At 43.9% G+C, this 264,040-nt stretch overlaps 10 protein-coding genes across 23 annotated transcripts in view; 6 read left to right on the plus strand and 4 right to left on the minus strand.

Annotated features, from left to right (window-relative positions):
* The first annotated feature begins 7,429 nt into the window (after positions 1–7,429).
* ITGB2 (integrin subunit beta 2) lies at positions 7,430–15,120 on the plus strand. Its single transcript, XM_040069466.2, has 15 exons — positions 7,430–7,493; positions 7,804–7,892; positions 8,190–8,373; positions 8,574–8,744; positions 8,954–9,195; positions 10,090–10,245; positions 10,440–10,535; positions 10,675–10,764; positions 10,944–11,084; positions 11,337–11,521; positions 12,215–12,459; positions 12,702–12,921; positions 13,087–13,301; positions 13,415–13,581; positions 13,867–15,120. The coding sequence occupies exons 1-15, from the start codon at positions 7,430–7,432 to the stop codon at positions 13,927–13,929; spliced, it is 2,328 nt and encodes a 775-aa protein (XP_039925400.1). The 3' UTR covers positions 13,930–15,120.
* Positions 15,121–16,095: 975 nt separating this feature from the next.
* On the minus strand, positions 16,096–26,224 carry KMO (kynurenine 3-monooxygenase). The gene is made up of 15 exons (XM_040070410.1): positions 26,090–26,224; positions 24,922–24,991; positions 23,719–23,816; positions 22,793–22,882; positions 22,566–22,614; positions 21,892–21,979; positions 20,903–21,068; positions 20,336–20,407; positions 18,668–18,789; positions 18,060–18,207; positions 17,583–17,640; positions 17,395–17,477; positions 16,579–16,680; positions 16,435–16,494; positions 16,096–16,263 (listed from the first exon to the last, which is right to left on the minus strand). The coding sequence occupies exons 1-15, from the start codon at positions 26,141–26,143 to the stop codon at positions 16,096–16,098; spliced, it is 1,428 nt and encodes a 475-aa protein (XP_039926344.1). The 5' UTR covers positions 26,144–26,224.
* A 1,945-nt stretch (positions 26,225–28,169) lies between these two features.
* Positions 28,170–36,688, minus strand: C7H21orf58 (chromosome 7 C21orf58 homolog). Its single transcript, XM_040070411.1, is given in 10 exon segments — positions 28,170–28,185; positions 29,252–29,418; positions 29,841–29,980; positions 31,362–31,386; positions 31,388–31,477; positions 31,910–32,053; positions 32,626–32,693; positions 34,434–34,491; positions 35,172–35,237; positions 36,596–36,688. Coding segments are annotated over 10 exon segments (867 nt in total).
* Positions 36,689–39,763: 3,075 nt separating this feature from the next.
* Positions 39,764–111,688, plus strand: PCNT (pericentrin). Of its 5 annotated transcripts, XM_058421286.1 has the most exons (55): positions 39,764–39,893; positions 44,466–44,663; positions 46,106–46,156; positions 46,971–47,150; positions 47,917–48,060; positions 50,375–50,539; positions 50,836–53,295; positions 53,381–53,473; positions 53,689–53,865; positions 54,811–55,066; positions 56,983–57,041; positions 57,216–57,390; positions 57,986–58,122; positions 58,661–58,772; positions 59,673–59,705; positions 61,293–61,557; positions 61,787–61,874; positions 62,416–62,632; positions 63,537–63,775; positions 64,679–65,145; positions 66,353–66,929; positions 67,552–67,785; positions 68,733–68,897; positions 70,603–70,749; positions 71,270–71,421; positions 72,239–72,453; positions 72,895–73,121; positions 74,375–74,537; positions 74,993–75,136; positions 75,458–75,496; positions 79,111–79,340; positions 79,785–79,904; positions 80,425–80,445; positions 82,588–82,815; positions 86,321–86,491; positions 87,634–87,786; positions 88,216–88,386; positions 88,648–89,760; positions 91,583–92,110; positions 92,815–92,908; positions 93,345–93,499; positions 96,382–96,576; positions 96,838–97,011; positions 97,586–97,781; positions 98,824–99,037; positions 99,522–99,672; positions 101,454–102,170; positions 102,687–102,967; positions 103,230–103,332; positions 105,268–105,432; positions 106,190–106,428; positions 107,455–107,543; positions 108,968–109,130; positions 109,626–109,753; positions 111,304–111,688. In XM_058421286.1, exons 1-55 carry the CDS (start codon positions 39,840–39,842, stop codon positions 111,345–111,347), a joined length of 13,476 nt encoding a protein of 4,491 aa, XP_058277269.1. In that variant the 5' UTR covers positions 39,764–39,839; the 3' UTR covers positions 111,348–111,688. The 5 variants fall into 5 exon arrangements, with proteins under 5 accessions (XP_058277269.1, XP_039925035.1, XP_039925049.1 ...); XM_040069101.1 differs by lacking the exon at positions 75,458–75,496 and having other exon boundaries at positions 92,812–92,908; XM_040069115.1 differs by lacking the exon at positions 75,458–75,496 and having other exon boundaries at positions 72,910–73,121; positions 92,812–92,908.
* A 3,102-nt stretch (positions 111,689–114,790) lies between these two features.
* On the plus strand, positions 114,791–205,888 carry DIP2A (disco interacting protein 2 homolog A). Of its 5 annotated transcripts, none has more exons than XM_040069191.1 (39): positions 114,791–114,909; positions 138,923–138,994; positions 147,013–147,132; positions 153,193–153,312; positions 157,911–158,156; positions 161,708–161,836; positions 162,407–162,526; positions 163,413–163,610; positions 164,443–164,534; positions 164,812–164,922; positions 165,672–165,795; positions 166,050–166,159; positions 166,574–166,676; positions 167,616–167,680; positions 168,002–168,095; positions 168,525–168,644; positions 169,330–169,444; positions 170,349–170,488; positions 176,673–176,809; positions 177,295–177,375; positions 177,574–177,701; positions 178,589–178,703; positions 179,828–180,029; positions 180,154–180,263; positions 180,403–180,483; positions 181,518–181,641; positions 181,908–182,029; positions 182,342–182,453; positions 182,681–182,790; positions 182,900–183,030; positions 183,654–183,822; positions 185,149–185,319; positions 187,443–187,472; positions 188,655–188,716; positions 190,571–190,628; positions 191,323–191,397; positions 191,982–192,156; positions 203,487–203,610; positions 203,936–205,888. In XM_040069191.1, exons 1-39 carry the CDS (start codon positions 114,813–114,815, stop codon positions 204,186–204,188), a joined length of 4,746 nt encoding a protein of 1,581 aa, XP_039925125.1. In that variant the 5' UTR covers positions 114,791–114,812; the 3' UTR covers positions 204,189–205,888. The 5 variants fall into 5 exon arrangements, with proteins under 5 accessions (XP_039925125.1, XP_039925126.1, XP_039925129.1 ...); XM_040069192.1 differs by having other exon boundaries at positions 180,154–180,254; XM_040069195.1 differs by lacking the exon at positions 187,443–187,472.
* A 6,305-nt stretch (positions 205,889–212,193) lies between these two features.
* On the plus strand, positions 212,194–220,460 carry LSS (lanosterol synthase). Its single transcript, XM_040070309.2, has 20 exons — positions 212,194–212,306; positions 212,384–212,492; positions 212,895–213,016; positions 213,328–213,424; positions 214,194–214,329; positions 214,543–214,651; positions 214,968–215,086; positions 215,501–215,598; positions 215,707–215,734; positions 216,330–216,386; positions 216,569–216,640; positions 217,357–217,407; positions 217,564–217,713; positions 218,039–218,135; positions 218,323–218,428; positions 218,642–218,707; positions 219,120–219,200; positions 219,480–219,650; positions 219,965–220,043; positions 220,130–220,460. Exons 1-20 carry the CDS (start codon positions 212,228–212,230, stop codon positions 220,319–220,321), a joined length of 2,019 nt encoding a protein of 672 aa, XP_039926243.1. The 5' UTR covers positions 212,194–212,227; the 3' UTR covers positions 220,322–220,460.
* Positions 220,461–222,077: 1,617 nt separating this feature from the next.
* LOC120755485 (uncharacterized) lies at positions 222,078–231,677 on the plus strand. Of its 6 annotated transcripts, none has more exons than XM_040070465.2 (18): positions 222,078–222,257; positions 222,467–222,937; positions 223,247–225,512; positions 226,627–226,813; positions 227,055–227,119; positions 227,214–227,366; positions 227,549–227,697; positions 227,973–228,120; positions 228,358–228,545; positions 228,635–228,772; positions 229,039–229,153; positions 229,315–229,452; positions 229,709–229,885; positions 230,006–230,161; positions 230,322–230,423; positions 230,816–230,918; positions 231,007–231,063; positions 231,305–231,677. In XM_040070465.2, exons 3-18 carry the CDS (start codon positions 225,447–225,449, stop codon positions 231,508–231,510), a joined length of 2,148 nt encoding a protein of 715 aa, XP_039926399.1. In that variant the 5' UTR covers positions 222,078–222,257; positions 222,467–222,937; positions 223,247–225,446; the 3' UTR covers positions 231,511–231,677. The 6 variants fall into 6 exon arrangements, with proteins under 6 accessions (XP_039926399.1, XP_039926400.1, XP_039926401.1 ...); XM_040070466.2 differs by having other exon boundaries at positions 222,506–222,937; positions 223,247–225,697; positions 226,491–226,813; XM_040070467.2 differs by having other exon boundaries at positions 222,506–222,937; positions 226,491–226,813.
* Positions 231,678–232,485: 808 nt separating this feature from the next.
* On the minus strand, positions 232,486–241,052 carry NUP35 (nucleoporin 35). The gene is made up of 9 exons (XM_040070349.2): positions 240,923–241,052; positions 239,996–240,166; positions 238,327–238,454; positions 236,559–236,619; positions 235,818–235,959; positions 235,375–235,444; positions 235,155–235,283; positions 233,160–233,327; positions 232,486–232,796 (listed from the first exon to the last, which is right to left on the minus strand). Exons 1-9 carry the CDS (start codon positions 240,954–240,956, stop codon positions 232,719–232,721), a joined length of 981 nt encoding a protein of 326 aa, XP_039926283.1. The 5' UTR covers positions 240,957–241,052; the 3' UTR covers positions 232,486–232,718.
* An 823-nt stretch (positions 241,053–241,875) lies between these two features.
* On the minus strand, positions 241,876–249,144 carry DUSP19 (dual specificity phosphatase 19). Its single transcript, XM_040070348.2, has 4 exons — positions 248,884–249,144; positions 248,739–248,785; positions 247,281–247,433; positions 241,876–243,051 (listed from the first exon to the last, which is right to left on the minus strand). Exons 1-4 carry the CDS (start codon positions 249,101–249,103, stop codon positions 242,830–242,832), a joined length of 642 nt encoding a protein of 213 aa, XP_039926282.1. The 5' UTR covers positions 249,104–249,144; the 3' UTR covers positions 241,876–242,829.
* Positions 249,145–254,156: 5,012 nt separating this feature from the next.
* The window catches only part of NCKAP1 (NCK associated protein 1), a 56,454-nt gene continuing 46,570 nt past the window's right edge, over positions 254,157–264,040 (plus strand). The window contains exon 1 of the mRNA XM_040070412.1: positions 254,157–254,168. Within this exon, the coding sequence (XP_039926346.1) occupies positions 254,157–254,168 (12 nt within the window). The remainder of the gene's footprint in view (positions 254,169–264,040) is intronic.

Here is a 264,040-nt window from a genome sequence, read left to right on the forward strand (position 1 = left end):
TCTAAAGCTTATTTCTACATTTTTATTTCTACAGTTAAACCAGTAGAAAATACCCAGCAAGCCTCTAGGGAGGGCCAACACCTGCCAGACTGCAGTCTTGGGCCCAGGTGGGCACCACAACAAAGCAACCCAAGCCTCAGCTGCACATTTCCACCCACAGGAGGGGGTGAAGTGCAAAGCTGCTTCTCCTTGCTCTAAGATGAGCAAAAAGCTACAAGCCTGGAGCCACAGTATGTTTGATCTTTACAAGCCCTGACAGGTACTCCCTGGTTGATACATCTTTGTTTTCCACATCCTCTGTCCTCCCCATTTTCCCCCAGGCTGTGTTTCCCAGGGCCTGATACTGGGCCATAGAAATGCACGAGCTGTAAGTGCACTCCTTGTAGGTACCAAGGAAATGCAGGGAGAGGCCTCGGGGAAGGTCCTTGGAAAGATCGTAAAATCATGGAATATGCTGAGCTGGAAGGAACCCATGAGGATCATTGAGTCCAACTCCTGGCCCTGCAGGCCCAACAATCTCACCCTGTGAGTGTCCAAACACTCCTGGAGCTCTGCAGCCTTGGGACTATGACCATTCCCTGGGGAGCCTGTCCAGTGCCCCACCACCTTCTGGGGGAAGAACTTTTCCTAATGTCCATCCTAAATCTCCCCTGATGCTGGTCCCTGTCATTTCCTCAAGTCCTGTCACTGGTCATGAGAGTGAAGAGATCAGTGTCTGGCCCTCTTCTTCCCCTTGAGAGGATGTTGGAGACATGAAATCACATAATGGTTTGGGTTGAAAGGAACCTTAAAGACCATCTTGTCCCACCCCCTGCCTCTAGATCAGGTTGCTCCAAGCCTAGTTCATCCTGACACGGAACACTTCCAGAGATGGGGCATCCACAAGATTTAATGTTCATCAGGAATAGAAAATAACAACAGGAAAACTTCCCTTACCGTTCTGAGGCTGGGTGAGCATCATTTAGGAGCAAAGGCCCAAAATGACAACTGTGATCATCAAAATCAATGACTTTGGGAAAAAAATCACTCTGACAGCACCCAGGTGGATACTCAGCTCCCCACCCCAGCTGCTCAAGTGCATCCTGCATAAATCACAGCAGTCCTGCAGTCAGTGGTGGGGAGGAAACACAATCCATGCTAGTAAAAGTAAAACGATGAACCAATAAAAATAAAGGTAGTTAAAATACGAAAGGGAACGTTTAGCAGCTTAAAATGCTTACAAAACAGGCTGGGGAGCATGTGTGCTGTGACCAAGCATATCCCCAAAGGTTGCCCACCCCATTCACCTGCAGCACTGAAGGCCAAAGCTGCAGCAGAGCCTGAGGAACAGCTGGAAGGGACTGGGATATGCAAGCAAACTTTGGTTTTGGCTGCAGGAACACAAGGTACACCCTCTCTGCTCCCACCGTTCGGACTCCGGGGGCTCACAGCTCTCCCACCCCCTTCCTGCAACCTCGAGTCAGTGGAAGCAAAGTGTTGGGACAAACCCCATGAAACAACTGAGGAGAAAAGCCCCGCACATTCAGGGCCTCATGCAACACAAAAGGAAGATTACAGCTGCTCATCTCAATCAACCACACTTCCTTCCCCAGATCTGCAACCCGCACTGGCAGGAAGCTCCACCAACCTTCCCAGCTTCATCTACCACAGTTCACCCACTCCAGGGCTGGGGAGTGCTCTGCAGCATCCAGCTTCAGCCATCCAGGCTGGGTGAGCGTCCCAGCTCCAGCTGGCTCACTCTCAGGGTCCATCCCCGCCGTATCCTGCATCAGATGCTCTGATGCTCCTGTCCCACTGCCAGGACTACTGTGATGCTTTCCTGCTGCACCTGGCTGCTATGAAACCAAGCCAGGGCTAGGAGGTCTTCTTTAATAAAAGCACCAACCCACAGAACATCCATCCGGGCTTGGAAATCTTCTGCTGGCACTGAAATCTCTTTTCTTGCTGCAAAAATAAACCCATAACTGTAACACAGCAGCAGGTGAACAGCAGCAGGGTCTTATGATGCCTCAGGTTGCCCTGACCATGGCAGAGAATTGGAACAAAATGGTCTGTAATGTCCTTTCCATCACAAGCTCTTCTGGGATTCCATGATAATGCAAAATGGTGACTCAGCATCAGCTTGCTTGGAAGGAAAGCATACAAAGAAATTAATAAAGACTCATATTAATTCGCTTTTTAAAAATCCTACAGTCCTGTATGTTTTCTAAATTACTTTTTTTTTTTACCATAGTGGCCTGAAGAGTTTAAGAGAAAATTGCCAGGAGCTGGTTCCCCTCTGTTCAGGCAACTTCTGCTGCTGGGAGGAGTTATTGAAGCCAGCACAAAAACATTAGAAGGCTGCTTTAAAAATTCTCCACATAGCCCTGAGCTTTGCCAGAGGACGGTGCCTGCATCCTCTGCCATTTGAGGAGGCCTGCCTACCCTGACACAAACATTTCAGAGCCCAACCCACAGTCTGAGAGGAGCCAGCTCCCCGTCTTCTCCACACCCAAGGGCTGCCAATGAAGCACTTTCCCCCAGCCCCAGCTTTGTTTGCCCACTGAGGTCAGCACTGAGGTCCCCGTCAGGGCTGTGAAAGGTGAAAAGTTCTCATAAAGCATGGCGTTTTGGGTGGGTCCCTTTCCTAGGTGCAGTGGGAGGGCTGCAAGCCCCTGGGGAGACCAGTCCCAGTCCCACAAGGCAGGATGCTGTGGGTTGAGTGGGGCTGGCTGGGGTTTTGGGGAAGCACGCCGTCCCACAGACACCGCTCTTGACTTCCTCTTGCCCTGCAACGCCAAGACAGAAACAGGAAGGAAAGGCTGGGGTGCGTCACAGACCCCCTGATGCCCAGATGCTTTTCCCAGCCAAACGTGAGACGCTGAGACCATCCTCATCCCAGCCCAAGTACGGGACAACGACGAGAGCTAGAGGCCAGGCGAGTACAGCATCTCAATTTTTATGCTTTGGTTCCTCCTGTCTTGGGGGGAGGCAGGCAGGCAGCAAAGGGGTTTTGAAGCTCTGGTGTTTCAATGGCATATTTTTATAACTCCTGATGTAGCCTCTGCCCCCTTGAGTTCAGGGAGCTTCAGGGAGTCCCTTCCTGCTGGTGGGTCAGTCTGTGCAGCCTTTGCAAAGGCGGCTTTGCCTGGTCCATAACAGTTTTGCCTTTGGAGGTAGCACTGAGCCTGGAAATGCAGGTGGTTATTGTGGGGAGGGTGCCAAAACTCCAAAACTCTCTTTCCTCACCACCCCACAGGCTGGGAAAGCAGAGCAGAGGGGGTGCAGCGTGCTCTTCCCACACCCTCACGCACAGCAGTGGGCAGGGTGGCATGGGCTGTGTGCTCACCTGCAGCACCAGGGCTGTGGGCTGCCACATTCCCTGACCCTCTCTCTTTCCTAAGGGGTTCTCCACCACTGCCAGGCGCAGGCTACAGTGGGAAAGAGGGAAGTGGCACGGCAGCACAGCACGAGGATGGCAGGGGTGGCTGGAATGCCTCTGCACAGACCTTCCCGGGTGTCCCTGTACCCCTGTAAGCCTGGGGGAATAGCTGGGAGAGGGAGCAACACCCTTGCTCTTCTCCTCCATCTCTGCATGTGCTGCACACATCAAATACTCTGCAGACATGTGACCCTGGGGAGAGCAGGTCCTTCCCAACTTCTCCATGGCTCTTGGATGCAGATGGAATGTGGGGCACAGCCCAGGTGTCAGGGGAAGCAGCCTGGTCCCTGTTTTTGATGCTTTTCCCAATGTCCCAGCTACAGCTCCCAGCCTCCAGGCAGGTGGGAAGCCAAGACGTGAGCACATGCAGTTAAATCATGTCCTGTGGCCGGTACAGACACTGGCTGCTGCAAGCTGTGGGAAAACTCTAAATGGTGCATTTCGCTATCTTAGCTGTCACATCCTGCTTCATGGCGGTTTTGCACCTTTTTGGTGCTGCTCTGAGCGATCTCAGCAGCCTGGGGGTTGTGGTGTTCCCAGACTACCCAGGGCAGGGCAGCCAGTGGGCAGCCCCTTCCCACCTAAGCAGGACTCAGACCCTGGCAGGCCCAGCAGCCCAAATCCCTTCCTTCCCTTCCTCCCAGGGCAGGGCAAGGGTCCCACGGACACCCAGGGACCTTGGTGCTCAGAGCCAAGGGATGCCACAGACTAGGCAGGGACTTGGTGCACGTGGGAGAGAGCTCACCCCACAGATCTGTCCTCTGCAGGCATTGGAGGCTGCTGGAAGGAAATATATATTAAATATATTCGTATTTCCTATAACAGGACATGGGAATATATATACACATATATGCATGTGTATGTGTGTGTGTGTATATATATACACACACACACACCCACACACCCACCCCCCTTTTATTTATTTAATTATATTTATTATTTATATGTTAAAATTATGTTTATATGTATTTGTTTTTTAAGTTTTCCCTGTGATTTATATATACAAAATATCTATAAAAAGACATATACACACACACTGAGTGTGACATTCTGCGTGGACTGTATATGGCCACCTGGGTGGGATCTATCTGCATCTCACAACGGAATGACAGAAGAATCAGCCCCAAGTGAAGTGGCATCCACTCTCCCATCCTCACCCTACACCTTTTGAGGTCTGGAGCTGCACAGGTTGCAGGGGTGGGAAGGAGCAGCTCTGCTGGGTGCAATACCTGGCATCTCTGTCACAGCACAAGGGTGACCCGGCAGCAGAGATGCTTGGTGGCGTGGAGGAAGCACCCATGGACACTGGCACTAGTGGAACCTCGACCCACAAGTGGATGGTGCAAACACCACAGGAGTACCCCCAGGATACTGGGCATGAGTGCATATCCTCCCTTTTTGTGAGAAAACTGATATTTATCAAAGCCCTGATGGGAACTTGTGGCTAACAGACTTCAAGACTCACCTCTGCTGTTGAACACTTGATTTATTTATAGCAACGAGATCGCTGCTGGCATCAACACTTCCCCTTCAGCCTTATTTATAACTCACAGCCTGCTCCTCCATGCAGCACAGCAGCTGGCTCCATCCCAACAGCAGCCCCCAGCACAACCTGAGTGCCAGGGTGTCCCAGCTCTGCACCCTGTCCACAGGCAGAACAGCAAGGACAGCACCCAGCATTTAGCTTATGCACCTTCTCTGAGGCCACCTTCACATCTTCTGGCTCGTAGACCCTTGGGGGCCATCTTGTCCTAAGGCAGATGCTCCACTGGTGGAATAACCTGGTGGCTTCTGCAAAAGGCTCTTGCTGAAGAAGAGGCTTGATCCCAAGCCACCCAAGCAAGGCATGTGGTGAGATCAGAGCACAGGGCCAGGAAGGACCCTGGCCCTGAGGTGCAGCTTTCTCCCCCTGACGCCACCATGCAGCCCTGGCCAGGAGGCAGAGCCTGGGGGCCAGGCATCCTGCCCTTAGCTGGGTTGGTCCATCTTGGCACCCCACTTTCCACCATGGGATGAAGGTGGTTGTAAAACTGCAGTTCTGCTCCTTCACACCACGGCGGGGATGGATTATGTGCACCCCTCTGCTTGCCTGAATTTATGGGAAAGAAGATGAAAACAAACTTCACAGGCAGAGCACATGCAGGAGACGAAACCCAGGGTTAGTGGTTACTGCAAGTCTGCAATGAGCTGAACAGATCTTCAAGGAGATTGGAGGAAATGCTGCTGAGGCCTGTGTCGGCACCCTGCTCGTGCAGGGTCAGGCTGAAAACCTGCTTTGTCCTCCTCTGAAGGCTGTAAGGAGGCAGACAAAGGCAGAAGCCCCATTAGTTCTCTTTGAAAGCCCTGTGCTCATCCACCCACACACCACAGAGTAATTCCCCTCCATGGCAGAAGTGTTGAACTTCCTGCTGATACTCTCCCAGTATTGGGATGTGCTTCACACACTTGTGACAAGGGCAAGAAGCCACTGTGGGAGTGAAAAACATGTCCAAATGCAGCTCACAACATGAACCCTACTTTACAATACTTGATAGCAGCTAGCACTTGGGGGTGTGTTGAGAGTCCCACTGTATTTCTGGAGTTTGGGAGCTTTTTTTAATCCAGTTTTAGGGCTGCTCTATTTTATAAGATGAGCCTGTAAGCAGTAAACTTCAACCTCCAGCAAGAACGAGGAGCTCACAGCGCTCTATCCCATCACCACCGCACACTTTGGCACGGCAGCAAGAATTAAATGCTTGGAAACACCGGGCAGGTGGAATAGCAGGAGCCCATTGAGTCCATGGGTTTGGTCCTCACAACATGTGTGGAGGTTTGTAGCAGAACTGGAGCCTAATAAGGCACATTTGGGGTATCAGTCACTGAGTTCTACAGGAAACACTTTTATTTCCTGCAAGCTCAAACTCTGCTGGCAGAGTCTGGAGGTGACAGGAGTGTGCTGGGCCAGCTAAGCACAGGGTGTGCATGACACAGACAGTGACATTGCAGCTGTGACAATAAATTATGCCCTTAAAATCTTACCATGGGGAACTGTGGTGGTGGAGAGGAACTTGCAGAGCTCTTTGTCCAGAAGGGCTCTGGCCACCCACCATAGGATGGTCTTGTGCAGACGTGGCAGAATGAGCTCCCATGCCACATCACCCTTAGGGTTTGGCTGGTGATCACAGTGGTGCCTCTTGTTGGCTGTGCAGCAACATGGTGTTTGCTGTGGAGCTCTGCCAGAGGGACTAGATCCAGGGCAAGATGGGCTTCCAGAGGTCCCCATCGGTAATCAGTGTTGGCCACTACCCTTAGAGTCCTGCCACATCTCAAAATCTATACTCAAAATCTATATATCAAACCTTACTGTGCAAATATCACCCACCGACCTGCCTAGACCTTCTCTCTGCCCTTGGGAGGAGATTTGACATCCTTCAAGGCTGACCAGTGCCATCCTCAGCTGGTATGGTCTTACAGGGGCTGATGAGCTAAGAGAGCATACCCTGATGCCTCAGAAGGGGATCTGAGCAGCTCTAATGTACTAACCTGCCTCAGAGTCTTTTGACAGTTTCCCTTATTTTCTCATTTCCACATCACTCTGAGCTGTTTATTTGGCGTGCTCACAGGAAGGGTGGTGGCAGGAGCCAAGGAGTGGTTCTTTTCTTACTCAGGGCAGCTATCAGAGCTATTTTGAAACTGATGATGCGGTTTTCAGACACTGTCTGCTAAAAAGGGCAAAAAGTGACACCGTGTCACAATTGCTAAAAAGGTCAATGTCTGTTGTTCCTTTGTACTTTCTTATTCCTTTTCCTTCTTTTAACAAATTCCTCTTCTCTGACTTCCCCATATTCATCTATGTTGCAAAGCCATTATACTGTCAGTTTGCTCCAGGCCTTTGCTGGGGAAAGGTGTGACACTTGACAGTGTTAATGAATGTGATCTCAGCACAGGTTGCCCAGAGAAACTGTGGCTGCCCCATCTCTGGAGCACATCCCAGGTGGTCACAGGAATGCTTTTTTTGTCCTGCAGAAAATGCCTCATGCCTGCTGCCTCCAACTGCCAGCAGTGACCTGGCTGCTGCTGCTGGTGACAACAGGTGAGCCCGATCTGCCTTCCTCCCAGCTCCTTTCACAGGCAGTGAGAGAGTGGGGGAATCCGAAATGCTGCCCAACAGCAGCGGGAACTCAGCATTGAGAGGTGTGCAAAATGTCCTTACGCTTCCTGGGATCTGGAGTTAACACCAGCCAGCCCAGCTGAAGGACAGCAAGGCATTCGAGGGCCTTTGCAGGGCCCCCAGCGTTGGTCTGAGAGGCAGGGCAGGCTCAGGCCAGCATGGGTGCCTGGTGTTGGGTGTCTGAACACCCCCAGCTGCCCCTCACACCAACTCTGTCTTCTTGCCTTTGCAGCCTTTGCCACGGAGTGTCCCAAGATCAAGGTGGGCACGTGCAAGGACTGCATCCAGTCTGGTCCTGGCTGCGCCTGGTGCAAGAAGCTGGTAGGTCCATGCAGCCTCTCTAGTTGTCACCCCCCAGCAGTCAGCTAACAGGCATCGATACAGTCACCCTGCCTGCCTGGCTCTGCCTGGTTTCATGGTGGGAGTGTTTCATGTCCTGCGTGGAGGATGGGGACAGGAGGGATCCAACAGCCATGACCTTTCTCCATCAATACCCATCCAAGGTTTTCTTTTCTCCATCAATACCCTGGGGACCTGGTTTGAGGGCCAAGTCATCTTGTAAGGTGCCTGTTCACCTTCTGCTGCTCTGATTCTTTCCCCTGCTGGTGTCACACACAGAATTTCACCAAAGCTGGCGAGCCAGACTCCATCCGCTGTGACACCATTGAGCAGCTGAAGCAGAGGGGATGCCCAGCCAGTGAGATTGAGTTTCCAGGCAATGAGATCAAAAGAACACAGGACCGTCCCTTAAGCAACAACATACAGCTGACTCCACAGGAGGTGCACCTGAAGCTGAGGATAGGTATGCTCTGTCTGGCATTCCCAACACCCTTCCTCCTGTGGCCTGCAACAATGCCCTTCCACTCATCCCCAGACTCACCTGAGACACAGCAACACATTGCAGCCTGCATTTCCACCCCTTTTCTTCCACGAGAGAGGAGGGGTGGGTGGTGACACAAGCTGGCACAACATGGAGCTGATCCCGCCATGCCTGTCCCTCAGGCCAGCCTGCTGAGTTTGAGGTGAAGTTTCGCCGTGCCATGGGGTATCCCATTGATCTCTACTACCTCATGGACCTCTCCTACTCCATGCTGGATGACCTGGAGAAGGTGAAGAAGCTGGGAGGGGAGCTGCTCAGGGCTCTGGAGAGCACCACCCCTTATCGGCGCATTGGTGAGCCTGTCTTCATCCTGGCACCTCTGCTTGCTGCTGGGAGGAGCTGCAGGGCTGGAGAGGGATGCAGGAAGCGGACAGCAGGTGTCCTCTTCCAAGCCGAAGAGTGTGGCAGGGCAAGGGACATGGGCACGTACACTGGGGCCAGCAGATTATCTGCTCCCCGTGCCCTGTGCCCTGCCCCTGAAGCTGTAGTCTGGCTGCCCTAGGGTTTGGCTCCTTTGTGGACAAGACAGTGCTGCCGTTCGTGAACACGCACCCCGAGAAGCTGCAGAACCCCTGCCCCAATAAGGACAGCAAGTGCCAGCCTCCCTTCGCCTTCAAGCACATCCTGTCGCTGACTGACAACGCCAAGCAGTTTGAGAGCGAAGTGGGGAAGCAGTCCATCTCAGGGAACCTGGATGCCCCAGAGGGGGGGCTGGATGCCATGATGCAGGCAGCAGTGTGTGGGGTGAGTCCTGCCCCTGCCCTGCTGCCAGGAACTGTGCTCAGGCCCATGCACACAGGTGGCTCTGCCCCTCTCCAGGTGGGCTCTGGAAGCCCATCCTGCCTAAGTTCTGATTTGGCAGCAGGGCAGTGTTGTGTTTTATCTTCTTTTTGCCAGGGTGGGGATTAAATGCTCAAGACAGTATTTCTTGTTCAGACTCAGGTGTTTATTAATTCTTATCTATATTACAGTCTCAGAAGCAGTGAGTTCTACAGCACTTTTAGCTAACTAACTAAAAATGGAGCCCTGTCTCTCTCTCTACGAGGCCTTTTAAGGATAAACTGTCCAGTTAAGAAATGACACCTAAATTATTATTGCTTTTAACCCAATAACCAACCACCTATGGCCCGCAATGTGGCCTTTTCTATCGAATTACAAAATACCACCCAGACCCCATGAAGAAAGTAAAAAAGAAGGACTCAGCTTCTGCCCTAAAACCTCCATCTTGCTTTATATATATGTATTACTATATTCTAAAACCTTAAACTGTAAGCTTTCCACCATGTGATATTACACACTTCTATTCAAACTACACACTCATAATCCCAGTTCTATCATTCAATTCTGGAAGCTTCTTCATGGCCTCAGGTCAAATGCAGTGTTTGCTTGGAGGTCAGTGCCTGTCAGCACAGAAAGTGAAGTTCTCAGTGACCAGGGTTCCAACAGGGCAGGTCACTCTGGAGAGTACAAGAGAGCATCTTACCCCAGAGCCTCCTAACCCTGATCTCCCTTAACTCACCTTCCTCATGCTCCCGCCCCTCGTGCGGCTGACACAAGGCTTTGGGAAGGGCCATGCCCTCTGCCACTGTCCTGCCAGCCTTGCCCGGGGACAGGGGCCACTCTCCGTGTCACTTGCAGGACCTGATTGGCTGGCGCAACGTCACCCGCTTGCTGGTGTTTGCTACTGATGACGGCTTCCACTTTGCCGGGGATGGCAAGCTTGCGGGCATCCTGACCCCCAATGATGGCAAGTGCCACTTGGAGGACAACATGTACAAAAGGAGCAATGAGTTTGTAAGTAGCTGGGGGCTGTTCAGCGAATCCAACACCCCCCACCTCACCCCCCCAGGCAGAAAAGGCAATGCCACATAAAACAGCCTGTTAAACATCACCTTAACCACCATAAGTTGTGCTGCCACACCCAAAATGTCTTCTCTTCTGCTGGTGGGGGAGGTTGTGCTGAGTGTGATATCCCTGTCCCCATCCAGGACTACCCGTCTGTTGGCCAGCTGGTCCAGACACTTGCTGAGAACAACATTCAGCCCATTTTTGCTGTCACCAGTAAGGTGGTGGATGTTTACAAGGTGAGAATATGTCAGATGGTCCAGGTGCCTCCATCCCCTTCCCAGGAGGACAGACCCAGCTGTGTGTGTCCCCTGCTGCTGTGTCCTGCTCTGCTGTCACGTGGTAGGAAGTGCTCACCTCTTTGCTCTCCACTGGCAGAAACTCAGTGAGATGATCCCAAAGTCGGCGGTGGGAGAGCTGAACGAGGACTCCAGCAACATCATTGAACTCATCCAAGTGGCCTACAATGTACGTGCTGGAGTTCCCACCTCTCCAATGACATCACCTGCATTTCCAGAACCACCCCAGGCAGCTGAGATCCCAACACGTGGTGCTCTCTGGCTCTTTTTTCCCGATCTGCAATCCCATACCCTCTTGGTTCGGTCTACTCTTGGACTGATGGCACTTTCTCCACCATTTTTCCAAAGAACCTCTCCTCACGGATCATCTTGGACCATTCCACCTTGCTGGACACTCTGGATGTCAAATACGACTCCAAATGCAAAAATGACCAGGTCTCCACGGATGAAGCGAGAGGCCAGTGCGACAATGTCAAGATCAATGATGAGGTATGCTCTCCTGTACCAGGAACACCCCACAGCTTGCACACTTTCTGTTGCCTATCCTGTTTAATGACAGGAACCCTGGTTGCTCTTCCAGGCTTTCTGTTTATATTAGTTTAATGCCAAGAGTGTCCAAAATGCTATGGGATGCGGGAGATCCTCCCTTGTTCTGGATGTGCATGTCCTCAGCCTAGGGCCGATACCACACTCTGATAGCTGGACATCTGGCCCTTCCCTGTCCTACTCTGCACTTTCTAGGTCACCTTCAAAGTGAAGGTCACAGCCAAGGTGTGCATCCCAAACTATTCCTTCACCATCCGGCCACTAGGCTTCACAGACACCCTCACTGTCCATGTGGCCAGCAACTGCAACTGCCACTGCAACGACCAGCCTGACCCAGACGCTTGCAGTGGGCAAGGCACCGTCGAATGCGGGATCTGCAGGTATGTGCTGTCCACCCAAAACACGATTTCAAATGCTGCCAGGGCTGGGGAATTGCTGGGAGAGGGATTTTGGGCCAAGCTCTGTAGCTTTGCACAATTTTTTTTGTTCAGAAAGGTGGATTCGTGCATTCCCCTTGGAACTGTCCCCTGTGTTCACGGAGGCAGGGGACACAGTGAGCTGGCTCTTCTGTTAGTGGAGGTTATGCTGTTTTTCTAAGGGCCTCAATCCATCCAACTGTCCACCCATCCGTCCCAGTATCAAATCATCCACCGATCTACCCACTGAGCAGACACAGATTTCTGTGGAAATCTCTCAAAATCCCATTCCCTGGCTGCAGCTCACACCATTTTTTAAATGTAATTATTGCTTCATGGTCTCGCAGTGACAAGGGGAGGACAAGACTGGGTTTCCTCAGGAAATACTCACATCTCCTTGGCGAGGGCTTGGGAATTAGAAATATAACAATAATTTCTGGGCACTTATTTGGTGTTGTGAATACGACTGGTGGAAAAGCAGGATTTCTGAGGTTTGCTCCCAGTCAGCCACCCCTCCCCGGCACAGAGTTAGCACCAACATGCTGTCATTGGTTTTTGGTGAGGCTGTCCCAGATTGGCTCCACTTTTGCAGAGGTCCGGGCCCTGTGCATGCCCCACGGCCTCTGACCCAGTCTTGCTCCTCTCCTCTTTCGGCAGCTGCAATCCGAGATACACGGGGAAGAACTGTGAGTGCGACACCAAAGGAAAGAGCAGCAAGGAGCTGGAGCGCAGCTGCCGGAGGGACAACAGCTCCATGGTCTGCTCGGGGCAGGGCGACTGCGTGTGCGGGCAGTGCATCTGCCACACCAGCGACGTGCCCGGCAAGTACATCTACGGCACCCACTGCCAGTGCGACAACATGAACTGCGAGTTCTTCAACGGCTCCCTCTGCGGCGGCCCAGGTGATGCGCCCGGGACAGCTTTTCTTAGAGGAATTAAACCCTGGGAGATGCAGCCCTGTTTGTGCCACATCCCCAGTGGGAGGGTTTGGGACTGCTGGGTCCCGTCACGCTGGGCTGTAGGACCTCCTTGAGCGTCCCAGGCAGGGTGGTGTGGTGGGAGCAGGGTGGGTGATGCTCTCCAAGCAGGGGCAGAGGGAGGGTGGCCCGGCTGCCTGCAGGATCTGAAAGGTATTTCCCCGCAGTACGCGGGCAATGCGACTGCGGGGAGTGCAAGTGCCAGCCTGGGTACGAGGGCAGCGCCTGCCAGTGCCAGCAGTCGACAGAGGGCTGCCTCAACAGCCTCAAAAACGTGTGCAGCCTCCGCGGGACCTGCCACTGCAACCGCTGCCAGTGCTGGGGAGGGTACCAGCCCCCCTTCTGCCAGGAGTGCCCAGGCTGCCATTCACACTGCAGCAGGCACAGGTGAGTGATATGCACAGAGAGGGCACGGGGACAGCGGGGATCCCCAAAATCCCAGGGAGGCACAGGCAGGCCCTGCCTGTGCTTGGGCAGAGCCCAGCTGTAGCCAAAGCCAGGTGAGAGGCTTCCTGCCCCTGCAGATGTGAGCTGCGGCTGCTTGTTTTGCAGCTCCTGTGTGGAGTGCAAGTTCTTCAAGAGTGGCCCCTTAGAGAAGAACTGCTCCCAGGCCTGTTCCAACATCCACCTGCCCACAAACTCAACAGTGGTGAGCAAAAATGATAGGAAATGCAGGGAAAAGGATTCCCAGAACTGCTGGATGTCCTTCGTTATGGTCCAGGAGGATGGCTATGAGATTTACACCGTCATCGTTGATCCTGATAGAGGTATCCCAGCCCTGCTCCTCCTGCCCTGCCAGAGGCAGGCTGCCAACCCTGCCATGGCAGCCTCACTGCTTCACCAGGGGCCTGCAGCCTGACACCATCTGTCTGTCCCACAGAGTGCCCACAGCCTCCCAACGTCCCACTGATCGTGGGCAGCACCATCGCCGGCGTGTTCCTCATTGGCATTCTGATCCTGGTCATCTGGCGGTCCCTGATGGAGCTGCTTGACCGTCGGGAATTCCGCCGGTTCGAGAAGGAGAAGACCAAAGCCAAGTGGAATGATGTGAGAGAGCCTGTCTGTGCCAGTGGGGTGTTCTGGGGTGCTCAGATCTGCTGGGGAGGGGACAGCAGGAGGGGACGTCCTTTCCAGAGACAGCCAAGTAGGCCTGAACCCTCCCCCCTGCTCGTTTGTCAGCCCAGCTGGATTTTGCCATTTAGGGCCTAAATATCCTATGGACTCTTCTTCCAGCGCTGTCTGGGCTGTTGGCATTGGGATGGGTGGGACAGGTAATGCTCTGCTGGAAATCCAACACAGCCCAACACAAGTGTCTCACTTCTCTCCCTGCAGGCTGATAATCCCCTCTTCAAGAGTGCCACCACCACTGTCGTGAACCCCAGGTTCAACGAATGAGGCGATACCTGGCAGCACTGGGATGCACTGATAAATAAGGAAATGCCATGATAAGGAAAGCCCAAATTAAGGAAGCCTTAAACTAAGGCTCCCGCCCCTTCTTCTTTATCCTCATGGTTTCATCCCTTCTTCCAAGAGGCCCCCATCGTGTCAGGTGCTGGCTTAGGGACTGCACCCATGCCAGCCTCCTGACCCGCTGCTTGACGGTTGCGTTAGTGGAGCTGGTAGGGGAGAAGACCACAGGAAAATGCCGTGACTCCTGTCCCATCTCCTGGTGCTAACTTTGCTTTCTGGCCGGAGTCTGGGGCAGTGAGCCCCAAAGCCAACTGAGAGCACAGAGTGCTTCCAGCTTTGATTTTGAGCCGGGATTTCAAAACTGCCATCTCTTCTTCTGCTCCAGCAGGATCTGTCTCCAGGCTGCTCCATGCCTTCCCCTGCTGCACTGGTCTCCACCACTGTGCAATGTTTTCCAGAGAACTCACTGCTGAGTTGGACATAAAGGGTCCAAACCACTGCTCCAGAGGCTGCAGTGATATGATAGGTCCCAAGGGCTAGTGAGCACCTGTACCTTGTGTTGAAGAGCAGCTGGAGAATGCGCACTGGATGTTTTACCCAAATCACCAACTGCTTCCTGACATTGCTCTCTGCTCAGACTTACCTCAGGCAAGGTTCTGTCTGGGCTTCTGCCTGCCTGGCTTACCTCCATTATGCCTTGAAGTCCTCTGCACAGTAAGGAGCCACTGTTTGATCTGTGAAATTCGATCTATGAGCACCTGGAAAATGCACGCTGGAGGTCAGCCGCAGCTTCTTTCACCCCCTGAACAATGATCTTCTCCCTGCTCTGCAAGTGTGTCAGACACACCAGGAGCCAGCTGTGCAAAACACCTGGCAGTACCCAGAGCATCTCCAGCTCAGCAGTTATCCCAGCCACACACAGCAGCCAGTTACTCTTACATTGTTGTCCTATTCTTTTAGCCTTCTGATTGTTTACATTTTTGTAATGGAGTTTCTCACGCAGTGTAACATAAACAAAATTATTGTTTTTGCATTCCTCCTTGGAGGAGGGACAATTGATGGACTTCTAGTTTTACCAGTGGGTCAAAGAGGTAGTGACCTTATTCTCCAATCCCTGGTTATTGTCCAGAAACTATATAAATCGAGGTCAAAAATAAACTGCCCTTCTTTTTGCCCTAATGACCTGACTGTGTGAGTATCATTCTTTTTGTGTCCTCTAGCAACACTTACATTGTGGGTCATTCCTGTGAAAGAGTGGTACAATTCCTTATTTGCTTCAGTTTGCATAGAGTAGTATTGTGTTGCATCTTTATTTGCTCTCTGAAGAAGTTTAATGTGGATAAAGATTAATATATAAGGTAAATACATCTGTCCTGCTAAGAATTATGTGCAAGAGCAGCAGCTAAAGTGTCCATTGGAGAAACTACAGTCACACCTTGTCACTGCTGCCACCATCTTCCATAGGTACAGTGCCTGGGAAAGATCCCAGCTAGAGAAGCAAACTGTTTTCTACACAATTTGCCATCTATGCCCTGAACAGGGCTCCCTGGAAAGCCAAAACTGACTCACTGAATAGTGCAGAGTTCTCACCCCTGCCCATGTGCTGGCAGACCACCTCAAATGAGATTGGCTGTGCCACATCAGATCAGGGGTTAATTCGGGCCATTTTATTGTCCTTAAACAGTGACTATGAGGGTCTAGGGGAAGGTAAGAAGAAGGAAAGCGTGTCTGATAATCCTCCTAGCACTATCCCAGGCTGCAGCTATTTTTGGCTTCAGGACCCTCAAAATGTGGGCTTGTTTTTGCTAAGTGCAGCAGTCTGCAGGCTGGGACACACTGGGCAGGTCATAGAATCACGGGATCATTAAGACTGGAAAAAAACTCTAAGATCATTGACCGTCCAACCATTAACCCAGCACTGCCAGGTCCAACAGTAAGCCATAATCTCCATCTACACACCACATCCCTTGAGACCAGGCTGCCAAGGTTACCTCACACCTGAGCCCCTGCAGAGGCTTTCTGGGCATGAAACTGCTTCCAAGGGACTGCAGGAGCTGCCAGACCCAGCTCTTGTTCCCAAGAGAAACAAAATCATCCAGCTGAGCCAGCAGTCCTTGCTTTCATTTTTATTACGAGGAGCTCCCCATACACTTAAACCACTCGTGTGCCAAAGGGAAGATTTCCAATATTCTTCAGATGATGGGACCAGCCCCACAAGTCTTCCCAGCAGAAGTTCAGGTTCCGTGCCAGACGCTTTATCAGCAGGTAGGTGCCACCCAGTCCTGCCGCCCCCACAACAAAGAGCCCTCGATTAATTACCTGCAAGTGCAAGGAGAAAGTCCACCATCATCAGAGGCTGGCCCTCACCCTGCAGCACCAAGCACAGTGTCATCACACCTGGAATATCCCGCCACCAAAGCTGCCCCCACAGCTGGGCAGGTGCTCCCAAGGCTCATGGCATGGGGAGTATGGGCACCACCCTTGACCAACCTTTGTCTGCCATCTCCAGCGCTGAAGGGCCTCATGGTAGCGAATTCTGGTGAAAGTCACCTGGGAAGGGTTGCAGGAGGATGTCACCACCCCGAAGCCAGGCAGGAGGAGCTGGCAGCGGTGGGGAAGGACACGCTGGCTTACCATGGTGTACAGTGGGACAATGGTGGAAGGCATGAGGGCATGGAGAAGGTTGTCTACGTGCTTCCGGAAGATGAACCATGTTGAATTCACGTGCTCACGCATCTGCAACAGAGCAACAGTCACCCCTCTGCAACGAGTTCTGTCAGAGCTCCACTGTGCTTTGCCACCTCTCCCACTGCCTGTCCTGGAGGTGATGCAGGGATCAGTGCCTCCTCAGCCCCAGTGACATTCCCGAGGAGCTCTGAGGCTAAAGCCTGCCAGAGTGAGAGCCCAGCCAGAGACTTGCCAGAGCCCCTGCCCGCTGCATGCAGCCTGAGAGTGATGCCTTAAGCTTCAGCTTTCACATTTTCAGATTCTGTGCTGCCTAGGGATGTAGTTCTGAGCCTCATATTAACTGTCAGTCAGCTCTCTTCACAGAGCAGGGAGACAGAACAAATCCTTTTCCTGCTGGTAACCAAGGACAACTTTCAGGCACAACAGCATAAACAATGGTGGACTGAAGGGAGAAAACAAGAAGGATGGCACCTCACAACCCGTCCTGGACAATTAAACCCCAATGTGCAAATGCACCAAAACTTACAAAAGTGTAAGATCTCGTGACAGGTGAGCCATTTTGTGACCATTCTTAGTCCACCTTGGGTCTAGCCCTGGTCAGGCTCCTGCTCTGCCCAAGGTGGATCCCGAAGGCCTTTCAATAAATACCTACTTTATTTTTTAGCTCTGTCCAGTCTGTTTCAGGTCAGCTTTCCCAAGGCATCAAGAGCACTACTGTGTGCACGGCCCATGGAACCACCGGTCTGTGTGGGGTTCACCTACCTCGACATAATTGTACATGGCCAAATCCGAAATCGCGTGGTCATCTGGCACCCTCAGTCTGGAGAACTCAGGGAGGCAGGCACCTGGGAGAAGGAAGTTCACAGGCAGCTCCCTGCAAGGTATCCAGCTGCCCTCAGGTGCAGAGGGATGTTCCTCTATTCTCGCACGTGCCCACCCACCTCACTTACCAAAGTCATTGTGGAACTGGTCCATTAATTCATCAAAGACCAGACAATCTTCAAAGCCCTGGAGGAATAGTGGGGGGTTAACAGGCATAAAGGAGCCACACATTCAGAAGTGCTCTCATGGATGCTTAGCTAGTGTAGCTCTTTGGTCCCATTGACCACAGCTTCAGAGCAGGAGTCTTACTCCAGGCCCCTCTGACAGGGGGCTTGAGAGAAATTGAAGGGATTGCCTTTCCCAGCTGCCTGGACCCCCCCTCCCATATAGTCCTCTGCTCCATGGGAAGGTGGCATCATCACCCTGTCCCCTGTCCTTCTAAGGAGGACATCCTAACGGGAGCTCAACCCCTGCCAATGAGGAGGACATCAGGCTGTGGGACAGGCCAGCCCACAGACCCTACAGAGTTAAACACTAAAACCAGGCGTTTGTGCATGAAAGCAGTGGGATCCCCACCAAGAGGGACAGGCCAGCCATGAACTTACTGCATTCATGCCCTGTCCATAGAAGGGCACAACAGCATGGGCGGCATCTCCCATCAGCACGCACCGGGACGAGAGGTTGTAGGAAGAGCACTTCACAGAGATCATGGCCTGGGCTGGCAGCAAAAAGTAATCGTGCTTCAGCTCTTGCCTTCAGGTAAAACAACAGATTTTGTTGTGTGGGACCACGAGAGAGAAGAGCAAGCCGTGCCACACCCAAGCTCAGGAAGCCAGGCCACAGGCACCGTCAGCTTTGGTGCGCAAACCCCGAGCCTGCGCACTCGGCTGATTGTGCTGGGAAAAACGTGGAAGTCAGCTTCCCCCCTGTGGACCAGATATTTTGTCTGCAGGTTTTAAGTTCTGCACACAGCTTGCCCATTGACATCTTGGTCCTCTTACTGTGAGCAGTGGTAGATGTTGGTCAATGTAGAAAGGATGAACCAGAGAGTATTGTGAGTTTCTCAGTTAATATGAAGTCCTGGGACAATTCATTTTAAGAGGAAAGGAAACTGCCTAAAGCAGCTGAGACTGTTGATATTATCCAAGAAAAAAACCCATCCCATAATAGGTAACTGTATTGATGAGTGAAAAGGGGAGATGGGAACACTTACTCTCCAATGAGGGGAATGGCATCTGGGAAGTAGGTCTGGAAAAAACCCAGCACTTGCTCCCCTGTTGTGAGCTTCTCAAATTCCTCAAAGGGCATGAAGAGCGTGCAGGTGAAGGACTTGTCCTGCCAGCCAGGAAAGAAAGTCAGAAAGAAGCCCAGAGAGCAGCAAGAACACGTGGCACCCGAAGCAGCAGCTCAGTGCCCAGCCTGCCACCTGGCAATCACAGTGACCCGCTGGCACAGCAAGGAACGAGTGTCTGGCCACCCCCTTTCTCATGGTGGGCAGGCACAGGGGAGGAAGAAACAGTGTGTGACTGGCCAGCATGGGCCTGGCACACTGTCCCGATGCTCCTGGTATGTACTTTATAACATCCAGCTGCAGAGTGCTGGTGTGTGGGGGTCTGCTTGGGCTCAGATGTGTGGGCAGAGAGAGGTGCCACAGGTACCTACTCAGTGCTGCAAGGTAGGACTGGCTCTGAGCACCCTGTCCTGCAGCCCTTAGGCTGTGGTCACCCTGGCACAGGCTGGGTGTCCCTCCTGGCTCTGAGCACCCTGTCCTGCAGCCCTTAGGCTGTGGTCACTGGCACAGGCTGGGTGTCCCTCCTGGCTCTGAGCACCCTGTCCTGCAGCCCTTAGGCTGTGGTCACTGGCACAGGCTGGGTGTCCCTCCTGGCTCTGAGCACCCTGTCCTGCAGCCCTTAGGCTGTGGTCACCCTGGCACAGGCTGGGTGTCCCTCCTGGCTCTGAGCACCCTGTCCTGCACCCCTTAGGCTGTGGTCACCCTGGCACAGGCTGGGTGTCCCTCCTGGCTCTGAGCACCCTGTCCTGCACCCCTTAGGCTGTGGTCACCCTGGCACAGGCTGGGTGTCCCTCCTGGCTCTGAGCACCCTGTCCTGCAGCCCTTAGGCTGTGGTCACCCTGGCACAGGCTGGGTGTCCCTCCTGGCTCTTTCTCTGGATGAGAGCCAGCAGTGTGCCCTGGGGGCCAAGGGGGCCAATGGCACCTGGCTTGTATGATCAACAGTGTGGCCAGCAGGAGCAAGGAGGTGAATCCTCCCCTGTACTCAGCACTGGTGAGGCCACACCTCGAGTGCTGTGTCCAGGTCTGGGCCCCTCCGTTTAGGAAGGACATTGAGGCACCGTAGCACATCCAGAGAAGGAGCACAAGGTCTACGAGGAGCAGCTGAGGGAGCTGGGGGCGTTTAGCCTGGAGAAAAGGAGGCTCAGTGGAGACCTTATCACTCTCTACAACTCCCTGACAGAGGGATGTATCCAGGTGGGGGTTGGATTCTGCTCCCAGGTAACAAGGGACACGACAGAGGACACAGTCTTAAGCTGCACGAGGAGAGGTTTAGACTGGACATTGGGAAGAATTTCTTCACAGAAAGGGTGCTCAGACATTGGAACGGGCTGCCAGGGAGATGGTGGAGACATTGTCCCAGCAAGTTTTTAAGGAAAGACTGGATGTGGCACTCAGTGCCGTGGTTTGATTGCCAAGGTGGTAGTGGGTCATAGGTTGGACTCTGTGATCTCAGAGGTCTTTTCCAACCTAACTGATTCTGTGTTTCAGTCATTCTGTGACTCCTGACCCTCCCAATCCCTGCCACCACAGCTGTTCACCCCCACCAGCCCCATCCTGTGCCCCAAGAGAACATGCCCTGTGTTAGCACCATGTTGGGCAGGGCAATCATCATGAAGGTGTTTCTTGGCCAGATGTGGAGGTAGTTTGGTTCCATGGCAAACTGAAAGAGAAAGAAAATTGCCTTGTATCCTTGACCTGCCCTGCTCAGCTCCCCCAGCCCAGGCTCCCCTCCACACCAGCACAACAGTTCCCATGGGAAGATGCAACAACTACAGGGCCCCTTTCTGGTCCCTGATGCTTCAGGGAGGCACAGAGCAAGGGAAAGAGGAAAGGGTAAGAAATACGGGAAAAAATCTGATGCTTTGCAGTTGCTGATGTCCTCATAGACATGTTTCCATACCTCCAGGACCTCTCAGAGCCAATCCCACCACTCCAGGACAGGCTCTCTAGGATTTTTGCACACAATACCAACATTGGCCCCACTTTTGGAAGAGGAAGAGATCCTTGCCTTCTCTTAGGAAAGGTTTAATCCCTTGCCTGAACCCCAGGTGAGAAATTAATTCTTCCAAAGCTGTTATAGCAGAGCCACTGTGAGAAGAGGGTGGGATATCCGACCTGTGAAGGTTGTAGCAGCCCCTGGGACAGGCACACTCACATCTCCATCCTTGGGAGGGATGGTCAGCTCCATGTAGCCATGAGGAATGTACTCGTGGCTGTAGTTAAAGCGCGTTTGCCTCAGGAACTGCTTTCTGACTGTTGAGAAGGCTCCGTCACACCCCACGATGAGATCGTAGCTCACTTCCAAGGTCTGCTGGTCAGGTCTGAAAGCAAGACAGGCCCTTGGATCAATCTGATCTTTAAGGTCCCTTCCCACCCCAACCCTCTATGTTTCTGTGGTTAATCCTCCTGTAACTCCAGGCCAGCTCAGCACCACTGTGCCCAGAGGATCTGCCTTTTGCAAAATGTGTTAATAATCTTCTAGGGCGAGGGAAGATCAGCTCTCACTGCCTGGGAAGCACAGCATTAGGATAAATAATTATCCTGGAGGTTTATCAAAAGCATAACTCTGCCAGGTCTACTCAGCAATGCAGTAGGCACCTTTGGGATAACGCTGCTGTTTTGCAGAGCCTGCAGCATTTGCCAGGAGGATGAGGGGTAGGACCAGAACTTCTGTGAAAGACTGAAACAAGGTCATGGAACCACCAGAGTGGTCTGGGTTTGAAGGGACCTTAAAGCTCAGCCCGTTCCACCCCCTGCCATGGGCAGAGACACAACACCAGCGTGCTCAGAGCTTCATCCAGCCTGGGCTGGAACACTTCCAGGGGTGGGGCATCACCAGTTATCCGCCCTCCCCGAGGAGCAACCTGTCCCTGAACGCAGTGCTATGGATACTGGGAAGTTTATCCCCTGCACAGGCCAGGAAGTGTCTGCCTGCTGCCAGGCTGGGGGTTAGTGAGTTGCTTAAACCTTTCTCAGTCTCCCCATGAATGCTGCCTTGATGTCACTCCTTTCCAAAGCTGGCCCAAGGTTTTGCCTGCACAGAAGTTTCAAAGCCAGGATTGCTCAATTGTTTGAGGTTTTATGAATGATTAAGCAGAAACTATCTGACCACAGTGCTTGATCCCACGCTTGTCCAGGGATTACCTTTTTATGGATAATGTCCCCAACTCTGCATTGCACCCGAGGAGCTTGTGTCCAAAGAACAGTTTAGTGTTGGAGTACTTCTCAGCAGCTGTGAAAAGGAAAGGCAACTAAATGTAGAGGGGTTTACTGTGACTACAAGACATATTTTCAAGAGGTCCCTAAATTATAGGGATTTTTGCCATTACAGCAAATAATTCGCTGTGTTGCATGAGGGCCAGCAGGCAGGGCACACTGGGGCTGGTCAACTATGGTATAAACTATTTGAAAAATGCAAAGAATCCTGCAAGGATTCTTTTTCTTCCCCACAATGACATGAGTCATTGACTGCTTTCCACCGTCACTCCACTGAGATTCAGGATGGGATGAGGTGCCTGCAGTCAGTGGAGAATTTGCACAAATTTGGTCTAGGCTGATTACATACTTGGCCACAGAGCTCCAATTTCCATTTGTCTCTGTACAATCAGGGGTTATGGAAAATTCCACAAACCGTGACAAGGCTGAGGAGGTGTCTCCTGCTTTAGCTGGGAAACAGCACAGGTTTCCCAGCTGCTAGTTCAGGTTTGCACTTTCTGAGATCTATGTAAGGCAGCTTGGGGCCCAAAGTCTTGGGGCAAACCCTAAATCCCCAGCAAAAAGTGTGTTAGAAGAATTTGCAAACAGAAGTGACAACCTACCTGTCAGCAGCTCTTTGTTTAAGTTTGCTCTGTCCACAGAGAGAATGTACTGCCAGGCAAACAAACAGAAAGCTTTTCTGAAGGACACTCTGCATGGCCAGACAGGAAACCCTCCCTTCCAAGTAACGCCCTTCCCTCATTCTCCCCAGCCTCTCCCACACCGTCCATGACACAGAGATACAAATGCTGACAAAGGCCTCTTCTGCTCTGTGAAGCAACTCCAGTACCTGGTTCTTCTTCCCATAAGGGATAGAGTATTTTTTTCCTGACGGTGTGTGTATCCTCCTTGCCCGCATGGGAATGCCCTTGGCCACAATCTGAAACAGAAGGAAACACAACCCACGCTTCTGGCCAAAACTGTGGGGTTTTAGCACAAGTTACCAAGCATCATCCCCTCACCCAAGCACTGCACTCGAGGAAGAAGGGGGGGGGCTCTTTCCTCACACATTTCCAAATCACCAGGGAAAACTTTAACAGGGCTGTCACATCAATTTGCTGCAGTTTACTGGGATTACTTACAAGCTCATTCCACAAAAATCAGAGCTATTAGAGTTTTTGGATAGAAGGGATATGAAAAATCCCAGACAGGGACAGGGCAGGAGATGAAAGCCAAAACACATCCTGGGACTGGGATGTGTGTTGTCAAAGCCTGGGCTCCTCTGCAGGGATCCAGGGGCTGGGAGATCCCCCCACTGGCAGCAGCTGGATGTTAAATGGTAGCCAGTACCCTGCAGAAGAATGCTGGGCTCCCAGCCAAGCGTGCTGGGCAGAAGGCAGTGTGGATGGATTTCAGGGGTCAGCCCAAAGATCAAGGTTTTCTGGGAAAATACAAATCTGGACATGCCAGTGAGGAAAACAGCTGCCTGTATTGCATCCTGCTTTATTGCATCAGCTCTTTGGGGAGTCCATCCGCTCCTGCCCTGTTTGCCCTCTTCTCCAGGAGGGAGGAGAGCGCAGCAGGGAGGTAAACACTGGAAGGTGCTTGGTCTCCCAGGGAAGCACCCAATGCCAGGAGCAGAGCCCAGCTGCCTGGGGTGGGAAGATCCTGCTGGCAGGTGTGCCGTGAAGCAGGGGAGAGCCAGGCTGCAGCACTCAGTGGAGGAGCTCTGGCTCAAGAAAGGCCAGGGCACAGAGACAGAACGTGCCAGAGTACCTGCTCCTCCATGCCCACAGCTCGCAGGGCTTGGCGTCCCCTGTGAGACAGGGCCAGGTTAATGCTTCTGCCACGGGCAAAGCTGGCCACTCGGATATCTGCACGGGAAGAGAGATTGGTTATGGAGGCTAGGACAGCACAGCCTGGTGAGGGGAACATCTCCCAAGCCCCCTGCAGCCACAGCAGGTGGGGCAGGGAGGAGTCTAGCCTGGATCCTTCGTGCCACATCTAGCTTGGAAGGAGCAGCTGCAGCCAAGTGCTGCAAAGGGAATGCTGGATGCTGACAGCACCCCACCTGCCAGAGGGTGCATTAACACTAAGAGCTGTTTCCCCTCAAATGGAGAAGGCTGAGCGATGAATGCCTGCCAGGTTCTGCTGAGGCCTACAGACTGATGCATTTTGGGACACTGGCAGGTCACCTTGATGGCTGATCAGAGCACTGGTCTGTTCCTCCCCCCAGCTGCCTCATTTAGACTCGATGCTGGGTTGTCTGGCCAGTGCGTGGGGCAGAGCCTCCTCATCCCAACATGTGCATCAGTGTAAGCAATGGGCCAAGAACCGGAGTAGCACAGTAGGGTCCATCCAGCTCAGAAGGCAGGTAAGAGCAATCAGAGGCTTTTTGAAGCTGTGGAACTTGTGGCAACTGTAAGCTGTGCAGGAGAACTGCCTGTTCTGATGTCTGTCAGGGCAGGAAGGGCTACCACAGAGTGTCAGGCATGGCTCCTCCTTCCCTTCACTGCACACTTGGCTCATTTCACTTTCCATGCTATCATTCCCACCTGCCACTTGGCTTGCCACCTCTGCCCAGGTGTTTTTTGACTGATACTGAAGATGAGCGATTTCTCTGCCTTTGAGCCAGCGGCTTGTCTCTAAATCCTAATTTCTCTTTAGTGGTGCCTTGTGAACCTGGCGACTGCATCTCTCCTTCTGACCCAGCACTGTACTATAACGTTTCCTGCAGAGACCAGGCTTCAAAGGTGAGGATTTGAAGTAGTGTTTAAGCCAAGAGTACAAAAAGGGCATCATTTTACTAGCTAAAGAGTGGGTTCCCTCCACACGAGAGGAACTTCAAATAAATTCTCCTCCTCACCACAGGAGCTAAAGGGGAGAGAGAAAAGAATATCCCCAAACTGCCACTCTCAGATTTCATTACTTTCTCACAATTTCAGTGAGTTCACACCGTAGTGATCAGGCTGACCTTACCTTCTCTGGCTTCATAAACGTCAACCTGGAAACCTCGTCTAGCAAAGAAACAGGCATTTAATGCACCCACCTATAAGACAAGGATCAGGAATGGTGGATGAAGTATTTCAGAGGTCACTGCTGAGATGCACCAAAGGAAAGAAGGGATCAGGGGATGCAGCTCAGCATAAGCAGGGAAAACCTGTTTATGACCGAGAACCTTAGAAGGTGTTTTACTGAAGAGCAGTCCTCTGGCAGCCCTGTGTGTTTGCAGAGCCTCCAAGACAAAAGCCACCCATCAAAACTCGTTTTATAAAGTGATACTGAGCTCAGGCCTGTTTACACACAGCAATTGAGTGCAGCAGGGCTCACCTCTTCAGCCAGAGACAGCAGGAGCTGGTGTAGGCAAGTTCCCAGCTCCTCTCTGGACTGTGTTTACCTTCCTCACTAGAATCCAGGTTGCAGTAGCGTTCCCTTAGGAACATAGTGAGGGAGAACAGTACAAATATTTCCTGTTCATAATTTAAATAATCTTTAAAATTTAACTTCCATTGTCGTCAGAGCTACAGCCCCTTCTGTCATCACTCTTTTCCAAGAAGCTAATGTCCAAAAAGTCAAGAGAGAAATATAGGTGTGCAATGCCCCAAGCTGACACGGAATCACAGACTTGTGGAATGGTTTGGGTTGGAAAGGATGCTAAGCACCATATTGTTACAACCCCCTGCCATGGGCAGGGACACCTTCCACTAGCCCAGGTTACTCAGAGCCCCATCCAGCCTGGCCTTTAGTGTCACACCTCTCTGCAAGTAGCAGGGGATAAAAACCATTCCCAAGTAAAAGTGGGCGGGGGAAGGCATTCCCCGGTCTCAGTCCTTGCAAAGCATTTCACATTAGAGATTTGGTTACAGCCAAAATCAGCCAAGGGACAGGGGAGCCTGGCAGCCCAAAGAAGGACTGTTAATTAGTGTGCCTGGGCACCACTGCTCCACCCACCCCCCAAACCCCTCCATCCAAGAGAAGGACAGGAGCCTCCCACAGCAGGAACTCAATCAACCCCTTGGCAGCACCCCATCATCTGACAGGGGAATGATTCCAGGAAAATACATTCACCCCCACATTCAAGCAGTGCTTTTGCAGCCCCAGCTCCCCAGCAAACACAATCATGCAGCAGCTAAATGGCATTTCCTACCAGACCACCGCCGATGACAGCAACTCTCTTCCCTCGTGGGTCACAGGGCTCCATGCTAGGTCAGCCCCTGGGTCCGAGATCCCTGCTCTGACTCTGATCCCTCTGCTTCTCCCCAGTCCCACTGCCCTTGCCAGTGGGGAGGGGAAGGGAAGGAATGTGGGTGGCTGAGTCACGCCTGGGTTCTTCTCCCCCAGTTCATATTAAAGTTTAACTCCCAGCCCAGAGACTGTCAGGCAGTCAGCCTGGCTGAGCCTGAGGTATAAAGATGGCAGCGTGGTGTTGTTCAGTCAGGCTCTTTTGGAAATTGTAGAGCAATCCTGCAGTCTCCAAGGAGTACACACAGAGCAGGAGGAGAACTTGCATCAGCCAGGCTTTTACTGGTGCTTCACTGGGATGCAACTGCAGAGGCATTGGTGGGACAGTGTGGAGTGACTTCTGGAGCCTCGCAGACCCTCCCCTGAGGGTGGGATGTGAGCCACACTACTTGCCCAGGAGCCTCATCTCATCTTTGAGGACATCTTTCATCCAAGAAAGCAGTGTGTGGCTCAGGAGTTTTGGGATACGATGCTTAGGAGAGGGTCCATGGCTGCTCTGCAGAAGCTTTCCAGGACTTAAATGAGGCTGTGAGGAGACATCTCTGCAGGCATTATTTCACATGCTCATCCTTGGGAGGAAATGCTGTGCTGAGCTAATGCTGCCCACAGTGAGCATTGAAAAGCAAGGAGCAAATTAGAGCCAACACACAATAATTAAGCAGCAGACACTGAAAGTGCAGACATTCCTATCACCGAGTACAATTTATTGCTAAACCTGCCAGGCACTAGCAGATTTGACTCATAGAATGGTTAAGGTAGAAAAAGCCCTCTGAGAATGAGTCCAGCTGTTAACCCAGCACTGCCAAGCACACCACTAAGCTGTGACCCCAAATGCCACATCTAGAGTGGCTATCAAAGACCTACAGGGATGGGGCAGTGTCACCGAGACACACAAAGCAGTCACACGTAGACGAGAGATTTCACAAGGCAGAGGTCCTTCTGAACCAGCTCCCAGATGAGAGAGCAGAGAGAAGAGAGACCCTTTGTTTATTTCTTACTTTTTATACATTTGTGGGTCTAGCAGAAGATTGGCTTTTTGGGGTTTCCACCCCTCAGCCTCAGTGGCCAGACCAATTGTCAGTTACAATTGTTTTCAGGTTAGAAATATGCAAACAAAGGACAGAGAATGAAAAACAAAGGATTTGTTTATGTTACATCTGTGGGAAAAGGTAGAAAACTGCTCTTAATGTTGTACAATAACTAAAAAGATCTGACTCCATTTAAGAAAATCAAAAGGCTCAGAAAAACCAGGGTAACAGGGCAGGACTCAAACACTTTCCTGGGCAGCATCTTGCAATGCCTGACAATGTTTTCAGTAAAGAATTTCTTCCTAATATTCAGTCTAAACTCCCATGGCACAACTTGAGGCCATTCCCTCTTTCAAGTAGTTGTAGAAAATGAGAAGTTGTAGAGAGCGATAAGAATCTCAAAGACGACAGAGCAGAGAGGGCAAAGAGCAAGGTAGGTTTTACATAGCAAATAAATTATTCATTAATTGTTTTTGGAACACAGACAGCACACAATTGGCTCCCAGCAGTGACAGTTACTATCATTTCTTCATCCCAGACAAAATTTAGCTCCATGGGTTTTTTTAATCAGACTCGCTCAGAAACCGCACCAGGGAAACCCAGTGGTACAGATGTTCTCCAGTTTAAAAACAGGTGGGAAGATATTGAGAAAGTGTTACAAAATCATTGTTCACTGTCTTACATTAAGCAAAACCAGGCTGCTGAGAGCATTAAAAATGTTGCCTGATAAAAACTCTGACTGAGCCTTTTAAGAAGTCATAAATAAAGCTAAAAAGACCAGGATAACATGGGCATGGATTAAAGCCTGTCCTCTGAAAACTAGTGAGAAATGTAAAGGAGAGAAAAGTACTCCATTTATGCTGCTGAAGAAAAAGACATGCCAATGGCTGAGGAAGAACATAAGGATTTTATTGGTTTTGGAAAGACTATGGTCCACTTGCAGAGGATCCTGTACTGTCAGTATGTGGGCCACCTGAAACAAGAAAAATGGGGTTATTGTGTTCAGTAACAGCCTAAAAAGATGTGTTTGGTCTCATACCTTGTGGTGGAAGGCAGCTGAGGAAGAGGAAGGACATAATTTAAAGTCCATGACAAGACCTACTGATTCCTGCAAACAGTGAATTGCAGTGATCCTGACAGGAGCCAGGAGTTCTTTACTGGTTCGGATTACAAACCCGTGTCAAGGGGAAATGGGTAGAAATGTTCATCCCTTATAATCCCATTAGGTAAATAATCTGTGCAGGAATTCAAATCCTCTGCTAGAGGGCTGTACAGATGCACCCCTGCCAGCAGGTCACCCGTGCCCAAGGCTGCAGCTGCCTCCACCCTGTTCTCCTGTTCACTAAGGCTGTGAAAGAGCCATGGCACAGAAATAAAAGTTGACTTCTCACAGTGTGTCCCCATGTCACTCCCCCTTCTATGCCCTAGCAAGGTGCATTTCTTTACCAGCCTTGGCAAGTAAGAACTTCCTAGCACCTAGGAAGCCAAGCAGGACGAGCTCAGAGGAAGGCACAAAGCAAGCGAGCCCCTGGAGGGGCTGGCTGTGATCTCTGCACAGGGCACAAGGGCTCTATGGATCTGGGAGCATCCTGGGGAGAAGTTCATCCATTTCTGCACTTGAAACACACCCCCTTCAACTGCAAGCACAAGCTTATGGCAAAGGCTCAGCATTATTTCTGATACTCCCCTCTCACTGTACCACTTTTCTTAGCTGGTGGTTTGGGTTTTTATTCCCTCAGGAATTTCTGATTAGCAAAATGTCCCAGCAGCGCTTTAAGAACATAAATCGTGCTGGGATGTAAATGTAAATGTAAAACACTTCCCCACCACCCCCACCTTATTTAGCAGATGACTGCTGGGTGTACAGGGAGACCCAAAAGGTGGGGTGAGAGCCCTGCAGAGCACAGCAATGCAGCACGGCAGGCTGGGGGATCTTTGTGACCCTCACTTTGTCAGATCCCCACATTTATTCCACAGTGTCCTCACCTGGGCAGGGAGAAAGGGCTGCAAATGCACGTCAGAGCTGCCTGCTCACTTACCCAGGCTGAGCGGAGCTGCCGTCCCATTGCTGCGCTGTGGATGTGGGCAGGAAGCTCCTGGGGGGCACTGGGAACACCCCCGTGGGAGGGTAATGGTGGTGGTGGTGCACCACTGCCGGCTTGGGCCTGGCTGCTCTCAGGGCCAGGGGGGCAGCAAGCTGCAGCTCCTTGTTGGAGAGAGACAAAGGGTGGCTGCAGAGATCTGTGCCCCCACGGCACGGGGGGAGGTCCCTTGTTGAGGGGCCAGGGTTCCACTCAGCCACCCCTTGGGGAAGGAAGACCTTTGGGATGTGTCTGGAGAAGAGTCTGCAGGTTCCAAGATCCAAGAACACTTGGTGACTCCAGACTTCACCTGATACTCAGACCCCACTCCCTACGATTTATTCCATTAGCCAATGTCGGGGAAATGCAGAATGACAGGATGGCCTGGAGGGGTAGGTGGGCATCTTCCTCTGCCATCTTTCCTAAGGTGCAGTGTCCTCCACAGTCCTCTGGCTCTCCCAGCTCTTTGTGTGTTTTGTCCAGGCCTTGTGCCCTCCCAGGGAGAGGAGCCATTGCCTGGGGTGGGCAAGGATGCCCTTGTTGTTACCTGCTGTGGGTGCTGGGGCAGGGCAGAGCTGCCTCCCCCAAGCTGTGCCAGCGCCGCCGGTGGCAGGGCCTTCAGCATCATGTTCTGCATCATGACCTGGTGCATCTGAGCGTTCTGCATCAGCATCATCTCTACCATATCTGGGAAGAGAGGAAAAGAAGAGCTTTATCCTCAGCTGACAAGCAGCAGAGGCCTCGTGGTAAGGAGTGCCCTCCAGCACACAGAGTGATCGCTGCAACAAAGGCAAAGCAGCTGAAAGGAGGCACGTGAAGAATATTGCCATTATTTCCCCTGACAGTGCAAAGTTAATGTCTGTGCATGGGATTGTTCATCCAGCTTTCCCGTTTCTCCTCCCTTCTACAAGAAAGCTGCTGCTGAGTGTCTTGTGTGCTGCTTGCCCTGCAAGCCCACAGCCCTAGCTCTGCTGAATGGCAGGATGGAGAAGAGCTGAGCTGCAGCTTTCCCTCACTGCAGCATGGAACAGGCTCCTGGCTGTGCTCTCCATTGCTTCAGCCCCGGGTCATTGCTCTCCATGTGAGAGGTTTCCTCAAATTTATGTGATATTGCAGTGCCACCTTGAGAGTCCACTGACTCATACAATTGTGAAGGCTGGAAAAGACCTTTGACATCCTCAATCCAATCCTCAATCAATTCATGCACATCAAATCTCCTTACATGATCCCTGGGGTCCAAAGGACTTGTGCAGTGTAACTAATTTGCTTGGGGAGAAGTGAAGAGGGAGAAGTGGGGGGAAAAAAAATGAAGGCAACTCTCATTTTCCTTTTTACTGATCATACAGAAAGTAGTTTACATGTAGCAGCTCCAGAGAAGTCATGAGTGGATTTGGACTATTTTGGTTATGGAAATAAACTCTGATTCAAAAATCCAGACACTTAGATGAAGCATGAGTTGAGAAATACTGCAGCTTCATGACTGAGGGTGCCTGTGTGGGATGAACCTTTGGCTGAAGGCTGAGCCAGGGAAATTGTCCCTGGTTTTAGTTCTTGTGTTATTTCACAGTAGCACCCACCTATGTTTAGAAACAGACACTTTTGTTGGCATTGCACTATATTTAGAACAACACTTTCAGATGGTCTGTCTTGTTTCCAAACACAGGGTACAAATAAAATCCTGAAGAGATTGAACAGCAGGTTAGGAAGGAACATAAGAATAAAACCAGATTTTAGAAGCCTGTTTGCTAATTCTGGAATTATCCATGTGCATGAGTTTGACTTTGTTACTATTATTCAGTGCCATGAGTTGAGCTGTTTTGCTTTCCCAACCTTTCCTTAAGTTTGTAGTTCCTTTTTCTTTAGTTTTAGTGGTAAGAGTTTGCCTGGACACCTTTCACTCCTGGTACCCATCCCACTTACACAGCTCCCAAAGCTCCACCAGCTCATTAAACAGCACGTCACTAACGAGCCTGGACACTCCCATGTCCCCTTCCACTTGCTGTGGTACCTGCCCTGCCCTCTCCAGCCCTGGTGACAGGAGCTGGCTGCTCTCTGGAGAGTTTGTTACCTTCTTTAATGCTCCCAGAGCGGGGGGGCTGCAAAGGTCTGGGCTGGGGGAATCTGCGTGATCAGAGGGGATGGCTGAGGCAGCTGCTGGATGATGGTGGCAGGCTGAGCTGGCATCTGGAACGGGAAGGGAAATGGAGAAGTCAGGGTTGGTTTTGGCCAGCTCCCCCATCTGTGGGAACAGCTGTCATCTACCTAGGCTTCAGGAAAACTCCGGGATTCTCGTGGAGAAGCCGTTGAGGCTGTGGGCCGGATGAGCAGACAGTGACGTGCACTAGAAAGTGGCTGAATGGCCAGGCTGGAGTGTGGGCAGCCCTGCCACTCCTTTTGCCATCTTGTTCCAAGGGTAAACCATCCCCACTGTTAATTTGGGGCCTTATTTGCAAGATGATTTCCCCTCAGGTTTTGCTGCAGGCAGCAAGAGTCTCATAAAAGAGCAAGAAGCATATATTCCCTTTTTGCGGGATGAGCAATTTCACCCAGCTCCCAAATGATTGTCAGCTCAGATTGGCACAGCGCTCGTGGTGTTTTCTAGGAGTCAATCCTTACTGTCTGCTGGATAATCCTTGGTGGCTCCACTTGGGAAGCTGGAAAAGGGATCTGGTAGACCTGTGGGAGGGCAGCTCCGTGGTCATGGCAGTGTCCCCCAGCTGGTGCAGGTGGCTGTGAAAGCTCCTCCAGAAGGTGCTGCTCCTGCAAAGTCAAGTATTTTCTTAAAGAAAACCTGGCCACAGCAAGGCAGACAGTATGGTTATGCTCTTTGGACTAAATGGGATTAATCCCTGGGAACCTGCAGCGAGGCCACGGCCAGTGCCTGCATAAGTATAAAGAAAGTTTCCCTCCCCATAGATCTTGAAGCAAAAGCAAAAAGAATTGGGGAAAAAAAAAAATATGGAGAACAAGCTGCCAAAATCTGGGAAAACATTTCACTAATAGTTGCTGTCCTCTACAAACAAAATAACAATTACTATTCTCTCTACTTCGGCATCGCTAAAAATCCCTTCTTTGCCTTTTGGCACAGAAAGTTTATGACACAGCAGTTCAGGATGAACAGAACCATCCCAGTTCAGCACCTGGAGCAGGTGCAAGCTTCACAGCTGTGGGCAGGGAAGCCAAGCTGCTCCCCAGCCCTCTCCCTGGTCAGCTGGCCCAGCCCTTGTATTCCAAAGCAGCACAGCACTAAATCCTGCCCAGCCCCAGAACTAAGAGAACACAGAATGCACATCAGCAGTGGATTTCTGGCCAGAGCTGTTTATTTCTCTCACCCTCAGCTCCTGCAGCAGATCTTTCCTTTGCCTCAGGGCACTTTGGAGCATGTCCTGAGGTCTGTTCCCTGGAAGAGGAAAAGCCCATTATCTTCTCAAGGGATCACAAAGACAGAGCTATTACAGCACCTGGATTGTGATATTAATGTGGAAAATGCGTTATTAGATAGCTTGGTGTTGTATGTAGGTAAAAACTTACAAAATAAGGGCCTTGTTACCCTTGTAGAATCATGGCTCAGGCCTACTACTTCAGCTGAGTAGAAAAGGACTGTGGAAAAGAGACTCAGCTGCGTTAGAGGTAGAAAAACAAGTAATATAACTATTACGTGTTCACATCATGGTGTGTGGTGGTTGTTTGGACCATGTTTGTTATGTTTTAAAGCCATGTAACTGGTAAAGGCCTAAGTGCTTTAAAAGGCCTGGTTTTTGCAATAAAGGGGCTCTCCTTTGCACCTGCCTGGGGACCCTGTGCCGCTGTGCTCTGACAGCTTGATTTCTTCCACAAAAGGTTGGCGCTACTTTTCTTGTCAAATACATGTATGGATAATGACTTTATGCCATGTGGAGTCACAGCTGTTCAGCAGCTCTACAAAGGCAAAACACCTCTGAAAATAAACTCTCTCGATTTCTCTCTAAAGCCCCCTTTTAACCTCCTGGTTTAGCAATCAATTTCAGCCTGAAAGTTTCTAGATGTACCCTGTGCATGCAGAGGGTGACTGTTGTAGCAGCTCAAACAAACTCCGGTTTGAATGTCAACTTTTCTGTTTCTATTCTGTTCTGAATCAACTTCCTTTTCAGTTCATCCTGCACGTGGTTGATTTTGCACTCGTTTGAAATGAGGACATGTCGCTGTTGGACACGAAAGAAAGACGAAAGGCTCCAAGTGTTTTTCAGAAGGCAAAGAGTATAGAAGGCTTTATTGTCTAATTCTTAGCACCTTTTATACGGTGTTCTGATACAGACTTAATATGATTGGTGACTAGGAATGACACCTCTCTAATCCCACTGGTGAAACTAGAGAAACAGCAAAACACCGCCTGGAGAAAGATGGTTTTGGGAAAGGCTAGTTGTTTTGCCAAGATTGTTTTGAGAAGAGGCTTTCTCAAGAACTTTTCCCTTGGGAAACAGTTAGCACTGTTAGCAGGCTAAAATCCCTTCAGACATAGAAACATCAGGCCCACAAAGACAAGCAAGTATGTTTTCAGATACTCTGGAGCCATGCCTGGAATCTGCTCTGGAAAGCACCATTTCGTATTTTGAAACTGTAAGTTGTTATAGGGGATTTTAAAAAAAATTTGGCCACAGCATTAGAAGATTCCAACTATTTGTGCATCAGGTCAATGAATAAGAGCCCACAGTACAATCCAGAAATATCACTGAGCTTGTACTGGCAGCCTTGAATCCATAGATGATATAAACAGTGCACGTGCCATGAAAAGAAATGAAGTGTTCCTGCTGCCTTTTCAGAATCACCAAAGCCAAGCAAACAGCTGGACTACAACAGGGGCACACTCCTAGGTGTAAGAGCTAGGACAAACTGGATCACCATGACTTTGTTCCAGCCAAGCCAGCAGCTGAGAGGCTGCAGAGGATACCTGGGCAGGAAGTCATCTTATGTTAGTGCTCAGCTGGTCGTTTGCTTCCCTTGGCCAGGAAAAAAATAGCTGAAGAAATTCAAAAGATAAAAAAGCAGTTAGCTCACAGCTGTTAGGGAGGAGAGGGGCTCATCTCTTGAGGAACTCATGCCTGAGGACATAAGCAAGCCCTTTCCAAAATATGCCTATAATTAGAACAAATGCTTCTCTTACTTGCAGCTGGGAGAGACAACTCCATCTTCTCTAGGTTCTCCTGTTCATTTTCTAGTCTCTGTTGGCAGAACCATTACCAGAACTGGTTATAATCCAGGCAGAAAAGCTCACAAGGATTTCCAAGCCTATGACACAGGTTTGGGATGGAGGAAACAAAGCAGAAGCTGAGAAAAATGGTGGTTCTTAAAGAAGTATGAAATGTCTCGTTACAAATCTAGTTACAGTAAAGAGTAGTCATGCTTCCAACTGTCCAGGCCATTCCAGACCTTAAAATTGATAGCATGGTGAATCAGGAGATGTATACATAATTTATTTTGTAGGGCAGAGAGCTGCATCATATGAAGAACTTGATAATGTTCAGTTTGGGCTTGCCTGATAATCCAAGATCTTGATTCAGCAAAGGTATGACCAAGCAACACATCTTATGTGAAAGCAGACATGAAATTGCCTTAAAACTACCTGAGATCCTCTTTACCCAAGATTTTTTCCTAAACTTTGCCTGTCCCAGCTCAAACTGGCTTTGAGCTAACTGGTGACATCTCACATAAAATCAAAGTCAATTTAATTTACTGTAGGTTCATGTAAACTTGTAATGTTATTTTAAAAAGTGACAGTAAGTAGTACCACTCCTCAGTGTATCTCAGTAGAGTTATACCGTTTTAAAATACAGCGTTAATGCTTGAACATGCAAGAGCAAAAAGCAGAACCAAGGTGACTACAGCAGAATTATTCACTTACCTTTTCTAGGAGTTTGAGTTTCAGCAGTGTCAGGTGATCCACCACTGAAGGATCTGCCATTATTTCCTGGAAGTGTAGGCAGGCAAAAACAGGTTAAAAAGCTAAACAGAGGCAGATAGGTTTGCAGTGCTCATTTTTTTTCCCTCCACAATCTTCACAGAACAATTCCATTATTAAAAAACAATAATAAAAGATGAGGAGAAATTGAGAGAACCAGATAAAAGCTTCAGTTCCCCTCCCAAGTGAAAATGAGTACAGGCATTCACAACGTCACAGGCACAGCTTTTCCTGCCATTTCTCTCAACATACTTTTGTGCTGCAGGTTGTGATGCTCACAGGAAGCCAACTGAGACTGAATATTTATTTGTCTGTTCCTAATGGTTGCTATCCTTCCCCGAGCAGCATCACTAAGCCTGGCCTCTGTGTTGTTAGAGACTTTTAATTAGCTCAGAGGTTTGTGCCTGTAACCTGGTTGCTAAGTTTATAGTGTCAATAGGTAACATAAACAGTTTCATCTCCAGGCACAGAAGCTTGTGTACCTTCGGTAAAGCAAATGCCTGGCACATTAGTGGACAAGAAAAAAATAAATAAAAGCCAATGGTTCTTTAAAACAAGCCCAGTGCCAGCAGTCAGATTATGATCTTGCTGATTGGTACTTGTTTATCCCAGGTAGGAGATCTGCACACTTTTAACATAGCCCTTTATGTGAGTTGTTATTTCCACACAGTGACTAGAAAAATGAGGGAGCATAGCTGGAACTCACCCCTGGGTAAATTCAAGAGTAAAGAGGCAATGGTGTAACATCCTTTTGGTTACCATTTCCCAAGAAACCTGTAGAATATCTCCCGCTCATAGCAAAGCCCTACCAGTACAATGTAACATTTATCAGGGACATCCATAAAATGAACACCAAGGCAAGAGAAAAAAGCCAAATGACAGACACTTCTTCTCAGTATAGTATTTTAAGCCCAGTTCTGCTCGCAGGAGAGACCAATTACAACCCCTTCCTCACTCAAAGGCCACAGCAAAACTGCAGCAGAGCTACTGCAGGCAGCTGGAGCAGCTCAGAGATGCTCCTAAGCCATGTGAGAGCAGCACAAATCACCTCCCTGAGCTGTGACCCACACAGCCCATCCCTAAAAATACACAGGCTGGAAGTCACTGGAGAAGTCAGGGAACCTAAGGTGCAGAGATACCTAAAACAGCTGTGCCGTGCAAACTCTTATCACTAATACTAAAGAAAAAGGAACTACAAACTCAAGGGAAGATTGGGAAAGCAAAAACAGCTCAACTCATGGCACTGAGTAATATTAAAAAAGTCAAAGTCATGCACAGGGATGATTCCAGAATTAGCTTCAGCTTCCTCTGGCAGGGCTCTGTGGTGAATGGCAGGAGTGATGAGCCAGAACAGAAAATCCTCTCACCTGCCTGCAGTTCTTCTGGGAAACAACCCTGTGCCCATTCCTGCACTTTAAAAGCTCAACGAGATTTTTCTCTAACATCTTGGACCCCTTCATCTGAGCAGCTGCAACAGAATTTGACAAGGGGTTTCCCAGTTATCTTAACCTAAAGCATAAGCCTAATTATGCCTGTAAACTGCATAACTTTAGTTTGCTTCTGCACTGGGAAAAAAACCCTACTCCTTTTTGATTCTGGTGAATATTGAGCTGATTATTTTACCATTAACTGGTTTAGTACAGTGCCCCTGAAAGATAAATTTCTAGAGCGTTCACTGCAGTACAAATAGAGGATTACAAGAAAGTTTGACAAAAAGAACCAGGTATAAGTATCCCATTAACAGTATAGCACCAGTATTAAGTAACTGAATTTAGTAAAGAGGAAATGAAGAGAAATTTTTGCTTGATGTGACAGGTAACCCAGAATAAATCCAATACCAGGCAAAAAAAAAGAAAAAAAACCCAAAAAGGATCTCTCTTTTCCCATAGTTGTGGATGCTTTGGTCACAGTGTGATCCCTTCTCTTGGGACACCTTACAACCTGCTAATTAATGGGGTGCCAGGAACATGCCACACACAAGATCTTGCTGAAAGGGATCTGTAGCTACGCTGGACCCCAAACAAGAGCTCAGACTTGAGGACGAGGATTCAAAAGAGCTAAACCAGACAAATTTAATCCTACAGAGGAATAACAGGTGTGTTACATGAACCTCACAGGACATAATTATTCTGCTCTATTTAGCAGCGCTGAAGTCAGAGTTTGGACACTGTGCCTATTTTTAGACTTGGTGGTTTAAGAGGGAAAGAAAGTCCAGGGGAAGAAAAAAAAAAATAAAAAGGGTACATTTACAAAATGTAGGCTCTAGGGAAGACTTTAAAGAACTGCCTTTGTTTACTTAGTAAGTACATGGTGAAAAGAGGACAAGCTAGCAATTTTTAAATAAATGAGAGGATAAAATGAAAGAACGGGGTGGAGGGGGGTTTCTATCTGGAAAAACACGGGCATTTGGCTTAATGAGGAAGAGAAAAGCTGAGAAAAACAGGAAAAGAAATCTTCATTAGCCACTAAGGGAAATGATGGAGCAGCTATCAAAGAAAAAAATTTCACAGATGTTGTTTACAAACAATAAAAAACCCAAATGTGTTGAACATTGTAGGACTATTGTAGGATTCCTCAGATACAAGAATAGATTAGACAACCTGATGAGGTCTATGCTGTGCATTTCTTTAATGTCTTTTATTGATTTTGACATTTTATACCCTTAATTTTCATTTCCATGAGTTCTAAAAGACAATTTTAAAAGATATTATAATTATAACCAAAGTGATTAGAGGGATGGAGTAACTCTGCTGTGAAGAAAGGCAGGGAGAATTGGGATTGATCAGCCTGAAAAAGAGAGACTTTGGGGTGACCGAACTGTGGCCTTCCAGTATCTGAAGGGAGCCTACAAGAAAGATGGAGAGAGACTATTTATAGGGGCCTGGAGTGAGAGGACAAGGGGAAAAGGCTTCCCACTGACACAGAGTAGGTTTAGATTGGATATTAGGAAAAAGTTCTTCTCTGTGACGCCCTGGCTGATCCTTGGAGGTGTTCACTAAGACATTTCATAATTCAAGCTTTGTCTTTTGATATTGACTGGGGACATCCTCAGGATCCTGGCTATGAAATCACAGAGCATGAGAGTACTACCAGGAAAAACAAATAAACACCTCAGGAGCTGACAAAGCAGGAGATGACCGGAATTAGCCTTAGGAGCCCATCCTCCCTGTCAGATCTGTATGGGAAATCAAGCTATGAAAAGCCAGTGTCCACAAAGGAGAGAGAGGAGCCCCACAATCTCTCTCTATCTCTCGCGAGGTTTTTGAGGGAGCAGCCTCCCTTTATCCTAAACTCCGGGCCACATTTTCCCCCTTTCTTTTCCTCGTTGGCTGAGGTACTAGGAAGGAACAGCCTTCCCGAACCGCCTACCACACATAAATCTGGCATTTTACCCCAAAGTTCAGAAGCCCAAGATTGTTCACATCTGCTTCAAGAGTGGAACTGTCTGGGCTCTGCAACCAACCTGCTGCTTGAAGTCAGCAGAGACTTTAGGACCTGTTTCAAAGACATAAACACCCATACATTCACCCACAGAATTGTTTGTAAAGACATCTTCCCTCTCAGATCTACCATGAGCATGGTTTGCTCACTGAAACTTCCATTCTTCCTTAGAAAAGTAAAATCGTTCATGAAGAGGAAAGCAAAAAAAAAATTACTGTGCCCCAGAAACCGATGGGTTAAAGCTTAACTCTAACTCGTCCCTCAATGCAGATGGGCTTTTCAATGTTTGCCAATCCAGCGCACTGTTCCGAGTAAGAGATTTTACTAAAGCCTGTATTTTTATAATTTAATGATGTCAAAATACAAAGAAGCCACCCGTTTTGTAGCTTCAATGAGCAGAGCAAAAGGGAGTTGAAGATTGGACATCTGGGATCTTAACTTCATGGCCTTTCAAGGACGTTGGAGTAACCAGAAGGCTCCAGAAGAGATTAACTCCTGGAAAGATGGAGACTCCATGCCCAAGAAAATGATGATCGAGGGATTAAAGAACAACAATCAAATTAGCACAAAGAGCGAGAAATCAGTAAGCAGTAGAGGGTAGCATTCTGATTACTGAAGAGAATCATGCAACTTAGAATCACTGAACATTATTTATTTCTTTGCTAAAAGTTTACTAACCAGCCAAAAGGCGGGAAGGACGCCACTAACCCTCCCCGTGCCCTATTGGCTGCCTCTACTCCGCCTCCATCGGCTGCCGCTAGTCCCGCCTCCATTGGCTGCCGCTAGCCCCGCCTCCATGGAGGTGTTCAAGTGCCCGCTTCCCATTGGCTGTCTCCTGCGCTGGGCGGGGACGGCGGCCCTTTTGAAATGGCCCGGGACGCTCCCATTGGACGCTGCCGCTGAGGGGGCGTGGCCGGGTGCTCGCGCCGGCTTGCCCGGGCTATCCCAGCAGCCATTTAGCGGGAGCGGGCGGAGCCCGCTTGGGGAGAGCTGTCGCCATTGGTCGGCGGCCGCGGCGCGTCAGGAGCTGTGGCCAATGGGCGCTGGGCTCCGCCCCGCACGGTGTGGCCGGCGCGGCGGCGGGCGGGGAGAGGCCCGGGGCGGCCATGACCGGAGCTTTGGTAGCGCCGCGCTGACGGCGCGGGCGGCACGAACCGCCCCGGCCGCCGCATGGAGGCGCAGGAGGAGGCGCGAAGCCGCAAGCTGGAGGCCGGCAGGGCTAAGGTGAGGGGAAGGGGTCCCGGCTAGGCGGAGGCTGCGCCCGCCCCGGTCTCGGCGCGCTGCTGGCAGGCCGGGGGGCGGCTTCGCCTCAGTCCGCCCCGGGTCTCTCCCCTCCGTTGCGGGCTCCGTGTCGCACTCGGAGCTGGGTGTGAGGTGCGGGCAGCGGCGGAGCCGGGGTCCGCTGCTCGCCCGGGGCTGTCCCCGGAGCCCGGTGGGGCTGCCCTGGCGCTTGGCTCCGCAGGAAAAGCCGTGCCCAGCGGAGCTTCTGGTGCAGCCCGCCTGCGGGGCTCCCGTCCCGCTACACAAGCACAGAAACGTTACCTCGGGTGAACACAGAGCAGCTGACAGCAGTGCATATACCGTCCCTCAGGCGCTGTTTTGTTTATTTTTTCTTCCCAGCTCTCCCATTTTTGCCTAGGATTCGGTGTTTGTGGGAATAGCGCATTTCCAGTTGAGTATGTCAAAGAACAGGTGTTGTTTTATTACTCTGCTGGCTCATTCGCTTGCCTGTGTGCCCGCAGGGAGCTGTGCTCGGTTTGTTGGTTTCCAGTCACACCGGTAGCAAACACTCCATAAGCTTTGCACATTTATACGTGTCTTCTCTTGAGTGTAGTTTAGGGACTTGTGTAGAGCTCACAGGATGAGGCTGATATATAAAGATAACATTCTCCAAGTAATTATTACCTGAAACCATGTGTTTAATGCTGGTAGTGTGCTAACCCCGTTAGACAAAAACTTCTGCTTTGTTTTGGTAATGATGTTCAAGGAGCTAGCTGGAAATGCCTGGTTACTTTCCTTTTAATTCAGCATTTCTGCTGGGTTTTGATCTGATTCATTAGCTCAAGAGAGAGAACTCTGAGAGCAGGAGTCCTTAAGGTTGAAAGGTTACCTTAGTGTGGCACATTCTGTTAAAAGAAATTAATTCCAGGTGCAACACCTGTTTATGATTAGAAAAACGTGACAGACTTAGCTTGAATAAGTTATTAGTTCCCACCTGTTGGAAAACTGCTGTTTTGCCATTTAAAAAAAAAAAAAAAGCAGGGACTTTTATGTTTCAAGTTACACCTGCAGAGCCTGTGTTGCATTTACTATTTTTTATACTGTGCTAAATCTCTCTCTTCTCATTTAAAGTAACCCCATCATTATTGGCCCCATCAATGCTGCTGCAGAGTGTCATAGGCTGAGAGGAGAGGAAGAGTTTTAGAGAGGCCAAGATAGATGTAATGCTTCCTCTGTTGATTAAAATGTCACAGAGATCTATTCCTTGGCTATTCCTGTGGGCACCAGACAGCTTCCAAAAAGCTGACATTTCCCCTTTTTTTATTTTTCTGCTTTCCTATTTTCTAGTTTTCTTGGTCCTACCCTCCTCATGGATACAGCACAGTTTTGAAAAGGAGGAAGAGCCACGAGCAGGTGCAGGTTCTCCTTCCTGTGGTGCAGCTTAGGGGGATCCCATCTCTGGTGTGACACAGCCGTGTTCAGTGTCCATCAGATCAGCTTTCTGAACCATCTCCTCATCCCTGCACGGGCGCTCCTGACAGCAGGGGATGGCAGTGAGGTTGCTTTGTGTGTGAGAGGCCCCTGTTGTAGCAACCTGTGCAGTGATGCAACTGCCGTTTGGTACTGCTTCAGTCTGGAGGTGTGAACTCCTGAGGCCTTTTTGCCTCACCCCCACCCTCCAGAAAACAATTTATTTTATCTTTAGCATCCTTAGATTTTAGCTGCTAAGCAATGACTTGGCATAGAAGTATGATCTAAATGTTTTCCTTTTCGAACCAGTACTTGCATTATTCTTTTTCATATAGGAATAAAATTCCATTATTGAGATGCATTTAAGTTATCACCTAATAATAACTATAATGCCAACTGTTGTATTTATTGGAGATTGTAGTTGGCAGCTAAGTACTGATGGTATCAGGTACTTCAGATTCCTGTTTCCAGCAAATGCAATACTGATAGCCAGAGTAGTAACTGAGAAACAGAACAAGCCTAACTATTCAGTGCTGCTTTTTTCTCCCTGTTTTTTTCCTACCTCACATTAATTAGTCTGCATGTTAGCCACCTCTGCCTCTAGCTGCAGAGCTCTCTGTGCCATACCTCGGGTGTGGGAAGTTTTGCTCTGCCTACATTTTACAGTTAGGACCTGAAAAATGAGTTCAGGTTTTCCAGGAGGTTTCCCTACCTCATCATTTTGAGGAAGGTCTAGAGAATATTTCTTGGTTTTGTCTAAGAGCACTTTTTGTTTATGTTTGCTGTATCCAAGAGCCGGAGTAATGTTTATTTGAACAACCTGTTTCTGTTTGGTGCTGATGTGGTTTTCTGCTCTGTTCTGTTTTCTCTGGGTGTTGGTTTTGATACTAGGAAGCACGTAAAGTAGTACATCAACTTTTAACTGACTGCTCCTGGTGAAATGAAGCTGCAGTGCTTTGGTACCTGTAGAAAGGTGTTCTTGTGTTACAACAGCTGCTTGGGATGCTGTGGAGGACAGTGCTCTCAGGGCTCCTGTGGCAATGGCCAAAAGTGAAGCTTTCACCTTTGCATATGCTTCTGGAAAGCAAAAGGAGGGTTAAATCTTTCAAAATGGGATCTCATTGTGATGAGGCAGAGGCAGTTGTGTGCTGCTTTCTTCACATTCACACTCATTACTTCGTGTTGGGTAGCTGGCTGTGAATTTGAGATTCTCTTACAATGACACTTAACTTTATGTAGCTGATGAAAAGCTTTGGCAACCCGATATTGCTCTAAATAGGACTTTTCCCCTAAATCTGGAGCATGTTTGAATCCAGCCATTCCACCAAGTCCAGCAGTTCCATAAAATTTTGGTGTAGTTCAATACTTTTGCATGGTATGTGTTATGATTTTATATGTTTAGTGCATGTGAATGGGACAAAACAAGTTTTGTTTTCTTTGACCTATGCATTAAAACATTTATACTGTTCAGGTGTTCAGTCATGCCAAGTCTTGGTATTTTAATGTGAGATACTTGGTCTCCCCTCATGAATCCACAACTGCTCTCTGTATTGCTGCTCTCTCTGCCTTTCAGCTTTTCTGCTTGTTTTACTCCTGTTTTCCCTTTTTCCCTGCTTCAGCAGTTTCCTCTGCTCTCCATTTTCATGCAGGTTTCCTCCTGCCCCGTTTCCCCATGTTATCAGGTTAATTAGTGCTGTAGTTATTTTTTGACATACATTGCCATCAGCGAGTGCTGGAGTTGACATCTGGTTTCAGAGGATGGTATTTGTGTCTCACTGCAGCTTTATGATCTGTTCATTCTGCTTAGTATGAAAGGCACAAGTGTGGCAATCTTCATTTAATCTGCATTTCAGTATTACTAACTGTAGAAGTTACAGAGGATCATCTTAAAATAGGGTTTTTGTATATATGACTTTTTTCAGCCAAAAAGAAATTTAGGTCTTTCTGCAAATATCCCTTTTAAACAGGCTGCTGGGTGTAGCAGCTGTGTAACTGTGCGCCTGTTGAGTAGCTGAGCTGCCAGGTAGAAGTACCTGTAGGGAGAGGGGACTGAGCTAGATCCTTTTCACAAACTGAGTGAGAAGAATGGGACAAGATTTTTCTGCAGGGTGGCTTTTTTGACAGGAAAACCAATTTGTCGAGCAGTGGATTTTCATATGTAGTGCAGGTAGAACTTTGCAGTGATATTTACATCCAGTCATCAGTTGACTATCTCTTTTGTCTCATCACAAGGATATGACACTGCACTTGATAATCTGTGGTTTTGACCTTGAAGAAGTCTTTTTCCTTAGGAGAAGGATGTCTGGATTTCTGCTGTGGGGGAGATGTTACTTGGAAATGCTGCCTAAATACAATACTAGAGTTGAAAATAACAATAATCCTTTTAAAGCTGTTTAGGGTGTTAGGGAGAGTTGGGTAATAAATTGTCAGTGACATTCTTTACATGTCCCTGGGGCTTCGTAGAGCTGTGATAGCCTGATAAAGTAGAGCATCTGATTCTTCAACAGAAGAAATTAAAATGACCTGGCTTAATTGATTTTCTATTTATGTACTGGAGGCTGCTTTCTGGCGAAGAAGTTTTGCTGTGTTCTCTTAAGGGGGTGGCAGGGAAGGAGCATTAAAATTAACGGAAGTGAATCCTCATCTCAAAGCTTACGCTGGCTAAGACCTGTTTAGATGTATTTGTAGGGGTGTGCTGGTTCTGGCACCATGACAAGGGGGTTCTCGTTTTTGCTGGTCTTGCAGAAAGACTGCTCAATTCTTATTTTTTCCTAATGCTTCTAGTATATTGACAACTCGTTCCTTTACTAATTTGTCTTGCTGTAATTCTGGGTTATCATTGACACACAAAGTTTCACTGAGTAAAACTTTGATTCTTGTGTGGAAATGAGCCTTTAGCGCTGGTGTGAGAGTTATTGCTTAATGGCACAGTTATCCAGTATGTTTGGAATGTGTGGAAAGTAGGCAGATAAAGCAGTTTTTCGGCAGATGTATATATTTTATCAAGATAGGAGCTCTGTCACCCATGACTGTGTTAATCTTGTGGTCCTGCTACTTTTTCCTTGCTTACCTCTCCCTGTACCTCTTGCAATCTTTCCTGAACAGTTTGCTTACTTCAGACAGCGAAAAGCAAAGGGCGACGTCGCGCAGTCGCAGAAAAAGGCGGCGAAGAGGAAGGGCTCGGCTGTCCACACGCATGAGCTTCCGAAGGAAGAGCACCCAGTAGCAGCCAGAGATGCTGGGATGGATGTAGAGGGTCAGACTGAAGACACCAGCCTGCCAGAGACAGCAAGAGAGGCACAGGTAAATTTTAGTGTTTCTCATCTTCGCTCCGCTCCTGTCTGCGGATAACAAGCGTTCCGGTGGTTGTTTTACTCATTGGTGTGCTAGCTCACTGGCACTGGCCTCTCGCTGCCCTTGGGAGGTAAGTGAACTGCTGTTATTTTCACTTGGAATAGTTCACTCTCTAGCAGAGTGATCTCATTTACTGAGTGAGACATCTCCATGGTATGGCCTAGGAGGCTGTTATTGCCAGGGAGCTGAATTAAAAGTATTTCAGTTCTCACTGCCATGGACTTCTCTTTGGGCAGACTTAAGGTGACGTGGCTGTGAATCTTTGCACGTAACTTAGGGTTATGTGGCAAATCCGGATTGGGAGATCAACAGATTAAAAACTGCCAGGATCTTACCATGCACAGCGTTAATTTAGTTTTGTATCACTTTGCTGGCTCAAATATGCTTAATGTTTTCTGAAAAACTGTAGTTTATTCCAGGAAGCTCTTAGTAGCCATTGTAAAGCCAACATAGATGGTATTTCCACAGATTTGTTTAAGGTGACTCTGCTTGTGTCTGATGTATTTCGGTGTGTACGTACTGATGACTCTCTAAAGGCAGTAATGTTCTCTGTGGAGAGAATTTTGAGGAGCTGTTGACTTCTGCACCAAAAGCATCTCCCCAGACGTTGGTGTGTTTTCACAACATACCACAACAGCATCAAACTAGTGTGTTTGCAAACCTGCAGTGATGGGGGATGAAATTTGGGTGTGTTATCCTGCTTTCTGTTGTGAGGGTATCCCTGATGCTTTCAGGTTATCTTCAACATCATGTTACCATTGCAAAGGCTTTTATGAAGCTACACACGAGTGTCTGCGCTGAGGAAAAATGGTGTTTTGTCACTCAGCCAAGCAGTGTCCTTGCTGCATTTATGTGAGCTTAAATTAAAAAACAAACAAACAGAAATCACTTACTGCTGCTAAGCAGCTTTTTCCAAAATCACTGGTTTGTAAAGCAACTGGAATTCTAGGTTACCTGGAGAGGGTACCTCCAGGGAGACAGTAATCATTGGGAACTACTTCAAGCAGACTCAAAATGCAGGGAGAGCTGTGGACTGCCTTTTCCAAATAATGCAATAATCATCTTGGTCTTGTTTTGAATTTACTGAGGGGGAAACCTCTTTCAAGGTATCAAGCTATGTTAAATCTGTGTGTCAGAAAAAGGTGTTGCTTTTGGGATTACCTGAATGGTTTTAGCATGTTCGTTAAATAATCTCATGTCAGTTACTGATTTTTAGTAGTAGATTAAAGATTGCTCAAATATTTGCCAGCTACAACAGCAGAGAATCAAGCATTGAATCAGTGTTGAGGCTTACCCCTAAATTTAAGTAGACATTATAATACTTTTGTTTGTTTTTCCTTATTTTTATTTAAAATAGCTATGATTTAGCATTTGTTTTGTTTATTTACCAGGGCAGCACGGATTTGTCTAGCTGGGAGCCGCTGGATGATCATGCAACTGCAGTAAGTGTGAAAGGATGTATCTTTAGTAGAAGATGCTGGATAGAGCTGAGAAGAAGACTGTGATAGTTGGTTGCTAAAATGATTAATGGGACATTGTTATCAAATGTGATAAAACTGATGTGATTTCACTGTTTTATGGTATACAGGTATTTCTCTGTATGTACATGTACTGGCTGTGAAGTTCGGTTTCTAAGAAGATTGGGTTTTGTTAGATCATAGACTCTGCCCAGAGAAATTTGAACGTTTTTAATGTTTCCAGTTGATACATGAGTTCATTTTTCATTGTGTCATACAATATAACCAAAAAGTATTCAAAATAAAACACAAGATACTGTATCCTCCATGATGTTGGTAACAATGTTGCTCATAAGAAACCTCAGAAATTTTCTCTAAGAGCTTTGCATTGTTGTTTCTCCTTTGGGTGGACTGTTCTCCAGTCAGATGGATGTAAAATCTTTCTTTAAATTGGTAGTATTCTGCTTCCTTCCGCACAACTGGAGGTATTTAAATCCCCAATACATGTCAAAATGGCATGTTGCCACCATTTGGTGCTATAGAATCACAACACACTTACTTTACTTTTGTGCCTTAAAGTATCATGAAAATGTATTATCTATGATCATTTTTAATTTGAAATTTTTAAGCATTAAAGATTTTTTGTATGTAGTGTTTCTATTAGATACAAAGTTCCAGTGTTGAATTACTTTTAAAGTCAAATTTGCCCAGGACTTAACCTGGAAGCTGAATTTGTTTTCAGACAAACCAGAAATGGTATTTTTAAGTGAATAAATGCATTTCTGTTTCTTTTATGAAGAAAGATCGGATAAATTCTGCTGCAGAATACAGCCAGGCTGATGCTCAGGTGTGTCAGGCGAGGATAGCTGAGCTGGAGAGCAGACTGCTGGAGAAACAGGAAGCAGTGGAAAGGCTCACTGAACAGATGGATGAGCTGCAGGACCAACTCACCCAGCACAACGATTCTATGCAGCTTCAGGTATGTTTCACAGAGTTGGCTAATGGGATAATACTGCCTTGTTTTAATCCTAAAAATATTTAGGCTGCAAGACTCAAAAACCTATTGTTTTTCAGTGAAAGGTACTTCACCTTGCTAACATGTAGTGCAAAAAGCAGCGTCCTCTTCCAGAATATTAAAAAAAATATATATTTTGAATTCCTTTTTTCTAGCAGTTCTATGTAAAGGTAAATTATTACCAGGTGCTTTCTAAGACTAGTTACTTTCCCCTTCACATGTTCTTTTTCTCCTTCTAGGATTGGGGAAACAAAGACATTTCCAGTTGGTGAGGAATAAATTGAAAAGATAAATGTGATTAACATAAAATAAGATTAATGTATCCTATCTTATTAGCTTCCTCTCACATGACTGAAGGGAATTGCTGGCAGATAGGAGACAATTTAGGGGGTACTAAATATTCATTCTATCCTTTTTGAAAACTTGATTGCTTTTTACATCAGTAACAGCTACAAATTTGGAAGTAAAAATACCAATTTCATTGCTGGTATCCCATAATTTGTTTTTAAAGTCATTTTTGATTAGGTTTGTCATTTCTGAGACCAGTTTAAGATTCTTCTTCCATCATGCCTGCCATCATCTTTGGACACAGGGTTCTTTGGTTCAAGTTGGTTAAAACTGAAATGTAACTACAGACTCTGTAATGGCTTTGCTTCAAGAAAACTTACTTGGTTCCAAAGATGTTAAGAATATTTTAATATTAAAAGTGCACTTCTTCTGACCCCTGTAGGAAATGACTGTTCAAGAGCAGAATGAAATCATCAGGAAGTTAACAACCTGCCTTCAACAGGCCAAGAAGGACCAGGATGAGCTACAGGAAGAGGCTTCACGTGTGGCTGGTCAGATCCCTGATTTACAGCTCCAGTTACATCAGGTGTGCCTCTCCTCCAGTTTGGGTGTCCTTACAGAGACTGCAAGAGCAGCTTTAGACTATGAATGTGAAAACACTGAGCCTATGATGTAGCTCTTCATAGTTCACTTTGTAGTAGAGCAGTGAAAAGGATTTCAGGGCGAGGCAGGGTTTTTTCCTGGTTGCTACGGAGAAGTCCTGGAAATATCCTCATATTTTCCACTTGCTTGTGTAATGTTTTGAAGGTCATTGCACCTCTTTGTTTATCACTTAAGCCCTTGTTAGGGAATTTTACACAATGCTGTTAGTGGTTATGGATCGAGTGAAAGCATTAGACAAGCCCTGCCTTAGGTTCAGTTTTTTGGCAGCAGCTCGAATTCAGGTGAGGCACACCTCTCTGCTCTGGCTTGCAAGTTCTAAAGAGTTGCAGATCAGGTCTATCATAAAATGAGTTAGTTACTGAATAGGGAGGAGATTAACAGATAAATTACCTTAAACGAAGAACTACTAGTAGATTAAGTAAAATAATGCACAACATAAAGGTACCTATCTTATAGCTAGCAAAGAAATAGTGTCGATTAGGAGTCAGTGTGACTTACCACCAAACTGATGATGAGGTATACAGATTCCTTTCACTCAGCCCCCAGGAGAGTAACCACAAAGTGACATCCCAGCTTTGGGGAAGAGCCCCACGCATTTCCATGGAATGTGCAGAAGACTTCTGCCTTGGGAAAATTTGGTGTAGCTTTTATAGTTTGTAAAGTTAATGTCTGTCAGAAATTCAAGCTTACCTTCCTTCAATTTGTCTCCCAAGGCAAGATGTTTATTGTCAGCTGGGAATGCCACCTCAGTGGTGCCACAAATATCTCACTACCAGACAGATGTCCAGCCTGAGATATTTCACCAATTAGCAAATTCTTGTGAGGGAGAAGATGCCCTGAGCTATTGCACCAGCTGATAGGCAGAGCATATAAGCCACTCTCTGGTAGGGGAATGTCCTGCCACAAGTGGTTTGTGGCCTTTACACAACTGTTGCTGTATAACTTGAGTTTGCATGTGATCATTTGTCCTTTGGCAGAGAAATCTATGAGTTTCTGCTTGGGCAACTGGAACATCTCAGCTGTTAGACAGAAACTTGCTGTGCTGAGATAATGTGACTTGGCTCAAAGGAAAATTTAAAATAACATGGTTCAAGCAGCCTCTGTGACACATAGGAACCTGCCTCAGTGCAACAGGTTGATGATGGATATAATCTCTGGATAATGAGATATACTGCAGCCTTCCTCTGCTTTAAAATGTATTTTTAAAAGTGCTTTATTCTTTCTTGGTGATGCTCAGTGTTCTAGTGGCTGTTCTTTCTGAACCTATGTATTTGTTGTTCTTGGAACCTTGTAGTATACACCAAAGAGAAATGTTTCTGTATAGTGACTGTATCAGGTTTGCAGGATAAGAATTGCCCTACATGGGGTTACTTATCTTAAAGGTCTGCATAGGAAGGGAAAGGGGGTTAAACATTTTAAAAATAAAAACTGAGGCTTTTTAGTCCAGGATTTATCATAAAGGAGTTGCCTATGCCCTGAAAAATAAGCTGTCTGCTAAATAAAATTTTGTAAAATAATAAAAAATACTGCTTTCTATCTACAATTCTGGTTGCAGCAGCAGAATGTGGTAAAAGTGAAGGCAGCTCGACAGGTGTTTGCCATTTGCACCATCAGCCATTGAAAGACAAGGATCAAGTCTCTAAATAGCATTTCAGGCATATCCTAAATAAGTCCAGTGAGCCAATGCACATTGTGAAAGGATATCAACTTTGATAACAGATGAAAGCACTAATACTGACTTACATATTCTTCTTTGGTTTTAGCTACAAATTGAGAAAAATATATTAAATAAAACATTTTACGTTACCCCAATGGGGGACATGTTTTCCTTTAATTTGAAGGAATGTGGAGAGGAAAACACCAGCATTTAGTAACGAGATGTAAATCCTTTGCAGAGAACACTGGTTGCGTTCATTGTCCTCTTAATGGCATGTCTAGTCCATTGGGAGCTCTACTTTGTATTGGAGGGATTCAGTATGGTTCATTATGCTAGATTTATCGGTTCATAATGTTAGAAAATTCACCTTAGGGATGAATTATCTAACATTTGCATTTTTCAGGAAGTAATAGTATCTAAAACATGACAAGTGTTGTCTGCCTTTTTAGGGTGGTTTTTATTCCTTGAGAATGAAAGATTTAGGGTAAATCTGTAAATAGACTTGCTTACAGTGAGACTTGTGTGTGAGTTGTTCATATATGAACTTTCTCCCGACTGTGAGTGCCTTTTATATGTCCAGGTTACTGAGATGCTGAGGAGTAAAAGTCTCAGGAAAAACGAAGGATTAGAAGCCCAGCAGCAAATGTCCTTGTTTCAGGATTGTCTAAGGGAGCAAAATGCTCACTTGGAGATACTGCGTGAGAAAGCACATGACCTGGAAGTTCAGCTGGAGTCTTCCCAAAAGGTAAAAATATAAATTTTTTTAATAATAAATTTATTTCAAATTTAGTGATAACTTGAATTTACTGTAGTGACATATTCATGAAAAAAGTCTTTTTATATAGAAATAAATTTTTAGGGATTGTGATGACTAACATGCATTAATGAAACAGCTTAAGATCTGGTTTCATTTTGGAAAGTAACTAGTAGTGCCATAAATAGAAGCCTTAAACGTTGTTATTTCTGAATGCAAATTAAAAATATGAAGCTCAAGGAAATTAAATCATGGCATATTTTATAATGTAATGTTTTATTTTTAAGAATACCAAAGATAAAGAAAATCTGCTTACCCAAATGGAAGAGGATATGAAAGATACAATGCAAGAGCTACACAAAAGCATAGATGAAAAAGAGCAATTTATTAAAAGTCTTCAAGATCAACTGACATCAGAAAGATCTGGCTTGTCTGTACTACAGCACACACTTTCTCTTCGCGACTCAGAAATAATAGAATTAAAAAAAGAAATTGCTTTATCCAAAGTGAAAGAACAGCAATGTATTGAAGAGATGAAAATCACTCATGAGAAGGATATTTGCAGACAGTTGGATAACTTGAGGAACGAGCTGGAGAAGTGTTACAGAAGAGAGGTTGCAGAAGCCAAGCAGCTCTATGAAGAAGAAATTATTTTAAAATATAAATATGAACTTGAACAGTTAAAAAAAGAACTCTGTGCTTTAAATTCTGAAGAACATATTCAGAATTTGAATGGCATAATAATTGATTTAAATATTAGGCTTAGAGAATCTGAAACTAGTAAAGAAAATTTGAGGAAGAAACTTGAAAGCCAACGGGAAGACTTTCAGAGGGAAAAATCTGAAATAGAAACTAAATACAAGGATTTAATTGATGGCCTTAAGTGTCAACTTTCTTATGCAGAAGAGCAAGCGAAGGAAGCCCAGCGATATAAAAAAGAAAAACAGTCCTTGAATGAAGAGATTCAGAAACTGAATTCCTATATCCAGGAATTAAATGAAAAAAGACTTCACGAGGCTGAAAAAAGTACAGATGTAAGGCAAAAACATGGAGAGATTGTCTCCAATAAAAAGTTATTGGAATTGAGGGAAAAACCGATTTTATCAGGGATGTCTCAGTTGCAGGGAGTGGATCTTGAGGAGGTGTGGGACAGAGCACACCAGTTGGAAGGTAGAGATGAGCCCGTGCATGGAGAACTGGAGTTTCAGCATGACTCCTCAAGGGATCACTTAGAAGAAACAAAGAATTTGGAAATCACAAAGGATAATGGAACTAGTGAAGGGGAGGACCTGTCTGAAGAACCCTTGTCAGAACTCAGGCTTTTCAGTGGTGATGAAGGTATATTGGCTAAATACCTCGTTTCCACAGAAACTCCAGAAGACTCCTGCGTGTCCAGCTCTTCGGAGGGCTGTGCCATTGAAGAGGGCAGGTGCAGTATGTATGGGTTAGACAGCAGTGTGCTCCTAGAAGCCAGCAGGGATTTGATATCTTCTCCATTAAACTCTAGCATCGATGAGGGGACGTGTCTCAGTGGCTTGGCTCAAGACACGTTTGAAGAGGCAGAGGTGAGAGCAGAGGCCTTTGTTACATGTGTGTCAGATGGCCCCCTGCAGCAGAACAGAGCTGGAGCCCACGGTGACATAGAGGATGGTGAGATGATGTGTTTAGCAGAGAGACATCTGAAGCCAACTGATCAGCTCCATCAGGAGTCAGCCGTGGAAATGCCTTATCAGAACACCCAAGAAGTTGTTCGAAACTGGGAAAAAGCCATGTCTGAGCTCTCTCGTATGCACGTGGAACTGGAGGAAGAACGGGAAGCAGGGATCTCTTGTGAAAAAGAACTTCTTCAGAAAAGGGAGAAGGAGAAAGAACTTGAAAATAAACTCATGCTTCTAGTAAAGCAGCAGGGTGAGGGTGGAGGCCAGCCATCTCTAACACAAGTGTCAAACCTCTCTACCTGGCTAGAAATGGTGAAAGACCTCCAGGAGGAAAGAGACATGCTGATGATGCAGCTGCAAACTCAGGAGCAGTTAGTGAGAGAGGTTCAGGAGCAGAAAACCGCTTCTGATCCCGTGACAAGTGAAGTGCAGGCTCTTTTTGACCGTCAGTTGGTGGCTTTGCAAAGTCAAAGGCATCAGATGCAAAGCCAGCTTAATGCTCAGAAGGCTAAAACACAGAGAATAGCAGAGCTGTTCAGTCAGAAAACCATATCTGAAGAGACATTGCTAAAAGAACGGGAGTTGCTCAAAGCTGAAATCAATAGTAAAGAACAAAATTTAGCACTTCTGCTGAAAGAAAAAAGAGCCTTAAGAGAGAGATTATCCAGTGTGGAGGAGGATCTAGTGAAAGCAGAAAAAGCACTAGCAGAGAATGCTAGCATCATTGAGGACCTTGAGAAAAACATCCATGAGCTTAATGCTGAAATGGAAAACATAAAAGATATACAGGAGTGTGAAAGACTGAGCTATGAGGACAGGTTGAACCTCAGCAACCAAGAAATTAATAAACTTACTGCTGAAATAAAGGAGAAGACTGCTGAATACAACGAGGAAAAAAGCCATTTGACTGAAGAGATTGCCCAGTTGAAAAAAGCTCATTTGGAGCTGGAGGCTCGCTTGCAGGAGTCCTGTCAGGCTGCCCAGGAGGCTCAGTCTAAGATGGAGAAGCATTACCAAGAGGAAATGGAGAAGATGGAGACTCAGCGCCTTGCTGAATTAACTGAAGTGAGTTTGGCACACGAGAGAGAGGTAGGAAAACCTGATAACTGCAGGAGTTGTGGGGTTTCGGAATGCTTCAGGTAGCCATTGAAAATGTTTGTATGCCTGTTTTCAGATAAAAGAGTTAAATGCTGAAATAAAGGACAAAGTGGAGGAACAACAGAAGTTGGAAGAAAAAAGAAAGGAAGAGATTGCTATAATAAAAAGGGTACCTGCTGTAATTTGGTTTATTTTGGAAAAATAAAGTAATTCAGCATTGCCATGTAAGCGGTGTAAACATTTCAGAGACGCAAAATTCTATTTATTGGGTTTTTTCCATGGCGTTTGTGATTTGGGGTCAGGAGGAGGGGAGAATTTTGTTCCATAGTTGGGCCTAAGCAAGCATATTTTGAAGAAAGCTTTTCATCAGAGTGTTCTCTGCAGGTTCATGAACGAGAGCACGATCGGGAAATCTCTGAGCTGGCAGCTAAACACTCAGAGGAAATGGAGAAGCTCCGTGCTGAGCTGATGGAGGAACAGAGGCAACGTTTAGATGAACTCCGGCAGCAGATGGAAGCCACACACAGAGCAGAGCATGAGCAAGCTCAGCTCCAATCCCAGGTAAAAACAGGAAACACAGTGATTAATATCATTCTTAGCTGACTGTTGATGATCTCCAGCATGCACAGAAATCAAGGAGCCTTCTCCTTAATTTTTGTGGATATTACACGTGCTCTTTCACATGGAGCTGCAACCGAAGGAAAAGGAGTGTTCTCTTGGTGGGTGATAGTAGATATTTTTTAGAGGAGTTCTCCAGAATCTTCCCTGCAATTATATTTTAATGTTAATTCTGAAGAAAACTGGATGTTTAAGTTGATGGTTTTAAGAGAGAAAAAACAGCTTTGTAATTTTTTGTCTCAGCAAGTGTAACAAGTAAATTTTATAAAGAATATAAACCACTCCCACTTTTTAATCACCCCACTATTAATAATTAGGAATGCTTTCCTGCTAAGCTGAAGTGTGAAAACCTGACTTACTTCTATGTATTTCCTGGGTTTTTGAATACTTCTACTCAATGGGAAGTGGAAATGCGAAGAATATTTCTAGTGTTAAGTCTAATTGCAACGTGTTGGTACATTGGTCAGTTTACTTAAGAATTGAGAAGTGGTGAATTTTATTTCTACTTCTCCAATATCACTTAGAACTTAACTTTATTAGCAAATTATAACCAACAGCAAACATAAGGAATTCTTTCAGTAGACAGTGAAAGGCTGGGGTGAGCTTGTGTTCTGCTTTGATGTGAGGAAGTGGACAGATACAGGATATTTTGTAAGAAATGAAAAGGTAGGTAAGGAAATCTTTTTACATTGCACTGAAAACTTGCAAGTCTCATTATAGCAGCTTATTTTAAGAGTTCCTTTAAGAGTCCTTGCCACAAAGAAACATTTTCCAAGTACAGAAAAGCAAAACTTGAAGGTGTTTAACAATCATAACTGAAACTGGTCATGAAAAAGCGAGCACATTTCATTAGAGGGGAGGGAGAAACCCTTTTTTACTCCACTGCAGACACTGCACAGCCTTGAACTGGAAGCTTTACGCCTGACCTTAAACAATATGCACACCTCTCAGCTGGAGCTTACACAGTCCAACTTGAGGAAAGAGAAGGAGACTGCCCTCATGGAGCTGCGGGAGATGCTCAACGACAAACGTGCTCAGGAGGTAGCGATTCTGCAAAGCCGCCACCAGCTGGAGTGGGAGAAGATCAGAGAACAGTGTCTGAAGGAAAAAGAAGACCTTAAGTCCAAGCATCAGCAAGAACTAGGTATTAAAACTGAGGAATAAGTATTTTCTTCCTGCACAGGTTCCTGTCTGGGTGTAGAGCTGGCCTGTGAATGACAGCTGTTGTTACCTCTAATATGGGCAGGACTGGCCATGTCCAAGAGTGCACGTTTTATGTATGAAAATGAAGTTGTGCAGACATAAGTTTAGTTGTTCTTCATCTGTAAATTAGTGCCAAACTGAACTAACTTTCTTTCAGGAGGCTTTAGACCAAGCTCTCATAAAGAACTTGGTCAGTGCAAAGAGTGGAAATCTCATCCCTTATGTCTTGTCAGGGTTTTTCTTGCCCTAAGTCAACACTACTGTTGTCTTTCGGAGATGTGTGAATGCTTCCTGGCTTACCCTCCCAGTGTTAGGAAGGAGTGGGGAAGGAACTGAAAGGCTCAGTGAGAACCTGTAGCTGGGTGTCCTTTGAGTTGCACTTCATATAAGATTGTATTGTGGCATAAGCAAGAAGGCATTTGCACCTGAAGGTCTGCCGATGATGCTCTTGGCACTGTTTGGGAAATTTCCCTCTTTCCAGGTCAGATCATTTCTGACTCATATGGCAGAGCTTGAGGAATTTCTGGGGCAAGGTGAATCTTGCAGCACTTGACTGAGGAAATTTAGAGTCACAGGCTGGTTGGGATGGAAGGGCTCTCTGGAGATCATCAAACCCCTGCTAGAGCAGCTTCACCCAGAGCAATTTGCACAGGATTGTTTTCAATATCTGCAGAGCAAAAGGCTCCACAGCCTCTCTGGGCAGCCTGTTCCAGGGCTCTGTCACCCTCACAGTAAAGAAGTTTTTCCTGGTATTCGAACGGATCCATGGGGAGCACTGCCAGTTGCAGGGCTCCAGATAGACTCTGCACTGCTCATCACACCCCTCTGAGATCTGAAATAAGGTTTAGAAACCATTCCTTTAGTTGTCCTTCCCTAAAAGAGAGAGAACATTCATTTAGGGGTGTCTATTTTTGACCTAAAAGTAGGAAACCATTTGTTACCACCAGCAGTGCTGCAGTGAGCTGGTAGCACAGTGGGATTTGGGAGCAGGAGGAGGTCAAGATGCAGTTCTTAATACCAGAGCTCTTAAGGTGTGTTTTGCCAATGTACCTTAATACCAGTTTAATCTGTTTTCAGTTCCCATGGAAAGACTTGACATAATGGTTGTATATGATAAACTATTAAATATTATAAATATATATATATTTAATATATATAGTATATATATTATATAGATTAAATATTATAAATATATATATATTAAATATAATATTATAAAATAAGCATAGGGAAAGGTGCTTTGATGCTGTGGGAAGGTGGCCAACAGGCCTTTACAGGGTTCCTGCAAATCAAAAGAAGGGGCTGAACAAGAAGCTGGAATTAATTGAGGAAGGAGCTGGGAAGGAAGAATCTATTGGTGTTAGTGATAACTGAGAAGATAGTGGCATCTATCTTGCAGTCTTTTTTCCTAAACATTTGTAGCAAATTTTGAATTTTCCCACCTGCTGCTGCATGCTACTCCTTGTGTCTTTCTGGAGACGATTCTGTGCTCATAGTGGTGTGCAGTGAAATGTTAAAATCATATCAGTAGTCATTTGAATTTGCATCTTTAGGGTTATTTTTCTTTTTACTGTCATGTTCACTGTTGGCTTATGCAGGTTTTACTAATTAAATTGAACTTTACTTTCTGAGTTGGCTTTTGCAGCTGTAAGTTCTCAAATGCTTCTTTTCTAAAATGAAAGTGACCTAATGGGATATTACATAACAGCAGGTGTGGCTGGAACCCAGCATCTCACCCTGCTCTATGCCTGCCCATTTAAGTCCTGAGTTTGATGTTGAAAATTGTAATCTCGTCCGTATTTCTACTTACCATTTAATATTTTCCATAAATTTATTAATAAGTATTTTATTTCACAGTTGACCAGAGAAAGAAAATAGAATTGGAAATGGAAGAGACACATGTCCAGGCATTAGAGGTACAAATTCTGTTCTTTATACAAGAAAAAAAATAAAGCTCCTTTCAGAAAACAAGAGCTGGTACAAGCCCCATATCTGCTACACTTTTATTGTAAAGGGCAAATAAATGGAGAAAAAAAATTTAATTTACTAAACGTGTTTGCTTTAATATAATGCATATCTTACTCTCTTAGAGCCTCAAAAGAGACTGGGAATTAGAGTCTGATAGGCGTTTAAAAAGTGTGTGTGAGGAGCTGTGTGAAAAACATCAGAGTGAGATGATTGCACTGCAGAAATCTCTGGAAATGGATTTGGAAAAAGTCAGAGCAGAGCTGGGGCTTCTTTCTGTTGAGAATGTACAATCTAAAAGTAAGTATCATGGTCTGGGAGGCAGCTGTTTTACTGAACAGTGACATAGCTAAGTGATTTTACGTGTCTAAAAGCAAATGCAAGATGCATTTATGTAGCCGTATTTAAAAACTGGGCCTATGGCATGGGACTGTGTAGACAACAGGTTGTAAATGAAACACTGTTTAAAACCTGGATAGCATTGTTGCGTTTTCACTTTCCACAGAGTATGAGATGCGAGATGAGTATTAAAGGGAGGTGCTGTTTGGCTTCCATCTGAAAACCTGTTTTGACAGTTGCTGAATTAATCAAAACTGTGATTAATATTAATAGAAGCTTTTTTGGACAAAGAGTTGCATTTGGATTGTGAATAGTTAATGCTTAATGGAGCAAATGGTTGTCTCTTGGCTGACTAACAGTGTGGGATGCAGAGAAGTACGGAGCAGTGCATGGAAACGTTTGACTTTCAAATACTTTACTGTTCAAGCATTTCTGTGGTTCCCTGAAAGCCAGTGCTTAAGCTAGAGACTTGCATTTCTAGTTTTGTTGCACAGAAGTTGTACAGGTTATTCATTAAGCGGGATGAGGGAGTAACAGAACTAATCTTTAATTTTAGTGAAATGTATAGAATTGGAGAGGCAACACCAGTTAGCCATCACAGAATTACAAGAACAGCTGCAGGCTGAACATAACCAACTCCTAGAAGACATAAAGATGAAAAGCCAAGAAAAAGAACAGGATCTTCAGAAGGAGGTAAGTTACATTTCTTTAGTTGTTCAGAGTAGTTGATTACTCTTTATGCAACAAAAACTAGACCATATACATTTCATCTGGGTGACCTGTTTGTATTTAGGGATGTTATTGAAAAAAGCAAAATGCATCATGAAGCAGGTAAATACTCTGGGATTTTCCATAGGAGTTCAAAATCTTTGGAATGCAATTGCCTTTGTGCCATTTTGTGCCATCTCTTCGTCCATATTTATATTCCTGATTTTCTGGTTCTTGCATTTTATGTGGCTAATGTCTTCTTTTTTTGCCAGTGAAGATAATTATGGCATCAGGAACAAATTCTTCCCTCTCAGAGGAGTGGGTGTCATAGTTGAGATGTTGCTACTCAGCATCTCTGATACTGTCAGGAGCTGACAGAGGTGGTGTCACTGTTTCCACCTATTTCTGACAGAAGTGTCTCTTGCATGTAAAATAAGCTCTGAGAACAAAATTGTTTAACAAGTTGTGGTGGGGTGTTTTTTAGGTTTTAACATGTTTTGGGGTTTGGGGTTTTTTTTTGTAGCTGGACCAACTTCAGTTCAAGCATGAGCAACTCAAGGCCCAGTCACAAGAAGAAATCAGGCAGCTTTGGTCTCAGCTTGACAGTACCCGAGCAAATCGACAAGAGCTAAGTGGTATGTTCATAACCGACACGTTGTGGGTTTTGTCTCCTCTTGATACAGAAGTACACATTATTGACACAAAATGCTTTTAACTGTGTACCAGAAAAACACAGGAAGGTCACAGTGTCAGTGGGTTGTAGCCCAATAATCTGTCTCTAGGTTGAGGTGAGTCAGTGTCAGATGACATGTTCTGCAGTGTCAAAAAGCATGGTATGACTGTGGGGAAAAGCTTGCTCCTGTGCTTTTCCTTTCCCTTTCCCCTCCCTTCCTGCACACAACAAAAATCTTTAGTGAAAACGAATGTCAAATTAAGTATAATGTCATTAAAAACTGGAGAAAATGCTGGTCAGTGCAGTAGCATGCTTCTGTTTGTATTTCTGTTTCAAGACCCAGGTGTATTAAATAAAACAGCCAGTTTTGCAGTTTAGTGGTTGGAGATGACATACACTTTTGAAATAAAATAACATGTCTTAGATATGTGTGCACAGACACTTATAACATTAAAAACTTCTGGGGGAAAAAACCCGAACCTAGAGACCAAGACTCTGCCAGTATTCTCCTTATGTTGAGACTCTAACATGAGGTTCTTGAGTTCTGCTCGGGTAGTTAGAACAAATACTATTTCAGACTTGCTTAATAATATAACTGAAGGTAGCTTTTGAAGTGTATTAGGTGGATTTGTTTGGTTTAGTCATACACTAAATAAGTAATTTTTTTCTATCTAGGCAGACTTTACCTTGACTGTTTAATCTTTTTGTTTTGATATTACAGAATTATAGTACATAGCACTTGATACTATTTGCTGGAATTCTCTGTAGCCCTAATCTTTAACATTTCACGTGTCTTTCCATGTTTCTAATCACTCACAATCCTGTTCTTTGGACCCTTTCTGTTTCTTCATCTTTCTGGAAGGTGATGAGACCAGAATGCAGGCTCCAGGTCCAGGTGAGGATCTCTTGGTGTGTGAGATCTTAAGTGTTTTGTTTTACTCTGTTCTTCATTTGAGTGATGATTTGACCGTGCATTTGGGTCGATGGTAGGATTCAAATCCCAGCAGCTGCATGATGGGATTGCTGCTCTGGTGTAAGAATGACATGCCAGTTCAAAACAACAAAACACTTTTTTGGGGTAGTTCTGTGCTAGTAGACTTTGCTGGTTAGGCAAAGCTTACCCATGTCAGATTGGACTTCTCTTGCTTATGGCATTGATGGTGTTACTTGTCCCTTCTTGTCACTTGATTCCTCTGGTCCCTGTGCCTGCTCCCTTTGGAAGCAGGCTTGAACCATGGACTTACTTCATGGAATCATGGAGTGGTTTGGGTTGGAAGGGACCTTAAGGATCATCTCATTCCAACCCCTGCCATGGGCAGGGACACCTTGCACTATCCAAGGCCCATCCAACCTGGCCTTGAACACTTCTTCTCTTACTCTTTCTGTTTGCATGTTCATGGTGAGAATTTTTTTCATGCCACAAGTGCATTTTCTGGTTTGCTACACAATACCACATTGTGACAATCAGTTGTGTTGCTCCTGGATGGCATCCTCTGTTTCCATCAACATTTCTCTTGTGGAACAGAAGCAACTGCTTTTCTCCAGGAAAGTTGTTTGTTTTCAAGGAACTTCTTCAAGTTCCTTCTTCTTGAAATCTATTTCCCTCTTCAGTTCATTCTTTGGGGATTTAACTAACTTGAACTATTCAGAAAGTTGAGCTATTGGGAAAACTTCTCTCTCTTGATATTTTTTCCCTACCTTTCCCAAAACACTACTCCTGCTTTAATAGAGGAGGTGGGGAAGAAAGCTCTCAGAGGGCTAATGAAAAGGCTGCAGTGCTGGCCATTGTTCTCACCCTCAGGAAGGGGCAGCTTGCTGAACCAGCCTTGTTAGCTGCTTTTTACCGCAGTCCTGTTTTATTGGTTGATTGTTTTAATTCATTCAGTTCAGCCTCTGAGCACACAATGGGTAGCAAGCCATCATTAAAGTAATCCAGAACTGATTTTATTTTCCTTCCTGTGATTTCTGGTTTTCTGCATAGTTTGTGCTCAATTTGGTTTTGTTTGGATAGTTTTGCCTGAAGAAAATTAAATGTTCTTGAATAATTTATTGCTTCTGGGTGCTACAACAGCAAGCAGGTGTGAAGATTGAGCTGTGGTGCAGGACTCTGCTGTTACCAGCCTAGTCCTGGACAGAAAACAAGGAGAGCTAACACATGTGCTGGTGATTTTTGCTCTTAGCATGAGGATGGTTTCTCTGAATGCAATGTAACTGAGAATGTCTTCAGAGGAAGGAGTTTATGTCTTTCAGAAGTTCATTTTTCTTCTCATGCTATTTCCAGTAAATGGTTCTTACCTCAATCTCTGCCTTTTGTGACTCCCATTGAGAAGGGAGTGGCTCATGGTGTTTTTAGTGGAAATATTAATGGGGCAGTGCCATTCCTAAACCACTGACACTCGGCAACTAAATCTAATCTTCACAGAATGACTTAGCCTAAAGATACTTGTTCTTAGTGCTTGTGTTGGTTTTGCCTCTGTTCCAGAGCTAAAAGAGCAGCTCCTGGCTCGAGCATCACAGGTGAAAGAAATAGAGTGTTTAAAACAGGAGTTTGAACAGCAACATCAACAGAGAAACAGGGAGCATGAAGCTGAGTTGGAACAACTGAGACTTTATTTTGAAAACAAGTTAATGGTTGCTGAAGAAAACTACAAAGAAGAATTGGCTTTGTTGCATCAGAAACAGCAAGAACTGACAGACTGTTCACTGTCAGAGTTGGAAATGAGTCAAGATCAAGCAGGGGGCATCAGGTGATCTGATCTTTTTTCTTTTCATTTTATGATGGCATGCTTCCATTTTATTTTTCTTTAACATAAAAGATCTAAACCTATTGGGATTGAGCATTGGGTTGTGGCCCAGTCCTGAGCAGTTGTTATAGTTGCTCTTCACCTACTTTCAGTACTACACCCTAAGTCATCAAGTAAATTTAACTTGATCCATGATATATCACAGCCTTAAACTTTTAAACCCTTTTCTCAGTTCTTCTGTCACACTTTTTGAAGAGACTGCTGAGAAAGAGAGAAGTGTTGCACTTGGCCAGCTAAACCAACAGCTTGAACAACAACAGGTAGGGGTTTTGGTATATTAAAAGTTCTATTCTTTACATGAACTGTATGAAAACTGATGTCTGATTCATAGCTGTTACAAAGAGTAAAGTAATTTCAGATGTTTAGTAGGGCTTAATTATTTTTGACAAGAATATTGTAAATTACCAACTTTAAATAGCTCTCAGCCTCAGACAGGCTCTAGAGCAGAACAGCTGAAACAGTGCTCTGTAATTTTATGTGCTGTTTGGGTTATCCTGTGCTGAGTAAGGAGCTTATCAGTTCTACAAAAGTGCAGAATTTATGGCGTTTCTCTTTTCTGGAGTTCTGGTAGTAATTGTGTTTGTCCTTATTCTCTTCAAACCAAGGTACCAATTGGCCCCTCTTATATTTATGCTCCTATTTTCATGCACCTTGCTGTAACTGAGGATCTCAACGTTTTTGCTCAACTTGTTTCAAGTTGACTACGAGTTTGGAAAATGAATTTTCCTTTCTCTCATTGAAAAATTCCCGTCATGGTTTCTTAGAAGCTGAAGATCTCTTCCTAACCCTTTATTTCTGTAGGAAGAACATGCCTGTTTGCAGCTACAACTTACAGAACAACACAGGCATGAATTGGATTCCTTAAGATCCTCCCTTGCACTTCAGTATAAAGAGGACCTGATGAAAATGAAGATGGATCTGTCAGACAAATATGTAACAGAAATTGAGGCCATGAAAAGAAAACATTGTTTAGAGCTTGAGCAGCTCCGTGCCCAGCTTTCAGAAGAACATTGTAAAGGTAGGATGGTCTGACAGCATGGGAATGGAAACAATAAGCTGCTTGTGTGGCTTATATTTCTCTTTAAACAGGCTTATCTGAAGAAGTTTTTAACTTATTTACCCTAAACTATGGGGAACATTTAACAGATATTAATCCCTTTCATCAAGCACTTTTGGGCATGTTGAGTTGCACTTCCAAAGATGTGGTGACCTGAAGTTGTTTATTCTGTAGTAAAAACTACTAGAACTGTGAAGCAGCTGCTGAAAGGAGTTGATCAGGTTTCCATTTTTGATGCCTAGAAGGGCACTGTCATACAAACATTTGGACTAACAATACATAACTTAGATAGCTGATTTAGCACACATGGTTATAATTGTATTGCACCGTATGTTGGCTAAAAGGATTAGTAGAGCTGTCTTAATTCGCCCTGCTATTTCTTATCTTCCATTATTTATTTTTAATACTAGAGAGAATATCAAAACTGCTTAAATTGGAATGCCTAGAGATTTGTTCCATCTGACTTTTGGGAAATGCCTTGTGTAAATATGATGTGTGAAGGAGAAGATAAAACTTCCATAAATCTGCCATTGCATTGCCCAGAAAGAAAGTCTGCTCCTCTCGCTGTTGCAGATAAGGAGGGAGGTCCTGCCACAGGTTTTATGATTATTCTGTGTGTTAATACTGGTAAATTCCCAAGCTGGTGATAAAATGGAACAGAGTATAAAATCATCCAGCTGAGGGGTTTTCCTTGTCCTGTAGTTAGCATGGCTACTGATAAATTGCACAGCTGACAACATTCAGCTTTATTTCTGTGCATCAATAAGAGTGCTAAAATCAATTCCAGAATGCCATTTTATTGTCTGGCTTGGAGTTAATATATATATATATATATTTTTTATTATTTTTTTTTTTTTCCCCCCAGAAATCACCAAGCTGTGTCTTCAGAGAGCTCAAGATGTAGCATGTCAGGTTGAGATGGAGATGGCTGAGCGAGTGTCTGCGTTGGAGGAAGAGCACAAAGCCAAGCTTGCTCTCTCCAGCTCTGAGAATCAGCATATTGCAGAGCTCTCAAAGGAAATAAGGCATTTAAAAGAAGAGATTATAAAACAAAAAGATCTTTCTGAGCAAAATGAAAAGCATCTGAAGGAAGAAATGGAAAAGGTAATTTGTACTACAGAATGGTTTTGTGTGGAGTTGGGCAAGCTCCAGCCTGGTGGGAGGGCCAAGGAAGGGAGAGGCAGCACTTGCATTTAAAAGTCCTTGGTTTGGGGAATGTAGCTAAAGCTTTAAATGGGCTTGCCTGGATGGACACAAATGTTGTAATAATACACTTCTGTTTTGGTGTAACTCTTGTACCTCAAAGTCTTAGAGTTGAGCCAGTCATGCACAGTACCATCACTCTTACGTGTTAAATCACCTGTTCCATCTGAGGATAAACTTAGATTGGATGTTAATTCATTGCTTAGATTGTTGCATATTTGAATGCTTGTGACAATTAGATGGGTGAAGCTCTTATTTATCAAGTCCTCCTTTCCACCCTTTTTAAAGAGCCATGGATATGTGTATCCTTTTCCAGGCTTAGAAACTGATGGAGAAAGCCAACGAGTCTTTTTCGCCTTCTGTCACTGAGCAATCATTTGCTGCTTTGGCTTCTCTTTTTGTGCTACTTGCTTTTTATGTAGCTTTTAAAAGGAGAAGTTTAAAAGGGATTTTTACTCATGCCTAATATAAACTCCTGAGATGCCCATAGCTTTGGAAGTTGAACTCCTGAAAAGAAGATAAGCGACCTCGAGAGAAATCAACATAGAGTACCATATTAATTCTGGAATTCTGCCTTAAATTTTTCTTATCTTCATAACTCAAATTAATTCTTAATAATGCACTGAATTTGATGCATGCCAGTTTATAAATTGTCATTTCAGCCTTAATTTCATTAGGAAGGGCTACTTCACTACAGGAATTTAATCTTTCCAAGACCTTAAGTGCCTGAGAGTGTTCACTTCATGCACTTCAGATTGGTTTTGAACGTTTATTTTTTTTAATTCTAAACAATTGTCTTCACAGGTAAAATATAAAATTGCTGAGGATCACAAAAATGAATTAAGAGAAGAAGTCCAGAAAATAGAGAATATGTACAAAGAAAAAGAGAAGAAATGGCAGTGTGAAAGTGAGGCCCAGAAAATCCTAGCAGAAGAGAAGCTATCACTCTTGCACATAGAACTGCAAACCAGAGCAGAATCCGAGAAGCAAAACTTACAAAAACAGTTTGAGCTGCGTGAAGCCGAAATGATTCAACTTCAAGATCACCAAGCTGCCAAAATTCTAGAGCTGGAGAAGCTGGTGAAGGAGCAGCAAAACAACTTGCAGCAGCTGGAGGACAGCCTCGCAGGTGCCCAGGCTGTGCAGAAAGCTCAGCAGCAGTACGAAGCTGACCTGGAGGCAGCCAAAGCCCTCATGGCAAAAGAAATGGAAAAGGCCACGCTCTGCCTGCAGGAGGAATGTGCACTGAAACTCCTGGAAGCACAAAACAAGTAAGTTTCCCTTAGAAGTTCACTCATTGTTAAGCTGTTTTGTCTTATTTTAAACTCAGTGAGTGGTAGTGCGAGGTAGTCACTTGATGGCACTCTCTGACTTAGGTATGTAGAGCTTGCTGTCCCAGGGAACAGCAGTGTTGTCTGTTTATGGTCTGCTGTAGATTTTGCTTTGTGTTAAAGCACTTCCTTTAGTCGAGCAAATAAAATGGAGTCAGGTTTATGCCTGCTAAGAGTACAACACAGCTGTAAATCATATACCAGCCTTCAAAGAGAAGTGTGACAGGATATATAAGTGGAAAAAATTCTCTGAATGTTTTTAAACAATTCAAATGAATGTAAACAAGCTTTTTCCTGGTGAATTAAGCTTGTGCTGACCATTGAATGCCGAGGTTGCTGGGGCCCCCTTTGGTATTCTTTAGTTCTGGTTAGATGCCTGGAACTACTGTTTTTCCTCCCCTTCCTACTCCTGTTGTTTCAAGTGAATTAAGGGAAGTGAACAACCGCATGTTAGCATTTGAATGCATTGCTTCAAATTTATCCCTTCTTCCCTCCCCAAAACTATGTTCACAGAATAAGACTGGAGAAATAATGACTGTAAGAAAACACTGAAAGCAGCATCTTAACTTTTAGATAACTTTTTTTTTAAGTAATTTGTGTCTGCATGCAAAAATAATGTAGTGACTGATTGCAGCAGATGGCAGTACTTCAGATACCAAATCTTCTGCATCAAGCTTTAAGCAGAGCTCAGGTGGGTTTGGAGGAGCCCCCAAGTATCTCACATACACCTCCACAGCGGTTTTATGTCTCTCTTTACCAGATGTTTTTAGAGGTGTTTGTTATGACAGTTCATTTATCTGCAGACAACACATTTGAGCTGTGGCAATGTATATACCATGAGATAGTGTCATGGCAGTATTTCTCAAACATATTGCTCTGTATTTTTAAGTCAATAGGGGTGCCAGTTTCTCTAGTAATGACCAGATGACTCTGCAGAAACCTTTAATTTACGTGGCTATGAAATCGTTGTTGTGGCTTGCTTTGAATTTAATTCTGTAGTTGAAGCATCAAGTAAAACTTGCAGAGGCTAAGTGGGGTCTAGTTATTTTCCTTGGGTTATTATTTATTAGCTCAATTATTAAAAGAACCCAAACAAACTAGTCACTTTTTTGACCATAGCCTCTTAATTTTCTTGGAAATAATACAGGTTTATGGAGGAACACAAAGCAATGACTCAGAAATTCACAACTGAGCAAGAGATTCTTCTCCAGGAGCTGAAAAAGAAACATGTGGATGAGCTGGAACTCCAAAGTCAGCAGTTACAGGAGAAGCATAAGCAGCAGATTTTGTCTCTGACAGCTGATTTTCAGGCAAAACACCAAGCTGAAATTGAGACACTCAAATCAACACTGGAAAGTAAACAGCAGATTCAGCTTGAAAGTTGTGTTGCTGAACTACAGACGAAGCATCAGGCCCAAATTGATGAGCTGGAGATTAAACACTTATCAAATCTGGATTCCTTGGAGTCTTCCTTCCTGTCTGAAATTCAGACTGTAAGAGATGAACACAGTCAGGCTCTGGAGAAGCTGCAGCTGCAGCACAGGGAGCAGCTGCTAGAGCAGGATAAAATGCATCAGGCACAACTGCTTCAGGAGATTGAGATGCTGAAATTAAAGCATGCTGAAGAACTTCAGCTTTGCCAAAATAACTTGAAAATTGAGCTAGCTACTGTTAATATGGAAAAACTTAGAACCATGGCTCTTGAAGCAGAAGCAGCTCATAAGGTGAGTCAGAAAGAAAACCTGACATAGGAGGTGAAATTTCATGACACATTGTGTGGGATGCCCTTTTCCTTTGCTCTTGGGAGATATTTTCAAAACCTCTTTATGCCAGCACTGACACGGTGTGTGTGGCCTTATAATGAGCTGAAACAGGATACTCTAGCTGAAAGTTAAGTCCATCTGTTGCTTCCTGCCCCAAATTCTCAGTCTGATGAGTTTTCCCTATCATTTGGTGGAAAAGGCACAAATGAGGTGTATCTTTTAACGTATTTAAGATTGGAGAGTCTCCATTTTGTGGCTCAGACCTGCTCTCCCCAGTAGAGCTATTGTGTAATTCTTCAGAAGGTGATTAGATCAAAGTAAATGCAACTCTGGAGGTTAAGCCACATCTCCAGGAATCTAAAGATCCTTCCAAATAAGTAAGGATTAACAAAACTTTCACTAGATAAGAGAAATAAACACATTTAAATGCTTTAGAGAGTATGTGTATATATGTATGCTCATCCTTCACGAAACAATATTGTTCCTATTTACTTTAAAAGCTTTGATCCAGCAGGACATATGCTTTACAAATGGGTTTCAAAGATATTTGTACTTAAAATTTTTCCCCTCCCCTTTTTTTCAGGATGATCTGAACACAGCTCTTCGAAATCAAAGGCAGCTGCTGGAAGAAGAAAAACGTCTGGCTCTGGATCTGTTACGTGAGGAAGTGTTGCAGATGGAGGAAAACCACAGGAAAGCGCTCCAAGAGCTCAAGGATCTTCATGAGGCAGATATTAGGAAACATAAGGAAGAGTACTCCAGGGAGTTGGAAGAAGAACTGGGGAAACTAAAAGCACAGCATGAACGCGAGCAAGAGGTCAGAATGCTGCTCATACCTAAACCCAAAACAATCCATGTTTTATCATAACATAAATTCAGTTTTATGAAGCTTAGAAATAGGGCTGCACATAGAGATGGGTTTTGTATTTTTTTTAGTGCCAATAATAAGAGGATACAGTCTGACTTCTGCAGATGTAAGCAGCCACTGGTGTTATATATTACACTCATATAGTAGGAAAAGTCACAAACAAAATGAGCTTTATCCAGCTATAACCACAAAACATATTAAGTTAAAATATTACTAACCATTGCTTTTTTGCTTACTAAATTGAAAATTTGATAATGTTCCAAATAACTCCTAAATCACTTTTAGAGGAAGATTGTCTGGGGAGGAAGTTTCATTAGTTTCCTGGGAGGTTCTAATGGTTATTCAGTCTTCAAGTGCATCATCCTAGAAAAAGGATTTGTCTATTCTGATGACTACAGTGACTCTTCTTAGAGAGAATAGTAGGAAGAAAAAACTCTAAATGAACAAAAATCTCTCAAACCTTTCACTATTCTATCCCAGGATAATTCATTAAATAGAGATGTGTAATGTTTGCTCCCATTTGAACAAGAGAAATCACATCTTAACAAAATATGCTCTCCCTGTGTTTCTCTCCCCCTCTTTTCTCTTTATTTTTTTGATCTTCTTTTAGCAGAGTGTCTGTTGGAAAGAATAAGTCAGGAATACTTTGTTAGTCTGACCCGATGGTCTAATGAACACAGGAGATATTTGATACCTAATGCCTGGTTGCCTCTTATCTATTTTTATCAGGCTGCTTTTTTTTGTACTCAGCATGATGATAGACAGCAGCCCTGTGTGACCTTGAGGATTGTGAATGTGCTCTTCACAATTTGATTTAGCTTGGTGGGTTTGGTTTCATTTTTTCCTTAATTGTAACACTGTGGCTAAAATATTTTATATTCCTTCCTTATCTGCAGCTGTATGCTTCTGCATCAGCTTCTGAAGTAGAATCTGTAAGAACAGCTCTCCTGGCTCAGTTTGAGGAGGTAAAATTGAAGCAGCAGCTTCAGTTCCAGGAGGAGATTGAGCTCTTGAAGTGTCAGTCAGAGGTGCTGCTGGAACAGCAGATTGCACAGCTGAAGGTAGGCTCTGCTGAAAATGCACTTCTGAGTATGCATTGGGAATGTGTTTGACTGAAGAAGAGCAATTGGTGTAAGATTTTTGGTCTTCAGCCTCTAAAATGGCAAGTCTGAGTGACATCTCTCCCATGCTCCACAATGTTAGAACTAGAAAAACAGCACTGGAAATAAAGCGGTGTTCTGTGAACAACTGTCTTTACCACAAGGTTGTCTTCAAGTCCTGAGCTGGATATAAAGTGTCCTTCATCCAAAATCAAAAAAAATCAGTGGAACATGCTCTAAGCAGCATTCCTTGTGTACATGTTCAGTTTGTCACTTAAGGCTTTTTCTTCTTAGTGTCTACAGAGACTGTGCCCTCTGTGTGTGGCAAAATGCTCAGTATTACCTAAGCTTTAACAAGTGTGTGATGGCACTGAGCTCTTTGGCTATGAGTAACAGCAGGAGTTGTTACTCTTGTTAATCTCTGCTTTCACTGATGCACCGTGACAAACATCATGATAAGCATTTTCAAGGTGTTTCCTGCCTCTGGCCCTCTGTGTAGCCCTGATCACTATTTGACCTCTCTCTCAGCTGTGTTTTGAAACAGAGGGCACAAGTGTATCCTGAAAAGCTGCTGCAGATCTATTTGGCACTGCTGGCCTCAGCTGAACTTTAACCCAAGGAAGCTGGGACTGGATTCAGTGTTATGCAGAAACTCCAGAAATGATCGCTGGATTTTTTTTTTTTTTTATTTTTTTTTTTTTGTGGTTGTGGTTTTGTTTTGTTTTGTTTTTTTCCTCTTATGCTGCCTTAATTAGCATTTGCCACACCAGAAAGGTCACTTTTTGTTGAAATTTTTCCAGGGCTAATTCTCCTGCTGCTACGGCTGTCTATGGGTTCAGTTGGGTTTTTTGCCTCGTGCACTTGATGAGTGCTGTTTTGTCCCAGAAGAGACTGGCTGGATCTCTTTGCAGTGTGAGACTGAGCTGTACTGTGGGCTGAGAGAGGTTTTTACAGCAAGCCTTTCCCTTCCCACTCCCCTGTGCTGATTATGCAGCTGTCTTTATGCCAGCCTGCTCCCTTGGTTTCTTCCCTCTGCCTCCCTTAACAGATTTGAGGTATTCAGAGTTGCTGTCTGTGCTCTGACATACATTAAGTGCTTCTGAGAAGAACAGGCAGGCTGCTTCAGAGATTTTGTCCACAAATGCCATGTTCTAGGTCAAGGAAAGTCATCCTACCCCTTTGTGTCAGCTCATTTTTACCTTCCTAGCTGCTAGAGCATGGGGCAAAGTCTGGCTCAGTCTTCTGCACAAGATCCGTGTCAGCTCAGGTGGCTGCAGGTCTCCTGCTCAGAGGCCTTATTTCTTGCCATGGGGAAAAACTGTTTTCTTGACTTAACAATGTAAAAAATAAGGGGCCATCACGTTGGTGTGTACTGGTGTTCAGAGATGAAATCGTGCCTCATTAGTGCTGAGTACAGAGGGACAGTCACTGCCCTGCTTCTGCTGGCCACACTGATTTCGATTTCGAGCACAGTTTCAGCATAATTTTGTTGTTAGGAGGCGTTGATGTATAAGTTACTGATGCTTATTCTGCAAGGCAGAATGTGTACTTCTAGAGAATACACAAAAAAATACAGGGGATGTTTGACGTTTTTTGGGTGGATGGTGGCGGTGTTTGGGCGTTTTTTACTTCTCTCAGTAAATCCAAGTATATGTGATTGATGCAGGATGAATTTGAAGCTGAAAAAAAGGCATCACTACATGACAAGGAGCAGATGTTGATTCAGGAGAGGGAGAAGGCACAGGCTGCTCACCAAAAGAAACAAGAAATGTTATCAGCCCAGCTGCAGGAAAAGGCAGCAGAAATTATCCAGGTGTGGAGAAAATACTTTAAACCTAGATTTTAAATGTGCTTTTGGGGTTGTATTTTAGCACAGGGCTCTCTGCCTCAATGTCTATATAGAGGGACTGCAGGTGTAATTCCTGTGGTATATTAGACTAAGGGGAAACAGAGCACCACTAAGAATTTCCTAAGTGGAAATGCATTACTCTTTCCAGCTTTTCTTGTAGGGCTTGATGAGTGTTGAGAATGTTGGCATGGGAACAGAATGCTTTTCTGTCTTTGCAGTTTTCTCCCAAATGGATGTTTTGGCTTATTTGCTAGCTTCCTTACAAGACAGAGTTTCTAACAAAATGGCAGTAATTTGTTTGGCAGCAAAATACGTATTTTTATTTATATGTAATCATATGTTTGAATCTGGTATAGGTATCATCAGAACAAATAAATATAAGGAGATAAGTAAATTTTCTATAAACTTGTTTCCAGGTTGAGTTTATAAAGCAAAGTTTAGGCAAAGTTGTTGACATTATTGTGTTGTCACTGTATTTCCACAGCTGGAAAAGGAAGTGGCATCTTTAAAGCATGAAATAGAGGAGACCAACTCTGAACTGGAGACGCTCCTTCAGCGGCGGGACAGGGAAAACCAAGAAGGAGGAAATTTGGTCGCCTTGTTGAGGTCTGATATTGAGGAGTCCAAGGAGGAAAGGTTTGTTCATCTTGGGTTACACCATGCTTAGTGCTTGGGATTTTTTTGTTTGCTTGTTTTCTCACTTCTCATAAAGAAATCAATAATTAGGCAAAACTAAGTCAGCTCAAAATAGTAGTGTTGGAGGATGACATATTGCTTTTATTTGCAAAGTATTTTGAGGTTTTTTAAATTATCAACCTATTCTGACATTAAGAGCAAGTTGGGGGGTTTTTTCTTGCTCTTTTTCTTTCAGTGTGATGAAGACTTTGGTGTTTTTGGGTTTCCACTGACTCTAATCATAGAAAAATCTAAAAAAATGAGGAGAGCTTCTGTGACCAAGAGGCTTTCAGATGGTGTGGATTGGTTTGACGTGTCATGGGGATGTGTGGATTAGAGAAGCTGTCATGCTGAATAAGCTTCTAGAATTCCCTCTCTCGTCTTTCAGAAACTGGCTTAGTGTTAACCTTAAAACAAAATTATCGTCATAAATAGAAGTAGTTTTGTTGCCAGGTCTGCCAGAACACCCTCTAGTTATTTTGATGGCACTGATACTGTAGTAGTAGCTGTATCTTCCTTGCTGGTGCTTCCACGGGTATCAAAGGCAGAGATGTTTGTGAGTGTAGCGTGATCTACCTGTGCACATGACAGAGGTGTTTTGCTGTGCCAGCTCTTTAAAAATGACCTGGGTTTTGTGAGTCATTTGAATGATCTTCACTGATAACTGCCCAACCATGGCAAGTCCCCATTTCAGACTGTCAGGTTTACAGTACCTTCAGGGTGTCTTTCAGATCAAGCTTGTGCAGTTTTTCACATGTTCAATACGCTTTTGTTCTAGGGAAAAGCTGCGTGAATCTTACCAGCACGTTTTGAAGCTGCTTATGGAGGTGGTGAAGGCCACAATAGCTATTCAGGACCTCATCTGTAGCAAGATTGGTCTTTGCCTTGATGACAGTCTGGCTTCTGGAGATTCTAAAGAAACTCAGAGTATTATGGAAGAAATGGGATTCATGCAGTATTTTAAAGCCAAAGACAACCATCACCTAGAAAAAGGTGAGTATAAATCAGCAAACCTGGATGTTGTCAGTTCATATTCTTGAAAACTGCCTTTTCATTTCCTTTTGTATGGATGAAGATGGGAAAGAGAATATCTCTTCTTGCAACGTTTGTGTCTTTCAAAGCTGGTCCGCTCTTAAGAGAGTGCCTACCTAGTGTTCCCTCAGTTTAATTCTTTATATAGTGCAACTACTAAAATGCTGTTAAAGAAGCTTGGATAGATTATAGGGCAGGAAAGATGGAGGACTTGGTGAATACACAGTTCTAGGTCCTGATGCATAGCACAAAATTCCCAAACCTTGTGGAAAACCCTCCTGATTTTTCAGCATTGGGTTGCTGATGTGTCCAAGTTTCCACGTTGTAGTGCATGTCCAGGACCATGTCAGTGCCTGATGTCAGTTTTGTGGCTAGCTGTCACTTTTCTGTGTTTTTCAATAGCTTCCTTGTTTTCAGTGGAGGAGCTGCTTGATGAAACTCTCACAGAACACAACCAGCTGTCTCCAGGGACTGAGGAGGTGTCTGAGTTGAGCCAATACTTATGTGAAAGTGTTTTCGCAAAGCCAGAATTGGCGTGTGAAAGTGAAGAAACGATACTGAAAATCTGCCATCGTTTGCGCACCGCAGTGGAGAGACTTCTGGAACTGGTTACAGAGTCAACTAAAGAAGTAAAGCTTTTTAATTTGTACAGAGTCTACCTGGTCTAGTGGAAGATGTCCCTGCTCATGGCAGGGGTTTGAGACTAGCTGGTCTTTAAAGGTCCCTTTCAACCCAAAGCATTCTATGATTTTGTGTATAACACTGAAAATATGAACTCAGTTTTAAGTCTGTGTATTTAACCTTTTAACAGAACCTGTGGGAAGGCAATATATTGGTCACCTTAAGTAGTTTTAAACCAGGATTTTAAATTCATTTGATAACTTCAGGAGACTAGGGATTTTTTTGAGGGGCTTTTATCACACATCACATTGATACTTTTTCAACACTGATAATCAGGTTCAGGAAAATTCAGTCCAATGTCTTGGGGAATACATAGGTAGGAGCAAACAAACGTCCTTGTAATTATTTGCTGCTTTAATTTTGACAAAAGGAGATGCACCTAGTATCATAAAAGAACTTGAGGATTTCCATACTGAGTTTTGCAGTGTCTAGACTGCACATTTGGGGTAGATGCACAAGCACTGTATACATCTGAGGATTTAATTTAGTGTGACAGTAATTAGTTTGCTGGGTAAGGAAGTCCCTAATTGAAGAGAAGACGTGAAGGGGCAAAACATGTCTGAAATTAATCTATTCATCAGGTATTTTGTGAGACCTAGAGATATGTGTCTGTGTGAAATGTATATTCACCATCTTCAAACATCCCTCCTAGAATGAAGTGCATAAATTCACTGTTAGGTACTGATGGTTCCACTGAGACATAGCTAACTTGTGGTTAAAGCACTTGCCCAAGCCATGGCAGATCTGGCTCCTCATCAGCTGTGATCCAGCATACTTTGCTTACTGGAGGTGTACCTTGGAAACCTGGTGATATATGGACTTGAATATCATGTCTATTAGACATGACTGAATCTCTTGAGGAATTCAAGTGTAAGGATGCTTTGAATCTCAAGTGCTCAGGAAGTGTCAAGCTAAGCAGTTTAGCCAATAGGGAGGTTTTTCTTTTTATGCACAGTAAAGAAACTTATGTTTGTAAGCAAGACTTGTGGCAAAAATACTGGTGTGCAAGTACAGGGATTCACCAGAGTGTCCAGAGGTTTTGAGCAAAGTCAGCTTAGTACTAAAATGAAACTTCAAAACTTGGACCTTAATGCAAAAACGTTATTAAAAAAATTGGGAAGATTTTGGTTGAAACGTCTGCGATATTATTGCATTGCGTGTGCATCCGAGGTGTGATGCTGGGGAAATTGTTCACTTGCAGCTGGAGAAGATGCATGAGAACCACGCTCAGTTCCAGGAGGAGTTCAGCCGTCGCAATCGGGAGACGGCCCAGGTGGTGAGCCAGCACCAGGAGCTGATGGAGTGCCTCAGTGAGGAGAGTGAGGCCAAGAACCAGCTGGCACTAGAGCTTCATAAGGCTGAGGGTAAGGGGAGGAAGCTGAGATTGCAGTGTCATTTACTCACAGCTTGTTCCTCCCAGTAGCTCGGATGGGATTTCTGCGTTTCTGGATTTCTTGGGCTCTAAATCTAACATTTGATCTCGCTTTCTGGAGATTCTGTTTATTCAAATATCAGAGATGTGTTGTAAGCTCATCCCAGGTCATCAAAGCTTAATGATCCCCATTTGAATTCTATAGATTTTGTGATGTGTCAGCCTCATAAAATCTTGATAATCTTAGAATACATTAACTGGTACATTTTATTCCTTAAGGTACTTCAAAAACCTAGCTACAGAATAAACATAAATCATCTTTTACTTCTTCCTTTTTATGTCCCCTTCCATTGTCTGGCAAAAACTGTTTACTTGTGTTTTCAAGCTGCTTTTTCCCAATGGATGTGCTGGTATTTGGTTTTATTTGCATTCTGACTTGGCTTCCAGGCATTATCGAAGGCTACGTTGCAGAAAAAGCTGCATTAGAAGAGGCCTTAAACCTGAAAGAGGAATCTGAGCGTTGTCTCATTGTGGAGCTGGAGAACATGCGGGAACGCTTCCAGGAGCTAACACAGGAGCAAGCAATTCTTGGTGGGTAGAGGGCAGAGCACTCTTAGCACAAAACAAAGTTGTCTCCAGTCAGGGCACATTGCACTGTCGTCCTGTCATGGATCAGAGTTTGGCTTGATGACCTAACGAGCACCTCAGCAGGTGAGAGCATCTTCCTGTAAAGGCAGCAAGCTCTACAGACTTGGCTCGAGGTCATCAGGAGCTTTGTGCCACAATAAAGATGACAATGCCTAAAAAGGTCGGCACTATCTGTATTCCACGCACGTTTTTTGGTGGTTTAGAAGATGAAATGGATCACAGTGCTCTTATTGGTCTTGTACATGTGTCTGTTTTGATTTCTAGGAACACCTGCTGCTAATGTAGCACAAAAGGAAGGGTCAGGTTTGTAATGACCGGTGTGGAGTTTTTTCTTGCTGTGTTGCTGTAACGCTGAGTGAATGAACTGATAACTTATTTTGATTTAACAATGAGGAATGGTACTTAATAATTAGGCCTGACAGGTTTATAAGTATCTTGGCCAAAAAAAGCTATCCTTTCTGTGATGCAAAATTAGGAATATTCAATTCAATAATGAATATTTGAAGCGAAAAAGATGTTTTGCTGCCATCAGGCTTAAAGTGCATTCTGCCATTGTCTTTGTATTTGCCAGCTTCATTTTTGGTTTTTTTTGGAGAGGTTGGAATGGGTTGGAAGCTGGCTGTGAGCTTCTTGTGATACAAAGTGTGCTGTGAAAATGAGTAAATGAAGTTAAAGAAGGGAAGGAAAACAAAAACTATTTGGGGTGACATAAAACTGTGAGCTAAAAAAAGTACAGCAAGAACTGAAGGATGTCTAAGGGAGAGGAGAGAAATATAATTGAATGGATTGATAGGTCAGAAAAAAGGAAAGCAGAATGGGAGGGAAGGCTAGTAAAGGAATGAAAGAGGAAACCAGAAATAAGCAGGAAAGATCCATAGGGTTATACACTAATTTTGGAAGTCAAGTGCTATGGTCAAATTTGTAGATGCCAAATTGAAACAGGAATTTTTTTTCCCCCCTGAACTAAAGTTTGCATATTTAACTCCTGAGTGTCTGACATTTAGATCTGATAAATTCCTAGTTGCCATGATTGTTCTGTGGTCTACTCAAAATATAATTCTCCTATTGTTTTTTACATTAATTTTATTTATATATATATTCATAGATTCTTGCATATTCACTGTTTCTCATTTCTGGACTTTTTCTTTTCCCCAGAGAGTGTGAGCTGAGTAAACCAAATCCCGCAGGTGAATAAAAAGTTATGTAGGTAAATTCCTGTTAGAGTCAAAAAGCTGCACTGAGCTTTCTTACCCATTACTGTATCTTTATTCCTTCTGTCTATTCAGATCTCCCTCAAACTCTATTTTTAATTTAACCTATTTTTAGTAGCCATCTCACTGTCCTGAAATTTGCTGCTGCCCTCTGAATGAGAGGGAATGTAGATCCGAGTTGGTTGTGGGGTATTTTGGGATTGACATTCTCCCAGCAGCTCCTTAGAACTTGAGCAGTGACTTTTGCTGCAACGGCCAAGTCCTGAAACCCATCCCCTTTCCATCACCCCAGCTCTCTGTAGTACTCTTCCTCGGGTTTGAAATAGTTTGTAGTGTGTGGAAGACATGATAAATAGAAATCATATTGTTTGGAGTTGATTGACGTGGGCTTATTCCTTGAAAAGCTGACATCTCCTCCTGTTTTTCATGTGGAGCACTAATGTGAGTAGAATGGCCTTGCTAATTAAAACTCTCTTGGAATGGAGCTTGGCAGTTGCTAATGATGGTGGGAGTGGGAAGGAGCGTGCTGGGGCCTTTCTGAAGGGGGACTGCATGGTGTGAAGTAGCATTAATAAAATAGGTTTGTCTCTACAAAGAGTTCTGTGAGCTGGTGTGTTGCTTGAAATTCTATTTATACACTTGGAAATGTGCTTAAAAAAAAAAATTGTGCTTAGAGGTTTCCAAAATTTGATACCTGCTTTCTATGAAATACTGCTGATTCCAGGTGAAATCTGTTTGCCTAAAATCAATTTTTCAATTAATTTACATTTCTATCTGAGGAGGTGACTGTGACTGTCTAGGTCAGTGTTACCTAATCAGTATTTTGTTCCTCACAAGTGTTCCTCTGGAAGCTAAAAAAGAAGCCATCAGCCATGTTTCTTAGGAAATAGGAGACAAAATTCTTGTGCTTGCTTTTCCAAATACCAGTTCTTTTCTCTCAGGGTCAATCTAAATCCATGACCTTCCTTTGGATGCCCAGTTATCTCTAGCACCTGACCTTACCCTCCTCCCTGCACTATGTATTTAATAAAACATAATGTGCTATTTTATTCACATTATTCCCACCTCCTGCTTGGCAAAATGCAGCTCTTGACAAAGGATATTCTCTGTCACGCAGCTCTGGCCAGGATTGAGTGTCCTAGTGGAATTCAGACTGTTGTTGGGTTTTGTGGTTTTTCCTGTTGCATCACAAGGTACATCTAATACATGATATCTACAATACAGCTCCAGGGGGATTGGGAGAGAAATTAGGGGAGAATCTTCACTTCATGCATTCTGCCAGAGCCTGAGTTACGGCCACAACCAAATGAACTTGTGGTTATTTAAAAATAAAATAAAAAGTAGAGAGTGTGGCACGGTGCTTGCACTGTGGTTGTTACACAGGCTGTAATTAGTGCTTGGAGTGAATGTTGTTGGGGTGTAGCTGTAATCCACAACAGGGCTGCTGTGGAGCTCGAGAGCTCATGTACTCCATGGTTTCATCCCCAACTTTCCTTGGTTCTCTTTGGCTTTTTTTGATTTCCAGAGCCAGAGAATTCAGACTCTTTCACATTGTTTCCCATTATCCTGTGGTGACATTTTCCCCAATGTGCAGTGTAAATGTTGTTGCATTATTCCAAGCCTGTCACGCTTATCTTTTTATACATGAACATGGAAATTTTCATTGTTTTTTGCTGATTATCAAGGGTCTAGAAATGTCATTAAATATCTGTGGGTAATTAAGCCCTTGAAAAAATGTTTTAGGTAGGCTGTGGTAGCAAAGATTTGTAAGAGCAGCTTGCAATGACATTGGTCAGAAATCTCATGCTTTCAATTGGTCATACTTCAAAAAGGAGATTGTTCATTCTGGAAATCGGGCTGGATGATTTCTTAAGGTCCTTGTTGGTTCACAAACTTACCTTTAACCGATGACCAAAAACATTTGAGGTGAATAATGGAACATTTGAAAAGTAAAATCATGAGCTCTTGCAGGATCTTGCTTTGATACAAAATAGGCAGGCTTCTTTTCATGCTCAGGTTGCTAACTATATTCACATGAAAGTAGCTTTTCTCCAAAAGTGTTCACAGTAGAGTCTTCAGTTTTGGTCTCCTAAACGGTGTATTCAGTGCATCCAACTGATTAAAAATGCAGTTTGTAGCTGTAAATTAACTCCTGATAACTTAAATAATTTGAGCTACGTACACCTCCCCTTTTGGTATTTCTTTTGCAGTCTGCATAAGGGAAAATATGTGCCATCTTTTTTCCTCAGGTGTTCTCTTCCCTTTGTGACCTCAGAACTGGACTGATTTTCTGTCAGCATGATTTTTCCCTGGGTTTTAATCCCCATTCAGGTTCAGAGAAAGACAGTAACTTTGTATTTTCATAGCAGCTGGCCTCAGGGTCAGGCTGGGCACCAGTGGTCGTGGCACAAGGCAGGAGTAAGGGAGAACCTGGCCCAGGACTGGACATTGCATGGCTAAGGAGGATCTTGGCATGAGAGTTGAACTGAGAATTCTGTATTGAATGGCTTGATTAAGGAGAGACTTGGGACAGGAGGGTGGCAAAGATTCAGGGTAGAGCAGTATGGGATGTCTCCTACAGCCCACCTCAGGAATAAATATTTTTCTTTGTTTTGATGCTGTCCAAAATACCCAAATTTAACCTCATCTGAAACATTTGACTTTTGTACCATTCACTGACAGCTTTTATTTTGTGTTCTTGCTCAGGTCTACTCAAGGAAGTAGAATTTTTGTCAAAGGAGAAACTTGAGCTTCAGTGTCAGGCAGAAAAGGACCATTCCAACTTCCGCTCTCAGATGAAGGTTTTGGAGGTGGAGCTGGAAGAGCAGCTGCACAGTAACCAAGACCTGGCTACAAAGTTACTGGAGGTTGCTGAATTAAAACAGCAAATTGAAGTTCTTGAAAAACAGCTTAAAAACCAGCGGCAATTCATGGATGTGAGTAAGAGACCGCATTTCCGTGAGTTTGGAGGTGATGAATTCTCATCCTGGTTTGAGACTTGGGACGTGGTTCCCAAAACTCTTTTCAGTTTTAGTTGATATTAAGACCATGGCGTTCTAGTCTCATGAAAGAATAAAAAAGTTAAATGTTCAATACAGGTTTTGTAGTATTGCAGAATAATTTTTCCTTTTTATTAAACGATGATTGTGGTTTATATGTATTTGGCAGTCAAAAAGGTGCTTTTTCTTTTTTTTAATTTCCCTGTAACTATATTTGACTTCAGGACTACTAGAAGGTAGTCCTGATTAATTATTAATAATTAGTTAATTTTTTTTAATTAACAGTTTCTTCACCACAAAAACAAGCCCCAATTGTTCTTGTACTCAAGATTGTAATGAAATCTTCAAAAATATTTTGATTCTCTCTGGCTGGGTTTACAGGAACAAGCCATAGAAAGGGAACATGAACGCGATGATTTTCAGCAGGAGATTCAGAAATTGGAAGAGCAATTAAAACTGTCAGCAAAATCACAGACTTCAGGACAGTCCAGAGAGCAGAGGGTGAGTAAAATCAGACTTGATGGCCAATGGAGTTTGTTTTTACAATTAAATACCAAAACTGGATGTTCTTGGGGCTCTGGCTCTTGGGAGACTTTCTTTCCTCAGAGAGCAGATTTTTTCCCCAGCTGATTGAACTATGCTTAGGCAATGAGGGTGCACTTACATTATTTGTTATGAAAATGGGAAGAATTGTTGCATGTGCTTTACAGTAAAGTTTCTGAGTCTGGTTTAAAGGAGCCTCTGGGTCTGGTTTAAATGAACCAAGGAGGACAACACTACAGACACTCCGCTCCAAAAAGTGCATCTGAGAAATTATTTCTGGGTTTTAAATGTGTTTTCCACCTAAACAATTGTAATAGAGATGTCCTTTGTCTGCATGCCTCATCCTATTTAAGTTTATAAATGAGTCCTTGTTTACACATTTTCGTTTGTTTGATGCTTGGCTTCAAAGATTAACTTTTGCCTTTTTTTTTTCCTTTTGATTGGTTGTGGTTTTTTCACATAAATGAACATTATACAGAACTATGAATTGATTCTACAGGTATGGAAAACAGCATGAATGTCTCTTAACTTTTCTTTCCTTTTCCTTTCAATGCCTTCTAGATATGCTTTAGCTTTTTTCCTCTTCTTGATATATCAAGGCATGACGCAGCAAGACTTGGAGCTAAGGATACAGGGTTTAGGGTGGCAGAATTCTTGCAGGGAGTGAAGAACTGCTTTCGATTTAATTTCTTGTACATAAGTTCTCAGCTCTCATGGCTTATTGCTCAGAGGTGTTACAGGCAGTTATTCACTGAAACAGCCTTTTGGTGTAAAAGGAGAACTTGATTTTTGGAGCATGAAGCAAAGATACTGGAATGGCGATGATAAAACTGTGCCTTAGCTGTCAGCTTTTGTTCGCGGCCTGTCTCTTATCAAAATTTGTAAAGTAGTTAATTTCATTTCCATCTATTTATGTACAGTTGTGGAATTGTGTACCTCAGTGTTAGAGGTATACATCCTTATCTTTGATATGAATGAATTTCCAGTGAAGGAACTTTGCCGTGCTGGAAGGCATAGCTGAAAAAATTAACACCGTAGCTTTGCAACCTCTCTCAGAAAGGACGAAAGCTAACTTGGAGAAAAACACACAAGGGTGGTAACTAAGCAAGTGGCATTTGTGGGTAGGGTGAGGTATGCAGGCATTCTGTGCCAGGAAATGTCATATTTGTTCAGTTGTTTAATGCAGCCGTAACATCAGTAAGTGCTTAACTTACTGCAAACCAAAGCAGCTCAAGCGAACTCCTGATTTCTACACGTAGCAGTTATAACAAGTTTCCCCCTCTGGTGTTTTACTAGGTACATGGTATGTGTAAGTGGGGTTATTTTGTGAAAAGAGTGCTGACTGGTTCTTGGGAGCTGCAGTGTGCACTGTGAGAGAGGAGGTTAGGTGGAAGTGTTTTCTTAGCTACAGGACTGCAGCACCAGGTTTCTAGCAACGTGGTGTTAAAAACACGCTTTTTATGTCTGAAGTGGCATCGTTTGGGGATTCTGATGCCAAAATTTTATAGCATTAGAAAGATGAGACTTCTAGAAGATTTTTCTCTACCCAAAAGCTTTACTCTAAGACCTGTGTCATGGTTAGCAGTGGTTAGTTGCTGGTGAGATGAGAAGGGAGTAAGATACGTACACAATCAAGGAAATGCTTGTGCCTGTAAGCACTTGAAAATGTTCATAAATTTTGGGTTTCTTGACCGGTCTCCTACACTCTCCCTGCTTAATAATTTGACTTCTCTGTTTGCTCAAGTGTGTTTTCGTGCTTTAGTAATAATCTGCACAATACTTCAAAGATGTAAAGATCTATGTTAATGTAAAGAATTTTTATTTCATAATGTCGAAGTGGGATTTACATTAATTCAGGCACTTTTTGATGAACAAAGGATTTATTTTGTAAAATCCCATCTTCCTTGCTCGTGGGTATTGACCAAATTACTTCTCCAGTCCCACTGCTTTCCTGCCTGGTCTTGCTTTCACCATGCTAAATGACTTTATCACACCCTGACGTAGTCTGTCACACCAAAGCTCCTAGCCTTGCCTTCACCTTGATTACTGGGATGAATGAATGACTGTTTTCCTGCAGCTAAAATTTAAAATTGGTATCCTCTTCATATTTAACTATTTGAATATTTAAATATCTTAAATATCTATTTCCAAAGATTTTTGGAAAGCAAAATACCTGTCCTATATTGACTCCTGGGAATCTCTCTGATTAAATATTTATGCTTCTTGCTATCTTCCTTAAACTGGAATTTTGGAAGAGGGTTCTGAGGTTACAGAAATAAATCCAATGCAATTATTAATAACTCATGTAGTGTCTTGGTGGGGTTTTAATCTCAGAACCAACTAAGCCCATCACCAAAAGTCTCTTTTGAGAGTATACCTTCATCTAGTACTTTGAGCGTACTGCAGATGTTGAGAGAGTAATCAAACCTGTATCTAAGAGCTGCTGCATTTGGAAAACAAGATTTCAGGAAGCTAACTTCTTCATACTTTCTATGCATACTTAGTTTTATTTTCACCTGGGATTTTAGCACCACTTTAATCCATAGTAAAACCTGCTTTAATGTGATTTTACTCTTGCTTTCAACTGGCAGGAAATTCGTTCATATTGCCTGAATATCTGTATACTGTGATTTCTGTGTAGGTAGAATCTTTGCAAGCAGAAATAAAAGAGAAGATGGATGACTATAATAAACTGTTACTAGAAAAGGAGCGAAAACACCAAGAAATTGCAGCTCGTGATGAAGAGATAGAAAAATTGGTGGCACAGATCCAAGAGCTGAAGCTCAGTGGTGCTGAGGTCTCAAAGACTGTACACAACTTGGAACAACAGCTGCAGAAAATGAAGAAAGTGGAAAATGAACTGAAACAGGTCATTTTTAAATCCTTACTTAAATGGAGTTGGCATTACATGACAGTGGCTTTTGGGGGGTTGTCAGTAGCGTTTGCAACGCTGTCTGGCACCCAGGGGTGAGCCAAACTGTTGTATTAATGGCACATATCACAGCCAGAGTTTTAAATAATCTCTGGTTCTACAAACTCTAAGTCCATTATAGACTTATGTACTACTTGTAAGTAGTATGTATTTATATATTACTTACAAGGCTTAAGTACAACTTACTCAAAGTCCTATGGAGGCTGCTTTTGACTGTTGTCATGTTTGCTGCTTCAGAGCTGCTCTTGTGCTTGTCTGGAAGCTTCTAAAAAGGTGGTGTGCTACTGAATATCAAACATTGAGGGTCTTCAATAAGTACCTGTGTTTAAAATCAAGTTATCTTAATCTGTGGCCCTTCTTGCTCCATGTCTTTGAAGCCAGATCTATCTGCCATAGCCCAAAACTTCTAATACTTTGTTACTACTACCGAGTTAATCACAGCCTAAAGTTAAGAATTACAATCCATTTAGCAAAAGTTACCAAACATCTGAGTAACTTTTTCTACCATCTGAAATGAAATGTTCAGTGCCCTCCCAATAATTTTCTTTGGTGGAATATTTTTGAAAGCTTTGTGGAGGTCTTGTTGCCTGCAGTCGCTTAAGAGGAGGTTATGAGAGGGTGGAGTCAGACTAGAAGGTGCAAATGAAAGGATGGGAAGATATGAGTATAAAGAAGGGAAATTCTGGTTAAATGGAAGGGGGAAACGGTCACACTGGGGGCAGCCACTCCTCAGAGGAAGCCAGGAGTGGCAGTGGTGTCTCTGACTGGAAGATAATGTAACTTGGAGACTGACCAGTATTAGTTGTAAACTGATTTTCCTTTCCTCCCAAAGTTGAAATAGGTAGATAAGTTTTTGTTTGATAGTGAAAGATTCTTAATTCTTTTAAGACCAGAAAGGGCAATTACCCCTAATGGTGTAATTTAATGTGTTTTGAGAGAATGTTTGTGGTGAGTTTTTGTGTCAAGCTAAGAAGAAACACAGAGAAATTGCTCACAATATCTGTAACTCCTATTGGATTTACATGGATCAATGCATACACATTTATCAATCCCACTGTATATTTAAGTTGTTATTACATAATTATTATATCAGTGATACAGAAACATAGTCCAGTTAAGGATGAGTAAAGAAGAAAAACAAGAGTGATCCTTTAGTCAATTGTACACAATTCTTTCAAGAGCAGTACAAGAGAATTGCCTGAGCAGAGGTGACTTGGTTGTGCTTCAAGTCAGAGAACTCTAAAAACCTTTCCAAGCTTAATTTTTTCTGTGGTTTTATCCAATCATATGAAACCCATGCCCATTTACTTTCTGTTTGCATTGGAGTGGATGGAGACTGTGTTGTGTTTGCTGTTGGCAAGCTGCTCTTTTCTCTGGAATCTTGGCTTGCTGTTAAACAGGCTTTCTTTATCCATGTGAATTCAGAATATTCTTTTGGTTGTGTAAATGTCCCCATCAACTGGTGTTTTGTAAATATCTTAAATAAGCCAAATTCAAGACACTCTCGAGTTTGCTTTTTCTCTTTTTTCCCCCCAGACACTAATTCATCCAATCTAAACAAGGCTGTACTATTCAATTTGCCACCTGAAAGCATAGTAATAGCTTGTCTTGAAGCAATTTTGTGCAGTAAATAAGTTCCAGTGGAGCTCTAGGAACAATTACATGCCACGGCATTTTTCTATAAAAGCACACTTGATGTGAATGGTAATTGGAGAGTTTTATTGTCCCCCAAATTCCAACATATGAAAAATATGTGTATTGCAGGTGATGGAGAAATAAGGAACAGGTCTGGAAATACGATGTCTTGAATACAGAACAGTTTGTGAGGAGTACTGAGCCAAGTGACAGCTAACAGATTCATGTGCCCTGCTGATGTGCATGGAGCAGGTGTTTGTTCTATCCTGCTCCAGCTCCTTTCAGTGCTTCAGCTCGCTGATATTTAACACTGAAGCTCCTGGATGGGATTGTGGCGGGAGGATCGCTCATCCTTCTGCCTGAGATCTAAAAAGTGGGGCTGACTTACGGAGTCTGCTCTCCTGTGGATTTTGGGATTCGTGGAAGAAGACACCGCGTTAGAGTACACGTGAATGAGCACCCAGAAAGTTTTGCAGTGAAGGTGCATTATATAAAGCCCTGATTTTTGCCTCGTTTGCCACTTGATTTTGCTGGGTCGCTGTAGCAGTCTCAGGGCATGGCAGCTGGAGAATGGCAGGAGGAGCTGAACTCTGGTGTGCAGAGCTGTGCTGACGCTGCACACTTGCAGCTTTGCTGTCCAGGAAAGGCAGCGACGCTGGGGCTAAGGCAGCCCTCTTCTGCAGTAGTCTGGATTGCACGTGGCTGCTGAAGGGTTTTGGTCAGTGATCAGTGTGGTTTGGGTAACATTTTTAGTCGATTAAAAACAACAACAAAAAAAACCTCTGCTGTTGCTTGGGGTTTTATGTGTGTTCTTTCCTGAGGGGCTGCCAGAGAAGGCTGGTTGATATCACAGGTTTCATGCGAGGGCAAGAAGAATTTCTGGTTTTCCCTTGCCTTTTGATACTGTGATACAGCATTAACTTTGCAATTTATTTTTATTTTTTTTAATTGCTACCACTCTTGGTTTACAATCAGGAGATGCTAGCTAGCCATGTGCTCTGAGTCTTAGATCTCTTGAACTAGAGAAAAAATGTTTAAATTTACGTAATTTTTTATAAATCGTACAATGAGTCTAAAATAACCTTTTAAAGATATGTGCATTACGCTATGGGTGGAGTAAGTGTTGAACAGCAGAGGCAACTACTGCCTTAGGTTTCTTGTCAAGCCTTCCTTTATTGCATTAAGTACAGATATGTATGCTTATTTTTTGGACAATTCCCAAGTGAACCTTTCCTCCTTGGACTGACCCAGCTCCTGAGAAGGACTGTGAGAGAAGGAGGATCAAAACCCAATATTTTTAAAATAAAATAAGCTGTGGTAGCTTGGGAGATCACAGGTTGGACAAACTTAGTGCTGCTTTATCACATTCTGACTGAACTTGATGTATTTGTGACTAGGTTTTGATCTTCTCACAACTCCTCATTTCTTAAATTGTGTCCATCTATCAAATTTTGTTTGGCACATATATGGTGTCATAATGAAGTTGGAAATGGCTACAAGAACAAGATGTTATGTTCTTAAATATATAAAATGCTGTGTGTAACTGAGAAAATATAATTTATCACTGAATGCTAAATTTTCAGAAGTTGGTGAACTTGGATTACAAAAAATAAAGGGTTGAAAAGTTTAATGAGCTAAAAACATTTTGAATTCCGATTTCTTTATAGGCCAGTGAGATTATGTACTTTTCTTCTTGTACTGGGTGTGTCAGGGTCAATGAAGTGTTTCAGCAGGATTGTTCTGGCTAAGTAGGTTTGTATATTGACCGCAATGAATTCTAACATTTAAAAAAATAATAATTTTTCAGGATAAAGAGGCATTGCAGCAGCAGCAGTACAATAACCTGATCCAGATCTCTGCCCTGCAGTCTAAACTGGATGAAGCAAGGCACCGAGTGCCAGTGGACGGCAGTTCTGCCCCAGTGCTGAAGGAGCAGCTACAGGCTGAGCAGGAGGCTCTTCAGGCCAAGGAGAGAGAGGTGAGAGCTTTGGGAGGGTTCTACAGACTTTGAGTTGCTTTGGCCTCCACTAACCTTCCTTTTTCTTGCTTTGTTCTGTGTCCATCTCCCTTCATGCTGGAAGCTGCCTTGTGATGATTCGTCTAACTTGACAACTGACACTGATCAGTCTCAAACTGATTTTCCTTTCCTTCCAAAGTTGAAGTAGGTAGATAAGGTTTTGTTAGAGAGTGAGAGAGAATTCTTTTAAGACCAGAAAGGGCAATTACCCATAATGGTGTAATTTAATGTGTTTTGAGAGAATGTTTGTGGTAGGTTTTTGTGTCAAGCTAAGAAGAAACACAGAGAAATTGCTCACTACTAGTATCTGGAACTCTAACTGGATTTATTTACATGTATAAATGCATACACAACCCCACTGTATGTTTATATTGTTATTACATCATTATTATAATTATTATAATATCAGTGATAGAGAAACATAGTCCAGTGAAGGATGTGTAAAGAAGAAAAACAGGAGCACAACAGGATCCTTCAGTCAAGAGCAGTACAAGAAAATAAAAATTAATTTCTTAAAGACGGAATTTCCATTTCTCTTATCAAATCTGATTTCAAGAATAATTCCCAAAGTCACTGTACCTTGCTACCCATTAAAGCAAGAGATGATAAAAACAGTGGATGGCAACATCACAGTGCAGAGAAAAGTGTGGTTATTGAATCATCTCTTTGTTTTCTGTGTTACTGGGATTGGCACTGCAAGGCTCCTTTCTGGCTTCTGGGAGGAGAAGGATGGTATTTATTTTGACTGCCTGTCATTGTTGCACATCAGATGCTAATAATGTCTCATACTGTTACATCAAATGACATCAGTCAAGGCTTTTGATTACTTACAATACAGATTAATGGATCCTTTGTGTGCAGGTAGATCTTTAAAAAAGAAAACAGAAACCCACCTTTGCAGTACTTTGGTTTTGCAGATGAGGAGCTGGAACACAAGCTTCTCACTTTCTTTTTGTGTCTCAGGTGTTTTATTAATGCAGGTTGATTAGAGTTTAAATCCCTGAATTTGCTGAAGCTACTTCTTGCCATTAAATAATATGATGAATGAAGTTTTATCTTAGAGGACTTAAATGAAACAACTATGCATATTTATTTTTTTTTAGATTGCGAGCTTGCTAGACCAAGTAGAACAATATAAAGATAACTTGAGCAAGAAAGATGAGGAGATATTGCAGCTGAACTTGCAGTTAGAGATTCAAAAAAACTTAAGTACTTCCAATATCATCCAGCTTCAGGCAGAGAATGCACACCTGCAGGTAGGTTCCTCTAGCACTAATGCACTGCCTAAAATGTCACAGACCTGCTTTTCTTGAGTGTTGAGGTCTTCATCTCATGATGTTGTAAACAGATATTTGGGGTGTTTCTCTTGCCATCAGAATGTTGCATTACCTTTACGAGGCCAACGCGAATTATCGTAGAACCAAAGACTCCCAATACTCTAGATTCATGCTTGTAGTATTGTCTTCTACAGTGGTTTGATTTAAATCAAAAGCTGAGGTTATTTTCTGGGTTGGGGCAGTCTAATACAGTGGTGCAAACCTGAAGAAGCTGTAATTATGTTCTTGAGCTCTTCACCATGTTAGTAAAGAAGAGAATGTTTAAATAAAGCTCCTGGTTCTGCTCTGCCATTAGGTTGAGAGAGAAAGTCGGTCCTTTCTAATGGGATTTTTGCTTTTTCTGGTCAGGAGGATCTAACAAAACTTCATGTGAAGCAAAGCCAGGACCTGGGTATTAGTGATTCCTCAGCTTTGTCATTCCCACAAGCACTGCTTGAAGAAAAGAATCAAGAAATTGATCACTTGAATGACCAGATGAAGAGACTTCAGCATGAGCTGCAGAATGCTCTGGAGAATAAAGTAAGAGTGCTTACAGTATGTTCATTGCTTGATTTTTTGGGGAAGCAAGGTGTGCAGGTTCTTATTGTAAATGAAATCTTTTTGATAATTCTCTTAGGAAAGTAGAGATTATTTTGAGAAGTTACCAGCTGAAATGTGTGGTTCTTCTTGCTGTTAAATGTGTGATTTAATGGCTGTGTGATTCAGAAGAGAAATACAAGCTCTGTGTGCAATAACAATTGCCTACATACTGTAATATTGAGTCCTTCTCCTTTTGCTTAGGCTGCAGAAGACCAAACACCTGAAACTGAAGAGCTCAGATCACTGGTCGAGCACCTTCGCCTTGACCAGGAGAGGCTGCGTAAGGACAAGGAGGAAGAGGTGGAGCAACTCCATGGAGTAATTGAGAAGCTTCAAAAAGAGCTGGCACAATTTGGACCAGTATGTCATGAAGATAGTGACAACCAAGTTTATTTCTATGAAGCTGCATTGGAAAAGTCAGTGGAAAACCTTCAGAACGAGTTGGAGAAGGGACTGGTAGATTGTCAGGGTGATGCTGATCCAAACAGAAAAAATGCATCAGTACTCTCCAAAGTGAGAGAACTTCAGGAGGAACTGGAGCTTGTCTCAGCTTCTAAAGAAGCTCTGCAGCAGCAACTGGAAAAAAAGGAATTGCAGCTCAAAACAGAAGTGGAAATTCTGGAGAAGAAATGCCAACAGTTGCGAGAGTCGTCAGAGCAGTCTGTTGCAGAGCTCGCCTCCCTGAGGATCCAGCACCAGGCACTTCAGGAGGAATACAGCGTTTCCCAAACTCGTTTGTCTCAGAGAGAGGCTGAGACAAAGATGACTACATCTCGAGTTCAAGAACTTGAAGACAAGGTGAGAGAAAGGGAAGCAAATATTCTAGAGAAAGAGATGCAAATGAAGACAATGGCAGATCAAAGAGAAGCTGACACAACTGAGCTGCAGTACTTAACAGAAAAGGTAGCAGAGCTCCAAACAGAGTTGGAAAAGAGAGGTGCAAGTCAGGCACAAGATGCTTACAGTCTTCAATTAGAAGTTTCTAGACTTGAATTCCAGGTGCAAGCACTGAATCAGAAAGAAGCAGCTTATCTGAGAGAAATCAAGGAACTGCAAGGGAGCACTGCAAAACTGAAAGGTGAAATCAAGGCCCATATGAAAGAGCTCGAAGCCTTACGCTTGGAAAGAGCTGAAATTCTTTCACAGTTGGAGTCTTGCAAGCTGGCAGAGCAAGTAGGTCATGAAGAGACTAAATTTCTCAAGCCATTCTGCCAGAGTAAAAGAAAAGATGCAGCCCTTAAAAATGGAATGCAGGAATTAGAAGCAAATATTCATCAGTCGTTTGGAGTATTGGCTTCCCCTACTGCTAAACTGGTACGTGATTCGATTTTTAATAGTATTATTTGTTGTGGAGATTTTTATTTTTAGAATAATCTACTTCTAGATTAATAGATTAAAAACATTTTCCCCAATTTACTCTATTTTGCCTGTGAGAGTAGTCAGTAGGTAATATCCCTTCTTTCTTTCCACCTGTGAGCACTTCCCAGCTTATTTTTTTCCCCTCCTGATCTATTGAGGATGGAGAGTGAGAGGGTGAGCATCTGCAAGCCAAGCAAGGAGCCCACCATGAGCTATCAAGACTGTTTGCCATTCTTCATGGCTGTATTGGAGAACTACTTGAAAACACTTCATGATGTTTCCTTTTCTTTTCAGAAATTCTTACTTACTGTGACTCTTTCTTGTAATTATTCCGAATCTTTTCTAGAACCAATTGCTCCAAGAAACCTAATCTTAAATTCTTACTAAATCACTCAATTTTAGAAAGCAGTAGGACCCAGGTGACCCTTTTTTCAGAGAGCTGTAGAAATCTGTCATACACCAAGTTACTGTCTTTAAAGGCTGGCTTTCAAAGGTGATGAGTGCTAGTTAAGAGGGGTTATATGAAGAGTTTGAGTATACAGGAAAGGAAAAAAACATTCAGTGTCAGGCTTATGTGGATTTTCAGGGCCCTGTTGTTAGTATGTTATACTAATCATTCAAGGCAGGCGACTCATGTAAAGAAATGATAGGATAATTGTTATGTATGATGGCATGTTCATTTTCAAAGTGGAAATTAGGAGTGTTGCTATGCAAAGCATGTGATCATTCCTGGTGTTTATATTTTTTTATTTGCCTGGAAGTACAAGTTTGGAGCAATGCCATCAGTGCCTGGGTGACACTGTACATTCAGGGTCTGCTCCAGAAATCTCTCAGGAGAAGGGAATAGGTGGGAAGAGTGTTAAATGAAGAGTGTTAAATGCCCCATGCAGATTGGTGCACTTCAGACCGTGGAATGTGTCTGTACAAGGCAGCAGACTTCCAGTCCAGCGGCTACTGGACCGTGTTGTTTATACAACTAGGGATACATTTTGAAGGATATCAGGGAATGCTGGCATGCTGGGGGCAGTTAAATGATTTTTAAAAAATGACTTTTCAAGCAGAAACTCACACTCTGAAAGGTTTAAATTGATGTTTTTATGTCAGTACACATATTTCCATGTTTAAGTGCTAGAAGTTTTTAAGTAGGCTGAGGAGAGATAATTTTCAAAATTGGAGAAGATGTTGAATCAAAGCGAATAAATTACCATGTCTTCAAGCATTCACTACAATAGACTTTTTTCTGTGGATCTAGTTCATCCTAGTATTAGCAAAAGTGTAACACAGCATTCTTAAAGGAGCAAAGAACCCCTCCTACAGTTATGTTTGGGTTCCAAAGTGGAAACAATGTGAAAATTAGGAAATGGATTAAAATGAAAGCTGGAGGAGCAGCAAAATGAGTCAAGTCTGGGCAGCTAGCACTAGGCTTAAAACAGATGATTGAGAGGGATGATTAACACAGAAGGATTAAGGTGATGGTCTAAAATGACCGAGATAACAATTATTCACTGTATCTGAAACTATCAGGTATGGAGGATGAAACAAAATTTCCATGTTGACAGGTTTAAAATGAACTAAAGTATCTTCTCAAATAGTATGTTATTTAGACTTAGTCACAGAATCAGAGATTTGAAAGCGTAATTTTATCTTAAAATTACTTAGATAAAGCAATTGAAGGAAAAATCAATCAATTCTAAAAGGTCTTTAAGTACATGTTTCTCAGTTTGTAAAATCCTACTCAAATTCCATTAAACGATTAATATGTATTATTTCATTATAGGAAAAAGATGAAGTTGTGTTTGACTTAACAATTCACAACAAAAATCCAAAAACACGGATTGAGCAATCACAAGAAAATATCTTACACCAAGAGTTGGACTTGATCCCCAGCTCTGGAGGGGATCCAGATTTGAAAAAGCATTGCCAGCAAATGTTGGAAATTCATCAAACTCCTGATTCACCAAAACAGAATTTGCACATAGAGAAAGAAACTCCAAAAGATTATCAGAGTTTAATTGCAAGTATGTCTTCATGGGACTCGCCTGAAGTCATGAGAAAGCAAGATATAAGCATGGAATTTCAACCAGTGCTTCACCTGACCCCCTTCTCAGAAGCTGAAAACACAGATTTTCAAATTGTGCACACAAGGTCATCTCTGCAAGGAGATAATTCAGTGTCACTGGGCTATTCTAACCTGGATGAAACTGGCAGTGGGGATGCAGCGGTGGGAGTAGATAGAAAATCTCCGACTTTCTCTGAAAGCACCTATTCTGTTAATGATGATGAAGATATGGAGAAGAAGTTTCTGGTGAGTGATATTTCATGTCTGATTTAATTCGTACTAAACAAGACTGCTCAGTTCTGTCCCCCTGGGATCGTTGAGGGGCCACAGGCTCCAAGTAGTAGAAACCTACACGCTGCTGGAAGTGGGCCCAATGAAGTTCTGGACACAGAATTATTAGTTCTTCTCTTACTGTGATAATAACTGATAAATTTGTGATAACAGTGTGTCAGTAATTGAGCTAAACCTGTTAAACCTCTGCTACCACAGTACTCAGTGTACTATAACAGCTCTCCATTTCTTCAACAGTCTGTTGTTGAGTGTTAGAAGAGACTCTTTCAAAGCTGGAGCATGGAGGCTTTTCTTTTTAATGGCAATATTTTACATATTGTAGACATATACATATATTGTCTGTATTCTCTAATTTCACAGGAAGATAAAGTCTGTACTTTAGAAAATTTATCTTTGGCTGTATATTTTTGTGCCTTGCTTTGATGGGTAATTAAATACAAGTATAGGTGTCTTAAGACTATTAAAAGAAGAAAAAATTGAGATGGAATGGCTTCCAGAGAGCACTAGTGTTGCATTAATCATGGTATTTGCCATCTCTAACTCTTGGATCAAGTAGGCATTTGCTAAAATCCGCACTAGTAAGGAAGTTGTCATAAATGCAGAAACCAACAGGTAACCTCAGAAAACCAAAGTAACGTGAACAGTTTATTCTCAAGCAGATGAGAGAAGCTGATAATCTGACTTTAACCCCTTCTGATCTACAAGATGATGAAAGATCAAGAGCATCTGTGATGAGCGATGGATGTGGCAGCAGTAAGTTGAACTTTGGAGATTCCTTTTACCTTGTGTTAAATTCAATATTAAAACATGTTTCTCCTTTCTCCCATTTTCCTTTACTGTGGGTCTTGTATTGGAAAGCTGTGCCTTAGGCAGGTGTTTCTTTGTTTAGAAGCATACATATATATATATATATGTATGTTGTGCCTGCTTTTACCTTCTCATCTATGTACAGGACAGAGGCAGGGGGGTTATGTGAGTCCTGACTTAACTATGATATTTTCTCTGGTTCTAAAGGCAGCTTACTGATTTTTAACTTAGGTTAGTTGAGATCTCAACCAACCAACTCAATCTGACCCTGCATTCTTATGAGCAGAAGAAATCAGGGTTATTTTACAAGTGGTTGTTCTAGTTTCCAGTTCTCTCCATATTTATAACACTTTGTGGGGATGGGGGTTGTCTCTTCCTTCAGATACCAGCTCAAATTTGGCAGCTAATCTAAAGCAGGAGCTACAAACATCAGATCACCTAGATGCCAATGTCATGGCTTACCTGCGATACCGGGGAATGATTCCAGATATTATGGAATCAATGAAAGAAAAGGAAATGCTCTCACCACAGATGAAGGTAATGTATGATTAATATGAGCATACCAGCAAATTAAAACTGGACAGCAAAAATGAAATGGTAATATAAAAGAGCTGCTACATTTGCACTAAAACCTGTTCTGTAATGGTTTAAACTTCAAGTTGATTACGGTTCTTGTCCTTGCATCTCTTGTGACAACATTACTGACATTGGCTTGTACTTGCTAGAATTGAACTAGTCTTGCTAGGACAACACTGGTGCTGTTTCAGAATGAGGGGCTGCCAGGACTGCTTATCCTGCTGTGTGGGTTTGCCTTGGAGGCTTCACAGAAAGTTGTTTCAGAAGCAACCATAGCTTTGACATTATGCTCCTCTGCCTGTTCTTGTCATCCTGCTGTGATGGAGAGCTGTGGAAACACCATTGCAAGGTGTGCAGGGGGAGGTCAGAGGAGTTCAAACAACATGAGAAATATATACAGAAGGCTGAGCAGTGAGTGCTCACTTCACTCTAGTCAGTCAGGAAAGTTGAAGAATGCATATGCCTAGAGCTCTTTGGTTAGCTGAGCAAGCACTCAGCCATTTCAAATGTTCCAGCTACAGAAAGGGAGAAATTCTCATCTATGAGAAAATACAGTAGGCTACAGGTGAGTTCTCAAGTGATAAGAAACTAGAAGAAACATCCTTCCTAGAAAGTGAATCCTGCCTCCTGATATGCTGAGCAGGTTCCTTCAGCTTGCCCAGCACAACGGAGGAAGACTTGTGCAAAGGGAAGGTGAGGCTGAATTCAAACTCACTCAAGAACACTGGCACAGGTAACTCACAAGGTGGAGACTGGGCCTTTATATCTGCTCAAGTCAGAAGGAAGATCCTTCCTCCATCTATCTGCCCTTAAGAGGCATGATGCTGTAGGGTTGGAGAAGGAAGAACACACGGAATAACTGATGTGATCCCAGAAAAGCCAAACATGCAAAGCTGGTGAAACCATCGGCCGGCATTAGAACCAGTGCTACCAGAAAAGTACATCAGGTGTTAGTGATTGGAGATTCCTTACTCAGAGGCACTGAAGCACCCTCTTGCCATCCAGATACTTTCTCTAGAAAAATTTGTTGTTTACCAGCAGCTTGTATTTGTGGTATCCTTGAAGCTGCCAAGCTGAGTGAGCCCTACAGATTATAGATTATATATATATTAGACCCTATAGACATGTGTGGGGTCTAACAGAACTGTAACAGGGCAGTTCAAAGATTTGGGTCCATGGGATTTTCCCTGTCCTCCCAGTCAGAGGAAGGGGACCAGGATAGAGGTGAATGCCTGGCTGTGCAGCTGGTGCAGTACTCAAGGTTTTCATTTTTATTATCATGGATAATAAAAGAAAGAAATACTTTACCTTTGAGAAGCCAGAAATATTAGGAGCTTGTGGAATTCACCCAACCAAGTGGGACAAGAGTGTCTCCATCAATAAGGTGGCCAAATTTATAAGAAAAGCTTTAAATTAGATGAGGGAGGGACTGGAGGAATCAAGTCCCTCCTGTTGTAAGAGACCAGATTCAAGACCACCAGAGGAACCTGGATATAGTTAAGTCCATGGGACCCAAAGGCATGATTCCCAGAGTCCTGGAGGAATTTTGCAGTTGCAATTGCCAAGCCTCTCTCCATCATTTTTGAAAAGTCACAGCAGTCAGATTAAGTCCCCAGTGACTGGAGAAAAGGGAAACATAGCACTCATTTTAAAAAGCTTAATAATGAGCACCCTGGAAACTACGGATCTTTCAGCCTCACCTCACTGCCCAGTCAGATCATGAAAAGGATGGGACATAAGTACAAAATTTCTTGTGATGAGACACTGGCACAGAGAGGTGGTGGATCCCTAGAAGTCCATCCCAGAATCCGTTCAAAATGAGATTGGATGGGGCTTTGTGTAACCTGAAATAATAGAAAATGTTCCTCGTGCCTGTCACAGCAGAGTTGGACTAGATATGGAAGGTTGGAAGGGAAGGTCCCTTCCAACTGAAAACCATTCTGTGTCTAAAAAATTCTTTGTCGGAGACTTTGTGGAAGAGGTGAATTTTATTTTACCTAAAGAAATAGATTTTTAGTTTCTTTTGTGGAGCATCAATGTAGACTTTACTGGCTGTACAATCTGAGTGCATATTCCAGTACTGAATGTTTAGTTTGAACACTTTACTGTGCTTTTGATGTTAATGCTTACTAAAGGTTTTCATTGATTATTGAAGTAATCATCATTTTGATTGCAGCGACAGAAAAGCCACTCAAGTTTGTTCAAAAGTAATTAAAACAAAAAAATGCAAGGAAAGAATATCAAGAGTTAAATACAAGTACTCTGTGGTGTTGTTGAAGTGCGTAGCAATGAGGAACAGATCCACATGGAGGCTGGGATATTTCTGAAGAGATGTGTGTAAGAAAAGGATTTAAATCTCCAGTGACCTTCCTTGAAAAGAGGCCAGGAAACATCTGTGCATGATGTAATAGTTTGTGAACAGGGAATTTATTTAAAATATATTATTTGGCCTGACAATGTCAGAGGAAACAATTTCCACTTTGTAAATTATTAAAACTGGTTATTTTGGGAGTTGATATTTGTACGTAATTTGCTAAATTAAGCCAAGGTTGTCTAAATACATAATTCAGTTTTCTGGCATCGCTGGGGTTTATTAACATAGCTTCAGACTTCATGGCATTTAATTTATTCCCAGAAAAGTTAGCTAAATGGTTCAGAAACAAAGGTGGAGTACAGCCCTTTGGCATAAATAGTAATTTATGCTTAATTGCATTTTAGTGTGTTGATACAGACACCTGACTTTTGTTGTCTAGTAATTATCCCATCCTACTCTTACACTGCCAGGATGCTGATGTCTGTTTCCTAATATTATCTATCTTTTTTTTTCTTTTCATTCTTCTCAGGCCGTGCTGAAGATGGTGTATGAGGAGAGCCGCAAAATATTGGCTTTGTCAGAGCATCCCTTTGGTTTCAGGGAGCTGCAGAACATCCCTCAGACCCGAGTGGCAGTGGAGGGCTGGCAGAAGGAGGGATTATCCCTGCTGGATGCTATCCAGTCACTGAAGGATTACCTCAGCAAGGTGGCAGATAGAGACAAGGTATGGCAATAAAATACCCTTTAAAGCAAGGGAACCAGGTTGTGTGTGTATATATATATAAATATATATAATATATATATTATATGTATAATATGCTATGAAGCATGTTATACGTGTGTGTATATATATGTTTAAGGAGTAAGGGACAGTACTCTTTAAACACTTCTAAAAGTGCTTAAATTAACATATACTCTTTTGGTATGAAAGACACTGGGCTAGTGGTTGAGAGAGATGCCATTTAAAAAATATATATTTTAACAGGAAACTTCAGGCGTTGCTGCTGACTGGAGAGGAGAACTTCTACAAGCAGTACAGAGTGTGCTCGAGAGGGAGAGAAATGTGTTGCAAATTGAGTTGAAGTCTCACTTCTCCAATCCTGCATCTGGTGATGCAAGTTTATTAGGGGAAAAGCTGGAGTATATAATGAAACAGCAAGTATGAAAAGCCCTTAAAGTGTGCTGCTCATAAATGATTTCTTTGTTGTCTTTTATTTTGATTTTTTTTTTTTTTTTTGCTTTTATTGTTTCTGTTGTTAAATCTTGTGTGTGTGGGATCAGTAGCTTTTAGAGTTTCTGTTGTGGTAGTGTTTTTCTTGCACTCTGTACATGGTGTTACAAAGCCTATTGATTATTTTAGCTGCCATCAACAAAGACTGTGCTAGTGAACAGGAAATACTTGGTTGAATTCTTCCTCTCCTTCCCATTTGTCTAGAACTTCAGAAACCTCTCTTGCAAAGGGTGTATATTGAACTAATTCTGAATGTGGAGCTTTTTTGCTATAATATTTAGTTTCTAGGTTGTAGTAATTGCTATGTATAAACCCAACAAGGCAAGCGAAGCGGGGATTTTCTTTTTTACATAATGTTAACGTTTTGCATTAATGTGAAGCGTGAACTTGGTAATTTGAGTGCTTCCGTAAAAACCTGTAATGCAAAAGTTCCCTTAGTATTTATCCTTGCAGAAGGTATGGAAATAGCCTTGCAGTTTGAATAGGCCTTGGTTTGTTTCAGGAGGAGCAGAGGCAGATGGTTGTGGAGCACCTCTTCTCCTCGGACCGGAATAGCCTGCTCTCAGAAATCCAGGACCTCCGAGCTCAGCTCCGCATGACACATCTCCAGAACCAGGAGAAGCTCCAGCAGCTACAGGAAACCCTCACCAAGGCTGAAGATCATGGGAACAAACAGGAACACCAGCTCCGGAGGAAAGGTAATTCTTACTGTCTTTGTCAGTTCTGTCTGTCTTCTACATCAGTTCCTTTTTGCCTCGAAGGTAGAAGGCAAAAAAAGGAGTCCAAAGAAGTGGATCCTGTACAATTCCTGTTTTACTGAATTCACTCAGGTAGCCCATGATGTTAGCAGCTCTTTCTCATATCAGTAGTTAAGACAAATCTATGAAAAACAAAAAGAAACTGTAAAATAAGCCAAAGAACTGAAATAGTGTACACATGGAGGAAACCCAGCAAGGACAGTGAAACCCCTGTTTGTTTGCAGAGAATTGTTTGTCTATATGTTTGCTAGTAAAGAATCACAGAATCATTAAGGTTGGATAAGACTTTTAACACCTTGGAGTCCCACCATAAACAGTGCCAAGCCCCCTCCTAAACCATGTTCCTGACTAAATAAGCAAGCCTTGGTTTTCACAGCAGGTTCCCTTTATGTAGTAAAGAAACAAGTGCAAGTGGCCTTGGTCAAAAATAAACATCTCTCTTCAAAGCAAAACACTGCTTTTTTCCTTCTTTTTGTTTTCCCATCACTATCATTCAGGATTCAGTACATGCACTACTCCAATAGAGGGAAGTTTACTGGAAATCCAGAAGTTTATTGCTAATTTTATTTACGTAATACTGTAAACATAGGTACATTAATTATTTTTAAGTACTTATCAAACAGGAACCTCCAAATTTAGGGAGAGTTGTTTCTCTTAACTCACTAGCCTGAACAGAGCTGGCAAAACAGGTTCTATATAGTGATTCCTGTCATAAAATGTTTATATAAGTGGCTAAGTTTGTTTAATGAGGTTTAAAATCCATTCTATCATTGTGATATTACAGAATATCACAACAATAGAATCATAGTGTTTGTGCATCTTTCTGCTGATTCCTCTCATGTTTGAAAAGAGATGAATTCTTCAGACAAGAACACTTCAAAACAGCTGATTTTTTTTTTCCTAATTTGAATTAGTGTAAGTGATACCATATTGTCAAGGTCTCTGTAATACAAATAACTGTTACAGTGTTTTCTTATCCTAGTTGAATTATTGGAGTATAAGCTTCAGCAGGAAAAATCTATTGTAAGTGACTTGCACAGCACCCTCTCTGAGGAGCAGAAAAGATCCTCTGAAACATGTGATCTCCTGAATCAAGAAAAAGCATCCCTGAAATCAGAGCTTTCTGGAAGTAAGCAAGAGAATGAAAGGTTGCAGAAATCCCTGGAAGAGCTTCAGAGGGAAATAAATCATTTACGGTGAGTAGATGTGTTCATTTATTTATCAGCAGGTCTGAAAGAGCTTTCTACAAATTGGATCCATAAAGGGCTTAGCTCTTGGAAACACAGGGAGGAAAGCTAGGGTGTCCCACTTTTAAGGGTTATGTTTTCTTTACTAAATTCTGTCATCTTGGGTATGTTCCTTTCCCACTCCCTTCTTAGTGTATGCCAATATTTTGCTCTCATCTCGCAGGACAACAGCTTTGCTTTGCCAGGATAAATAACCTATCTCCTAATTGCTGGCAAATTGAGCAATTCTAGCTTATCTTGCAGCGTGGTAAAAGTTTTCAGGTGCTAGCTAGCTGTGACTTGAAAACTGACCTTCTTTAGAAAGAATAGAGGCCACCTTAAAGAAACAAATCAATAGGAAGAACTCAGAGAAACCAACCCAAAATGTCTTGCTTGTGATGCTGGTGAGGGATGTTCTGTTCCGCTCATAGAAATGTCATTTTGAACTTTGCAGTGTTGAATTGGAAAAAAAAGAAAAGGATTTGGCAGCTGCACTTGAAGACTTGCAGGCTGAGCAGCTGAAGGGATCTGAGCTGCGAGGTTGGTTTGAGGAACAGCAGCGTCAGCAGAGGAAAGCAGAGGATGAAAAGACAAAGGCCATGGAGGTAACGCCCAGCTCCCCTGGGGCATGACGTTAACTGGCAGGTTATTTGTGCAGTCGTCTTCATCTCCACTGGTTTTTGTTTAGCAGCTGTTAAAGCCCCCATCCCTTTTCTGAATGTGCACAGCACTTTCCTCAATTTTCACAGAGTCAAAGCTTTCAGTTACTTTCATGAATTGCAGGTGCAGAAATGAACCAAGGTTGAATGCTGTGCTGGGATTTTTTTTGTTTTTGTTTTTATTTTCCTACATCTTAGTGTTTTTTCCTTTCCCATTTTCCCTTGTTGCATACTGCCCCTTGCTGAGTAGGGACAGCCAGATCCCACAGCTGCACCCTTAATTCCAGAGCAAACTTACCATGAGGGTGTGAGGTGTATGATCTCTGAGATTATAAAGAAAACCACCCAATGATAAATGGCTTTGGCAGAGAGTCAGTGGAGCCTTTTCAATATAAAATGTATTTTTGGAGGTTAACCAAAGTCGTCCTGTTCTCTTCTAAATAGAACAGAAAAAAAATGAACAGCTTTCTCTCCGAGACTGGAATAGCAATGACTCAGTGTTTGTAAAGGTCCTACAGTAAATGGAAAAGTAGGAAGATTTAACATAAACCATTTCTTAAACCCCAAAACTAAACTCAAAGAACTCCAAACAATCCTGCTTAAATTTCCAAAGTGAGGAAACACAATTCTGTTTCCTTGTAGTCTGACTTCTCCTATTGTCTTCCTGGTAGGTGTTGAGGTTTGTGAGTGATTTTTGTTGGGATATTTGTTACTGCTGCATGGTTAGGAAATGCTGCTACCATCCTCCTCCTTTTCAGAAACCTGCTCATGCAAGGAGGACAGAGTAGCCAAGGCCAGGAGAAAAGTGCTGAGGGTGGCTGTTGGAAAGATGAGTCTGGCATTTACAAATCTTCATTGAAGCCCCATTATGGAAATCTTCTGTCATTTAGCACCTGAGCTGGCTTTCTAGGAGATAATAAATGGTGCTGGCTGGGTGGGGGGCAGGGTAGACCTCCCTACTAGCACAGCAGTGCCGGCTCTGACTGTCTGCAGTGCCCTACCACTGCCCCTTGAGTCCCTGCCTTTCCTTCTGAAGAGAGGCTGGCTCCCAGAATCGACTTTAAAGGGAAAGATTTAGATCAGATACAAGGAAGAAATTCTTCCCTATGGGGGAGGCCCTGGCACCCAGATTACCCAGAGCAGTCGCTGCTGCCTCATCCCTGGAAGTGTCCCGGGCTTGGAGCAGCTTGGGATAGTGAAAGGTGTCCCTGCCCATGGAAGAAGGTGGGAATGAGGTGAGCTTTAATGTCCTTTCCAGCCCAGACCATTCTGTGATTGTTTTTATCACAGAAAATCAATCTGTGATCAATTTATCACAATTTATCACTGTGCTTTGAAGAGATGGGCTACCAAGTCCTGAAGCTGTACATCCACTCTTACTGCTTAGATTTTTCTTTTTAAAACAGCAGGGTTTTGCTGTTTCAGATGTTACTTATTAATGGGACTGAATGATGTAAAAAGTAGTGATTTCATAAGAAGGGTCTTACTAACCGAAGATAAAATAATGTACTGGCAGATACATTAACATTTTTGGATTTGTTGCTCGGTGCCAGATTGCTAAGGAGCATTTTTCTGACACTTGTAGTTTTAAATTAAACTTTTTAAAACCTGAACTACTCCAGTTAAGTCTTGAATATAAAACAGGAGATTGAAAATCCCTAAATACCAGCCAGTGCCACAAATGAGCGTTTGTGCTGGAGTATTAATGTGTTCCCCCTTCTGCCCAGGAGCTGCAGGCTGCCCTGGATGTGCAGTCGGTGCAGAACTGCCAGCTGCTCGTGTCCTTGGAGCACGAGAGAACGGTGACAGGCAACCTCCGCAAGGAGCTGCAGATTGAGCACTCCCGCTGCGAAGCCTTGCTGTCCCAGGAGCAGACCAAACTGCGGGAGCTCCAGAGAAACCTGGATGCTGAGAAGAGTCGCTCCTTGGAGCTCCTGGATTCCTTGAATCACGAGCGTGTTTTGACGGAGCAGTTGAGCTTGAGAGTGAAGGAAGGCGCGTCCTGCCAGCACAGGGAGTCACTGCTGGAACAAGCCTTCGTCCGAGAGCTCCGAGCCCAGCTGGAGGAGGAGAGGGCCCGAACCATGGAGCTTGCTGCTGTTATTGAGAAAATGCACCAGAAGGCCATCCTGTCCAAAAGGCAGCTGGAGGCTGAGGTCCAGATCTGCTGCGAGGAAACCCAGAAGGAGAGGGAGGTCAGTGACAAACTGCGAGCCACCCTGGAGTCTCTTCAGGCGCAAAAGCAAGAGGTGATCCGTTCCTTGGAGGCCCAGAGGGAGAGAGAGGTCAAGCTGAAACTTGACTGGGAGCAACTGCAGTCACTCTTCAAGCTGCTTAAAGAGCAAGATAAGAACAGGAAAGAGGAGAGGGAGAGAGAGCGGAAACAGCAGCAACAGACGGAGCTACAGAAACAGAAGGACTGGCAGAAAGATCAGGAGAGACTGGTGAGAATGCTCTGCCTTACACTGAAATAACCACACACTGGGATTTAACCCTCTGGATGGTGCTCTTCGGTTGGAATGTTTCCTTCTGTTATAGCATTAAATGAGCTCTTGTCCTGCTTTTCTGAAATGTAGCTGTTTTCACGGGGTTGTGTCTGGGTTTATTGTTGATGGAAGTTGATCTTTAAATTTCTCCCTGTGCTGGGGATTGCTGGTTGTTCACAGGTGGGGATGAAATATGGGTTAGATGCAGGATGGAACCAAACTAGGTTTCATGTCATTGCCCTTATTTTGAGCTAGGATCCCAGTCAAGGCTTGAGGCAGTATTGGTTTCTCCTCGGATGGAGACAATGCCCACTCCAGTGTCACTAAATGGCTTCCTGGTGGCCCTGGAAAGCAGTGCTCTAAGCCTTCCCCCCAGAGTGTCTGGCAGTTAAAGAACACCAGATGGGTATGCTAATTAGGTGTGGTGACACTTATATAAGATGCTATTAACTACTACTTACTCTGTTCAAACAGCAAAACTTGGAACAGCAACACCAAAGGGATGAACAAAGAATTAAAGAGCTGCAGGAAATACTGGCAGTATTAAAAGAAAGAGAAAGAAATCCTCCAACTCCAAACTGTCAGGAGGAACTCTTGTGTACCTCAAGCAAAGATGGGAGTGCCACACAGCCTGTGACAAAAGAAACTGAAAAACCCCACTTGCAACAGCAGCAACAACAGCTGGAGAAGATAAGGCAGCAGTTGCTCTTTGTGGCTGCACATCTGAATGAGTTCATATATAAAACTCTAGATAAGTGAGTTCATAAAAGAGCACTTTGCTTTCCATCATGCTTCTTAACTTGCGTGGGTCATGGCGGAGAGCCTTTAGCTCTTTTAATTCTTAAAAATTAATAGAACTTGCACATTTCTCTGTGTGTTTGTAGCAACTTGTGTGGTAAATATTGCATAAGTAAAGCCTCAGAACTTTAAAGGTCATGCAGTGGGAAGAAGCAATTAAATGTGTGTTAACCTTCTTACAAATCAATCTGATACTGAAAAGGTATTTCTGTCTAACAGAACGGTTAATGACTGGTCTGCATCAAATGATGAAGCTGTAGCCTCTTTACTGGAGACATTAAGGGAGCTAAAATCAGATTTATTGTCTCCTCCTAAATCTCAGGTAAGGAAAATATTAACGTATTTTAATATCAAATTCTGTTTTGTTCTATTGCAGTCTGCTTCTGAGGGCATTTTTTCCCTAGATATGTAATGTGTCCAAGGATCACAAGCTTTGGGATGTGTTGTTGTATCTTCTTCATGCAACCAAAGACTGTTGTTTTTCACCAAAATGCCAAGTACTTTTCAAAAAGCAGCATAGTGGTTTGTAATCTCAGAAGGGCTGTTCTGACCCAAGTTTGTAGTATTGCAAATATTTTACACAAGCCCAGAGATTACTAAAGACCAAGCTCAGGTCTATTGATACAAAATACATAAAAGCATAACTTTTGATTCCACCTGATTCTCCAGATAACTGCAGTTTCATGTCTTTCTCTTGCAGTAGACAGAGATCTGTGACTGATATGTGAAAAGGTTTTTGTACCTTCTGTTCACAAGTCTGATATGTGACAAGCTGCCTCGGCATGTTGCAGCTCTCCCTGTGTCTACCTGCTTACAAAATGCAGTTAATATTTTCCTTCTGTCACCTGTGCAGCCACACAGGTGGTTGGCAGGTGGATCATCTCCAGCCTTGAGGAGAGGGATGCAGCCTCTTCTCAAAGTTCCTGGGGTTATTTTGGTTAAGCCTTCTTCTCACAAACCTTTAGAGCTGTAAACTGTAGACAAAACTGTTGTTGGAGCTGAGTTCCCTCCTACAGGGAGTGACCACACAAAAATAAAAGGACTCAAGTTTTCCGACTTAAATTTTGTTTAACAAAAAAAGTGTTCAGTAGAGCACTTTTCATGCCTGTCTAGAGCTTAGGAGCAAAAACTCCATCTTGATATCTTCTCTTCTGTGGGCACAAACAATCCCTCCTCTGCCCTCTTTTCAGGCTTTGATTTTTTTTTTATTTTTTTTTTTTTTATTTTGCCAGAATCACCTTTTCCTTCAGTCTCCTCCCTGAGTTTCTCCTCCCTTTAAGGAAGTGAACCATGTGCTCAGGAGACCAAAGGAATTTTGTGCTGTTCCCCCCTTGAGTTGCAATAAAATGGGGAGTATCAGACAGGGAACCTGGCAAAATGTCAGCTTGGAAAATCTGTGCCAAATGGAGCTGTCTGGTCAATCAGCTGCCAAATGTTGCAGTAGAAGTCAAGGACGTAGATGAGTCATGTAGAACTCCTTCAGATACTACAGACTGTACTGAAATAAGTTGCTAGGAAAATCTGGGGTCAGTTGTTTGTACTGGCTTCTCTAATGTATAGATTTTATTGCAAGAGATAAAACATCAGCTACCTAAAAAAAAAAAAAAATCTATTTCTTTTGTGATCTCCTGCATCATGCCCAGATATAACTGATGACCAGTAAATTTGTAGTTGATACAAAGAGGGTTACAGAGGCAGAACTTCCATGAAGAATTGGAGCTGGAGTCTTGGGTCTCATTCCTACAAGAAATGACTTATCATAAAACTCAGAATCGCAGCATGCTTTGGGCTGGAAGGGACCTTAAAGCCCATCTTGTTCCACCCTCTGCCATGGGCTGGGACACCTTCCACTAGATCACATTGCTCCAAGCCCTGTCCAGCCTGGCCTTGGAGACTTCCAGGGATGGGCCAGCCACAGCTTTGCTGGACAACAGACTCTCGGAATTGAATGTGTGATTTTTTTCCAAATTTTTCACAACTTGTTTCTGTTGTTTTTGCACATACACAGACATCTTCACTATTTCTGTGCTGCCTCTGGATGTAGAAGAAAGTCAGATGAAAGTCAAAAGGGCTTTTCATGCATTTCAGTTTCCCACTGTGCAGTTTGACACCTGAATACCATTGCTGGTTTTCGGGCTCATTGTTACTATGTTTTAATTTGTCATCAAGTTGGGTTATTACTTGGTTTGAGATGTTTGATTGTGGAAGTAATGTGCAAAACCCATTGTGACTCACTTCCTTTAGGTTTCTGTTTTAGATGAGATCTACAGTTGATGCTGACCCTGCTCAAGAGCTGGAAAGAGAGGCTTGGCAACAAGAGAGGAACATGCTGCAGAACATGCTGAAACAGGCAGAATCCCAGCTGGCTAAAGCCAATGCTGAAATTGAAAACAAACCAGTGGCAGAAACTTCCAATCCTAAGGTAAAATCATGGGGATTGCCAGCAAAGGGGGTCTCTGGAGCTGGGAGAGCCACAGCCAGGTGGTATCATTTCAGCCTGATCTGCTGGGGAAAAAAGGGATCTGTCAGATTATGGCATTTTTCTCTCACTTAATGCTGTAATCTTCAGATGCTGTTTTAAAAGGTTGATTTTCTAGATGAACAGTTTGATATATTATTTTAAATTAGAAACTTTCCCCATATGTACCTCATCAGAGAAGTTTCTCTGGAACTTTCTCAGTGTTAAACAGGAACTTGCATCAAAAGTAATCTGGATCTTTGGAATTTCTTTCCACTCTTAAATGAGAGGAAGACTTGGATTTCTTGTCTAAGCTTTGGCAATAAAAAATACATTAAATTTTTTTTAATCCCTGCTGACTAATTTTAAATTTTATGTTTCTGCCACTTTGATTGTAATCAAATCTGATATGCATCTCTCCCACCATGCTTTCTGGCTAATATTTTTTTTTTTTTTAAGCAGATGTATTTTCTTTATTAAAGAGTTGAACTGTTTTCAGAGTTTTGAGTATGACAATTTTGCTTGAAAATACTCAGGAGATTTAAAGAGGTCTGACACTCCAAATTTGGGTGGATTTTAGCAGTGTATAGAATTGTTTTGGCTGCTCCTGTGTCCTCAGTCTGGACATTTCACCTGAAGACACCTTGTTTGTGGCTGGGTTTTTGCAAGAGTAGCTGAAAAAAAAAGAACTTATTTTAATTTTTTTTTTTCTTTTCTGCAGTTGCAGAGGTTATATCGAAAGTACATTCGAGCAGAGAGCTTCAGAAAGGCTCTAGTTTATCAGAAGAAATACCTCTTGCTGCTGCTCGGTGGGTTTCAGGACTGTGAGCAAGCAACTCTGTCTCTCATCGCCCGCATGGGAATCTATCCATCTCCTGCAGACCTGCAGCTCTCCAGATCACACTCCCGACCCTTCACTAAGTTCAGGTGTGCAGTCAGAGCCATCATTGCCATCTCAAGGTAAAGCCTAAACTCTCCCTGCCTCTTGTATGTGGTGTTTTCTTGCAAACGTAAAAATCTGATAGTTCCTGTGGCTTGTTCTTCATTAATGGTAAGCAGAAGCGATCTCCAGAATTGGTTCAAGCATGACTTTTTAGCTGAGTTTGATCTGTAGTAAAGATTTGTAAAAAAATTTAAAAAAAAAAAAAGTAAAATTGTAAAAAATCATCTTTAAGATGGGCAAGGGTAGATTTAGATGGAATATTAGGAAGAACTTTTTCCCTGTGAGGGTGGTGAGGCCCTGGCACACGTTGCCCAGAGGAGCAGTGGCTGCCCCATCCCTGGGAGTGTTCAAGGCCAGGCTGGGCAGGGTTTGGAGCAGCCTGGGATAGTGGAAGGTGTCCCTGCCCATGGCAGGAGGATGGAACAAGGTGCGCTTCTTTAGGATCTCCTCATAGCCCAAACCATTCCATAATTCTATGAAAAAGCTGCTTGAGTGATACCCAGCTGCAATATATTTGGGAACCAGTGCAGGGCATTACCAACTGAAGTCCTTTGGGGCTGACCCTTATCTCCTTGGTGTCCCTGGGTAGTCTGTCTTGTATCAGAATGGGATCCATCAGGAATCATTTAATGGAAAAAAAGCAGTTTTAAATGTAATAGGTTGTTATTTCTGAGCAATTTCGTTGTCTAGTTAAAATGATTACAAGCAAGTTTCTATCAGGAGATGACACAGAGTCTTTGATATGAATACCATAATAACAGCAAAGGCTGCAGGACCTCCAGACTCCTCCTCTCAGGTGGGAAGAGCTCTGGAGATTTGGAGCAGAGCCAAGACGAGCAAGTCTTTTCAGCAGTTCAAAGATTGTTGCAGGGTAAAATGGGATCAGCCAGCATTCTAAAGGCTGAATTTAAAGAATTCTCCTGTCATTCCCACAGCAGTTATTGCTTATGTTGCTTAAGAGGTTCTATACCAACAAATAATATTAAAATTTAATGTATTTCTGCTTATTTTTAATGCTTGTACAAATTTGTTTTCTTGCCAAGGTTAAAGTTTTTGGTGAAGAAGTGGAACAAAGTTGGCAGGAAGAGCACGCAGAGTGAAAGCATTTCTCACAGTACAGGAGGTAACACAGGTACGTGTTTGGACAAGTACGTTGTTTTCTTTGTAATTTCTCTTCTGTGATGTGTTAATTTAAAACCAAAACCAAAGTGGGAAAATCTGTAGAGCAGATGGATAGATGGTCTGATGCAGGTCAATAAGGACTTGAGTTACTTGAGGAACATTTGAGTGTTCCTTTCAGTTACTGATGAATGCCTCTGTAAGAATTCCAACAAACATCTTAATGCAGCATCCAGTATTGGGGAACTGTTGCCCCTAATGTAAAATTCCATTACTTGTGCCTATTCAATGCTAAACAAAATTCAGATTAAATAGTGTATTTTTCGTTACCTGTGTCTTGGTTTTGAAAGACAGTTGTCTGCCAGGGAAAACTAGAGCCTCTCTTGGAATGGAGAACGTAAACCTCCAAATTATTATAATTTTGCAGTTAGAGGCTTTCAGGTAAAGATATGGGAAATAGGAGTAACAGTTCTTTACTAGGAATTAAAAAAAAAAAAAAAAAGAAAGGAAAATACAAATGTAGTAGTACAAAAAATACAAGCAAGGAAGCAAACAAGGATCCTGGAAAAAACGCTGACAGAGTCAGGGATACGACCTGGCACCCTCTTGGTCAGGGTGTTGGAAGCAGTCCAAATAAATCCTCCTGGAGTAACAGATGTGGTTCTGTGGAGTAGAGGTGGTCCTGTAGAAAATCCAGTGGTGGTGAGATGGGTCCAGTCTTCCTCCAGGAATCCAGTGGAAAAACAGGATCCCTTGTGTCCTTCAGTCCCAGTTTTTATCTAGCTGGGAACAACTGGCTCCTCCCCCACTGTGTGGAGCATCTCCCAATGGGATGATGGAATGTGTCATGTCATTGGGGGGCCCTAATGGCCCCTTATCAGAAGATGTCCCCTTGGAGGATGGAGGAGTGGTGAAAGAGATAAGAAACACTGCCCCACGTGGTTTTAATGGCTGGGCCATTATCAGGAGGCATCCTCCTCCTTCCCCCCTGGAGTAAGGAGGATAAAACATCTCCCCAAAAAACAGCTTTCAGCAGATGAAATAGCATACACATTTTTAGATTACATAATCTAATACAACCTGGTACTTGGTAATTTTCACTGTTTCCAAGTTGCTGGAAATACTTATTTTAAAGGAAAGCGCCACCTTTTTACATAAACCCACTGTGTTATGATTCCTAAGAAACTTGAATCCTCAAATGCTGCACTTTCTACCTCAATACAAAATAGCATCACAATTGTGTTAAATATGGCTAGGACAAAGAAACCCCACACAAACCAAACAAGAACTTAGCTGTAGAAAGTGTATTTACCTGCATTTAAAATCAAACCAAAGCATCCTCTGCTGTCATTTTCATGGGTTTCTTAGATATGTTTATAGTATCCTGTTCTCAATGGTTCCTACTGCATGTTTTTTAACCCTTCATATTTTCCACAGCCTCTGGTGCTAGAACAGAAGTCCTGAAAGAGCAGCAGCCCCCAGCTGTTCCTGTCAGCTCTCCCCCTACCCGGGACAGGGACACAGGGCTGTGCCACAGACCCAGCTGTGCTGCAAGGTTCACGAGCCCCTCCCCACGATCCTCCTCCCGCTCACACAGCAGGTCAGTCTGCAAAGATGGGGGGTGCTTCAAATTTTTTTAACTTTGCTGAGTGATTTAGGGGCTGTGTTTGTCGCAGCCAGGTAGTCTTCTGGTTTGCGTGGAATTTAACAAAAGATTTTAGGGAGTTTGAGACCTGCAAGCACTTCCAAAAGACTTCATTCTACCCCGCCCTATTCCTCTGTCATGGGATGTGTCTGTTTCTGACAGCCCTGCTAAGAAAAGTCACCTGTAGGATATGGAACAGGATATTAATAACAGCAGCCCTGACTGGTGCTCAGTGTGACTGGATTAGTGGTGGCTCAGGTCTCATGTAGATCAGAGTAGGCTAAAATGATGCCTTTTGCTGCTCTTGTTTCTAGGAACAGCCATACAGATGGAAGGGATGGTGGTGGTTCCAGTTTATTTGCCCAGAATTCCTGACTATATGAATGTAACTTTTGGATATCTTTGAAAGTATAGCATGAGAAGGAGGAAATCATTTGTTTTCTCTTTAAGATTGCATCCATCCCCGAGTTCAGCTGCAGAAAAGTCCCTTGTGCCACCTCAGGACCCTGAACAGTCACTCACAGAATACATCCATCGCTTGGAGGTGATTCAGCAAAGGCTGCGAGGGGTGCAGCCAGGTAAGAACCCACCTTTCTACCCCTCACAGCTCCTGCGAGTCTGGGCTGCTTTTTGCAAGGTTCTTTGTACACATCCCCTAAAAAGAGCACCATTTTAAGGAATAATTATTATTGGGGGGTAACAAATAAGTCAGTCTCTGAAAGGAAACCTTTCTGAATCTTAGCTAAAACTACTCCAAGTGTGGCCTTTCTCTAAGTTCATAGTGAAAGAGAGAAGACTGAATAATTTCATGTGATTTCTGCCCCTCTCCTGTTCCCAAGTCTAAACAAGCAAGTGTTGCAATTTAAATGAAGCTGTGAATGGGGTTCATTTGCTTAAAAGTCAAACATAGCTGTTGTAATAGCTGAGCAGGGCTTTCTCTGCAGCACAAACTGTAATGCTTCCCTTATTTATCACTCCCTTATGCTCATGACAGATTTTTAAGAGATTTGGAGGCTGGTAAATATAGCCATCTAGTTCTAAGATGTATCAAACAGCACACAAAGGATTGTAGTGGCACTTAGCTTTGCTATTTAAAACAGTTCCACCTAATTTCTAGACCAAATTTACTTAGTTTAATTACTCTAATTACCTTCTCTTGTTACACGTTGGTTGTAGCAGAGAAAAACCTTGTCCTAAGGAGGAAATCGCAAACTGTTACCACATTGTCCTGGAATCCTGAGGAGTTTGGGAACTTTGACATTGTTCTCAGCAGGACTTTACCTAGAAGCTTTATTGCCATAACTTTTTGGGGGTTTTTTGTTTGTTTGGTGTTTGTTTGTTTAGTTGGGTTTTGTTTGTTTTTTTGGTGCGTGTGTGGCTTTTTTGGTTTTGTTTTTTGTTTTGTTTTTCTGGTGGTTTTTTTTTGGGGGGGGGGGGTTGGGTGTTTTTGTTTGTTTTGTTTTGGTGGGAGTTTTTTTTGTTTATTTGTTTGGGGGTTTTTTGGTTGTGTTATTTTTTTTTTCTCCCCCAAATACTGCGGCTGCATGGCTGATACAGATACATAAACAGATTTTAGACTTGAAACCTGTCAGCCTTTATGGAAGTAACACATTTTGCATCATTCCAAGTGTGGAATAAGTACTCGACAGCTGGGACACCATGAAAAGCACTCCACTTGTGATAAGTGCATATAATTTCTGTCATTTCCCTGTCACCAGGACGATAATGTCCAGGCATTACAGACTGATGCTGCAGTCTCTAGAACAGTGCTGTCAGCCAAGTGATTTCCCAGTTCCTAATGAACTTTAGGGCATCTTCTCAGTGGCAGGACCTTGCTGAGCAGATGTCCTAAAGAATCACTGCAGGAATGGCAGAAGTGAGCTGTCAGTGGGGGTAAAGCAGGCCTGTGATGGAGCACTGGTCCCAGGGTATGAAGGTTTGCTTTGGCAGATTTTTAGGCTTTCAAATCCTGTTTGAGATTGCTCCTAGGTGGCTCATGAAAATTGGAATTGCTTTCAGTGTAGCTCCTCTGAAGTGCTTTGAGGAAATAACATGCTGCTAATTGTATACTGTTGCTTCATAACACAAGCAGTTTTCTAATATCTATCTGGTTTTTTTTAAAATTTAGGGCAAGTGCTAGGTTCATCTCATCAGAGAAACCTAAAAAAGTGATGGGAACGCTTGTGAAATCTGCCCAGCAAGTTCCTGCTTCCTCTGAGTTGATCCTCGCTCAACAGAGGCAATCTCCCATGCAACTGAATAAAGGGCAGTGCTTTTACAGCAGATTTTTATATGACTCCTTTTATTATATTTTAGTACTTTAAGAGGGACTTACTTTTCACTAAGAACAATGCTTTACATTCTCATGTGAAATTAGGTCAAGAGCTGAAGTGTGCCTGCATCACTGCATTGTAAGCTGCAAAAAGTCTCTGTGGTGTTTATTTTTCTATAGTGTATAGGTGGGTTCCTTGTAAAAAAACTTATTAAAATGGCATTTTATTAGTGAATTCTTACATTGTGTGGTTGTTTATTTCTGTCATACCTATTTATTTCTTTTGCTGTTCCTAAAGTTGTTTGGGTTTTAATATTTCTGTATTGAAACATTCCAATTAAAGGAATAGCTCAAATACTCTCAAATATATCAAAGATACCTGTAGCCTTCTATGAATTTAGGGTTGGCTTTTCTGGTTTTTCAGTATGTAAGTCCTCCCTCAGTCTGTCCTATTTATTCTGGACACTTTTAGCTTCATTTTCTAGCTCAAAAGGCCCATAATTTTGTTGAATTCTATGCATTTTTGGCAAAACATACCAAACAAAACCTGCGAACTCTACCTACATCTAATATAAGTGATCCTGCCTCTGTCTGGTGTCTTGTGCTGTAGCAACCTTCAGGGGAGCAGTTCCAGATGTGTATGAAGTTGCTGGTCAGAGAAGAAGAAAGAGGTGCTCTGGTGGTACACCCCATTTCCAGTGCAGAAATGAGAGAGATCCAAGTATCACGCTGAATAAGACTTCTGTGTGACAGTTCTATATTTCTTTAGAAAAGGCATAGGAACAATTATAATAGCAGAATATTTTAAACCTCTGGAAATGTGAAATCTCTACCTTCGAAGCAGATGTGGTGTTTAACTTTGGAGCACGAGAAAAATCTCTTCTGGAGGCAAATTGTTCTGCTGCAGCCTGTTAAAAATTTTTTTGCTACTGGGTATTGAGAATTATATATTGGCATTCATCTGAGATTGTTTTATTACTTAACTGCTTTTGTCTTGGTAAACTCATATTTATCTGTCAAGGTAGGTCACCATTTGATTCTCTGGAAGAAGAATGTGGTAGAGATAGATCTTGGCACATGTACAGATTTGTTACCCCTTGAGAGCTATAGGAGAGCCCTTGAACTGATTTGGCATAAATTTAAGAGAGCTGTGAACAAAAAATACTTGATTTGGTGTAAAAGCTTGGCAAAGTAACTTAACTTGTCCAGAGTTCCAAACCAATCTGAACTAAGTTTAGGCTGGCTCAGTGACTCGTCATATTTCTTTTAAAAGTCAGATTCTAAGAGTCCTAACACTCAATGCAACACACTGAATGGTGCTGGTGCCCTTTTTGCTTAGCATAGCACAAGTTGATCCCCTTTTGGGAACAATGCATTTCTAGAGCAGAGTTCAGAACTGGCACTAAATCCAATCTCCAATAGCACACTCACAGCTGCATGTTCCATGCTGAGTGTAAGCAGGAGGGCTGTGAGGCCTGAGGGTCTGTGCTCAGTTAGCCAGTCAGTACTGATGCTGCAAATCCAAAGTAATGCCTAGTTTTAAAATTTGGCACTCTAGGTGGACAATTCTTTTAAAGGACAGTTGGCACATCCTAGGGATCAGTTCTGTTTCAAGGGAATTTGGCTTTGCATTGGCACATTTTTAATTCAATCTGCAGGGGCTTTTTTATGTCCTGGAATACGCAGGGCTCTTCCCAAGCCTTGACAGGGCTGTGCATTCAGAGGAACTTTTCTGTGGCAGTCAATGCTTCCCTGCCTCACCTCTTCCCTACACACCCCTCCAAGAGTCTCCTTAGGCAGTCACTGTTTCCAGGAATACGGGGGCAGGTGCTGCAGCCTCCTATTCAGAAAATAAATGATGCCTTGAGAGGCCACCTAGAACAGAGGCTAGACGGTGTTAAAGGAATAAAGTAGGTATTTATTAAAAACACCTTCAAAGGATGCACCTTGGGCAGTACAAGAGCCTGGCTAGGGCTACACCCAAGATGGACAACAGGTCACAGGTTTTCACACTTTTATAAGTTTTGGTCCATTTACGTGTTGGGGTTAATTGGCCAATTAGAGCTTCAGGTTATGAGGTCCCATCCTCCCAGTTTGCTCTCCTCAATTCCTTGTTTGTACTTTTTGGGCCTGAAGCTGCAACGGTGTCCTTGGTTCTCAGGCTGGAAAAGGATTGTTTTGTCTAACTACACTGTGAGGAGAACTTGCTGACACTTTATATGAAGTTCAGATTTATATACTAATGCAGTACAGAATCTGGAAAATATGAAAGCTAAAACCTAAGGCATCAAAGGAATCCAACCCAGTAGGATCTGACCTGCAGGTACTGTGTTGCCTGTGGCTATGTTCCCATCAGCTTCCCAGTACCCACAGACAGCTTTCTGAAGGCTAGTGGAAGTAAGAGTGTTTCTGCCACATAGGACACACTCTCCTGTGACATGTTGACCTCAATAATGTGAGTAGAGAAATCGGAAGCCCCAGCATGAACACAATCATCCCAAACAGGAGCGGTGTTTTGCACAGAAGCAGTTGTTGGCAGAAGACTATTCCCCAGATTTCCCTGTTTTCCAGTTCTAGGAAGGTTGCTACTGGCAGAGCAGTTTGGGTGGTCAGGACCACTGGCAAGGTCCTGGATGTGCCTTTGCCCGAGCCTCTGGGAGGCTGCAGGAATGCCAGAACATCGGGCAGTGATGCCCTGCCACACGCTTACCCCGGAACCTACAGTTGAACAGGGAAAAGCTACTGCCTCAACACAGCCTCCAACCCAAACGCTTCCCGCTGCTCTCTAGTGTCCTTTGAGAGGTGGATGCCTTTAGAAAGGACATCCTTACTAATATTTTTTTTTTTTTTTTTTTTTTTTTTTTTAATTCAGCCCCAGGCACCACTTTATACTCAGGCTCTTGCTCTGGAACTCTGTGCCATGAAAATGTCCGTGCCCTATCCTGGGACACCCGGTGGGCTGGGTTGGGCCCCCTGTGCTCGGGCTCGGTCACAGTTCCTGTTTTCCTTAGGGAGGAAGAAGTGGGGAAGGAAAGGGCAGTTTCGGTATTTTCAGGAAAGAGGCCTCGGCACAGCAGGTGCCAAGGCTAGGAGAAAGGTGGGAAAAGCGAAGGCAGCGTGAGAAGGGCAGCGGCCGGACCCGGGAGCGGGCGGGCCGCGCTGCGGCCCCTCCCCAGCGGCACGGCCCCGTCCCGGGCTGCGGTAGCGGCTGCGCGGGGCGGCGGGGCCGGCGCCGCCTCCTCCCTCCCCTCCTGCCGCCCGGCCCGGGACCGCCGCCGCCCGCCCCCGGCCCGCCCCCGGCCCCACCTGCGGCAGCGCTGGGCGGTGGCTCCGCCGGGCCCGCTCGCTGCTGGCCCACCCGCGCCATGGCGGCGGAGCGCGGGGGTTGCGCGCTGGAGGCCGTGCCGCTGCCGCCCGAGGTGCGCGAGAGCCTGGCCGAGCTGGAGCTGGAGCTGTCGGAAGGTGAGCGGGGCCGGGCTCGGGGCGCGGGCGGGCTGCGGGGCCGGGCGTGACCGGCGGCGCGGCAGGAAGGCCGCGGGTGGCTGCCGCGGGCGGCCCGGGCGCGGTGCCGCCGAGGGGTCTGGGGGCCGGCGGCGTCTTCGCCCCCCGCCCCCGGAGCGGTTCTCGGCGGGCCCCGGCTCCGCTGCTGCCGGAGCCCTCGGCCGGGAGCCGGGAGCGGGCGGCGGCGCCGGGCTCGGGCGGGCCTGCGCCGGCCGCTCCCCGCCATCCCCGCGGCTGCACCGACCGCCCGCGGCCCCTGCGGCCGGCGCCTGCTGGAGGCCCCTCAGGAGCTCTTCCGAATGGGCAGTAGTGTGCAGCTGGATACTCTGGAAAGACTATTTAATTTTAGTTTTCGTATCTGTTCCTAACTGTAGCTAAAAGCTTAAATCTCTCCCTCTGTATCTGTCATTAATTTCCAACTTTTTCGTGCTTCACTGTGTATACGTGCACGAATGTCATGATGCTCTCTCTGTTTTTATAAAACCACAGAATCACAGAATGGTTTGGGTTGGAATCTTAAAGCTCATCCAGTTCCATCCTCCTGCCATGGGCAGGGGCACCTTCACTAGACCAGGCTGCTCCAAGCCCTGTCCGATGTGGCCTTGAACACTTCCAGGGATGAGGCAGCCACAGCTTCTCTGGGCAACCTGTGCCAGGGCCTCACCACCCTCACAGGGAAGATTTTCTTCCCAATATTCCATCTAACCCTGCCTTCTTGTCAGTGGGAAGCCATTCCCCTTGTTCTGTCACTCCAGGCCCTTGTCCAAAGTCCCTCCAGCTTTCTTGGAGCCCTTTCAAGCACTGGAAGGGGCCCTAAGGTCTCTTTAGAGTCTTCTCCAGGCTGAACATCCCCAGCTCTCCTTGCCTGTCTCCAGAGCAGGGGGGCTGCAGCCCTGTGCACTATTAGGCCCAGAGTTGACAGTATGCAGTGCCAGGCAAAAGGTCGCTGTGACCATTTCATGGATTTTCAGCCCCGAAAAGGAGACATCCCTTCCACCTCCAGGTCAGTGTTTGGTGATAACAGCCCTTCTGTGATCCCTGTGGGTGTTAGTCGGGGTGTCTCTGTTAAGGAGCTGGGGAAGGATTTTTTGCATGCTGATTTTCTGGCGTGGCCTATCCTGCAGACAGGCAGGTGTAAGCACTCGGTACAGGAGGGCATGCTGGGGTGGAGGTGAAATAAGCAGCATGTTGTGGGAGCAGTTGCTCATTGCATTTTGCCCAGTGACACTGTCAAGCTGCACCCTTGAATAGAAGAGCTAAAAACCTGTTAATATAATCTGCGGTTCTGGGATTAGGAGCATTCAGTGTGCTCCTCAGATGTTGCAGTTTTCACATCAGCGGGTTCAGGTGGGCAAAACTGGGGCTGTTTCACCTAAATGTGCTGCCTGGTTCAGGTCACGGTTTCACAAGTTATTCACAGCTCTGCTGTCATCATCTCCAGTGCGGAAGCTGTGGTGCAGAGGCAGGGGAAAAGTGTAGGATGGGTGACTGTTGTCCAAGTGTAACCTGTTGCTGCACGTCTGCTGGCACAGTCAGAAGCGGTACCTGGCATGCCCTGCTGCATGTGCAAGATGAGTTCCTGCGTGCACACGGGACCGTGTGCTCCGTGGCCCTGCTGGGTACCGTGGTTCTTCCTGTGTGCCTGCTGACACGTGCAGGGGTATCCTCGGGCTGGCTCCTCTGCTGTGTAGTTCCTGCCTGCCTGTGTGTTCGTTTAACTGATAAAGTATTTTTTTTAGGTGGATCTGCAGTATGTTAAGCCTGTGAGATGCCTGAAGTGATTGCACACTGTCCATAGTGCTGTGGGTCTGATGTAGAGTGTGTATTCAGCTGTGTAGCTGCTGGATTAATGGAGTGATTGGGTAAAGTGGTAATGTGAGCTTGAATTTCTTGATCACTCTGAAGACTTAGTTTATGAGCCTAGATGTTACTCCTTTTCTGTCTTTCCTGAACTGGAAAACGTTTGCAAGTAGTTCTTCAACATCTGGTAATATGTTACGTGCTCATATCCTCCCACTGCTTGATGTTTGTATGGGCAGCTTTTAATGGAGCCCTCCGTCATTAATGCTCAGAACTTGCTTGCTTGGAGAGGAAGGAATAGCAATCTAAGATTTCTTAAGCTGAATATGCCTCAAGTTAGAGGAGGTCAGTACCTGGCGGATGTTCCCATCATCTGAGAGGAAGTGTGAAGGGAGAAAGAGAAAAGGAGAAACGTGAGAGCAAGTTCCTTTCTACTTTGTCTGTGTACTTTGTTAATTGAAATATTGTGTGTGTTGCAATGAGGCAGGAATAATGTCTGTTCTCTTTGATTACATTATTTTCACCTGTAAAAAATAAGTCAGGAAGGTGATTAATCTCCTCCTTTGATTTTGCTTCAGATGATCGTAGCAAAAGTTGGGAAAAGTGTTTGTATTGAGGTGTAGAGAAGAATGGGACATGAGTACATTGGTACTTTGTAAAGGCAACTTAAAATCCTAAGCAGAGCATTCAGTTGAGAAGAATCTTCGATGGGGATGGAATGCCAGCTCATGCTACAATTCCAGTCACGTGCACTCTTAGGAATCCTTCAGCTTTACAAGATCCTGATCTCTTGCTTGATATTGTTTGTATTCTTCATATACTAGAAAAATTATAGTTCGGGATAAAAAGTGACCCTACTATGATGCTACTATGTTGCTTTGATATATCTGTTGTTGAAAAAAAAATCTGTGAATCTTGTAAAGAAGACTAAGAGATCTGCCACAACCTTTTGGGGAGATAAGGACAATTTTGAGGCGGGAACCTAAGCTGAGTTTTAGCTGATGGATCTGCAGACTCAGCTTGCTTATCTTAAGACTCTAAGATGCTGCAGCTTTCTGATGTAATGGAAAGATGCAGGGTTCCCTAATCAGACTGGCAGGATCTGTGTCAGAGTATGATGGGGACGCTGTGAAGCTCCAGTACTTTAGGTTATTTATTAGTAACTATAAAACACTGGTGTTTTGGGGGTTGTTTGTTTGTTTTGGATGTTTGGTATGGCTTTTTTCTTCCCTGCTCTGAAAGAAAACTGTTATAAACAGTTCTTTAAAAAATTCTTATCTGCATTGGAGGTTCTGTAGGAAAGGCATCAATGTGCCTTTTAAAGCCTGTACTTGTTCAATGATATTGCATCATATATATATATGTACCTAAATGTACTCGTACACCACTTTGAAATTGGGTGATTTTTTGTTTCTTCTGGGTTATCTGTGCAGGAAGATGCTTCATTTGTTCCTTGATCATCTAAGGACAAGATATGTAGAGGAGGTGAAAGATAAATGTGTAATGTCTTCATGCAGCAAAAAGGACCTGATGTCAGCCTGTGTTGGCTTTGTCTTCTAGGACTGGTGGTGGTGGCAGTGCTCTCAGCCAGCAGTTCAGGGACTGACAGGAATATATGACCACGCTTGTTTCTTTCCTTGGAAATTTTTGGTGCTTGTTGCTATCTGGATCCAGTTACTCTGGGCTATTTGGATGCACAACACAGAATTTGTGTTCAGTAAAAATCGGAAAAAAGCTGCAGGAGGAAAAATGCAGATGTACCAGCTTTGAGGTGGCGTTTGACCGGCATGTGAATGGTACAACGTTTTGTTGGTCTGAATTTCTGCAGCTTGAAACATTAGCTACATGGGTTGGGGTTTTCTTCTGTTTGCTAGGAGTTTGTAGGTTGGTCTTACATTGGGCTTGGTGAATTTGGGAGGTCTTTTCCACCCTTACTGATTCTGTGAACTAAGCTGAAACTCCAAACAGAGATTACCTACTGTAAAGAGGCTGAAGAGATTTTTTGCTAGTTCAAATCTGTTCTATTACTCCACCGATCAACAGATGAGTAACGCTGTTCTCAATGGCTTTATCAAACAGGCTGTAGGATTAGTTCAGAGATTGAAAAGTATTTCATGTAGCTTGCCATCTTAATTATAACCTCAGTTATTTCCCATATGGCTTGGGAGGAGCGTTTTCCACTTCCTGCCACATTGCTTGTAGGTTTCTTCTGAGTCTGGCTGAGCTTTTGTGGCAGAGGATGCAATTTACATGGAGTGGTCAGTGGGCTGGTTGCTCTGGTTCCCCTTCAAATGTTTACATCTGCCTAGACTGAAATCTGACTTCATGTGAGTTTTATCCCAATTTTTTATTTCCCTTTTAAGAAAGGAAGAAGTTGTGTGTATAACTAAGAAGCTTTCTCTGGGGTTTTGTTGTTTTGGGGATATTTTTGCAAGGGTTGGGGGCTTTTGACACATTTTGAGGTACTGCAGGTAATTCCTGAGTGGAAGAAGATACCAGCTATGAAGTGTTTCCTGAAAAAAGTAAAGGTATTTAATGTCTGACATATTTGGCTACTGCAAATATTCCAGCAATACTTCAGCAAATACTGTTTATAATTAGTTTGATTGAGCTTTAAAAAATAAATTGATAAAAGAATACTTTTTTTTTTTTTTTTTGTGAGAACACCTTTTTTATAAACCTAAAGGTAATGGTCAGAGCTGAAAAGTTTAGATCCTTTTGTTACACCAACAGTACTGGTGTGGTGTTAAATTTCTTCGTGTGAAATCATGTGAGGAAGAGACACCCACACACGCTTGGACCTGTTTTTCTGTGATAAGTCATAGTATTTAGGAGTTAAGTGGTCTTAAAATGGTTGTTTTCTGTTATGGAAGTCTTGGAAATAATTGGAAATAAATATGATCTGAGGCTGTCAGTATGAAGAACTGTTGTGACTGCGGAGACAGATGGCAGTCTGTGAAACTTGACCTGCGGCACCTTTCTTGCTTAATTTCTGGGCTCTCCAACAGAAACTGTTAATTGTGTGATAGTACCTGGGGCTTGCCAAATGCCCATGGGGACTGAGTAAGTTTTCAAAGCTTGTTCTCACACGTAAACACCCGGCACAGGGCTGGGCACCAGACTGAGTCCTTCAGGCTGTCCCCTCCGATCCCTGGGCTGAGCCCAGCCTCCCATGCCCCAGCCAAACGCCCTTCCCGAGAGAAAGCCCCTCAGCTGCACCTTTCCCTCTCCTCCTTGTCTTTTGTCTCTCTTAAGTACAGGTTGTTATCATCTCTTAGGCAGCAGATGGGAGAAAATTCCCTGAGAGGAAATTTAAAAAAAAAAAAAAAAAAAAAAAAAAAAATCCTACCTTCTAACATTATCCACCCTGAATTTTTTCCCCATACCAACATGTTACATCAAACTTCAACTTTTAAACTATATACATACATGCATTACCCCAGTTATATACATATATCCATCGAGATCTAGATACAGGCACGGTGTGACAGGCAGTTCACCCTAAAACAAGGTCCCCTGGAGGGATGCATCCTGTCTCTCCATCCTTTTGCACCACCAGGTGCAACCTGGTCCTTGAGCAAAGACAACTCCACAGATGGGTTTGTCTTTGCTTGAGGCAGAATTCATACAAACAGGATGCCTCTCCTAGGTACCACTGGAACCTTATCTCTGCTGTTTGCTAGGGTTCAGACTGGGCAGGTCCAGCTCGTTTAGTGGAGCCTCTGGCTGCTAATTGCAGCTCCCAGTTTTTGGATGCCCACTTCTAGGTGGCATCTCTGCCTGTGTGATGACCTGAGGCATCATGAGCCCATCGAGCTGGGAAGAACTCTCCCTTGTGTTGCCAGTCCACTTCTACCTGGTGACGCCTTTATCTCTGCAGCCTGATCTGCCTGTTCATTGTGCTCATTAGCTCGACTCTTGGGGATATGAGCATCCACACGACAGACTTCCACAGGTAGCTTCTCTACCCAAGTGGCAATGTCTTGCCATCCTTCAGCAGTCAGATTGGTCTTCCTCTACGCTGCCAGTTGGCCTTTTTCCCCCTTCCCGGAGCCACGGCCATGTGCCAACCAAACCAGGCTAGACCACATGGTGCCCCTTAGCGAGGCTTCTATATTCAGCGCACACAAAAAACAGGTTACCCAGGAGCTGTTACTCCTTTTTCACCTCTCCTCTCGATGCCCTCAGGCCTCACATTTGGCGCCAAGAGTCCTCAGAATGTTTCTACAATGGGAGGCTAAACCAAATTGACCCATTTTCTTTTTCTTGCCATGTCTGATGTGCTGGATGATCAGAGATTTTTTTTATTATTATTATTCTCCCCTCTATTTTGAAGAAGCTGGTTAAGAGGCTCTTGTTGAATTGGCCTAAAATATTAGCACCCATGTTAGAAAGCACTGTTGTAGCAGTGGAACAGTACAGTGGCAATGGTTTTAATCTGTAATTTGCCTTCCCTTTTGGTCTCATTCCCACTCCCCCATCATACTCATTTTCCATCACTGTTATTCTGCTGTCCCTCCTTTCTCTTTTTTCTTTCTGGAACACAGGAGGATAAGCAAGGTCTCTAGTTTTAGCTGAGAGCATCCTTACATTTCTTACCTTGAGCTGTTTCTACTGAAACAATTTGGTGAGCAGTGAGGACGTCCAGTCTTCTTTTGCTGGCTCTGGCTTTCAGCTTAATGATGGTGATGTGCTTAAAGGCTTGCAGAAAAAAAGGACTAAATGTACTATTCTGTTACCTTTATCACTGTGAGGAAACAGAAGATTCTGAACCAGGAAAACTGGGACTGCTGGGTCATCAGCCTCCTTTCCCATCAAAGCAGAATTTCAAACTCAACCAGTTAGGTGGTTGGGGCTTTTATTGGTTGTTTTTTGGAGTTGTGCTGTAGTTAACTAGTGTTTAAATTAACATCTTCCTTGTGTTCAAGTAGAAGTCTTGTTACTCTGTTGTATGTTGCTTTGGCAAGGAAGATTAACACCTGGTGCAGAACAAAAGTATAATGGCAACCTGTACATTAAGAAAATTAATTTAAGAATTAAATTCAATTAATTTTCTTCCAGGTTTTCTTCTGCAAAAATAAGCTTCCCTTAAGATTATAAATGCACATTTATGAAGTAAATAGACCTTTATAAAATTAGCAGTGAACACTGTCCTATGTTCTACCTCCCCATCCTTCCCCTAAACCTAAATTAAGTTCTGCCAATCTTGAAATCATGAAGTGACTTTTTCTTTTCCATTTGCTAGTTAAAATGCTGTTAGGGAGATTTTTCTTTGGGTTAGTTTGGTTTTTTGAAAGGAGTAAATATTCTTCTGAAATGTGATTTCATTGAAGATGAGCTATGGCATCTCTTGGACTAAAGAAGATGCCTGCTTGATGGCATTTCATACAGCTGAGTTTCAGATGTATCACTCAGTTCTGTTACTGAAAGACAGACTTTAACATACCTGTATGCAAATAGGAGGGAAAACCTATCAGTCTCTCTTGCTTACATGGCAGTCATTTGGTTATTAAGAACCCTTGTATTTACGTTGGAATAAGTATCAAAGTATTTGACAGTTTCTTGGCACAAGGTTTGTAGCTCTCGAGGAAACGTAAACTTGGTGCATTCGCCTGAGTTTTCTTGACATGATGATTGCAGACTCAAATTCAAAGATGATAGAATCATTTAGTCTGGAAAAGTCCTCAGAGTTAATGGAGTGCAACTGTTACCCCACCGTGATGTGCATTAAAATAGTGTGTATGATTTTCCTGTGCAGTTTGCTATACAGAATTCAGAGGACCAGGTTGAAATGTGCGACTGAATAATAAAAGCCTCCAAATCATCATCATATCCTTCTGTCACTTTCTCACGGCTTTATTACGACCTTTCTTCTTTCTCAAGGTGTTGTTTTCCCGGCAGGGCTCCACAGGACACGAAGATTTTAAGCTTCTGAATTTTTGTTTGTGCCTTGTAGTGCGTATCTACGTGTTACAATTCAGTGAGAAAAAGAAGCAGCTCTTAATCTTCAATGTCTGTTGTTACCTTTTAAAGGTCAAGACGTTTCTATTTGATTATCTCTGTGTACATCCCTTTAAGGACTTGAAGAGAATTCCAACACCTGGTGAATCCAGTTGGGCCTAATCCCTCAACTAGCAGGGAGCTTTTGTTCAGTGTTCCACAGGATGCCAGTGATGTCTGACAAAAATCTGCCTCATGTAGGATTTGCTATTTATGGACATTGAAAAGATACTAATAGCTGGTGTTGTGATATTTTGAAGATAGATGCAAATCATCTTTTTTTCTGGCTTTTTGTTATAATTCACTGTGGCTTAAATTTATTTTTTTTTCCCTTTTTCCTACTTATAGCCATATGTCCTCAGAGCTGGATTGGGTTGAGGACAGAAGAGTGAAAGAGGGTGCCAATGTTTCAGCTTAGCTGCAGTAAGAATCCATACCCAAAATAATTTTTTTCAGCATCTGCCTGTATCTGTACGGCTGTTCCTTCAATCTGTTGTGGATCCAGCCTCAAATGAAATGTAGGACTTGCTGATTGTAGCAGCATTTTGTCCTAGACCTTGAAATATGAAAGCTCCTATAAATCATAATCAATATGTTTGTATCCCACAGATCTGGGATTCATCAGATACAGGGAAAATACCAGCCAACTCATCCTTTTATCAAATAGTGTTTGAGAAGTTATTTGCTTATGGAGAAGTGAAAACCTGTGTTGGGAGGTGGGTTGGATATAACTGGAGGGGCTTCAGCTCCATATGTACCAGTTCCCTGTGTATTAGGCAGAATTTTGTCAAAGTCCCACGTTAAGTGATTTCTCCCTTACATTATAAGGAGTAAGAAATGTTAAGAAAGTGCCAAAATGTGTGGTTGCAAAGAAAGGACGTCAGACAGGCCATGTTGTGGAAGCACACAGTGTGGTAGGGTTAGGAAAAGGCTTTGCCACCACAAAACATTTGTTGGCAATTATGTGTTGTCTAACAAAATTACTGAAGTTTCTCATTTCGGATGTTTGTTTATAATTTGTATTTGGTGAGACTTACTTCAGCTTGCAAAGAATACTCACTGTTTTCAGAGATGGCAGCTCAGTAAAGATTTTTTCCCGCATTTTTCTTTCAGAAGCAATATTTGCAAAAGCAAATTTAGGTGTGAGCATCTTTTCTATTTTTTTTTTTTTTTTTTTTTTTTTTTTACCTAAGCTCTCATTTGCTAAGTAAAAATCACTAAGAAGCTTAAACTTTATAAACCAGCTAGTTGAGGTTGTGTAGTACGTGTTATAGGAATTAAAATGGTTGTACTTGGGGATGCTCATTCTTGCTTTTTGTTCTGCTGCCCTTGGGTTAGATGTCTGTGTAGTGAAATGCATGACCTTGAACCTTCTGAACAGTTAAGCAGATGAGCCCAGAGTCACTTCTGGCAGGAGCTTGAGGTCTTATTCCCTGCCTCCCCTCCCCTGCCTTGGCCTAGTGGAAGCAAGTTAAGAGCTTCACTCTGGAGGTCCTCCCAGTTTGACTCTACATAGTCTCAGTTACTTCTGGGCTACACTTGTATACACAGAACACCAGTGAGGTCAGGATTAGTTTGGCTGCTGTGGGTTTGTGTATTGTATTTTTGCCATGTGTTTGTCTGCCTTGAGCAGTTTGGGAAACTGAGAAAGAATATATTCTGTGGTGGTCAGATCCAGATCCATGGCTGGACATATCAGTCTGAGCAGTAGCACAGGGGTCAAGGTGATGGGTGCTTTTGTCCCTGTGCTCACTTTCCATGTACAGCCTGCTTGTTAGAGAGAGTTTGGCTTACTTTTCATGAATAATTGAACAAACCAGTCTGTTTAAAAGCATTACATAGAATAATCAACCAGTGTGATAGCACTACAGATGAAGGAATGTGTTAAGGAAATGGGTATTTTTAAACAGGAAACCCTTCTGATGAACTTAGTGGTTGGAACAAGTTATATTTGTGATTCTAGACTTTTCACAGTTGTGAAGCCAGGATTAGATGTATTGGCAACTATTGCCTAAATTAATATGCAGTTGTAGTTTTCTTCAGTCTTGGGGTTTAGTGAATATTGACTGGGCTCTGTTTTGATTTGATTTCCGCAGGACATCATTTTATCAGTGCCTGAGACTGACCATTAGCAAATGAGACTCTTCCCTTCCTAGCAGAAGGTGTTTTGTCATGCCCTTCAGAATCTTTAGATTCTGCTAATTGAAATAACTTCAGATGCTGGGAATACCTGTAACACAGGTGTTTACAGGAGGCAGGGGCTGGGACGAACATCTGCAAAACCTATCACTATGGATATTGCCCAATTCCAGGGGATTTTTGCTTTGAGTTTTACTTCATTGTTAGATACAATGTAAGTAACTTGTGGCACAGCCCCCTCAAAACTACAAAGTTTCCTTGACGCACATATTCTGTATTTGCTTGTAGCTGTATCTCAGTATTCTAACCTTAAATTACTGTTAAGATTATAAATCATAATTTGAATTATAAAACATGGGGGTATAAATTCTTGTATATGTTGCTTTCATCCTAGCAAGGTTTATGGGTCTTAAATGGTGAAATAGATCTGTGTTGCAGAGTTGTAGCAGAGTAGTTGGGATGAGGTAATTACAGGCTGGTTTGAGACAGAGGAGGAGTAGCAGAATGCTTAGTGGAACCAGAAAATGGTAGATAGTAGTAAGAAATAAATAGTCTTGTGTTTTTATTTAAAATGGAAGCCATATAAATTAGATTTGACAAACTCAGTGGCTGAGTATGTACTTACACAACTGCTATATTGCTGATCCGTCTTCCTGGCAGGACCAGTGTTCCCTGGACTGTATCCGGAGGGAAAAAAAAAATAAAAATAATTTCAAACATACAAAACTTGTGAATAGCTAATAAGTGACAACTCGTTCTTGTGATCAGTACATGTTTTCTGTGCCCTACAGCACCTCACTGCATTTTCCATGGGCATGCTCTTGCATCAGAGTTGCTTGTAGCATTTATTTGGGTTGTTCTGTTTTGGGGTTAGGGCCTTTTAGCCACCAGTGTTCTACAAACAGATTTTTCCTCACTGTGGAGAGAGCCTTTTCTTGGTTTTATGCACTTTTGTCCAAAATATCCAGCACTAATAATAACCTATGAGGTTTTGGGGGATTTTCCTTTCTTTAGTGAATATTGGTAAATCGTGAAGTGAACTGGTTGACACTTTATGCTGTACTCTGCAGGGCTTCAGCCACGTGTTGGTGCAGCTGGTGCAGTTTGGGAAGCCCAATCAACTGACTCATGACAAGAGGTGGCCTTGCTGCATTCAAACAAGCATTGTTTTGACACTGCAAAATAAAGAGAGATTTTGAATTGGTGTGAGATAATTCCCTGGGGTGATGGAAGGGGACTGTGGGATAGATTGATGACTCATGCAGTACTGATGCTATCAAAATTGTGTTCATCACATGAAATAGGTTCTCAATGCCCTTTCATAAGGAAAGCTATTAGCTGCAAAACTTGAGAACTTACTTTGTGGCTGGTCCTCATCAGTGGGTATCATATTTGGGAAAATGATTGCAGTGAAATTGTTACCTGGTGCTGTGTAAAGAACACTGCCTAATTTGGGGCTAGAAGGACAGTATGACAGTTCACTTGAAGTTAATCTCCCTGTTTTGTAATTAGTAAAAGTGTCTTCAGCAAAACATGGTTCAGATTAATTTAAATAGAGATAATTCTGTAGGCACAATGCTTTTACATTGTGACCAGAGGAGGGTAACCTCCCAAACCCCGAAAAAATCGTGGTGATATACTACCTTCAGGTGATAAACCTGGTGATAGTGTAGTAACTTCTGCAGATTTGTCAGTTTGTAGACATTTTTAGTAACAGTGAAGTAACTTGTATTTAGTGGAATTAGCAATTGGTGTTTTATGGTAAATGCGAGTGGGTTGCATTTTGAGACTGAGGAAAACTTAGGTTTAAAGGAAATCCAGTTGCTGTCTTTGTAAGAATTGGTGTTATACCTTTGGGACTCATCTTCAGGGGGTTTTTAGGTGTTTCAAGAAAGTTTCTGACGTCTGGGCTTTCAGATGACATTTCTGGAGAGTCTTGAATGCATGAGTTTATTAGCAGAGATTCTGAGCAGCATGTCCTTGACTGAGGGCTATTGAAAGTGAGGCGTAAACATAGAAATAAACATAGAATCTGTAATTTGACAGAAGAATACTGCGTTGGTGCCTTTAATCTTATTTTGATCTTTTAATAGGTCTTACTGGATCCTCATACCATGTTAATAACATTGCTGATTTCCAGCCTCTGCAGGAAGGGCTTTGCTGGCTGGGGCCAAGCCTGCTGGCTTGCGTAGTGAATTTTTCTTTTGCTCACAACAGAGAAAGTAACAACAGGATCCTAAAGAAAATATGCATGGAGAATTATTGGCTTTGAAATAACTTTTTTCTTTCCCAACTGCAGTGACTTGGAGAATTTTTTTAGGGATGTTGTATTAGCCTGACATGTAGAATTTCTTGAGATTTCTTGAGAATTTCTTGATTTCAGGCTCTCTCTTCTGAGGCCACCTTGGTTTGAAAGACAGGTGTCTGGCCTCCCTTGGAATGGAAAACATGATCCCCTCCCTCCAAATTATTATAATTTTGAAATTAGGGGCTTTCAGGCAAAGATATGAGAAAAGGAATACCAGTTCTTCCCTAGTATGTGTGTGTATAGCGAGGCAGACAAAGAGAACAGAGCCCCCCAGCCCTGTCGGGGCTGTCAGGCCCTTTCCCCTTAGGTGCAGTTCCGCTCACGGCCACCAGGGGCGCTGCTGGCTCCGGGCCGGGCGGGTGCGGTGATACCCCCGGGCCTGCAGGGGGCGCTGTGCCGCGAGCCCTGAGGGCAGCGGTGATGGCGGACGGGCTGAATGGGGAAGAGGGGCTGCAGCAGGAACCTCGGAGCAGGGCAGGGAGGGCAGCGAGGGCTCGCCCAGAGTGGCAAACAAGAGGTAGCTGAAACTCCACAGCTGTAGCTGAAATCACAGGGCCTCTTGGCAGGGCTACAGTGTAGCAAAAAAACCCAAGGCAGTTGTAAAGAATTTGTGGGGCCGGGCAGTGGCAGCCCAGCTCCCTAACACAGCAGAGAGAGGCTGGCTTGGGCGGGAAAGGGGCTCATGGTCCTGGGGTTTCCCCTGAAGTACCTAAGCAGATGGTGAAGCGTCCCCTCATTGATGAGGTTGGGTGTTAATTAAGGTCCCAGTGCAGCGGCCGCTTCTATAAACAGAGCTTCAGTCGCAGTAGAAGAAAGGCAGCAAGAGCAGAACCCTGCAGTGGTGACGAATTCTCTCCGCAGCAACCTCAGCCTCTCTCCCCTCCAAATGCTGAGAGAACAAGGAGCTGCCCCCACCCCCTTTTTTCCCAGCCCAGCTCTCGATGTATCTCCACTGCTCTGAGAGAAACCCTCAGATAAGAGGAGTGCAGCCAAGTGCCCTCCTCCCCTGAGCTTGGCAACTTTTTATCTCTCTTAAGTATCTGGTTGTTATTGTCTCCAGGCAACATATAGGAGAAAATAAAGAAGCAAAAAGAAGAATCCTAAACCCCAACGGGAGTCTTTGTAGAATCTCAGGGAGAGGGAACTGTTACAACTGTAAAAGCTTTCAGATTTAAAATTTTTAAATTATCTTTCAGAATTTGGGAACTAAAATTACTTTCTAAATGTAGTCAAGCTGTTAAACATCTAATAGAAATATATAGGAATTTGAAATTATTATCCACGTGTGTCAGGTTTAGAGTGTTTTAAACTCATGGTTTATGAGTTAGGTCAAGTACGCTGGAAAAGTTGACAAGATAATTAAGGAAAACTAGAATAACTTTAGTCCTAAGAGAAGCTAAACTTGTTAGGAAATGTCTGTTTTCTGAAGCACTGGAGGATTTAGCCATGCAGCTGTAGAGAATATAGGATTATGGGGATTCAGTGGTTTTCATAAGACCAAGACGCATATAAAAATCAGAAAAGCTCTGCAGTTTGGAGGTATTGGAAAGTCTAAAATTGCAGAATTTTAGCTGAAAAATGGAGCTGTTAATAATGGCATGTCAAGACAGTTTTCTTGGGAAAGGAGTTGCATTTCCAAATGGAAAATTTTGTTCAAATACATACAGATGTTTGTGTATGTATGTATATGTATATGTATATGTATATGTATACACACACGTATGTGTCTATGTATGTATATGTGTGTATATATATAATTGATGGATTTAGAGCTCTCTTGCCAGACAGCTGGAGAGTCTTAATTTTTCCAGAAATAAAAATCAAAATGCTCATTAATTAATAAGAGTCATAGTAGAGAAGTGATTTTTTGTTGGTGGTGGGGGTTTTTTTGTTTTGGTTTTTTTTGGTTTTGTGTGGGGTTGTTGGTTTTTTTTGTTGGTTTTTTTGTTTGTTTGTTTGGGGGTTTTGTTGTTGTTGTTGTTGTTTGTTTGTGTTTTTTTTCTTTCTTTCTTTTTTTTTTTTCTTTCTTTCTTTCCTGGTCTTAATAAAGATTGGGGAGAGAGAAGACTGGGGAACCTGAGAAACCTAGTCTGGGTGAATGGGCAGAGGAAGTGAAACAGCATTTGTACAGATCACATCAACAGCTTCTACATATTAGATTAACAGGAATTTAATTGTTTTAAAATTCACAGCTGTTTATGAAATGCAACAAGGCCATTAAATTTTCTTCTGATCATTAGTTAAAATGAAGGGACTGATTATAGCTATTTGAAAATTTTAAGAGTATCTTAAATGTTCTGTGTTAGCAATGTAGGGAGTTCTTTATGTCAGTCTAAAATAATCTAGATGCCTAAACAAGAGCAGCTTTGTCTCAGAAATGTTTAAACCAGTTATTCAAACAATTCAAACATGGTGTGGGGTGTCAATTTAAAAATGCTGGTATATTCCACTTATCACAGAAATTGTCTAAGTCTTGGTAATTAAAACAGTCACTGCCATAAGAGACAGAAAAAGCAAGCAGCCCTTTAGCATAATCCCTTGAAACTCAGAGGTTTGCTGAAGTGGTTCTGGACATTTTAATGTTTAATTAATATTTTAATAATAAATAATAAACTACTGCAATTTAATGTACTGCTTTTTAATAACACCTTTCAGTTGTTTGAGAAAGTGCTTCTGTATCCCAGCATTTGGGAGGATAATGTCAGAGGTGCCAAGGCTTTTGGAGACAAGTGTCACAGCCTGTTGCTTTGGACTCAGTTTCATTGCTAGTGAGATTCTTGTGTGGAGACCTTTATATTCCAAGTGTCTCCGTTTAAATGCAGGAGATTGAGTAAAAACCAATTTAACGGTAGCTTGCTTGATTCTGCATGTATCTTGAAACTATTTTAGTGCAGTTTTATACAAGATGAAAGCAGATCTTTGAAGTTACTGACTTCCATGTGAACAGTAGCATCTCTTGGTCTGGTTTTTTTGGGGTGTTTGTTTTTTTGGTGTTTGTTTTTTTTTTTTTTTGGCTTGGTTTGGTTTTGAAGTCCTTGGTGGTCCCGCTTTCTGTCCTGTTTCCAGTCCCAAGCATCCAACAGGCTGTTGCTGCTTTACCAGGTTTCAACACTAGCAAGAGGTGCTGCTGGTGATCTTGAAAAAAGATTGAAATAAATCCACACTCAAACTAGATCTGAATTTAGGATTAAGTGACTTTTCTGTGACACGTCTGAACAAGACTGTTTTGAGTATAAACAAGTACAGATTTTCTGCTTTAGGATGAAAAAGTTGAAACAGGTGGTGACTTCTCCTTCACAAGTACCACCAGTCTGTGCCTTCATCCGTGACCTTCCTGTTCATGAGCTCCTGCATTGTGAAGCCTTTTCTCTCTTGGCCAAAGAATTAAGAAACAAAACAGATACCTATTCAATGTTCTGTTTATTGAACAATGTCTCTTCAGTGCCCTGGATGAGTCACGGGTCTTGTTGAAAAATAAATGTAGTCATGTAGATTTTCCCAGTACTTGCACGCAAGGGTCTTTGTTGGACTGAATGGATAAGCTTCAATCTGATAGTTTTGCATTCCAGTGTTTGCCTTTGTAAGTGTAATAGTTTGTCTGAGCTTGCATTCTGGACACTCAGTGTGGTGTCTTAGTAGTGGGTAGCACTGCATTGGTGGGGATTTGTACTGGTTAAGGCATCAAATATGTGAACTTTCCAAAGTTCATAGATTAATATTGTTTTAAGGGAATTGCTTGCAATCTTTTTATTTTAATAAAGAGATTCCAAGTGATTAAATGATTTGTAGTTACTGAATAGTGCTCAGTGTTAAAGAGCTGTGGTGGTAAAAGCTGCTTGTAATGGAAGAGCTTGAGGAAAGCAGAACTGTTTGGTGTCAAGTGGAAGAACTCTAGTGTTTAGTTGGTTCCTTGAAACAAGGTTTTGTTGAAACTTTTTGTTTAACTGAAGCCTTGTTACGTTGAGGGTTTTTGAGGGGCCTGCTGCAGAATGTGTCCTCAGCAGTTGTTTTTGGGCCTTCCAAAAGGGACCAGGTCTGTCTCTTCCCATTGCGATCCTGCCTCGTGCATCCGCACCGTTTGCCTTCCTGCCTGTGTTTCTCACAGTTCTGCCGCCGCTCCTCCTCAGCCGCCCCCGTGGTGGGCAGAGTTTTCAGCACATTTAAGGGACCTTTCAACAGCACTGGCATTAACGAAAGCACCAAAGCTGCAGATTTGAGGTGAGCCCTTAATGAGTCTCTGTAGTGTGGACATGGAGAGATCACGTGAGAGAAAGAAAAGGAAAACCTAAAGTGAGTTGCCTGTCTGACATTCATGGTTGTTCTAGTACAGATTATCTGCATAATTTAGTGGTATTTTTCTGTCTCCTGTCTGTTTCTCAGGCTTAAAAAAGTAAGAAATTCACCACCAGAAAGCCAGAGGCGTAAATTTGCAGGAAATAGATGAGCGTATCATAGGACAGGAGAAGGTTGGTCTGTGTGAATAGGGAGGACTCGAGAATACAGCTTTTTGGATTTACCAAAATCTTCTGTGAATAAATCCCATGGGGGAATTCTGGAAAAAAGTAGAAATATTGGAGTCAGTGATTTGATAGGAAGAAGCTGGAAAGGTATGAAATCACTGTGAATGAATTGAAAAGCAGTTTAATGATATGACCTTAACAAGGGAATTATAAATTATATTAATTATATCCTCATAATTGTAAGTTATAATACTTTGATAACATTGTGGGTACTATAACACTCCTTATATAATACCTATAAATTATAATTAATTACCCAGTTCAGTGTAAGGTGTGCCTGACCATAGAAGGGTATTGAAACTAGAGAAGCATTGAGGTTCCTTCTATTCAAACCATTCTCTAATTCTATAAATGTGACCACCTCTCAAATGGCAGCATTTTTAGTAGATTTCTCAGGTTTGGTCCAGTTAAATGCGCTTTATATTTCTCATGTAATTGACAATCAAATACAGATATCTTGCGGTAGGATTAGTGAAGGTAAATAACCAGTTAGCTTGGTAAGGACATTTAGAGACAATGCCATCAAATACATGGATACAGGATCAAAAATAACCAAGTAGCTTGGTAAGGACATTTAGAGACAATGCCATCAAATACATGGATACAGGATCAAAAATAACCAAGTAGCTTGGTAAGGACATTTAGAGACAATGCCATCAAATACATGGATACAGGATCAAAAATAACCAAGTAGCTTGGTAAGGACATTTAGAGACAATGCCACCAAATACATGGATACCAGATCAAAAGATGCAGGACAGAATCCATATCCATATGCATATTTTGGGAAACAGCAATTGCAAAGATTAGGCAGAAGTGGTAATGAAGAATAAGTGATATAATGTACTGCCAACTTGTCTCTTCCAGATCATTGTTAATATTGGTAAGGATATCTTACTGCAAAAGAGTATTTTTCAGGCCATTGATCATGGGTCATTCTGGAAATATGTTTGATACGTACTGAAGTTGGTACACACTTTCTCCCTAACATGCTTTTTTCTTAAGCAGCCGATTAAAAAATGATTCTTGTGTTCAATACTTTGTTGTGATAAAGATGCATTTCACAAATAAGCTTTTAACACACCTTACTTCATAGAAAATACTGCTGCTGAGCCCCTGCCTTGGCAGCAACCTGGGATCAGTATGTTACATTCAGCCTCAAACAGGTGCTGGCTAGGGACAGCCAAACAAGGAAAAAGGTGCAGTTGGCAGAAACCACAGAATCACAGAATGGGCCAGGTTGGAAGAGATCACAGCGGGTCATCTGGTACAACCTCCCCGCTCAACATTTTGTTGCCAACATTTGGTTCATGCTGTTCAGGGAGAGCTCCATTTCATCAGAAAATACACTTAATAAGTAGTGTTGCAACTGGAAATAAATTGTAAATAATTTTAGCCACCACAGGGACCCATGCTGGGGCTTCCCAAGTGTGCAAGCACTGAACTGTTCTGGTCCTAATAGGGATTGATGGGGTTTTTTTCCTGCCACGAGAGGATGTCTGTGTGCACCAGCTGGCTTGCTTTGCTGCCTCCTTCTGTGAATAATGCAGCTGGTTTCTTTTTTTTTTTCTTTTTTTTTCTTTTTTTACCAGTTTATCATTCTGTAGTACAGCCAGGATCTCTGAATCATTCATCTGATTCTTTGTGATCATGTCAGATGACTTATGTGCACCCAATATATTAGTGAGGTCTGATTTCTTAGTAAAATTATATTGTATTATGTTATTTATGTAGCTTTAACATGAATACTGATGAAGTTTTTTTTAACATGACAGTGTTTTATTTTAAGAAGTCACAGTGTCTGCATTCACCATAAAATTTTGCTCAGTAGCCACCCCCTCTCACCCCAGTTATTTCAAGATTAACTGAAATCTTTTCTCTAAAAGCATGGGTTTACAGTGCATGTGAGGGCATGGTAATGACGTGTCAGGAAACTAATCAAATCTGAAACCGGGACCTAGAAATACATTGAAAAATGTCATAGTTTACAAATTGAAATGTGTATGGAGTAGACACCGCAGGTTACAGACCTCGTATGTTTTGAACATACTTGATGAATTTTGAGTGTTTTGCTGCAGTTCGAGTGTTTTGGGGTTTGCTGGTAGGTTTTTAAATGATTTTCATGGTCTCATAAATGAGTTGGATATTTCCTTGGTCATGGATTTTTGAATCAGTCTGCTTCAGTCTTTAGTGTGGTGCATCATGCCTAGATGGCACCTTTGCTGTGATCTTTGTGGCTGCTACTGAAGTATGAATATGAGCTTTTTGCAAGTAGTAAGTATGAAATGCTCTCTTCCCTGTAAAATATCTGTGGTTGATGGGGTAACATCTTGCATATTGGTGGAGGGAAGGAAAAAAAAATCAATGTTGCTGACATCCAAAAACACACCATAAAAATAAGGCTCCATACCAGTTTAATAGTCTGAATTATCTTCATTGTGTTAATTAATCACTATGCCTTATATAATGAGTCTTTGAAGGATGTGAAAGGAAAAGAAACTGTAGAAAAGAAAAGAAACTTTTTCTTTATGATTCTCATATACCTAGTTGTTTTTAGATTTGCATCTTTGGAGGGAGTTTTCATGGATTTTTTGGGGGATACCATAGAGTGTCCTGGTTCAGGCAATTATTTCTGGCCTCATTTATTATAATAGTTGGTTACTACATCCCAGACATTTATTCTACTTTGATATTTTATCCTTGATGTGTCTAGGAAGTGACAAACAGAAACTCTGAGTGTTTTCATTTCTCTAGTACACTGAGATTTTGATTGTTTTGAAATAGCATTTTCATGACTGGCAACACATTGCATCTATACAGCCTTCTTTCTGAAGCTTTTCACTTTGCAATCTTATCAAGATAACTATGTCAGAGTTATTTATAAGTAAACTTCAAGCCTTAATTGTTGGCTTGGAGGTTTAAAGATCCTGTCCATTGATCTGCCTGACCATTCCTAGTCTTTTTCCAGCTTCTTTTGTTGGCTTTTGTGGAAGAAGACAGTACATTCCCTATGGGCCAGAGGATTCCCATTCCTTCCTCCCGTGTGTATAGCTTTCCTCAGCTTTTTAAAGGGGGTGGCAGATTTCTGATCTCCATCATAATGAGAACTGGAAGTGATACTTGGTGTGATAGATGTTGTTCACCCACAGGTGTACATAAAGCTGGCGTCTGTCAGTCTGTGTTTGTGTTCTGCAGGGAGCTCCAACAGCATAAAAGGGAAGTGGTAGAGTTGGAGCTTTTCCTGTCTCCCTGTGGACCAAGCTTAAGGATTTACTGCAGCAATGGAAGAACAATTCATTAATTTGGCTTAACTGAGCCTGGAAACTGCTGCTAAGGCTGCTTTTGTGATCCGGTTATTTAACCTTCTTTTGCGCTGTCTGACTCCTGGCAGATGAAGCAAATAAGTGTTTAAGCCAGGCAGTTCCAGAGTTTGAAAGGAGCAGTTCTCTCTTCTCCCTGCATACACATGCAGTTCACAAGTATGGAACAAAATAACCTGGAATGCGCTGACTTTGCACATCCTCTCTGAACTACAGGATTCACCCACCTTGGCTTTTTAAAGTTGTAAAATACAAGTGGTGTCTCTGTCCTGCAGCTGCTTTAAAACTTCAAGGTGGAAAAGATGATATGTTAATATGTCAGAATACAGTTTTCTTATTCTAATTTCAAATTCTGTAATTCTGAATGTTACTTCAGATTGCTTTGCCAATTGCAAGATTCTTAATGGCTTGAACAAACCAAATTTATTAGTTTTGATAATCCCTTCTCTTATTTTTCAGGCAATTAATGGTATGTAAAATACAGTCCCACCGTCTAATTGTGAACAGAGTGGAAGACCAAATCTTTAGCTATTAACATATTGGTCAAATTCCTTCCCTTTCTATCATTAAGATACATATAATTAGATAGACAGGATTTGCCCAATGTCTAGAACTTGATGTTTCAGTGATTGTGTTGTATGTGCAAAGGTTTAATGAAATTCTGCATTTATATACTTGTGTATCTCCATGCTGCCACCTTTACATCAGACGAGTTTTGTACTTTGATAATTTAAATTCCCTGAAAGGGATGCAAGTCTTGCTACAAATTAAGAATTACCAGTAACATAATTTTCAGTGCAGTCGTGCTAAACTTCTAGTGCTGCTTCAAAGGCATCGTGATGCCCTCAGGATGTTTCAGATAGGGTCTTTGAAAGAGAATTTCTAATGGCTTAGTCAAATGCATCACCATATGAAATGATCAGATGTCATTTCCATTTTAAAGAGATTCCTGTAATATGAAAGATTCCAATCAAGATGCTTTCACACTTCACTTAGCTCATCATATGCAAACTAAATTAAGGTATCAGTTGACCTACCAGATGTGGTAGGCGCAGACCTACCAGAGCCTGTATCTCAGGGATGGCAGCAAGTGTTAGCTGCTGTACAGTTTGGAGATCCAAAACTTTCTTTGATTGCAAGTAACAATTTTCGTGTTTCAGTTCCTTATTGCCTGTTGATCAGTTTGGCTTTTGCCTGATTTACACAAGTGTAGCATCCAGGAGAACATGTAGCAGGTAACCACATCTTGGAATGGGTACTAGTAGGTTTGCAGGAGTTGTTCTGCTTCCTAGATTTAGGTGGTGATGAAAGCTTATGTGTTAAATAAACATGATTGTGAACTGTCATGGTCAGAATCTTCTGGTGGCACGCCTGTGTATGTCACTGCTTGAAGCTCACAGGTGTGCGTACGGAGAAAATATCTCCCAAACCACATCCAGTTTTCTTTAGACTTCAATTTCTGCCATTGTTTCTTAACTTTCTCCCATCTTTTCCAATGTTTCTATAGTTTATCTTAAAAGATACTTTGATCTTTGACTCATCTTCCAGGACTTTTTAAAAAAGGTTGTTTAAGACGTAGAATTAGCTGTGATGTCTGCTGAACTGATTCTTCCACCTCCACCAACTTTTCAAATCCAGCCTATCCCAGAAACGTGGGGGATGTGCTTTAAATACTTCTACAGATGACATGTGAGTTATGTTTTAGACTGGCAACTCGCCTGCCTTTCCAAACCACCCAGGAGCCACCTCTGCAGGCAGAAGCCAATGTTCATGCCCTTGAGTTTATCCTGAAGGAACTAACAAAGGTTTCTGCAATCGAGGTGACAGACCTGCGATTGTGACTGTGCTCACCAGTGGCCAAGCAGTGCAGTTCTTAAAGATTTCATCTTGCAGAGCTGATCCAGCTGATTAGGTTCATCCACATTTAATGTACAGTTAGCTCATTTAGAAATGTTTCTGCTCTTGACCTCTGCAAATTGGGGACCAGGAGGCATTTCCCTGTCTTTAGCAAATGCCAGGCTCTCACAGATCCATTCTCAGTTCTGTTTAGTGAATTTGGCGTTAAGATTCTGTTAGGTCTTGTGCTAACATGGTGGAATAGAACCATGCCTGGGCAAAATCAGGGTAACTACATGACAGATTCTTGTGCGCACTGATGAAGAATATATTTTTATAGATCATTTTAAGAAATGCTAACATTTTCATCTGTGTCTAGATTAATTTTCTTGGTCAAGATCTCTTCCAAACAGAGCTCTAACAGCTCAGCCCAGTGTTTGGCTTTATGCAGGCTTCCTAGCTGCTTTGCTGAGGCCGAGAGGAACCTCAGATTGCTTTTGTGTAATCCACTAACTCAGGAGAAAGTGAAGCTAAATGACAGCAGCTGTGGCCCCGGTGTACCAGATGTGGCAAAGTGGCTCTTTTTGGAAGAAATGAGGGATCACAAAAAGCCCATATGATGGGTGAATCCCCCTGAGGCTCCGGGGGCAAGGGGGGAACAGTTGTGAGGGGGAGCCCCACCCCCAGGCTTTGGAGAAAGGAACAAAGCCCAGCTTGGCTGGGCAGCACAGCTCGACCTGCCACTGCGCTGCAGAAAGCGACAGAGATTCTTTTGACTTTGTCCTTTGCTTAACCTCATTCAAGGAAAGTCCTTCAAGTCAGCGCTCCAGCAAAATCAAAGAATTCTCAAGTGCAGCAAGATGCCAGCGTGTGGAGTACTCTGGTTTAAATAGGAGCCTCTCTTCAATGCCGCCTTTTGATCAGTGCTTCCATGGCTTACCTGTGCCCTTGGGTGGTACCCGGCAGAGGCTGAGCTGTGCGGAGGGTTGGGGTAAGGATTATGTGGAGCATTTATGAAGCTGTGCAAACCGATGTCTTCACTGAGCTTACAGTGCAGAACATTTGCATAAGGTACACTTTTGAGCCCTAAAGAATTTGCTGAGCTTTAGTCTTCATTACTTCTGGTTTAAGAAAAACTATTCTAATCTTACTGGTGCTTCTTGTCTATTGGATTGGGGTTTTGTTCTTCCATAACTGAAAATGATGCATCTCTTCTGATATCCATTTCCTTTTTTTGTAAAAAGTGTAGTTTGTCATTTTGACCACCTATTCCCAGGCAGACAAATCTGCTTGGGCATTTGTGGTGCTTTGTTTTAGTTTGATGTGAATCTCATTTTGATATAATAATACTATATATACATAAAAATTATATTTCTGTGTATTTCTTCTGCTAATTTTCTTTTCTGCTCAAGAAAAATGGTAATTTCTGTCTTGTGTCCAAATTTTATATATAATATTTACATGGATTTATGAAGAAAAACTGGCAGATTGTAGTTTGAAATGCCTGCAATAATTGAAGCACTCCAGGATGTGCATTTTTTTTTCTTACCTGTTTTGAACAATGTCTTTGAACTCCCCCCATTGCTTGTTTTGGGAGAGTGTCAGTAGCTTAAAATGATGCATGTTCACTTGGATGGAGGTTGAGGATGGCAGAATGAAATTACTTTGTGTCTGTTAGTGTTCTCTGATAAGGGGTGAGGCAGATAATTGAGGAAATGAAGAATATTAAGCAAAAAATTAAACACAGTCCTTATGGATTAAGGAAAGTACTTGAGAATGATTTTTAAATACAGAGTAGGAACTCTTCTGTGTAAAATTAGACTGAGTAAAAGGAGTTCTACTTGGCCAGAGGTAGGCTGAATCCATATATATATATATATATGTATTGATGTATGTATATGTAATTAAGACCTTTTTTGTTGTTGGTTTTTCCCCTGCATAGTTTGCTTTGTTACTCTTTCAACCAATGTGTTGCTGACAGAATGTGCTTGATGCAAAGATTTAAATGTAGAATTTCCAAACAACATGTATTTATTTCTTCTTTTCTTTAGGTGACATCACTCAGAAAGGATATGAGAAGAAGAGGGCAAAGCTGTTAGCACGGTACATACCACTAATTCAAGGTGAGAAACTGCATGGAAATTACACCTTTGTGCCAAATCTGTGAAAATATAAAATGGAAAAGTTCTCACTAAATAGACTGGATGAATTATGATAGTGTTTGATATGGCATCTAACCAGCAGTGGGAAATGGCTGTCACAGAGAAGTGCAGAGCGAGGAAAAAGTCTGAAATACATATTTTCATGGTTTTATATGAAATGTTAAATGGTAACATTTTTGTCAGCAAACTTCAGTTTGACAACTGGGTCTGAGAGTTTAAGATAACTTTGGAAATGAGTAAAGTTACTGCTAAAAGCAATTTGGCTGCTTTCATTAGATGAAAATACTCAGTAGTCCTCAACTCTCATGCTTTAATGTGCTGGTTTTTGCATTCGCCCTGTGCCTCACCCCATTTCCACACCCTCCCTCACCTCCTCTGTTTCTTCAGAGTACTGATTTTTTTTATTATGAACTATTACTTCTGAAGCTGGTTATTATCACACTTCATCATCCACAGCAAAAACGAAAGTGCCCACCTTTTTTAAATTTGTTTTTATGCTATGACACTGAAATCACTTGCAGTTAGGGCTGTTATGCTGCTACTGAGTTTTGTTGTTCTATAATCCCCCAATTTTCCATAACCTGACAGATTTCAAGATAAGGGAAAATGAGAAGAGAACCAAGTTGAGTGGAAGCAATAATGAGACATTGTAAACTGAAACAGTGTTGAGCTGTTTCATCATGGGGGTTCTTAGCAAAGGTTTCTTCTTTGTGATTTTGGGTTTTATTTGGATTTTTTAAGGTGGGGTTTTTTTTTAAGAATAGATGTAGGTTTTCCCTTAGCAAATTTGTAATCTCTGTACACCAAGGAGAACCAAACTCATCGCTTTAGAGGCTTGTTCCTTGCCAAGAATCAGATGGAATTTTTAGGAGGTCTTCAACAGTCATCAGCGAGTTCTAGCCTCACCTGCCACAGCTTCTCCTCCTTACATCATTTTTCTGGAAAGAACTGTCAGTTTTCTGTTCAAAATACTCTGTCTTCTAACTCAGCTTAAAGATTCTGAGACCAGGTGAGGTATGGATTTTGACTGAGGGTTTACAAATGTTAGAAATACTTTGTCAATGCGCTTTGTCCCCTAGAAAGTCATGTCTTTGGATTTCTGTCTCTTGTTTAATCTCTCATCACCTTTGATTTACTCTGCCTTCACTCCTCTCTATTGACAGTGGGGGTTTTTCTTTGTATTTTTTCCTTCTCAGCTCTCAAAAGGCTGTTTGCACAAATATTCAAGTACTGAGCTCTCAGGCATAACTTAGACAACTCCATTACTTTGTCAGCCGTACTCGTTAAAGTAAGTTTAGATTTTCAGCTGCTTAAAGATTTTTCTCCTTGTTCAGCTGTATTTTCCCTAATCGCCTTAAGCAGTAGTTTAATGAGTCAGCAAATCCTGTGGTTTGTCCTACTTGCTTGATACCACATTTTCTAAGAAATACTATATTACCTGATTTTTTTTTACCACTTCTGCCTAGTTTGTCATTAAGCTGACAGGAATCTAGCTTTAATATACTGAAAAAAATGAATAGACTATCTGCTTCTGAGTACAAAGAGTGATGCTCTGGCAAAAAAAGATAAAATTTGCTTAAAACATGAAGCTAACTGCCTGTTTCAGTTTCCTGACATATGTTCCATTAACCCAGTTCTTACTTGAAATTTGCCTAATTGACACAGCTTCAGCATGGCTCAGAATAGTGTGTGGGAGTCCCAAAGGCTTTGAGCCTGCAGAAATTTTTTATCATTAACAATTTAATTGCAGCATTCCAGATAGGATTCATGAGGTCCAGTATCCATCAAGTTGTTGCAGATTGATGAATGTCAGCATTTTACATTTGTTGAGTTCTTGCTCGATGATTTGACATCCCCAGGATGTCTTTGTACAGCTTTATGTCTTTAGAGTGTACTTGCATGGCCATAGGTTTGAGTTCTGGAAGTTTAACTTCCCTTGTTACACCTCATCAACAGCCGCCTACAAACTAATCATGTGCAAACTCCTGCTCTCTCAACACCATGTAAAATGTAAAATGGATTGAGCTACATTCTGCTGCACTGTACAGCTGCATCTGTGGGGAGCCAAATCATTACCCAGACAATGTTACACAACCCCACAGAGGGCTTGGTGAACAGAAAAAGAAGTGGCTGCAAAGCACATTTTCAATTAACAGGAAAATTAAACGGAGCACTCTGTGATTCAAGAGTCTCATTCTGGTAGATTGTTTTGTATTCTAAACTTCTAAATCCGCAGCGATGAAGAGGTAGTGGAAGTGTAAATGTTTTGCTTAGGAACCATAAAATTGTGTAGTTATATGGAAAGGATAACTAGAATGAGTTATTTTTCAACTGATCCAACCGAGTGCACTGTGCAAAATCAAAAACGAGTTGAGTAATAGCAAGCATTAAACAGTAATTAATTATTTCAATGAAGTAAAATTTAACAGTCGGTAATTGGCTTCCTCAGTCAACCTCTGCATGCAAATTACGGATAAAACTCTGAGGAAATAATTAATTATATCTGTAGGCACCCTGGCATGCTGCATGGTAAGCTTCTGAGTGATGGGTAACATCTGATACATGGCAGAGGGTGATTTTGAATGTGGGTTGAGCTGGGGTGTAAAAACATTCAGAAATAACAAAATAAAATAAGCAGCATTTACAGTGAGTATACTGTCCTGATGGGCTGGTGATGGACTTAAGTTTCCTTTCTAACACCTCAAGTAAAACTCCTGCCTTGTGATGGTTGTTTCCTGATTATCCTGTTTTCTTACTGATCTTTTTACCGTGTTATTGGTTATTTTCGAGTTACCTCTTCAGCTGTGTAAATGAGGTTGCAATTGCAGTTAGTGACCTGGTGCTTGCTTTACAGAGCCATCCCTGGAAATTATTTCACTGTATTTAGTAAGGGCTAGATAAACACCCTAGTGAGTGACTTCCTTTCTTAACTGGTGTGTGTTTTAATGTGATTCCACTCTAAAATTATTTTGTTTTAGTATTTTTTTCTCTTTTCTTCCTTAGCACCTCTGCTCCAGCAAAATTGAAATGTTAACCGTTTTCAAATTTTCATTTTAAGGGAAAATTATGATGAAACTGCCTCTAATTTTGGTTGGGGTTGGCATGTCCCATACTTCCACTTTTCTTATGTTTCATAGTTTTATGTCTGAAAAATGTTTCTGCTGCTACAAGGAATACATATGCATTCTATTCCTGGCTGGACCAGGTGACCTTCAAGCTCCCTCCAACCTGGGTTGCTCTGTGATTCTGTGTAACTGTGATTTTTTTTTTTTTTTATGTCTTTGTGGTTAAGAAGTACCCACAAATCAGCCTCTCATTCAATTAGAGTGGATGAATACGTATGTAAACGTACCCCTATAGCACTCAATGCCTCTAGCTCCATTTTTAAGGAGCGTGCAACTTTCTCTGGTGTCTTGGAGTCTACAAAAGACAAAAAACTATAACTAGTTTCATATAATTTAAAGGAAAAACATGTAAGTACCTTTCTTGGTGCTATGGAGTTAAAAGTCCTGCTTTATATTATGGGTATAATGGCTGTGATCAAAGGATGTCCAAATTTTAATTGGCCACTTTGGTTGGATCTTGGTGTACTTGGTTTAAATGAGGTATGGGAAAATATAATGTGTTTACACAGGCTAGTTGGAAAAGCAGTTTATAGCTTCATTTCTCACAGTGTCTCAAAATATGAAGAGATTGCTATTCCTGTGCCTTTGCAATCTAGTGCACATCCTTTTGCATAAGGAGTGCTGGGCTGCTTGTGAAGCACCTCCTGAACTTCTGCTTAAAATGGACTGTTATTTTTAGAAATTAAAATTCTAGCTAGTGCCATGTAGGTGTTCTGCTTAGCAGTCTGTCATAGTGTCTAAATAAGTGTGTCTCTTGCTTGTGGGTATTTTCATTGAGATGGTTTAGTCAGTGTTTGGATTCTCTGAATTGGATCCAAATCCTGGTTTGTATTTGGTTTACTTGAATTTATAACAAGTGTCTTTTGTATTCTTTGCTGCTGTTTCATACTTCCTTGAATGGAAAGCATTAATGCCCTTAAAATGGTTTCATAGGCTTCAAGTGGAAGCTTGGAATTTACTTCCTTGAGTAGAGGAAAATTACAGAATCATGGAAGACTGTCAAACATAATGCATGTATACAATGCCTTTTGTTATCATTATTATTTTTAATCTCTTGAATTTCTAATACCTTACTCTGGGTAATAAATTACATTGGGTAAACCCTTGTTCAGTCCCTCTAATCTGGAAGGTGTGAACACTTAGTTTTGGATCTTGAAGACAGAGTGTGTACAGCAGGTATTATGTTCTGAGATGGGATATGACAGTGAAGGATAAAAACATTGAACTGTGAACTTGAGTGAGGACTGAATACTCAGTAACAGCCCCAGAGCCAGACCTCCACTTTTTGGATTTTCTGCCTTGTCAGGCCCCTTTTCCTTTCTTTTCGCACTTTGAACCTGGCTGCTGTCATTTGTTCCTTTCTTATTTCCAGACCCAGTTCAATAGCTGCAGAAAGATTTGATAATGTACAAAGTCTGGAGTTTCCTCTTTGGCCTCCCTCTCCCCCTCTCCTCTCTACAGAGCTCTTTAATACGTTATGTTTTGAAAATTTGATCTCTACCTACCTAATGTCTTTAGCTGTGCATCCTCATCCTGTGATGCCAGCAGAGACTCTTCCTCGTCCTGGCAGCTCTTCCCTTCTCGTACAGTAAAATCATTTTTGCTTGTATAAATGAAACTTGTTTGAAATGCCAGTATTAGTCTTCGTTCTTCAGTGCTTGTGGATGGACAAATACAGGAATAATTCAAATATTAATTTGAATTTCATCCTGTAGAAGCAAATTGTTCAGTTAGTTGGAGCAAGCAGCCTCTTTAAGGTGACTTCATTTTTGCCAGCTTTGGGCAAGTTAAAAATGGAGAAAATGCGCTGATAGTGGATCAAGTGACTTTAGTATTTGTCTTTTCTGTAAAGGATTTGGGTTGGTGTGAGTGGGGAGACTTAGCCTAATTACCCATCTGCTTTTGCTGAAGGCTAAGGGAGTGATTTGCGTAGCAGAATACATGAACAAGCTCACCAAGCTTGTGGAACGGCATTTTACCAGCACATAGTTATGTAGCCTGAGAGTCAGATGCGCTACCTTACTATTTTTACCAAAAAGTTACATTTTTCAGGTTCATTGTGGGTATTTTTGTACTATGATATGAAACCTACTTTGAGAAAGCAAGAATGGATTCTTAATCTGAAGAAACTGGGTTGTGGTTTCTAACAGTGCCAAGGATTTCGTGCCTCCTCCTAATGTAAAAGGAACTTCTGAGATTCAATGATACATATTTCATCACAATAACCCTGATTCACAAAAATCTGATCTTAGTCTTGAGAAGAGGAGAGTGTTCTGGTTTTGGAGTTGGTCATGCACTCCTGTTGTTACGTGTGGTCACTTCTTCCCTGCTCCTCCTGCCCCCGGAATTGGTGTGGCCAAACAGCAGTGCTCAGGTAGCACATTACTCAGGACATCCCACATGCAGGTTGTCATCTGCTGTTGGATTATACCAGTCAGCCCATTTTCCAGATTATTTGCCTCCCAGAGAGTATCACAGAATGGAAAAGGGGCTCTTACAAATCCTGATTTCAAGGCTCTGTATTTACTACAAGAGTGCAAATGGGAAGAGTAAGGAACTGGGAAGAGCATGAATCTCTTTTTCTGTTTACAACTAACAGCCCTCCTGGAGGAAAAGAAATGGCACACTAAAAAACAGTTCTGGTTTTCTTTTGCTATCTTTTCCACCCAAGGTCTCTTTTGACAAGATCACACAAAAATGATGTAAATATTCTGTTTTCTGAAAATTTCTTAAGTAGTTGAGGGTGCCTCCCAGCCTGGCAGCCTGTTCTCTTTTATACCATTGTAGTTAATCTTGTTATCTATTTGCTTGGCTCAAGCTCAAGGAGATGACTTGCCTCGATCTTTTAAACAAAATCTGAAGTTGTTGTTTATTGTTTCCAGATCAACAAATCCTCCTGGACTGTTGACCTGTGGTTATGGGAAACTTGTGTTCAAGTGAAATGTGGAACAGAATTCTGCAGTGATTTCACTGCTCTGACTATCAGATCTGTTGAATCAATTCAGTGGGCAGACTACATTTGTTTTTCTCTTAAAAACAGAATTCTGCTTAAGTGTTTTTTAAGAGTGCTAGGTCTGTATATTGGTAAACACACATTCTGTTCTGCTCCATTGAGGACACTTTGGTTTCTTTGCTGGGCTGTCTCAGTTTTTCCCATTGGGGAATGCAGTTGATGTTAGATATTCCATCATCTGCTTGGAAAGCTTTGCTTTTGGAAGACAGGAAAAATTAAGTGAGAATGTATTTGTTCTTTATCACAAATTGTAAAAGAGAGGAGTACATCTCTGGAGTCGGACTGATTTCTCAAAACTTAGATCTGTGTGAATTAGTAAACGTTCCCTCATTTTTCTGTTATTTAGGCTCATTTTTTCCCACAGACCCCTCCCTGAACCCATAGCTAGCTCAAGGTTGCCTCTTCAACATCCAGAGGTGTTCACTGTTAGCTGCAAAGGGGATGGGAAAGGGATTATGGAGGGCATTCATCCAAAGGTCCTAACAGATACCCAAGAAAAAGCTGGTATATAGTGATTTCTCTCGTCATTAAGATGATAAAACACTTTCCCTGAGGGTATTATATTTAAATAGAGTATTTGAAAGTTCTTTTTCATCAGTTGAAGTAGAAATGGGATACTTAATCCAATTACACGTCTAATGTAAAGACTATATCTTACTGAAAGGTCTTCATAAAAATGTCTTATAGCTCCTAGCTTTGTTAGTAATTGCCAATTTCTTTCCTGATACTCACTTTGTAACAAAGGAAACAGAAACCCCATGAGAACGAAAGGAACCTTTTCTTACTTGTTAAAGTAAGATCTTTCCTTGCAAAGGAACTGACCCAGATTCCTCTGGAATGATGTCTTCAGTTCAATGAGAGCTGCTTTTGGTAAATATTTGCATTTTGGAAAAGTGGTTTTCAAAATACTTTGTTTCCACAAAATGTATTGTTGTCAAAAGACTTGGGGACAGGAAGGGAAGCAGGAGCTCTTCAAGGGAAGGAAGGACTGAAATGAAAGATGTATTCAGCCCTGTGTGGTACAAGGGCTAAATACAGTGAACTTAATGCAGCAGGTCTTACATGGCTGAGGAAAGTTTACTGTAAAACACAGCACTAAGCTAAATTTATGTTAGGATTATGCACAAAACCCTCCAACTGCATTGGAATTTTTACATTACATTTTAAAGTGTGGATGTATAATAAAACTGCTAATGGAAATTTCTAGTCCAAACTTATGTAGTCCTTGATGGATCAAAAGCCAGCAGGGAGTCTCCTCATTTTGGGGATTTGAAAAGTGATAGTGGATATTTAATGGTTATTATCCACCCCTTTGATTTTTTATTCCTCTTGTGCTACAATGTAAAATTGAGATTCATCTTCTTGAATATTAGCCAGCCTAAATGTAAGCAGCTGCTCTGGGTTATCTAGAGCCCTCTTCTAATAAGGTGCAGAGCAAACAACTAGAGAATGGTTCAGTTCCTCTTGTTTTTGTTACCTTGTGTGGGGCTGGGAAGATCTGTCATCGTTTCAGGGGTACATGAGCACCCAGACATCCTAGATTACAGCAGAAGGTTGTACACAGCTGAAGCTGACAGTAATTCTGCATTAGTATCTGCAAAGGGTTTATTAGAGAATTGCAGCACTTTTGTAAAATGTGAATCCACTTAGCGTTGCTCTGTTAAATGGGTATAGGTTAAATTGGATTGAAATGCAGGCAGAAGATGAGGCCTTTTTAAAGGTACCATCCTGCACCAGTTGAACTTGTGACTGAGTGTGGAGGGTAGTGAAACAGCTTAGACATGGGGAGCAGATATTATCTTTGCAAAGCTGAGTTTGTACTAAAACAAGCTGTGTTTCAGGTGTGGATCCATCCCTGCAAGCAGAGAACAGAGTGCCAGGCTCTTCCCAAGCCACGGCTGGGGTATCGAAACAGCAGAAATCCCGATCCACCAACTCGAGGGACGAGCGCTTCCGATCCGGTAAGGGACAGAGGTACAGCTGAGGCATCATGTGTCCTGAGAGGGAAAATATACCTGTAAAATGGTACCTGCACCTACACAGGAAGCTGGAAGTGCTTTGGAAGAGGGGAAGAGATAATTAATGTGTTTTAACTATCTTTTTTGTTTTGATACACAAGTGGTTTTGTTTGAATCCAGCCTGGAGGAAACGCAAGAAGGGAAAGGGGCTGTAGACCTGCCTTCTGATGTGTTTCTTCTGAAGTTTACCATGCTCAACAGTTTTTTCATATTTGCTGCAAAAACAAAATTGGCTTCCCAGTCTGTAGAACAGTTACTTAAAAATTTTGAAGACTACAGTGTGTGAGTATGCAGGACTTTCGCTTGCTTGTTTGGTTATTTTCTTAAAGCAGGGTTATATATTTATTGTAGCTTTCTTTCAAATATTTCCTGGTTTAAAACAAGTGCACAAAAAAGGGAAATGTCACAATGGATATTCTACTTCATTTTAAATCGACACCACACTGTCAAACCTGTTTTGGAAAGTTGTGTGAGAATGCTGATATCCTCATTGCATCCTGTTGCCATTGTTACTTTTCAGGTGGTTGAAGTGCACCATTTCCCTGTGAAATTCCTTGTCACAATAGTGAGGAAAAACAGGTGTTTGGAAGCTTTTCTCTCCTAAATACTTTTGGATTTGTAGCTGGATATTTTTCTGTTTCTTGTCCGGGGTAATTCTGCGTCCTGGGATTGAGGATGTGAAGTGCAAGTGTTTGCATGCACTGCACATCCTTAACGGGAGCCTGGGCTTGGCTCACCTTGTCTTGCTCCTGTTTGGGCAGAGTGGTTATTGCATCCTACTTGCCCTGCTGATATGTAAAACCTTGCTCCAGAGCTGGAGCAGATGTGCCTTGTACATTCCTTAGGGCTAACTGAATGATGAATGAGACTTCTTAAATATTCTGCAGATATATACAGACTCCTGAGAAAGATGCCTGTATTCAGCTGCACAGAGAAGGAACTTCTGAATGCCAGGGAATATTGCATAGTGTCATAATTAGCTAGATGACATGTTTAAAAATATTTTAAAAAATCATTAAATTATAGAAAATTATATTATAGAAAATAATTAGAGTAAGATATGCCATTGTTATATTAACAAAGTAAAAATCTGCAAGAAGAGCACAACTGCAATAGGAAATCTTGGGGAGGTAGTCCTTGGTGGGGACTGCCATGTCCTTCTGTGGTTTTGTATCACTGCTCCCCAAACTAATTTTTCATTAAACATTTCTGCCTCGAACAAGTTCTTTACTTGGAAATTTGGAAAGTTCTTAGTTACAAGACACATAATTGGATTTCTTTCTCCCAGTAGTGATATATGACAAGGCTTAATGTGCTCAGATGATATCAAAACCAAATAGTGACAGTTTTGTTTGACTTGGTTTAGGTTAAACTTATTTAGGTCTGTGCAAGGAAACCTAGGTATGGCCTTCAGATGCCAAAATCTATTCCCCTTTTTCCTCTGTAGTTAAAAAAAAAATAATAATTCTTCAGATTTACTGCTTTAGTGATTGGGTTTTTTATCTCAGCAAAGGGACAGGCACTGTTGCCTTTTTAACTTCCCTATGTGCTGACACACTTTGACTGTTACTAGGGATCACCAGCTTCAGCCTCCTTCCCTCAATCTCACACCTTGCCTATTCTTTCGGCTGTTATGGGAGGGGGTGTTGTTTCTTTCCTTCCAGTCTTTATTTCTTGTTTTCCTTTCTTCAAATCTCATCAGTTCTCCTGTGTTTTTTTCAAGAGTAGTTGATGAGGGGAGAATGCAGCTTTTCCTAGAACAGGATCTCTTTCTGGAGCAATTATAGGTACTTTAGGACCACCAACATAAATTATTTAAAATAAGCAAGGAAGTAGAACAATTTTGTCTTCTTATACAATTCATCTGTCATTTACTCTCTGTAAGCACTTTTTAAAATAGTTTCACAGGAGAGTTGTGTGTTTAAATGAACTGTATGTTTTTATCATCCCCAGATATTTGTCTTCAAACAGTAGATATGATCCAAAAAATTCCAACAGTGAATACTGTTGATAAATACAAGTCTGCTGTCCAGGCTTCAGCTGGAATAGTGTTAATTTTCTTATTAATAGCTGGTACAGTACTGTGGTTTAGATTTACAATGAGAATAATGCTTATACTGTATTATTCTTCTTCTAAGTCTATTATTATTCTTATTATTACATTTTAATTTTCTTCAGGTATTATTGTTCATATCTCAACCCCTGGATTTTGCCTTTTTCCAGGTCCTCTCCCCAATCCCACCTAGATAGGGTTTATTGCTTTAGCTGTCAGTATCCATGAGCAGCAGGGATGTTGGTCAGCCTATAAATGTCTTTTTTTTCTTTGACCTACTGTAGAAATTCTTCCTCTGTGCCTAAGGCAGACAAGAATCAGAGGCTGAGAAATGTGCAGAGGTTACAAATGGGAAAGAAAAATGCTCTTGTAATAGCTGGACAGTTTAGGAGCTCTAAGAGTTTAGGTGATTTATAGTCCACAAACTATTTTAGTTTTCCTCCCTTAACCTTTCTTAAGCATATGTGTAAAGAAAGAAAATGAGCACAGGTACAAAGAACAGGAGAGAAGATTGTGTGGTTTACTACAGCAGAATAGAAAATGTTTTTAATAAGTTATTAATTGTTGCTGGTTGCTTGCAGCTTAATAAAGTGCAGAAGCTTAGAAATACTTCTCCAAGACTTTTTCTTCTGCTTTTGATGTTAGCCTATGGGTTTTTTCCTCACTTTGGTACATATATTCTTTGTGTTAATGAAATGCTGGGCTTGCTGTTCATCACTTCCAGTGATCACTGTTGAGCATTTGCGATCCCTTTTCTCAAAAATGTGACACATTTGGTCTGATTATGAGTTTTTAATTCCCTGAAGAAAACTGAACTCCACAGTTCTTATGTGGTGAATCACTTTCACAGTATATTTTGAAGAATTTTAGTAACAGGCTGTGGTAGAGACCTTCTTTTTGCAATTCCAGCATCCAGCTAAAATTTAATTTATACAAATATATGAATTTTTGTACCCTAAGCATTCTGCTTCTTAAAAATAATTTCATTCCTTGCATTTCTTTTATTGAAATGTGTTTCATCATGTAGGAAAGCTCTTAAAGCAAAAGTGGAATAGGAACAAAGTGTTCCAGGAAAGTGAAAGCAATTACCTCATTGATTTGGATGAGAGAGGATGTTCCTACTCAGCTGATGTCCAAGGACAAGATATTATAAGAAGGATTTCAAGCCAGGAATAGATCTTAATGAGTAGAGAGGGAATGATGAGTTCAACCGGCGCTGTAAAAATAAAACACGGAACAGAATGAAAATTCATCCTGACTGTCTTCTGGTTGCATTTTTATCAGTTAATCTAGTCTGTTCCAGGTTTTGGGGTGGGAGTTAGGACTAGAAGAGGAGGTGGTGGTGATTTTGCCCTCTGGAAATGGAATAAGAAGTAGTTCCCATGCTTGCTCCCACAGATATCTGTGATGTTATGACCTGCCCTGCTCTGCTTTGTTAAAAAGCCCCAGCACACCCTTGCCTCCAACTAGGCCTTTCCATTCCCTAAATGCACAACTGTCTAAGAACGCTTTCCTTTTTTTATCTGCCACATTATTTAATGGCTTAATGTATTTATATGCAGACTACAAATATTATGTGTTATTTTGCTCTTTGGAAGACCTTTTCTGCAGAAAAACAATTAATGTTCCCCAGCTTCCTAGGAGATGTTAATGTAACAAAAACGTCTTTTAAATTGTATGTAGATGTAGGGATGGTGGAAGTGAGTGCATCTCAACAGTTACTGCCTCTTTCTCGAATCATTCCAGCTTGATTTTAACTGGAAGTTCTGCCAAGGAAATGTGTCCTGCAGAATGGCCACTTTGCCCCTACTTTTAAGGCTGCAAAAACACCCTTTAATTGATGTTGAGTCCTGCTTAAACTTTCTGGAATTTGGGGACATAAAAGTTTGCTTCTGGGTATCTGTGGGAATAAACTTCATTGGTGGACAATTACAGCTAAAAGTAAGGATCAGGAGAAACCAAGACTTGACAAGAAACCTAGCTGTGGGAATGGAGGAGGAGGCAGGCACACATTAGAAAAGGGGAATTTTGAATTTCTAAAACATCTGTTATTAAGTCCTTGATATGAAGGATAGCAGTGAAAATCTGTCCAGGGGGCCCAGGACCAAAAAAAAAAAAAAAAAAAAAAAGTATTAAAGTATAGAGGTTTTACTGATTTTTTTTTTTTTTTCCCTTTTTCCTTCTTAATATTTTTCTCTCCTTACAACATCATCTTTGAACCTCCCATGTTGGTTGCACAAAAAGCTCTTCTTTGAGATAAGCATCTACTTAGTACATTCCTGAGTCTTGTAGGAACACACAGGTGGGATAGTATATTTGCATGTATACATATTTTAGATTCTGCTCTGAACAGATTATCTGCGAGGAGCTGCAGCCTGAAAAGTGACGTTATTGCTGTGAAGAACTCATTGGTGTCTGGGACCATAGCTCAGGGATTCTTGTGATTCTGTAGAATCCATTTGGCCAGACTGAAGGGCATGTTCCTGAGGAAGGGCCTTTTGCCAAGCATGACCAAAGGGGGTTCAGGGCTAGGACAGAAATGGTGCTTTTTAAACAAAAAAAAAGAGAAAAAGTACTGTAAAATACAGCATTTTACCTGTAGTCATCACCAAGGTAAATCCCTGTAGGTACAGGGATAAAGTAATTCCACTGTATATTATATGTAAGTTGTGTGAGTATAGATAGGTCTGTCATACACACTTACACACCTACAAATAGTTTCATACCTCCAGATTTGTCTACCTGTTACATATTTGCATCTTAACAAAAGAATACCTTGATGCTTACTGAAAGAATATGTATTTTCTTTCAAATTGAATAGTTGCATTCTGAAAACCTTGTGCAGCAGTTTCCGTGTGGAAGAAAGGTGGTCAGCCCCATCCATAATCATGTACTCACTTCTGGGCTCTGTCCTGGTTTGGGTTCTGTCCATTGACAGGGCTTGCCCCACTCAGCAATAGCAATTCCTTTCTTGTGCCCTCTGTCATTACTGTTCATTTTCATATCTCATTGCTGTTTTCAGTAAATTGTTCCTATCTCAACCTATGATCTTTGTCTTTTGTGCCTCTGAGTAATTCTCCTCTCCATCCTACCACAGAGGAGGGAGAGGGGGCAGCAAGTGAGCAGTGCCTGTCTTGAAGTGTTTTAGATTGGAGAATGCCACTGCTAAACCACAACAAGCCCATTTTAACTATGTTTAAGTATATACATGTTGTATTGTGCATTTCACGGGTTTGAGTCTTAGGTGGTAAGTCAAAGTGTATTTTTGGTCTGCCTCATTCCTCCTCAACATCTGTTCACTTCTCATGAATTTTTTTCTTGCATAATTTTTAGCTTTTGACACCATTGGAATGTAGATGTCAAAGAGAAAAGGCTGCAGAAAAATCACTGGAATACATTAAATTTTATCTGCAGTGAAATCTTGATTGAACACTGAATTAGGGTAATTTTTACTTTCAGGAAAGTGAAAGCTCTGTGTGTCTTTTCCCCAATTCTTCATATAGAATCATAGAATTTTGTTAGAGTTGGAAAATATGTCTTGAGTCCATTAGTCTCTTTTTTTTCTGTTTTTTATTTGTTTTATTGTTTTGTGAGAACTTCAAGTATGTATGTACTTGTACTTCTTTTCCCTTCCTGGATTTTAAGGGTGGATAGTCAAATGCTGTTGCTAATGTACAGAAACTGCGTTGAAATTTCCCTCCGAGTGAAAATAACTGATAGTTCAAAAGTAACATATTGGGTACTCTGTAACTGCAGTGTTTATTTCAGGGGGGTTTCTGAAATGCTACTCACAGAGCCTTTTCAGGCTGATTTCATGAGGAAAACTCCTATATTCTCCCTCAGCTTTGGAAACCATTGCTTCTGCACTGGATTGGGGCTGGAGGCGGTGGTGTTGTTTCAGTCTTCATGCTTAACTGAAATACTGATGGTTTTGTTTGTTTTCCATACAGATGTCCACACTGAAGCAGTACAAGCAGCGCTTGCAAAATATAAAGAGAGGAAGATGCCCATGCCCTCGAAGAGACGCTCCGTCCTGGTGCACTCTTCAGTAGAGACATACACACCTCCAGGTACACGCTGAGTGAACACAGGGAAGCTGTGGCTATCCCATCCCAGCAAATGTCCAAAGCCAGGCTGGATGGGGCTACCTGGGATAGCAGAAGGTGTCCCTGCCCTAAGTTGTTAGTAGGTTGCACTAAAGTTCTGTATCATGGCTGTATTTCCCAATAATCAGGTCTTGGTTGGATTTACGCTGTGATGTTTTTCCTCGTGGTTTTTTGTGCCTCATCTAGAGATGGTGTAGCTGCTGAAAGTCCGCATGAAAGCAGTCATAGAGTGAGCAGGTGCCCTTTTTGCATTAAGTATGTTCTCTTACATCATAGCTCACTCAGAGGAGATAATCTAGGCAAGCATGTCAGAGCTGAAAATACCTCATTTCACATTGCAGAAGCTTCTTCTTTTAAAAGTTGAAGAGAATACCAGAGCATTAAGTTGCTGCCTTAATTGCAGAGTACTCATCAGATAGTTTCAACTACTCAGTGGTCAGAAAATCATACACTATAATTGTTCAGATTGGTTATGGCAGAATGCCTTCTTTAATTTTTTAGGGGGAAAAGGTAAGCTTCTGTTGTCTCACAGTGAGTTTTCTAGAGGTGAAGAAAATCATACTGTGCTGGCCAGCCAAGTGGTTTGAGGTTAGTGTCTTGTATACAAAGAAGAGGGATTTCCTAAGATGTTTAGTTTTGAGAACGTGCACATGTCTTTTGTAATGTGGCCCAGCAGCAGAAGCACACTCACTTCTACTGTCCTTCTCTGTCATTTCTAGTTCTTCTGTAAAAGAAGAGTTCAGGTATGCTGCCCTCCTGCTTTCTGAGCCGTATTTCTTTCTTTCTGTTCTTCCCATTTAAAGAGAATCCCACTGCAGTTTGCTAGTCACACACTTAAGTATATTATTTTTGTGGGTTCTCCAATAATTGCATTAGTTAATAAACAAGAACCTTCTGTGTTCTTATATATGGTCTTTCTTGACCTTTAATGTTTTTGCCTAGAAGATATGTTAAGTATATTTATTAAAGTATATTTTATTTATAAATGACTATTAAAAAGAAGCTGAGATGCTGTGGGGAGGATGTTAGGTTGTGTGCCAAAAGGTGCCCTGCTGACCTGCAGAGGAGCGTGGGGCATGGCAGGTGGGGCAGCCCAAATAATTCCCCGTCCCAGGAGCCACCAGCCTGTCCCAGACCTGTCCCAGAGCCATCTGCCCAAGCCCAGAGGGGCCCTGGGAACAGCAGCAGGCAGGAGGGCAAGTTCAGGACTCTGTGAGGGGTGCCAGGCCTGTCCCTGGAGAGCTACTGCCCCTGTGGCCAGGTGTGAAGCCCATCAAGACCAGTCAGCACTAGAGCACCTTCTGGACTGGGGGAACCCACAGCGGGGTGGGGACACAGTATGGGATGCAGGACAAGAGTATTTGGGACCTGTGTGAGTCTTGTTACGGGATGTTAAGGTGTGGGAATGCAGACAGGCAAAGGGGCAGGCTTAGGAAGGAGCAAGTGTGGGGAAAACAGGATAAGAGGATCAAAAGGGCTGGTGGTGTGTAAATGGAACACAAGCCTGGCCATGTCCCTGAGCCTGCACTCCGTGCTGTACATGTGTGTACAGAGCAAGATGAGGCCGTGGGATCTGCATGTTTTTGTGTGTTTGTGCTGCTGGAGTGTCATCTTCTAACGTGCCTGTGCAGGTGGTCAGCAAGGAAGCCAAGTGTGCTCACACTGGGATTGAGCAGGGGGCAGTGGCACCCTAAATAATAGCAGCTGAAAACTGGTGGTTTGACCACCACAGGGACGTGGTCATGGCCACAAGCCTGCTGGAGTTCATGAACTATTTAGACAACACTCCCGAGCACATGATGACATTCTTCGTGTGCTCCTGTGCAGGGCCTGGAGTTGGATTCAGTATTCCTCGTGAGTCCCTTCCAACTCAGGATATTCTGTGAAGAGTTAAGTGCCTCTAGAATCTGTCAAGCTCTTTCTGAGAGAAGGTGTTACGAGATCCCCTTATCTCTGTAAGAGAATGGGCCACTGGATGAGTTCTGAATCATGGGAAACCAGGACATTAAAAAATATTCTAAGTACTTTCTTCAGCTATATCAAATCATAAAAATAACTATCTTATTTCTGGCCTGCTTTTATTTGCAAAGTTAGCTCAGCAAGAAGGCTCCAAAGTTGCAAAAACCAGAGTAGAGCTGAGCATCTAATCCTGATCCATTTACCCACTGCCTTAAGTCCTTGTATTGGCAGGAGTTAATGCAATTAGAACATGCTTTGGTATTTGTAACTGAAACTTTGTTACAAACAGCTATCATCAGGTACCAGGAAGGAAACATTGGATTCAGGTTCTTTAGGCTGAGGGTCGTGAGGCACTGGCCCAGAGAAGCTGTGGCTGCCCCATCCCTGGAAGTGTCCAAGGCCAGGTTGGACAGGGCTCAGAGCAGCCTGGGATAGTGGGAAGTGTCCTTGCCCGTGGCAGGGGATGGAACAAAATGAACTTTAGGGTCCCTTCCCGTTCAAACCATTCTGTGAATCCATGTTTCTCAGCACAGCGTTAAATCAAAATCCAACCTCTGGCTGGCAGTAAGGGAACTACTTTTATCAGTCACCCTTCCAAAAATTTTAACATACTTTTGGTTTTGTCCTATTGAGTCTGATCCTTCCCACACGGATTTCCTGTGATCAGAACTGGAGCTGAGCCTTCATGCTAGTCTGGCTCAAAGAGGGGTGGCTTCTGTGACTGCCTTGGATCAGCTCCCAGGCAGGAAGAGCTGGAAGCCAAGCACACAGTATTCTGTCACTGTTCTGTCACCACACACCAGGATCCATGGATTAACCCTTGCCACTGCCACAGAGCTGTTGCTGGGGTGGCCTTGCTACTTCATGGTGTGTTTATGTTTTGATATTAGAATGCTTTTACCATGGACCCTCCATTTTTGTACACAGACTTCATTTGTCTTGAATCTGGGTAAGGAGATATTGTCAAGAGGGTGTATTCTGTGGGAAGCCTGATATTTCTGTAGTTTTATTTCTTCCTCTGAAGTGGTTATAAATTGCAGATATGGTGATTTGGTTTGGGCTTTGTTTTTCAATCCCTGGCTGTTCATGATCCCATCTTGTTCCATATTCCTGGGATTATTTATTTTTGCTTTCTGCCTAAAAGAAGGGGAAGATTGCAAGTAATATGGGACAGATTTGGCTTCTCTCCAGGAGCAAATGGAGTCAGCTGCCAAAACCTCCGAATGTGGCAGCAGACCGAAAGCATCACATGAGACATAGACCCAGGAATGAGGGTGCACCACAGCTGAATCTTCTTAGAGATCTGTTGTTCGGGTATTTTCATTCAAAATTGTCATGTTTGATGAGGGAGGTCACATAGTGAGATATCTACAACTTTAACTTTGAAAATGCCATCCAGATAATGGGATTCTTATGAAATGGTTTTTTTGGGTTTTATGATTTTAGACTCCTAAGAGAAATTATTCTGAAGTTATTGGAAATGCACATATTCTTGAAATTTAGAAAATTAAAGAGCTGGTAACTGAAATGCATTGCTCAAGATGAGGAGTAGCTTTTTTTATGTTGCTTCAAGAAAATTATATGGAATTGTATCTAGATGAACAATTATGTGTTCAGAGAATTAAGAGAACAGCCAAAATTAAGGTTGCAGAATTCCTGATGTAACCCACCCCAGATTTTCATGTCTGGGGCTCTTAGACCATAGTAACAGACACCCTACTTGCAAAAGCATTTGAAAGATCAAGTCATTAAAATTCAGCAATTTCTTTATGAGGGCAAGATTTTTTTTCTATAATAAGACTTTCTGGTTTTCACTCAAAATCACAAGGGATGTATTTTCTAGATATTTAGAATGACCTTTTTATTTTTTCTTGGATGGATAATAAATAAGGAAAGATTGCGTGCCAAAGGGAAACGTCTGGAAAGTTTTAAGTAACTGGATAGTAATTTAATTAGGAGCCCTTTTTCAGACTTCTAACAACAATAAATATACATCTAGAATGAAAAGATGCTTTACTAAGCATTTCTGTGTATTACTCATTAATATCAGTTTATGTGGTGAAATTACATGCTTTGTAATTACTCTTTCACTCAACTTCAGAACACCATGGTTTTTTTAGGAATTAGTTCTCAAAACAATTTGTCAGAAGAATCGGAAAGTGAAGAATTCCTTCCCCTCAAAAAGAGTAAAAGAGAAAATAACAAAGAAAAAATAATGGGTTTTATTCAGGTGTGATGAGGTAAAATTTACCTGTTCAGTACAGAAATTTTTTTTCAGCGGAATAGGGACAGGATGGGATGCTCGCTGATCCTCTGCTGTAGCCTTTTTTAACTCTCATATCATTCCAAATGTCGGAGGTAACTGAAGCTTTGCTCCAATTGTGTTCTGGCCCTAATGTATAGAAGTTGTTGCCGTAACCCAAACAATGGCAGCAAGAGGGATTTGTGTGTGTGAATATCCCATTCCTTTAGTAGGTGCCCCTCACGTGCAGCACGTGAGAACGCTGGGCAGAGCACGTGGAGCACGGCCAAGTGCCGTGTTCCTGGTGCTGGGTCATTCCCATTCCCACGTTACAGGCCTGTCATCATTATTTTGACCACAGACACATCGTCAGCATCAGAAGATGAGGGCTCGTTGCGGCGGCAAGGGCGGATCAGCTCCACTCCGTTCCAGAGCCATTCCAACGTAGAGCCCTGGCTTAACCGGGTCATTCAGGGCTCCTCCACCTCATCCTCTGCATCCTCCACCTCATCTCATCCTGGAGGGAAACCTGCTGCTGCTTCCAATCCCGCTCCTGCCACCACTGCTGCCACTGTGCTTGCAGATCTCATGGCACACACCCAGATAGGTCAGTAAACCTGCCAGTGTGCTTGGAATGAAATCACATTACAAATCCCAAAGCAGGGCTAAACACAAAGGTCTTCACCGGGAGGTGCCTGTGCATAGCCTTAAAATGTGTAATTCGCAGACCAGGTGGGTATGATGTATATGTATTTAACCCAAGCCAGTTGCTCATGAGATCTGAACGTGCGTTCTTCTTGGTAAAATGCTTTGCTTTACCAAGAAACTAAGGTTCAGTTTTAGTGGATTCCAAAGCAGAATTTCAGAGGAATCCTGGTGTTGGTGCATGCTTCCCAATCTGCATGTATTTACTCTAAGCAATGTCAGACTATGTATTTTGACATGATTCAGTTGGTAAGCACCCAAAAGACAGAAAAACACACAGTCTTTGGGAAAATTATGAAATCAGAGGTACTAACCATTAGGGAAATGTTTTGCTGTTTGTACAAAACCTGTAAAGAAAACTAATTTTTCATATTCCTATTTCTAAGCTTATTAATGAGAAATTTGCGATTTTGTTTTGTATTTGGTGGATGTAAGGAAGAGGTAATCTGTCACCACTTCACTTTGAGCCATTCTGGATTTCATATTATGGATTGATAGGAATCATGTTTAACCCCTTAAAATTATAAAGTCAATTACGGCTAACCTTTTAAGCTTAACTTTGGGATTGATGAAATTCTTAATATAGCTGTAAAAACTTACAAGATACACAAATGTAGCACAGCATCTTGTTACGTCTCATGCCCCAGGCCAGATAGATGTGTCTATCAGGACTGTTAAATCAACAACATTGTATGCAAAATCAAGTCTTTATTAAAGAGCTGGAGTCCAGCATTTAAGCAGCTGAACGTTGGGCTGAATGCAGGATTAAAATTTCATTAATGGGAAATATTTATAGTATCTAGAAAGAAGGAAGCTCGGGGATTGTTAAGAGCTGATCTATTAAAATATTTATAAAGATAAAATTTCCAGTGCCTTTGACAAAAAAACACCCAAAAAACAACGACAGATGAATTTTCACATAAGAATGGTCTTCCTCATTTCTGCAATGCTTGCCATGTTCTATCAGTTTTCATTCCTAGCTTGGTAACATTCTTGCATGGCCAATATCAGTTCAGTTGGGACATTTTTGCTGTCTGCATGTACTTTCCCTAGCTCAGAAGAATATGAAAATGTACTCAGTTCTTACACTGCAAACTTTTGTGATTCTTGATAAATACTCACATACCTTCTAAAAGGGGCTTTGATTTGTCCTAGAGCATAGAAGAATGAATTTATTTTTTCAGATAGTGTGCTGATATCAGCAATCTGAAAGGCATCTCACATATCTTAATTGCCATGCCCTACTGAAATATTCTGTTTTGGTTATGTACTGAATAGCTATTCACAGTTTTGAGATGTTGGAGAATTTAAATTTAGCAGCTTGTTCTCTTGCAGCTCATCTTCTCCGGCCTGCATTTTTAATGATGAGCTCAAACTAAGTTCCCAGGCAGCAAACTGCAGTGTTGGGAGTGCAAGGTTACAGTATTTAACGGAGTCAGATAGAAATATGCATTATTTTTAAGATGTCTGTCTTTCATGTAATAGCAGCAAGGACAGCCCTTCATGTTGAGGGGCTTTTTTTTCTTTTGTAGTTTTTGGGTGTTTTTTCCCTTCGTTTTGGGGTTTTTTTGTTTGTTTGTTTGTTGGGTTTTTCCGTGGGTTTTTTGGTGGTTTTTGCTTGTTTTTTTGGTGTTCTTTTTTTAAATGAATAAGGCTGACAGTATGTCTTGGTTTTTTTCAAGATCACCATATCAACTGTGGAGTGTTTCCCACCTTGGCTTAGAGCAGCTGGAAGTATAGATCATTGTGGCTTTTAATTCTCTGTCATAGCCCATTTGTTCTTACTTTGGACACTGCTCTCTTGCGTTTATCTCTGTCTTTTCATCACTAATGGGAAGGTCCTTCAGTCTGAATCCAATTAACCTTTCTTCCTGAAGTCACAAGTCCGCTCACGCTTTTTTTTTTTAACTCCTCACCGCTTCTCTTACCCTGCTGTGCCATGGTATGATACAAATTAATAGCATGGAGTCTCATGGGCATTTATTAATAAAATGCTCAAATGATTAATTAAGCTAATGTGGTTTTTATCTGAGGATAAATCCTGAAAATGGAACCTATTCCTTCTCCTTACATAGTGAGACATAGCTAGTCCTTGCAGGGTTTGTCAGGTGGGAAGTGGGAGCACTTGTTCCTGTGGCCAAGTTGTGTGCTGCAGGAAGCCTATGGTTTGGGACTTTGGGAAATCCAAGGGGAAAAAAAAGGAAAAAAAAAAAAAAAAAAAAAAAAACAAAAAAAAAACCAAAAAAAAAAAAAAAAAAAAAAAGAAAAAAGCAACTTCAAAAATGTATAGAACAGAGTGAAAGCATATACATGAGGCAGGTGTACACGTGGGCTCCCTGTGGGTCCTGTGCAATGATTGTACAGGTCAGCTTTACACATTTGTCATCTTTGTGGTTACTGGTTCCAGGGCATTTTTCTGAGATGAAGTAACACTTTCTCCTTCATGTACCTCAGCCACATGAAAGGAATTTAGCCTCTGCAATGCAAACATTGGCTTTGCAGTGAGATCCATTGGAAAGGATGGGAAGGGATTTAAGTTTTTCTCCTGCTGATCCCTCTCAAACCACTTAGAGCTGGACTTGTGGCTTGTGTGCCAGCTCTGGAAATGTGGGACCAGTGCAAAAAGCACTTGCTATCTTGGGGCTGATCACTGCCTCAGACTGGGGGATAATGAATGTATTTCACAGCACTGCCCAGATCTCCCTCTGCTTGGAGTTTTTCTGGCAGGATTTGTGATATGCTGAGGTTCTCCAAGGGCTGTGTCTACAGAGGCAGCTCCAGCCCTGGGCAGCAGGGTTTTCTCCAGCTCTTCCCTGCTGCATTCGTATTTTTACTCATCACGATTCCAAATATTTCACTCCTCCTATTCTTGTTGTCTGCTCTTCAAACGCTTCTCAAAAATACTGCCATTTCCTAACCCATTCCATTCAAAACCATTCTATAACCTTGGTTACAGTTTTGGAATGATAGCAGCTTCTTACAGGGGCAGTTAATGATAGGACAAGGGGGAATGGTCTTAAATTTAAAAAGAAGAGAGACTCAGATTAGGAAGAAGTTCTTCCCTGTGAGAGTGGTGAAGCCCTGGCTGGCACAGGTTGCCCAGAGACGATGTGGCTGCCCCATCCCTGGAAGTGCTCAAGGCCAGGTTGGATGGGGCTTGGAGCAGCCTGGTCTGGTGGAAGGTGTCCTTGTCCACGGCAAGAGGTGGGACCAATATGAGCTTGGAGGTCCCTTCCAACCCGAACCATTCTGTGACATTCCCTAAGCATTGCTCTACAGCCAGGAAATGGGGCACAGCTCCAAGCAAAGCAGGCTTGTGCCTCCAGGTTACGAAGAGGTTCTCTCTCAAGCTCCTGTGAGGATTTGTGAAGTACCCTCATGTAAAAGCAGTTTTGATTATGTTGATTCTTAAGGTGTCTGATAAGCTCCTCTATCTGTCTTGCATTTCTGCAGAGAACCACTCTGCCCCCCCTGATGTGACCACTGGCCTGGTGGAATACCTGCACCACGAGCGCCCGCAGGTCGCATCCGTGCGAGGAGTGCCCAGAGGCTACAGCAGCAGCATTCTGGAAACTGCAGATGGTGATTGCATTACAGACCTCCTACTTTTCCATCTGTGTCCCCTTGTATATAAATCTCCATAGGCATCTTAATTTTATATTGCCTCAGAGATTTAAATGTTGGTAAATATAAAAGCGTGTATTTACATTTAATTGAACAGACACCAATGAAAATCAGCATTTGACACGTTTTGTGTTGTGATTGTTTTTACAAGCCCTGTAAAATATTAAAAGATTCACTCGCTTTTTCCAAGCATTCAGATGCTTTCAGAATGGAATGTATATTAAGGTGTAGTAAATAACTAAATTCCTGGAGAAAAAGACCTTCTTCATGTTTCTGTTGAAGTCTCATGAAGGGGTCAGTGGTTTGAAAACTAAAATGGAATATGAGAAAGTGTCTTCATCAGCCAGGTAGCCAGGGAACAGTGTTGTTTGAAAGGAAATAAATTCATGGTGGAAACTCTTACTGATTAAAGCTGTTTTCTTCCAGACAAGGTACTCATCCTGAATGACTTTTCCACCTGAAAGTTGTGTGTGTTTTAGTGTATTTTGGTTAATATATGATAAATAATAAATCTTTTCCTTTTGGCAGGTGTCCCAGTGAATAGCAGAGTGTCCTCTAAAATCCAGCAGCTGCTAAATACTTTGAAACGACCAAAGCGCCCACCTTTGAAGGAGTTTTTTGTGGATGATTTTGAAGAACTGCTAGAAGGTTAATTTTCTTTCAGATATGTTTTTTACTCCTTGTGTAAGTGGTTCATGACAGAACTGTACTTAGCAAGTGTTGGTTTCTTCTTCTCAATAGAAAACTAGTCCTGGTAAAATGAATACAGGGGAGCAAGAAAGGTCATATGTTATCACAAGTGGAAGATAATCTTTAACTCAACCCTCCGACTCAGTGTGACATTCATGAGCATTTACCACTGGAGTTTCCCTGTTACTGGTGGGACACTTGTAAGATACAGTGTTTTTGTGATTCTAGTCTTTTGCTGAAGTTTCTCCAGGTGAACTTCCATTGAGGTGCACGTAATTGTGGAAAGCATCCCTTGGAACTATTAATTTTGCTTGTTGTCTGCATTGAGTGTTCACAAACTTCAACCAGGACTTTGCTAACTAAGATCAAGATACTTCACTTTCTGGAGTAGCTTGGAGCAGAATTTTAACAGAAGGCCTTTATTTAAAAATATATTGTTGGACAGGAATAGTGTCATTTTTCATCACCTGTTGAGAATTCAGTGAAGCAAAAATCAGTGTCCAGATGTCACTGAAGCTGTTGTCTCTGATAACCCTTCTTGACTTGTGGAGGCTTTCATTGAAATAGATGCAGAGAACAAGCAGCAGAAAGCAGCAGCTTTCCAAAGTAGAGAAAAGTGGGCTAGAGATTCGAATTCTGATCTTTCGATGACGTGGAATCACAACTCTGAAGTGATGGTCGCTGTTTTTTGGGAAGCCAACAGATGATTAGCATAGCATCATCGTAAAGCAGAGGATGTAGTGATAGCGCTGAGGAGGAGGTGAATGGTTCATAGAATAGACTGAAGTGAAATTTACACGTTTTGTACCGATTGACATTTCCCTTTTACTGTGCTTGGTTTTAGTGCAACAGCCTGACCCAAATCAACCAAAGCCTGAAGGAAATCAAGTGAATGTACTTAAAGGGGAACCCCTGGGGGTTGTGACCAACTGGCCTCCCTCGCTGCTGGCTGCTCTGCAGCGCTGGGGAACCACCCAGCCCAAAGCCCCTTGTCTGACAGCCTTGGATACCACTGGGAAAGCCATCTATACCCTGACCTATGGTACGTGTTGGAGCCAGCTGTGAGGAGGAATTAGGTGTTCATCGTGAAACAACAGTTTGCCTTACTTCAGAGGGACTGCCTGTGCTTGGAGACGGCTGTAGGAATGTAAATTATGAATTCATTGTATATGGAAAACGTTTTTAAAGAAACTAAGGAAGGGAAAAATGTTTATTGCAAAACATATTGATTCTTTCCAAGAGGCTATTTGTAAATCTCATAGAATTGTGGGGGTTTTTTTTCATAAAAGAGCACTAAAAATAGCCCAGTGTAAACTGAGAGGTAGAAACAGATGAGAGTTAAAGCACTCTTCAGATTCCCAGAGGAGACATTCCATTTTAACATCTTCTTGCACAGCCTTATGGAGAAGACTCATACCTCAGGAGCATAATCAGCATGTTAATGGTGGGAAGTAAAACTTGCCTGTATTAGTGAACTAGAAGTATTATAGTAAATAGCATTTTGGGGGAAAATAACTGTGTCCTTCAGGATAGCTCACTGCAGCATTCATTGTATAATATGTTAGAATGTTAAACTCTATTGTTTGCATTCTCACAGATGAGGGATGCAGGAAATGTAGCTGAGCAGCTGCATTAATGTAATTACTCTGCAGTGGAGTTTTGAGTGTTGTTTAGAGTATCATGTTTAGTTTTACATTTAAAACAGAAAAAAAAATAAAAAGGTAAACCAAAAAGAAGCCAAGTTCTAAATTGGACTTGGACTTGGACTTGGCCAACTGTTCTGATATAGTCAGGCTTAGTGCTTGTGTGAGGGACTGAGATTTGCCAATTAAATTTTTAGTTTCTGCTTCTTCATTTCTTCCTTTATTCTTTAGGCAAGCTATGGAGTCGAAGCTTGAAGTTAGCCTATACCCTGCTAAACAAGCTAACCACTAAGAATGAGCCCCTGCTGAAGCCTGGAGACCGGGTAGGCTGCTCTTGGAAGTGGTCCCTATGGATGAAATACTGAGGAACAGCTTTAGCTGAAGAAACCCTTGTTAATAAAACGTTGTGAAATAATCATTACTGTCACTTGGAATAATACATTGTCTTAATACTTAGTATTTCTCTGCCTGGTTATCTATGAACCTGGTTATCTATGAACCTGGACATTGTTGTGAAAATTTTGTTCCCCAAATTAAAAAGCAGCCCCCCTCTGCCAAATGACAAAAAAAAAAAATTCTAATTTTACTATATTTTTGTAGGTAGCTCTCGTATTTCCTAATAGTGATCCAGTTATGTTTATGGTGGCATTTTATGGATGTCTCCTGGCAGAACTTATTCCTGTCCCAATAGAAGTTCCACTAACAAGAAAGGTAAGGCAGATACATTCAACATTTTTATGGTTTGATAAATAAATGAAGTGTTTGTGTCTGTGTGTGTATGTCTAAATCCTGCAGTCCTTACATGGGGTCCTTCAGAGCCTGCTCTTTAGAAAGCATCAGGCAGACTGTTCAGTCTACATTCAGTGCTTGGAATTATATTCAATTTTTAGTTAAGGAAAGGGGGAAATAATATTGAGGTAGTAATTTTAAGTATTTTAGGGTGTGTAATTGTAGAAATTATTTGAATTCATTATTTTCAATAATGCATGAGGAAGTATTTTTCTGAATATGTCAGAAAGGTGATCTTTTCAGCTCTCTTGCTGAGTAATGAGGCAGGCAAAGACACCAGAGTTACTGGAAATACAGGTATAATCCTACACACATGGAGATTGTTGGGGAAGAACTAAAAAGCTACAGGCTCTGCTCCTCAGTGTCAGGTCTCAGAAACAGCATCAAACCAGTTTTCTGTTTTAGCAGAATTTATAAACATCCCTATTGGGTTCAGGAGGGATATACAGCCATTGCTTCTGACACTGCTTTCTTTACTAGACCTGCTGCAAATCTTAGCTGGCACTAAACAAAACTAAATTTTCTCAGTCATTTAAAGGTCTTATGGGATAGACTTTTGTTTATTCCTGTGATATAAATTCATTTAATGTTTTCTAAACATGAAGAAGTTACAACAAACTGTCCAAAAGCTTTGATTTTTGTAATTTTGCTATTTCTTTGTTTCCCTACAGGATGCTGGCAGTCAGCAGATTGGGTTTCTTTTGGGCAGCTGTGGAGTCACGTTAGCTTTAACCACTGATGCCTGTCAGAAAGGCCTCCCAAAAGCTCAGACTGGCGAGGTGGTGACATTCAAAGGTGTGGTTTTATTTTTTATGGGATAAAAAGCAGGTATATTCATTGTTGCTGTCAGACTTCAGATTTGGGGGTTGCTTTCATGGTTCTTACACGTAAAGAGCTGCCTTGATTGTCATGGCAGTGCTTTGTGCTGTTTCTTCCTCTCTGGCAAGGGATTTTGCCTTTGCTTGCCTCCTGTCACTACCCCTGAATACTGGGGGGAAAAACTGGTTTTTTGGAACTGTGGTGACATTAACTTTTATTTTTCTTTGAAGGCTGGCCTCGTCTCATTTGGTTTGTGATTGATGGGAAGCATCTGGCAAAACCAACCAAGGACTGGCATCCACAGGTCCGGGATGCCAGCGCCGAGATTGCTTATATCGAGGTGATCCAGTGTAATGTGATATCTTCTGTGGTTACTCTGTTGTAGTTTATGTGATGTTTTCTTCCTTTAAACTCTTGATACAATAAAACACATGGCTATAATATTTTAAACTGTGAAATGCGAATGTTTCCATCAGGCTGCCAGGCATCTAGACTGTCAGTTGAGTGACTGTGTGGAGTCAGGGTGAAGATTGGGGATAATCAGCATTTTGGGATGCTCAGGACAATTTAATTGGACCAGAGAAACAGATTTTTTTAGCATCTTAGTTTATTCTGTGGACAGAAATATATTTTTATGCTAACTTTTTAAATTTAAAAAGCTGGGTTTGTTTTTGTAATATATTTTCCATTCACTACTGTAAATTTTCTTGGTTTTGCTGTTAATCTAATGCTGGCGTACACTTTCTCTTCTCAGTACAAGACAAGCAAAGAGGGCAGCACAGTGGGCATTACTGTATCTCATGCCTCCATGCTGGCACACTGTCATGCCCTGACTCAGGCATGTGGTTATTCAGAAGGTAAGTTACATAGGTGTAACTTTAAAATTATATCGACAGCTTTGCATCTTCAGACTATTTATGTTGCATAATCATGTCTGCTGCCTTCAGAGAACTTTAGATACAGAGTAGTAGATTCAACTGCAAAGGGAAAGACAAACTTCTTCATTCATCAAGGGTGTGATATGTGAAAGAGCATTAAGCCACCTGTGAAGTCGTAATCAGGGAGGGGATCTCCCTCCTACCTAATCATGTCCCCCAAAAGAACATCTCCCCAGGATGGAATATAGTGAGAGATCTGCTTGTTTGCAGTCATTCTTCCAGTGAACAGCCAAGAACTGCACTTGGTTTTGACCATCTGCATAGCATGCATCTGTGCTGCTATTTAACCAAGTACTTTCCTGCATACATCCATCCTACATCACAGATAAGCAAGTTTTACCTAATCAATACAAGATATCTGTCAAAAATCAGGTTGAATCCTAGATTTAAAATCTTTGATTCTTATTTGTTTTTTTGAATCACATAAGATACTCAAAGTCCTCAGAGAAAATACTCAAGAAAATTTAGTAGAGCCATGGTGATATTTCTTACTGGATCTAATTCTTTTAAATACAGATTAACTTTTTCAGTTCAGCTGAAGAAGTTTGCTTCAAGACTAAATTTTCAGTCTGCATAGTTCATTGGCAGATGTGACAAACACACATGGAAGGGGTATTATAATGAATCAAGGTCTTAAATACCTTGTGCTATTCTAGTCTGGTAATCATAATTCAAAGGTGATTGCAGTAAGTAAAACAAGCCACTTGGAGCTTAAGCGGCCTGTTTGTTATAGGCAACAGAGCTTTGGTTTCTTAGCAGTCATGGAAGTTTTGGAGTTGCTTTAACAAATATTTGAAGTTCTTAAGTATTTTTATAAATATGCTTTTTGAATCTGATATTTTTCTCCTTCGCTTTCAGCTGAAACACTAACAAATGTCTTGGATTTCAAAAGAGAGGCTGGCCTTTGGCATGGAGTGTTAACAGTGAGTATTGCAGGAAAGGCAAAAAACTGCAGCAGTTTGCTTCTTTCAGTGGTAGTGTACTGGTATCAGAATGAGGCTATAAATTCATTAGTTCTCTAAAATGGTTTTTGTTTCAATATTTATATTTTTTCAGAATAAACTGTTGCTTTTTCAGTAACTTGTGCAGCTTATTTTTTCAGAGTATGCACATAGTTTTCACTGCCAGTTAACTGTGAGAGTTATGCTGTAGCTGTGATGATGGGGGGATTTATTTAAGCATTGTTACATGTTCTATATATTTTAAGCCACTTGGAAGTTTATTTTTGAATTTCTTTCTTGTAGAGTGTTATGAACAGGATGCATGTCATCAGTATTCCCTATGCATTAATGAAGGTTAATCCACTTTCCTGGATACAGAAAGTCTGCTCATACAAAGGTACCCTAGAAGATTTTTAATTCACCCATCTCTTTTTGGGTTATTAAAACCAAATTAAATAGTTTGTGCAAAATGTCTTTGTACGCCACTGAGCACCTCATTTCAGTATTCTGTGTGCTCATAGTTTCACTGACGAGTGACATTGATGGCTTCTTCTGAGAGACCTTTAAAGAAACTGTGCTTCTTAATACTTGAATTTATAGCAAACATGCAAATTCTGTGATCAAGTCCATCTGGATATATTGAGTATACATGTTATAGCAGTTGAATATTTGGCGTTTGTATTTGCTTTCTACATTTGTAGGGTCATAAATTTTGTGTGTAGCTTCATAAGTTTGTGTAAATACACAAGAATGTTTACATAATTTTACATAAATTGGTCTTTATTTTGTTCTGCACATGCAGCATAATGATTGTTTTCATTTCCAGCCCGTGTAGCAGTAGTAAAATCCCGTGATATGCACTGGTCACTTTTGGCTCAGAGGGATCAGAGAGATGTCAGCCTGAGCTCCTTACGGATGTTAATAGTGGCAGATGGAGCCAATCCATGTGAGTATGGATGCGTTTCCTGAGTGTCCATCTTGCCAAGATTCTGTTTGTTGTAAGCCCTGTGTCAGAGCTGATGCTTGGGGAGTTAAGCAGTTTGTTCTGTAGTAAAACACTATTTGTGTGCCAGTGATGCCACTGCTTTTTTATTGCTGTTTGGCTATATTTACCAGTGTAAATTCATTTTTTGAACTTCATGTTTTCATAAGTCCTATACTCTTCTATTAATTGAACTGGTACCTATGAGATATAAATGTAGATATAATCCACTTGGGGCTAAGTGCTAGAGGCCTGACAGAATTGTGAAGGTATGTCAGAAACGTTTGATATTTAAGTGTCAAGTGGAAGAAACAATCAGATCAACAATAAGAAGTTGACATAAAGTTACCCTGATCCCTGAAGGACTTTCCATGATACTAAGTGCTGGTGAGTGCTGCCAGAGGAGGAGTATGCAGTTGGGAATTTCATTCAGTGTAGCTGTTATTCACTAGGAGCTCTTTTTCCAAATCTACTCTCTTACAGTAAACTGGAATGCCTTTCAGACAGTTTGAAAGAGTATTCGGTTTGTACATGAATGCAACAGTATTTATATAACTGAGCTGAGAGTGAGCACAGACTTTGAATTCCAGCAGCTCAAGCTTTCCTGCTCTTAGAAAAATGTTTCTAATTATGTGTTGGTTCTTTCTAGGGTCAATATCTTCCTGTGATGCATTCCTGAATGTATTTCAATCCAGAGGTTTGAGACCAGAAGTAATCTGTCCCTGTGCTAGCTCTTCAGAGGCACTAACTGTTGCTATTCGCAGGTAATTCCTTTTCTGAGAAGTAAACTGAAGCTTTTCTTGACTATTGAAATGTGTCATAGAATCACAGAATGCTTTGGGTTGGAAGGGGTTCAAACCCCCTGCCATGGGCAGGGACACCTTCCACTACACCAGGTTGCTCCAAGCCCCATCCAGCCTGGCCTTAAACACTTCCAGGGATGGGGAATCTCACGTTAAGCTGATAGTCAGAAAATACTATGACCCAAATAGAGGTGCCCAAAAACCTAGGCAGAGGAAATAAGAAGCCCACAGGTGTTGCCTTCACTGAAGAATGGGTGATTTTTGTTTGGTTTCTTTAAAAAGTTTAATATTTTCTAAGACTAGTCAGGCAGAAAGTGTTTATTTCATGCTTTGGGAAAGTGTGGTCTCATCCTCACTGAAGTTATTGGAGGGCCTTTTAAAATGCCTTCAAAACAAGACTTACTTATTTGGGAGGAAGAAGATGGTGAATCCTCAATCAATTGCTTATCTATGATGATTTGTAAACAGGGGCCTAAAAAAAATTGGTTTTAACTGGTCAGAAAAATACCATTGGATTTCTGGAGATAGCAGTGGATGCTCTGAGAAAAGGAAATTAATTATTAATAGATATATGGATGGGATGTGCTGTAATTTTTTGATAGCAGTTCTGATCAGAATGTGCTTTTTCAGAAAGTCACCTTCAAGAAAACTTGAAACAAAAAACTTAGAAATTTTTATAGAGCTTTGTTTTAGCTCTTTCTTAATTTAGTTACTGTATAAGTCTTGAACTCTTGTTTGTTCAAAGTGAGAAACTATTCTTTTTCTTAACCCTACCGAGCCTGAGAAACCAGCACAATGTTTTTACTGACCCTATTACCAGTGTTGGTCTGTTGATTCATATCTAGCTGGACTTTCTGTCTTCCAGACCTTCTGAACTGGGTGGCCCCCCTCCAGGAAAAGCAGTGTTATCCATGAATTGTCTGAGTTTCGGCGTGATCAGAGTGGATACGGAGGAGAAGTTGTCAGTGTTAACTGTGCAGGATGTCGGGCAGATTATGCCTGGAGGTAGGAAAGCATTTTGTGCTGGTTGCAGCATATTCCACATAAGTTATCTTTACTATTACACTTGTGTGCATGGAATAAATAAATATTAAATACCTGTAAGGTAGTATGAGTTATGTTTTGACATATTACCTAAACACATGATGGATTAGAGTTTCATGCACAATCTGAATGACTGTAGATTTTGGTTATGGGCAAATGCTTCTGGCTCGTTGCAGAGTTGGTTTTGGAATGGAATGTAATGTAGTGGAATGGAATAGACTAGACTAGACTACACTAGAATAGAATAGAATATTTCAGTTGAAAGGGACCTCATCTCAAACCCTGCAAAGGTGATGGAACAACTAATTCTAGAAACTATTTTCTCATGCCTATGGAGAACAAGAAAGTGATCAGGAGTAACCTGGATTAACCTATTTCCTAATGACATCTGTTGGCAACACTGTGATTCCTGAATCAGGTAGAGCTGGGTATTGTTCCTCAGCCAGTTAATTGAAGCAAAGGGATTTTGTCTCATCCTTGTTCTCATTTGAGACCCAGCTGCATTTGGAGATGAGAGCACTCTGAAGAAGGTTAGTAAAGTTAGGGTGCCAAACCAGACCTAAGACCATGAACGGTGCAATGAAGGATTGGACACTTGGTGCCATCTACTCCAGCTTTTGGGCTGGCACTGTAAGGTCCTATGGCACTGTCTCTACTACTAGCTTCAGGCCCTGTCCTGATCTGCTCTGGTGTGCTTGGAGAGGATGAAACACAGATTTTTTTTTTTAACTCTCCTCACTCGTCAAGTTTATTATGTAGTTACCAAAGAACCAGATAGATTCTGGTCATGCCTTTGGCACCTTTGTCTTTGCTATTCTTGGTCTCCTTATGAACTTCCTGCCTTGCAGAGCTGTGGTTCTAAAGCCCTGCTGTCTGTAGAACAGGCAAAGTGGGGACTCAGCTTGTGTGATTTCAGCAACAACCTCTTCTCTGTGCACCAAAGTCCCTGATACAAATAAGACGAGGTAGACCACTTCCCGCTCTGCTGATAAAAATTTATCCATTGTGTCCAAGTCTCATTGGTCTTGTTTAATTTTCCTTATTATCTCCAGAAGCCCTTTGTCACTCCTGCAGTCAATGGTTCAGTTGTTGTTATTGAACTTAAATTCAGTATAGCTTCTTTCTGCTGAAGACTGAGCAAAAGCTCTGCACTTTATACCAAAATGAAGCAGAGAAGTCACGTGGTTGTTGTGTAGCTTCTTTGAAGTTTTTGTTTTGTATTAAGATAATTTGAAGTTGGTTTAAAAGTCCATAATAATTTCCAAGAAAGGCAGTTGTAACTTCAGCCTCACAGTTGGACTTGATCTTAAAGGTCTTTTCCAACCTAATCAATTCTCTGATTCTGGGGCTGGCATCAGTGTCTCAAAAAAAGAGTGATTTTTCTGCTTCGACTAAAATACAGATGGCATGTGCTGCTACTGCTGTCTGTTTGGGGTGTCCACATTACTGCTGTCCCTTTGAAGCCTCGCTGAAATTCAGCTGTGCTCCCAGTGTTTTCCTTAGATTATAGGTTAGACACAGGGACATGAAGGGAGCAAGTTTGAAAGCCCTTCAGGTAGTCATGAACCCTTTGGTGAACTGACTGAGCTTAAACTCAATGTTGCTGTTGTTCAAAAAAGTGGTATTAGATGCAGGATTAATTGAAATCTTTCCTTGTATCAGTTTATCTCATGTGGCTCCCCCTCAATGGCCCCCTTGCTACCAAAAACCAGGCCATGCAAAACCTACCCAGGGATGCTCCTGGCCTTGCTGTAGGCTTGCTCTCACAGCAAGGCATGCTTGGCTACACTAAGGCACAAAGCTGTCTGCAGGTACTCTTCATATTCAATTGTTGGAGTTATAAGTCCCCTGGGTTAATTCTCCACAGAGCATCTGCTCAGTGGCAGCTTCAAGTCTGCCTCAGGATGTTGGAAAAGTTCCCTGTTTGCTTATGGCTAAGTAATTTCACCTCATTATGGGTTGTCGAAAAACATGTCTCTGTCCTTGGGAAATGCCTGATTGAGCAGTCAGAGGGATCTGTGAAAAAACCCTTCTCCTTTGTCAAAATTCCTTGGAGCATTGTCTGGCAAATCTAGGGGACCATTCTGGATTAGGGGGCCACTGGCATGCAGTGATAACACTACCATAACTTTCTACACGAGTAAGGAGCATCAAGTGACTTGTCTTTGGGAGGGGAGAACAGTTAAATGCATACTACTAAGTGCTTCAGAGTGATATGACTTGTAATTGATGGCTGTTGCTATTTGAAAATACAGTAGTAAGTGGTAAAACTACTTGTAGGTTAAGCAGAATTTGGGCAACTTAATTCATAACTCCTTAAAACTCTGATTAGCTTTGAGCTGTCAGAATCAGGGGCAGATTTGGTTCAATTTATCCACGTTCTAAGAATTCCACCAGAAATTTCTCTGTACATTCCTTAAGTCAGAATATATGTGATAGATTTCATTATAAAGGATAATTGATAATTTTTGTCTCTTAAAAAATCCTCTAGAGTACGAAAGAATTCAAAAGACCAGCAGCTATTTACAGTGGTGTGCTAAATGAAAAAAATGAATGGCTTAAGTAAATGAATGACTTAGTTTCAAATGAGTCTGCATGTACATTCTAACAGTGGAGATACTTGTGCCTTACTTGGTAAGATTTATGCTTTTTCCTGTGTAGTACTCATGGAGGGTGTGCTCTTGTCCAGTCTGGCTTGGTGTTTGGCATACAGGAGAGAACATACCACCACCTGTTCATTGCCCCTCTGCTGACTGATGAGTCTTGATCTGCTTTTGGGTTTGTTTTTCTTTCTGAAGGCTTTGTTCCATCTTCTCATCCCCACTGAACGTGGAAGCCTGCCCTAGCCTTTCAAATACTTTGTGACATAGGAGCTCACATACCTGAATTTGATTTGGAAATGGTTGAGCCAAATGGTTTTGATCCCATCACCTGTGAAGATCTCTGGCATGCTTTATTCAGAATCTACCTGGTTAAAAGGTCACGGATAAAATGTCCACTCACACTCTCCTTTTCTTCAGATCTTACTTTTTTTTTCTGAGATGCTGAGCCCTCCTGCTCAGGGGTTCTTATTCAACGGAGCCATCAGCACCAGGGTCACGTGTCACTGCTGTTTAACCCATAGGCCATTCTTGATGGCACATTCCCTTCACGTTCATTATCTACCATGAATGCCCATCACAAGGGCACATCACACTCAAGGGGAGTGCCAGCATCCACAGAGAAATCTTCCCCTCAAAGATAGCATGGGAATTCCTAAGAGAAAATCTGGTATGCATTCTGGTGGAATCCTGTCCTGGGGGAATGATGTTTTACTCCACCTGTGGACCGTCTTGGGCTATTTTGCATCGTTTCTGTCTGGGACTGGCATTGCTAAATTTGGCATCTCACAATATTCAGTTCATTTCTTCAAACTGGTCTGGTAAAGATGGTAGGGAGAATGCCAAACCTCTTTTCTTCTGCCCATTCTCAGCCTCCAACTTTCACATCAACTGGAATGTGATTGCCATGTTATCTGTCATCTTGGAAGCATATTATACCTTCAGTTTGAGCCTGGATATGTTGCTTAGGGGATATGTTAACTGCAGTTAAGTTTGTCTCCCTTCTACTTCCCAACTAATCCTTTCCATTCTTTCACCAGGATCCTTTCTTTGACAAGAGCTAACACTCTTGAATATGAAAGTTCTAGATCCCTAGGGCCTCTAATCATACAAAGGCTGGTTCCTAGAAACAGTGCTGCTGCTGCATCAGCTACTTTCTTACACTCAGGCAGAAAACTTGTTTGATACCAAATCTTGGGCTTTGGCAAGATGATCTTCTGCAATGAACAGAATCATGTTCTGGATTGCAACTGCATTCAGTATCTTTTCTCAAAGTTTAGGGAGATGGTTCCAATTTCCTAAATGTAGGATGCGCACATTGTCTCCAGCCCATGGATGTCTTGTGTTTCATTGTTTCCTCTGTCCATGTCTCAGCAAACATTTGCCTAGGTTCTGGTAATTACTGCAAAGCATCTTCACTGCAGAGGGATCTGGTTCCTTTACCTCTGTGGAAAGAGTTGTTACAGAACAACTTGCTGAAGTTTTCAGTCTTTTTCCTTAGATTGTGGGTTAACTCCACCTCTTTTCCAGCCCTTAGAATTTGTCATATTCATCAGTTGTCTGTTCCTCAGGGCTTCAGTCCGTCACACAGTGGCACAAAAGCCACTGCAGAACAACTCTCAGAGACTTGTGCCAGTGCGCACTTGGGATGAGATGTTTTCTTCCAGTTTAAATGTTACACTTTAGGTGCTCATGCTTACCTCTAGAGCCTAGATTTATGTTCATCCTCATCTAGGAAGTTGGCATGCTTTATGCCTATTGCCCTTTAAAGAGGAGTAGGAAGAGATTCAGGTCTGCATTTGATATCCCCGTATGCTGTTTTTCTTAAGGATGAGGTTTCCCTGGAAACCCTGGAAATACCTTCCACAGTGATTCTGGAGGCATTTTATCCTGGCAGTTTAGTATTTTTCCTAAGGCTTCTTGCTTCTAGAAGAGAAATTCTTGCTAAAGACTGTAATGCAAGAGTAGCCATTGTCTGTGGATCCACTATGAAATGCTGGAAAGGGAACAAGAGAGCACTTCCTGACCCTCATCATTACCTTTGGTCACAGCTTTCTGCTGTGCAGGTCCCTGGCATTCTTCTTGCATTCCTGCTGTGCTAGTCTTGAAACATCCAGAGCTGAATCCAGTCTTTGGCGGGGCGTCAGCGTCGTCCTTTGCACAGCAGGATTCTCATCTCCTTGGCAGGTTCGACTGCTGCGAGTCACCATCTGTCAGAATGTACATGTGGACTCATTTGAAGAAAGAAAGCTTTCTTAGCTGGAATCCGTGTTCTTCGTGATGTGCAGTCCACATGTACATTCCTGTCCCATCTGCTTTTCCTTTCTCTTTAATTCTTTTTCAGATGCAATGCTGTTGAGAGAGACTGAAATGGTGGTAGATGCACTCTCTTGTATGTCACACATGAAGCAGGAAAAGGAGGAGAAGCAAGAGTAGAGGCTCCACAGATACTGCAGAAGGGCAGCCTTGCAGTATAACCTGGCAGCACAGAGCTGTGCCTGCTGTTAGAATGTACCTGTAGACTACCTGTATCATACATTGGTTACTGGTAAGTATTGTTTTTTTTACTTGATCAGGGTGATAGGATTGTCTTTTGGCTTCATGGACGGAACATCATTTAGGGACTGCAGGCTGATCCGTTGGTTTTTCCATGTTTGTGAATGCAGTGAGGGCTGTAAATCTGTTAATGCCCACAAACCGTGCTTTCTCCAGTTATTAACACTTCTCTTTGCATCGTTGTTTAGTGTTACATACAGAGTTCTGATGTTTGCTCAAGTTCTTTCCTGTAGTAATAAACGATTTCCTCAGTTCCAGTTGACCACTGAGTTTTATTATTTTTCCCTCCTAAATTGCAAAATATGGGGCTTTGCATGACTGATAGGTAGTTCATACCGTAGATTTTAATTCCAGGCATCTAGTTCACACAAATAATATCCAGAAACTGTACCAGAATTTGAGTAGCATCTCTTTACTTAGTCACCCAAGGTTACGATTCCATGGTTCCAATAGAACTGCTAGTTGTTCTAATAGGTAATGTTTATGAAACCAAGATAATTTAAAGGTTGATCTATTGGTAGGGTGAATGATTGTCTCACCTGTTCAGACCTAGGATGTTGGCAATTGGAAGATTTCTCTAAGGTTTGAAAATGTACCCACAATTCTATTTTACTAGCAGTCTTTGGTCCATGCAGGCAGCAGAGTTGGCTTTGCCATATTTATTTTATATTGACCTGGGCAGATTTATTGATTCCTTTCTTGATCTTGAGTCTTAAAATCCCTCAGTCCATTGTGCTTCGGATTCAGCTGCAGCTGATGTGGAGGCTGTGAAGCGCTGTAAGAAAAAAGCATTGCATTTGTGAACTTAATCTTGGAGAACAGATTGCACAGGCTGTCAAGAAGCTAAAGTGAGCTCTCTTACATGCTGTGTTTTTGCTGTAGCTGATGAATATTTGATGCTAAAATCTTTATCTATCAGTGGCAGAGCACCACCTGTGTCAGCTGCTGGAGCAGACTAACACTGTGATTCTGTGTTCTTCTCTGTGCAGCCAGCATGTGTGTTGTAAAGGTGGATGGGACTCCTTATCTGTGTAAAGCTGATGAGGTTGGAGAAATATGTGTGAATTCAGGAGCAACTGGGACAGCATATTTTGGCCTCCTCGGAATCACCAAGAATGTATTTGAGGTTTGGATTTCTTTGTAATTGTTACATTTCTAATATTTCTTCTTGCAAATAGACTTTTATTCCTTAAAGTCTAATTCCTTTTGTGTGTGTGTGTGTGTGTGTGTGTGCGCGCGCGTGTGTTTTATTGTTTGATTTGGTTTGGTTTTTCAGTTAGTCAGAAAAAGGCCCATGCCAGGTACACTTTGATTCACTCATAGAATCACAACAAAACATTCTTTTTCTTAGAACCAAAAATACCAAGTGTTATCTGTAGTCAGTCAGCTGCTTCTGTATTCCACAGCCCAATGCAGTGCCTGTGTGAGCATTTAAATTTATCTTAGCTCTGAATTAACACAGTGGTCTTATGTGTAGTTACCTGAAGGCATTTCAATCTCTCTGCCCGTATTTTTCCTTGCAGTGGTACCCCATTTCATGTATTCTGGCAGTAAAGGAGTGAAAGTCCTTATCAGTCCAGTGAGTGTCTGAATGCTTCTGTGTTCTTCCAGGCCATCCCAGTGACGGCAGCTGGCATTCCTGTATCAGACCAGCCCTTCACAAGAACAGGATTGCTCGGCTTTGTGGGTCCTGTAAGTGTGAACAAGCCCTCAGGGCCCTACTTTGTCCTGACTCCCATCTCTAAAGTGATGCCCCTGAATTTATCAGCACTTTCTGTCCGGGCACTGACCTTCTATAGATCTTGAAAGTATTGTTGGCTTGAGTCAGGCATGTATTGCCAGGAGTGAGGAGGTTTTTCTGCTCTGTTTCTGATCCTTCCTTCTTTTCAGGACTATTTGGTGTTTGTGGTAGGAAAATTGGATGGCTTGATGACAGTTAGTGGCCGCAGGCACAATGCAGATGATGTGGTAGCCACCGCGTTGGCAGTTGAACCCATGAAGTTTGTCTATCGGGGAAGGTGAGTGAAAAACTTCAACACTGCTGATTGGCCTTTGTTGCTCTAGGTTGTGAATTTGGTTGTTCCTGCTAACTTGAAAGACAAATATTGACACCCTGCTTCATGCATAATAGATTTTAAATTACTTTCATGCAGTATAAAGGTAGATCTTAAAGTGTCTGTTTAAGACGTCTTTCAGAGCTTCTCTTAAGACACTCAAAAGAAGCTCATATGCCAGATGTAAAACACTTCTGGCCCCTGAGCCTTTTGGTTGGCTGTGGGAGGGACTGTGCAGCCTGTTCAAAAGAACAAACTAGGCTGCTGAAGGACCCTCCAAGACAGTGTGTTGTATCACCAACCTGAGTGCTCTTCAGTGGTCCATGGCTCAATGTCCAGATGAAAATCAATGACAAGTGGAGTCTCTCAGGGTTCAGACTGGGACCAGTCCAAGCTGAGGCATTATTAATATTTTATCCTAGAAGAGGCAAGCTTAGGACTAAGGTACTTCCCTGATGGAAGTTAGGTATTTTTCAGTGCAAAGCATCTGGTGGTCAGTAACTTGGCCTAGTTGTCTTCCAGATGGGATACTGTATGTAGGGGCTACAAGTCTAGTGTGCATGGTGAAGTTCGATAGGCAAGGTTGCACACCCCCTACATGTATGGAACTTGCCTATCAGACATGTGCTACATGGGTGACTGTAAATCCACCTGACCCCCAGGAGAAATCAATTACAGCAAGGAACCCACATGTTCTAAATTTTTCTGTGATTTTGTGATATCTGGCATGAACAGTGCTTGTGTGTGTGAAACAGCGCCATGAGAGGTTGCAGCCATTCCCATGTGAGGATGAGCCATGCTCTGTTCACCGTGTGTTGCATCCTATCATTCTTCTGTCCTTTGTGTTTTAGGATAGCAGTGTTTTCTGTGCCCGTTTTGCATGATGATCGGATAGTGCTTGTGGCAGAGCAACGGCCTGACGCCTCAGAGGAGGATAGTTTTCAGTGGATGAGCAGGGTTCTACAGGTAGTCAGTCTGTCCTTTTCTCTTTCCAGGTGAATAAGGCTGATGCATAAAATGAGAATATCAGAGCTTTTTTTTTTTTTCCCCCCATAAGCAAAACCTATCAATGTAACCACAGAGAGCTGTAATAAGATAATTTGTTCAGGGTTGAGAATTAACAGAATTTTGTAAAAAGTAAGACTTTTATTCAGAATGTTTTTTTAACTTCCTACTACTAGGATTCTCGAAGTCCTAAGGGTGATGGGTTTCATTTGGGTTAATGCTACATGTCACTTCTGATTTCATACTGAGAGTTACCTCTGAAAATATTCACAAATGTACTGCCAAGTATCAGAACAGCCCCAAAAGCTTTTTATCACTAGCAGCCTTATTCTAGATCTGCAACAAGAAGTATTAAAAACTTTTTCCCCTCATTATTTTACTGTATTTCCTTGGGGATGAAGGACAGGAGAAGGGGGAACTATGGTAGATCTGCATTTGCAGATTTTAGAATTAATCAGTTCTCAGGAAGTGAAAATTGAGAGATCAATTATGGAAGACTCTGGGGACAACGGAAGGGAACTGAAGGGAAGGATCCTGAGAACAACTTAAAAGTTTGCTCTTAAGAGTAAGGCAGTTGGTTTCTGTCTAATTTCAGCTTTCTTATCTTTTTGGAGAGAGTACCTGGTATTGGGAGAAAATACTTTTGTTTCTCTTTTTAGAAGTGTCATAGCTAAAAGAGACCCTTAAGATTTAGGATGCTTCCCTCCTAAATTTCATGAGTTTTATGTTCTACTGCGCTTTTGTGATTGTGCCATACATGCTAAATTTGCTGTGATATAACTTTAGCTTTTGAAAAATCTCTGCACTTTTTGCCCATTTTTAAGAGACTTTCCTAATCCCTGATGTGCAGGTGGCATCCCCTTGATAGAGGGCACAAGCAAAGTCCTGGGTCTGCTCCTGCTCCCATTGAAGTCATGGCACAGCTTCTATGAGTTCAGTGAGTGCAGAATTGGACCCTTTATTTGCAAACTATGGTGCAAGTAAAAATTTTAATGTTATAAATGAATTGAATTCAAATCCTTGCTCTAGCTATATCCCAGTTGATAATGTGGAATGGTTTTTTGTTTCTTTTTATTTCTGTGAAGGCAATTGATAGCATTCACCAAGTAGGTGTGTACTGCCTTGCCTTGGTGCCAGCCAACACTTTGCCAAAGGCTCCACTCGGAGGAATTCATATTTCAGAAACGAAGCAGCGCTTTTTGGAGGGTGCTCTGCATCCGTGTAACGTCTTGATGTGTCCCCACACCTGTGTTACCAACCTGCCCAAGCCTCGGCAGAAACAGCCAGGTGAGGAGACCAGAGTATGTGCTAGTTCTGCCAGCCTGTGTTATACAGGGCACCTGCAGGCTGAACTGGTGCTTGTTCCATAGGTTGTTTTCCCTCATTTTGCACTGTTCTTTTCAAAATGCAGATGTTGGTCCTGCGTCGATGATTGTAGGAAACCTCGTAGCTGGCAAGAGGATAGCACAAGCCTCGGGGAGAGATGTTAGCCAGCTGGAGGACAATGACCAGGCAAGAAAGGTGACACTGGGGTCCTGGTTTTATTAAATATTTGAATTAGTTTATTCAGAATGAGAGAAGATCAGCTGTGATATTCTGCTGAAAATAAACCTGAGGCACTTTGAGTGAATTTGAGTGTCTCCTTTTTCTTCCCTTTCAGTTCCTGTATTTAGCAGATGTTCTTCAGTGGCGAGCTCAGACAACTCCAGATCATCCACTCTTTCTTTTGTTGAATTCCAAGGTAAGATGCACTTCAGGTCATACTTGGAGATTGAGACCAAAACAAAAGATTATTTAGAGTCTAAGAAAATTCCTTCTAGAAGTCTTTTGCTGAAATGCTGCAGGTTATTTTAATGAAGCAGACAAAAATTGCTAGTTAGTAAGCAGCATGAATTTTTCCACTTCTGGAATTTTATGTCATATGGTTTATTCCACATCTGGGATTTCAGTATGCATTCTGCCTAGCTTAAAACATTGCAGTAATTGCATTTCCTGCTGGAACACTACTTTTGTCATATTAATGGAAGCCACGATTCTGTCTTCATTCCTGAGCACAAGGGTTAATTGTAAGTCAGAAATGGAGGATTTCCTGATTAGAAGATCAAGAGCTTAAGCAGGGAGCCCTTGGGACAGCTTTGGAGTCAAATTTTCCAGCAGCACTGTCACACCCTGCAGGGGATACTGATGCCTTGCCCTGGTCTGGGCTCTGCCCTCAAAAAGCATGGCACATAGAGTGACACTAATAGCCCAGGGACAAATTGGATCTGCCTTGTGCTGTGCTGTACTGCAGACAGGAGTCTTCCAGAAAGTCCAGCAGCAGTCTTTGGAAAGTGAAGGATTTGTAGGTCTCATTCAAAAGGGCGAAAAGTGTTTAGGACATAGTTCAGACTTTCTAACTTTTCTTTTGAGACATTTCAACATTGTTATTGTTAAACTGGTTTATTTTCTCAGAGAGAGTAAAGAAGGTTTAGAGGGAAGTTTTGTAGTATGAAGCAGCCCTTTCCCAGGTCACTTTGTTCAGGCACATTTTACCCTTGACACAGAGACTCTGCAAAAGGAAACACAAAACTTGGGCACAAAGAATTTTCCTGTTGGTGAACACCTGTCTTATATAGCTGGGGACTAATGAACTACTGCGCTGTATGTTGGTGTTTCATGTGTCTTCAGGAGAAATCCTTTTGGTTTACATTTTTTCATGTCAATACCCACATGTCCAAGGCACTGAGCTTCTGCTGTTCCTCTAAAGGTTTCTGCTGTCACTTGTCTCCTGTGCAGGGTACTGTAGCCAGCACTGCCTCGTGCATCCAGCTGCACAAGAGGGCAGAGAGAGTGGCAGTGGCGCTGATGGAGAAGGGACGGCTGAATGTTGGTGACCACGTGGCCCTGGTTTACCCTCCAGGTAAAGCAACACAGACAGTAAAACCCATAATCACACAGCACAAGAAAAGTAGCTCTGTCCATGAACTGGATTTTAATAATTTTTGCTAGCTGTTAAATGCAAAACATTTTAAACCGGGTGCGGAACAGCTTGTTAATTTGAAGAGACACTTGCAACAAATCTTTGCATCTTAATAACATAAATCAGTGTGTATTTTGATTTTGGTGAAAGAGTTCATCCTATTGATCTGATAAAAATGGCTTTAATTTCACAAATATCCTTTCCAGGAGTAGATTTGATAGCAACTTTCTATGGCTGTTTGTATGCTGGCTGTGTTCCCATCACTGTCCGCCCACCTCATCCACAGAACCTTGCTACCACGCTGCCCACTGTCAAAATGATTGTAGAGGTAGGTATGAGACATTCCTCTCCTTGTGCTTCTGGGGAGTGGTGAATGGTTGATGAAGCCTAATGAATTGCTTTGCCACGGTTGGTGTAAAATAAGCAAGAAATTAAGTATTCAGTGTGCTGTGGCTGAGTCAGTAATGACTTCTTCAGAAACTCATTTCAAATGGTCTTTTATTGTCGTGATTTATTTTGCTTTATTTCAAATTATTTTCTTCATCTCTTTATGTTACTGGTTATCTCATCTGTATGCATATGACATGACTTTGAGCATTCCCTGGTTTTATCAATGGTCTTAATGCTTTGCCTTTTGCAGGTCAGTAAGTCTGCATGTATATTGACCACCCAAGCTATAATGAAACTGCTCAGGTCCAAGGAGGCTGCAGCAGCTGTAGATATTAAAACATGGCCCACTATTTTGGATACAGGTACGGTAGCCAAAATGGAAATAGTTGAATGGAAATAGAAGAATGATGTATTTATTTTGCTGCACCACAACTGCCTGATTGAGTGGATGTGTTGTGCACTGTGTTAAAATAGCTGTCCAGAAACTATAGGGAGGATCTGATGATAATGCTGTAAAGATACATTTTTTGTCCTGGGCCTGTTTCCCAAAATAATGTGGTGCTCTCCTCTACCTCTGTATTTTAAATAGATGATATGCCTAAAAAGAAGCTGGCTAATGTTTTCAGACCTACATCTCCAGATATGTTGGCATACTTGGACTTCAGTGTGTCTACTACTGGTATATTAGCAGGAGTAAAGGTACAGTAACAAGAGATAGTCATGTTTTATTCCTTTACATTTGTAAAGAAATATTTAAAACCCTCTTTCCAGAAGAAGGTCCCTGAGAGGTCCTGTTTTCCTCTTGCAGATGTCACACGCAGCTACAAGTGCCTTATGTCGCTCGATAAAGCTCCAGTGTGAGCTGTACCCCTCCCGACAGATTGCCATCTGCCTGGACCCCTACTGTGGCTTGGGCTTTGCCCTGTGGTGCTTGTGCAGGTATGGCTCTGGAGCTCTGGGTCTTCTCATGTGTGCCCAGCCTTCCCTAGAAGCCCAGGAAATGGACATGGGTGAACCTGACAAAGAAACCCAAATTAACCTTTTTATCAGTAGTTCAGAAAACGCTTTTTGTGGTAAAAAAAAATCCATTTAAGTCAGTTAGTTACTTGAGCAACTTCAAGTTTGCCAGTGGAATTAATTGCAAAAATTAACTATCCTTTGACAGCTTAGTAGTCAACTAATAATAATCTTTTATGTATAATTTAATCAGATGAAATCTAACTTTTGTTTAAAACAAAAATTGTGTCCAGATTCAAGGGAAAAAAAAGGACTTCAGTGTCTGTTTCACATTGATTAAGTAAATCCTTTTAAAGTCTTTTGAGATTAAACCATGTTTTGACAAGACCTATAAGGTGTTCACTGCAAGACTGGTAAGCAGTAAGAAATACTGCTAAAGGAAGCAGTTAAATGTTTCTTAAAATAAGTGACCCTTGACTTGATTCAACCAGATACCTACTCTAATGCAGCGCATCTCACAAAGCCGCATTCTTTTTTGCCTTTTAAAACATGCCATATGCATTAATTAATCGAATGTTCATGTTCCTATTGCTTCCTCTCCCCAGTATATATTCAGGTCACCAATCCATCCTGGTGCCTCCTCTGGAGCTGGAGAGCAACGTGTCTCTGTGGCTGTCTGCTGTCAGCCAGTACAAAGTGCGTGTCACCTTCTGCTCCTACTCCGTGATGGAGATGTGCACCAAAGGCCTTGGGACACAGACTGATGTTCTCCGGGTGAGTGGGCTTTGTTTTTCCACATGCTGACATAAACGTGTGTATACCTTTTTTAAAAAACTTCATTTTGGCTGGGAGAATATGAGGTTTTACGTGTTCCTGTGAGAGCCTTCCATTATGACTTGATTTTTGGGGAGTGTTGAGGCTACTGGAAGATTCAGCTTCCATGTTTCTGGTGGAGGAGAAAAAAAGTCTTGTATTTTCAGTTTAGTTATTTGTGCAACCTCTGTGCTGCTGGATGTTTTTGAGATTTTGGGCAAAATACATAGCAAGCCTATCAACTTGTTTGTGTCTGAGACAAGAAAAAAACCCAACACCAAACAAAAAAAAAATCCCAGACAAAGCACAAACCAGCAGAAGGAAAAATCCCAAAGCCTCACCAAACACAAAAAACTTCACCCAAAAGAAAAAGCCCCCCAAAACTCAGCAAGTCTCAGTTACTTTCAGGTATCTCTTGATACCGAAAGTGTTGAGTTCTAAAATGGATGTAATCTTCCCCAGTCCTTGAAGTGTTCCAGGCCAGTGGATGGGGCTTGGAGCAGCCTGATCTAGAGAAAGGTGTCCCTGGCCATGCAGAGGGGTCGGAATGAGAAAAGCTTTAAAGTCCTTTCCTTCCCACTCAAAGCATAGCTAATATGATCCTTTGATTCCTAACAACATCAGTTACACTCTAATGCATCTATTTATTTTTGAGGGAAATCTCTCAATTCAGATTTAATTTCCTTAAAGAGGAAGGAACATTCCCAGAGCTGTTATAACTCAGCTGCTCAGGACTTCCACTGGGAATGTGTGTCAGCTCCTTCACAAAAAACGTGGTTGTATTGTGTGCCCTCAAGAGAGACAAAAAAACCTTGTCCCTCTGTTCCACTGGACCTCACCGAAGGGATTCCTGCCCCACAGCCATTTGTTCCAGCTTCACATTCACATTGAGAGGAGCTGATGATGTCTGGAACACCTAAACTGTGCAGTGCTGGGAGCCAGCAGGTTCACATTCACATTGAGAGGAGCTGATGATGTCTGGAACACCTAAACTGTGCAGTGCTGGGAGCGAGCAGGTTCACATTCACATTGAGAGGAGCTGATGATGTCTGGAACACCTAAACTGTGCAGTGCTGGGAGCCAGCAGGTCTCTGGAGAGCCCAGCCCTGTGGCAAAATGACATTTTGAGGGTTTTTCAGCTCAAAATGTGTTGCAGCTGCGCCTGGTCTGTAGTGTTAATCCGGTTCATGTCTTACTCTAGTGCTTTTGAAGCCATTCTGTTGCACAAATAAAACGGTTTCTTTCTAGAATTGCTGCCTTTGAAGTTACAATCTTGTTCTCTCCCAGATGAAGGGGGTTAACCTGTCCTGCGTGCGCACCTGCATGGTGGTGGCAGAGGAGAGGCCGAGGATCACCCTCACCCAGTCTTTCTCCAAGTTATTCAAAGACCTGGGCCTCTCTGCTCGTGCAGTGAGCACTACCTTTGGGTGCAGGGTCAACGTAGCAATTTGCTTACAGGTGAGATTAAATGCTTGTTCCTTACACAGAGTCTCTGGGAACTTGGTAGAAAATCATGTTCAGCTGAATGGATTTCTTTTTCTAATGAACTGTGGCTCCATTTGCTTGCTTGCTTCATCACCAAGTTAAATTAAGCTTTTAAATAAGATGTTTAATATGATGTTGATTATCATAATTTCATTTTCTCTACTAATTGACCAATTGATTTGCCTTTCTAATCCAGAGGGTTAGTACTAAGAAACTTGTTACCTTCCTACTATGCAGGAGAAGTATTAAATAAACACCTTCCTGTTCATAAATATTACATGTTGCAAGCCGTGTTGTTTCAGCTTTTGTGTGCTTAGATTTTGTCTTGTTTTATATAATGTGGAATTAAATGGAAGACAGAATTTCGCAAATAAGACCCAGAAGATTGACATTTCTGGTGTGGTTTGTTTTTGGTGGTTTTTTTAATTATTATTATTTTTAAAGATCTCAAATGAGTATTAGCAGCATGCAAATATTTTTTTCTCACCTTGTGTGAGAGCTGTACTTTTTTTTTACTTATAAGTGTGAAATTGGAGGCTTTGAGAGGGAGGATATGCCCATAAAGTACTTAGCTGTGCTTCACAGTCTGGAGATAATGACATTCTGTGGGCCAGAACCACCTTTAAAAGTTTAGTCCTCAGCTGATAATAATCTTCTATGAGTAATTTAACCAGATGAAGTCTAACTCTTTTAATGAGGCATTTCTTTTCCAGTCAGGAGATTTACAAAAATACCTACATTATATATATGTGTGTGTATATATATATATAAAAACTTTTTTTTTTTTTTCCCCAAAACTTAGCTGAAAAATCAGGTATTAAGTAAGTATGGACTAGAAAATGGGAAAGCACCTTGGAGTTTGAAGGATGCTTGAGTTAGTAAATACAGTGCTCAGGTTTCAGATGAAGCAGTGTGTAGTTTTGTATGTGGGGAATATCTTAGGGGGCACATGGAGTATGTGTAATTTTAATTTCCAATTTTATTGGTATGAATTACACGTAATAAAATAGGATTCTATGAAAATTGCTACTGTACTTCTCCAAAACTTTGTTTTTCCTTTTTTTTTCTTCCTGGTGCCCACTAGATGAAGAAAAGCCTTTTTAGCTCTCAGAATATATTACAGTGTTCTAGGCTTCCTACAAGAGAGATATTTTGGGACATGAGCTAAATACATTGCCATTCACAATTGTTTCCTTAGTTTCTATGGTTTCTTTCACAATTAAAGGAGAGAGGATTTTTGACAAGACCAAGCTAAATGGTTATAAAGAAATAACGTCAGAGTGATTTTATGAATCAATAACTGGAAAAACAGGAAGGATACACATAAAATCATGATGACTGCAAATTAAGATGTTAAATTCATTGAATAAAACATTTCAGCTGCCAAGGTTGAAAGAATAGCTTTCCAAATTGCCTTTGTGAATAAAAATTTCAAAAGCCAGTTTGGCATAAAGGGGTGGGAAACAGTTTTTCTGCAGAATACTGAATGGCAACATGAAAAGTACTCAAAAAACCCAAAACCCAGAGAGGAATACAGGACTGCTGAGCAGTTAAGCTTCCCCTTCGTTTTATGTCTTTTTCATCTCTCTCTTTTCCATTCTTGAGCACCTTCTTAGTGGGAGGGGTTTTCTACCCCTTTCCCCCCATTGTTCAAAATGATACCTCCATTAAACTTTTTAAATTGGATTTAAGTGGATGTAAAGGAATGACCAACTTTTGATGCAAATTAGCAGGCAGATAAATGCATGTCTTCCCACTCTGCTGAATTGGTTCACTGAGAAGGTGTTTCTGAAGCAGCAGTCTTCTGAGGGAGAAGGGGTTTGTTATAAAGCAGTAAGAGTTGCCATAGCCCTCTTTTGTTCATGATCTGAGACTTGCATGTTTCCAAAAGAACTACCTAAAGGTGCCAAGCTCTTAAATAATCTGAAATGGAAATTTCCTTTTCATTCTAAAACAGTGTAGTTTTGTGTTCTGTCTTACTGTGTGTATCTTATGTTTCCAGTGCCTCTTTGTTTGTATTTTCTTTTTTTCCCCTTTCTCTCTGTTTCCCACACTTTGATGGCCTCTGTTACTTCTGTTTGTGGTCCTGCTGTCAGCCAAACAGGCTGGGCAAGCTGGCTGAACAGGTATAGTGATGCATGTGTGCTTGTCATGTCCTAAAGTCCACCTGGTTCTGCAGTGTTAGGGACTAGGCCCACACAGGTTTGTGCTTACATCCTTCTGCACTGGTGTCTTGGTTTTGAAAAACAGTTGTCTGCCAGGGGAAACTAGAGCCTCCCTTGGAATGGAGAATGTAAACCCCCTTCCCTCCAATTATTATAATTTTGCAATTAGGGGCTTTCAGGCAAAGATATGGGAAATAGGAGTAACAGTTCTTTACTAGGAATATTAAAAATAAAAAGGAAAATACAAATGTAGTAGTACAAAAAATACAAGCAAGGAAGCAAACAAGGATCCTGGAAAAAACCCTGACAGAGTCAGGGATACGACCTGGCACCCTGGTGGTCAGGGTGTTGGAAGCAGTCCAAATAAATCCTCCTGGAGTAACAGATGTGGTTCTGTGGAGTAGAGGTGGTCCTGTAGAAAATCCAGTGGTGGTGAGATGGGTCCAGTCTTCTTCCGGGCATCCAGTGGAAAAACCGGATCTCTTGTGTCCTTCAGTCCCAGTTTTTATCTAGCTGGGAACAACTGGCTCCTCCCCCACTGTGTGGAGCATCTCCCAATGGGATGATGGAATGTGTCATGTCATTGGGGGGCCCTAATGGCCCCTTATCAGAAGATGTCCCCTTGGAGGATGGAGGGGTGGTGAAAGAGATAAGAAACACTGCCCCACGTGGTTTTAATGGCTGGGCCATTATCAGGAGGTATCCTCCTCCTTCCCCCCTGGAGGAGCGAGAGGAGGACAAAACATCTCCCCAAAAACCAGCCTTCAACAGATAAAATAGAATACACATTACATTTCTAGGTTACATAATCCACTACAGCTGGCTATGTGGGTTTTAGAGTAGATGCTTACTCAAATAAAATCCTAAAAGCCGAATTTTAAATTTAAATTTAAATATTTTGCAAACTTAGACTTACTTGTACTACATACTTCACTTGTTCATTCATTGACTGATTCCATAAAAAGCAAAGTCTCTACAATAGTCAGTGTAGAGAGGGGGGCTACATTACTCTGTTTCTTGTACATTAGGGAAGTGCTTTGTAAGTCAATAAAAAAGGGAGAGAAATTTGTGAATTTATGTGGCTGTGAGAATGAAAGCAGGATGTTGTAGCTTCTGTTGAATTTGTTTCTTCCTCCTTATTAGGGAACAGCAGGACCAGATCCAACAACAGTCTATGTAGATATGAGAGCCCTTCGACACGACAGGTACAGTCTGTGTTAAAGCATTGACTCTTCAGTGGCTGTGGAGAAGAAACTTCAGCCTCATTGCATTAGTTTGTTGAAATATTCTTGGCAGCAGCCAACTGACTCCCTGCTATATTATATCCCTGTGCTGTGCAATTCCAAGAAGTCTGCTCTCTAACAGTGATGCAGGTAGTGGAAATAGCACAATTATAATCTCTCTTAGTCTTTTTTTCCTTTTCCCTTCAAACCAAAACAACTCTGTTCCCTCAGCCTTACCTGGGCTACACTCTCACTTAATGCCACTTAGTCTCCTTGCTCTTTGCTGTTTCTGATTCCTGCTGATGCTCTGCCATTGCTCAGTGTGACAAGTAGAGGTCCAGGAGAATCCAGAAAATAAGGTGAATTTAAAATGCTGGTGGGACTGCAACATTCAGGCTTTGTTGGAAAAAGGTACTCATCTTTCCAGAGAGGAGAGTTACAGATTCTCAAAAAGAATGTGTTATATGGCAGTGCTAATAGGGAAGTTTTGAAGACAGCGAGAAACTTGTTACTGTAAGTTGTGAATAAATAGAGTAACTGGGTGATTCATTGCAGCTCAGTCAGTGCAGCTAAGGATGGAGTAGCAGTGGATATACTAGAACACACCTGTTTAGCTTCTGTTTGAGTTTTCGTCTTGGTTTGAAAGACAGGCATCTGCCAAGGAAGATGGGAACCTCCCTTGGAATGGAAAATCCCTTCCCTCCAAATTACAACTGAAATTAAGGGGCTTTCAGGCAAAGATATGAGAAAAGGAATACCAGTTCTTCCCTAGTATGTGTGTGTGGCGAGGCAGACAAAGAGAACAGAGCCCCCCAGCCCTGTCGGGGCTGTCAGGCCCTTTCCCCTTAGGTGCAGTTCCGCTCACGGCCACCAGGGGCGCTGCTGGCTCCGGGCCGGGCGGGTGCGGTGATACCCCCGGGCCTGCAGGGGGCGCTGTGCCGCGAGCCCTGAGGGCAGCGGTGATGGCGGACGGGCTGAATGGGGAAGAGGGGCTGCAGCAGGAACCTCAGTTGCATCTTCACTCAGTTAATGGCGAGCAAAGAGGTGGAAGAGATGGAAAAGCAGCTTCCTTTCCAAGCCTGCAGCAGCAGCCGGTCCCAGTGCCCCTCTGGATGGGGAGATGAGCTGCAGCGGCTGGAGCAGCAGAGGCGGGCACACCCCAGAGTGGCAAACAAAACATAGCACAAACTCCACAGCTGCAGCAGGAACCATGGGGTCAGGCAGACGGGGTATTGAAGTAAAATGTAGTGAAATACCCAAAGCAGCAGCAGAAGACAGCGGGGCTGGGCAGTGGCAGCTCTGCTCCTGCAAGCAGCCAGGAGAGGCTCCCTCGGAGAAGGGAGGGGCTCAGGGTCCTCAGGTCCTCAGGTTTTCCCCTGAGGCACCAGAGTAAATGGTTAGGGTCCTTTTCCAGTGTGATCGAGTGTTACTAAGGTATCACAGTTCACTGGCTGCTCTTATGAGCAAAGCCTCACTCATGGTAAAAGCAGTGAAAGGTGGAACTCCAAGGTGGCAGCAAATTCTTCCCACAGCCACCACAGACCAGCTGTCTCCCCTCTGATCCGAAAGTGAGCGAGAGAGAGGAGGCCCAGGCCAAAATCTCATGGTATCTGTACCCTTCCCGAGAGAAAGCCCCTCAGCTGCAAGAGTGCAGCCAGCTGCACCTTTCCCTGTCCTCCTTGGCTACATCTTTTGTCTCTCTTAAGTACAGTCATTATCATCTCTTAGGCAGCAGATGGGAGAAAATTCTCTGAGACAAAAAGGAAAGAAAACCAAAAATCCTAACCTCCAACAGTTCTTAAAGCCTTGTACAAGTGTATCCTCTTATTTTCTCAGGGTGCGATTGGTAGAGAGAGGTTCTCCACACAGTCTGCCACTTATGGAGTCTGGGAAGGTGAGAGACTGAGTGTGATCCTTCCTTCTCACAGAATCACAGAGTGGTTTGGGTTGGAAAGGATTTTAAAGCTCATCTCATTCCAGTACCTGTCTGCCGTGGGTGGGGGGACACCTTCCACTAGACCAGGTTGCTCCAGGCCCCCTCCAACCTGGCCTTGGACACTTCTGGGGTGAGGTAGACACAGCTTTCCTAGGCAACCTGTGCCAGGGCCTCACCACCCTCACCGGGGAGAATTTCTTCCCAACATCTACTCCAAACTGCCTCTTTCAGTGTAAAGCCATTATGATGCTCGTTATGTCCTCATGGCCCTCACATGGGCCCAGAGCTGCATCACCTTGATCTCAGTACAGAATATGTGGGATGAGCTTGGCTAATCAGACTGTGTCCAGGAGGAGTAGTTAAAGTGAAGCCAAGTGCATGACATAAAGCAATAGGATAAATTATTACCACAGAAACAAATCTGAGGCCTTCATATGGAAGGCATTTTTTAAGAGTGAAACCAACTGCTGAAGCTGCAAAACAGCTGCTCAGATTTAAAATTATTTAACAAGTTAAACAACAGCGATAGGAAGAGATGGTTGGTATCTGTGGTGCAGAGAGGAGTAGTAAGGGAAGCACAGACTGTTGACTTCTGATTAATTTTTCTTTTGATTGATTCATTTTCTTAATTTCTGTTTGCTTCTTATCCAAGATTCTTCCGGGAGTAAAGGTCATCATAGCACACACAGAAACCAAGGGACCTCTGGGAGACTCACATTTAGGAGAGGTAAAGGTTTGGTACTGCTGCACTGTGTTTATGTGATGTGATACATCGATACCTGCTGTTAGATAAATGCCTTCCTTCCCCTGGGTGGGACAGCCAGCATGACCCTGGTGTGGCACGTGAATGAATCCCCCAGAGAGCTGGCACTGTGTGCGTTCCTGCACATGTGGCTGCATAGCACCAGGTGGGACCAGGGCACTAGTCTGTGTCTGTCTGGCAGCTAGCACAGGTAGGGATGTGCTCCCATCAGTGGGCAGCAGGAGTAGATAATTTGCTGCTTGGTTCAACCTTTGTTTCATAGGCATCTTTCGCTGTGTAATAAGATTCCCAGCTAATAGGTTAGCAGGTGTTCTTTTCCAGTAAGCCAAATGGCCGGTTCATTTTTTCTTATGGCCTTTACCATCCCCCAATTACATGTATATAAAATGCCTTTTCTCTGGTCAGAAGTTAATGATCTTAATAAAACTGGCATTTTGGAGTAATCAGAATTGTCAGTGAAATGGATCTTTTAAATCAATTAACGATGCTGTCTGTGTCTGCCAAAATGAATTATGTTTATTCCAGTTTGGGTTTGGTTTATCCCCTAGATATGGGTGAGTAGCCCGCACAATGCTACTGGTTACTACACGGTGTATGGAGAAGAAGCACTGCACGCTGATCACTTTACTGCTCGCCTGAGTTTTGGGGACACTCAAACCATGTGGGCTCGCACCGGGTACCTGGGCTTCCTGCGCAGGACAGAGCTGACGGATGCCAGTGGAGGTGAGAGGAAACACGTGGCCCTACAGGGGCACTTGTGTGAGGCTCCTAGGGGAGGCTGAGCCAGCAAAGGTTGGGCTATTTGGCAAGTTTATGCTGACTTCCATCACAGAAGACTCCTGAATTAAGTAGGAGATGTTCCGTCATTCAGTAGATTCAGGACATGCACAGACACCAGTGATTTTGCAGTCTTTCAAAAATTAGATTTCTAGAGGAAAAACTTTCCAATATAGAAAATAAATGGTTAATCTTGGGGGTTTTTTGATCTAAGCCAATATGTCTAAATTTCAAAAAAACTTTATCTTCTATCTGCTCTGTTTTCTGTTGAGAAATAATACAATGTAGATAGAGCTCTTGACTATCATATATTTAAAAAAAATACATCTCTGAACATTCTAAGGAAAGGATTTTGAATTCTTCTAACTTAGTAACAAACATATATTGCTGGTTTTCTGTGATTGGACTTCAGTGAATAGTGGTGTATACACTGTTATAAATAAGATCGACCAAATTCAAAGTATCAAAATTTAGAATTTTATTTTGAGACAAAATATCAGTCTCGGAAAGCCACAATTTAAAAGGACAGCGCCGAGCCCGGGATCGGTGCCGGGTGAACGCGGATAACAAGCTCTGTCAGCCTGGTATCCCCCCCAAGTTCACAATTTCTGGTCTCCGGCTGTCCCTTTTTATACACAAGATCGCGGAGTGAAGTCCGAAATTCTGACGTTATCCTCTCCGAGGCGTCTTCATTAATTATTCAAGTCCTGGTATCGGAGGTCTGAATAGACCGGTAGGGTGGAACAATGCTGTTGATGATCGGGCCCGGGTGTGTCGTGTATATGTTAATTTCAGCGGAGACGAGTAGAGATATCCATCTGAAGTGATTATCTTGGTCTCCGGACTTGTATCTTCTTCTTCCGTGGTTCTTTGTTTCCTTTCAGGGATTCCCGGCAGCAATAGTTTCAAGGCCCCCTCTCTGGTAATTCCAATCATACTTTCCTCGTGTCCCTCCTGTGCTTCCCAAGCCAGGAAATTTCTAATTTTTAGTTTCTACATTTTACCTTTACTTTATGTACATTTGAACACATTTCTAACATTCATATTTTATACAGTTCAACATTTACCTTGTATAATTTGATAACACGAATTAACTTTAGCACATTTATCACAATCCCCCCTCTTCCAAATTCACCAATTTAATTCGTGTTCTGGTTATAGTCTTTTTTCTCTGTCAAGATAAAAAAGCCTCTTAACCATTATTCTGTTAACCTTTCCCCTGTCGTTTTGTTCCAATATGTTCTCTCTATGTTTCCTCCCTGTATCTGGGCTTCAAATTTTTCTAACACCTGAGCCGCAGTACTTCTTTCCTCGGTTAAATTCATAATTTTTGAGGTGGCTTTTTCTTTGGCTAATCCTCCTGAAGCTAATTCCGGATCCATAGGAAGGGCTGCTATTTGCATTCCCTGGACCACAGTGTGAATTAGTCTTATTAGGCAAGGTATTAAACAAGGCAAGAACACTAACCCAGCCACTGAGCACAGGATAAAGAACCCCACCTTCTTCCACCAATCTCCCGTTCCAAATATTTGATCCCACCATGATGCTTTTAGGATCGAATTCCATTTCTGCACTGGGACGTGCGCCACTTTTTTAATTTCTGCAGCCAAATCTCTAATAGTTTCTCCATAGTCATTGATTTCGATACAGCATTCTGAGTCATTAAATTTCCCGCACACACCCCCTTCCTCTGCTAGTAAATAGTCCAGAGCTATTCGATTTTGGTATACGAAAGCTCTCATTTGTGAGTGTTGTTTGGCTAACAATTCCAGGGCGTCTGAAGTGTGGTTAGACACTATTTCTACTACAGCCTGTAGCCTGATTAGCCGGTTCAATAAGTATACTGGGGTCCTGTAACCCCAACTTCCATCCTGTGCCCAGGTGGCTGGACCATAGTATTCTATGATGCGCTCTGCAGGCCATTCTTCCTCTCCCCATTTCTGATTCCCTCCCACTTGTGGGAGTCCTTTCTTTACCTCTCGCTTTCTCCTGCTGAGGGTTTCATACAAAGGGGCCCCTAGCAAATTGCTACCAGTTCTGGGGAGTGTAAAGAAAGAGGGTCTAATCATACCTAGGGTACAGGACCCTTTCCATTTCCGGGGCAATTCACTGTAAGCTCTTTTCCCACAGATCCAATAAATCCCGCTGGGAGCTTTCCATTTAATGTCTATATTTTCCGGTTTGTCCCAAAATTCCACCAGTTCAGTTAAGGAGTAATATGGGTTAGCGTTAGTGAGTTCATGCCAACAGAGTTCAATTTCCTCTACCCAATTACACTTTCCTTGCTTCTCTTTTCCCCAGTACCCATTTGGGGGTTCTGGTTGCCACATTTTGGATCTGTTGTTGGAATTTACAGCCAGAGTGGATAGACAAGGGGTGTATCCTACTACATCACTGTACACATTCCCTTCCCTACTAATACAGATTGTCCCTATTACTCGTTCATCCAGTGTCCACCCTCCTGGCCGGGTTAAAGTGTTTAAGATTTTATTATCCCATTTTAGTAACTGCTCAGGAGTTAAACTCTCACCTTTCCATGGCCATCTTTCGGCGGATTTTAATCCTCCGCAGATCCAACAATTAGTTAGCCCTAACTCGGTAGCAATCTCCTGTACCAAATCCAGGAAAAGATTTTTGCTGGAAGTAGCCAGACTCCAATCATTAGACTGTTTTTCCAATTGATCATATTGTTCACTTAATGTCCTCATTCTTTCCTGCTCCATTCTCTTTTTCTTAGCTGCCAATTCTTGTCGTTTAAATTCCAGGGCTACCTTTTGTATCTTGTTCTCAGGGTCTAACCCTTCCTCGTCCTTGGAAAAGCAAAAAACTTTATCCATTCTTAAACAAACCCTTTCATCGTTCTCCCCCAACATATCGAGTAATATAGGTCCATTTGCTAAAGTAGCTGTTTGCAATTTCTCATTTTGTCCCACCCAATATGTTTTCCCGTTCAAGGCACACATCTTCAGTTTCCTCTTATCATAACATAAAGGGTTAACTTGGAGATATCCCACAAAGGTACTCTCCTTTTTCCCTCCAATCCACACAGTTTTGTTACATTCTTTGCATGTTGTGATCAAAGGAAGACTGCTCACCTCCCTCCTTTTCCTAGTCGTTGCCATCGGGTGATTGGATTTGTTCAATTTAACCCCTTCATTCCACTGACGATTCTCCCCCCTTTTTGGTGTAAACCAGTCTACTCGTACCCTGGATTCCAAAACTCTGTTCCGGGTAAGGTTTGGAGGGACCGTGGGGAGATTAGTTTCCATCCCCATCCCCTCTTGGGGTTCGTGGAGGCCATTCGTGGGGCACATGGCTTGACTCAGGATCACCAGGGTTACCCATAGGCCTATCCCTCTGCTCCACCCTTCGCCCGTTGGGTTGCCACCAGCGGCGGGGTAATCCATCTTCTTGGCAGCAGGGATATTCTTCCGGGTCCCTGCCGGTGCTTCTCTGAGCATATCGCCTCTTGTACTGCTCCCACCTCGTTCTCCTTATTTGATCTCCTCTACAGGGTACTTTCAACGTTCTCCTGCACTCAATTACGAGTGGATCCGCCCTTTTATTCAATCCTCCCCTTAACCCTTTAGTGTAATAGTGGAACCACTCAGGAGAATCCAATTCGAACAATCCCGATTCTGTGGCAACGTATAGGAATAGATTGGTAAGCCTGACCTCCTCCTCGTAACAAGGTACACACAAATTCCAAGGTCTAGCCCCCCGGACACAATGAGTTACCCAAACTTGTTCACAATACCCGCACTTAAAATGAACAAAAGGATAGCAGGGACATCCTGCCTGAGTGCAACTTATCCGATAAGCGCTGGTCATTGGGTGTCTCGGTGAATTCTCAGCTTTAAATCCCCAGGTGCAGAGGTGATTTTCCACTGCGGAGAGCTGCTGTGTTGTTCCACCTTTTTCACTCGGGAGCAATGGGTCCAGCCTTTCTCTGCTGTTCTCACGGCAGTATCTGTTGTGAGGAGGACGAGGAAAGGTCCCTCCCAATGCGATGACAGCGGTGCTTCTTTCCACGCTCTGATCAACACTCGATCACCCGGCTGGATCTTGTGGATAGCAAACCCCAGCGGGGTGCTTTGTGCTATTAACCCACGCTTCCGGAGTTCCTGCAAATTTTTGTTAATCACAATGATATAAGACTGGATCTGACAATCCTCCACCCGGGGATGTCCAACTGGCATTCCATGCTCATAAGGCATTCCGTACAACATCTCGAATGGAGATAATCCCGAACCGGAATGAGGTTGTGTTCTGATGTTTAGGAGGGCTAGAGGGAGGCATTTTATCCAAGTCATTCTAGTTTCTAGCATAAGTTTTGACAATTGTGCCTTCAGAGTTTGATTCATTCTCTCTACTTGACCTGAGCTCTGAGGATGCCATGGGGTATGATATTCCCATCTGATTCCCAGAGCCTCTGCTAAGCTTTTTATGACCTTGGATGTAAAATGAGTTCCCTGATCTGAATCAATGGAATCAGGGATTCCATATCTGGGAATTACTTCCTCCAATAATCTCCGTGCTACTGTTTGAGCTGTAGCCCTAGGGCTAGGGAATGCCTCCACCCAATGTGTTAATTGGTCTACTATCACTAGCAGATATCTATATCTACCTATTTTTGGTAACTCTGTAAAATCCACTTGTATTCTCCCAAAGGGGCGATATGCTAAAGGACGTCCCCCTAATGCATTGTGTTTGACCTTTGATTTATTAATTTTCTGGCAGACCAAGCAACTCTGAACCTCCTGCTTGGCTAACTCGAAGATACCCTTACATCCAAAAAATTTCAAAAATTGTTCTGCTAAAGCTTGAGTTCCCCAATGAGTTTGTGCATGCAATCTTTTTAATATGATCCTTGCATAAGCCTTTGGGATCAATTCTCGACCGTCAGTCAATTTCCATTTCCCATCTATTAAATTTCCCCCCATTTTCTTGAAATCCTCAATCTCCTTTTCTGTGGGATGAGGAGAACCTTCTCCAAAATTTTCTGTCCTGCTTTCCAGGGTATCCAGGGTTAGGAGAGCTGCTTTCCTGGCTTCCTGATCAGCCAAATTATTCCCACGTATTCTGAACTGTAGTCCAGCCTGGTGACTCTTTACATATACCACTGCAATAGCTTTTGGTTCCCTTACTGCCTTGAGAATTTGCCTTATTAGATCCTCATGTATTAACCCTTTTCCTCTAGTGTTCACCAGTCCTCTTTCCTCCCAGATTTTCCCAAAGGTATGCACTACCCCAAACGCATACTTTGAGTCAGTGAAAATAGTTCCTATTTTTCCTTTAAGTCCTTTGAGTGCTTGCAACACAGCATACAATTCACATGCCTGAGCTGACCATGAAGTGCCCAAGGGGCCTGACTTTATCACTCCCCCAGTTTTCCCATCTATAATTGCATATCCTGATTTTCTTTTCCCTTCTATAACCCTGGCTGACCCATCTACAAACCATTTTTCCCCTTCTTCGAGCTCCTCGTCCTCCAGATCTTCCCTAATTTTTGTTTGTAATTCTACTAGGTCTATACAGTTGTGTATAGGCTCTGATGAAGCTTCCCCAAACAGGAACCCAGCAGGATTACTTGCTTGTGTTGTCCTTAATTCTAATTCTGGAGCATGAAGGAGAATGGCCTCATACTTCAACAATCTGGCATCTGTGAGCCATTTTTCAGCTTTTTGTTGTAAAATAGTTCTTACATTATGTGGAGTATAAACTGTGATGGGAGCCCCAAAAGTAATCTTTTTGGCTTCTTCTATCAATAAGGCAACTGCTACTATCGCCTGTAAACATGTAGGCCACCCCCTGCTTACAGGGTCCAACAATTTTGAAAGGTAACCTACAGGCTTCCTATCCCCAGCCCATTCTTGTGTCAATACCCCATGTGCTGTGTGGTTTTCTACATTCACAAATAATTGGAATTTCTTATTGATATCTGGGAGGTTCAATACTGGGGCAGTCACCAAAGCACCCTTTAATCGCTCTAATTCCTTATCATCCTGTTCTGTCCATTTTATCCTCTCTGCAGTTAATTTTTCATACAAAAATTTTGCTTTTTCACTATATCCTTCTATCCACTGCCTACAATAACCTAACAGCCCCAATAGCTGACGTACTTGTCTTTTGGTTTTAGGGGGGGGCAGTTCTATGATTCCAGCTACCCTTGCAGGGTCCAATTTCTTTTTCCCTTTTACTAACCAATGCCCTAAGTATTTCACCCCAGATTCTGTGAACTGTAACTTTTGTTTTGCTACCTTTAATCCCTTTTCCCCTAAAAAGTTTAACAAATCAATAGTGCATTCTCTTACACCTTCCTCTGTTTCACCAGCCACCAGTAGATCATCTACATATTGTAAAATCTTGGTCCCTTTCCTAGGGGAGAACTGACTTAGCAACTTTTCCAATGCTTGTCCAAATAAATTTGGGGAGTCCACGAATCCTTGGGGAAGTGAGGCCCACCTTAACTGTTGTTTCCGGTTAGTGTCTGGATCCTCCCATTGGAATGCAAAAAAATCCCTGCTGCCTTCAGCTAAAGGGCAGGTCCAAAATGCATCCTTTAGGTCTATAACACTGTACCAAGTATCTCTCGGGGAGATCCTATTCAGAAGGGTGTAGGGGTTAGCCACTACAGGGAACCGAGTTCTTGTTCTTTCATTTATGGCTCTTAAATCTTGCACTAACCTATAATTCCCATCTCCCTTTTTAACAGCCAGTATTGGGGTATTGTGTCTGGACATACATGGCTCCAATATGCCCTTTTTGATCAAATCCTCTATTATAGGTTTCAGCCCCCGCCTCCCTTCTAGAGGGATTGGGTACTGCCTGATCCTTATGGGATCCTCAGGCTTTTCAATCTCAATTGATATAGGTTCCATAGCCAATTTCCCCGCTTCCTTCCCTGTGTGCCATACCTTGGGATTAATTTTGTCCTCATCTTCACAGGTTAGTTTATATATACTAACCGTAATCTGTGAATTCCTTATGATGAGGTTGATCCCCAGTGCAACCATCAAATCCCTACCCAGCAGGTTGTAATCAGCCTCTTCTACTAGCAACATATCTCCCAAACAAATTTTATTCTCTGATTCTATTTCCACATTCTTAACTATAGGTACCTTGAATGGCTCCCCTTTAGCTCCTATAACTACCATAGAATCTTTACTTACTCGGCATCCCGGGGGCAGCTGCTTGAATGTACTTTTCTCAGCCCCTGAATCTACCAAAAAATCCATTTTTGTTCCCTGGGGTCCTATTTTCAATGTTATCAAGGGCTCTCCTGATGTTATGGACCCCAAAAGATAGAGCCCCTGACTTCCCTAGTCCTCCCGGAACATCTTCTCATCTCTCATCTTCTTTGGACAATCTTTTTTCATATGTCCCTTCTTTTTACAATAGAAACATTCCATTCCCTCTATCCATTTTCCTGAAGTCCCCTTTTGCGGGCGTGTGGCTCCCCTCGGAGGTGCTTTCCTTAAGGGTTTCTCCGAAGCTTGTGGGCGTTCCTGTTTCTGGGCTTCCCTTACTGCAGCTACTAACACCCTAGCCTGTATTTTCTGTTTTTCCTCGTCCCTTCTCATGTAGACTTTCTGGGCTTCCCGCAGTAATTCCTGCAATCCCTTCTCCTGCCACCCCTCAATCTTTTCCAGCTTTTTCCTGATATCCTCCCATGATTTTGCTACAAATTGGGTTTTTAAAAGTACCTCCCCCACGGGAGAATCAGGGTCTGTCCCAGAGTATATCTGGAGGCTTTTTCTCAACCTTTCCAACCATTCTGTGGGGGTCTCATCTTTCCCTTGACATTCCCCAAAGACCTTGCTCAGATTTTGTCCCCGGGGCACGGCCTCCCTTATTCCCTGTATGATGATGTTCCTCATATCAATCATGCTTCTCCTACCCTCCTCAGTTTGAGCATTCCATCGGGGATCTTGGCTTGGCCATTTCTGATCTCCAGGAGTGCTCTGAGGGTTCCTCCGTTCCCATTCCCGTATCCCCGCTTGTCTGATCATTTCCCTTTCCTCCGTATTGAACAAAGATCTGAGAATAGCTGTAAGATCTTCATACGAATAGATGCTAGTTCCTAAGAATTCATCTAGTCTTTCGGAGACCCCTAAAGGGTCATCCATAAGTTTTCCCATCTCCTTCTTAAAGGCTCTCACATCACTGGTATTAATCGGGACGTTTACGTACCCGATAATTCCTGGAGCAGTGGGAATTTCCCTTAAGGGGAAAAGATTTGCTCTTTCACCTTCCCCTTCACTCTCCGTCTCATTCATCCTCTTTAGTTGTCTCCTAGTCCTCCTAGCGGGAGGTGAGTGTTTTGCTTCTGCCCAACCCTGCTGTGTGTTTTCAGGAGAATTAAAGAAAGCCGCCAGATCTAGATCAGGCAACAGGTCATCTCGGGCTGGCGCAGGGGTGTCTGTACTTTGTGTACCTCTTCCCAGTGACTGAGTGGCTTGTACAGGTTCTAGCGGGGGAGGGAGCCCGACCGGTGGGACCGGGGCCACTGTTCGTGACTCCAACGGAGGGGCAGAGGGGAGAGACGGGGATATAGGAATCCTCCGTCCCAGAGGGGGTCCCAATCTCCCCGGGTTCTGTGGATTGTTCTGCTCAGGGAGGGGAGGGGGTGAGGGTACTATGTAAGGTGGAGGCAAGTTGTCTAAAGGCTCCCACTTATCCCCGGAAACATCGGCAGGGTCCTTTATCCTTATGGGTAGTAATTTTGCATCAATTCTACCCCAGACCCCCGCATATTCCCGTTCTTCCACAGTTCCCTTTTCTCCGACATAACGTACCAGTGCCTTACATATCCATTCTTCAAATGTTCCAAACACGGGCCAAATTACGTGATCCCGTATTTCTACCCCACCCCATACTTCTATGCAAAAATGCACCATCCGTTTCTTGGATTTTCCCTCCCTTATGGGGCATTCTTCCCAATGTTCTAACATCCATCCCAGCGGGCTCTCAACTGGGATTTCAGGGATTCCTTTACCGGTTCCCCGCTTTGGTTTCCTAAGATTCCTTTTGCTAGCTTTGCTTTTTGTCTGTCCCATGGTGTGAGTTTACCAGATACTAGCCCTTTGTGGGTGATCGCTCCCCCCCCGGGTTTCCTCTGGTGTATGCGAGCTCTCTTCTCCTTACTTCCTTCCCGGACCGTCCCTGGTCCAAGGCTGGAAGGTTTACCAGTCCCCGGAACTCTTGTAAGGACGTAACCTTCCCTCCCAGCCTTCCTGTGACCGACCCCCCTTTCCGAAAACTCCCCGAGTTTTCAGGGCTTAACGTGTGAGGTGCGTTTTACCCCCGAAACTTTCGCTTCCCCCGCAACCGACCACGCCCCTCGCGGGACTATGGAACTGCGATTTTGGGGTCCCACTCGCTTCGTGATAAAATCACGTCTCACTCACACGCTCGGTCACTCCCCACTCAACCACGCAATACTTACGATCCTTTTCCTGCGTGGATTCTTCGTGCACGTAGATTTTTATGAGTAGATTTCTTCACCGCGGCTCCGGAGGTTCTGCTTCCAAAGAAAAACCTCCCCGAGTTCCCCGAGAGCTCTGACCTCGCCTATCTCCCTTTTAAATGTGGCTTTCGCTGTTTCGTTCGTCGTGTGGTTGATCGGTTCCTCCCGGATACCCCAGTTCCGCCAGGCCGCTGAATTCAGCGGTGCGCCTCCTGGTCAGAGACGGGGGTCCCTCGGGGGTCCCGGTATCACTCCAATCACGTCGGGGTCACCAGAATTGTTATAAATAAGATCGACCAAATTCAAAGTATCAAAATTTAGAATTTTATTTTGAGACAAAATATCAGTCTCGGAAAGCCACAATTTAAAAGGACAGCGCCGAGCCCGGGATCGGTGCCGGGTGAACGCGGATAACAAGCTCTGTCAGCCTGGTATCCCCCCCAAGTTCACAATTTCTGGTCTCCGGCTGTCCCTTTTTATACACAAGATCGCGGAGTGAAGTCCGAAATTCTGACGTTATCCTCTCCGAGGCGTCTTCATTAATTATTCAAGTCCTGGTATCGGAGGTCTGAATAGACCGGTAGGGTGGAACAATGCTGTTGATGATCGGGCCCGGGTGTGTCGTGTATATGTTAATTTCAGCGGAGACGAGTAGAGATATCCATCTGAAGTGATTATCTTGGTCTCCGGACTTGTATCTTCTTCTTCCGTGGTTCTTTGTTTCCTTTCAGGGATTCCCGGCAGCAATAGTTTCAAGGCCCCCTCTCTGGTAATTCCAATCATACTTTCCTCGTGTCCCTCCTGTGCTTCCCAAGCCAGGAAATTTCTAATTTTTAGTTTCTACATTTTACCTTTACTTTATGTACATTTGAACACATTTCTAACATTCATATTTTATACAGTTCAACATTTACCTTGTATAATTTGATAACACGAATTAACTTTAGCACATTTATCACATACACTAATAGTGTCAGTTTCCCAACTGCTGCCACTGAATAATATTAGCAAGTTTTTGTGCCTTGTAGCTTTCTGAAAAATCACATATCACAGAGATTTATTATGTGTATCTCATGGAACAATGTCAGTTGTCCTTTAGTTTTTAAGGCTTTGTGCAGTGAATTAACATACAGTATACATGAAACACAGCTTCCCAGTATGATTTTCACATCCAGTGACACAACTGAGCAAGACTTTAAGACAATTAACAAAGAAAAAGCAAAACTGAACTGAGCAGAGTTGCAAGCATGAATGTGGAGAGTGTGTCCTTCAGGTAGGGTCTAGGAGAGCTTTGCTTATTTAACCTGGCAAAGCTGAGGCTGGGGAGAGGACGGAGTTGTTCTTACTGTGCAAACTGTGGGATCTTAAGAAGCTGAGAATTCTGCTGGCCTGAGGACAAATGGGTATAAACTGATGTTAAAAAGAAAAAAAAAGAAGTTAAATTTGAGAATTGGAAAAGTGGTTGTGTCAATCAGAGAAGAAAATTCTCTGGTAAGAATAGTGGAGCAACAAGATGCTTTAGCAGTGGACTTTGCTTGGGTTTATGAACAGAGGTTACATTACATGAGAGAAAGGACAGGACTGGATTGACCCAGCAATTATTTTCATTGTGGTTTCAGTTGCTTGGAGTCATAGTCAGAAGGGCTACATGAGCTCTTAATTCTCTCCAAGTGCAAGAGCTTGTATTGTAGCCTCTTTCCTCTAGGAAGCACTGGGAACATCTTAGAACATCAGGAATAAGCACATACAGGTGAGCGTGTTTGTCCTGTAGATGTGATGGTGTTGAAATGTGTGTGCTGTATTGCAGAGAGGCACGATGCCTTGTATGTGGTGGGCTCTTTGGATGAAACACTGGAGCTCAGAGGAATGAGGTACCACCCCATCGACATAGAAACCTCTGTAATCAGGGCACATAAGAGCATTGCAGAATGGTAAGAACCACAGCATTATTCTTCTGTATCATTTTATTTCTTCTAAAGCAGAAGACCTTGTAACTTCCTTGGCTGTGTCGGAATGTGCATGTGTGGGTGTGGTAAACACATCTCAAGGATTTCATGGATGATGTCTTCTCATGCCTATTATTCCCAGTTGGCTCTAATGAGTTACATATATCATTGGCTGTAGGTCCTCTCCAGCCTCCAGGCATTCAGGTTTACTTGTAAGCTTTGGGAGGTCTTGTCTTTCTTTTAGTAATCTCTTTTAATAGCTTGTCTAGGAGTTTTTTCCTCCCCATTAACATGTGTGTCATGCCAACAGTGCTGTGTTCACGTGGACAAACCTGCTGGTGGTGGTGGTGGAGCTGGAAGGCTCGGAGCAGGAAGCGCTGGATCTGGTCGCACTGGTGACAAACGTGGTCCTGGAAGAGCATTATCTCATTGTTGGCGTTGTGGTCATCGTGGATCCTGGGGTCATTCCCATCAACTCCCGTGGCGAGAAACAACGGATGCACTTGAGAGACGGATTTTTAGCTGATCAGTTGGATCCTATTTATGTTGCCTACAACATGTGAAAACAGCAAACCGCATCAAGGCTAAAGCACCAAAATCCAAGGGGCTTTCCTCATAATAACATTGGAATCCATGCTCTTGTTTTAAAAAGCTGTTGAAGACCTTAGGAAAATGGAGATACTTCTCTTTACATACAGCCTTTTGTCTCCCAGATTGTATTTGCTTTCATAAACCCATTGTAACAGTCACAGCTGTCTTAGGATGGAGAGTTTACTGGAATTCCTGAAGGAAGCTTATTAGAGTTATCATGGACCAATTTTATTTTGGGGCGGGGGAGCAGAGGGGAGAGAATAATTATGAATGTCAGTACTTGATGCACTGCATAAAAGGACATAGAGTGGGGTGGGGAGAGAACACCAGCTGTGAGGAGGACTCCTGGAAAGAGCACCCAAAGTTGTGTGTAACCATCCAGAGTTCACCCTCCACGTGACTGCAGTATTGGGGTTGGGGCATAACCTTCGACATTGCACACACCTCTACCACATTCTCTACTGAAAGGAATTTTGCACATATTTGAGATTTAAAAATGCAGCCTTTTTATTTTAAATCACAGACTCATCCCTATTCAGAAGAAGCCAACCCATTCCAATCCTGGATTCAGTGTAACAGTTATGCTGCTGTTCAGCTTTTTTGTACCAAGCAAAAACAGATACTGTAACAAGGTTACTTACAGTGCCATGCTGGACTCTGTAATGCTATAAAATTTATAATAAAATACAAATTAATACCCAGTTTTAAGTACTTGATGCAGGAACCTTCAGTGCTCTTGCTCTTCCAACTCCATGTCAAAGTCACTTGTTTCCATAGTGTTAGCTGTTAATTCCTGCCCTGCCGAGGATTTGAAAATCCATTCCAAAGCCACTCTGAATGATTTGTATAAATGTTTACAAAGCATAGGCTTACAAAATGTTTTCCGTAAATATTCTGTGCTAAAACTTGAAATAGTAACTTTTTTTTTTCTCACAATGGAAAACCTATTCAGTGTTAGTTAGCTTGAGCTGCTGTGGTACAAGCTTCCTTTGTTTTCTTTGGAGTTGTATTTAAACTTTGTTTGGGCTAAAATAACCAGTTGGTTGAGTCACAGTTGGACGAATTAAGGTTTTGAAGTTTCTGTCTGATCTAATACTGCAGTGACCCTAATGCAGTTATTAAAATAATTCTGTGTTTGAAGGTAGGCACGAGGATAGCAAATAATTATTTTTATAGATTTGTTAAAGACTTGAGAGCTACACAAAATTTTTTAATAATGCACAAGTTTGCAAAAGAGCAAGTTTTTTCTGCAGGCAGTTCTGCCTGGATCAGTGCCTAAGAAAGATGGATGTCAGTCCCCTGGTAGATCAGATTTATCCATGGTCAAATAAACCCTGAAATCTTCAAGATTTATAGTAGTTATGGGCCCTGATGGTGTTTACCTGTGGTGTATAGTACAGCTGCATACTCTGACTGTAATTTATGTACAGAACTTGTGTAACTTATTGTTTGAGTCCAGCAGCCTCCAGCAGCGGGCTGTGGGACACCCCTCCTAGCAGAACAGCTGGCAAAAGGAGACAACTTCCTAGCCCCCAGTTCCATGTTGTAGTTTTTTAGCAAATAAAGCAGTGTAAGACTTTTGTATTGAGATACTGATGAAAGTGATACAAGTTGCCTTGTAAAGTAAATCTTAAAACAAAAAGCTTATTAAACATTTCAAAACAGCTCTTGCCAATCTGACTTGATAAATGTTGAAACTAAAGCTGTTAGGTCAAAACCTTGGCTTAGCACGTTAGTTCTCACTCATATTACAGACAGTTTAATGTCTTAGGAGCTTTTTCTGCAAAGCTTCACAGCAATTGCTATGCAGGTAAAGCAGTTGTAAAGCCTGGAAGGTCCTGAATTTCCTGTTTTGAACCTCTGCCAAGCTGCAGTGCTCACTGTGTCACATATATCACTGCCAGGGGGCCGGCAGGGCATGGCTGTTACGGTGTCACTGCCATGGTGCAACTACACAGCTGCCCTGTGCGTGGCCAAGCCCTTCCAGGGCCTCTGAGCTCCAGCTCCAGGCATGGGCTGACCATTTCCCTGCTTGCTTTGCAGCCAGACATCCGCCAGAGTTTATACCCTTGGAAAACATTGCAGAAGGCACCAGCTGGACAGAAAGAGGTCTGATGCCAGGTCTGGGCTGATGACTGCCAGGGAGAAAGCACTTGGTGAAAAGGAAAAGTGCAAGCAGAAACAGCAGGACCGGGATGATGCCCTCCAGCAATTTCCTCAGGCTGACACACAGCAGCTGCTGTACTACTGAAATTCTCCAGAACTGTCAGGGTAAAGAAGGTTCTCTCCAGGCTCTCCACCTTTGTGTCAGTAAGTCACATGGACCCCTGCGTCCCGTGGGAGGGAAAGACGAGAATGAGAGAGAGTGTTGGGTGTGAGAGGGGATGGGAAGGGTGAGGGCCATACACACAGGATCCCCTCGAGGACCAAGGATGCCCTGGAAAACAACAGCTGAGGAGGTGAACATGTCCCTGCCAGCCAGGGGAGTTGGGATGGAATGGGGTGGCACGGCATGGCATCTCCAGCCAAAGCAAGGATAGACAGTACACTTTGCCTGAGATACACACACAGGAGACAGCAATGACCCTGCCAGCTGCTGAGACTGCCTCAGCACGGGGAGCAGGGAAGGCGATGGGAAGAGCCCATTGTGCAGCAATAAAGCCAAGGGGTACCTTTCCTCACTAGCTGCCCTGGTGATCCAGGATTCCCAGGGTGGCCAGGGCTTCCTGGTGTCCCACTGGCTCCGGGGAATCCCTGCAGGACAGGAGCATCGTGCCAGCATCTGGTGTACCCCAGCACTGCCAGACTGCTTCAGTGCCCAAGGCAGTGCTGGTGCCAGCACTGGGAGCTCAGGGCAGCCCCAAGGCAGAGCTGGGTTCCAGGGTGCCTTTACCCTGTGTGCTGAGCTGGGCTGTGAGGGTGCACTGTGGGGCTGGACTGGGGTTCTTCAGTGGGATTTCCCCTCCAGTGTAGGTGTGGAGGAGACTGAAGGGACAGGGGCAGTGAGAGGCTCCATGGAGCCAGGTCACTTTGTCCAGGGATCCTGGGGTGCCTGGGTGAGGGGCCAGAGGTATTCAGCCTGTCACCCTTCTTGCCCAGGCTCTCAGCACTCTATCCTGGTGGACTCTGTGACCCTGGTGGTCCTGGAGGGCCAGGAAGCCTGTGGCAGCCCTGTTGGTGTACTGGGCAGTGTCAGTGACCAGGTACTCTGTCCTTACATGCCGTCCCTGTAGCACAGTGCTTGTCTCCCAAGCTCATCTGGGCAGGAACAGTGTCACCCCCACATCTTCCCCAGGTCACACAGGGAGGCAGCCAGCACGAAGCCCCAGGAACTCTGAGCAGTCAGGAGGGAGCACTCACCTCCTGCCTCTCTGCCATGATCAGCTGCCCTAGCTTGCCCTGTCTGTGGCATGTGCTGTACCTGGTAGCCAGTGACGGGACCCCTGGCTGCTCTCCAGCGGCTCTGCAGATGGTCGAGGCCCCGCTCCAGGATCTCCAGGCTGGAGAGGCCATCTGTGGGGTAGCACAGGAACTGCTGACTCCATGGTGTATAAAGCGAAGGGGAGATCTTGCTGGGGCAGCAAAGATGTGTGCCGGATGGGATGGGATGGGATGGGATGGGATGGGATGGGATGGGATGGGATGGGATGGGATGGGATAGCCAGAAGGTCATTTTGTGGGGGAGGATGAGTGCACTGTCTGGCACCCGGCACTGTTAGTACCTGTGCCCCTCAGGGAGGAGAATGGGGCCCACACCCAGCAGGTGCAGGGAGCCCCCAACACTGCACACCCTGCATGTCATCAGTGGCACCAGCATGTCCAGCAGCTTGAAATAACCAACATAGAAGAAGAAGAAGAAGGTGTCAGTAGGGACCACAGGGATCAGCTATGTGCATGGTCCTTCTCAGCTCAAAGCACCACCATGCACATTGCAGCTTCACAAGGATTAAAGATCACAATAGAAGTCACACATAGAAAAATGTGCCAGGACAAAAACGTGCTTCATGTCCCCTTCTCTCCACCCAGACTGTGATGCTGTTAAAAGGGTTTCCGGTTGGATTCAGATGACAAGGGAGACAGAACATGGGGCTACATAGCACTGAGGAGCTAAGGGCATGGCCTGAGCGTCTTCTGGCAGAAGCAGCGCACGGGAGCGCTTCGCTGCTGGCAAAGTGTTCTGGGTGAGAAGCAGACACCGATTCACCTCCAGGGGAGTGAAAGCATCACCAGTTACAAGAGGCAAAGAACAAAACCGCAGAGCACCAGACTCTTCGCATACTGGTGTAAAAGAAATGCACCTCCATTAACATTTCCTTACATCAGCTCATGAAAGCTTTTGTAACAGGCTCAGACACTGGTCTGGGGAAAAATAAATTCCCCAGCATTAAGGTTGAGTATGTTGACCGCAAATACTTATTTGACCACTGAAATTCTTGCATTTAAGGCATTGTAAACGACACCAGTTAGCTGTACTCTGGTGGGACGAGCAGGGATGCTTTTAAGTAGTGGTGTTTTTAGTGTGGAGGTAGTTTGTCAGCAATTTTGCACAATTTGATTTTTTCCAAGAGTACTTGCATTCCTATAAGAGCTGGCTATAAATGGGGGTGTCTGTCAGCAGGAAAGAGACAGCATTTTTCTGTTGATAGCAATTTTATCTAGTAGCTCTCTACCTCAGTCCTCAGCCAAGAAATTCAATAAAGCAAAACTTTCCTAGTCAGATACAAGGTCCTAGCTCATCTCCTTGAACCATTTTCTGATGTCATTCTGGAAAGTGACCTTTCCTTAAAATGGAACAGAAAAAGCAGCATTTGACAAATCAAAACTTGAACAGTCTTGAAATTCTCTTTGCTGGTGATTCTTGCTGTCCATTTCACCCCAAATCATTCTGACTTCTGTATTTTACGGGTGATGATCTGGAATTATGTGCTGATGGGATGGGAAAGAGCAGCAGGATCAGATGTGAGCACCAGAAACCTTGACCCTCTTTTGCCTCTGCTAATGAGCAGCTCCCAACAACTTTCCTGATCCTTGTCCAGGCTCATATCCTTTGGCAGACTGCTCTCTTGGCCTGGATCATCCCTAACCTAGCCTGTGACCATCCAGGAGGTCTGGATATGGGTGTGAGGCTGTGAGCTGGCTGTGCTTTCAGTGCTGCCCAAGGGCTGCTTCTGTTATTTTAAAATTCACGTTCTGATCTTTGAACAGGAGGGTGCAACCTTGGGGCTCCTTTCCTCAGGGTCAGGGCTTCTTTGCCAGAGCTTTAGGCTGATATGTTTAAAGAAGCAAGGGGGTTTTGCAGTGCCCAAGGCTGAGCAAAACAAAAACACTTCAGCCCTCTGCCTGTGTTCCTCACAATGTGGCCTCCTCATACCAGGCTCGCGGAGAAAAGCCAGCCTATTTCTTTGTCTCTCATGTGTGTGGCACCAGGCTCTGCCAGACCATGAGACAAAAGCCAGCAGTCATTGAACTAGGACAAAAAACGTGACGAAAGCAGAGGAATTTGGGAGGGAGGGTGAAGAAACTGCCTCTGCCTCTGCACGGCTGCACTCACAGTCCCAGCACACACAGCAGCTTTGGAGGGAGCAGGTTCCCTGGCACCTACGAACACAGCGGCTGGGGTGAGCTACTTCCTGGGTGAATCCAGCTGAAGTTCAGACACAGAAAACATGGATGAAAACAATGCCTAAGTAACAGGAATTTGGCAATTATTAAAAAATTCTGGTGCAGGTGTGTTGTATAGAGACAGAAAAATACAACCAAATTTTTCATCCTCCATCACTCCCTTTAGGCAAATATTACCATAAATTATCATAAGATTTTGGTATCCACAGACAAGTGGATACTTGCATGAACCTCATTTCAGGCAGACTCATTATGACAATTTTCTTTTTATTAAACCAAAAATAAACAGACTATTAAACCTCAAATACAACACTCCTGTCAATGAACTTCTAGAGTTCCCTCTGTTCATATAAAGTGTGCAAGACAAGCAGCACAGCTCTCCCTAGTGAGGACCAATGGGATGAGACACAAGTCAAAGATATTATCCACGTCCATTCTCCCTCCAGGAGAAGTCCAGCACCATCCAAAAAGACATTTTGCTCTTACTGAACACAACCGGGGCTGAACTGGTGAGTTACCTATGCCTAGTTTACAAAATAAAAACTAAATAATTCCCAGATAAAAGTACTGTATTATCTCCAAATACTCCCTGACATTATTCTGGACATGAGTGAAGAGCTATTTGCTAGAAGAGGAGTATTTTAAATTAAACTTGTAGTGTGCGTTATATACTACATAAGTCTATACGGGTATACTTATATAATATAAATATATAAGTATATAAATATAAGTATTAATAGGATTTTTTCTGTTCTGGGGTGCTGATGGGTGTCACATTTGTGAGTAGGTCTTTTGTCCCTGGGCAGTGCACAGAAATGGAGGGGCTTTTCTGCGAATTTAGCTTGGTCTGGTGTCACCTCTGTGGTAGGAGGGAAGTCAGGTCATTCTGAAAGGCTGAAAGGAATTTCATCACTCCATTTAAACAACTATATATTAAATTTCCACCCAGCCCTTCCAACAGTATAGCAGCAGCAAGTACAGCATCTCTGGGATTTACAACCCCTGTGTGCCTCCTTCTGGGAAGCCTTCTTGAGCTGAGGCGCTTTAAAGGGCTGAAACCCACTCGCTCACTGGCCTGGGAAGGCAGTGATGCTACACTGGGGGTGTCAGGAGAGAGGTGCGGACACGTCACTGGGAAAGGACAGGAGGAGCTCTGCCATCTCATGGACTGCTGTTCCACGGCACAACCTGCACGAAGGTGTCGCTCCCCACAACCGTGCTGGAGGCACCAAGGCAGGGTTCATAGTGAGGATACCTGACCCACCTGTAGAGCAAAACACGCTGGTTTATGGGGGTCACCCCCGCCGGCCACACCCATCCTCACCCGGGCAGGGCGACGGTGTTTGACGAGTGCCTGACACCCCGGGAAAGCAGACCAGAGGACGCTGATCAGGGGTGGTGCCAGCAGCGGGGAAGCCCGGGGGCAGCGGGAGCGTGGGCACGCGTGGGTACACGTGGGTCAGGGTGCACCGCACACGTCCCTCGTGGCCCACGAGGGCATGAGCCGCTCACACAGGAGAGGCCGGCGTTGTTTTGTTATTTCCATTAACGATGGAAACCACACGCCCGGACTTTGGGGGGCATACGGAGGTGGGGACAGTCGCTGTAGGGGCTGGCACTGTCACCCAAAGGGCTGCCGCGGTCTGTGGAGGGGATGGCGCTCCCGGGGAAGCGAGCGCGGCGGCTGCGCCCCGGCAGCCGGAGGAGCCGAGCCCCGGCGGCGGGCCGGGCGCTGCGCCGCGGCAGGAGGAGACGGGGCGGGCCGGGGGCCGGGCCGCGCCGCCATTGGCTGCCGCCCGTGAGGCGATGTGGGGCCAGCCGGCGCGGCCCCGGCCCCGGCCCCGGCGCTGCCAGAGGGACCGGCGATGGCGGCGGGCGCCGTGTGGGTACCGGCAGTGGGATCGGGAGCGGCGGTGGCGGGGCGCAGCGGGTGGATCCCGGCAGTGGGATCGGGAGCGGCGGTGGCGGGGGGCAGCGGGTGGATCCGGGCAGTGGGATCGGGAGCGGCGGTGGCGGGGGGCAGCGGGTCCCGGCGGGGCGGAGCGGGGTGGCGGCCGCGGTTCACGGTGCCCGTGTCCGGCAGGGCGGTTCGGCGGCGTGGCGGCCCTTGGCGCACGGCGGCGGCCACGGAGCTGCCGGCCTGGCGGCTGCGCTGCGAGGGCGGGCGGCAGCTCTGGCGCTACCTGGGCGACGGCGATGTCGGGGAGCGGCGAGCGCAGACGGCGCTGGAGCAGCACAGCCTCGGGCTGGACACGGTGCGGGGGGCCCGGGCCGCGGCGGCGGGGCCGTGCCCGGGGCCCACGGCTGAGGTGCCCCTGTCTCCCCGCAGAGCGCGACCCTGCAGGCGCTGCCGGCGGCCGGCTCGGCCCGGGAGGCGGCCCGCAACGGGATGCGGTTCTACGCAGCGCTGCAGGCCGAGGATGGGCACTGGGCGGGCGACTACGGCGGGCCGCTATTCCTGCTGCCAGGTAGGCCTGGACACCTGCCCAGGGGTGAGTGCCCTGGGGTTTGGCTCTCTACAGTGTCGGCCTGTCCGGTCTTCCAGGTCTCCTCATCACCTGCCACACGGCCAAAATCCAGCTGCCCGAGGCGTTCCGGAAGGAGATGGTACGCTACCTGCGCTCTGTGCAGCTCCCGGATGGAGGCTGGGGCTTGTGAGTAGCAAAGATGCTTCTTGGAGTGATGGCTGCGCTAAGGTCCAGGACCTGGAGCTGCTGTCAGATCTGCCCAGGCTCAAGGAGGGGGACTCAGCACCTGTGATAGGTGTGGGTGGTTGGACTTGCTTGTGCAGCACTCCAGGTACACTGTTTGTCACAGAGGTGGCCATAGCATCAAGTCTGGCCACATTTCCTCTGGGGTACTCCATCCCAAATCATCATGTGTGACAAGGTAGTGAAGAGCAGTATTTCTTCCTGTGTTAATCAGGTCCCTCTTCTCCAAAGTTACCTCTGGCATCCCACTTCACCCTAACAAAGACAGCCTTGTGCATGGCTTGTGTCGGGCTAATGGCAATAGCTGACTAATGGATGTGGTGTTTCTGTATATGCTCCTGACAGACATGTGGAAGACAAATCAACAGTGTTTGGCACAGCCCTCAACTACGTAGCCTTGAGGATCCTGGGGCTTGGACCAGATGACCCTGACATTGTGCGGGCCCGTGTCAACCTGCACAACAAAGGTCAGCCATGGGGCTGGTACACTGGTGAGAGAGGTCTGGCCAGACCTGAGGGCTGCAGGAACACTGGGGGTTGCCAGGTGGTGGAATAACTGTTGTTCTTACTTACCTTTCATGGCAACTGCATTTTCAATTAATGATGGGAAGCTGTGTTGCATTTTTGTACCATAGCCTGCTTGCCCTGTTTTGGGACATGTATCCCAGCCTGAGTAGTGTGCTCCCAAACATGGGGAGAAGTGGGCCCTGTGATGGGGAAGAAAGTTGGGAGGTGGCATGGCTGTGTTAACCCTGAAAGCTGATACTGTTCTGTGCAGGAGGTGCTGTGGGAATCCCTTCCTGGGGCAAGTTTTGGCTGGCTGTCTTGAACGTTTACAGCTGGGAGGGAATGAACACGCTTCTCCCAGAGATGTGGTATGTACTCCCCTCACGGTGGAGAGAGGAGCCAGTGTCAGTCCTGCCACCAGCCTCGACCCAGAACTGTCCCAGGCACTGGTGATTGCTGGGATAACTCTAGCTACAGCCAGGAACTGGAGGTGCTCATGCTACTTATCAGCTGGGAGCCAGCAGCAGGCCAGCCCCTAGGTGGATAGCACTGAACACTGCATCCAAGGGAGAGGCCAGAGCACAGCCCTGCTGGCATTTCCCACAGCATCCCTAATACATTCATGTGCTTCCTGCCCGCCACCAGTATCTTCCAGCAGCCAGAACTGGGCCCAAGCAGGAAGGGACAGCCACATGTAAGGCTGCCAGCCCTAAACCCTTGCTTGTACCCTCTCTGAATACTCAGAGGGCTGCTGGGTGTCAGAGAGGGAAAGTGTCTGACGCTATCCCTGGAGGAAATCGGGGGCTGCACAGTACCAAGGGCTGCTGGTGCTTTGTCAGCAAATGCCATTAACTGTCAGTCCAGGCCTCTGCCTTCAACGTCACATGTGACTGAACTGGCTTCTCTCCTTCCTCTTTGAGCTCGAGGTTTTCCCTACCCTATGTCAGCTGGGCCTGGAGTGGTGTCAGGAGGGAGTATCCCTGTTGGAGGGGGAATCTGAGCAGGGCCAGATGTCTGTGTATCCCCTAGTGCGAGGGACAGGGGAAGGCACGCCCTGCTCTGGGCATTCCACACATCTCTCCAGTGGCCCTTGGCTTTCCTTGTTCCTCACGGCAGCAATTTCTCTGTTGCAATCAGGCTGCTTCCCACATGGTTTCCAGCCCATCCCTCACGGCTCTGGTGCCACTGCCGCCAGGTTTACCTTCCCATGAGCTACTGCTATGCCAAGCGTTTGTCGGCAGAAGAGGACGAGCTGATACGGAGCTTGCGGCAGGTAAGGAAGGAGCAGATCCTGCTGGACAAGGATACATGGCTCCATCACCACTTGCTGTGCTGTCCATGCCCCTGTGAGCCAGCCTCTGGCCTGCCAAGTGGCAGCTCTCATGCCTGCACGGTCTCTGTCAGACAGCAGAGCCAGCTCCCGGCAGCAACTGCCCCAGGTGCTTGCTCCTGGCTGGCCAGGCTGCCCTTTGCTCTCTTGTGCCAGGAGCTGTACGTGCAAGACTACGGCAGCATAGACTGGCCAGCGCAGAGGAGCAACGTGGCTGCCTGTGATGTGTACACCCCACACAGCTGGCTGCTGGGAGCTGCCTACGGTGAGTGCTGAGCTGTTGCCAGGAACACTGAAGCCGCCTCAGAGCTCTTTAGGGTCTACTACCAGCTACTCGTGTGTGCCCTGCAGCTGGGATGGAGACAGGAATTATGTGATCCATGGGGTTCTATGGGGTTCTCCCTCCCTGAGAGCAGCAGGGCCTTGTGCCCATGTCCTCCAGCCGCTCTGGGGCAGAACTTTGCTCCGTCCTGATGCTTAGTGGGTTGTTGTGTGAACTGGGGGGCAGCCTGCCACAGCAAGTGAATGTGGCTGCACAGAGTGGGGTTTTTTTCACTGCATGTCCCTTTCTTCTCCTGTAGCCGTTATGAATATGTATGAAGCTCACCACAGCACCCACCTTCGGCAGCGAGCCGTCACAGAGCTGTACGACCACATCAAGGCTGATGATAGATTCACCAAGTGCATCAGCATCGGGCCCGTAAGACACTTGCTGTTAATCCTTTAATATCTCACCCTTTGTTATTTAAGGACCAGCCTGTGCAATTGTGGCGTGTAATAATCACCAGATCTTGCGCAAATCCTGCTGCTCCTGATGCTCAAGAGCTTAAGGCTAACAGGGCACAGGAGATGCAGAGGGCACAGGGACAGTTGTGGCCCTAGTGAGGCGTATCTCTCCTTGAGTTCCAGGGAGATGATCTGAGAGGAAGCTCTGGAGTAATCTCATGGCACCTGCCCTACTAACTCAGCTATGCTGGGTGATGCCACAGGTGGTGGAGCTGTTGGGATCAAGGCTGAGACAACCTCTGGATGGCTTTGTGTTGAGTGGGGGAAGGTGTGTGTCTGGGGCTGGAAGAAGCTCTATGCAGAGCAGTGACAATGCTCCTCTCGGCAGATCTCCAAGACAATCAACATGCTGGTTCGCTGGTTCGTGGAGGGGAAGGACTCCCCAGCTTTTCAGGAACATGTTTCCAGGATCCCTGACTATCTCTGGTAAGGGCTGAGTGTGTCCCATCTGGCAGAGCACACCATGGCTTTTGACTTGCCTCCTGGTGCTCCCACTGTGCCTGTGCTGCAGCACTGTGCTCTCTCCTCCCACAGGCTGGGCCTCGATGGCATGAAGATGCAGGTGAAGTGCTGTAGGAGTTCACCTGTGAATGAAGGGACCCTGGTGTGCTGGGGCAGCCTGTGGAGTAATGGGATGGCGTGTTCATCCCAGGCCTGAGCTCCTGGTGTCTCACCTCTGGTGCCTGGTGGCCTTCTCACTGCCACTTCCCCCTCTGTGCCAGGAGAGAATACTGTCTGTCTTGCTAGTTTGCCTACCTGTGGCTGGGAGCTGAAAAGCCTTTGTTCCCCCCATCCTCATGAGTCCTGGGAGAAGGGCAGGAGAAAGCCAGGCCCCTGATCCTACATGTGGGCTGAGCTCTGCTTCTCTCAGAGCCATTGACAGTGTCCTGCTGTTCCTTAATACTAGCCACCTCTCCTGCCTTGGCTGTGCACAGAGCAGATTGAAGCAGCTGTCTTATTTCATGGGCCCTTGCTGTCCCTTGACCTGCTGCCTCTGTCCTCCCTATGCCAGCACGTCAGCTGTGATGCAGGGTGACTTAAAACAGGGTGGAGGGAGCTGTTTGGGGTAATGCAAGAGGGATGTGCTGTCCCATTAGTCCCCACAGCTGGGTCAGGCTGCTGCTAGCACCAGACTTTCACTATTTTCTCTCTTCCAGGGCACTAATGGATCCCAGCTCTGGGATACTGCTTTTGCCATCCAAGCCTTCCTGGAGGTAATGCACCCTTCAGTGCTACATGCTGCCTTAGGAAAACAATCTCTGCTCACGAGTCCCCAGATACCAGAGCTCCTGCTGTGCACCCCCCTGGGGCTGTGTTCTGGCCTGGCATGTTGTGACTGAGCTAGGAAAACACGTCTGGCTACAGCCCCTTGCTCACTGTGCATCTCTGTTTCTAGGCAGAAGCCCAGGAGATGCCCGAATTCACCTCCTGCCTGCAGAACGCCCATGGATTCCTCCGGTTCTCCCAGGTGAGCAGAGCTGGTCACTGGTGTCTCACACACTGGCTGTGCAGGCTTGGCTGTTGCTCAGAACCCTGTTGGATGCATCTGTTGCCTTCTGAAGAGAGCTTCTGAAGGGCTGCCTAGCAAAGTCCCAGGCCCAGCCTCCTGTTTTCTACTCCCTGTTTTCAGGAAACCATCTTTGAATCTTGGAGAGGACTTTGGCAAGGCCCAGGGATGCTTGGGTTATTTGGTTTGTAAACTCATTTGCCTGAGCTTAGAGAGGCTGGAAAACTGAAAGCTTAGGCTTATTTGCCCTTCATCTTGTCTGGTACCGACATATTTGAAGCACCCTTCTGGGAAACCCAGGATCGTTGGATAGTGGCTGTATGAGCTCAGCTCTTGCTGGCCAGGCCAGCAGTGGCTCAGGGTGAGGGTCACTGTCACCAGCAGCTAGGTGCACATGCAGTCGTGGGTCTTGTTTGTGGTGCTGCCAACAGGAGCACTGAAAGCAGATGGTTCCCTGGCAGGCAAGCTCCCAAAGGGGACTTTAGCAACGCTTGCTGAAACCAGGCCAAAAGGTGATTTCTCCCTGCTCCAGAACTGACCTCTTGCCTGTCTACTTCCCTCAGTGGAAGGCAGGTACTGTCCACTTCCACATCGTTCTGCAACTGCAATGGTTTCAGCCCGTGGTCTTGCAGCCAGGCACCTGCAGGCTGTCCTCAATTGTTTCTTGTCTCCTGCAGATCCCAGAGAACCCACCTGACTACCAGAAATATTACCGCCACATGAACAAGGTAGGATGGCTGGCACTGCTCTCTCAAGGACACATGACTGGGGCAGGGATTTGGGCAGAGGGAGTAGGAATCAGGGGCAGCACCTGCTCCCTTCCAAGGATAGAGTGGGTGAGGGAAAGCGATCCTGCTCCCTAAGCCGACCTGATCCTTTTCCAGGGTGGCTTCCCCTTCAGCACACGGGACTGTGGCTGGATCGTGGCAGATTGCACAGCGGAGGGGCTGAAGGCAGTTATGCTGCTGCAGGAGAAGTGTCCCTTCATAGCCAAGCCTGTGCCTGCTGAGCGCCTCTTTGATGCTGTGAATGTGGTAAGAGCTGCAAAAATTAGGCCAAGGGACATGCAGGACTGTAGGAGAAGCCAAAGCCTAAGGAATTGTTAGATCTGGTAGTAGATCTGAGCTAGTATGGGGCCTGGTGTGGCAAAGCTCTGTTGTGATTCAGAGCTGCCTGTGTGACCTAATGTCATGTGATGGCCCAGATTGGGCCTGCCTATCAAGGTGGTTTGGAACCTGGGGTTTTCTGCCAGCCCTATAGACCTGTATGTCTGACTTTGTCCTCACAGCTGGCTTGGGGCCAGACTGGAGTAGTACTGCCCATGAAGTTGTCCCACCCTATCTCTGCTTGTCTGGGCAGTTGCTGAGCATGAGGAACTCGGATGGAGGCTTTGCCACTTACGAAACCAAGCGAGGAGGCCACTTACTGGAGCTGCTGAACCCCTCAGAGGTGTTTGGTAAGGGGAGCTGTGGGGCTGGTTGTATTGGCCACAGTGAAGGGACACAGTGGCCTGGGCTCGCCATGGCCAGTGGGTGCTTGACGGGATCAGTGTGCCCTGGGTCTGAGGGACAGGCTGGCTGCAGCTGGCCTGGAGGCTTGTCCACAGAGGGGCTGTGGCTCTGATACCCATTGCCTGCTGGCAGGTGACATCATGATTGACTACACATACGTGGAGTGCACATCAGCTGTCATGCAGGCACTGAGACACTTCCAGAGCCAGTTCCCTGAGCACCGAGCTGGGGAGATCAGGTGAGACACTGAGATGAGAGCTGGGCAGGGGAGAGGACAGGCTCACTGTCCCAAGCTGCCTGCCATGGCCTCCTGAACAGTGTAGCTGTCTGCATGCTCTTGTCTCTTGTGCCCTCCAATAATGGGACTCATCAAGGCCTCTGGTGGAGCCCCCAGTGAAGCAGAGACTGAGTTTGAGCTGCTTCTGAAGTGGATGACTTCTTTCCTGTCCAGGGAGACTCTGCAGAAGGGCCTGGATTTCTGTCGCAAGAAGCAGCGAGCAGATGGGTCCTGGGAAGGGTAAGTGGTGTACCCAGCATCCAGTTTTCTTCTGGCTACCCCAGCGTGAGAGGGATCTTCATGGAAAGCATTCCTGACTGGCAGGATCTGTGGGAGGGAAAGTAGGGGCTGATCCTCCTCTAGCTTTTGTGCTTTGCTCTCAGTTACTCTCCCTCCAGTCCAGGTAGAACAGGTATCTTGTGCAGTGCACAAGACCCAGAGAAGTTTGGGGTGGCTCCAGCTCCTGTGCTCCCAGTTCTGCTGACAGTGGAGTTACCTGGGAGCTGGTGCTGGTGGTACTGGGCATGGTTGGGCCATAGGGGAAGGCAGGCTGCAGCCCTGTGCCTGGCTCTTCTCTTCTGTGAACGCAGCTCAGCCTGCCTCTCCCTGGGGCCTCGCATCCCTGACAGTTCTGCTCTCCCCTTCCTCCTAGGAGCTGGGGGGTTTGCTTCACCTATGGCACCTGGTTTGGTCTGGAGGCGTTTGCCAGCATGCAGCACACATACGAGAACGGGTGAGAAGGCGATGTCTGGGTGTCCTGCCCCTACCTACCTCCTGGGCCAGGGTAGGACTCTGTGGTGGGGCTGGGTGGGTACCCTGGCTGTGCATGGACTCTCCTGCCTCAGGGACTGCTCCTCCCAAATCCTGTGTCTGCAATATGGCCAAGGGTACTCGCTGCCTGACCCTCAAACTCTCGGCGCAGTCCTGGCCACGGGCACCGCTTCTCTTTGCAGCTGAGATCTGTGGGCATCCAAACACAGTCCTGTCTTGATTCTGGCTCCCATCCCTGCAGGACTGTCTGCCGAGAGGTGGCCCAGGCCTGCCAGTTCCTCATCTCCAAGCAGATGGCAGATGGCGGGTGGGGAGAGGATTTCGAGTCCTGCGAGCAGCGCACGTACGTGCAGAGCGCCGAGTCGCAGATCCACAACACCTGTTGGGCCCTGCTTGGGCTCATGGCTGTCAGGTAAGAGCAGCCCCACCTGGCCCCAGTGCTCAGGGAAAAAAGGTGCAAGCTGGGTTGGGTGGCCTTGGGCCTGGCTGCTGTGACCCAGTGCAAAGAAAAGCTTTTGATCATGACTGCAGGCTTTCAGCCTGGGAAAATGATGCCATATTCATAATATCTAGTGTCTTCGGATTGAGGAGAGCCCTTCCCAAAGCACTCAGCATGCCTGGGGCAAGCCTGGGGCAGCGTGGAGGTGGTTGAGTTCCCCAGGCATGTGGATGAGGGTTTGCAGATGGTTTGGATAAAGATGCTTACATTTCCCTTGTGCTTTGCAGGTACCCTGACATCGGTGTGCTGGAAAGGGGCATTAAAGTGCTGATGGATAAGCAGCTGCCCAATGGGGACTGGCCTCAGGTACATCTTTAGTCTTTCCAAGGGGTTCCTGAACATATAGCAGTCCCCTGTCACTCATACCATTCTGCTCTCTGCTTGTGTCCCAGGAGAACATTGCTGGGGTGTTCAACAAGTCCTGTGCCATCAGTTACACCGCGTACCGCAACATCTTCCCCATCTGGACACTGGGGCGATTCTGCCGGCTGCATCCCAAGAGCCCTCTGGTTGGGCAGCTGCCAGCCAGAGCCAGACCCTCAGCTGGGGCAGCGCAGGAGGAGCAGGGAGCTCTGTCTGCTTGAACCTGGGACGCTGAGGATGCCGTGGCCCTGGATTTGTCTTGGATCCTGGTGTCTGCACGGGGCCATGGCTGCATGGGATATCTCAATGCTGACCTTAGCATATGGACTGCTGCCTCTGCCAGAGAGGGGTGCTGCACCAGTGTTGCAGAGCCTCTGCCGTTCAACCTCTTCTAAACATTCCTTTTCTAAGGTTTTTTCCAGGTCTATTCTCCATCCCCAGATGGGGAGTGAAGTGCCTTTTCAGACCATTTTGAAGATCTAATGAAACTGCCAAGCTGTTTTGTATTCCACGTCTGGACAGACTCTCATCCTGGGTTGCAAGGCTGTCTGTAGTGAGTGTGGGATTTGGGGTCTCCCCTGTGCCCACAATTGGGGGAGTGGCGAGGGGCATTGCACAATCCCTGCTAAGCTGACCTCTGTACTGTGGGTGCCAGTGATGGCCTTTGAATTGCGTGCTCTGCTCTGGAGCCCATGCTGGGAGGGGAAGGACACCTGTCTTCCCCCAGATGTGTGGGAAAAGGAGTGCTTTGCTTAATTTTGTTATTGTTCTGTCCCCCGGCTGGTGGCACCTAGCTTCGGCAGGTGAAGTCACCACCAGCCCTTGGAAAAGGGGCAGCTGAAGCAGAAAGCTCTGAGGTGGTTGGCATCATACCCCAGGGCTTCATCCTTCCCCCAGCTCAGGCCATGGGTGCTGTGGGGCATTCATGGGTCATTGCCAGAGCCGGAAGTCAGATGGGATAATAAATTGCTAAGGGTGATGCAAAAGGAATTTCATTGCGTTCTCCTTTCCGTCTGCTGGTCTGTGTCCCAGGCAGAGGAGCTGGCACAGCAGCCTCATGTCACGTGGCTTGGGTTGCCTGTCCCCAGATGTATGAGCGCCGTATCCGTCAAACCGTGCTGGGAGCCTGTGCCTCCTCTAATGCATTTAGCCCCAGAAAAATATAATCAAGGAAGCAGCTCACTAAAGGGGAATAATAACTTCCCTCATCCTGCTTACACTCACGAGGGTCCAGCACAGGAAGGACATGGAGCTGTTTGAGCAAATCCAGAGGAGACCACAGAGATATTCCAAGGGCTGGAACCTACTGCTGTGAGGAAAGCAACCCCAGCCACGGGGGAGACAAGGGGTCTGAATTTCCCTCATGTGCTATCCTAGCCTGTCTCCAGCATGCTTCACAAACAGGATTCTTCTGGAGGACTCTGGAGAGCTGAGGGTCAGCTATGACTTCTGCATATCTCATGTGCTAAAGCCATTTGGTAGAAGAAATTTAACCTTTTTTGCCCAGGTTTCCAACATAGGAGCTGTTGCTATATCATCAAGTGTACAACTTAACACCATACTTTTGTCTTGTCGAACTTAAAATTGAGTAAAAATTGTCCATGGGGTGAGTGCAGAAAACCACCTGATTTGTTCATTCCAGCTGGCCTTTTTAAATGGAAAAAAAAAGAAGAGGCCAGGCGTCTTCCAAATGTACAACTTCCACATTGCAATTAAGAATTTTTATTGAACTCCTATAGCTGCTGTATTAATAAAGTGAAATATTTGAGTCGTAATAATGATTTTAAAAACCCAAATAGGAAAAGGCAGTTTGGGAAGACAAATAGAGATAGTGCTAAAGGTCATCTTGCCTCCCATATATTGCAGCTGTGTTAATTATTAAAGAGTGGGAACAGCCTTGCCCTCACAGCTGTGGGTGTGATAAAAGAGTGAATTAGCTGGGAGAGAAATCAGATAGAGTTTGCTGGTTGTGCTGTGATGTGGAAGGGCTAGGAGGTTGTGGGAGGGACAGAAAGGGTAAGATGCCATACAAGGGACAGACAGCGTTAGGTGATAGTGCTAGGGTCAGGAAGGGGGGAGTTGGAAATGCAGAAGGAAGGTAGGAGAGAAAGAGCTCGAGCTGTATGGAGCTACGAATGGGACTGCACCATAGAAAAGGTATGAAAGACTTTTAGATAATGATGTACTGGTATGTGGAGCCCCCTGAAGTTTTTAAAGCACTCTTGAGTGCTGTGGCCGTCTCGACTATGACAAAAATGCAGTGCAAAAAAAAAAAAACAAACCCACGCCCTTTTATTTAATGGGATGGGGCTCATGGAAAAGATATCTCATTAATTTTCTTCTGCTCATGTCTTTCATGCAAGCAGAACAAGCCATCTTCAGTGCTCAATACAATTAAATTTCAGGGCACAAGAAAAGGATGATGCCATGAATTTCCATGAAAAACAAGGCAGGGAAGGGAAAACTCTTGTGGAATAATGCCCCTTCATAAATGGCACAGAGAGGGTTGCCCCAGGTGGATGCAATGCTTCAGCAACGGAAAGCTCCTGGCTCTGGGTCAATTCTACTGCTCACCAGGACAGCTTGATCTACAAGAAGAGAATTCAAGTACTCAGACAGGCCGTGGAGCCCACTCGCAGCCGTGCCCTCGGGCGGCAGCAGGCGGCAAGGGCCCGGGCCGAGCCCTGCCGGGGCACGAGGCCGTGTGGCCACAGGGCTGGCAGCGCCCGTGTGGGGCAGCTGTGCCGCTGGCGCCCTGCCACGCTCTGTGCTCGCAAGGATGGCCGGGCGCTACCTGGGACGGCAGCAGCACAAAGAGCTCCGGATCATCTGCAGTGGTGAGTGAGACCAGCGGGGACTGGCGGTGGGAGCTGCGTTCCCTGCCCCGGCTGCGCAGGGCTCTGCTCCCTGCGCGGACCAGGGGCGGCGTGGGCAGAGCACAGACACCTTTCCGGGGTCAGTGGGAGATTTGTCGCCAGCTGATTCTTGTTGGAGGGGATGCTATGGTCACCTTCCACCTGCTCCTTGTTGTCTCCTGCTTCCTCCAGGCCATGGCAAGAGCCGGCTGGGACGGACGTGTCAGCCGGGTCTCCCCAGATCCCCAGAGATCCAGGCTCTGACTGTGTCTCTGTTTCTCTCTCTTCCAGCCCTTCAGGATATGACAGATGACACCAGCCCTGCCATCTCATGCCTGGCCCTTCAAGCTCTGTACATCAACAGAGCTGTACGGAGCATTGGCTCCTCCCGACTCGAGCGGATGCAAAATCGACTCCGCCAGCTCTGGAGGTCACGGCCCTCCCTGCGTGGTGGTGGCTGCTTGTCCTGCCGGAGCGCTGTGGAGAACTGATGCGGGAGGCGGCATCTGCTGGGGCCATCTGAGCCTGCCGGGAACACCTGTGCTCTGCAAGCGCTTCCTTTCACCCCACTGTAGGAATGTTAAATTGCTGTTGTCATACACAGAGATGCAAGAGCTTTCTTTGGGCGCCCAGAGTCTTCAGGCCCACGGGGAAGAGAGGAGAAAGGGTGCTTGTGCTCAGCAAGTTGCCCAAGTGTGCGGTGTGGAAGGGAAGGTGGCCAAAACCCCCTTGGCCTTTGGTGCTTCTGCTGAAGCCTTAGGGCTTGTGACAGAGCGGGTGGGCAGAGGCCGGAGCTGAGGCGGGGATCCCTGAGGAGAGACTGGTGCCTGGAGATGGCCACCACCCCTCTCCCAGCCAGGATGTGCCATCTGTGCCCTGCCCGTGTATTGCTGGCTGGATTGCTGAGGGCTCTGAGGTGCCTCTTGTTCCGGCTCCTCCGGAGCTCCTCCAGCAGCCAGGCAGGCCTGGGGGTGGCCTGGAGGGGACGGGACGCTGGGAGGCCACGAAGGGATGCGGTGCTGCGAAGGCCTGACCGGATAAGGTAGTGGCAAGGCACGAGGGGCATGCGTGTGGCAGTGAGTGGTGGGAGGCTCTGATGGGACAGGAGGACTTGAGTGGATGGCTTGGTGGGAAGGCCTGAGGAACTGGGGGGCAGAGGCCGTAAGCAGCCCCCAGACAGCCCCAGTCTCCCCGCCAGCCGGCTGCTCTGGCGCTTCTTCGAGGTGTGTCTCATGCCTGCGGCAGAAGCCCTCGAGGCCGGGCCCCAGCAGGCCCGTGAGGACACCCCCTGGCCTGGTGCCCAGGCTGGTTTGGCTACGGACAAGGAGGGCAAGCAGGCCCTGCTGGGGCACGGCCACTGGCGAGGGCCAGCGGGCAGAGCCGGGACGGGCGCTCAGCCGGAGTCCCCACAGCTGCGAGGCCACGGCGCTGCGTGGCCCAGACGCCCCTGGCACAGAGCTCTGGGCCCGCAGAGCTGCTGCCACCACGGGATGGGCGATGTCTCCTTGAGCTGGCCTGCGGAGTCGCTGCTGTCGGCACGGCTCTGGACACCAAGAAAAACAAGCACCAGCGTGTGTACAGGAAGAGCAGGACCTAGGAGGGCTGTATCTCCTCAGCAAGGCACCCACACCGGCCAGGATAGCAAAAGAGGGGGATGCTACGGGCACAGTTTTTTCTATCTTGGCAAAGCCATCAGGAAAAGTGGTCACCATGGCTTTCTCTTGACTTGCCAGCCTCACAGCAACGTTTGGCAGCTTCAGCTGCAGCCTGTCCCCCTGACTAACTTCAGTGGTTGTGCTTGAGGGCGGACTCGCCTGCCACACTTGCGTGTCCCAAGGCAGCTGCATTGGGGCCATCGTTAGAGACTCTGGTGGGACATGAGCCCTGGGCTGCAGCAGCTGCCCTCCATTCAGGCAACTTTAAAAAAGCCAGTGTGAGCTTCTAAGCTCTAATCTCCCTCAGAGCAAAGGAAGAAGCCGCAGATGCTGAAGAAAAGCAGCATTCGTGTGGCTGAGCTTCAGGGCTGGAGGGAAGTAAGCACTTTGGTGTCTGCTGAACAGATGGCCCAGCTCACATGCTGAGGCTCTGCTGATAGAGGATTCTGCTCTGCTCCTGTTGGAGGCCATTCCCTACCAATGCATGGCCCTCCACTGTTCCTGGATCAAGCCTTCTGGAGCCATGGGAACAAGTGTGTTCTGTGTCCTTCCAACAGCAGCAAGTGGTAGGACACGTCTGCTTCCAGCACTTGTCTTGGCTGTTCCTTCACAGTGCTGGCACCATCATCAGAGACACAGAGCACATTCTCTCATCCCAGAGTTATCCCTATCTTCTGCACTTGCCCAGGTTCTTCCTCCCAGGTTCACCAGGGAAAATCTCTGCTCATTCCTGTCCATTCCCTTGCCCAGCAGGCACCCAGCTGTGGTTGGACGCGAGCTGCTGGCCACAGGCAGGCACGCAGCAACCAGAGCATTGGGCATCAGATGCTGGGCTGATGGTTTTTTCTCCAGAAAGCAAGAAAAACAGTCAGAAGAACACAAGGAAACTCGATCAGATCTCTGTAAGAATCTAATTGTCCTGTGAAAGTCGTGAGTGGATGGTGGTTTTGTGCTTGTCAAGATAATCACTTCCAGGCAAAAATCATTCCAGGAAGGAGCAACAGCTGACAGACACTGAGTGTTGCCACCAATTGCTCCAGGTGCCTCCTGCCAACAGCCCCCTGCAGAAAGGAGCACAGTCAGCAGTGTGGGTGCGCTTTGGCTGTCCTCTGGCAGAAAAGTCCCCTGGGTGGCACAGCATTCTGTGGCAGGAAAGGGGCACCCAGCATGGGCAGGGCTCGGGGGCTGGCAGGTCTCCTTTGGCAGGGACTCTGCCACACCTGCTGATTTCAGTGCTCCCCGGGCCCCAGGGCTCAGAGCAGCATTCGTGCCCTGGGCCACACGCCCCGTGTCTGTGTCACAGCCCCATGACGGCCACCCACCACCGGGGCTTGTCCCAAAGAGGCCGTGGCAGCTCCTGTGCAAGGCCCCGGTGCCCTTCCTGCTGCAGCTGCGTCGGCGGCCCTGGGGGCTCCTTCTGCTGCCCTGAGCCCGAGAGCAGGGCAGCATCTGCTTGTTGTTTGAGCCGTTCCTAAAGTTCCTGTAGGGCCGTCTTTGACATCTGGGGCAACGTCTTCCTTGCAGCTGGGGCACTTTGGGGGGTGGGGTGTGCATGCGTGCCCCCAGGGCAGGTGGAGGTGTGTCCTAGGGCTCTTTGTGACACAGTGCAGCGTGGGCACCGTGGAACGTAAAAGGATGGAGTATCACAAGGGTGACCCTTTGTGACACGTCATTGTGACACAGGTGCTGGCGGTGGCACAGCCACACCACAGTGCTTGGTGCACGCAGTGGGACAGAGCAGCGCCGTGAGGAGCCCCCACACAGGCAGCTCGTCCTTTGCTGACCCAGAGCTCTTCCAAGGCATTAGCTCTGCAGGTGACCTCGAGGCCAGACTGAGGGACTCTGTGACCCATAGCCTTCCCATGCTTTCTCTTTTGCAGGTGTCCTCAAGACCTGTCTGTGGGACTTGGTGATCCAGCGCCTTTAAAAATGTCTCCCATCACTGTGCCAGGAGGCCTTGAGAGCAGACTGCAGGACTTTCTGTCCTGTAGCCTTCCCAAGGCTTCTCTATTGTAGGTCCCTTCAAGGCTGCATTTACTGACCCAGAGATTTTCCCAGACATCTTTCACGCAATTAGCCATCAATCCTGACATTGACATGGCAGAGAGATCCTCCAGCCTACCCAAGAATGTGGGAAAATTCACTTGTGGTGCCCCACCACAGCAACGCAATGAAATGGAGCAGTTCCAGCTGCTGCAGAAGGGTGAGTGGCAGAGCTGGGCCACAGGGCTGGTACCTGCAGCCAGCCTGGCCCCATCCCATCCCGTCCCGTCCCATCCCATCCGACATGCTCATGGATAGGACAGAAGAGGGGCTGGGACTGGACCCCCTGGCAGCTGCGCTCCAGCCTTGGAGCTGTTGCTGCCTGGGGAGTGCGGGGCTGGGCTGTGTTCTCTGGTGACTCCTGCCGCTCTTCAGCTCTGGCATTTCTTGCTCTCTGCCAGATGCAAGGAGGAACCAGACACAACAGCAGAACTCTGCCCATAGCTGCTGGCACTCTATAGGCCAGGTACTGAGAGCCATCCCCACCTTCTCAGCTGAGTGTCACTGTTGGAGCACTCAATGGATCATCCTTCTCTTCTCTATTGTTCCTTCTTTTGCAGATGTGCACAAACATCACAGGCACTTGGTGTCGAGAGATGATCACCAGATTGACCACGGGTGTGGCAGAGCCTGACCCCACGCACACTCCGAGCATAGCTTCTGCTCCCAGCCTGGATCTTTTTGGGGAGAGAGTTGTCTCCAGTCCGAGTCAAGTAAGCAGCCTGTGGCCAGGGCTGGGTGTCCCCAGGAATTGGTGGCACCTCAAGCCAGTTTCACTGGGCCTCCTCAGCTTTTGAGTTCAGTCCAGTGTGGTGGGAAGGGAAGCACTTCTCAGGGGAAGCTGGGGAAGTTGCTCCCTCTGGCAGCTCTCCAATTCTGCCCATGCCTTCTCCAGGTGCCAGGCTTTGTTAGGAACATGCACCAGAGGTTCATGTCCGATGTGCCTCCAGACGACAGGCTGTTCATGGACATCCTGAGGCTGACTGATGCACACCCCAATGACGTTGCAGTGACCCTTCTGCGCTGTGCCCCATCATGTGACAGGTACAGGACCCACCTGCCTTGAGGGCTCATGTCTAGCCAGCCTGTAGGGCCCATCACCCTGTACAGCTAGTCCAATGGGATCTGCTAGACAGGCAGAGAGTTCCAGGAGCCACTGGACCCTCCTTTTCCCAGCCCAGGCTTGTTAGCCCCTAAGCCTCCTGCCATGCTCCCTCCCTACTGCTCAGGGCACTGTGGCTCTGTCATCTGGGCTCCTGTGGCTGCCTCGGCCATGGTGCTCTGGCTGAGACGCCCCTGGCACACCTCTGGTCCTGCAGAGGTGCTGCAATCATGTGGAAGACCATAGCCTCATCAGGATCAACACTGGACAAGGTGCTGCCAACACTGCTCTGTGTGATGGAGGACTGGCCACTGCACAAAATGTACACCTCTGATGGGGACAATAAGGATGTATTTGCCCTGGCTGTGAGTTTCTGGAACTGGCCTTTGCTTGCACCCAGGTTGCCTCCCCAGCGCCTTTCCATCCTCTCCATCCTCTCCCCCACTGCATCTCCCTGCCTCAGGCGCTGGGCTGACACCTGGGTTAGGGGCGAGGTTCGGGGGCACCGGGGCAGCTGCTCCCCGTGTCTCCCCTGGCCTCTCCCTTGCACGCTCGGGCCCTGCCCCTCGGTGCTCTGTCTCTGAGTGGGTTATCCTTTGCAGGGAACCAGGATGGTTTGGGAGGTTCTCCGCCTGCCCTGGTGTCCAGAGCCATTTATTGAATATTCCCCTCATCTCGTCGTGGCTCTGCTCTTCCAAGTTTTCATCAGTACAGAGCAGATAACAGAGGATATCAATACTTTCTGGAGAAGATGTCAGGAGGAACAAAACCTTCCCACTAGCCTCAACAGGTGCCCCACACCAGTCCTCCTGTCACTCCCACGTCCCCAGGGCTGAGGCCTGGGCTCCCAGCATCACCTGGGCTTTGCTCTGCACACAGGTTTGCAGTGAACACTTTGAAGGCACTGTTCTACCGTCTGCAGTGTCTGGATTTACTGGTGGCAATGGAACGCAAATGTGGCTGGGACACGCTGCTCTGTGCTGACACCCACCACTATGCAGTGGGTCTGCTGGCCAGGTGAGGCCTCATTCTCCCTGCTGCCTCTGTCATGAGTGCCCAGGGTGCCCCACACAGTCCCCATGGTCGTGGGTGAGAGGGCCTTGTCACAGAGAGATGGACGAGCAGACTGGAAAAGGATGGGAGGGAGAGAAGTGTGCTCAAGAACAGCCGCATCCCGAAGTGCCCATGGGTTGCTGGGGAAAACACCACACCTCTGTGAGTCAGTCCAGGGAAAGGTTTGCCCAGCCATCTCAGGGTTGATGGTGCCTCTTTCCCCCTGCCAGACAGATGCGCCGTGTCTCCAGAGACCTTTGTTCCTGCATTGCACTCCGCCTGCTCAGGCTGCTCAGCAGGGAGGAACCACACTGGGAACTGCCTGCTATGGCGTTCCTTGTGGAGGTGAGCCCGGTGGCCAGCGCTGCCTCGCTGAGCTGCCTCCCACGTCTCTGCCCTCTCGTAGCCACAGCTGCCTGGGACGGTCGGTGCCCATGCGGAACTGCCCTGTGCAGATCCGAGCTCCTGCCAGCTGGGCACCCCTGTCACTGCCCTGTGCCTTTCAGGTCCTCGACTGCCTGGACTTCAGTGAATGGGGTGACAGCATCCTGGAGATCATGATGCGGCACCTGCCGAGCGAGTCCAGGGAGATGCGTCGCCTGGTGCTCAGAGGCCTCGTCATGCTCAGCAACGAGCCCTCGCTGGTGAGAAGGAGGCGGCGGCCAAAGCTGTGCCGGCAGCGTGGGGCTGGGGAAAGCTGCCCCTTGGGCTTGGCTGGGCTTTGGCAGCTGTGGCAGCTGCTCCCAGTTCTCCCGCATCGCTCTTCAGCCGCCTGGGTGCCCTGGGACAGCACCTCAGCCTTGGGGCTCCATGCCAGCAGCGTAGGGTTGCACCACTGCAGCGGTGTTGGTGGTTAGCAGTTGTTCATGGATTCACATCACAGCCTTGTGTTCCACACAGGCCAAAAAAATGTGCAGCCTGTCTGCAAACCTTATGGAGCTACTGAGGAATGAAGACAGAGAGGTGGTCAGCATGACCCTCTCTGTGTTCCTCAACCTACTCCTGAACAAAGACATCCTAGTATCCAGCCCCACGGCCCCGAAACTGGCTGAGGCACTCCGTCCGCTCTTTGACAATGTAAGGCTCTGTGACCCCAACCACGGGGGTGTGATGTGGAAGTGTGGTGCCTGTGGATTTTTGGGCCTGTACACAGGGTGGCCTGGAGAATCCAGAGCTGAGTTTTTTCCTTTCCGACAGGACAACAGACAGGTGCAGCTGCTCTCCATTCACCTCTACAAAGAAGTGATGGAATCGGTAGTGGAAAAGGGAAAAAAGCACCTGAAGATTCTTGTGAGCCAGAGCCTGCTCCCACTCTTCTTCAACTGCCACGATGGGAACCAGCATGTGGCAGAGGTGAGGACTGCTGGGCCCTGTGTCCCCATGGGAAAGGGCCCAACTGTCTCCCTCCCCCCTGGCACCTGATGGGCTCCAGCCTCCTCCTGGCCTTGGCACAGGGACCTGAGTCCTGTGCCCGGGCCTGCGGTGCCATCTCTGGCTCTCTGCTGGTCTGCAGGCCTCTCGGAAGACGCTGCTTAGAGCTGTGAGCTTCCTGAAGAGGAGGGATCTTGAGCGGCTCCTGAAGATGAAGGACCCGTGGAGCTTCGGCGAACATGTGGTAAGGACAGCCTGGAAGCCCCAGCCCCAGGCTGGAGAAGCGCCGTGCCCACAATGCCCAGTCTGTGGGCCCGGCAGCTGTGGCCCCTGCCTGGTGCTGCACCCAGGGGCACCGGCCTGTGCCCCACACGCCGCTCCCTTCCCTGGGCGGCGCGGGCTCTTCTCCAGGCTCCTGTGGCCCTGAGCCGGGCGCTGATGGAGCCCCGGCCCAGCTGGGCTCTGCTGCGGGGCAGCACCGCGGCTCCCCGGGCCCTCTGCCCCCTCCAGAGCCCGGCGCCAGCAGCTGGTGGCTGGGTCTCAGGGCTGTGCGGGCAGGGGAAGCAGTGCTGGGCACTGGGAGTGCCCAGACAAGGGGCAGAGCCCACGCCATCCCTGCCCTGCCGCTGTCTCCAGCTGGCAGAGGACAGGAGCCAAGCACCCGAGAACCTGCGGCAGGCTCTGCCGTACCTGGAGAGCCCACAGGAGCCCGTGCGAGAGGCGGCCATCAGGTGCATCGGTGAGCAACGAGCCCGGGGTTTCGGTCCCTCTCTGCCCCGTGGCAGCAGGATCCCGGCCAGGGGCCCTGACAGGCTCTGTGTTCCCAGGGATCGCCGGCATGCTCATGAGGGGGCAGCAGGAAGAGCTGCAGCTCATCTGTGAGGGTGAGTGAGGGCAGCGAGGTTTCAGTGGGAGCTGGCAGGGGAAGCTGCAGTGGGCTCTGCTCCTTGTGCAGACCAGGGGCGGCATGGGGAGAGCACAGAGACATTTCAGGAGTCCGTGGGGGATTCATGGCCAGCGCCTTCCAGCTGATCCTGTTGTCTCCTGCTTCCTTCAGGCCACGGCAAGAGGGCTGGTCCTTTCAGGTGGTTTCCTCACTCTGGCTGTGGATCTGTTCTGTTTCAGCCCTTCAAGCCCTCAGAACAGATGACAGCCCCTCCAACACAAACCTGATTGTTCAAGTCATGTTGGATGAAAGAGCTGCAGTACTAAGTTCATCTTCTGGATCAAAGCAACCAGGACAGCAACAGATGCCATGCAAGAGGAGATCACCTGGAGAGCAGAGGAAACCAGCTGGAGCTCTAGGCACAGCTGATGCTGGGCACACCTGAGCGTGCCTGGAAGGTCGGGGTAGCTCCTGGCCTCCCATTCCCGCTTTACTGGTCCTTCCCTGCAGCCCTCAGACCTTACCTGTTCCCTTCTCCTGCTCCCCAGCTCATCCCTCTGCTTTGCATGAATAAACATTTCAGCTTCTTCACCTTATTTGTATCTTTGTGGAGCAGGAGTAGGGCAAAACCTGAGCCCTGGAGCGCACAGGCCCCATATTGCCATTCTTTTCTGTGCTGCATTTTGTGCAGAGGAACTGGGTTAGGGCAGATCAGGATGGAAAGGCCCCTGCCCTGAAGGTCCAATTTCACAACATTGTGGAGTAAAAGTCTTACTGAGCACACTGAAGGTCAGCAGTAGGACAAAGACCCTGGATTATAGAAGAGCCAGCTTCAGTATTTTCTGAATCCAGCTGAGCGGGATTCCATGGGAAGCATCCACTGAGGGCAAAGGAGCTGGGAATACTGGAAATGAAGCAAGAATAGCTTCCTTGAAAGCACAGCAGTGGTCCTTCCTTACAAAGGGGGAGGAACAGGGCTGAACCAGAGATCGCTCTGATTTACAGGGAGCTTTGGGTGTACTAAAAACAAAGCAAATGAAGCATCAGCACAGGGGCTGAGACTCAGACACATGACCAACACACTGTACTGAGCGCTGTCAGGCAGTGCCAGGATCCCAGGTGCAGTTCTGGTCCCCACAAGTGAGGAATCACAGCTCCTGCCTCACTCACAGTGAGAAACCAAACAAAGTAAGACCAGAGGGAGGAGACCCTTCCAGTCTTTCTTGGGCATGGCTGCAAAACAGTCTCTGCTTCTTCCTCCACCTGTGGGGTTTGCTGACCCCAGAGCCAGAGCCCAGTCTATTGTGCAAAGATTGTTCAGAACAGGCATGAAAAGTGCTCCATGCACAGTGGAGAGTCCTGGAAGGGGCTTACAAGAGCACAGAGGAAAAGTCGGTGCTGACATTTTTTCACAATCATGCCATCAGAGCAAAAGAGGGATAAAGCACTTTTATTTACACTTACTCAGTTTGTAAAACCATGTGTACACTGCCATCATTTAAAGTGCAAGCTACATGTCTTCTGAATAAACTGAAGGCATAACAGGTGCTATGTAAGATAAAATACTGCCACCAGTAGTTATACAACTAACTACAAATGCCAGTAGTATAGTTCAAACCCCGCCCAGCTTGGTGTGTTACTTCCTCTTGTATATTACCAGCCAAAAACATATTCCATTGCTTTAGATACAATACTTTCATCTTTCCTAGGAGTTTGTCTGTCAGAAACCACCTAGAAGGCAGGGAGAAGAACAAAAAGAGAAAATACAGATAATCAGTCAACATGTAGTTAATAGTTTTTACATTAGCCATTTATTTCTTCTTTTCCTAAGTGCTACTATATTTTGACAAAATGTGTTTGAAATATTTTCAAAACAAGCTCTTAATCCCTGGAAAAGTGACAAGTCATTGATTTAGTATTTTTTATTATTATTAGAGACTGTACAGATTGAGTTTGTACTTGAACCACATCATTAAAGAACTGACAGCAAAAGATAAAAGCTAAGGTCACATAGAAGATAATTTCTGTACAGCCTCATAGAGCTAAGGGGAGACAACACAAAACCACCACATGTTTGTGTTTCCCTCAAAATACCTGATAGTCACTAGTGGAAGCCTTGTATGCTGTTGCAAGAGGTCTCATTGTAGAAATCCTTGCAGTATTATTTGCAGGTTGTATTGGTGTGCCAGCAGGTTTTGTAGGTGGAGTGAAAATCGAAGACATTGAGGATGTAGAGCTTCTTTCAAAGTTTTCCATCACACTCTTAAATAGAGGGTTAATATAATGTAAACAAATACTGAAAAGCAGAAGTCCAACCTTTAACATCTAAAATTATCTACTGTTTAAATTTTTTTGATAAAACATTTGAATCCCAAAAGGTAAAAGGTGTGTCAGTACAGAATATACAGGTACACATGACCACCAAGCATTTTCCTCACTGCATTTTCCTCAATCATTTACATGTTGAATTATGCCACTGTGAAGTAGTGGAAGGTTGGAACCTGTTCACTGTCTGTACTAAATGTCAACCAAGTTTGAAACAATGTAGAGAAAATATATTGTACAGCTTGCAATAAACTTCAAGGCTCCATATCATAAGCTTATGTTTAGAAAGGAATGCATGAATGGAAGAGGTAGCAAGGGACTTGACGGGAACCACAATTTCCACAACAAACCAGAGAAAACAACATGGTAAATAAAAACCAGCCTGGGGACATGTGATTTGGTGCATTTAAACTCAGTGGAGTACAGTATTCAACCAGCCTGAAGACAGCAGAAATTCAACAGCATATTTGGTAGAAGAGCACTTTCCAAAATAAACAGCATGATTGGTGTACACTGTGGTGGCAGCTGACTCTGCTTAGCACAAGGGGAACCCATGGAACTAACTAATACTTTTAAATCAGAAGCCTAAGTGCGAATGTCAAATCCATCATATCTAGTTTTCAACTGCTGGAAAGCCTTACTAAAACCAATCCTTCAATGGATTGGGCTCCTGATATCTTTTGCCTCCAAAAATACAGATAAGGACTACGGGTTTATTTATTGGTATAGGAAAGTGAATACTATCCACAAAAGACATAGTGAGAATTCAAAAGCAAGATCAGATACCTGGCAATTATGTCTCAGATCATTACTTCCAGATCTTAGCTTACAGGCAATTCATTCATCGATACAAACTGGACACCAAAAATAGTAAAAAGGCATGGACACACCACCAGCAGAAGCCCACAGAGAAAAGGGCCACAAATTCAAATTTGTGAATTTTACTGAGTGTAGGAAATGTTTCAGACTGCTAAAACTTCAGTAATTGCAAGCTCAGTTTCTAGGGCTGCCTTCTCAGAATGGTTTACATTGGAAAGCTTTTTTTTAAAAAAAAAAAAAAAAATATATATATATATATATATATACACACACACACTGTTGAAGAATGACTTATCTGCTTAAGCTAATGTACAGCACCCGGTGCAAAGCACTACAAGAATTAAAGGTCAGGAAACTGCCAATACCTAGACACTAATATAATAGCTCATGTTAATATTAAGATTTCAAGACAGCCATGTCTACCCCCAACTACTATTTACAAGAGAGTGACATGTTTTTATAGGGGCAGGTGGGAGAATAGGATTGAGATTTTCTTGTTAACAAATTTTTAGTCCCAAAGTACTAAGATAAATTCAACAGCCAGAAGCACATAAAAAATAGGTACAATTAGGAGCAGCAAGAGTCTTAATCTGCCATCAGGTATCTCTTGCAGGCCCTAAATGACACAAATTCCAGTCAGGAAACTTAACTCAATTGTCTCCTATATTATGGTTTCACTTCCTTGCCTTGTACAGCAATATAATAAGTGTGCATTGTAACTTCCAAGCACAGACGTTGCCCCTAATGATCAGGAAATGTTGACAAATACTTAAGAAAATACTTAAGAAAAAGCATATGTAAATGTGTAACAGACTGTATCTATATAGATGAACTACCTACAATTTGCAATTTCAAAAGGAAAAAAATTAAAGAGGTCAGGGAAAATAAGAAGAAAGACCAAAAGCAGAGTGTCTTATATTTAACTAAAAGCAACTATTAACTTACTTTATCTATACAGGGCTTGACACCAATCATGATAGATTCACCAAAAATTCTGCCATCTTTGCTTAAGGCTTTCCGAGCTTGAAGCTTAGACTGGTATCGAATATGCATCCAGTTTCCTGTGTTGGACATCTGAATGAGATTAAGTGAAAATTGTGAAATGTAGTTTTTTAAATGCTTTAGTTCACAACGTTTTCTGATGTTTAGTCGAACTAAAACATACCACGTGCTTTAATATGTTTCCATACTGAGCAAACTGAAGTAGAATATAGGAAGCTGATGCTTGAGGAAATCTGAAAGACAGAAAAAAATACTCAAAAATGATGAGTAGTTTAAGAATTCAGGTGTTAAGATACAACCCTATGAAGCAGTTAAGAAATCCAGAAGACACCACTGTAATGACATCAGAAGCAGTGACTTGAGAAATACCACCTTCTAGGCACTTTACCACACACCCCAACAGCAGAATGGTGCCTTTTTAACTATAAAAAATGTGTAGCTTAAGTTAAGATGCCTCACTGAAATGTATTTGTTTGCTTGCGTTAAATCACAGCTGTATTTCCTGCAGCACACACTAACAACAGACAACATCAACGCCCAAGAATTTTTCTCATATGCTGTAAAGATTTCACACAGGTTTTTCTGATTCTTTGGAAATCAACTTACCCAAACACAGTTACCCATGTGTCATCAAGCTGATCTTCTGAAGTAAGGGAATCACCTTGAGTATAAAAAGGATCTAGCTGAGCAGGAGATAGAGTCGTCTTCTTAGGCTGCCCAATACTTGCAGGACTGAACATGCTTGAAGCTGGTAAATTGAAATAGTATTGCTGAACAAATTTCTTTGGCAAGACAGAGATTTGTAATACCAGAATAAACTCAGTGTCAAGCATTTCACTTGTGTATAGAAAAGTGTGATGGGGATTTACTCACAGACAGAAAAGGTAAGTCAATCATAACTTCACATCTGCAAACACACTATTAAGTTTTTATGAGTAGCAACCTAGAGTTCTCTGACTTTGAAACACCAACATTTTAATACAGTTGCCAAATAGGAACAGGCCAACAGAATACAGCTTAGCATGAAGCCACCGGTTCATACACAAGCCACCAAACCTTATGAAGATGGAAGGAAATCCATCAGTCTCAGCTTCTTCATTCAATTACAACCACCTCTGTGCTCAATTCAACACCACAATTGGAAAGAGGAATAAGAAAAGTTCCTTGAAACTCAGTCAGTCTCAGACGGAATAATTATTTCCTATTCATATAGCTTTTGAAAAACTAACAAATACACAGCCTCCTTCATATGTTAGCAAGGAACTCATACAGCTTGAACAGTGATGATTTTTCTGTATTAAAGAAAGCAGTAGGAAATGAGAATAGAAATTTTGACAGGACATCTACCTGCTCCCGGAGTTGATGGCAGAATTCCAACTGATGGGCTCTGTGTTAAAGTAAAGCTGGCCTGCATTAATATACAGAAAGTAACAAATCATTCTTATAGGTATATTGCTCCGATCAAGAGAGACAATTTTCAAGGGATTTAAACATTCAGGTAATAATATTAACAGTTTGCCTTAAGTTATTCTTAACTTTTTAGAGTAAGAACAAATATTTGCACGTATATTTAATAGAAGATTACCAAGAGCTATTAATAAAAATTTATTTGACAATATGTTTGATATATGCTTTGTGAAACAAAGTAGCTTTAGGTATCAAGACTCAGAAACCCTTTAGTTTTACCTTCTCAAAATAGTCATGTCACTATTGCTGCACTGTAATAATTCACACATTCATGTGCATACTGATGGGAAGGATATTAGCATCATTATTCATTAGCAAGTTTATCAGCATTTTCACTGTCTAAAGGGTTCATGGAAACATAACCTTCACTTGTATGGAGACTATTACTAGACTTCCTTTCCTGCTCAACTATTTAGTGCATAGAAGGAAAGTATGCTTTGAGTTTTAGATGGCAGTAGTTGTTTTCTTTTTAGCATAGGATTTCAACACTCAAAACAATTTTAGTGTATTTTAACACAGGAATTCAATACCCCAAACAATATTAGTCTGTTTTTAGCCTGAATCGTGGCATTTCTTAGATACAAGATCGAACAGCCTGGATTACCTGTAGACCTAGCAGCATATGTTCTGATAGCTGCTCAACATTTTTTGAAATTTAATATCCAGTCCTTTAAGTCACTATAGGATTCTGTCCAACAGAGAACCTCAGCCTTCAGAATAAACTTCTCAAAAGACAGCACAATAGAAAGACTGCTTATTCAGTGAAAAGTGTTCTCCTTGCATCAAAAGAGTTCAGTGAAAAAGGAGCTAGTAATGCTTGATTAGTCAGTTAAGCAGCAAAGCTTATTATAAAATTTACTTTGTAGAAATTTGAGTGTTCCTCTTTCAAAATTAACCCCATCTACCCAAACTTCAATTAGGTATTTTATTCAGAAAAAAATTCCTTCTGTTTCCCTAAGTGCCTCTATTGCCTTCTAAAAGATAATCACAGAAACATGCAGTTATTAAGGTTGGAAAAGATCTCTAAGATAATCGAGTCCAACCATTAACCCAACACTGCCATCTTGACCACTAAATCATGTCCCCAGGTACCACTTCCACACATTTTTGAACACTTTCAAGGATGGTGATTTTAACACTTCCCTGGGTAGCCTGTTCCAAGGCCTGACCACCCTTTCAGTGAAGAAATTTTTCCTAAACTTCTTCTGGTGCAACCTGAGGCCATTTTCACTTGTCCTATTACTTGTTACCTGGAGAAGAGATCAGCCTCCACCTTGCTACAACCTCCTTTCAAGTTGTGAAAGGGTCCTCCTGGCAATCAGCAGCCCAATAAATTTACAGGAAAGCGAAAAGCTGACAAACAAAGCTGAATTTGTACGTACAAAGCATAACTGAGGCACGACTTGCATTTTTCATTTCCTACTGAATCGAACATTGACAATAACAGGAATTTGCTTCATGACCACGGCTCTTGTTTAGTCTAAACGGGAACAGGTACACTGAACAACCCAGACTAGCAACAGCATGATCTGAAGGGTCACCAGTCACTTTGCTACAGCAGTTTATACAACTAAGTTTGAGAATTCACTGAGGCAGTAAGCTGCCTCACACCTTCTGCTAAGAACAGGCCAGTACCGAAGACACTTACTGGTCTTCTTGAGGACAGAGGTGTTGATCCAAGCCCAGGACTGGATAACTCATCATATATGCTTCTAACTGGTGGAGCACCACCTTTATCTTTATGCGAAGGGACTACTGGTTGTGGGGGAGACCCTCCTGCAATTCAAAGGAACAAGACAAGAGCGTGACAAAAACTTGTAACTTTGCTTCGGTGCTACTTGTTCTTGAAACTTCAATAATAAATTCAGCCATGCTCTCATGCTGATTGCTGTTGAGACTCTTGATTGTTTCACTGGAGGTCTGTAAAGCCATCAAACAGCATCCTCCAGAAGTACCATTTAGAACTTTCAGACCTCTTATTAACCCATTATATTCACTGTTTACATGTTCTTTCTCTGAAGTTCTGAGCATGGCTGTATTTTTCAATTTTAAGCCAAGCTAGGAATCTATTTTAATTGTTTCAGAGACTAACCTGTCTATAGTACAGACGCAAAAGTGAGATATATATTTTAAAAAATTGAGATATCCTACATATCCTTAGAGAACCATACCAAAATACACAGAGACACCGCACATTCCCACTGTCCAGATTCCTTGGCTTCCCATTTAGTTTCACATTAAATAAAAATAAAAAGCTCTTGAGAGCAGGGACTAGCTTGCATATGGACAGGATGAACTTAAATCAGCCATGAAATTAAACCACCCATTTTGTAAACTTTGGGACATCCAGTGAAACAATTTGGTGAAATTCACGTGGTTTCAATTTCATTAATATTTTCCTAAGAGGTTTGCTCCCAAAGTGTAAGGGCAGGCAGAGAAAAGCAAGAAGCAGAAAACCAACAAACCTCCAAATTATGGAACATTTTAAGTTGGAAGGGACCTAGAAAGATCACAGAGTCCAATCTGGCCTGACGTTCAAAGAAGAGAATATTTTATTAAGAAAAATTCTTGCAGCACTTAAATCCTCAATTTCTCTTTCAAAATGACTAGCATATTAACACCATCAGCTATTAAATTATGCCAACTGATTTAGTACAAAGGCCAAGATCACCCATGACACGTCAACTACTCACCCATTCTTCTCAGAGAAGAAAACAGATGGACAACACTAACATGGGGAAGAACTTCTCCTAGTCTAATTAATTAGGTGGTTGAAGAGAAATGAGCATGTACAGCTAGGAAAAATCACTACTCCAGTCCAACGACAGCAGACATCAAGACTTTAGCTACTATCACTGGATACTAATTAAGAAGTATATTTCAGGTTTTCTCCACCCAGTTTTTGTAAATTTGACAATCTGCAAGTGACCTTTTAGAATTCAAAGAAATAGAAGAATTTCTGCAAAGAGATCAGCAGTTTGCACAAGCTGCATTTAGTTTGCCAGCAGATATCTCTGTTTTCAACATCGATGTTTGTGTTATTGACTTGTTAAGAGCCATATAAATTGATTCTGTATTAGGAGAGGTTCATGTTACCTTCCTTGTAAAACAAACTTTTCCTAATACAAAAACTGCCACATTTAAAACATTTATTATAGCTGAATAAACTGAGTTCACCACTTATTCAATCAGTGGAGTTTGCTTACAGAGAGATATAAAACTAAATGGATTCAAATCTGCAACAGCCATGTAGAACAATGAGACAAACCAATTTTTTTTCCTTTGGGACAATTTTCCAACATTTAACCAAGCCTGACCTGCAAGCAGTGGAGATCTTGTTTCCATTACACCAACTGAAGGGCCGTATAAAGCACGTGGCTGCGGAGTGACTGGTGCAGGTAAGTCACCCATCAAAAACCCAGGGAGAAATTGAGCACTAGTTCCTTGTTTTGGAGATGTCGGGGAGCCAAGAGTCATTGGTTCAGCTCCTGAAAACAAAATTTTAAAATGTGAAAAAGGCAAGCGGGCTAACTTTTTCCACTGTGGGCTCTGTTAAAGAAACATAACAAAAGATACAGTAAGTGATGAACATCACAGAATCCCAGCATCGTTAGGGTTGGAAGGGACCTCTGGAGACCATCTAGTCCAAACCCTCTGCGCCAAGGCAGAGTCACCCAGAGCAGGTACACAGAAATGTCTCCAGGTGGGCTTGGAATGTCTCCAGAAAGGGAGACCCCACAGCCTTCCTGGGCAGCCTGTTCCAGTGGTCGGCCACCCTGACTTCTTCCTCACGCTGAGATCGAACTCCTTTTGTTTTGGTCAAAGGCCATTACTCCTCGCCCTGTTGCAGGGCACCACCGAAGAGAGCGCGGCACCATCCTCTTGGCACCCGCCTTTGAGATATTTACATGTATTGATGAGATCAAAGGCTGTTTAATCATTCATCTTACAGGCAAGCCGAGTTTTTCGCAACCTTGCATTTTTCGCAACTACAGGCAGCGGCCGAACGATTTAACGTCGCTCCCCTCTCGCTTCCCCCCAGCGCGAACCGCCCCTTCCCGCGCCGTCCGCCGCTGCCCGCTCCAGCCCAGCAGCATCCACACGGCCCCGCCTGGAGCAGGGGGTCGCGCCCGGCCCCACTCCCCTCACGGGGACCCTCCGGACACCCCCGGCCGGGCAGCGGAGCCCCTGAGCACCGCCCAGCAAAGCCGAAGCGCGGTGTGGAAGCCGTGGGCCCAGCTCACCTGCGGGCGGCAGCTCCATGGCGAAGGCGGCCATGGCGGATAGCGGGAAAAAGGCGGCGGCGGCGGCACCGCCGGGCGGTTTCAAACGGGACGGAGCTTCCTGCCGCCGTCACTTCCGACCCGCCCCCCGACTGCGGTAACGAAGGGGGGCGGGCGGGCGGAAGCTCGTCAGGGGCTGGCGTTGTCAGGGCCGGGCGTCAGCGGGTGCCGCCCCGTCCCCTCACGGCTCCGCGGCGAACGGTCCCCCGAGAAGGGCCGGGTCGCCAACAGAGCTGAAGGAACCCCGGTCAGTGTTACCAAGGGCTTGTCCTGGGTTACTTCTATGGGCCGAGAACTCAGAGCGGCGTCCACACACCGGCCTTTCCCCAGGGAAAGGGCTGGCAGTCATTGCCCAGGCTGCCAGCACCGCAGCCACCGGCTCCGCCGGGACAGCGCGGTGAGCTGTTCGCCACAGCCACGGGGGATCAGGGACCACCGACAGCGAAAAGACTCCGCGGGGTTGCCTAATCCCGCATTAACGTTTAGCACAGAATCACGGAATAGCTTGGCTTGGAAGGGATCTTAAAGCTCATCCAGCTCCACTCCCTGCCACGGGCAGGGACACCTCCCACTGTCCCAGGTTTGCTCCAGGCTCTGTCTAACCTGGCCCTGGGCACTCCCAGGGATAGGGCAGCCACAGCTTCCCTGGGCAGCCTGTGCCAGGGCCTCCCCATTCTCAGTGTAAATAATCTAATCTCAACCTACTCTCTCTCTTTCAATCCATTCCCCCTTGTCCTGAGCATTCTTGACACGTTCTTGAGCATGAGCAATTCGTATTGAGAACAAGAGAGGTCGCGGTTCAAACACAATAATGAGCTACAGATCAAACTGCCCCTGCCAGGACAGAACGCCAATCTTGAAACAAAACCTTTGAAATCACTTCACCACACAATTTAGCCAAACACAGTGTTCTTTTTATTTTGTCACATATTAATATATCAAATCATTAAGAGCTGGCATGAAGGCCACAAAATACTATTAAAATCTTGTAGAGATTTATTTTTTTTTTAAAGCATGACATATTAAGACAGTAATTTCAGCCTGGGATCTCTCAGGAGTGTCAAAATTACCTATGATGTCTGTTCTTTACATATGATGTGGAATGGAGTGAGGGAACAGCAGATGAGGACCAGATGTGAAGAAAAGAGCATGAGCAGAGAGACAGGTAATGATTAACATTTTTTTTGCATCTCTACTGAAATAGGATAAAAACCCCTGCTAGTTCCAAGACTGTACTCATCATGTTAGTACTTCAAATCACTACTAGATGACAAACAACAGAAACACATGAAGCATTAAGGCATCCTATGCATTTTGAGCATCCTCAAAAGACCATCGTTTTAATTAAAAAAAAAAAAAAAGTCTGGCTAGCCCACAAAATTCAGTAACATCATCTGTAGTTGCAATATAATATAATTTTAATTGCAATTAAATATAATTGCAATATAATTTTAAAATCCAATATCAAAGTACTTCATTATATGAACATTTTATTATCTAGATTTTACAAACAACTAGAACTGCACATATCTGGGAAAAAAACAACTTCTCTCAGCCATTTTACTCTATTGCCTGCTTTTTCTGATGGTTCAGTAAGCAAACCAACATTCGATGGTTTTCTAATATTTCAAGGAAAACTGAGCTGTATCTTTTGATTAGTGCTCTGGTTTGAGGCAAAACTTCTCTGAAGTCAGTACATCACCATTTTGGCCTTTTGATGACATGCTGGAAAAAACAGGGTCAAAGGAGGGTAAGAAAAATAGACTTGAAAATGTGCATGTGAAAGGGGATTTCAAAATGACAGAATAAAGTACATCCAACATCTGTTCCTGTATAGTCAAAACAGATATTTCACTCTTCCCTCTGGATCAGTCATGACTGTTTATGCTTCCATTTGCCTTTACAATCTGTTCTTGGTACTTGTGAAGCTGCTCCATGAAGCCAGGATTTGGACAAGCTGCAGGCCTTGCGTTTTTCACCAAGGAAAAGGCTCTGGCAAAGCTCAGTCTTTCTGAATTCATTAGAAAACCGATGACTACAGCCGCTGCGCGGGAGACTCCTGCATTACAGTGAACCAGCACCACGCCATCCTCGAAGAGAGAAATTAAACACGGGTTGGGATATTCATTAGGTAGATTACAAGTGTAAGAAACTTTATATAAAACTCTTGTAAGACTTATTGAAAGCTCCTTGCTGAGCTCAAAGCAAATATTTACACGAATCCAAGCACAGATATAAGCATGAATTTAAGTATTTTTCTACACAAAATACTTTATTATTACCAAATTTGTCAGACATAATTCATACCGTAGTACTAAAACACATCCTCTGTCTTTCTTCCTGAGGCCTTACAGCAAGTCAGTTCATGTAAAAACCACATCAGACACCTGGGACACTAAAGTATCTGACCTAATTGGGTGCAAATTTTGAAGCAGATTTTATTTGCAGTATGGAAGGGAACTTGGCACTATCTTGTTAAAGGTTGAAAACACAGCAAGTTAGCAAACAGCTAGGCACAGAGGCAGATTTTAGAACATCCTGTAGTTCCAGTTGCATGTTTCTTGTGTACTCTGGAGGGAAGATACTGGGCAACAGGGATCACGAACAGAAAAATTAGATACTGTGTAATTTGCCACAAATCTCTCCCTTCCCATCACACCACTGGTACAACCAAGGCCCTTAACTGGGAACTAGGCTGCAAAATCCAAGACTACTCAACCTCCCATAAATTCACAAATGCTTTTTCTGGGGTTTATCCTGAATCATATATTAATGGGTTTTATCTTACTTACACATTTCCCACACAACCTTTGAGGCACGTGAATGGCTCTTTTTAGACACGGCAAGTTTTGTTAAGAAATAACAAACTCAAATTAATGCAAAGACAACTAGACAATCTAGCATGTCTTAAGCAATGTTTGCAAGGCCCAGGCTTCGTGATGTTGTCATGTTTGTATGTCAGACTATGACCTGGAAAAGCCTCAGTCCAAACTGTCGGCCAAATGCCTCTCTGACACAAAAAAACCCCCACTAAACTCCCAGCACCTCCATATTCTGAATGAAAACACTGAAACCTGACATTATGTGCTCAGATACTTGAGGCCAAACAAAACTGTTCTAGTTATAAACAGCCTGTTCTGCCTGCCTTTAACAAGCTCAAATTACTTAATGGGAATTTTACCCAGAGACAAGAAGGTCTTTTAAGCACCAGGGTTCCTTTCCAGAAATTTAATAGTTTATGTTACAGATTTGAGAGCTACAATTATCTGGTATTTTAATAGACACACAGACCAGAAAATGGTTCCTGCTCCAAAAATCTTCCAGTTTAAATAACAAGACAAAGAAGTATGAAATGAATTATTACCCTTGTTGGAGAAATTCCAAGCTGAGACTGGAAGAATGACACACAACATTATGACAGAGTAAGAACCGAGTCTAAGCTCCTGCATCCCAGCACAGCAAATAATGATACTGCCCTTCCTTGCAATGGAAATCACACCTCCTGTGCACTGCCTGCTGGATATTGCTCTCTTCATCCCCTTGCTCACATTCCCAGGGCCACACGTCCCCACACACATTATGGCAGAGTACAAGGCAGATCTGTGCATGTATCTCAGCTACCTGAGGACGTGCCAGTGGTGACCTGTAAATCCAGAATAATGACACTAAAAATTATGCCACTGATAATGAGGCAGTTGCTGAAGCTTATCCACTGTAGATTGGGAGTAGTTTTTACTGATTTAATGGGAGTTATTTCAGACATAGCATACCATAATCCAGATCAATGTCTAGCACAGGCACTGACGTAAATAATATGCATTGGAAGCAATTTTTCTTTTCCTTTGTACAGTTCATGCTTTTCATTTCCCTCTTTCACATTTAAGTTTGATCTATCGTTTTAAATAACTGCTTTGTTTTACACTGCCAAAAATTATACAGTGATACCCATGAATCCTGAAAATTATTGAACATGAATGAATCTGGGCCATAATATTAAACCAACTTTAATACTGAGAGTACTTTTCTTCCCTTGCTAAAGCCCACTGTTTACAATTCATACAAAAATGAATTTGGCATGTCATTCTTAACCAATTTTGTATTAGCTATGAATACAGAATAAAAGTGAGAAACAGACTGCAAACAGGAAATTTGTCTCTATTTACTAAGAACTCCTTGCTCTGGTCCTGACCCTGTTTTCCTGCCCAGAAATGGTCTGTGGACTTGCAAGAATCATGTAAGATTCAAGACCAAGTTGGGATTTTTTTTATTATTTTTATTTTTATTTTTAATTTTTATGGAGAGAGAAACAAAATCACTTTCCACCAACAGAAAAGGTGATTATACATTGGTTATACACAGTGGACAAAAAGCCTCATCAAGGAAAGAATTTTAAAAGCATAAAGTTTTTAGTGAAGTTGAAGGCTAACATAATTCCTTATGGATCCGTTTTATTTTGCAGTGAACTGAGGCTTTTTCCTTAGGAAAAACAGGGGGAGCAATAAGGAGCCATGTTCACGAATCAGCAAAGATTTTCTCTTTGGAAACATAAGATTACAAAAGTTTTATTATTAGATACTAAACACGTAAGAAAGTACCCCTCATTCATAGTATTATGACTTGACATGGGTCACTGAACATGTCATGGAAAACCTGCCTGCCAAGTTGGAGCCTAGAAGAAAAGTTGAGCTCTGATCAGTATCAGAATTTGTACCATGATGTGTGGAGACTTGGGCCATTACAGTTTTAGAAAAGTGAATCCTGTTACAAGTAACCAGCTGGCACTGACTTACAGAACAGTGCAGGCTTCACTTGCATCCTCAAATTCACATGCTCTCATACTTTCTTCATGGAGTTAACCATGTTCTAGAAATAATTTCTCATATATCACACTCTCTCACCAGTGAACATCTCTTCCTCCCCCATTTGAGGAGATGAAACAGTAGTGTCTCAGTGGTTATTTAAACAAAAGAGAACTTCATGACGCAATTTATCATAAGATCTTTTAACACTATTTTGACAAAGCAAATAAAGGAATTCAAACCACCAGAGATCTGTCTCTGTATGCCACTATCGTGTGCTTTTTGAACTGATCCTGGAGAACAACTATTCCACTAATTACCTTCTCTTTCATCCACCTCTTCCATCAGAAAACTACTAATGTCGTTGTAAAAGTTTTCCTGTAAACTCCTTAACCTACGAAATAGTAACTGAGATATAAACAGCAGAGGCAGAAAGCAGAGTTGTGCAGTTGTGAATGGCAACTCTCATCTAGAAATGAACTGGAAACTGTAATTAGAAACCTTGAAAAGGTCATTTAGTAACAATACGTTATCACATACCTTGTGAATTATAAATGAGAGAAGGAAAGAACACTGCGACACAAAGAAAACTGGGGCAAGATCATCTTTTATCCCAATCTACATTAACAATGAACCTGACAGATGTGGTAGAATAACATGCAATAATGTTTGGTTGTTGAGTTATAGTTTAGATACCAAAACAATGGTTGTTGTAAATTACACAGTAAGCCTGAATTTAACAGCTCTGAGTTGGGCATGTTCCTGGCTGGACATAACTCTGTCACGCTACCCCAGAAGGGATTTTCAGCCTATTTTCTATGTCACATCCTTTCAGGATTTTGCAAGCAGTTAAACCGCTTTTGGTTCCAAGACTACTAACACATTCTCTAATATTCTTGGTATGTATGTGGATTCACAGCATCTTCTTTGAGCAACTTGTTTTAGTGGTAAGTGTCCCTGCACATGGCAGGACGTTGGAGCTAAATAATCTTTAAGGTGCCTTCCAACCCAAACCATCCAATAATGAAATTCTGTAATGATTCCATCATGAAAAGTACAAGGATGGTGAACAGCTGATGATAAACCACAAAGATCTGTAAAAGCCCTGTTTATTGCTTCTAATCCAGGCTGGTTTCTAATCCAAAACAACATCCCCGATGGATAAATAAATTTTCTTCATTTCCTTCTGTCAGGGGTAGTGACTTGGATTTAGGATGGAATTGTGTACTCTAAAGTCAAGCCCTAGTCCAACTGTATCAAAGAAGCATTTCTCTAAAACTTAAGACAGTCATTCTGAAAAAGCAGTGCCAGAAGGAATAAAGATTAAACAGCAGTGCCATGTCTCTAGGAATGCTTAGAAATTACTTGGATTTTCTGTTTAAAATTTTAAAAGACAATGGCAAACCTATTCATTTGGTACCATATTTTCTTTTATCAAAAGAAGGTGCATTAGTTCTTAAGCAGTGTTATAAATAATCTAAACAGGGTAACTACTAGCATTAATTATTGATAGACCGTACCTGGATCTTGGCTTTCTCAATAAACTCAAAACATTCAGGGAAATAGGAGGTAATATCAGTTTCTGGGAGGTCCAGAATGGAAATGGTCTTGTATATAAAGTCATTGAGGAAGGCATTTTGAACTCCGTATGCCACATTTAGAACATGAGTGACCTAAGGTTAAAAAAAAAAAAAAAAAAAAAAAAAAGGCATTTTCTGAAGATAGCAAGAAAAATGAGCAGTAACAAAGGTGAATTAATCTTTAGGCATACACAGGCTCTACCTTACACTAATGCAGTGTTCAGTTTTACATACATATGCTGTCTATGGTATGCTTTTCTCCAAGCAAAGTTTCAAAGTGTGCTAAAACATATTGTGATAAATCTCAGGGTTTTTCTGAGAGGAAATTAAAAGATCGGTGCTCAAACACAGACTGAAAAACGGATTTTCAACAGAAAAGGGAGTTTTCATCACATGGTTGGAAAATAACAGAGAAAGCAATAGGAATGAGAGCACAGACCACCCAACAATTGCCTGAATTTCAAGCCTGCTCTAAAGCCACCAACTTAACTTTCCTTCTGGTTAGCTACCAAAAACATTTGCTGAAGCAGAAGGATTTCAGAGTAAACTACACCTGTTCTTGGCAAGCGACACCACCTCTGGCCTCCTGCCATCTTTGCCCTGTCCGGGCTACAGCCGGGTCATGGGTTATTTCAAGTTACAGTAAAGTGACATTTAGATGGCACCAGATGCCAGCCTGGTGCATGCCCTGTCCTGCAGAATCACCACTGTCCAAAGGCCTTATCACCCCATTACTGCAACAGAGAAAAGCAGAAAGACAAAATTTTGGGACAGACTTAGAGAAGCTGCTTTGTTTTTCCAGTTTCATTAATCCACATAAGGCAAGGGGGAACGGTGCTGCTTAGTGTCTGAAGTGGAAATGCATATGGCAGCGTAGGAATCTGTTCCATTAAACAGCTCTAAACAATCATCACTCTTGCAGGGAAGCAAGATTCTTTTCAGTGGTACCTAGCATCAGCATGAGGAGCAATTGCCATAAACTAAAACATAAGAAGATCTTCCTCATGCTGAGGTGGAACTTCTTTCGATTGAGGGTGGCCAAGCACCGGAACAGGTACCCAGGAAGGTCACAGAGTCTCCCTGTCTGGAGACGTTCCAAACCCACCTGGACACGTTCCTGTGTCACGTGCTCTGGGTGACCCTGCCGTGGCAGGGGGTTTGGACTAGATAATCTCCAGAAGTCCCTTGGAAGATTCTGGGATTCTCTGAAAGCATTTCAGCTTCTCGTGAAGCCAACAGAAACCCATCCACCTGCAAACGGAGCAGCCTTTTGAAAATGCAAGTGGAATACAGTTTTCCTCGGATCCGCTAGAGAATATTTTAGCATTTTCAATCTACGGGAGACTCGCACTGCACACGCATCACGCGAGATGCGTCCGTACGCCCACGCAACGTTACCTTATGCTTTCTCATCGTCTCCAGGTCGTGAGCAGCATCCTGCGACCCTAAGGAGAGAGAGAGCGAGCCCGTTGCTGCGCCGAGCCCCCGCCCGGCCGGCGCACCGCGTCCCCGCCCCGCGCCCGCCGCCCCCAGCCCCACTCACCCAGCAGCAGCCAGGGCTTCACCACGCCGACCTGCAGGTCGGCGCTGAGGTCCTGCACGAAGCCGCCGCCGGGCGCCGCCTCCTCCTCCTCCTCCATGTGCAGGCAGGCGCCGCGCCACGTCTCGACGATCCTGCGGCCGGTCAGCGTCGTCACGCGGGTGCGCTGCTTCCGCAGGTTGGCCCTGGAGAAGCTGCGGATCTCCTGGGCGAGGGAATGCATGGCGCGACTGCCGGCAGCGCTCGGCGCCGACCGCCCCGCGCCGGCCGCCCGTGACGCGCCCCCGGGGCGGTGCTCGGCGAGCGATGGCCCGGCCCCTCCTGCCCCAACAACTGCAGCAGCCTTCAAATGGAAAAGACAGCCCTGCGGCGCAACGCCGTCTCGGAGAACGGGCCGTGCCGCGGCGGGTGTGTGGCTCTAATTGGGACCTGCCTGTCGGGAGGCGTGGGGAAATATTGTAAAGAGCTAGCTGGAAAATATTGGAATTAAATATATTTGGGTTATTTTTTTCCCCAGAGTAATTTGATTAAGCGACCAATGACTCAACAAAATCAGCTTCTTGTGTTTACCAAAGAGGCAAAACGAAGAAAAGGGAAGCAGGATGAGGCTGCTTCCCCCTTATTCCCAAGCGAGTTAATGCCTGTGTTTTCGTATATTCTCCGTAGCGTACCGTTTGTAATGTTCCACATCTGGTACGTAGTCACAGAATCGCAGCATGGTTTGGGTTGGAAAGGACCTTAAAGATCACCTCATTCCAAACCCTCTGCCCTGTGTATGGACACTGTGATAAACGCCAATCACTTGTTTTAAAATTTTTAAAAGTTTAATAGTAAATAAGATGGTTATAAAAATAGAATTAGAGTAAAAAAATTGAACAGTTTTAGAGTTAGGACAATACAAGACAATAAAAACAAAGTTACAGACGTCTGGGTGCCTCTCCCGAGCTACAAGCTCTGAAGAAGGACCCCTGTTAACAAAAATTTATCTCTTAAAAGCAATAGCCTGTTGAATATTCATACAATTTATACATAATGCATAAATTCCATTCTAACTAAGAATTGTCTCTGGTTAGTACCACTTTTTTTCCTTTAATCTCTATGGCGTCCACCAGGCTGAGAGAAGCAGGAGGAGCTGGTCTCTTCTGATAAGAAAGTAGTAAATGCTTTCTTCTTTGAAAGATTTATATTTGTATGTACTAACCAGTGGTTAGTACATAAAAACTACATTTTAACTACAAAACTACATTTACCATACTATCAAAATATTAATACCACATTAACAATTAGCACAACATAACACATATAGTAAATATCTTGCGTAGAGCCATATAATATGCACTTTTCACAGACACCTTCCATTAGACCAGGTTGTTCCAAGCCCGTCCTGGCTTCCAGTCCTTCCAGAGATGGGGAAGCTTCTCTGGGCAACCTGTTCCAGTGCCTCACCACCCCCACAGTAAAGAATTTCTTCCAGGTATCTATTCCTCTCTTTCATTTTGAACCTATTCTTTCTCGTCCTATCACTGATGTTCCCAGTAAAGAGCCCCTCTTCCTTGTAGGTCCCTTCAGATAATGGAAGTCTACGTAAGGGTGTGAAATGTTTGTTTGGGAAGTGAGATGGTAATACCGTTAACTTAAATTCTGCCAGAAATACATTTCAGTTTGCTAACAATCCTCTGTGCTGGCTTACAGAATAAGCACATATTACCACAGTACTTCTTCTCTTGCAATATTCCTCAGACTTATGCTGGAGGGATCTGATGACTCTGAAGAGATCCTCCTGATAGTCCCCCAGAATGCAGTACAGACCAAAGGCAACTTAGTTCCACGCAAGGAGGTCTCCAAAAGCCTTGGCACTTCGAGAATTGCAACAGAGCCAGCAAGTGGGTGCCTTTCTTCTGTTAAGTTCTGTTGGGCCTCGGTTTGGTTTCGGTCTGGTGGAAATTAAGGGAATAAAGAGAGGGCGATTTCTGGCAATAAAGGGATCTTCTTCGGAGGTATAAAGAGGTCTGTGAGTCTTTGTCCCCCTTTGCTACAAGTGGACTGCGCTTCAGAGCAGTTGACTTAAAACAATATTGATTAGTTTGTTTTTTGTTAAGGCCTTAGCGGCTATTTTGATGAAGTTGATCAGAAAGGAAGCGATGGAGAGCTTTAGGTCTGTGGCCCAAGCCAGCAATTACATAGAATTTCATGGCCGTATTGGCTCACTATAGCTGCCTCTGTGAAAGATAAGGATATTAAGGTATCTTGCAAGAATGCAGGGAATCTTGAAAGGGTTAAAAGCATTGCGCCTAGGCATACTTGGGCAAGAAAAGGATACATTGTAACCAGTGTAGACGCTGGATGAGACTTGGCAAGAAATACCAAACAAAACTTGCAAAAAATGAAGGACAGAGCTTGCTAAAGCCAGTGAGGAAATCCTTGAAACAACTAACAAGAGGCTGTGCGTGCCTAGAGGAGAAAGGTGAAAAGGGCACGGTGATGAAGACGTCCAGCCTTCATCAGGGGACCACCAAGGAGGACGTGGAGCCTTCCTCAGTGCTGACCACCAGTGATAATGACGACTTCTGAGAAATAGTTCGCATGACCGCAGCTTTTCTAAGGAAAACAATGAATATGCTTGAAATGTAGCCATATATTGTAGTTTGCCGTGGGTGTGCGGTGTTCGGAGGAGTGACCCCCGTGCACCCGGTGCGCTCAAGGGAGCAGATACCCACTTCTTGGACTTTATCTCCGAAGTGTCTCCTGGCCCAGTTCGGGGTGATGCAGCCTTGTGTCAGGAAATTTGCGAGGCCTTAGCAAAATCTGCTTGCAGACAAGCCCCAGCCTCCTCTCCTTAGAGTAACCAGGTGCTTTGTAGCCAACTTCTGGCCTATGTGAGTATGGGGTGTGCTGTAAAAGCATTTTAAAGACTAAGACAAATCTGTAATGATGCCTTAAGTTTTAGCTTCCATGTTTTTCAGGTTCTGTGCCACCTAGGGGTGTAGTTCTCAGCCTCATATTAAGCGTCACTCAGCTCTCTGCACAGAGCAGGGAGACAAAACAAATCCTTCTCCTGCTGGAGATCAAGGACAACGATTACAAGTTTTCAGGCCCAAAACAACGGTGGAATGAAGAGAGCAAACAAAAAGGATGGGACTGCATAACCCGAAACTGTAATTGGACAATTAAACCCCAATATGCAAATGGACCAAAACTTAGAAAAGTGTGAGGCCTCGTGACCGTTTGTCCATTTTGTGACCATTTTGGGTCCGCCCTGGGTGTAGCCCTGGGCAGGCTCTTGTCCTGCCCAAGGTGTACCCTAAAGGCCTTTTAATAAATATCTACTTTGTTCTCCAGCTCTGTCCAGTCTCTGTTCCAGGTCAGCCTTCCCAAGGCATCAGAAAGACACTCAAAATTAAACTTAATAATACAACCAGGTGTTGTTCCTTGATCCTTGATGTGAAAAACGCCAATCACTTGTTTTAAAATTTTAAAAGTTTAATAGTAAATAAGATGGCTATAAAAAAATAGAATTAGAGTAAAAAAATTGAACAATTTTAGAGTTAGGACAATATGAGACAATAAAAAACAAAGTTACAGACGTCTGGGTGCCTCCTCTGAGCAAAAAAACTCGGAAGAAGGACCTCTGCTAACAAAGGACCATCTCTTAAAAGCAATAGCCTGTTGAATATTCATATATTTCATACATGATGCATAAACTCTATTTAAACAAAGAGCCGTCTCTGGTTAGTATCACTTTTTTCCTTTAATCTCTGTGGCATTCTCAAGGCTGAGAGAGGCAGGAGGAGTTGGTTTCTTCTGATAAGGAAGTAGGAAATTCCTTTTTTCTCTGAAAGATTTACATTTTCCTGTGGTTGGTACATAAAAACTACATTTTAACTACAAAACTTCATTTACTATACTATCAAAATATTAATACAACACCAACAATTAACACAACACAACACATATAGTAAATATCTTGCATAGAGCCATATAATATGCACTTTTCACACTTGGTCTCAGAGGAGGAAAATGCAATAGGTGCAGATGCAGAAAGGCAGCTGACTCCAAAGTAATGGATTCATTTTCTGCTGGGGATGTTGGTCCTTGTTATAACTGCCTCTAACACCAGGGGTCCCTACTGGACAAAAAAAACCCCACAAACACACACACCCACCCACACACACACACACGCACAAAAACCACACACACACTCACACGCACAAAAACCACACACAAAAACCACACACAAAAACCCCCTGTGCTGCTCTTTTTTCTCTGAAATGCAAAGACTGCAATAGTTTATATGCAGAATTATTCTCTTATTATTTAGGGTGTAATAAGCATTAGATCTAACTTGAATATTCATTGACACTATTTCTTATAAAGCAGGTGTTTCCATGATGATGTCAAGTTGTTAATACTATTCATTTACAGGGTAGAAAATAATAGTGAGTTAGAGTTCAAAACTGGGATTTCAGTTTACAGATTATTTCCTACATTCCTCTTTCATGCTTTGCTGAGAGTAGAAAACTTCTCTAAGGGTGTGGCAGGAGCTGAGTGCTTTCTCTACTTCCTTGGCTGAATGTATTAATGGTATTTCTGGATCTTCAGGTTTTGAATAAGCTACATATCAATGCAAATGCAGTAGTTTTAAGTAATTTTTGATGTTATGATTCTTCTGTTTTGCCTGTCAAGAAGTTCAGCAGAACCTGTTCTGTGGGTATAAACAAAGAAATGTGTATTGTAATTACTAATTATGACAAAAACCACTTGTACATATTTAAAGAGCTCACATGGCAGTACCTCATCCTCCCTGCTGTATTTATTTCCTTCCACTATTATTTTGGTCTAGGTACTGCCTGTACTTATTGATGCAAAAGAGCTGGCTTCTATCAGAAAAATGATAACCAGACATTCCAGAGAGCCTTGCACTCTGGAAAATGCATATGTTAGAGGGTTGAGCTAGACTGTAAAATGCACTGAAATTTGACAGTTGATTCTTAGGTTGGTAACTTAATTGAAGTGAAGAACTGAACCCGAATTAGTACACTGATCACATCACATTTCAAACTGCATTTACCAGATGACTTTGAGTAGTAAGAGAAATATGGGAGAAAATCAAACTATCATCAGCTAATCTCTAACTCTAATAATTCCTCTGCTTCAGACTCCCTGTTCCTTGGTTCAAAATAACAGAGAAGTTGAAAATAACTCTGTGCACCAATTGGTGACTGGATGGCTGTGAATCATGAATGTAGTGTGATGAGAAATGCGAGTGTGACGGCGAAATGCATGAGGAGGTATTTAAAACAAAGAGGGGGAAATAATAATGCCATTTTTTATAAATGCCATTGTATAAAGTTCTGATAAGCCTTTTTGGAAGTGCCTTGTGCTATTTGGGGATGATGATATTCAGGAAAGTTGATCTCATAGTTGTAACAAGTGCACGGTTTAAAGCTTAAATTGCATTGCATGTGTCAGACTCATCAAAGCACTCTGTGGTACGTGGACCCCTTGGGACGGCAGCTCCTGTCCATGATGACTTGGGAGGGAGCAGCCTCCTGCAGGGGGACTATTTCACCCCCATTTGTGCCAAAACACATAAACACTTTGGAGTGTACCTGCTTCGTATCTTCCAGGATGCTTCTCCTACACAGCCTGGAGGCCTTTATCTGGAGCAGAGTCTTGGTTTCAGCTTTGCAAATTTGTCAAGACATGATGCCGAGTCCTGCTGGCTTTTCCCTTTCTGAAGCAGTTAGGAGTCACAAGCTCAGGATCATTCACACCCTGAGCAACAGGGCAAGATAGTACATAGGAGGAAGGCTTAGAGTATGACAGATATTAACTCCTTTGTTCTTGTATCCGGTAACATGCCTGGAAAATCTGTTGTAAGTGGAATCCCGACTGGACAGTGAGATTTCAAAGGGCTAGTGAAGTGCAGAGAAAATCTTGAAATGTTATTTTATGAAGAAGAATAAATTTGTAGCAAGGTCTCTTCCAGAGCTTAATATAGTGAAGAGTGGAAAGTCCACGAGGATTCTCAGTTTTGTGTAATGAGTTCATTGCCGAGGTGAACAGTGAAGGCCTATGAAATTTTAAGTTTGCCAGTTATTGTGGGTTTGGGCGGTTTTTCCTTGGATGGCAGGAATAAGGGGCATAGGCAGGGACAGATTAAGTATATAGCCTTTTAAATGTATTGCTGTAGCAGCTGGATTAAATGGGAAGCAAGACCACACTGAAAGCTGTGTACAGAAAGTTAACAGGGCATTTACACATACTGTGACCTGGTTGTCAGTGAGCCAAGCTTTGCTGGAAGGTGTTAGCTTGTTCTGGGTTTCTGGATCTGCCAGTTTGTAACACATTGGAAGTGCTAGACCCTATTGGCTAAACAAAGTGCAGTTACTTGTGTGTGGGAATAGGGTGAAGCCAGAGGTGGTGGGAATCATCTGTACATATTTTTGTGCTTTGTTTCTTCATAACTGTGGTGCTCATGTACTGCTTCAGAGGGCTTTCCACTGTAAGGGGAAGTATGTATCTTAAGCACACATTTACATATCCTCTCTTCCTATATTCCTTTGGCATACATATCAAAGTATCCACTAAAGCCATGCTGCTAATGTATGCTGCATCATTCTTGACCAGCTTTATTTATGCAATGTGTTAGGTAAAAGCAGATGATGTACCTTGGTCAAGCCCAGAAACAGAGTCAGTTCCTCATCTCTGTGGAGTTTGAGAGACTGGGTTGGTCATCTAACTCTGATAAGGTGCAATATGGAAGCCCAGTCCAGACTGCTAAAGACTACAAACAGAGATCCAGTGGTTGCTCCTAATAATATTATTAAGTCTGTGAACCTTCTTCAAACACAGCCTTTTATCCCTGGCCTGAAGGGTAGGCAGCTGCTCTTTGTTTATTATTTTATTTCAAGCAGCATAGTTTGCTGGTTTTTATAAAGCTATCCTGAGCCAGTGGAAATGCCGCTGGCATGTCTTCTCATGTTGCTGCAGCAAAATCTCCCCAAAAGCAAAGTCATGCCCATGACCAAAGGCATGGCCCTACAAACACCAGGGCATTCCTCTGTGCTCCCACCACACTCTGTGAGCAATCCATATAAATCAGCAGACAGACGCACTGATCTAAAGATGTGTGTTTTTATAGTGTGTCAGGGAGTGTGCTTGATGAAGAGCACTGAGGAACAGGGTAGAATGCAAAGCTGAAATATTTAGTAGCCAAAGTGGGTATCCCTAGGGACCTGATGGTATCAGGAAGATCTGGCAGTATTCCTGTCTAGGTTACATAAGTAGGATCTGAATTCCACTCCCGTTTGTGCCCAGGTTTCTGTTTGCCAGGTGGACTTGAACTTGTTTCCCTGCAGTCATGTGGGAAAGGCAGCAAAGACAGACGAAGATATATATACACAAACACACACACACATGTACACAAGTTGTTCACGTGTTCATGTAGCTTCATGTAAAATCAGGTATGTCAGCTCAGTAGTAGTTAGGCAAAGTTAATCATGGAAAAGAACAATATCAAGAGACTACAAGAACTTTTGAACAAAAATGTACATGTATGAAATACCTTCCATCCAGGTTGGCTGCTCTGCAAAGGAGTGATGAGTAACTATGCAGTTAGCACAGACTGTCAGTCACCAAGGCAGTTTTCATCCACCACTTGTGTGTTATTTCCTTTTAAGTATACCTTCACTTCAGAAAAACCAACCTAAGAGAAGTTAACCTTGCAGTAAAACCTGAAAAAAGCCTGTGAAGGTCAGGACTCTCAAAAATAAATAAGACAATATGACTCACTTAACATAAGTGAGTTTCTGTAATGCTTTCAAGTCCTTTGAGACCTGAAATGTGATTTTCTTTCTCTATTTTAGGTGGCAGATGTGAAGTAAAAGGTTATGATTTTTCAGTGGTTATTATGACTGCTCTTAATTTGTTTGGTTTTTTTAATCAGAATACTAAATTTTCCATTTTGTACCTCAGCTTTTAACAGTCTACTGCAAAAATGCAATTATTCTGTCTCACAACCTTTCTTTTTCTCTACAGGTTTGTTTCAGTGGTCATTCAAAGACAGGAGAGCTACTTTAAAAAAAAAATCCACAAAAATTTCTCTTGCTGCAAACACCAACCCTAAAGCCTCAAAAATTAAAATCAAATAAGGTAAAAATTAAAGTTTATTTCAGAGTTCCTGTAGCATCCTATGTATGGCTTTTGTTAATGTGTAGCTTCCTCAGGTGTAATAAAATATTAATGTTACCATTTCTACCAGGAAGCATGGCAAGGAGTTTTTTTGTTTCACAGAGTTCAGGAAGGAAACCATTATAACTTCTAGTCAGGATCATAAAACAGTAAATATAGTAGGAAAATTATTTTATAGATTAGTGTAGTTAGGCATGTAAGTAGCACCTGCTTCTACTATTTATCATGAAGAGATGCCTTCTATAAGCAGGGTAAAGGTGAAGTGGAACGTGCATAAACACAGTATCCCATATCCTGAAAAAAAAAAATACTGGAGAATACTGTTCCTCTTCATACCGTTTTTTGGGGGGTTTTTTTGCCTTACCATATCACTAATATTGCATTGTACTTGATATTTGCGTACTGGAAGCAATACCCTGCAGGAAGGGAAGGAAAATCAAGCTGTCCAAGTCCTGTCTCTTTCTATGTCTATAGTTTGATCCAGCCAGCCCAGAACTGCCTAATAACTTCTATTCCGCTCACAAGGAGATACCTAATTTCCTTTTTGTCTCAAAAAATTGTGGCAGAACATGACCTATGTTATTTCTTTAAATTCCTGTATACAAGACACAGTCTAAGCGAGCGTTTGCTACAGGACCCTAGAAGTTTGCCTAGGTTCAGACTTCTGACACATTCATAGAAGAGAGGTGGATCAGCAAGTATTAATTGCAAGACAGTGTCTCTGGCTCACAAAGTCCCTGTTGGAGTCTGAGAGTACACTCTGCAGAAGCAGGGCTTGTCCTCATGCTCCTCCTCAGTGCTCCATTCTTTGGCCACAGGACAGAGACAGGATACTGAACTTGATGGGCTTTTAAACTGCCCAGGTTCTTAGGTTTTTATTTTTCTCCCGGTCAAGTGAATAATAAAACTTAGTAAGATCACCCTGATAAAGTTTAAAAATTCCATAAAATCATATTTTATTTACATAAATCCCTGACTCCAGAGGCTACATCTGTGAACTGGGAGAGAATGCAGGTGACAGAGTATAGCGAACTCGTAAATAGTGTGGAATGGAATAAAACTATGTTATCCAAGTTTGTAATGAGATATTACATGTGTCAGCAAAGAAAATTGTGCTTCTGAGGTGGTTTTTTGGGTTTTTTTTGGTTGGTTTTTTTTGTTTGTTTGGGGTTTTTTGTTTGTTTGTTTGTTTGTTTGTATATTTTTTTTCTGTGAGTCTGAGACACATGCATCAACATTTGGAGGATAGCTGAAAGTATTTGAAAACTAGGGCATTTTAAAAGAAGAAAACTGGTAACGTAAAAGAAAGACATTTCTAGAAAAAGAGGTGACATCCTGGAACACACCCACATAGGCACACTCGGAAAAAAACCTGAATTTCTTTTTTTTATGGTATACTCCAGAGTCAAAGAATGACCCAGATTGACCTAAACTGTCTCTTAGTGTTTAATTTTTTTTTTTTTTTCCCTATAACGAGACAAACTGAAAGGTCAGGGTTTTTTAATTATGTGTTCTCTTTGGGTATTTCAGTAAAAAGTCTACAGAAGCATTTTGCTCATTTTGCTTGAACTCAGAAGCTGTTCCTAAGCTTACCTTACTTTATAATTACTTTTAAAGTAGCCAAAAGTTTCCATTCTGATTGTCTGTTTAAGTAATGTATTAATTATTTTATTATTTTTATATGAAATTAATTTCTATATGTAGACCATAAATGAAGTTCAGGATGATGTAGCCATGTTTTCTGATTTACTTTAGAAAAAACTTGCATATCATTTAGACTTAAACTAATGGTCAAAAAGTGGATGTGGATGTCATTATGAATAGATTTGATGCAATTAATTTATTATCTTCTTAACATCTTAATTAGGAAGATTTCTTTCCTTTGGGACTATCTTGTAAGAACAAGTCATGAACAGTATTTCCTTTCTTCCTTTTCCATCCCACATTTTTAACCACAATTTCAAAAGCTGTGATGGGGATACGCAAAGCAATCACACAGAGACGAGAGATTTCGCAGGGCAGAGAGTTCCTCCGAGAGAGCCCAAGGCTGAGCCAAGCCCAGAAGCCCCTCTGCCTGTTTATTTCTTACTTTTTATACATTTGTGAGTCTGGCTGTGGATTGGCTTTTGGAGTTATCACGTCCCAGCCGAATGGCCAGACCAGCTGTCAGTTACAATTGTTTTCAGGTTAGAAATATGCAAACAAAGGACAGGGGATGAAAAACAAAGGATTTGTTTATGTTACATGTGTGAGAAAAAGTAGAAACTGCTCTTAATATTGTACAGTAGCTAAAAAGTCTGACTCCATCTTATGAACAATCAAAAGGCTTTAAAAAACTCAGAAAAACCAGGGTGACAAAAAGCAGCAAAAGCTCACCGAAGGACAGCCCTCAAATGTCGAAGATTTCCTTTCAGGTTTGATTGACAGGACAAATGTCCTACCAAAAAGGCCATATAGTATTTGGAGTACCAGTCAATGACTCTTTGTGAGCAGCACTGAGTGTTCTTGGCTTCATCTTAATATAAAAACTTCACAATTTTTCCTAAGATGTAATGGCTGTTTTCTGTCCAACTCTAAACAATGAGCTTCATTAATTGAAGCAGATGAAATCTCTGATGCTACTTTGCTAATAGCATTCCTTGTTAATTCCTCGTTAATTCAGCAAGATAAACAAGAGACTACTTTTGACATGAACACTATGAAGGGAAAAGATTTTTCTGGATTAGACATGATAATTTTGTGTGAGTAACGTTCGCTTGATCATTAACAATTTCATTATCAACATCAAAAGATATTTCAGGGAAAACAAACCAGAATATACCAGGAAGATATAGATAATAAGTTACACCTATAAGCCAAACTTTTTTCAGCCATGTAAAAAGGTTGCTATTAACATCCTTTAAAAAAAATTAAAACTAAAAACCACTAAACATTACAACAACAAAACCCTAAACGTTTTATCATTAAAGAAATATATGTGGAAAGCTCTAAATGCAATAGAACTGATCTGTGTAAGGAAATCTGCTGGAAATGATTGGTATTGATCTTCTGATTCATGGTTTTATTACCTGTTAGAAATCCTTTAAATTCTGTTTTTGTTGCATCACATTCTGCTTTATAACTCTTAACAGTATTACTTAAGTTGAATGAACAATTTTTCAACTAAATACAAAACAAAATAACAACAAATAACAATAAAGACAAAACCAACAAGATAAAAGTTGACTCATCTATACAAGCAGATTCTTTGATACCTAGTCCTCTGCTCCAGCAAAGGAAATAATGCACAGTTTACCGAGAGAGCAACTCACTAGGAAATAAGTGCTTTCAAAAGTACTCGTGCTTCCTGTAGGAAAATTACTGTACCAAGTTTCCCCAAAAGCAAAATTTTCTGCATTTTATTTCGAAGAAGAACTCAAACTAGGCTATTTTAACAGCTAAAGTTAAGATGCAGATTTATCCCGTATGTTTTTATTGAGTGATGTCTGATGGCCTCATATCATCATTTTATTGTGGCAATCCTAATAACCACTGAACGTCAGTTCTTAGCTTCAGTTATTTGAAGCAGGAGCAGTCATTATTGTTCACAGCCTTATCCTGTCCTTCTACCTTTCTCCACACACAAGGTGTCACACAGTATATTGGGATAGACTTTTGTCATATCATATTCCATTTCTGGTCTAAGTTGTATATTTCTGTGCTGTGTGAAACAACTTTTTTTTTTTTTTTTTTTTACTCTCAAAAATTTCATATTTCTTTGTCAAATGGAAAAAAACCATTACAGATGGAAATGAGGAAGATAACTGTATTGGTTTTTCAATCTTTTTCCCCAGTTTGATCCTAAGTGTGACAATTTGGGTGGTACTTATGTCATTCTTCTCCACTAGCTTGCTTTTTGACGCGCATTTTTTCTACAAGAATCTACCATTGCACTGTTGTCTCACATGTAAACCTCTGACTTTTAAAGATCCCCACTGACTGGTAAACATGTTTCCTAGAAACAGTGGGGGAAACCCCTTAATTCTTTGGGTGTTCCTTGATTCAAATTTTCCTCCCTTAAATGTAAGGTGAATTTAAGGCAGGGATTTTTCTTTTTTTTAAGTCTTTGCTGGATGTATTGTAAAAGCTGTTGTATTTAAAGAGGGACATGCTATTCCACTGGTTTCTCATGAGAGAAAGGGAGAGGAAGGGAGAAGACAAAGTAACCTCTAACAGGTTATTTTTGTACATTTACAACTGTAGCCACTCGTGCTACCCCAATTAATCTAGGACAGAAGTGTAACACAGGCTGAAGAAAGTAGATCAGAGCAGGGAGCTTGCACATGCCTGCTGAAAAAGGTTCTGTAGGTACACGAAGGTACATGAAGATAGTTAAACAGTAAGCCCAACAGAAGCCCTACAGTTTTCCTGTGCACTGGAACACCGTAACAGAGCTTTGCCATCTGTATTTCAGCATCAACGCACAATATTTTGAATCCGCCTCAGTTTCAAAGAAGTCAGAGATTGTTCTTTGCAAACTGAGTACTCGTGGTTTATTCTGGTCCTTGGGCAGTTAGCATAGGCTAGCTCATCTTTGTGGCAAAGATTTGAAGGCCGTTAAGCATTCTGTCAATATTTAGTGGCCTCATAGGCATCTTGGAGATCATCACTGGGTATTCTTGACTCTTCAGCCCGTAGGGAGACTACGAATAAAATGCCATTTCTAATCCAGGTGGACTCCTAATGCAGTGTTCTTTCTGGTTTCAGTATTTGCCAGGATATTTTTAAAGCTGGTGAGGTAATGCTTGCCTAGAAAGCTAATTTAAGGTCTACAACTGTATCCATTCGAGAACTTAATTTAGTTGTGTAGCTCGTTCTGACAGCCCTCCTAAACTTTGCTCCATAGCCAGTGGGAAAAGTCTAATTCATTTTCTCAATGGTTCCAGCAGGAGCTAATTGTAATTCTAACTCTGAAACTAAACAATTGGATGGATCTTGATTCCTCTTACGCTCTAACAGTAACCAGTGCCTCAGGCTGGAGCAGGCCAAATCTTAGCCCACCAATGCCCTCTAAGCTCATTCTGTTTAGCCATGCTGATAACTCACATGTAAACAAATTTCTTCTTGCAGTCCCAGACTTCTATAGCCAGCAGGTTGGCATTTGATTAGCCAGTTAAGCATCATGGGTTAGTCATGGACCTGGTACATGCTGAGAAACCTGGCTCTCCAATCTTGGTAACAGCCTGCTTCTCCACTGATGGATACTCATTTACAAACTGTTGAGTTAGTTGTCCTGGAGCAGAGCTGTTATTCTTGTCCCTCCAGTATGAGCAGGAGTGCTTGTGCACTCTGAAACTGGTGGGTGTCTGCACTTCACGAAAGAATATCTGCTATGGTATTCATCATCTGTTCCAAAAAGACTTTGCACACCTCTTTTATGTCCTCCCTCTACCACTTTCGGGTTTTTTTAAGTTCAAGGGTCTGGTATCTCTGAGAGACTGCTGTGTTCATATACAACCTCAGCTGGAAGGATGCTGACACACACACATAATTGAATGGGAACCTGGCACATGCATGAGCTTGCATTTTAATGGGAGAATAGATTAAAATAATGCCCAAATACCTTTAAAGGAAGGTGTTGGAGTCCAGGGCATTCCTTTGGTTGCCCTGGAGGGTCAGGGACCTGGGCAGGGGGGTCTGGGACCCCAGCCCAGAGCCCAGAGAGACACTGGCTTTGATTTCAGTCCATGGGAAAAGCTTCTTGCACTGCAAGAGGGTTTACAGGCCACAAGAGTGTGAAAAATAGTAGTTTAGTATATCACAGGGTGAAAAAACAGTGGGTTTGGGATTTTTGGCATTGAAGTGAATGGGGCAAGATGGAGAATTTAGGGCGTTGTCTCTTTCTTCTTCCTTCTTGTTCCCTCACTCCATTTCTGCAGTGACGTTGGCACAAAGTAGTTAGTGAGGATTGGGTCAGAGTAAAGATGACCTTTTTAGTAATAGTGATAGACATTGGTAATAAATAGTAAATAGAGAATACGTAGCAATTAGTATAAAAGATAAGGACAGCCCAGAGACAGGGGGAGTCACCAGATGTCCGAGCCACAGCAAACATCTTTTGGACACTGAGAAAATTGTAAGATAAGAAATAATAAACGAAGCATGTAACCTTGAAGACTCCATCTCTTTCATCCGTTTGGCACAGAGCTTTGCAGAGGGCCAGGACTCTAAAACCAGCTGAATGCCAGGGAATTTAAACTCCTGCAAAGGAGAACCCGACAGGAAGGAAAGAAGAGAACATCGTAAATTGCAGTCATACTGGCTTTATGACGGATTTAATAGTGAAAAAGGTTTGGATTCATCAAGAAAATTATAGATTGGAATATAATGAATCTCTCCACTTCGTTTAGTGGAAATTATAGGTCTTTTGAACCTGTTCCTTCTTTACATGAGGTTAAAAGTCTGTCTGATAAAAGCAATTGTGTTTTTCAGTTCTACTTATGTTTTTAGGGACTCTCAACAATATTGTAGCCTTTGTATGGTAAATTATTCAGCTTGTGCGCCTTTACAAGCAAGTTCAATGATGTAATAAATACTTATGTATTATTAACAAATAAATACTAAGACATGACCCAAATAATTGAGGTTAAGGTGACCATTTAAAAATTCTGGTCTATTAAAATTATAGTTTGTCTTCCTGTTTTGAATTTTTTTCTACTTGAAAAAGAAATATTGATGAAGAAAAATCTGTGAAAATTGTTTCTTGACTTCTGCTGGCCAAAGGGGAAGAAGTCATGCAGTGGGCTGTCCTAGTTTGCTCACGGAGAATGCAGTTGATGATTGCTATTTCACTGAAAATCCTGGCCAGTACATGGCCATTTCGCATGAAAATCCAAGCCAGAAGTTGAACTAAGGAAGAACAGACAGGAAAAGGAAAGGAAAGGAAAGGAAAGGAAAGGAAAGGAAAGGAAAGGAAAAGGAAAGGAAA

Source organism: Hirundo rustica, chromosome 7 (assembly GCF_015227805.2).
Source record: "Hirundo rustica isolate bHirRus1 chromosome 7, bHirRus1.pri.v3, whole genome shotgun sequence".
NCBI classification, from domain to species: Eukaryota; Metazoa; Chordata; class Aves; order Passeriformes; family Hirundinidae; genus Hirundo; species Hirundo rustica.

What these genes read in the sequence shown, in the direction of transcription:
- LSS (XM_040070309.2), top strand. Translation starts at nt 212,228, where the DNA reads ATGCGGTTCTACGCAGCGCTGCAGGCCGAGGATGGGCACTGGGCGGGC. An exon ending in AGGATCCCTGACTATCTCTG is followed by an intron (nt 215,599 to 215,706) that starts GTAAGGGCTGAG and finishes CTCCTCCCACAG; the next exon opens with GCTGGGCCTCGATGGCATGA. An exon ending in CTTGGGCTCATGGCTGTCAG is followed by an intron (nt 219,651 to 219,964) that starts GTAAGAGCAGCC and finishes TGTGCTTTGCAG; the next exon opens with GTACCCTGACATCGGTGTGC.
- KMO (XM_040070410.1), bottom strand. Translation starts at nt 26,143, where the DNA reads ATGGAGCCCTGTGACCCACGAGGGAAGAGAGTTGCTGTCATCGGCGGT. An exon ending in GGGACATTATCCATAAAAAG is followed by an intron (nt 21,069 to 21,891) that starts GTAATCCCTGGA and finishes TCTTGCTTTCAG; the next exon opens with ACCTGACCAGCAGACCTTGG. An exon ending in GCTGGAGATGGCAGACAAAG is followed by an intron (nt 16,264 to 16,434) that starts GTTGGTCAAGGG and finishes TTGCACTTGCAG; the next exon opens with GTAATTAATCGAGGGCTCTT.
- ITGB2 (XM_040069466.2), top strand. Translation starts at nt 7,430, where the DNA reads ATGCCTCATGCCTGCTGCCTCCAACTGCCAGCAGTGACCTGGCTGCTG. An exon ending in TCATCCAAGTGGCCTACAAT is followed by an intron (nt 10,765 to 10,943) that starts GTACGTGCTGGA and finishes ATTTTTCCAAAG; the next exon opens with AACCTCTCCTCACGGATCAT. An exon ending in CTCCCTCTGCGGCGGCCCAG is followed by an intron (nt 12,460 to 12,701) that starts GTGATGCGCCCG and finishes ATTTCCCCGCAG; the next exon opens with TACGCGGGCAATGCGACTGC.
- LOC120755485 (XM_040070465.2), top strand. Translation starts at nt 225,447, where the DNA reads ATGGTTTTTTCTCCAGAAAGCAAGAAAAACAGTCAGAAGAACACAAGG. An exon ending in GTTCCAGCTGCTGCAGAAGG is followed by an intron (nt 226,814 to 227,054) that starts GTGAGTGGCAGA and finishes GCTCTCTGCCAG; the next exon opens with ATGCAAGGAGGAACCAGACA. An exon ending in AGGATGTATTTGCCCTGGCT is followed by an intron (nt 228,121 to 228,357) that starts GTGAGTTTCTGG and finishes TATCCTTTGCAG; the next exon opens with GGAACCAGGATGGTTTGGGA.
- NUP35 (XM_040070349.2), bottom strand. Translation starts at nt 240,956, where the DNA reads ATGGCCGCCTTCGCCATGGAGCTGCCGCCCGCAG. An exon ending in CATGGAGCTGCCGCCCGCAG is followed by an intron (nt 240,167 to 240,922) that starts GTGAGCTGGGCC and finishes TTTTGTTTTCAG; the next exon opens with GAGCTGAACCAATGACTCTT. An exon ending in TCAAGCCCTGTATAGATAAA is followed by an intron (nt 233,328 to 235,154) that starts GTAAGTTAATAG and finishes CCTCTATTTAAG; the next exon opens with AGTGTGATGGAAAACTTTGA.
- DIP2A (XM_040069191.1), top strand. Translation starts at nt 114,813, where the DNA reads ATGGCGGCGGAGCGCGGGGGTTGCGCGCTGGAGGCCGTGCCGCTGCCG. An exon ending in GGCAGATGGAGCCAATCCAT is followed by an intron (nt 168,645 to 169,329) that starts GTGAGTATGGAT and finishes GGTTCTTTCTAG; the next exon opens with GGTCAATATCTTCCTGTGAT. An exon ending in ACAATGACCAGGCAAGAAAG is followed by an intron (nt 180,264 to 180,402) that starts GTGACACTGGGG and finishes CTTCCCTTTCAG; the next exon opens with TTCCTGTATTTAGCAGATGT.
- PCNT (XM_058421286.1), top strand. Translation starts at nt 39,840, where the DNA reads ATGGAGGCGCAGGAGGAGGCGCGAAGCCGCAAGCTGGAGGCCGGCAGG. An exon ending in ACAGGAGCAAGCAATTCTTG is followed by an intron (nt 75,137 to 75,457) that starts GTGGGTAGAGGG and finishes TTTGATTTCTAG; the next exon opens with GAACACCTGCTGCTAATGTA. An exon ending in CAGAGAATGCACACCTGCAG is followed by an intron (nt 87,787 to 88,215) that starts GTAGGTTCCTCT and finishes TTTTCTGGTCAG; the next exon opens with GAGGATCTAACAAAACTTCA.
- DUSP19 (XM_040070348.2), bottom strand. Translation starts at nt 249,103, where the DNA reads ATGCATTCCCTCGCCCAGGAGATCCGCAGCTTCTCCAGGGCCAACCTG. An exon ending in GAAGCCCTGGCTGCTGCTGG is followed by an intron (nt 248,786 to 248,883) that starts GTGAGTGGGGCT and finishes CTCTCTCCTTAG; the next exon opens with GGTCGCAGGATGCTGCTCAC. An exon ending in AGACGATGAGAAAGCATAAG is followed by an intron (nt 247,434 to 248,738) that starts GTAACGTTGCGT and finishes TTTTAACCTTAG; the next exon opens with GTCACTCATGTTCTAAATGT.